We start from the raw sequence: 270,140 nt of genomic DNA on the forward strand, positions 1-270,140 counted from the left end.
GCGCCAACATCCGAAGTATAGGGGCGGCATAGCAGCATCCTCCTCCAGCTCCTCCAGCAAACGGTCCAGGTCGGTTGCCCTATCCGACGGCGTCTCCGATGATATGGCTACCCAGCTTGCCGGAGCTAACTTGGGTAGCCTAGACATGCCCACGGTTCGTAAACCGGCAGTTCCGGTTCGGAACCGCCGGTTTCGGTTTCGGGAAATGTGGAACCGGAACCGAACCGTGAGGCTGTTTCATGGTTCCGGTTCTGGTTCCGGTTCAAAAACCGGCGGTTTCGGTTGCGGTTTGGAACCGCTGGTTTTCCGACGGTTTTTAACGGTTTTTCACGGTTCTGAACCGCCGGTTTCCGGCGGTTTTTCACGGTTCCGGTTTGGAACCGACGGTTCCGGCACGGTTTCGGTTCGTAAAATTTGAAACCGGAACCGGCCCACGGTTCAAAATATGGCGGTTCCGGTTCAAGAAAAAAGTCACGGTTCCGGTTCGGAACCGGAACCGGCGGTTACGGTTCCGCGGTTAACCGCCGGAACCGAAAACCTTGGGCATCTCTAGGGTAGCCCCGACGCTGGCCCGAGCAGTTCCCGCCCGCAAGGAAGGAAGAAGGCGTCGGCCAACCGCCCCCGTCGTCGCGTCTCGACTCCATCCGCCCCCACCCCGGCCCCCGCCCCCGCCGCCCCCGCTCCCTTTGTGCCTCCTCCACCCCCGAACAACACGTTGTGGGCCATCTTGAGTCAACTCTATATGAACGATACATCTCGAATGACTCCGGATCAACTTGCAACACATGAGCAAATGATCCGGGGTCTCAAGAGGCAATTGGGGATAGAGGACTAGTCTTCCACGTGTGTAATTTTTAATTTGTAGGATTTTAATTATGTATTTTTTATTTTCTAGGATTTTAATTATGTATTTTTATTTTTTAGTATTTTAATTATGTAATTTTTATTTTTTAGGATTTTAATTATGTAATTTTTATTTTTAATGTATTTTTATAATGTAGAAATGTTTTTAATAATTGGAGTATTTAAATTGAATAATAGAATGGTGGGACCCTTGAGCTTGTCCTTGGCTAAGAGCACGGATGTGGGTGTTGTGCTCTTAGCTAAGGACAAGCAGTAAAAGTGGGTCCGGGCCCACTTCCGTGCTCTTAGAGCACGGATGGGGATGCTCTTAGAAAATGTGTGATTTATAATTTGGGATTAATGATCTAAGCCCTTAATTTAAATATCTAATGACTATTATTTAATTATAGTTAGCATTTAAATTATGAGTTAACAATATAGCACTCCAGTTCCTCAAAGAAAAAAAATGTACTAGTAAAGTTTTGAATTAACAAACAAAAAATCAGGAACGGCATCATTCACTTATTTTTTGCCCTTTTGAGCAAATATAGATATAGAAGTATAATAAAATAGTATGTTGACCAATTTATTGACGTATAGAAATAAAACAGCCTATATGCAGTAATTGCGTGTGCTTGTACATTCCGCATCAACTGCATGTACCCTCCCTAATCACATAGTATTATGAATCAGTTCAAAACCCGTTTTTCCCAACCAACTACTCCATTTTGATCCATATCCAAAATGGCCGCCGCCTCTCGAATCATTTCCCTCATCATCGCCGCCCTCTGCTGCCTCCTCCCTTCCGCCGCCGCTCAGAAACCAGATTTAGCCGTCGCGGTCTGCAGAAACACCACCGACTTCGCCTTCTGCCGCGCGGCCGTCTACTCCGATCCCCGCGCTCCCGGCGCCGACCGCTACGAGCTCATCGACATCATATTCCGGCTGGCGTATCGGAACGCGTCTGATACGAGAGGCTACATCGCCGGCAAGGTGAAATCGGGCGCCGGTGAGCTGAAGAAATGCCTAGGTGACTACGACAAGGCGGTTGCGATCCTGGAGGGGATGCTCAACGATTTGAATTCGGAATCTTATTTCGATTTGGATTCTCGATCCCTTGATATCCAGAGCAGAGTGATCGACTGCGGGAAGGGATTGCGCATTGGCGTCATTGCTCGAAGGAACCAGAACATGCTTAAATTTGCAAATATGTGCTATGCTGTTTCTAAGCTTTTTTAGTTTCTTCGTTAAGCTTCATTTTCTACTTTGTTGATTCTAGGTTTATTTTTGCTGAAAAATAAAGGTGATTCTGCAAGTGGTAAAGTGATAATTTGAATTTATCATGACACGGACTTTAGAATATAGATGGTGTCATTTTGACACTCTAGTTCGGATGTTAAGCATGTTTTTATAAAAAATTAATCATTATTTTCATTTTCATTTAATTTACTAAGTACTATTATTTTTCTTCTAGATTGTGAACCTTGTAATAATTTTATCCCTATTTTAATTTAAAAAGAACAAAATGTTCATAGAATTAAGAATAGAGCAATGATAATTGTACATAAATTTACCTACATACTTAGGTTTTTAGATATGGATAGTGATAAATGTATACTTTTTTATTACATAATTAACATTTTTAAATATTATACCAAAAGGTAATTAAATTGTAATCCATTAAATAAAAATAAATTACTTACTAATTATTTTGCAACAATTTAGGAAAATATTAAAATTTTAAACTAAATATCTACATATTTAAGTAAAAAAATTAATTTTTATTGAAGATTGTATATATATTTTGAATCAAGCTCCAAATCATGTAAAACTTTGTCATAAATTTTTCACATCTTTTTTTATTACTCCATGTAGAACATTATAACAAAAAATAATAATTTGAAATTTAATTCAATTAAAATTTAGAAGTTACATATACAATTTATGTACTATATTTATCTTTATTCATACTAATATATTTTATGTTTATAATTAATTCTTGAATATTAATATAATTAATTTAAATTGAATTATGGCATATTATATATTTACTCTTCAAGAGTAATTCAGGAAATAAACAATAGTATAATTAATGATAAAACTAATTTGAATAAAATTTATTCAATCCGAGTAAGTTTATGGATATTATAGTATGTAATTTGTGTTTATATTAATTATACTTATAATGACAATTTTTCTTAAAAATCATGAAATTGATAAAAGTATATATGCCTCGTCCCACAACTTCAAAAACGGCAGTAAACATCATGATTTTTACATTTTCTCAGTGTTTTTACTAGTCTAATTTGGCTGAAATTATATAATGCAGCATACGAATTTTTATCATTATCCCCATCAAACTAAAAAATAATCCAAACTCATTATTTAATTGATGTGGTAAACTCACTCAACTTTATTTTACCCAATAATATCAGCAAGTGTACGGAGTTATTGTAGTAAATAGCAAGCAAGGGTATATCGTATCCCACAAAGACAATTAACTATCCAGATGATTAAGAATTTTGGCTTTGAGACTAACAATTATTAAAAGCATATAAATTTAGAGATTGAAATAAAGCACTTAAACAAGATAGCAAAGAAGCAAGTTGTAGAGAATGATAGAGAAATATGCAGAATTTAAGGATCCGATGCACAACTCATAGTCATAGCCTAACCCAATTGAAACCGATTTACTATTTAAAGTCTCCAGAATTGTTGAATCAATCACAATTGTAGATTAAACCCCCTCCCGAGATGAGAAATCCGTAGATTAGGTGTAATAATTGAAGTCCCCTTCTAATTCTTAGACCTAATTCCTAACAGTTTGATTAGATTAATGATCCCACTCAGAATCTCAACTCTCCCGAGTTCTATCGAATTAAGGTGTAAATTACCCTCTTTCAACATTAATTATTTCATCTCCCAATTACTCTAAGAAACCCTAACACTTCCAATTGGTGATCAAGCAATTGATAGGAAAAAGCACAAGAATAATTCAAACAATTGCAAGAGCAAGATAAAAACTAAGTCAATTGGATTAAAACTATGAATAAATGCATCTTCACCAAGAATTCTACATGAAAAGTTTAGCTACTCGTGTTCATGGTAGAAAACAAATCAAAACTAAGAAAAATAATGGAAATCATGATACGGAGTACAATTGGCGGAGGAATCGAAGCTTGAAGCTTCAATCTTCTTCCAAGAGTTCTTCAAAGAGGAAGAGTGGGTGTTTGGCGGCGGTAGAGAATGCCTAGAATTGACCTAATTCTTCCCTCTTATTTTTCTCCTCTAAAAATCGCGTTTCAGCTTTGAAAAACGCCAGATTGACGAACCCGGCCGGGTGGAATTAATCAACTGCAAAATTCACCCGGCCGAGTGAAAGTTTCTGGAATTTCGCATGCTTTAGCGGGCTACCCGGCCGGGTGGAATTATAGGGTAATAATTCACCCGGTCGCGTGATATTTTATGGACTGCGCAGTGTTCGTAAAACGACTATAACTTCTTCTACGGGACTCCGATTGAGGCGTTTAAGATACCCACGCGAAGCTCTTTCGAAGATGAAGAGCATGATATGCATTAGAGGCTAATTGGACTTCAAAATCTCCTGTAAAATTGTCTCAAACCAAGGCTACTGTACATCGACATATTTTGTACCTTTTTCTACACATTCTTAACAAAATGGTCAACATACCAACATAATAGAAAAGTAGATATAAACATGCCTAATAATACACAAAATATGATCAAATTCATACAAAACCACCCTCTAAAACCATGATATTACAATAAAAAAACCAAAATCATTCATCATTATAAAACCATGAAGATTAAAAAAATATATCAAAATTTATAGTAGATTTTACTATCAATTTTAAAGTTATGGGATAAAATAAAGAGGGAACATCTTTTTAGGTCCACGAATTTTTCCAAAGTATCATTTTAGGTCCGTGAACTTTGAAAATATCATTTTAGGTCCGTGAAGTACAAGTTAATATCATTTGAGGTATTTTGAACTTTTTTTGGACGAAAATGCCCTTAAGGCCTTCAAAGGGCAATTTGGACAATTCTTTCGCTACTCATCTTGCGTCAAAGACTTATAGTCCAACAATTTTTTTACTACTATTTAATTCAGTTACCATCCAAATTGAATTTAAATATAATTAAAATTTGCCGTAAAAAATATGTGTTAGTTTTCCAATTATTAGATGACTAATTATTTAATGATAGTGAATTGGGACTTGATACTTTATTTTATTTTTTCAATCTAAACTGCATTTTAATAACTTGCAATAGGTGATGAGTGAATTCTTTTTAGTTTATTTATTTTGAAATTAGATAGCTATTAATTTGGATTGTCATTTGGAGATGAATTTCGATCAATTAACATCTAAATTGAATTTAAATATAAAAATGTGCCGTTAAAAATAGTTGGATTCTATGTCTCTGATGCAAGATGATTGGCGAAAGAATTGTCCAAATTCATCTTTGAAGGTCTTAAGGGCATTTTTGTCCAAAAAAAATTCAAAATACCTCAAATGATATTAACGCATAGTTGATGGACCTAAAATGATATTTTCAAAGTTTACGGATCTAAAATGATACTTTGGCAAATTTCATGGACTTAAAAAGATGTTTCCTCTAAAATAAAATATAACTAAAATTTTAATTTCCGAACTAAAAATTATGTAAATGTATTTATTTATGAACTTTGGTAAATAACTATGTCTGACATTTGACAGTCCTTTGTTGATCAATACAATCCTCAAAACAAGAGGTAGAGATTTATTAGGTAGTTGGTCACTTCTTGTGGGCTTGGGCTTCTACAAATCTACTTCCCTCTTTTGCACCACTCATTTTCGACTTACCATTCATGACAAATTTTGAGGGCCCGAAAGTTTAGGAAATTCTTTAACATTTGCCTTTTTTCAGTAAATTTTAGTTATACACATGAATGCTAAGTTATATGGCTATTTGTATGAAATATAATAGAAATAGAAAAGAAAAGGAAAAGAAGTACAAGAATATTAAAAAAAAAAAAAGGGCATATGATATCAAGATAGGTAGAAGGAAAGACTGACATTTTCGTAAAAGCATAAATATGTCCCTCTCATAAAATAATTAATATGTCAGTTAAATTATATTCCAAAGTTTGAATTTTATAATTAAGTTCATTGGTGAAATGATGAAATTAAAAATGCAATGTCTGTTAACAATCATTATACGATTACTTAACAAATACACTGATTAAGTTTCAGGATTTCAAAGTTTAAAACACTCAGTGACTCATATTTAAACAACCTCTAAATTAAATTGGTTTGACTAGTCAAACTTCACAAGCTTTTATATACCTCGATTATTTCATTAGATTGCTTCTTGCTTTTTGAATGAAAAATAAGCCAGGAGTTTGCTCTTTCGAGGGACAGGACAAAAATTGGAGGACCCACACATCACCTAACGACGAACAAGAAAAAGAAAAAAGAACAAAGAAAAAAGAAAAAAGAAAATATGAAGAAAGTGAAGAAGGATTTGCGCTCCTCTATGTAACACCAAGTTATATTCATTTACCAATTTTCAGCCCATCTTCTTTTGTTTTCTTTGGTAAAAAATCAAGTTTATTAAGGTGCTTAATAAAAACCACTGGCATTTAAATTACCATTTAGAATTATTTTCATACCTGAACAAACTTTGTAGAGAATGACATTGTTTTTAAATAATTTCCAAATTCTAATTGGCAATGTTTAAGCTATTAGATCACCAAATCTAGTGATTAATAATTGAATTTTATTACTACTACTTATTTAGATGCTAGTTATTTTTTTTAGCTATAATCATAGTAAATTGGAAAAAGCGAAATTCAATCTGTTTGAAAAAATTAAGATTTATTTACAGTGTAAATAAAAATTCATCAGTAGTATTAAATGAATGATTTAAAAAAATAGGAATATGAAAATCGGAGGAGACCCCACACAAATAGTGATTACTACTACTAGTAATGGAGTTATTTAATAATTCGACAATTTATTTGCACTTGGTATGAAAAAATTGATTGAGTTTATTAAAGTTGAGTATATACGTATTCCCGTAGAGTGGGAAAAAGAAAGAAAAATGGTAAAAGCAATATAAGTGGAATGGGAATTTGGTTAGTGGGATTGTATTTATTAGCAGTGGCAGTCCAAAAAAGTGGATGAATTAGAGGGCCCTCTCTACCTCAATCATCATTCATCTCTCTCTCTCTCTCTGGGCTGCACCTGCACAGCATTAAACTGATGAAGTGAGAAAATTGGAGATGGCAGGGAATTTTGGTGAACACTCCACCTTCTGCACTCTAATCTCCTGCTGCTTTATTATTCTACAATAATTACGTTTTTGAGGCGGTGGAAATGGGCGGAGAAGCCGGTGGCGCTTCCCGGAAATTCAGGAGAGCCGCCAAGAAATTGTTTGTATCTTTGTGCTTCTGCGACCCTCATCTCCACACCTCCTCTGCCACCACTGTAACTAACTCTCCTCTCTCTCTCTCTCTCTCTACATTGTTCACACTAGATTGTGTTTTTGTTTTAATCTTAATTTCTGCCCACAGATTTCGCCGGAAACCAACATTTCTTGCAATAAATTTACCCCTGATGCTGCCAACCACGCCAATGCCACTTCAATTACCAGCCCCTCTTCTAATAAGGTGCTTCTTTCTATTCATTTCTTTATTACTACTTCCTTTATTTTTTTAATTTCAAAACCTGTAATTTGATGGTGAGATCCCTTCCCTTGAGCATGACTGAATCTAAATGTGTGTGTTGTTATGACGCCTACAAGATTATACGCTTTAATTTGATGCATCCATCACAAAAGGGCAACAAATTTAGGTACTATAGAGTTGTAACACTAAAGTACACATGGAATGTGTAATGTCACACACACAATTTATCAGTTGCTTTTTTTAAATCAATGTGGAATAATCCTGAATCCTTTTGTGTTGATCACTCTTGCAGACTTTGTGCGCGATATGTCTTGACCCTTTAAACTACAGCTCGGGGAGCAGCCCGGGCCAGGCGATCTTCACGGCCCAGTGCTCCCACGCCTTCCACTTCGCCTGCATTTCCTCGAACGTGCACCATGGCAGCGTCACCTGCCCCATCTGCCGTGCTAACTGGACTCAGCTTCCTCGCAACTTGAACGCTCGCTGCTCCCTTCACTCCAACAAGGCCGACCCCATTCTTCAGATCCTCGATGACTCCATCGCCAACTCTCGTGTCCACAGGCGGTCCTTCTTGCGCTCTGCTCGCTATGATGATGACGACCCCATCGACCCTGACCACACTACCACCACCCAACCGCGCCTCCATCTCTCTCTCTCGCATCCCGGCTTCAGCGCCATGTCCTCCACCTCCTCCTCAATGGCTGAGTCACCACATCTCTCCTCAAATGGAGAGACGCCGCTGCTGTGCTCCTCCCCGAGCAACAGGGCTTATCTCCGTGTCAAACTAGCGCACCAGCCAGCAACGGACCTGGTCCTCGTTGCAAGCCCCAACGGGCCACACCTGAGGCTGATGAAGCAGGCGATGGCGCTGGTGGTTTTCTCGCTCCGCCCAATTGACAGGCTAGCTATCGTGACCTACTCCTCTGCTGCTGCACGCGTCTTCCCCCTCAAGCGTATGACCTCCTACGGGAAGAGGACCGCTTTGCAGGTCATTGACAGGCTATTCTACATGGGGCAAGCGGATCCGATGGAGGGGCTCAAGAAAGGGGTGAAGATACTCGAGGATCGCCTTCACAAGAATACGCAATCTTGCATCTTGCATCTAACAGACAGCCCTTCGAGATCGTACCATCAATTTGACATGGAGGTTGGTGTCACGGTCCACCGGTTCCACGTAGGGTTTGGATTTGGGGCATCAAACGGGTTCATCATGCGCCAGTTTGAGGAGTTCCTGGCGAGGACGTTGGGAGGGGCTGTGACGGACGTGCAAATGAGGATTGAACAGGGCTCGGGGATTGTTAGGATCGAGGAATTGAGAGGGGGCGAGGAGAGGAATGTGGCGGTGTATCTGCCAGATTATGGACCTGTACGCATCGAATACAGCTATACGGAGGGAGGAGGCGATGGTGAGTGCGTGAGACGAGGCGAGGCCATCGTGGGCGGGACGGATAAAGGAGATGGGAGTGGTGATGGAGATGGTGTGGGAATAGGTGAAAGGATGAGCAGTGCTGAGAACTGGGATTTTCATGATCCTTTCATGGCTAGAAGATGGGCTAAACATTTGCATGGTTATAGGCTTTAGTTAATTCTTGTTTCTTGTATTCATTGTATTTCTACACACACCAGCTTCACTCATTTCATTTAATCTTATTTTTTAGGTCTTGCATTTGCATAAGTCATGATAATGTAATGTGGTTGAGTTCAAATGTATTATTGTTTGGTTTTAAATTGGTACTCCTATTACATGCTTACCGGTCATATGATTCGATCACATTATTAAACTAAATTAGTTGAATACTACTTTTCACCTTATTACTCGAATTGAGTTGACAATTTTGTGAAGCTCAAGAATGTTTATAATATTAGGAAAACAAACTTAAGTTAATCAATACTAGAAAACTGAAATATCAAATCATTGAGCTTGATTCCACAACATTGAAATTCATGAATGATTCTCTTTGTCACTAACAAGGACACCTCTGTAGTCTCTAGTCTACAAAGCAAAATAGCTTGTACAGGTCACTAGATTCTCATAATTTCACACAGTAAGTTTATATCTCATGCTCTAAATTTTGCTTTACATTTGTAGCTTTAAGAGATGGGAGTAGATTCATTTGCTGTAAGATCTATTTCAATTTGCATCTTCTTTTACTAGTAAAACATGGCAACTTACATCAATCATGTTTCCCTAGCCTCTACTTAAATTAACCTATTTCACCTTGCATCTTCTTTTCTTTATTTTTTCAGCAATCAGATCGTACTTCTTGTTTCGCTCATCTTCTTCCTCCCCTCATCATCTTTTAAAAAATGTACATGCACATTGAGAGGAAGCCCGACCATACTTTTTGTAGCGGATTATATGGAAAGTTAGGTCCTCCTGGTGGTCCAAGGAGGTCGGCCACCCCTCCAGCCCCCTCGATTCGCCCTTGGCAATGCCACATTCTACGATTAGTTAATACACGAAAATGGTTTAAATAATCCCACTTTACTTTCATTTACAAACCTATATACTAAAACCAAACATAACTTTCATTTTCAAACCACTACTATATGCTTGAATAAAACCATGCATGTCCAATTAGTTTTATCTTGCTTTATAACAAAATTAATTATGAATAGTTTCGAGCCAATTCAATATCTTGTTCTCGAACATGTCCAGAGTAATAATCACTTTGAAAATTAATTAAGCATGTCTTAGTGAATGTTGTGTAAGCAAATAGAATGGACTAACTTCTCTAAACAGTTTTTGCTCAATGATGCAAATATGTCATGATGATTAATTTGGATGTGATGGGAATTTCATAATTCAAAAGATAAAAAAGGCAAAGGCAAAGGCGAGCAAATTAAAATTAGGTGACAGGGAAAGAGAGAAAATCAATTATAAAGTTGAATATTGTGTTACAGTGGCTAGTACATTTGCCTGCAAAATCCAGACACTAGATACTCTTGAAGATGAGAGAAACAAGAAGTAAAGACATACCTACTGATGAGGGGAACGCTCAATATTGACTTTAATATGCACGTTGATTTCCCCTTTCAAAATATTAGTACGATATTTATACATACTGATCTCAGTAAAGACATACTTTTAGTTTTTATTGATTTTTTGAACTAGACTTGTATGCCCCATTTTTTATACTTGTAAAAATAAGTTATATACATGTAAATCATTTAAAGCATCCACAGTGGATGCCCTAGTGCATGCCCTAGTGAGAACTCTAGTGGTTACCACGTCAGCACGTCCTAGTGCATGCCCTAGTGAGAACCCTAGTGGTTACCACGTCAGCACGCCTATCTTTCTGCAATGGTGGAGTCCTAGTGCATGCCCTATCTATTATCCATTTCTCATTTCAATTTCAATTTTAATTTTTTTTATGTTTACCAATTATAAATAGAAAATTAGACTTCTAAATTAAAGAACTAGCAATAAAACATACATTACTTATTTTTTTTTTTTTTTAAAGTTACAATAAAGAGGTACAATTTCAACGACCACTACGTGTCCAAACTTCTTCAATCATGTCGTTCATAAGATCAAGATGAGCTTGTTGGTTGCGCATGCTCTCCTGAGCTTGTAATCTCTCGCTCAGTCCATAGGGTAAACCTCGAACGACCAGCGGGGCTGCATGACCTGCGCTCGGAGCGGCTTCATCGTCGGACCACTGGCTAGCTGCACGACCTTCATCGTGAATAATCATGTTGTGCAAGATGATGCACGCATACATGACATTAGCGATATGATGCCTGTACCAGGAACGAGCCGGGCCTTTCACTATTCCCCAACGCGCTTGAAGCACATCGAATCCTCGTTGTCCTTCCGTGCAGCCTCCTGCTTTGCCGCAAAAAACTCTCTCCTCGCACCCGTTGGGCAGGAGATCGTCTTCAAGAAAACTGGTCATCTCGGGTAAATGCCGTCGGCTAAGTAGTACCCCATATGATGTTGTCGTCCGTTGGCAGTGAAGCTGATAACCGAACCGTTGCCATTGCATTGCTCGGTAAAGAGACTGGACGAGTTCAGCACATTGATGTCGTTGTTGGACCCCGCCACGCCAAAGTGAGCATGCCAAATCCAAAGACTGTGGTCAACGATTGCTTCAAGGATCATCGTCGGGTGGGCACCCTTATATCCACTGGTAATTTGACCTCTCCACGCTGCAGGACAATTCTTCCACTCCCAGTGCATATAATCAATACTCTTTAACATTCCAGGAAAGCCGTGCACCGATTCGTGCATCCGCAGCAGGTCCTGGCAGTCTTGGGCATTCGGCTTGCGCAAATATGTGGCGCCGAAGGCGTCAATATCGCCAGCACAAAATTTACTAGACACTCCCGGCCAGTTGTATCCCGACATGAAGATACTCGTCGAACATGTCCGCCGTAGTGCTGTATGTCAACTGACGAAGCGCAATCGTGCACTTCGTCAACGGGGATGGACCCTTTCTGTGAGCCGCATCTTCGCGCTGCTGGAAGTACTCGTTGCGCGCCTCCAACGCGTGAACAATCTGGAGAAACAGCTCTCGTCGCATCCGAAACCGTCGGTGAAAAACCGGCGCGCCCCACCGAGGATGTTCGGCGAAGTAGTCCTCGAACAGACGTTGATGAGCTTGGAGTCTAGGACATGATCTCGACGGACGGATGTCCGTCGCTGGATGGGCCTCGGGACCTGCTCTTGGGCCTGCTGTTCGGCTTGCTCTTGCTCTTGTATTGCACGAATACCGGCGAGAATCTGGTTCCCGAAAGCAAACATTGCGCGTTCCATAGACCGACCAATATCTTCTCCGGGAAACATTTTGGAAAAATGAGTGAAAGAGATATTGCAATGGAGAGAGATTTGAGAGAGATGTGTGAGAGTTGTGTGAAAAATGAGTGAAATTAAGGTATATTTATAGAATTGAAAAAGAAAAAAAAAATAATGCGTTAATCGGGCCAACGCCTGATCGGCGCGCCCCTGCAATGGGCAACCGATCTCACACCCAATGGATCGGGCGAGAGATCGGTCGCGACCGAACTCTCGGTCGTCCTCGGGCACGCCCAAGACCTGCAATGGATGTCCGATCATGCCCGAGTCCAATCTCGGACGATAGGGCATGAGATCGGACATCCATTGTGGATGATCTTAGAAAACTTTAGAATTAACTAAAATAAACTGAAATCTACTTAGCATAGGTTCAAGTAGCTGATTTCAGTTTACGTTCTACTCCCTCCGTCCCATAAAAGTTGAGACAAAATTTTTGGGCACGGAGATTAAGAATTTATATTAAATAAATAGGAGAGATGAAAAAAGTAGGAAAGATAAGAGAGAGTAAAGTAAATGATGGAATAAAGTAAGAGTGATTAGATGTTTTGTCTTTAGTTAAAAAAGGAAATGACTCAATTTTGTTGGGACGGACTAAAAAGGAATACGACTCAACTTTTATGAGACGGAGGGAGTACTATTAATTACAATAATAATGATGATGTTGATAGTTTTTATTGTAATTTGTACTCCATTTAATGAAATAAAAATATTACATGCAACCTGAAATTAGAAAAAAAATGTTAGGAATTATAGAAAGTTGCATTATTTACCCAGTTTTTGGAAGTCATATTACTTTTATCTTTAGATAAAACCAACAAAGTACCAAATTATAAAATTGTGAATGAAATTACTTTCCTAGAGCTTTAATGTTTGTATAGTTGATTAATGTTCATCAACCACACCGTTTCCCCCCTTTGTAAAATATAAGAGTCTGGTATTAAAAAATTTGGTGATTCCTTTTTGTGGATTCAGAGCTTTTTAATTCAGCTCACTCCTCCTCAATTCCAGTCCACATTCATTGCACATGTTGCAGTTTTGCCTAATTTTATAACCTATCATTCTTCACTCAATTTCATATTTTTTCCGACTACTTGGTCTTCCCCAGCTTCGAATTCTAGCATGCTTGCGTGTTCCTGAAAGATTTGGAGGATCGCTTCTTTCAATTTCCTAGATCTGGGTACTAATTTTACCTCTGCTTTTGTATTGTGTTTACTTGTTTGGATTCTGCACCTGCTTTTTCTGTGATTAGTTACACGCTATCGCGGGTCAACCCCTTTTCAATTTCTATGGAGAATTTGGATTTTGAGAATGTTGATTTCTGATGGCGTACTGCAAATCATTGCTGTTCTCTGCTAAGAACAAAGGAAAGCCGCCTGATTAGGTGTATATAGGCCATAATTGGGTAATTTGACGAACTGCCAAGTTAACTTAAAACAAAGCAGCTGAAATGAAATCTGTTAGTAATTTTTTCTTAACACTTGTTCAACGACGGCTTTCAAGTAAATTTGTGACCCTTTTGTTGAAGTGATCTTATTCTTTTTGTGTGGTTTTATCTTTCTCCTGGTTTATGGTCCATCACTTTGTATATTTCAGGTCACCAACCAATATCAACTGCTTCATTAAAAGTCATAGAAAGTAGGTACCTGATATAAATATCATATACTAGTATGTTTTTTCTGTGGCAATTGTAGATTATAATTCACTTATTTCCTCTTATGTACCACTTGTATTAGTGTGTATAACTCGTCTAGAGTACTTTATATTGCTAGTTCAAATGATGCTTTCAAACTAGTGCTTAACTGTAATTCCACTTAGATTTGGCCATTCTGAAATCCCTATTACTAGTTACTTATTCATGAAAAAAATGAGCTCTATTAACATATGTCTTCTTAATTGTTTTCATAAAATAAAATTGTGCATGTGGATTAAACGGACTGATAAGTGATAACATATTTTCATGATTTAATCCTATTAATGGAATTTGGTTTTGGTTGAAATAATTTGTGAGTTTGGCATTATGCTCACGTGGAGGGGAAAAGGAGAAGTGAACACTGAACGGTCACCACTTTCCAACAATAATCAAGAATTCTGTACTATATGTTTTGATTCTTTCTCTACAGTTTGTTTTTGCCAGATCATGAATTTTTGTCATAAGATGCTAGTTTTCAATACACCAAATTGACTTTATCATCTGTTTTCCTGCCATAGGTTAATGAAATATGTTTCAGCCCCAGGGTGTTCCTAGTTCAAGCTTTGTGCAAAGCATTCCAATTGCTCGAAGTCAGCCATTAGACCGTGTTGATACCACAATGGATCCTATGAGTGGATCTAACAGTGGGAGCAACAATCAAAGTTTAGCCTCTAAGCAGCGGCTCCGTTGGAACCATGAGCTTCATGAACGGTTTGTTGATGCTGTCGCACAGCTCGGTGGGCCAGATCGTGAGTTCTGTCACTTGATAACATTAGTTTCACATTGATAAGCATCAATGTGAAAAAGCAATAAGTACTCAACATCTTGAAAGATGTGGTAAAGGTTAAAGATAGAAAAAATAGAAAAATGTTCCTTACCTTTTACCCATTCATAATAAGGTAGCATTGCCTCTTTAAAGTTATTTTCCATGGTTTTTATAATGTAAATATGTACTCGACAATGCTTAGTGTCCCAGTCCTACTATTGAGTACATGTAAGGTTTGTTGGCGATAAATATGTTGAATTGGGGATACATGCTGCACTGGGTTGTATGCATGAAGCACCCCATTCTTGTTTCCTCTTGCCCTGATACAGGAAAGACATTCAATTTTTTCCCTTGTGTAATCCTCTAGAAAAAAAAAATCCTGCAGTTTTATATCAATGTGAACATGGATTCTAGAATTTGATGGAAAAAGACTGCAGAGGTCTTCATTTATGCAAGGAAACTTCTCATGCTTTATTAATATTGGTTAATTCAGGAGCTACTCCTAAAGGTGTTCTCAGGGTTATGGGAGTTCAAGGGCTTACAATTTACCATGTAAAAAGCCACTTGCAGGTACACATGCCATGGAATTCCTTCAGTTTTAACCCTGCTGGTGTCTGATATATTTGACTCCTTCTCAGCTTCACTAACTTTTATTGTCTCAAACAGAAATACCGGCTGGCTAAGTATCTTCCAGATTCTTCTTCTGATGGTAGGTTATACTAATATTGTGGCTGTAAATGATAGCTAGCTGTTAGCCCATTTGCTAGTTCTCCAAACTTCCTCAGATTTTGGGAGTGTTTGATACTCCATTATTGATGAGTTATACTCTTTATTTGAAATAAGGGAAAAAAGCTGATAGGAAAGAATCGAGCGATATGCTTTCTGGCTTGGATGGTTCATCGTGAGTAAAATCCACTTTCTTTTCTTTTTCAGTTTCCACTTGAACTGTGTCTTAATTTACAAGGCTATTTTAGTAGTATTAATGGACATCTAGTTATTCATTAATTATTTTTTTCTCATATGTTGATTAACTGTACACTCTATTACCCTTATCCCTGTGCTAATTTTGTATTATGATTAAAAATAATCACTTTAACAAGAGGATTGTTTTTGTTAGTGGTGGAATACAAATAACTGAAGCGCTCAAACTGCAAATGGAAGTCCAAAAGCGACTGCATGAACAATTAGAGGTATATTGTTTGAACTCTCTTTTTACCAATCTGTTTATATGAGAAATGCCTTGATAACTCACATTTCTAAACCCCATAAAGGTTTAACTCCACAGAAGTCAAGCTGCACCATTTTATTTTACCCCATGAAACTATAAGAAGCTGGGAGCATTACAAAGTGTTTTGGGAATTCATGCTTATTTGGTTATGAAAATTTGTTCTTAGCTGAGACTTGTAATGGTTCTTACAGGTGCAAAGACAGCTACAGTTACGGATAGAAGCCCAAGGAAAGTACTTAAAAAAAATTATTGAAGAACAGCAACGCATAAGTGGAGTTCTTTCAGAAGCGCCTGGCTTAGGGGCTTCCGCTCCTGAGACAAATGACATTTGCCCAGAATCTGATAATAAAACTGACCCTGCAACCCCAGCTCCAACATCTGAATCACCTTTTGTGGACAAGCTTGCGAACGAACATGCTTCTGCAAAGAGTTTTTCTCTTGATGAATCCTTGTCCTCTCATCATGATGAGCCTCTAACCCCTGATTCTGGCTGTCATGCTAGTTCACCAGTTCAGAGCCCTAATGGGAGACCAGTGAAAAGGAAATGCAAGAGCAATGATGCGTTGTTCACTAAACAAGAGATTGCTTCCTCCCATTCAATACTGGAGTCGAGCTTAAACTCTCCTTACCAACAGCCGCATCCTCTTTTATTACCAAGTGAGCAGTTCGATCATTCATCAGAACTACCCACTAGTGATGAATACCAATTGCGAAAGCTCTCTGGTGATATGTAATTTCTCAGCTTCTTAGTTGTCATCATGTATCTCTAGTGTCTAATGTATACATATAATTGCATTAAGAACCAATGCAGTATTTAGATTGTAAGCAGAAAGCTAGGTTTAGTTTCGACTTGACTACACTTGAAACTTTGCATATAAGTGGGTGAGATTGTTTTGTAACTTTTGTTTAATCTTTCTGTTAAGTGTATCTTTGATATGAAGTAAAGGCAGGAAGAGGATATATATGAATAGAAACTGGATTGGGATATAACTTAACTCGAAATACAGAAACAAATGAAAAGATACAATCCTCCTAGGAGGCCAATAATCCTCTCACCGAGGCCTACAGTATACACCGATAACAATTGATCTCTTCTCGATATCTTTCTCAAAAACCTCCATAGTTTATATAGGAGTTTACATTATAATAATCCCACGAAACTTGCACCTAATTGATCCCAATCAATTCCCAATTGATTCAGATCACATCTTATTTATTCAAATTAAATCTAATTTATTCAAATCCCTCCAATTCCTACTTACTTAAAATAGTGCATAATCATAACATTTCATAGTCAACTCTTGGGCTGATTTTATTCCAATTTATTTCCTGCAATTATTCCATGAATGGGGACTGATATCAATCTTTAGACTCCAAAGGAGGAGGTATATAGAGAGGTAGAGAGAAGTAATTAAGTACTCCCTCTATCCCGGATAATTCGGGTCACTTTGACCGGGCACGGGTTTTAAAAATTGTAATGAAAAGTGAGTTGAAAAAGTTAGTGGAATGTGGGTCCTACCTTTTATATATTAGTTTTATAATAAAATGTGAGTAGGAATGAGTTAGTTGAATATGGGGTCCACTACCAAAAATGGTAAAAGTGAAGTGGGACAAATTATGTGGGACGGATCGAAATGGAAAACTGGGACGAATTATCTGGGACGGAGGGTGTATCATATTTACCTTTTATTCATAAAATTCATTCTTCAATGGGAAGGGTATTTGAGAAGTAGTATTATAACTTCAATTTTTAACAGATTTTTAACCTCTTTTCTACACAAAAGGTAAAAGGTAGGTAAAAGGTAAATGTGGTAGTTATTTCTATATATTTATTTCAATTTTTAATTTCTTGGATTTTACTAATACTCCCTCCGTCCCAGAGTATTAGACTCGCTTCTTTTGGGCACAGGATTTTAGGAGGTGATGTTTAGTGGTGTAAATGAAGTTGGTAATAAAGTAGATTAGGTGATGTGATGTATTTTTATTTTTAAATTTAAAATAAATGGAACACAACTTTCAGATCTTTTAATTTCAGCTGACCGCTCTTGAACTTCTTTACGGCAGGGGTGGTGGCGTCGGCAACCGGAGCTTTCCTCTTTCCTTGCACCACGACGAGTGATTTTCCTCCGCCACTGCCACTGCCAGCAGACCACGACGGCGAGCGAGTAAGGGGGCGTTGGGGGTTAACCCACCTATCATCGCTTGGATTAGGCTCACATATTTCGTCGTTGGAAGCCATTGATGCGTGAGTTTGACAAAAAATGTTAGATCTAGGGTTTTTTTTTTGGAAGAGGCGTGGAGAGAGAATGAGGGATTGAGTCTGGAAGAGAGAGAAGACAAAAAATGAAATGATGTTGGTGGGTTGGGTACCGATTTCCATTCAATTAACATTGGATTAATTAACATTATTTTAATCCTAATTGTAATAAGGGTGTTACTTAAATTCTGTAATTTTTACCATAAATAGAAAGTGGTCAAGTATGTTGGGACACCCCAAAATGGTATATGAGTCTAATACCCTAGGACGGAGGGAGTAGTATCTTTTAAGAAGCTATATTTATCTTTTTAAAAAAGTCAATAAGAAATATATATTCTAAATTTATTTTTTTTCCTTTGAGATGCTTTAATATAAGAGCATCCGCACGGTGCTCTTGGGGAAGAGCAGCCGCCGTGCCGTCGACACGGCGAGTACCATGCTCGCTGTTGTGCTTTTGCCAACGGCACGGACGTGCTCGATAGCAAGAGCACCGCCGTGCCGAAGAGCACGCCTACGTGGCGCCTCCTGATTGGGCTCGTTTTTATTTCGTTAATTTTTTAAAAAATTCATAAAAAATAAAAAATAATCCGGAAAAAAAGAAAAAAAAAAGTAATTTCGGATTTCCAAAAATATAGCCTTTTTTACCCTTTTTAAAAAAAAATTGATTTTTTTTTAAAAAAATTATCCCAAAATCATCTATGAATATTCACATCCATCATCCATTCTTTACATCAAATTATCCCTCATTCATACTTCAATTTTTTTATTATGAATTTAATTTTTTATTTTTAGGATTTTAATTATGCAATTTTTAATTTTTTAGTAATTTGTAATAGTATATCGGGTATTTTTAATGCATTTTAATATTGTGGAAATGCTTTTAGTAATTGAAGTATTTAAATTGAATAATAGAATGGTAGGACCCTTGAGCATGCTCTTGCAGAAGAACATGGATGAATGTTGTACTCTTGCGGAAGAACATGAAATTAAAAATGAATAGAGATGGCGTCCAGATCCACATCCATGCTCTTGCCCTCTTCCAAAGAGCATGGATAAGGACGCTCTAACTTTGAAAATCTGCTCTGCACCTTTCCTTTATTAACCGATTTCTGTAGTTGTATCCATTTTGAGTATGAAAGTAACAAAAAGCAGAACTCCACTTGCAGAACAAATAGGATTTAAAGTGAATGGTTAAAATGGTGACGAGAGCTGCATGAAATAATAAGCAAAGTGGGTAGCCTCCCAGCAACATATCAGAGTTGGGTTTTTTTCTTTCTTGGAAAATACAAAGCAAAGTATGGAAGCCTAACAAATCAACATCCTATTCTACAATGAGGGTTAGTCACGTCGAGCAGTTTCTCCTATGATTAACTCTCTTCAAGATGCAAAGACGAATGCGCTGGCTCAGAGCCTCCAGCTTTTCAAATTTCTCCCGTTTCGGCTTCTTTGTGCTCGAATTAGCTTTGTTTTTTTTCTTCTTCTTTGTATCGTCCTTAGGAGACTCTAATGTATTTTGTCCTGGATTTCGAAGGGGCGTGGCAAGGACCTTTATAGTTGTCTGTGTAAACTGAAGTAGTCAGCATAAACGAAGAAATGGATCCAAACTCAAGTAAGCTTCAAGGGTCAGTGATTATAATGATTTCTTGATCAATAGGGTTTTGCAGACCTCAAGGATCTCCACAGGAGCTAAAGCACGAATGAGGAGGGACTAACAGAAGATTTTGGCAAACACAGCTTTAAAAACTAGCAGAGGAGAGGTATGAAAAGACACCTGGTCGGAGTTACTGATGCTTGTCTCCATAGAAGGTAGATCATCACTGCCCAGAGACGAGCATCTTCCCCAACTTTCTCTGTTTGAGCTCGTGTAGGAGCAACACTCTTCATTTTGGCCTGCTTGCTTGTCCTAACAAATTGAAATTCAAGAGCTTTAGTTCTGAGAAGTAGCTCAGTGCAATGATGCTTCACTTGAAGCAGGTTCAGATGCAAGTACCACTTGAGGTGATGTGCCACTGCCGTTGAGAATCTTGAGATGGGCTTCCTCAGAAGTCAAAGCATCCTGTAATAATCATCATATAAAATTGAAATGCAGCCTCTTATATCGTAACAAAAATTTGTGTAGCATCTAAAAGGTCCGGGGGACAAGAAATTAACATTTTACAGAACCTGAACAGAAGTGTATGTATGTTCTGTATTTACACTCCTAAAACTCTAAAGACAGACCAATCGTGTGTATGTGTCTGAGAGAGAGAGAGAGAGAGAGAGAGAGATTTTACATTACATACGGGAGCTATGTCAGAGAGCAGTTCGCCCACAGATTTTGTAGATGAAATGCTACGAGGTGCAGCAGAAGAGCTAGGTGCATCAGCACTTACATTGCGAAGCCCAGCTATTATCTCATATAAAATATTCTGAAAAAGAAACAGTTAGATCACCACATACAGAAGACCAGCATCAGAGTAAAGCACAGTGCATAGTGGCTAAGCAAAGTATAGAAGGACGCATTTATAACCAAGTTGTACAGTACAGATGCATTACTTCAGGACGTGTAATTCAAAATAACGAACAACTGAGAAGAAATATTTGTTACAGGGTTAAACTAGTTTACCAAGTATCAGATCATAAAAGCTGTTCCTAATCTGAATTATACTACAAGGTAGAATGAATTCTGCAAGAGATTCACCAGTCACAAAGAAATATTTTAGGTCCTTATCCAAATTAGTCATCTCATCAGTTCCCCGTTAAATATCACAGGATTACAGCAATCACTGGCCTTTCCTGTTCGTATTTGTGGGGTATATAACGATGTCATTAATGAATCTGCAACATCATAATGCAAGGGATAAACAAAGAATTATGTACATATACACAGATCTGCAAACACACACCACGTCTTTAAGACAACAATGGATAGCACAGAAGTATGTATATATACACAGATCTGAACACACAAATACACACACACAACGTATCTAAACCATATCATCTTGAAATTTTGGTACGAATATAAATCAAAAAGTAAGATGAAAGTTCCACAGTAAGCATGGACGCAAACATTAATTTTGCAACTTTTAGCATAAAATCGACATGTACTAAGTAAAAGAAATAATCCTAAGAATATGTGTCCAGGAGCTACCTCTTCCACACCAGCACCAACTTTAACGTCTCCCAGATCATAGTATTTCTCAATCTTTGTTGAATATGAAGATGGAGGATGAGGAGGATGGAGGACATTATAGAAAAAAATTGACACAGAATCATAATAAAATTGAGGCCGCGATGAGTTGTGGTCACCATCAAATTTGATAATATTTTTATCACCCTGTAAAAAACCAAAAACTTACTACATAGAATGGTAAAATATAAAAGATAAAGATTTAGAGAATGTGTCTGTACCGCATATGAATTATAGATAGCATCAGAATGCTGAGATTGGACAAATTTGTCATCTTTCGCATGCCCAAACAGAGCAGGAATAAATGTCTTGGGAGCAACCTGCAAGTTTCGATAATATAATGCATTAGCAGCAAAACTATATCATAGATCCACACGTCTCACAATAAATATTGCTGGAGTACATATCTCTAAGAACAAGATTTCTCGGAGAGTATAGAACAAGGGTAAGACAAAAAAAATGACAACCTCACTACACTTAAAGATAAGTGAAGACCTGTATGCAATCAAGTCGTGTGATATCAAATTTGGCTTTCTTCTGTATTACTCGTCGCATGTACTGAAGAGCCATCTTGACCTGTATTTGAAATGGGGAGACAAGGAAGTAATACTAATCAGGTGGTATCAACACATAATTTACAAAATTCCAGAACTTTAGACGGCTAAAACTGCCTCTGACACAGGCGATCAGTTACACAGTCCTGGTTGTCCAAAAATAACAAAATATAATCAAGTATGGTTGCTAACTCCTATACCAAGGAATTACAGGAGTCGATTGTTGTTACAACACAAACATCACATGTTAATATACACAATTGAGAAGTTTGAACTGGAAACATCCAAATTCCCAAGGTAATAAAAAAGGGAATTTTTTTTAAAGCAAAAGACCATACTTCCTGACATACATACAAATTACATAGGCAGTGAGGAAACTAATTGCAAACAATTTTAACAGAAGTACATACTGTGAATTTGGGAAGCCGGATTTTGTACACATCTGCAAGTTCCAGCATCAGATTGAACAAATTAGAGAAGGCACTGTCCAGCACCATTCCAGCTATAGAAGGGTCTTCTGCTCCATAAAGAAGGCTACAGTACATTTGATAAAAGGCTATATAAATAAGTGATAAGAATTAAATATCTGAACCGTAAACAAAATCATAACAAAGTTATCTGACAAAAGTAAATTCCTACTAAAATTATCTAGTTCAAAACAACACCAACCTGAGACGATAATCAGAAGTCAAGAACAAGAATTAAAAGCAAAAAATGAGCTACACAGAGATCTACTACTTTACTCTAGTAAAATACCCCAATTGATCTATCCTGAACATTACATCATTATGAAAAACAATTGTCTAAATAACTACTTAATCGAGAAAAAACTTGAGATTGTCACAAAAAAAATTGTTGTGCAAACAAGTACAAACATGTACAGGTTAGGCGAGAGATGGATTTGTTCGCCCAATAAATCTGACTTCTAGGCAGTGATATAATCAAATCATGAATCACCAACCTTGTAACTGCACCCATTGATCTCCCCCAAAGGCCAATGCGAGAAACTTTCTCATTGCTCCGCAAATACGATATCACAACCTTGAGGTCATTTTTCTGAAATTGAGGCAGGGGCTTTTACTTCAGTCATGGAGTAGAGAAGAAAAAAGATGATAAAGTAAAGGTACCTCATGCCAACCAAGACTAACGTAATCCCCATCAGACAATCCAGAACCTGAAAAATCAAGGGTGAACACCGTGATATTTGAAGGCAAAAGAACTACAGCTGCTTCATTTGCATCTGCCCGACATCCACTGCACAAGAAGAAAAAAACTAATAAGTTTTCACCACATCATAATTGAAAGCTCTCCCTCTCCATCCTCCTTATCCACGTAAATTTGGGAATAGCGCAATTTTTGGTTTGGTCAGTTTACTAAATAGTTGGGAATAACTATTTGAAATGTGTGTCCGTGCATGTGCACGCATCTTCCACGACATTTGGCATTAGCAGCTGATTTTCCAGTGCAAGAATTGGCCAACATTGCACTTAATTGTCTGAATTATCAATCATGGCTACATTTATAATATTAAAAGAATTGGCAAATTGTGCAATTCCTTGGGATATTTTGGCAATTTTAGAGGTGAAAATAATTCAGAAGTTATTCTATTGATGTTTTGGTTTGTAGTTAGTCATTCTTAATAAGTAAAGTGGTTATGTTTTCGAACATTTTGATTCCTTAAAAGAAGCTAGATATTGATAAGTGAAGATTTGATTCCGCAGACAATCAGGGCTGTGTAGTAAAATCAAACATCCAAATGGAGTTCATATTATACCCTACCAATGAATGATTGTCTCATACTTTTTATCCTCAAACCAAAACAAATTAATATAGTTATCCGCAGAAGATAAGTGAGGAAAGAAACTAGTTCATAAATACGCTAAAGCAACATCTAACATAATAAGTTTCTAAAAAAGAAGACTGTACCTGTTTCCATGGCAATATATAACACAAGGGAGAGGCGAACCATCTGGGACTTGTGAAGGAGCATAATGGCTACATTTTAAGGTATGACCCCTTTCATTACTAAGCTGCAAAGTTAACTAAACTTTCAGACACTAAGTACAATTCAAGTCAAGAAATGCACAGCAAGCATCCATTAATTCAGTGTAGGAGAGAAGATTTTAGTAACTGATGCCCATACTTGCCTCAACATCTTCTCTATTGTACTTCCTTCCTGCCAGAGTAAAATCCTTTTCCCATAGATATTGATCTGGGTTGTAATGCGCCCTGTTCGCATAGCAATTTGAGATGGTAAATTAAAACAATAATGGTAGCAACTTCCTCTTTTAATGGTAAATCAAAATGTATGAAAACAAAATTAAAAAATACAGGGACACATGCAAGTGACATGATATACTGTCATATAAAGCATAATGACAATCATAAAAAGGAGTGGAAGAAAGATTAAAATGACCATTTATAAAGGCCATTAAAAAGTCCAAACTGTTAAAACATAAAAGGAAGGTATGCATGTGTAGCAAAGAATTTTAATTATGGTTATCCTGAATATGGTGATGCATCCGAAGCATCCCAGGTCAGAAGTGAAAAAATATCAATAGGCCCAAAATACGCTGATCCTGGGATGTACTTAACGAATAAAACAAGTGAACATGGAATTAGTAGTCTGCATTGAATAGATAGTATCTAGTCTATGGAATCAATCCCATGGCCTTGCACATTTTCCATGTTAATTCTTCTGTTTTCTATATTACCTTAAACGGAACAAACACATATCCCTTTTCTAGCTCTTTTACTAATCAATTATGAGGAGACGGTTAAAACGACTATATCATCTTCAACCAAGCAATATAACCCTTTCAGTGGAGCAAATATTTATTTTGCATTCAAGCTCGGCTATACGTAATACGATTACTTTGCTTCAACTGTAGAAAGTACATAAGCTTAGAAATTTGGGATTGCAGAGATAATATTTACTCCATTTCAACTACAATATCAATACTTTCATACAATTCAAAAACCCAAAGGTCAAAAGAGATCTTGATTATGCTGTAAAATGGAAGTAGAAGTTGAGAAAAAATAAAGGAGCAAAGTGAATGAGCTTCACATACCTGGGCGGCCTAATGACAAAATTAATAAATTGGTCGATCATCTTGAGCAGAACAACTCACGCAGCCAATTCCAATTGAAGAGATTCATTTTCCACCCATGGCATAAGCAGCTAACCTACTTCTTCTCACTTTACACGTGAAATCTGCGCATTTGAGGAAAACTTTTCAGAGAGGTTTTGGGAGCTGATTTTCATAAAAATTAATCTCTCCTCAAATATCCTAGTATCAGAAAACCAAATCCAGATAAGAAAGTTTTAGAAAACGAGTACAAATCTTGCACTACACACAACTCACGGATAATTACAAAAAGTTGAATGCCTTAACCATTTTCCTACTACTACGGTGCTGAGCTCCTGTTATATCTGAATCACATGCGTCAGTCAATGGTAGATGGAATCAAAGAAATGCAGCTAATCAATTGAAGCACTGCCCATAAAAAAAAAGTCGAATTCCAACACAAACAGATCTTGGAAGGTAAATTCACAGTATAAAGCTACGAGTTTGGATAAATGCGAAGAATGTGACAACAAAGTGAAAAGGGGGAACCCTAGTGAGCAGCGAGCACACAAAATTTTGCAGCTTCCGAACTGAAAATTTGAAAAAAGGAACCCTGAGGAAAAGGAAAAGAGAAGAAAAGGACTTTATCTTTGTTCCGTATTAAGTATGAAAATGTTAGTTGGATGTTAAGTGTATGATAGAGAAATGGTGAGAGAGAGAGAGAGCCACCCAATCTATGTGAGCAAGTGAGATGGTTTGAGGTCAGAGATAGAAACACAGCTGCAAACATAAGATATTTGGTTTAGGAGATCGGAAAATTCACCTGCAGGCAGCGGCGGGGACGGTGGCGATGGAGGTAGTGTGAACGCTGGCTGCTTTGTTATTCTGAAAAAGTAACGACGTTACAGCTACGGCCCACAATTTCCCAGCACCTGATATCTTTATTTTTATTTCTTGGAATTGCATTTTTTTCACATAAAATCTTAGTATAAACATTGGCCATAGTGTATGCATGATATTGTTAATTTTCCTTTCCCATTTCGTCTAATCCAACTTGGCTCGCTTAGCAATAAAATTGGATGCTAGCTCAAATAATATTCTTATGTGATTTTTGCATTTTCAGAGATTCTATTACGACTAGATTGGAATGGATCTATTTTTTATTTAAACATTTGCTACGGAATCCATCGTTTAAATTTTCCAAATTAAATTAGGGCTGATGCTATCTACTATGCTATCAGGTGTGTCAAACTAAAATTGAAATGTTGGTGCCAACGTCGGTCAACGTAGCATTTACCTATTGCCCATTCTTTTCCTCACATCACATTAATAAATGATGCGATATATTATTTTAATATATCTCCAAAATAATGATACGAATTACGAGTAAGTATGTTCCCAGACAGCAAAACAGGATTTTAACGTTACAACTACTCTTTGCTTAGGTTCGCAATTTATTTTCAATCATTACCGGCGTTTTCACAAAATGAGTAATGAAAAATCAGAAATGACAAATTCAGATCAATGAAGTTCGAAGGGGTTACTATTTCTACTAAAATTGAAAGTTAATCCAATAAAGCAGGCTCTAATTAAGTTAGTCACGAGCCTAATTGTCTTAAATAATTTGTTCCCAGTGGTCAGAGGAATCGTTTCCATCACCACATGCAGCCACATCCATGGGTGTATTAAGTTAATAGTAGTACTCCAATACTAATGATCCCAATCATTTGATGCTGAGCATGAAAAACAAAAGTAAAGACAAAATGATAAACATAGTTTAATAAGTAGCACAATTTTAGTGGTATCTATCTTATTATTTGAAAATTATATATATATACTATACAATAAATCTATGTCACCAAATTTTGTACAACCAAATTCTTGTTTATTTGACAAAAAAATAGGTTTATTTATGAATTTAATTAAAATATTAGATACATATATAGTACATGGAAAGTGCATAATATTGTGATTATATATTTATAATTTTTTATAATTTTTTTATTTTTTTAGAGTTATATATGTAACTTGTGCTTATACTAGGACATAGCAAGACTAGTGAAAGAAACAAGGGGGTTAAAGGGGAATGCAGTTAATTCCCTTGAGCTAAAGCAATGCGAATGTCCAATCAAAGTGATCTGTAATGCCTAATCAAGTGGGAACCACACCCAACTTACGTGACCCTTTTCAGCACTGAAGGGGACAGATCAGCAAACCCAACTTATTTCATCTCTGCATACTGTTCATATTATCTCTTTCTTTCATTTCTTGTCATTTTCAATTTTCCATTGTGAGGGGGGCAGGTTGTTAAAAGTTACTAGGACATTGTCATAGGAACTAAATGAGTTTATTCCAATATACATTTGTTGACGTATTCACATGATATTAAAAATTTTAATGATGAAACAATGGATTTAACCTAATAGATTCCCTTAAACAGACCCAAAGGTTTTCTGTTTATCTATAGACGTCACTCAAATAAAATGAGCGCAGAAGAATTGTGCAATTTGCTGCAAAATAAAATCACAGTGCTGAAAAGTGAAAGCAAAACTAAGATCACTAGGTGTCAGCCAATTCAATGATACGAAAATTAAAAATAATACTTACTCCTTATAATTTGCCTTTAACCAATCAACTGATAGGGACTCGGACCCTATCAGTAGCTCGAGTCCATCTTACCAAGCCCATCCTATCAGCCCGTCAACAACAACCTCGAGCGAGTCCAGCCCAACAAATGACGCAGCAACCCAATGATGACACCATGCCAAATCACAAGATATCTCTCATCTTAATTCAAGGATTTTGTGTATCAATTAAGATCACATATCCAAATCTCTTATCTTATTAGCTTTATGTTATTGAGTCATTTAGATTGCTATAAATTAGTTATTTGTTTAGCATAATGATTATTGAGAAATAAACATAAATTTATTCTCATTCTTCTTGGCGTGAAAACGCACCCTAGAACCTCAACTAGGGTTTTTACCGTTCCGTTCATCTTCCGTTCATCTACTCTTCTCCCATCACATATTTTCTCTACGACGTCAGTCAGATGTTCGATATGAACTTCCAATTCGCCAACCAGGACGAGAGGTTCTTGGCACACAGGCTTGAGCGGGAGTCCTTTGCACGGGAACATGATGCGCTGAATCGGAGGCTAGAGGAAGCCTTGGCCAAACTTGCAGCAGCCGACTTTAGGGCAACGAAGGAGCCGCCCGACCCTCCCCCGACGGCGACCATGGAACGGGGATGGAAACTACCACCGTCGCTTACGCAGGCACCGCCCGGAGTAGCACCGGCAGCCTTGCCATGCCTAAGAGTCGATCCTCCTCGTTTCGACGGAGAGAATGCAACCGAGTGGATTCGTAATATGCAGAATTATTACAACAACCTCTATACACCTCTATCTGATCGGCTGTACCTTACTCAATACTTGTTCGATCCTCCGGCATTAGATTGGATGGCATACTGGACGGATAATAATGTTGGAAAGGGTTGGGACGATTTTCTATTGGCAGTCTATCACCGCTTTGCTCTTGAATTAACTGAGGAGGATGTTACCAGTGACGTCGTCCATAACAATGGATATTTGGATGCTAATTTAGTTGATGTTCCAATGGAGAGTGTCAATAAGCAAATCATTGCCAAAAGGCTTAACAGGAATGAACATGGAAAAGAAGGGGCAGTATCTGCACACGGAAAACGTCATTTGGAATTGCCAGGTATGAATTTTGAGGATATAAAAGCAAAAAGTGGCGGAATAGCGAAAAATTTAAAGGAAGGAGGCGTTGTTGATCATTCAATGGTGGCTAATGAATTTAATAATTCTCATTTGATCAACTTAAGTGTTATAACTGTTGATCATCCTCCTTCACCTCTCGGATATACCAAAAGGGTCGAAGTTGCAGAAAGTTCCATCAACAGGTCCAATCTTCCTACATCGGTTGACTATGCAGTTGGAGCTATCGATTCACAAAGTGGAATTCCTATGAAGTACGTTGAGGAGGAAAATACTACTGAAAGTTGTAATGGAGGTTTCGTGACGATATCATCTCCAAAAGCTATTAAGGCAGCAGCTGGGATCACAATGGAGCAGAATGTAGTGGATTATCATCAGCTCACGGAGAACTGCATCCACCAATCCAACAGTGTTATCATCGGAGAGGTAAAGCTCACCGTGGATAACTTGGGAGGTGGTGATCAGAGCAGCAATGGCTGTGAACCAAGGGCGAATCGAACGACATCTTGGCGGACATCATATCCCAGTCACGACCTTACTGCAAAGTCCACAAGTTCGTGCAAAGCATGCAGCAAGGAATTCACTTCCTTGAGGGGTGTTTCGGTCCCAATGAGGTGTCATTCGATCAAAGATGAGGAGGTGTATTTTTGTAAGGAATATGGCGGAGGGCAGGACGCTATGAGGGCCACGCCCGTTCACATGGAGAGTTGTTCACCGATGAAAGTATTTAGTGTTGATGAAACGGGTATGGGTTTGTCAGCCTTGAGTGATTTATGTCTGATTGGAAAAGATCCATGATAAAAGTGAAGATGCTTCTCATATTGTTGCTTATGAGTTTGATGAGGCAAAAGAGGCTGATGCAAATGACGAGCTTGTGGGAAAATTAAGTTCGACGGTGGTGGATGCTAGGCGCTTGGTGATGCTTTCCAAGGGTGTGTGGAAAACTAAGTTCGATGTTGGTGCGGTGGATTTCGATGATTCTATTTCCACTAACGTTTCTTCTTGTGAGTGTAACATATTTTGTGGGAACATTAGAAATTTGGTCGCAAATACACTATTTGTTGAGAAGCAAGTGTTGGAGTTTAATGTACTTGATGTGTGCTTTGATGGTGCCAAGGGACTTAAGGTTGAAAATGGAATAAATGATCTGGTGGTGTGTGATAATGAAGGGCTTAAACATTGTTGCAGTAGAGATTTTTTGGAGATGCCAAAATTTCTTAATGGCGGATGGAGTTGTGCTACTCTTCGATTTGGTGGAGACATAGGGGTTCAAGTATTTGATCTGGGAGCCTTTGACGTGAGAGTTCGTTCTATGAGTCCCGTTGCAATTTTTATGGTTCTAGATCACGGCAAGTGGAATGTTGCATATTGCGAACAGGGTATCCGGCTGGGTATTTGCGCTGCACAAATCCAGTAGCTGGCTTAGCTGTGTGAACAATTGGTTTTGGTGGTAGAGAAAAGAACAGGGAATAAAGTTACGTATATGATTGGGGACTTGGAAATAGACGAGGAGGGACACTTTCTGGTGTTTCACATAACAAACTTTCATTTTACAATGTCATTTCTACCCGGATGGTGGCCTTCCATGGGGGCAAAGGTTGATCGTGGCGTGACTGCAGCATCGACGGAGTACCGTTTAGATGACTGTCCAGACACTAAGGTGTTAGGGCTAGAAGCATTTTGGTTTAAGGAAAGAATGCAGCCATCATCTCAATCAGATGTGAGTGAGAATGGGGAAGATTATATGATCACTCAAATTCTACGATTCTTCATAGTTATTTTGACTTCCACCTTGAGGGCAAGGTGGTTTTCAACGGTAGGGGAGTGGATAGGGACTCGGACCCTATCAGTAGCTCGAGTCCATCTTACCAAGCCCATCCTATCAGCCCGTCGACAACAACCTCGAGCGAGTCCAGCCCAACAAGTGATGTAGTAGCCTAGCCCAATGATGACACCATGCCAAATCACAAGATATCTCTCATCTTAATTCAAGTATTTTGTGTATCAATTAAGATCACAAATCCAAATCTCTTATCTTATTAGTTTTATGTTATTGAGTCATTTAGATTGCTATAAATTAGTTATTTGTTTAGCATAATGATTATTGAGAAATAAACATAAATTTATTCTCATTCTTCTTGGCTTGAAAACGCACCCTAGAACCTCAACTAGGGTTTTTACCATTCAGTTCACCTTCTATCTTTCGTGTGCTCTTTGATTTTTGGCGATAGACCAGCGAAGGTCTATCATCAACTTAGAAATTGGATTATTAATTTAGCCGTTCGTTTTTACAGCATATTAATAATCACCATAATACCAAAAAATGTATTAATGGAATAAGAATGGTGCATCGTACGTAAGGCATATTTTTTTTTGTTCTAGACTAGGCATTCATCGACCGTCTCAAAGAGTTTAGAGCATCTCCAATAGCAGATAGCCCACCGGCTAGCCGATTCGCGACGCTAGTCAGTCGCCTAGCCGAACTACTGCGACCGGCGAGCGCCGAATCGGCTAGCCATTCGGCGAGCGCACGCCGATTTGAAGGCGCTCGCCGATGCGCTGGCTGCCATTGCAGGCTGGCGATCGGCGAGCGATCGGCCAGCGCAATTTTTTATTATTTTTTATTTTTTAATTTTTGAAACACTATATATTCGCGATTTTCACATCATTTTCATTTGCACCACTTGTTTTAACGAGTTTTCACTCAATCTAAATTTATGTACAAGAGCAGCAACGCGAAATGAGTAACGCGGGTGGTAGTAGTGGTGGTAGTAGTGGTAGTGGTGAGGATGCTGAGGAGTACGAACGGCGAATGAACGAGGCATTGGAGGCCCACATGAACCGCGAGATAGAGCGGTACATGCAAAGGGCATTGCAGTCGGCGGTACCTCGCCCTCGACCCGTTGTCCACCACCGAACAGTGATTGATCGGGATCACGTAGCTGCACATTAGCAGCTATATGACGACTACTTCTCAGAGAACCCGCGGTTTGGGGCCAACCTGTTCAGGCGGCGTTTTAGAATGCGCAGGGAACTGTTTATGCGTATCGTTGACGCTTTGGAGCAGCGATATCTGTGTTTTCGCTTCAGGCACGATGCGGCTGGCAGACCCGACCACACCCCTATTCAAAAGTGCACAACGACAATCAGGCAGTTGGCCTACGGAGGCGCGGCAGACATGTGGGATGAGTACCTCCACATCGGTGAGTCGACAGCCCTGGAATGTCTGATGTATTTCTGTCAGGGCGTGATTGCACTTTTCCATGATCAGTACCTTCGAAGCCCTACCCCCAAGATTGTCAGGATCTGATGCAGATGCACGGGGAGCAGCATGGGTTCCCCGGGATGTTAGGCAGCATAGATTGTGTGCATTGGGAGTGGAAGAACTGTCTGACTGCCTAGAAGGGGCCTACACGACCGGCTACAAGGGAAAGAATCCCACGATGATCCTCGAGGCCGTAGCTGATTACCGGCTATGGATCTGGCATGTGTATTTTGGGGTATCCGGGTTGAACAACAACCTCAACGTCCTCAACTCGTCGCCCCTCTTCAACGAGCAATGTCAGGGCATCGGTCCGGCCGTCTCATTTGTGGCCAACGGCAACCGGCATGATATGAGCTACTACTTGGCGGATGGGATATACCCTAGATGGCCCGTCTCTGTGAAGACGATCAGGCACTCAAATAATGACAAGAAGGCCTACTTTGCGGAATGGCAGGAGTCAGTGCGCAAGGACGTGGAGCGCGCATTTGGTGTGCTCCAGTCTCGATGGGTGGCAATTAAAGGTCCAACGCGTTTGTGGGATGTCGGTTGCATTGCTGATATAATGTACGCATGCATTATCTTGCACAACATGATCGTCGAAGACGAAGGCATACAACTGACTAATTGGGCCAATGACGATACTGATGCAGCCGGTCCAAGCCACGGAATGGCCACCCCTAACGTACGACGTGGGGTACCTCACGATGAAGCCGGCCGCCTCCAGGAACATGTTGACATGCGCCAAGTGAATGCTCATATTCAACTCCAAAAGGATTTAATTGAAGAGTTGTGGGCATGGAAGACTGCACGGCGATAGTATTTTTCTTTATTATGTAATTTTTTTTAATGAATGTACTTTTTTTTAAATGAAATTAATATGTCTCGTAAATTTAATTTCGTAATTTATCGTAAATTTAATTCCGTAAATTTAGTTGTTTTTTAATTATTTTTATTGCGGCTAGCCTATTTGCTTAAAATGATGATGTGGCAGGTGGAATTTCAGTGCTGATAACGTGGCAGGGAGAGAGAGTGACTGATCTAAAGCCATTGGATTGGAGATGCTCTTAACTAATTATTTTGCTAATCAGTGAGCATCTAGGAGAATGGAACGGCTTGATCAATATTTAGAATGTCACAAATTCAGAATGCCGGTCGGCGGTCTCATTGACTAATTCATTTGAGAATTTATTGTCATTTTAAAGGGGAAATTCATTTGATAATTTATTGGCATTTTAAAGGGGAAATTGCTGACTCAAAGTCATGTTTAAGTATTTATAATTTTAATGAAGTCATTTATTGTTATACATATTGTTTTACAATTCAATTTAAAAATAAAATAATGAATAATGCAAATTAAGCACTTCGTCCATTTCAAAATAGATGTCACACTTTTCTTTTTAGTTTGTCTCACAAAAGATGTTATATTTTATTTTTTTGAAAAAAGTTCTCTCTCATATTAATATATAAAAATAGATTTTCTCTCTCCAATCAACACACAAAATAATACTCCCTTCATCCACAAGAAGAATATATATTGTTTCATTTTTAGTCCGTCCCATAAGAATATGTTATTTCTAATTTTAAATTATTTTCTCTCTAATAAGGTGAGATTTATTCTCCACAAACAATACTTTATTTACTTTTTCTCTTTTCCTCTTTTTTACTTGACAAATTTTATATTAAAACTCGTGTTAAACCCAAAATGCATATTCATTTAGGACGAAAAGAATACTAATAATTACTAAATTCTCGTGACATCACCCAAGTGTAACATCTATTATAAGACGAAAGAGAATTTCATACCAAAGCAACAATTACGTTCTGTATATCCATCAGCCCATGTAAATATATGGTTTCAAAGAGAAAAATAATTCTATAAATCACTTATTATGTCATTTAATAGTTAAACAAATCGAATTAGTTTGACCGACTAAAACATTAACTCCGATCCGTTAAATAATTATCGATTAATCATATATTTATTTCTTAAGGGACGTGATCAAATGAAAACTCTAAATATTTTATAAACTCAAAACTATGATCTTGACCATTGAAAAATGTCAACAGATCACAAAAATATATCAACAGGAAAATGTCAACTGAATTTCAACGGTAGTTACTAATTGATGTTGTGTTGATACTGTGTTGACGTTAAAATCTTGAAATTTTACATTGTGTTGATATTGTATTGAAACTGTGTTGAAGAATTTTAAATTTATACAATATATAAGTTTGCATTTTATCACTACCTTATTTCTTAATATATTAAATAATGATCATATGTCGTACTATTAAAATATAGAAACCATAAATACCATTAAAGGATGGCCTCAAAATAGGGACATTGCCATTACCATGGGTGGAGCATTATTAATCTTTCGCTACTAATTGACATAGACATTGTCATTGAACCGACATCTAAAAGCTGATATCACTACCAACCACGCACATGGCTTTCATTTGTTAATCACCTCTATAACCATCATCATTTCATATCGACTACCAAATTGGTTTGTACTAGTATTATAAAATATGCTCTGTTTTCAAACATACAAGTTTAAAAAGTCAATGCATTTGAATACATGAGAGATATCATTGCACACAAATTCAAGTACTAACAATAGTAATCTTGAACACAATTATGCACATAACCATCCCAGTGTGCAACTAGCAACAGCCACCTGCAACAGATCTAATCCTGGAAATACTTATGTCATACACAACCTCAGAGGTCTGCTGCTGCTGATTTCCTATGATGCCGATGCGGTCCCATATATCGGAGTTACCAGCGAACGACAAGCACGTCGTCCCCTTTTCCACCTCCAACACCACATTGTGCGACGCCAGCTTCAGCGCCGCCCCTCCCTCAAACCTCATCTCAACCGCAGGAACCACCGATGATATCTCTACAGCACTCCCCGCAAAGCAAGCGTCAAGTATAAAATACGCTTTACCCAACTTATACTCTCGAGATACAATCTTCACCAACTCCTCCCTCAGGGCTGTGTACACCGGCGTTGCCATCCGCGATATGGTAGTGCCGGAATCTATGATGGTCGGAATATCATAGGCAGCTGCTTCCACGCCCAACGCCTTGCCAGCCACCGATATGGCCGCGAGCTTCACAAAGTACAAGGAAGAATCACGAGAGTTGGATAGCAAAGGGGTAAAGCTGACTAAAGGAGAGATCGAATCAGTTCCAATAGAAAGGTAGCCTCCTGAGCTAGATTTTCCCAGTGGGGAGGCAGTAAGAGAAGGCTTTTCCATATTTGTTTGACAGCTGCGATAGCATGGAGAGAGAGTTCTTTGCAAGGCCAACCAGACCGGCTGACTTCCCGAAAAGGCCGTTGTTGTCCTGGCCACATCCGTACACGAAACCAGGGAGCGTCTCAGAGCCGAAGGTGAGCGTGTCTTTGCTCAAGAAGCCCTGAGAGAAAGACTGGTCACCATATGTTGCTGTGTACACACATTTATCAGATTTTGTGCACGTGGGGCTGTTGAGAGTGGCATCTTTCAAGTAAGAGCACTCGCTTGCTTCGCATGATAGAGTTTCGTATGTGTCCGAAGATGAAGGGTTGAAGAGAGGAGCCGCTTGTGGATGGAAATAGGCCAAACAGGGCTGGCACTGAATCCACGAGAGGGAGCTCCCTGTGTCCACAACGACAGGATAGTAGGATAGTACGTTGCTGGACTCCCTAACCTGATCTTGGTGTAGTAATTCCCCACACCGAGCAACACGCCTGGATTGAGATGGACGCTAACAGAAGTCCCCTCGATCAACCCACCAAGGACATCCAGGAAGGAGAGTGAGCTGGAAACGTGGTCCAGGGGCAGGCGAAGGGTGGGACGCTTCAGCCGGTCAACTTCTGCGAGATTAAGTATGTCAGTAAAATCGACAACATATGTTCATGCATGACTGTATTGTGTGGTTTCATGCTTATAAAAGGAGATATGCCTTGATTAACTCGAACGGAAGATGTCGGAATGAGCAAGAGAGCGAAGAGAGAGATAAAATAGAACAGCAGCTCCATTCCTGCAATTGTAAAACCACCAATTAAAAGGTTGAGGTTCGAAGGGACTCGTGAGGTCTTCTCAACCAAGATGAGTCGGCATGTTGTTGAGACATCTATTATGTCTTAATTTTAGGGGCTCATTTCCTTTCCTATTTGAGGAATCAAGAATCCACCACCAATAATAACTAAATCCACACCCTTTTATTAGTGGACGAATGTAGTATTTTGTTGTAGTATACTATTATAGCCGTATTCAATGTGTCTAAAACATTGTTAAACAGAAAAGTGCATACAATAATACATAGGGCAAATTGCTTTAAAAATTATAAACTTTTTCTATTTTCTAATTTTTCCAACGAACTAAAAAATTGGCGTATAATGTCATGAACTTTACATTCGGTCACCGTTTTCCCATAACGGGTTTTCCAGCCATAAAGCAAGCTAGCGTGTCTTTTTAAGTTGACGTGGCTGCTGACGTGTCAAACTGCCCTGAAAGTCACAAACTATTCTCATTTTCTGGTGTTTCCCATGAACTACAAAATTATCCAACTTACGTGTTCTTTTAAGATGACGTAGCTGAGTGTGTACTAGCGTGTTAAAATTATGCTTACTCGGATTTTAACCCACAAAATCACCAATTTACCCCCTAATTCACTCTCAATTTTTTACCATAAGTTTACACCCCAAATTCCCTTCCCTTCACTCTCAAATCGGTGCCGACGACGATGAGCATGGCCGCATCGAGGGACTTCTTCGGAGAGGCAGATGAGCCACTTTCATGATTCTTAAATGTCGCCTCGTTGACTGACCACGACTTCTTCCCGCTCCGCTTCCTACACACGATAAATAATAGTAACAGCAAGAGAAACAGCCCTAGAACATATCCAAATGCAATTCCCGCAATGGCGCCGCCACAGAGCTTCTTCTTCCCTTCGTCGTCGCCACTCGCGGCTCCACCGACAGCAATAGCCAGAGTTTCGGGGCACATGATGTCAAGAGGCTTCCCACAATGAGAAGTGCCGAGAAATGATTCCTTCAATTTTTCCACAAGGCCTTTCGGAATTGGGTCGTTTAAATTGTTGAAAAATACATTGAGTTGGTTAAGATATAGGAGCTAAAGTGATTGTTCTAAAAAAACAAAATTGAAATCGAAACCACACATTCAAACTAGAATATTGACTGAATTGGGAAAATAGCACATTGAAACCACACTTTCAAACCAGAAAATTAACCACACATTGAAAAATTGCACATTCAATTGAAATTGACCAAAACTCGATTGTTTGTAACGAGAAAAATCAAAATTGGATTACGGCAGAAATCACGACAGGAGGGAGAAGGAATCGCGACGAGTCGCGACGAGAGAATGGGAAATATGGGAAAAGTTTATGACATTTAGGGTTAATGAATTTCCGGCATTTTCCACGTGAGATTCAGGCTTGCCACGTGCGCAAGATTTCGACAAGAAAACTCCAGAGTCGGGTCAAATGAGAAATTTCAACAAGCCAGTAAAGTTCATGACATTATACGCCAAAATTTTAGTTTGTGAAAAAAATAGTAAAAGTTTATGACTTTTAGGGCAATTTACCCTTTTATTTAAATTATGATTAATCAAATTTAATTATTTGACTGCTAAGAGCATCCACAATAAGAATAGGTCAGCCATAGGCCAGCCACTCTCTCTCTCTGCCACGTCATCAGCACTAAAAATCCACCTGCCACATCAGCATTTTACTCAAATAGGCTAGCCTTAGGCTAGCCACAATAAAAATCATTCAAAAACAACTATATTTACGGAATTAAACACAAAATACGGAATTAAATTTACGACACATATACGGGAAAAATTCGATAATTTTATTTAAATAAAAAAAAGTACATTAACTAAAAATCAAAAAAATTACATAATAAAAAAAATTCCGGGCTTCCACACGCGAGCCACCGCCGCACTCTACTCCTCATTAATTTATTAAAAAAATACATTAAAAAATGTCAGTATGCCTTGAATCCGTTATAGTTTGCTGCTAGCCGAACGGGGGTCTCGCTGTGTGCCTATTTAAAAATTACATAATTAAAAAAAAATCATAAAATAATACATTAAAAATGCAATAAAAAAATGCATAAAAAAAGTTTAAAAAATAGCGCTGGCCGATCGGCACGCCACAATGACGGCCAGCGCATCGGCCAGCGCCCTCAAATCGGCTAGCCCACGCCGATTTTTTCGCCGATTCACGGCTGGCTGATTCCAATAGTTCGGCTAGCCGACCGGCTAGCGACGCGAATCGGCTAGCCGGTGGGCTAGCCGCTATTGTGGATGCTCTAAAAGGAGATAAACTAAACGACTACCTAGTTATCTTAAAATAAATATCAATCAAACAATAATTGCTTTGGTCCAAACTAGTGTTACACTAACTGCATCTGCTATTTAGTTTTCATGAATAAAGTCATACTCCCTCGGTCCATAAAAAATAAGGTAATTGATGTATGTCTAGAGTTTTAATGTAGAATTGGTAAAGTAAGAGAGAAGGGAAAAAAGTAAGAGAGAAATAGTGTTAGTGGAATAATGTGTAGAGTTATTTTGTTGAAAACTTTCCATAAATGAATGAGCTTTATTTTTTTGAGTGAACTACATAAATGGTACCTGATCTTTCACTTTCGCACATAAAATGGTACCTGATTTTTATTTTATATCGTTTTTGGTACCTAGTGACAAAAATAACCCTAGGTACCAAATATGTGATTTTTTTTCATGGAGGATATTTTTGAAAATTTCAATTAAATGGTATACCAAATATGTGATTATTTTTTCTTCCTTTCTTATTTGTTTTTTTCTTATTTAGTTCCTTATTCTTTCTTTTTTCTCATTTTCTTCTTTCTTTTTAGTATTTTATCTTCCTTTCTTTTTTTCTTTTTTCTCCTTAATTTATGTTTCTTCTTCCTTCTTTTTTCTTTTTTCTTCTTTTTCTTCTTTCTTTTTAGTGTTTTATACATACATCTTATTGCATTATATAAATAAAAAATAAAATTTCTAATTAAATTAATTATTCAAAATAATTAAATTAATTGAATATTTTCTATTAAATTATTTTATACTCATTTTAAGGTTGAAACACCTAACTAATAATATTCAACTTTTATATCATTACAGTTCACAATGTTAAATTTTTATTACGGCTATATTGATTAGTTACTAATAATAATAATAATTATTATTATTATTATTATTATTACATAATATTATGTGATTTATAATTTATATAATTATACTACAATTATTTATTAATTACTATTAGTTTTTAGTATTATAATAATAATATTATTATAATAATTAAATATAATTATAACTATAATTAAATTTATATTTGAATGATATTAAAAATGAATTAATTATTAATTTATAATATTAAAATAATAATATTAATATTGATTAATAATAATAGTATAATGAATTAGGATAATGAAAGAAGATATTATAATATCACTTTTGGTACTAATTTTATGGATGTCCAAAATACCCTCTATGACATAAATGGGAAAATATATTTGTTTAAAGGGCATTTTGGGAAGAAAATTGCATCAGGTACCAAAAATGTGATTTAGAGGTACCAAAAACGATATAAAATAAAGATCAGGTACCATTTACGTGCGAAAGTGAAAGATCGGGTACCATTTATGTAGTTCACTCTATTTTTTTTGGACGGCCAAAAATGCTAAATGTGCCCTATTAATTGTGGATGGAGGGAGTATTTTACATAACATTGTTTGTTTAAGAGCTGTATTTGCAAATATTTTAGTAGAGTGACAAATTTGTCCTCCACCATGGACATTGCAATTTCATCCATTCGAAAGTGGGGAACCATGACCTGATGAAAAATGAAAATTGATTAGCGAGACACCATTGCTCAATCATAACATTCATAACCTCATGTAAAATGAAGCCCAACAACTGCAATACTTGAACTAATATAGGGATATAGACGAGAATAAAAATCAGAAGATAGGCGGAAAAATCAAATAAGACCCATATTGTAGAAAAAAATTGTGCAGCAAAAAAATCATCTAATTATATGTTGAAGGAAGGCAAAAAATTCATCTAACTCATCTATTGCTAAGTACATTGACAGATTCACCTAAACCCTTTCTAATTCTGCAAATTGAGATTAAAAAAAAAATCAACGGAATTCTTGGTCAAAAAGCATAGAACAATTTGAAATTAAAGTTAGTATACACACAATGATCAAACAATTTGGACGAGATAGCGAAAGGGGAGAACAATTTACAATATAGAAATCGAACAATAAATCTAAACCTTCGAATTATGGTCGTGGTGTCTGTGGAATAGAAAACTTACCTCAAAATTGATATTGAGCAAGGTTTGAATTTGGATCCCCAAAAACTCAGCGGCTGTGACGATGTGTTGTGGAAGAATTTCTCGAAACTATGTTATAAATGAGAGGAAAGCAGCGAATATAAATTGTGAAGACAAATGCAGGGATAAAATGGGGATTACATCCCCTTTGCTGATTGTACTAAACGAGGATTTTACGTATAGTTGCTTCAATCAATGAATTAGAAACCAAGCATTATTCATTAAAAATACATGAAAACCTAACACAAGTAATTCATAGAAAACATCACTTGACTATCGAGTACATTAAAACCAAACGACTCCTAAACATGAGCAACCAAACAATAACATTAAATGCAATGCTAATTTAATACTTGGACAAAGCCCATCTTAGTCAATCCTAAACTACATCTTATTATTTTGTCTAACAAACTTGACGGCCGCTAACTGAACTTACGAGGGTTATAGTTTAATTTTTCATCATTAAAATTCATCATGGCGGGAGGAGGAGGAGCCGGCCGATCACCTTCCTAGGCGTTTCCGCCGAACATTTGATTCATTTTGCCTGCCATGTTAGTAATTTTTAGTATTACTCCGTATCACTCCATCCGTCCCAACTAAATTGATACAAAACTTTTGGGCACAAAGTGGGTGAAGAAATAAAGTAAGGGTGATTGGATGTTTTGTTTTTTTTGTTAAAAAAAGAAGAGTGAATTACATAAATGATACCTGATCTTTCACTTTCGCACATAAATGGTACCTAATCTTTATTTTATATCATTTTTCGTACCTATAAATCACATTTTTGGTACCTGATGCAATTTTCTCCCTAAAATACCCTCTAAACAAATTCATTTTTCTATTTGTGTCATAAAGGATGTTTTGGACATTGATAAAACTAGTACCAAAAGTGATATTATAATATCTTCCCTCATCCTCCCCACTCTTTATACTAATATAATTAATCAATATTAGTATTATTATTTTGATATTATAAATTAATAATTAATTTATTTTTTAAATATCATTTATATAGAGTTGTGATCAATGTCGAACCAATTTTAAAGACCGAGACCAAATCTTGTCCACCCATTTTCATAATCTGATCTTGACTTAGTATAATCTTGTGGTCAAATTTAATTTACCAATATTTTATTATTTTATTCACAAAATAATAGCTGAAGGGTATTAATGGAAAGTAGCATGTTATTTTCCATACAGCGTGATTATCTGCAACGATTTTTTCACGATCTTAAATCTCTATCTTCACCTCTCCATATTCCTCAAATTGTGTTGCAATCTTCATCAAATCGTGATTCATCTCTGAATATAAAGCTTGAGATATCTGCACAACGAAGCCCGACACGAAGAAGTTTAATTAGTTCGATTACTTTCTGCGTGGGTAATTCTGATTTTCTTTTGAAGCTTAGTTCTGAACTTTCATGGCGAATTCAACATCCCAGGGCATGGATGGTGTGAAAATTGACAACATGTTCATGGATTTGAAACTACACCCACTCATTCGACGGTTGAAGATATGGATCTACTCCTACGACCAATGATGAAGAAAGTAATGCTTCAATTGTGGATGATCTACAATACCACATGACACTTTTTTTTAAACAGATATTCACATAAGCTAGAAGAAGAGGACAACTCATTTGATGGTTCATGACTTTTCCGATTATTTTTTTGATACCTGATATGTGTTTAACATTGATAAGGTATTTTAACCAATGTGATGAACAATCTCTTGTTGAACCCTATTGATGAATATTTTTTTGAATTTTTCATGCTGGTAGTATAAACAAATCAATAATGAAGTAACAGTTTGGCTGAATGAAGTAATCCGCCGGTTGAATGAAGTATCGTGAACTCAATTGTGTTGTATGCATAAGTTTGCGCAAAGCTTTAGTTAATATGAACTAAATATCTAGTTGAATGAAGTAATAACATGTTTAAATGAACTTAATTCTGGTTAATATGAAATGATAATATGAAGTGTATTGTATGCATAACATCGTGGTTAATTGTACTTATAATGAACTAAATTACCTTTATAAATGAAGTAATAGCATGGACGAATGAATTTAAATTCTGGTTGAATGATGATTCTTTTTGTTGTGGTGGTAGTGGATATGCAGATTTTTACGATGTCGCACGGCTTATTGAGGGCAATATTGGTCAAATCGTGCATTAAAATATATCATTATTGAAAGGAAAAAATAAGTACTTAGTGAGGGGGCTCTCTTGTCCTAAAGTGACAAGAGAAAGATGATTTAGAATTTATATGGTTTGCAAGTACCTAGTGAAATAGAAGTCTATCCTCCTGATGTCATCAACACCAAGGGTTGCAGCAGTCGGAAAGTTTCACGCCTTGAGAAAGTAATAAAGGATATGTCCAAGCTTGGCTGTAAATTCGCCAAATTTAGCGAGGTTGGTCGGCGTGATTCAAGAATTGTGACAAGATAGATGAACTTATTTCCTTATAGTAGAAAATTATTTCATTCTAGCAGGTTTCGTATTTCATTAATTGTAGTTTATTACTTCTTCCAGTAGATTTCGTACTTCATTACTGTAGTTATTTACTTCATTCCATTTGTTTTATTACTTCATCACACTTTGAATTTGAATTTGTTTAAATTTTTGGCAAACTTTAAATCGAATAGATTGTGTGAAGTGTTTTACTAATCAAATATTTATTATTTATTATGATGTATTCGTATGTCAAGACTAAACCTACCTATTGTTCATCCCAGGAGGTTCGTTACATCATTGTAGTAGTTTATTATTCCTTACAGTAGTTTACTACTGTGCATGAATAAAATCGTTTGAATTTTCTCCAAAATAGTCAACTATTTCCACTGTAGGAGAAAGTTGGTAAACCACACCATCCTCACTATATAAACCCCATAACCAAATACAAACTCTCCATTTGAAAAAAGAAAAAAACATACAAACTTCTCCAATACAAGAAATCATCCAAAATTTGACACACCAACCCATCTCAATGGGCTGAGTCGTGATTCTAGGCACCGCCCATTTGTTAGGCGTGGGGACGGCCCATCCAGTGATTGCACAAATGTCCGCATCGGCATGTCACAATGCCTCAACTACATCTTCTGAAACTCTTCATCCCTCTCTTCCGATTTGATTTTTTACCCCGTTGTGAGTTAGAGGATTTTCCCCTGTGTTATCTTCACCTATATGTAACAACAATTCAACATTTGAAAAAATATAGTTTTTATCATCATTAAAATAGTTTGTAACATTATCATTAGGTTTTTTAGCTCATTACAAGTATACTTCCCAGCTAAAGATGCATACAAAACATGTCAGTTTATAAACTTTATATTACTTCATTTCATGTGGTTATTACTTCATGAAATAAATTATTTAGTTCATTCAATGTAATTATAAAGCAAAATATGCATACAAAACATGTCATTTTATATTACTTCATTTCATTAGGTTATTACTTCATCAAATTGGTTAGTTAGTTCATTCAATCTTATTTCTTAGCAAAATATGCATACAAAACACGTTAGTTTATATTACTTCATTCCATGAGGTTATTACTTCATCAAATAGGTTAGTTAGTTCATTCAATTATTATTTCATCAAAAAATATGCATATAACACAGTTAATAAAATTCATACAACACAATTAACTTCTTCACATTAATTTACTATTTCATTTGGACTACGTCATAAATTTATTTTTACCTTCTGGTATAGGGATTTGGCTTGCAGTATTGAACATCAAACGAACTTTTCTTGTGTTTTGATTTATCCACCGACTGCGATTTAGCTACTGACCTACGAGTATATTTGACGCATACGTTGACGTTCCTATGCTTTTCTTCCTGAAATAAAGCAAATTAGAATTTTAAAAACTATAAAGCTTCAAAAGAGTGTATTATTTGAGGTAGACTTTCTGCCAGAACGTAATCACCGTTGTTCACCTTCCATCGACGATTTTCTTGTGTCAATCATTAAAATTGGCGGCTGAAGTATTGTGCTTTGAAATCTGAATTATGAAGCAATGTTTCCAAATTATAAAGTTATAAATCACATTTAGAAGATGCATATCAAATGAGTCCAGAAATAAACCAGAAGCACACATTAACCACATAAATTCGAAAAAAATGAAAAATCAAACACTAAATTTATAGCCTCATGCAATGAAGTAATAACCTCATGAAATGAAGTAATATCCTCATGAAATGAACTAAATCGATGATTTCTGTAGCCACACTTTTTGATATATTTCTCTCAAATATCAGAGAAGTACTGTGAAGTAATCTCTCCTAAAGTAATCGATTTATTCAACAATCAAATGTTGAAGTAATCTCTCCTAAAGAAAAATCAAAGCCAAAAATTAAATGAGCATTACCTGAACCATATGTTCGGCCAGAACTAATAAGCGTCCTTCACCTTCGGTCGACGATTTGCATGTGTCAACCATTTCGAATTGACGCCGATTTCGGGTTAGGCTGAAGAGATGTCGATCTCGGTGGATGGAGATTTCTGAATCGGCTGATGGAGATGTTGAATTGGGAATGATTGTCATCGATTTCTGTTGAAATCGGCCGGAGATGATTGATGGATATGTTGAATCGACCGATGGAGATGCTGAATCGACCGATGGAGATGCTGAATCGGCCGATGGAGATGCTGAATCGGGGATGGTTGTCGCCAATTTCAGTTGAATCGACCGGAGATGATCGATGAAGATGAAGAATCCTTGATTTTTCAGAGAGGTTTTCAAAGAGGTTTTGAGAGAAGAAGAGGGCAGGGTATGAGAATGAGTGAAATTTTTGTGATCTACGAATTCTAACTTTTCCCCTAATTATAGAATGACTTAAATACCCCCGTATTGAAGTAATTTGTGTATGTAATGAACTACGAAAATTTTCACTACATCATCTCATCTCATCCATTAAAGCCTAGATCTAAGGGCCTAATTTGGTCTCTAGTTCGGTCTTTAAGACTAGATTTGTGAATAATGAGACTCCATTTAAATATACTTAATCATAATTATAGTTATGATTATATTTAATTATTTTAATAATTATTATTATAATATTAAAAACTAATAGTAATTAATAAATTATTATTATTATTTTATATTAAATTAATAACTAATCAATATAGTCTTAATCAAAATTTAAAATTGTGAATTATATTCATATTGATAGAGTTGAATAGGTGTTTCAACTCTAAAATGAATATAAATAATTTAATTAAAAATATTCGATGGATTTAATTAATTTAAATAATTGATTTAATAAGGTGTTTTGTTAATGATTTATTTATGAATGCAATTAGATGTATGTATAAAACACTAAAAAGAAGGAAGAAAAAGAAGAGAAAAGAAAAAAGAGGAAACATAAACTAAGAAGAAAAAGAAGAAGAAAATGAAGAAAAAAGAAATAAGAAAGGAAGAAAAGAAATCACATATTTGGTTCTATTTAATTGAAATTTTTAAAAATATCCTCCATAACAAAAAAATCACATATTTGGTACCTAGGGTTATTTTTGTCATGAGGTACCTAAAACGATATAAAATAAAGATCAGGTATCATTTATGTGCAAAAGTGAAAGATCATGTACCATTTACGTAGTTCACTCAAAAAAGAAAGGGTAAGTCTATGTGGCATTAATGTGGCTGGCCAGAAATGACATTTCAGTAAACATAGGTGTTTATAGATATTAATAAAATAAATATCTCATTTAATACTTAATTCAGTTGACAATATTACCCTTGTTCTTTAACTGTAACTTCTTTTTAATTCATGATCATCTTTTTTGAGACGTAATTTGCTACCCAACTTAAAAATAGTGTTTTTAATTTTATTTTCAAATGTTGTACTTTTTCAAATAAATATAAAGGCTAATTAAAGTTACCAATTCAACATAAAATCAATAAACCATCCAATTATTTCAACTATGTATGGATCTACCATTTGAATATCAAATTATTCAATTAAATATAAAATTTACTAAATTTCAAGATCATTAAATTAATTATAAAATTGAATTGAAAATCGATTGATTTAATAAGAGATCAATCAAAAAAAAATTGAGAGAAAGATAGAATTGGTCAAATGTAACTTCATCTACGTCTTGACGACGAGGAATTAAATACTTTTTCGACGCAATCAGAAAAAAACAAAGCTGAAAATCATACATTTTCGAGCAATTAGGCAATGCTTACTTAGTGATTGGAGCGTGGCGGAGGATCGGTGGCGGAGAGACTGGGCTGGTGGAGGAGGGTCGATGGCGGAGGACCGGTGGCGGAGCATAGAAGAATTGAGAATTAGGAGTGTTGTGACTTGTGAGAACATCTTCAGAGCATGCAAATGAATTAAAGAATTTGAAGCACCTATGCTAATTTGCGAGCACCTTTACTTGTATATAGAAGAAAATTCGGCTAGTAGTATTCTTTGCGAGCCCCTTCTGCTCGTAATATTGCGAGCACCTCTACGGTGCTCGCTAAACAATCTAGAAATAGAATATTGGTCAATGTTTTCATTTGTGCTTGCAATTGTGCTCTCAAAAGTTTCATAATTTGCTAGCAACGGGTTGTGCTCGCAAATATTTGGTCACAAACAAAAGCTTTTTTTTAGTGTAAAAAAATAAAAAAATAATAATTTGGGAAGGGCTTAAGCCCTCACTCATGCTTATGTGTGTCCGCCAATGAGTAGATTTCATATTTCACTAACTTTTCTTAAATAGAGTTCGTATTCCACTAACTTTTCTTTAGTTATTATTCGGTGGAGCCTTCCATCTGTGTCGCCACAAACTCATGGAGTACTATTTAAAACACTTTCAGTCATGGGCGAATCTACCTTATGGGATGGTGGGGCATTTGCCCCTCCTCATATTGTTCTACACACATATATATTATACAATATAAATTTTATTTCTTGCAATCTCTCACTAAATGCCCCTCCTCAAATTCTTAACATTTCTTCATAGATAAATTTGTCCCTCTCCCTATAAATTTTTGGCTCTGCCGTTGCTTTCAGTAGTATAATCACAATATTTTATTAAGATAGGTGAAAATGAAACGAAGTTCACTATATTTGTGTCGCTGTCATTAAATAAAAGGGAATGTAGAATTTTATTGATTGATATATACAAAAACTTATAAACAAATATCAATAAAACACTCCATCCCCTCATTAGAGAGCCATCGATCACGGTTGTGTAAACCCCCGCAGCGACGTCCGCCGCACCAAATCAAACGGCCGGTCATGCAGCTGCCGACTAGGACTATCCAGCGTACCCGCCTCCTCAAACACCTCCACCCCCACATAAAATTGAAATATCAAGAGTATATTTTACTGTGACTTCAAAATTAATTATATTGCAGTACATATTAAATAATTTGAATAATTTAGTACCTCATTTTGAATTATTAAAATACGTGTTTGATTATAAATAAGTGCATGTTTGATTACTAAATAATTTATAATAATTAAAGATCAGTATAATTAAAATTGATCAAAATAATTAAATTACATAACTAAAATGTATGGTTCAATGTTTTTCGAATGCCGATATTAGGAAATAACAAGGAGATTTTTTTTTTTTCATCATGCCTTATAGTTGGTTCTATTAATTTTCCCATCAAGTAAAAAATGGAGAATGGAATTTGAAGTGCAAATTACACGTGTTATTGGTTGGATACAAATAGATACTGCTACTAAATAGATATTCAACATAAGTATTTTATATTTGAGGGTATATTAGTTTTTAAAAAATTATTACTCACTAGATGCGTAAATTTCAGCTATTTGGCATTAACTATACAAAATTTTAATAGTTTTTCAATATTATAATGTGGTCATTTAGCATCACTCAAAAGGAAATGACTCAACTTAGTTGGGACATCCTAAAAAGGAATACAACTCAACTAAGTTGGGATGGAGGGAGTACTTTTTACCTTGATCAAAATTATAATGATTTAGTTTTAACATATCTGGTTTTGGAATTTAGTGGCCAAAGAAACGTAAGAATGTTGCTCTTCGTGAAGCCATAGAAAAACTTAAGATGGATAATTAATGTCCTAAATCAATTCTTTATCTCTCTCTATCTCTATCTCTGTCTCTGTCTCTCTCTCTGATGTTGCAATAATTTGGTGCAGTGTTGATGGAATTAGGGTTTATGTTACTGTTTTAACGGTCACACATGAACCTATATCCAATATATGCACATCCCATAGAGCCGCAGAGTTTATACGCAACTAATTTAATTAATATAATAATCTACTCATCAATCTTTTTTTCATTTGCAATAGACGCCGAAATGAATCGAAACATTCCATGTTAGAATAACTTGAAATTCGCATGGTGGAAAACATTTTGTGTTAGAATGACTTGAAATTCGCATGGTATTAACAAATCGAGCTAAGAAGTTATTCTCACATACCACAGATATAAGACTAAATGCTAATAATTGAATAATTTATGTATATTTAATTTGCATCGGGTCTATGAAAGAATGACTTAAAATTCTCACGATGACTTGAAATTCGCACGACACCATAGGTATAAAGTTAAACCCTAGTAATTGAATTGTTACTTTGTGGGGCCTATTACCATTTATGGAATACTTCAACTGAGAATTCTAAAACGGGACACCCAAATATGGTTAACCGAGACTCCTAACGTGGGACGAGGGAGTAAATAATACTCCCTTCGTCCCAGATAATTCGACCCAATATTCCATTTTGGGTCGTCCCACATAATTTGTCTCATTTCACTTTTACCATTTTTCGTAGTAGACCTCATATTCCACTAACTCATTCCTACTCACATTTTATTATAAAACTAATACTTTAAAAGTAGGACCCACATCCCACCAACTTTTTCAACTCACTTTCCATTAGATCTCTTAAAACCCGTGCCGGTTCAAAATGTCCCAAATTATCTGGGACGGAGGGAGTAGTTATATAAAATTACTAGTGTGAGAAAATAAAAAAAATGTACAAATAAATTACTTAGTAGCTGATGAATTAACTATGAGAATCATAAAAATAAATTGATTAATAGAGAAATGATTAGGAGAAGTTGTTAGGTGGAGTAAGTAGAGAGAAAAATGTAGTTGAATATTTTAATGATGAGAGAGTAATTTATTTCCAAATATAGAAAGTGTGCATCTTGAATCGGACAAACTATAGAGAAAAGTTTTAAGTATATTTTCGCCACCATTTTTTTTGGCCTTAGAACAATCCATCTAGGAAACAAATATAATGGAAACTTAGGTATGATATCCTTATCAAAGGGAGACATACTCTACAATATGACCAAGAATGTATCTCAAAAATACAAAGGCGTGGATGAATGATGTGAATCAAATATGCTATCTTTATTCCCGTATCTTTGGATGGTTAATATGATTTAATGGTTGCAAAAGTGTGTTTTTCATGTGTAGGAAGTGGAATGAAGTGCATAAAATGAAGTTGGAACGAAGTCTAGAGTAAAAAATGAAGTTGGAAGCAGTTTTTATACTTGACTCGACCAAAGTTGGAATGTGGCGAGAAGTGACTCGACCAGAGTCATCCTAAGAGATAAAAAACTGTCAAGACAGAAGCTTTGACTCGACCGAGTCGACTTGTGCCGAGAAGTAACTCAACTAGAGTCATCATAAGAGATAAACAAACCCGCCAAGACAGAGAGTTTGACTCGGCCGAGTCGAGTTTTGCCTATACTTGACTCGACTCGAGTACACCTAAGTGCAACCGCAAATTGGCAATTTTTCATGATTTATAAGTGGAAGTTTTAGGCTAATTTTACCCATTCTTTGACACACGCAAATTATCAAAGAAAGAAAGAGGATGAGGAGGTGAAGAAGATATATTAGGTTCACTCACTCAACTTCCATCATCTCGGAAGAGATTTGCTACCATCTACACATCAATTTCATGAGTTCTTTAGTTATTCTTTATTAATTGTGGATGTGTAACTAAAACTCTTACGTTGCTCCTAATTTGTGAAATATGTGAATTATTTATGGATTCTTTGGTTTAATATTAATCTATGATCTTATTCTATGCTGCTTTTTACATTTAATTATAATTCCAGCTTGTTTTATTATTCAATCATGTCTTTTAGCCAATGTCTCTTTAACTTGGTTAATAGGAGGAAACATAGATAAAGAGTTTGAGATTTATATTGTGTTCATCATATGAATCTTGGATAAGTTGGTTTACAAGTTGTTGCAATAATTGTTGGATATTTACTATGCATCTATAGGAATGTTCAATTGATTTTGTAAATGAATTCATGTACGTTGGAAATTAGAAGTTGGATTATACTATGCGTCTGTAGGAGTGATTTTCCGATGAGTATGAATTTGATCTTAGTGTTCAGCAAGGTTAAATTAAAGTATCTATGAACATGTTCAGTGTGAGTAGATCGAACAAGATTATTCCAACTCATTAAATTGATCTTTAATCCATAGATTTATTGGTCCTTGATTCACATCTGGAGTGGAGCATATATTAAAAGCAAAGTTCTCAATCTCTTACCTTTTTTCTTATGTTATAGTTTTATTTCTTCACTTAATTTTGTTTCAATTCAGTTTTCCAATCCTAAAATCCCAAATATTTACTTTCTTTCAAATTAAATTACTTTCTCACGTGGTTCAACACCCTAAGTATTACAACTACAGCTTGCAATTAAGTTGTAGTAGTTTTAAAGTTATTATTTTAAACTTAAGTTTCATTTATCCATTGACTTAAAAAGCTCTAAAAAATCACATCAATGATCTCAAAAATGTTATGAAATTAGTTGTTAACTATGAGTTTCACGCTTCACAAGCTCCCTACTTTAGGCCTTATGATTTTGAAAAAATTATGTTGGTTGCAACTAAATCCAAGAACTTCACTTCCTATTAGAACGTTTATTGGACAATGGAGGCTCAATCCACCGATATTTTGGAAAGAAAAAGAAAAAATTGGATTTCATAATGAGGCTAAATATATTACTACATGATATGAAGAGCATAAAGCGTGCCTATCGACGTCATTTTTCAGCCTACGAATTGGATTGATGTCGTTAAGACTTCGACACTACATCGGTAAAAATGTCATTGTTCATCTTTCCACCCTAAGATCCATATTGCACCTTACAACATAAATGATAGATTTGAAAAACTTCGATTTCATAGGAATGTTGGTGCACATGTGATCTAAATGGAGGTAGTCTGGTTGACAACATGTGTAGGTACTGAACTTAATACCCGAATTATTTGAAGAGAGTGTCGAGGTCTTCACCAACATTTTATCAATGAACTAGGACAACATTATCGACATATAATGAGTTTCTTCAGTGACATGGGTTGGAATTGATGTAGAGAGTTTCTTCAGCGACGTGAGTTGTAATTGATGCAAAGGCCCATTCAGTAGTTGCTTTTCGATTTTATAGCTCATTCAAGGTATTCACAAAGGTTGGTAATGTGGCCTACCAGTTAAAGTTACTAAATATTTCTCCGGTGCATCATATTTTCATATAAAAATGCAAACAATTCATGCTCATGAAAATTTAAATCGTAAATCATGAATTTTTACGGTTTAGAATTGCTTAATAGATTCTCCAAAGAATTATCGATTGCTTGCTTCGTATATACGTAAAGTTCTTTGCACTCAACCAAAAATCTTATAACTTGTCTTCTGAACTCAGGTTATGGCCTTTGGGAGAACAAAGTTTGTCAAAACTGAAAAGACTAGACTATAAAGAAGACTGAACTTCAGTTCTAGGAGGAATTGAAATTTCGTCCACTCGGTGGCACAAAAATTTGTGAGCCTTAAGTCCTATGTCTCATATCTAGTCTCGTTTTAAAAAGTTATTTTGGGTCGGATTTGGTATCTATGGAGGTTGGACTTGGCCCAAGCTTGTTTGACTTTTACTAATTAAATTGAGCTTAAATTTAATTCAAGTCCAAACAGAATATTATTATCAACCGCTATAGTAAAATAATATTGAATACCCGTCCAATCCCAAATTACGAGTTATCTGAGTTTTCTCTTTAATTTATTATTTACTGTATTTGAGATATAAATATCAATTAATTAATGTAAGTTTGTCATTTGACTTCAATTAATTAATACTCCTTCTGTCCCAAGTCACTTGAGTAGTATTCCTTTTTGGATTGGACGGGTATTCAATATTATTTTGGATTCTACCAGCACGTAATTTCATTGCAACAATAATATTAGCAGTGCAAGATATTGATCACCAATACCCAAGACATTAGGATTCTTGAATTACGAAAAACCCGCACCTTTTAATAAATCAAAGTAGAGCATAAGCAATATCGTATGATCAATGTTATGTCAATAATGATTGGAAGTAACAATCACCAAAACCTCATCTTTCAATAAATATTTTTTTGTGATTTTTAAGAGTTTTATGAATAAATTGACAGAGAACGAAGGGATTGATAAAGGCGGGAAACTGTTAAATATTTGCATAAAAAATCTCCTTTAACAAGAATCAGCAAATTTTGCTTTTGCATTTTGATATTTTATGTTCTTCCACCGGCGGTAATAGCCAAAGTTTTGGAGCACATGATGTCAAGAGGCCGCCCACAAAGAGAACTACCGAGAAATGATGCCTTCAATTTTTCCACAAGGCGAAAATAGCTAAAGTGATTATTCTAAAAAAACGAAATTGAAATCGAAACCACAAATATAAACCGAAAATTGCCTTAATCGGGAAAATAGCACATTGAAACCACATATTCAAATCAGAAAATTAACCACACATTGAAAAATTGCACATTCAATCGAAACTGACCAAAACTTGATTATTTGAAACGGGAAAAATCAAAATTGGATTACGGCAGAAATCGCGATAAGAGGGAGAAGATCGCGACGAAAGATTGGGAAAAGTTTGTGGGAAAAACCGGAAAATGAGAAAAGTTTATGACTTTCAAGGTTAATGAATTTCCAGCGTTTTCCACGTCAGATTCAGGCTTGCCACGTGCAAAACTCCATGGTCGGGTCAAATGGGAAATTCCAACAACCCGGTAAAGTTCATAACATTATACGCCAAAATTTTAGTTCGTGGGAAAAACCGAAAAATAGAAAAAGTTTATGACTTTTAGGGCAATTTGCCCATACAAATAGAGTTATCTTTAATATGTGTATGAAATTAATTGTTCCACCTTCTTTGTCGATTTTTTGAGCTAACTTTGATAATTTTGATTTTGCAAGGGTGCAAAACTTCATTCTTTCTATATATCTTATGAAGATTTGAGTTCATTTACACAGATCCACGAGGAGGATAAGAATACAAAAAATAATACAAGTAGTACATTTTTTTGGAAGAGATACAGGACATATTATTGAGTTATTAATGGAAGAAGAAAACAAATTATGAAGAAACTAATTCTTGACACTTAAAAGGTTGACGATTGTTGCAGTAATTCAATTGCATTAGAGCTCCCCTCAGGCTGCATTCATTCACCTGTACAGAAGGTAATGTGTAAGAACTCACAATCAAGAAGTTTTGAAAATGATGATGCAGGGGAGAGTCTATCAACCTGTGATGAGTAAATCTTGGAGAGCAGAAATCCACACTCCTCTGTTAGAGCTTTCTCTCCCCCTACCATCCTAGCTACATCAGATACCAAAATATCCATTCCTTCAGCCTGCATCAAACCAAACATGTATCAATTTGTAAGTTCATGCAATAGGAAGCAGATGTGACATTTACATGTGTCAAGTATCACACCTTGTGGGTAAATCTCTGAATATGAGAACCAATGGACTCAACCACCTTCGAAGCTGAGGTTAGAGCTTCCTCTAGCTCCCCGACATCGGCCTGGATAAAGATTATTTGCAAGAGTGAAGTGAGTTTATCGCATCAAGGCGCAAAAATGCCAAATACTATATTGATTTGAGAATTATAGTTGTAGTAGGTAGACGAGATCTAACCCGCACATCACCACTGATTGGAAGTCTAACTGAGGAACTCAGCAACGCATTTGCTGCGCCCGACAGAGAATTCGAGTAATCCTCTTCCAGACTAGACCACTCCTCTAGGTATGGCATCTAAACAAAAATACAAACATTTCATTAATTTGAAGCACAATGTTTACCTATGCAAATCAAACACATTAGGCCTAATCTGAGGTTGGAGTATAATATGATATGACAGAATAGACTCACTAATCTAACACAAAAGAAGAAGAAGAAATCATGGAAAATGTAAGCATAATCGCGAAAGAAGGCTTACTTGAGCTTCAACTACTGTATTCAAAGTGTTCAATCCTCGCAGCACTGCAAGTTCAATGCGTTTCTTCTTCACATTATCTCTTAACTCAGATATCTTGCCTCCAAGTGCAAAGAATTTCCTCTGAATTGGAATGAAAAGAGGATTAACTGATGCAACATTCAAGTATTTCAGCATATCAATGTTTCAAAAGGCAATAAACAAACCTCAGTTTCATGCTTCTGAGTTTGAACGGAAGCCTCTGCCTTAGCATTCGCAAATCGCCACTGAAGATAGTGGTTTGTCATCATTTTGAGAGAATGCACTTCAGCTTGATGATTGGACGCCTTACTCCCTTTCCTTGAATCAATCCCAGACCTCACACACGGCGAAGGATGCGGAGGCCGTGAAACGCCTCCACCGCCGGTGATCCTCGAGAATGACGAAAAATTGAGCGATCGAGCACAATCCTTGCCGGAATTTTCGAAATTCCTATCGGAGAGCCATTTATCCACGTCTGGCATGGAGGATCGCACGTCCGTTGCGCTGCGCAGCTTAGTGACCGGCGCGGCGCAGAGCGGCGAGCTAGGGCACGAGGAACTCCCCTGATTCGAAGTGGCGGTGCTGCAGGAATCGGAATCGTCGACGCTGGATGTTGTCGAAATCCTGGAAAGCTTCTTCTCTACATCGGATGTGGCTTCCTGCAGAAGCCTCGCCGCGGCGGTGACGGCGGAGCATCCGTCGCTGCTACCGCTGAGCGAATTTGAACGGGTGGCGCTTTGCCTGAATCTGGACGGAACAATTCGATCCGTGGCGGTGGCGATAGGCGTGTCCGGCCTGGAGGAAGCCGAGTGGTGGTGATCTTTTGAATTGATTCGGTGGTGGTGCTGTTTTCTGTTTATGGTTGAGATAGCCGGTGAGGGTTTGTCTAAGGCGATGATGCGGTTTGGCTCCGGGTTGAAATTCTCGTCGGTTTTGGAGGGATGGCGGCGGTGTAGGGTTTTGGGGCGCGGGAAATCGGAAGGGTGGGGAGTGGGGGCTGGGGTTGAATTGGATTGGACTAAAGGGGACATGAACCGGGAACTCACTTCCCTCACTTTCGGGCGGCGGTGTGGCGGCAGCGGAGCTGGTGCGGCTTGATCGCCCATCTTTCTTTCCTTCTCTCTCTATTTTTACCCACTCAAAACCTGCAAGTGGAGGAGGAGGAGGAGGAAACGGAAATCCTGTGTAAAGAATGTTACAGGCGAGAAACAGAGACAATAATGATAGAGAAAAGAGATGATTGAAAAAGTAGCCGTTGCAAATTACTAGTATAAAATTATTATCACGGGGTAACGGTCCTATATGATCCTCTTTTGAGACCCCAAGAAATTAATTATTCGCTCAGGATGGTAACTTCAAAATATAGTAGTACACTAATTATTTCTGGCTCCTAACAAAAAATGCCTTTTTTTTAAAGAGTGAACTACAAAAATGGTCCCTGGACTATGGGTTTATCTCGCCCATAGTCCCTGGACTTTAAAAATATCGCCAGTAGTCCCTGGACTAAGGGTTTATCTCGAAATTGGTCCTTTTGCCTTTTTTTGGTACGAAAATACCCTTTGATATTATTTTGGTGGGTTTGGGCAATTTGGTCTTTTTACACTTTTAACATTTTAAATCTGATATTATTTTAGTTATGTACTAACTTTGATATTATTTCAAATTTATCATCCTTTTTCCCTTTTGTCATCCTTCACTTTGTTTCTTTATTTCAATATTAGATTTAATTTTACAAAATTTTAAATTTTAATTTTAAAATATCAATAAATTTTTTTAATTATAAAAATTATTAAATAGTAAAAATTAATAATTATAATCAATATTTGATAGTGTGTAGTACTATGTAATCAATAAGGTATGACAACGCCTTAGTTTTAATCAATATTTAATAGTAGCTTTAATCATAAATAGATTATATAACACAATTTATTCTGAAATAAATATGCATCTAATGTAAGACTAATATAATTTTCGTTTATTAATTTGAAAACAATCAAAATTTACTAGAAAATTTCAACAAAAATACTCCTATATAAAATTTTAAGTAGGATCAAATTTTTAGTCAACTTCATAATATTTAATCACAAGCAATTATAACAACCGAACGGAGGCTAAATAGAATAACTCTTATTTTTCCATCATGATTAATATTATTTTTCTGTACTTCTTCAATTCAATTGAATATTATATTAAATAACAAAAATTAATAGTTTTAATCAATATTTATAGTGTCCATGAATTAATAGTTTTCATTAAAAAAATTTATTGATATTTAAAAATCTAAATATTAAATTTAATTTTATAAAATTAAATCTAATATTGAAATAAATAAAAAAAAACAAATTCAGTGAAGGATAACAAAATGGAAGAAGAATGATAATTTTGAAATAATATCAAAGTTAGTACATAACTAAAATAATATCAGATTTAAAATGTTAAAAGTATAAAAAGACCAAATTGTCCAAACCCTCCAAAATAATATCAAAGGGTATTTTCGTACCAAAAAAAGCCAAAAGGACCAATTTCGAGATAAACCCTTAGTCCAGGGACTACTGGCGATATTTTTAAAGTCCAGGGACTATGGGCGAGATAAACCCATAGTCCAGGGACCATTTTTGTAGTTCACTCTTTTTTAAAAGATAACACAACTACAGTATTTCACCTTTTAATCTTGGAATGAAATCATGTTTTCTCATCTTCTCCGCACCTATTTGCTCCCAAGTTCAATTTTTTGTGATTTAATGATGGCAAATTATGAAACGGAAGTGGTGCAGTGTAGTACTACTATTTTTTATGCTACTAATAAATTTTGCACATCATGTTTCGGAAAGTTCACGATTTTTATTATCAATCGTAACTCGTAAGCATATTAAGTCGCAGAACCTGAGTGTTTTAGATTCTTTTCTGGACTATTCTAGTATGGTATGGTATTATTTACATTTATGATTTTCTATATTCAGTAATTCCACGAAGATATACCATTTAATGTGCATAGTAAATTACATAAATTGGTTGTAATGGAGGATAAAATACTAAATTATGTTGTATATACACCCTGGAGGTTTTAAGTTTTAACTTTGTTACAGCTAATGAGCTTGCATGTGATTAGAGTCGTCAAATTCAGCAACCTCTGCCGAACTATAATCCTTTACACCTACGATTTATATTCAGGGCCATTCTAAGCTATTCAAATCTGGGCCCAATTTACATCCCTAGATATCATGCTCAAAATATGATGAAAGGAATAAAATAATTAGATGGCAAATGATATCATGAAATTCTCGCAGCGAATCATTTCATATACCACCATTATTTACAGATATTAGAAGGCGTCGAATGATGCAGCACCTGACCAGCCCTACCTCTAATTTGTGACTAATCTACAATCCTATGGCAGTAATACTTTTCAAAAAGATACAATCTTTACGTGTCATTGAGCAGTCTTATATCCATCTTGACGAGCCACAACTGGATACACCACTGTTAAAGTCAATTCTGTCATGGAGGAGGATTAAAATTGCCAACTTTTATCAGCATCATGTCTGTCAATCATAACTTCCTCTTCCGTTATTGCTAAATATATCATCTGTGGATTATGAACAAAAGATTATGGTAAATAGATGAGGTGATGCTCGATTTAGATAAGAACCAAACTTGATCATGCTCTGTATCCATGTGAAGGATGGTTGCTGTATCAAGCTATGATTAGCATAGGTTTTGAATGAAAAGACGAAAAACGCTCGATTCACCATCAAGGATAGATCACATAGACCAGTAAAATTTTAAGCATGCATAGTAGCACATAGCAGTAGTATATTTGCTTTTCACTGAAAGAAAGAAATTACAGTGGCCACTGTGGCAAAAAAAGAAGCATGCTGAAGTGGTAACCCATGATTGATCAGCAATTAAATTAATTATAGAACTGTATCAACAATAAAACCTGATTTTGCGTAGGTAACTTACCGTGCTCATCATCTTCACCACTTTGAGTGGTAAAAAATGGGGTGAGGTAGTTCTTGTCAAGTTCAGTGAAAGATGCAGTGCTGCAAAAAGCAATCAAGAAACTCACATGAAGAAAATCTGGAAAGTAAAAAAATGCAGAAGTTTGAAATACTATGTATCTTGCTTACCTTTTACGGAACTCACTAAGTTTCATCTTAAACCGGTTCCCAGAAGATGATTCCCCCACGTAAGTAGGAGCTATGTAGCCATTGTTTGCATCAAAGCTCTGAAATTTAAACAAAGACCTTAAAATCCCAGAACTTGAAAGCTGTTGCAGAAATTGGCATAATATTATCAAGCAAGCAACAAATTTAATGGCTCCGTTTAACCTAATTATGACCTTATGACAAGAGACAATGAGTGGGCCAACAAATTTATTGGTTCTGTTTAGAGGAGCCGGGTGACCACACAGAGCAATGGGAGAAGGATATGTAAGTGACTTTCCAAAAGTAAATATTGAATGCCAAAACATTTTGATCCACAGGGCTCACTAATTAAATGCTTTCATCTAGTTCATTAGCATGCCTAGACCAATACACTGCTGAAAACGAATCCTAGAATTTATGCTTGAATTCGAATTTTCAATTTTATTAGCTCACACCAAATTGTACATCTGCAAGGAACTGAAAAAATAGGCTATTATTCTTCACCAAAGGCATGCTGATGCAAGTGGTGAATAATTAATGACTTACTTCACCCAATGGGATCTCATGACCATCACCAACAACTTCCAAGGCTTCCAGCATGGTTCCTGTTGAACCTCCTATCAGCAAAACCTACAAGATGCCAACCACCACAAAAATTCAGAAACATATCATCAGAATCAAATTAAATCCTCATCTTAGGTGCATTATAGACTAAAAACTAGGAGGACAATATTAGAGAAACAAATTATAAAAACTTGACCCCAGAAGACAATAAAAGCATAAATTTACATCAAATGTAGCATGTTACTAGTTGATTGATAAATTGGAGAACTATTAAGTATATATTCACATTATTTTGCAACTGAGAATGCAGAGAACATAACTACAGCCTACAACACTGATGACATTCAATCTTACTATGACATACTAAAAGAGCACACTTATAGTTCGACATTCAATCATAGGTCCACTATGAGTTCTACTTGATCTTCAAGGTTTCTCACCGTTAAAACAACAATTGCAGTTGTCGCAGTGAATATAGTCTGACCGTGACCCTCTGGAAGATCATGAACCGATTGCAAGGCAAGCGCAAATGCCATTGCCCCTCGGAGCCCTGTGATTAATATTTCATGCAAGTTAGGGCTGTCAGGCTCTACATCTGTTTACCAGATGAATGGTGAACCATAAGTGCGTAAGGACCAGACAACTAAAACAATTCTTCTTCCCTTACCACTATACCAAAGTGCTTTCTGATGCTTCATTGATATTTTTCTATGTGAAGGTCTACCCATATTGACCAAATAAGCACATGAGAATACATTTGCAGCCCTACGCAGAACAAGTTAAACAAGGTTTACAGATTATTTAAACAGTTCCATTATATCTTTTCCATATATTCCACATGGCACACTGCAAGATACTACATAAACAAAATACTTTACATCGTATGGTAGGAATTGTGGTGTTGATGATAAGATGTTCAACAAACAGACAAATGCTGCATAAAGAAAAACACAGACTGGACATACCTTGCAATGCCAATGAATAACTGGTTTGATTCAAAGCAAGTTAAGGAAAATATAGGTTTCAAGGAGTTAGACAAGAACCCAAGAAAAGTTAACAATTTCAAGGATACAATTGAAAAAAAGATGAATCCAACATGAGACCAGCTGTGCTGTTCCATGGCAATGTCAAATCCCATATATATAAATCTGCAAGACAGACAACATTTAGGAACTTCAACGGAAGATGCAACAAAGAGTCAGAGACAACATTTAAAATAAATTAATGAATGAATTCTCACATGAAAGTCTCGGCCAACGATGATATTAAATGGAAAAATGCAGCTACAAATTTCTGAGATTTGTCTGACAAATTTGAGAAAGTGTAGTGCTTCATAACCTAATACAAAAAATAAGACCTAAATGTTTTGCTGCATTCCGACATCAGATGAAAAGTGAAAACTAAATTAAATGTAAAAATCCCCATAGGTTCACTTACAATTCCAGTGAATAATATTGACACGATGCCCGAGAGGCCAAGTCCTTCGGCTAGCATGTATCTATATCAGATTGAAGATGACAAGGCACAAGCTGAGTCAAAGACTCACAGACAAAATAAAATAACACTGTCATATAAACTAAAGAAAATATCACAAAGTACTTACGAAAAATATGGAAAAAGAACAAATAAGCAGCACTCCAAGTTCTGAAGACTGTACAAGTAATAAGAAAAAAGTGATAAGTAATTATAACATATTAGATCTCAATGGTGGGTTTCAGTACTATATTCAAATGCTTACTTATCGATATCCAGACCAGCATACTTGAAAAGGTGCTGGATGTTAAGGCTCCACAGAGTGTGTTATAGGCTACAAAACCACTGAAATAATACTTTGGCAAGAATGATAATAAAGAACTTAAGGAAAGGATATCAAAGCAGAAGTAAATCCAACTCCAACCCCTGCAGATTCAGAAAGAAATTATATTCATTAGCTCAAGTAATTGTATTGTATGTGATTGGATATAAATGCAAAGTTTCTTTTTTTGGGAAGTTAGCAAACTAAAGTTAAATTGACGTGTGTGAAAGGAAAATTAATTTACTTAAGTTTCTAGGGGCATGTAATGACTTTCATCTGTCTCAGTTCTGGTAAGTCAAGTAGTACTATTATGCAATTTAGCACAATGGTCATCATTGACACATACAACAAGTTAAGCATACTTCAAACTTTAACTAGGATTATAAAACACAGACTGATGAAATTCCTACAGAGTGCTAAAGACAAACCTGCTGACATTGACCCAACAAAAGTCTCAAGAAATCTGACCACCACCATGAAAAGGTTCTGATCTGATGACATGTGACTCCTCACCAATGACATTGTTCTGCAAAAGTATTAATCAGGTATTCAGGTTGTTAAGACTACTGCAAAAAGGGGCTGTCATTATGCAATATGCAGATGCAGGAGAGCTAAAGTTCCACTTACCTATACAGAGAAATTGCCATCTTCAAAGAGCGGCAGACACAAGCGAATAAACAAACAGCAAATTAGCAACTGACTAAATAAAGACTGTCCAGCTTTTTCCAAAAAATTATATCAAGCTAGTGGAAGAGAACACAAAAAAAAAAACAGAACTTACTGCATCATTTAGCACAGATTCTCCAAAGACCAAAGCATACAGATTCACATCTGTACCAAGCTCCTACAAATTTCATATCAAGAAAATGCAACTAAAGATTATTATGTTGCAGAACAATACCATTTGATAGTGAAAAAGCTTATGAAAGACCTATGCTCTCGTGAACATGAGATGACTCGACAAAGAACCAGAAGTGATTATATTCCATTTAAAGAAGTCTACAGTATGGAACTTAACTAGTCATATAATGGCAATTGGTAGTATTTGGTAAGCAAAAGACCTATTATTATAGTTTAAAAAGTCACTTCACTACTATTATTATATACTCCTATATATATAGAGCATTTTTGTGCCACAAAATGGATCAGAGAATATTGTATAGGCAATGGGAACTAGATATCACCTACGTACTTTGCAGACCTAGGAGTTTCTGTCACACATAATTTTTCAACTATCCCGGAATGCCAAAAATGGAAGAAATTAGAATATCACATCACCTGAAATATTGACAGAACAGTGACAGGATCTGTGGCTGAGATAAGCGCACCAAACATCAGACACTCAACAAAAGGAAGCCTGTAGATGAGATATGATACTCCGGCGAGGTATCTGAAACAGAAAAACAAACCAGGCACATAAATGATGGGAAAAATAATACTACTGTATATAATAAGTGCTAGCATTTACACAAAACCCTGAACAATTTATAAAATGAGACTCACACCAAAATGCCAGTGACCATGGAAGCAACAAGAGTTCCAAAAATTGCAAAGGTGACTATGGCGCCAAAGTTAGAAAAAAATGGTTTCTGCAAAATCAAATTCGTAACAGAGGTCATTCTATATAGAATGATAGTAATAAAGAAATCAAAATCATAGTTATTCAATAGTTTCTAAGGTTAAGATTGAGGAAAGACACAAAAGGTTCATATTTTGACATATTTGCCGAGAGAAGTTGCTATTCCACCCCTGGACCCTAGATCACAAGAACCGAGCAAGTTCAGTTTGGCCTTTTCACCACCAGCTACCATGCTCATAGAAGCCATGAGGTCTAGCCAAGATCTAATCTTACTATTGAATGCAGCAAGAGACTGTATTGTCCACAGCCCAATAGAAACAAGCAAGGCACATAAATGTGTTAACAAGTTTCTTTCACTGATTTCTACTATAACCTATCTAGGTGGAATGACAGGTGGATAACACTTCAGGCATCTGCATCTTCTTCCCTAATCCAACTTCTTCTTTGACTCATTTCATACTTTACAAGCAAAATTAAAGATAGAGAAACTTACAGGCTGAAGACTGAATCCTGACTGAGTAAACACGAAACCAAGTGAAGGAAACAAACACACTTCGCTTAAAACCTACAGAGGAGCTGTAAAACATAAACTAAGATATTCAGAATATATTAGGTCCAGAAAATAGTCCTCATCAAAAGGATATAATATAATTGGGGGCAACAAGAACAAGAAAAAGAACTCCTCGTGGAAGTTGAACCATGACCTGCCAAACCAAGATTTCAATATGTTAAAACAGAATAAGTATACACCACAACCATCATGAACTAAAGAAGCGTTTAAGCAAGAAAATAGCAAATGATGAATAATTATCGGCATGAGACCTAATGCTATTCTCCGTGTTGGAAACATTGGCCAGTATACCCACGATCAAACCTGCATCACACATTCAAGTTCCAATAAATTGCAGATACAGTTAAAACGCAACAAATTCAAGGTGATCATCGACAAAAAAAAGCTAGGGCATATAAAGCTCGAATTAAAATCCACAGAAGAAACTAAATTACCGATTAAAAGGGAAGCACTAGCTTCAGGGAGGTAATAAAAGCGATGGCGGCGGAGAACGTGGCCGAGAACAAACGATAACACGAGCATCATTATCTGAAGAAGAATTCCGACGCCGGCGGCCTGCTGCTCCGTAGCTGGGCTTCCCCTCGGATCGGCCGGAGATACGCGCAATTCTTCCATGCCGATTCCTCGGGATTGCTCTACTTGTAATTTGCTCTTTATACAATAAATATAGGTTTCAAACTTTCAATCCTATCGAATCGATTACGACGAGATTAATTCTTCTGTATCACTGTTGAGCGATTCTACTTCAGACTTCTCAGTGGTTTTAACTTCAACTCGAATTTAGATTATGCTCCAGTACTCTAGTTTCCAGCAATATTACGCCTTTCTAATACGACTTCATTTTTATGAATTTTTTTTTTGGGCAAAAACTATTAATCGATTATTTTTTCTTTCTAGCAAAAAATCTAATATTATCTTGACAATCCAAAGCAATGGAAAATGGTAGTACGAGAAGATTGAGCTGGAATAAGTGGCGTAGGATGAAATACCATGCGCGGCTACGGGATCAAAATTAGCTAGCTGAAGGTTGTTAGCTAAGTTGATAGAGCTAGCAACCGTATCAATTTGTAACAGCAGTTATATGAAGGAACTTGGCAATGAGTTTGGTGCGTTTCAGGTCCAGCCGAATGCAATTATGTCTAAGCTGCATGCAACTGGTGAGGGGAATCCCAACGCAGCCGTAGGGGGCAGTCTAATCATGCTCCTAACTTTGCGACTCGTCAATCGAAGGTGGGGTTTCCGATCTTCTCAAACACCTGAGGAGACCAAGGTGCATTTAGCTATCATTAATTTCAAAGGACGAACACTTCTAATTTCAATTCTGATCCTGTTAGGAGAAGGCAATGGCTACTCCATAAGATACCTTTCTTCGAGTTTTGGAGGGTAGATTTGGGGGTACCTTTCTTCGAGTTTTGGAGGGTAGATTTTGAGGATAACACCTTACATACAAAAATGTTTCATCAATGTTTCAAATTAGTAAGAGCATCCGCAATAGTGCTTAGGCCAGCCATTCTCTCCCCTGCCACGTCAGCAACGCTAAAAAAACCACCTGTCACATCAGATTTAGGCCAGCCGCAATAAAAACAATTCAAAATATACTACATTTACGGAACTAAAATTACGATTAAAATACGGAATTAAATTTAGACACGTATACGGGAAAATTCATTAATTGCATTTAAAAAAGTTACATAGATAAAAAAAATTACATGCATAATAAAGAAAAAAAACTATCGTCGTGCAGTCCTCCGTGCCCACAACTCTTCAATTATATCCTTTTGGAGTTGAATATGAGCATCCACTTGGCGCATGTTGGCAAATTCCTTGAGTCGGCCGGCTTCATCGAGAGGTACCCCCTGTCGTACACTAGGGGTGGGCGTTCCGTGGCTTGGACCGGCTTCATCGTCACTGACCCAACTAGTCAGTTGTACGCCTTCGTCTTCGACGATCATGTTGTGCAGGATAATGCAGGCGTACATTATCTCGGAAACGCATCCGACATCCCACAAACGCGTTGGGCCCTTAATTGCCGCCCATCGAGCGCAAAGTAGGCCTTCTTTTCATCACTTGTTTGTCGGATCGTCTTCACAAAGACCGGCCACCGAGGGTATATCCCATCCGCCAAGTAGTAGCCCATATCATGCCGGTTGCCGTTGGCCACAAATGAGACGGCTGGACCGACACCCTGGCACTTCTCGTTGAAGAGGGGAGACGAGTTCAGGACGTTGAGGTCGTTGTTCGACCCGGCTACCCCAAAATACGCATGCCAGATCCACAGCCGGTAATCAGCTACGGCCTCGAGGATTATCGTGGGGTTCTTTGACTTGTAGCCGGTCGTGTAGGCCCCCTTCCAGGCAGTCGGACAGTTCTTCCACTCCCAATGCATACAGTCTATGCTGCCTAACATCCCGGGGAACCCATGCTTCTCCCCATGCATCTGCATCAAATTCTGACAATCTTCGGGAGTAGGGCTTCGAAGGTACTGCTCACCGAAAATGCTGATCACGCCCCCACAGAACTCCTTCAGACATTTCAGGGCTGACGACTCACCGATGTGGAGGTACTCATCCCACATGTCTGCCGCGCCTCCGTAGGCCAACTGCCTGATTGCCGCCGTGCACTTTTGGATAGGGGTGTGGCCGGGTCTGCCAGCCGCATCGTGCCTGAAGCGGAAACACATATATTGACGCTCCAATGCCCTAACGATGCGCATAAACAACTCCCTGCGCATTCTGAAACGCCGCCGGAACATGTTGGCGGAAAACCGCGGGTACTCTGCAAAGTAGTCCTCGTACAGCCGCTGATGTGCAGCTACGTGATCCCGATCAATCACTGCTCGGTGGTGGACAACTCGTGGAGGGCGAGGTATCGCCTGCTGTTCCACCATACGCATGTACCGCTCCATCCCGCGGTTCATGTAGGCCTCCATAGCCTCGTTCATCCTCCGTTCGTACTCCTCAGGATCCCCACCACTACCGCTACCGCTACCACCCGCGTTACTCATCGCTCGATGATGCTCTTGAACAGAAAGTTAGAGAGAGAGAAAACTCGTTAAAACAAGTGGTGCAAATGAAAATGAAACGAAAATCGCGTTTATATATGATTTAAAAAAAAAAATCGAAAATCGGCGTTGGCCGATCGCTGGCTGATCGGGCCTCCACAATGGCGGCTAGCCGATCGGCTAGCGCTTCGGCCAGCGACGAGCGATCGGCCAGCCCACGCCGATCCGCTCGCCGAAATCGTGTTTGCCGATTGCAATGGTTCGGCTAGCCGATCGGCTAGCGCGACGAATCGGCTAGCCGGTCACTAGCCGACCATTGCGGATGCTCTAAAAAAAAGATTTTAAGTTGACATGAATCATACAAAATATTTCATTAGTATTTTAAACTAATGCATTCTGTTAAAATATTTTAAATACCGTTATTGTTTTAAACTAGTACTCCACATTTGAATGTTTTCGATTGAGATATTTTGATTTAACAGTATTCCACCTTAAAATTTTGTTTCATAGTTTTTGTTTAAGAGTATTCCGACTCAAATTTAAATTTTGATTCATACTATTTGGTAAATTTACTTTCAATCATGGTGAACATAACTAATTAAGAAAAAGTTTAGAATATTAAAATATAGGTTTGTGTTAAAATGACAACCCCTCTTAAAATGACGACGTGACAACGCTTATACAGCAATATTATAAACGCTACACAACAATATTACAAACACTACACAGCAATCTATATATTGTTGTCTAACGTGTTGGATATTGCTGTTCAAGAAAAATTGTTGTTTAAAGGCCAGCAGATTGCTGCCCGTCTTTTTTTGGGATTTTTTTTTTTTTGCCACGTGGCAGCTTATTCGTCCACGTGTACAAATGATTGGCTAGAAATGGTGGTATGGTGTTATTTTAAGGGGTAGTGGCACCCTAACATGCCCCTTAAAATATATCGATAACTAATTAAGTTTGGTGAGTTTTTTTAATATATACTCCCTCCGTCCATGATTAAAAGTCTCATTTCTAAATGGTGCGGATTTTAAGAAATGTTAAGAAATAGTAAGTGGAAGAAAGTTAGTGCAATAGGGGTCCCACTTGTATATATTAGTTTTAAATGATATGTGAGTGGAATGAGTTGGTGGAATGTGGGGTCTTTTTACCATTTATGGTAATTATGAATCGGGATTCTTATTCGTGGACGGACCAAAATGGAAAAATGAGACTCTTATTCGTGGACGGAGGGAGTATTTATCGTGAGGGTTGATATGTCGGGGTCCATACTGTGAACGTCTTATAAGTGACAACTGACGTGGAATTACATATTTCATTTTTGTTATTTTACTTAATATTTTTCCCACTTTGTTTTCATCGTCATCTTCTCTTCTCCATCCCTATCCCTCTTTTCAATTTCCATCCATTCTTTATTTCTTCTACCAATTTTCCTCTTTAATAATTGAAGTTTTATTGGATAATTTATAACAATCTCTATTACATTTGATGACATAATTTGCCACTATCTAGATGTTATTGCAAACTAAATAGAAAGAAAGGATTTCAAAACTGGTTATGTTCACCATGAATTTTTCTCTGCAAAAATCTATTTTGAAAAAAAAAATTTTAATCCCTCTTTGTATGACTTTCACAAATTTTTGAAAGCATATGTAGAAACTCATTTGGTGAAAAAAAATAGTTGCAGAAACCCATTGATAATGTGCGAAATTACTAATTCTGCAAGAATAGTTTGGTAGTATAACTATTCATTAAATTGTGGGAAGTGGTGATCTTATTGTGATAAAATTCATTGATTAGGTTAATAAATTTAGTGAGAAGAAGAAATTTTACAGGTGAGAGAAATTAAAGGTTTGGTGCAAATATTCATCTGCAGGAATTTGATAATGAAAGAAATAAAAATAGAATCGACGATAGGGTGGATTGAGAAGTAGGTTGAAGAAACTAAAAATGGAGAGAAAAAAATTACAAAGAGAAAAAGGAAAAAAATTAATTGTGAGATTTGCCAAATCAACATTGTCGCTCATAAATCCCTCATATAATATTCGCAGCATATCATCTCTCTATTTATCATATAGTAGACGGCATTAAATATTTTAATAAAAAGTAGTTTAAAATACTAATGAGACATTTTGCATAATTCATGTCAACTTTAAATTTTTTTTACCAATTTGAAATATCGGTGAAACATTTTGCATGTATAATATAATGTTAGAGTTTGTAACTAGAATTTACCTTTCGAGTGATTGAATACTGTTAAAACTCTTATTTTATTTTTCAAAGAAATAAACAGATTATTTTTGTCATAATGTTGTTATGTTTTACATTTAATGGATGTTTATTACATGTTTAAATGTATAAGTAACTTAACAAAGTCTAAATCTTTGTTTTAGTAGACCGGTTGTAGGTGTCATTCACTTTAAGGTAACACGGTCAGTTCTGAACAAAGAAAAAGGAGAATTTCACAACCTAGATAGGTTTAGACTACTTATCGTGAAAGGTTGCAATGTCAGTCCGATTATTTCTAAGCCTTACTGAAATAAGATGACGTTGGTGTGGTATAGCACTGAATTGGATCTAACAGCGAGACATGTCTTTATGCTATCTACTGAAAGACGAGGTCTCACAAATTATTGTTTCTTAATCAATGTACGTCAGCATTGAGCATACGGTATTGATTATGCACTACTTTGACTTATCAAATGGTGCAGGGTTTCGCAACCCAATAAGCCTGGTGATTATGTTGAATCGTGCGCGAGGTGAGTATCGTTTGATAACATCCTCAAGAGGAGCTTGAAATAAGGTTTTATTATTCGGAACCTAACTAGTTGGAGTTTGATTACTCTATGAATAATAAATAAGATTTTCTTGCTGAGTCCATTCTTGGAATAAATAAGATATTAATTAATTAAGTCCATAGCAGACAATAATTAATTAATGGATGTTTCTATCTTAAGCGAGGGAAATAAATATCAAGCAATGGAAACCCAGAGTACTTATAATTTCGGATTTGGATGGGGAGTGCAATATTACTTCTGTAGTGGCTGCTCGTGATATTTCAATTATAAGCTTATATTAAATCGGGTTTAATTTAATTAGTAAAAAGCTAATTGGAGGAGCTCATATCCAAAACCTTCCATAGATCCATGTCTGGGCCCAATATGTGACAGAATAGGAGAATAAAGGAGACAGAAATCACTTTTACTTGAGCATAAAATTTTCATCCCTCTCTCTTTCTAGTAGAGGACGATTTTTTCCTGTTCTTCGAGGGATAGGTTTTCCGTCTTCTTTATTTAAGTCCTAGTATACTGGTGAGATCAGCCCACCCTGATATCAGTTTACAGTCCGGGAACCAGACAGAAGATCCGTGGTTTAGTACTGAAGATCTTCACGTGGAGAAGGCGCTAACTATCTTCGATTCTTTGGAGAATCATCAAGGTAAAATAGTTAAACCGTAGAAAAGCATGTTTTAGGTTTTAATTAATTTAAAGCATGATTTATTTGAGTTATGAACATGATACATGTGATAATTGCGCGAATAGAATTTGTCTAAATAATCTTCTAAATAGATCAAGATTATTATGTAATCGATTTATATGAGCGCTTCCGCTGCCAACCCCTTCATGTAATTACCTCTAGATTTGGTGATCACTTGTTGCAAGACCCGTTGACCGATCTTTACTCCTGGAACAATTTTAGTCGAGACACTGAGAATGAGAATGATGATGTTTTTCAAAGCATTGGTTATATATTTAGAAATACAAGCTAGTGTTTTTTAATTGCACTAAAAATATCCTTAGTCATCTTTTTTTTTAGAGCATCCACAATAGAAATAGGCCAGCCATAGGTCAGCCACTCTCTGTCCCTGCCACGTCAGCAGCACTAAAAATCCACCTGTCACATCAGATTCAGGCCAGCCATAGGCCAGCCGCAATAAAAATAATTCAAAAACAACTACATTTACGGAATTAAACACAAAATACGGAATTAAATTTACGACACATATACGGGAAAAATTCGTTAATTTTATTTAAATAAAAAAAGTACATTAACTAAAAATCAAAAAAATTACATAATAAAAAAAAATCTGGGCTTCCACACACGAGCCACCGCCCCACTCTAGTACTCTACTCCTCACTAATTTATTAAAAAAATACATTAAAAAATGTTAGTATGCCTTGAATCCGTTATAGTTTGCCGCTAGCCGAACGGGGGTCGACGCTATGACATGTTTCTGTTTTAGGTCTTAATTTTGTATTGGGCCTAGTTGTTGTTGTTCATCGCTAGATGTTGCTCTTGTACAGAAATTTAGTGAGAGAGAAAATCGCGTTTATATAGTTTTTCAAAAATAAAAAATAAAAAATAGTGCTAGCCGATCGCTGGCCGATCGGCACGCCACAATGGCAGCCAGCGCCATCAAATCGGCTAGCCCACACCGATTTTTTCGCCGATTTTCGGCTGGCCGATCGCAATGGTTCAGCTAGTCGACTGGCTAGCGACGCGAATCGACTAGCCGGTGGGCTAGCCGCCATTGTGGATGCTCTTAGCACGTGGTCTCTCATGCGTGATTTGGACATAGGTTGAATACATTATCATTTAGATTAATATTGTAGCACTATTCAATTATTCAATTCTATATTTAAACAAATTGCCCTAATTTAGAAGAACTCCTATGTCCTTTTAGTTCGTAGTTGTTTCCAACTTAGTAACGACATTTAGGATAACCAAAAAAATTAGATCATGGTGGTTATTGGCAGTTGAACTCGCTGAAGGAGGATGCACTGTTGATAGGAAAAAAAAAAAAAAAAACAAAAAACTTTACTATGGGCTTTAGCCCCTTGCAGTGTCCATTTGGTTCCGCCAATGCACATGTCTCTCCTTTAATACAACGTAAATCATAAAAAATTCTAACATATGTTCTCCATTGTTAGACACCAAAATCAGGGATAACGTGTGATGCTCAAAGTTAGGAGAGGGGAAATGAGGTTGTTTCCGAGCACCAGTGGCTCGGAAAGACTGGTTAATCAACCAAACAAATGCAATGGAAAGGGAAAAATCAAATTAAAGAGAAAGGAATAGTTTTAACTTCTAAATTCAACTAAATTTCAAGAGCCGCGAGTTTTACGAGGGAAATAAGTAATTCTCTCTTTCCTCTTATTCCCTCGTACTGCTATTGGAGTCCATCTTTGCTAGTGTTCTAATGAAAGAAGTCTAAAATATTTTTCAGATAAGAATACTTGTCGAAATCAGTTGTCGCTATCAATGAACACTAGTGCCTCCTGAATTGTAATAGTAATTATTCATTTTTAAGTTATTATTTTATTCGGTCATAGAAACTCAAAAGGAAATAACAATGAAAGCTAAGAAATTAAAAATAAATTCGAAAAAATAATAACTATTATGTGTTGTATTTGCATTATAGTTAAATAATTTTACCTTCCCTGCAGATCGACACTTCAAGTGTTCCATTCGAATTCTTGCAGTATCGTTGTAATATTAGAGTTATTTTAAACTTGTGTGATCTTGCACTTGATTTTATAACTCGAAAATTACACATCACAAATTAGATCGGACCAAGCACCGGCTAAGCCGATTGCCGATTTCCGGGTTGTTCACCCCAATTCAAAATAGTCCAACTTTTCGAATGGTTTTAGAGTATGAACCGTATCGAACCAAGCTGGTTTGCTGCCGAACCAATCGGTCTGAGTTTTAAAACAATGGATGAATTGAAGTGTATCTGGATAGACAATTTTTCACCATCTAAGAGCACTCCCAATGGTCTCCCTTATTTCTCCCTTATTTCTCCCTAACTCCTGCCACATCAGCGCCACATCAGCACCAAAATTTATCCCCAGTTTTTAGCCAACTTTTAGCCAACTGCTCCAATGGTTTCTCCCTTATTTCTCCCTTATTTCTCCCTAACTCAACATTTCATTTTTACATCATCATTTTTAATATTATTTAATTTTCCCTACAAATGTGTTTAATAAATAGATTTATAAATGAACAATTCGTCGTTGTATTAATCATTGGAAAATATAATACAACGAGAAAAAAAAACTACAAATAAAAAACCATAAAAAACAAGGATTTAAAAAACTAAGAGGGAGGAGCGTCCGGCGAGAGGCCCATCTTGATCTTCATATTTTGGATGGTCGACCAGAGGGACTGCTTCTCTTCTGGGGTTCCGCCGCCGGTGAAGTACAGCGTGTAAAACTGCGCCAGAGTGGCGGCATTGGAAGAGAACGTGGCTTGTTGTAAGAACGGGGATTCCGACTGGGCATCTGACGATGTGCCCTTCCCCTTCCGCCTCCCCTTCGCCTTCTTCGCTCCCACAGGGCGCTCGTGCGGACCATCCTCAGACAAGTCGATGGGGATCGCGCTGCCCTCACTCTCCGCACCGCTAAGTCGCGAGCGCACCGATTTCCCGTGCAGCGCGCTGTGCATCCCCGTCCGGAATTTGGGGAGATCCTTCAGCGTCTCATAGATGTTCCAATACTTGAAGCCCTTCGTCAAGTACTTGCCACTATACCTCTGCATGGCCTCATCTCGGACCATGTGCTCGTTCTGGCCACTCGTCATGTTCGTCATCAAGTTAGAGTATATACCGTTGAAGTGGCCGCAGTCCCTCATGAGGCGCTCCCAATGCCGGCGGATCGCCTCGCTGCCATGGTCCTTCATCGAGGCAGTCTTGTTGGTCTTGTACTTCTCCGCAACCCGCTCCCAGAAAATGAGCTCAGTCTGGTAGTTGCTGCGCTCCGAGTCTTGCGTTGTGTCCGCCCAGCAGTTGGCTATAAGCTCGGACTCTGCCAGAGTGTAAGTAGTCCTTGCCCGCTTCGGCTTCTCATCGGAAGCCGTATCAGTCGCAGCCGTCGACTCCGGCGACGGCGCCTTCCCCTTCCTGCTCCTGGAAGGCGGGTCGGCGGGCGTTTCTTCCACCTCGTAGTCGTCCGTGCTGAGTGTCGGATCCGTTGTGTACGTCGCGGCTTGAGATCCTTCGTCGTCTGGAGTGGCTCCAGGGGTGTCGAACAACGATGTGACTATCTGGGGGCGATACACATCGTCGGTTGGAGAGGGCATGCTGAAGGCAGACTGGAAGTACGGAGAAAGTCTGCGCACCGGAGGAGTCTGCAATGGGGACGGACCCGCATATGGATATTGGCCGGGAGGAGAACCCATCGACAACAACGAGGCCATCCACTGCTGATTTGCTTCATCAGTGGGGTTGGGATTTTGGGAACTCGACTCTTTGCCTTTACCTTTTTGAGAATTTTTCCTATTTGAACTCATAATTTTGAAGATTGAATATAGAAGATTGAGAAAATGAGATTGAAAATTAAGAAAATGAAGATTGTGTGTGATGAATGGAGGAGGAGGAGGAGGAATTATATATAGGGGAAAAAATAGTCGTTGGGTATTAAAAAAAAAAAAAAAAAAAAAAAAAAACGCCGGAAAACGCCGAACGCGCCTACAGTGGCCAGCGTTCACTCGGCGTTAATTCGGCATTTTTTCGGGGGCCGGCGTTAATTCTACCAAACGCCGAATTCACCCCATTGGCGGCGATTTCTCGGTGAAATCCGGCGATAAAACGCCGGATTTAACGCCGCCGGCCATTGGGAGTGCTCTAATAGGTTAGGCACAATTCGCATGATTCAATCGCTGGAGTTAGCTGTGAATTCGATTCTGGGTTGAATAGCCGCTGGACTGGGCATGCCCTAAAAGGCTAAACCTTATCCAGGCATAACATGGGCTACTATTAGCACTACATCATTCTCCTCTAGCCCTGACCTACTTACCAGTTAGGGCTTCACTAATCAATAACACTTCATCTCATGTCGAACCAGCTCTACGGCTACACTTCCAGTACTTACGGCGCCGGCGCCGGTGCCGGCTCCAGCTCCGGCAGCAGTATCTTCAACTCTCGATCCGCTGTCGACGCCTACGTCCCATCCGACACCTCATTGCTCGGCACTGCTTCTAGGTACTTGAGCGCTGACCTACTCTCCTCTTCTTCACTGCTCTACAATCCGGAGAGCTACTCTAGGATCCCCGGCCTCTCCTCCACCACGTCCTCGCACTCGTATGGCCCACCTGGTGTCGATTTGGGGGCTACAGGTGTCCTCACCGACCCGCTCTATGCTGGTTTGAAGCGTACTTCAGCTGAATGTAAGGAATCTTCACCGTTCCTTATGCTATTTCTGACCTAATTCTTTCCTTTTTTTGGTCGCGATGGACTAGTTTTCGCTAATTGTTGTGCTTGAGATTGAACTTGATTTATGCTATGCTAAATTTTGACAATATCATGCGCTATTACTTGTATTGGTCGATTAGATTTCTGATTGAGTGGTTCTTTGAAACAACTAAGAGAAACTATACTGCCATTTTTAGAGTATTTTACGATCACCTAAATTTTCTTCTGCATTGGAGGTGGCTGATGGATTGTGTCTGCAATTGCTGCTGTAGACTGTGGAGATTTCTCTAAGTGCCGGCTATTCTATTTTAATCAGTATATACTTATTCAGTATGTATTGAAAACATTTATGCTTATGTGAAGTCAAAACGAAAATTTTACATTCCTTAAGTGATTTTAGATGTAACACTGTAATAAACATTGAAATCTTTGAACTAAAATGGAACTTTTTTAAAAAGTGTTTGGCTTTGGTATTGTCTAATCGTAATTCAAGTGATTGGTCACGTGTCCCTCCCTTTGAAAGATGTTGTCTTACACTAACCGCTCTAAGTAGGTCCATTGTTGAGAGGAGGGTGTGATTCAGAACTTCGTTTGGAAAACTTTCCTTAGAAAGGCGACCAGCCTTCCATAACTTGAATACTCGATGGGTGTTTGTGTGAGGAAATAATTTAAGAAGCATTAATCCTTCCTCATAGAACATAGTATGGATGGGATATCTTATAACCATGTCATTCTCCGATATATTTGCTGTATTTCATAGAGTTATATTCTCTTTATCTATTTCATTATTCATTATATGTGCCATCATCAGCGATATGGTGACATTATTGGCTAGTAATTTTATACAGAATAAATAGTACGAGTACTACTTATATATGTATAATCTGACTGCTATTCCAAACTTATCTGATTTCTAGTCTTTACTGGTCTAATACAATTAACCAGTTAATACAATTTTCTGTTATTTCTTTCAAGATATATAAGAAAATATCCTATTTATGTAATACCTTGTACGGGTTTTCTTATAATACATGTCTACTATCCATCTAGCACTCTATCACCAGACTCTTTTGGGTGCCCATAACAAGATTGGGCAAGCTGATGCTTGGTATTCATCAAACCCTTTAGTCAAGCGAACTAGATATGACAGTACGAGCCATTTGCCCATATACCCCCAGAGGCCCGGAGAGAAGGACTGTGCCTATTATATGCAAACAAGAACCTGTAAATTTGGAGAGAGCTGCAAGTTTGATCATCCGGTTTGGGTCCCAGAAGGGGGAATCCCTGATTGGAAAGAGGTGATCCTTTTTTGCTATTCTATTATTTAGTAATACTTCATTACTTCAGTTACTTAAATTATTTTCTACTTATATCATACCACTAATTTCAAGTTTGGTTTATGTGGTTGTCATAAGATTATATTATTTTATTATAAGAAGTAATCAGTTAGTATTATTTAATCCTGCATATATATAATACATCACTTGATCTAGCACTGTGTCCATGGCAATACTATCTTTATATATTGAGAAACATTGCTGTCTGATAAGACTCATATTTTCATCATGATAGTGTACTGATATCACTGTTTTTCATTTGAAATGGTTGTTACCACTTACCAGTTACTTATGTACTTTCAGAATGAAAAGAAATTAATATTATGTTCTATTTCTTAAATAGTTCAATAAATTTTCGTACTCTGACTCTCAGAGCATCTATATTATTTTTATGTGGTCACATATAATGTACTGATTTAGTGGGAAATGTTATATTTAACCATTCTACATCTTAGATGATGTAGTTTTCAGTGGTTATGTTATTTATACATTAGAATGTCTATCTTATTAACAATGGAATCCATGTATATTGCTCCCTTTCCTAATACAATTTTCAGAATCTCTTTGGCAACACGGTTTCAGTCATGTTGTCTATCTTTTATCCTTCATACCTTGTGTGAGCTTTATTATGCCTACTTAGTAGTAGTATTTACTTTTTAGTTTGGTCATTTGAAAGATGCAAAACATTACCACATTAGGTGGTGCGTATCCTGTATCTATCTTGTCCCTTTTTAAAAAAAAAAATTCAAGGTTAGAGGCCGGTCCTGATAATGCTATGTTTTACATTAGTTCTTGCAGGGGTAAAAATTTGCATGTAATTCTTACATGAACATGGTTGATGGAAAACAAGTGTATTCTTTAAGGTGATAGCTTCCCAGAAAAATGGAACTTTAGCTGCTGTGTACTGTATACTTATGTCTTTCTCTAAGTTCACCTGGCGGTAATATGTGTGGCTGATTACTGAAATGTAAATCTAACTTTCATTCCTCAAATGCTTCTAAGATGGGAGGTGAAAGCATTCTTCATGTAGTCATGTTCCTTATGCATTATCATTGATGTGTACTGAGATTGCATCCCGTTGGTAAACTAAATGAGGGTGTTGCTGAAAGATTAGACTTTCTCTGGAGAAAGCATATCAATATTGGTACTCATGTACTTTTTCATGCCACACTATATTAAATTCTTAAGACAATGCATGTGCTTATCTGAAATGTTTTGAGTTACTCTCAGATGACACCCCCATCACTCTGGTTTCATTTTTAATGAGCCAAGCTCCAGAATTTACACGATTATTGCAAGTGAAAGAAATTTGTTTATGCCGTATGCAATTAGCAGGAGTTTGGATCAAATTGTATGCTTACCATTACCTTTTATGTGTAGAAGTACTTCTTTTGTTTCTCCACTTAAATTGTTGCACTACTTTTCTATGGTGGGTGTACTGGAAATGTTTCTTCCCATGCTTTTGTCATGACGAAATATTTCACATGATTTTCATTTGCAATACAGGTCCCGTTGGTGCCTAGTGAAGCCCTTCCCGAGAGACCTGGCGAGCCAGATTGTCCTGTAAGATGGATATAGAATAATTTTGTTCGTTTATAGCCACGATTTTCTTGACTTATATTTACAATTCTTTGTCAAAAAATTGTTTCAGTACTTCTTGAAGACTCAAAGATGTAAGTTTGGTGTTAGATGCAAATTCAACCACCCTAAAGAGAGCATCCAACCTGCAGTAAGTCCTCCTGGAATACTCTTATTTTGTTTGATGGGAATATTTATACTGTCGAATTATCCAACTGTTTTCTCATTGATTTAATTTCAGGGTGCTCCTGAGGATGGTGATGTCTCTGCCTTACCTGAGAGACCGTCAGAGCCTCCATGTGCTGTAAGATATTTTACGATGAGGTCATTATTTTTTTCTTGAATTCGTAATTCAGCAACCTAATTCTATGTAATATAAGTAGTTCTATGTGAAGACTGGAAAGTGTAAATTCGGTTCAACCTGCAAATTTCACCACCCCAAAGGAGTCCAGATTCAGTCGATTGGGGAAGACAATATTAATGGGCTGCAGAATAGCATGCTTGGAGACAACAAGGCAGTGCAAACATCGTTTGCCCCTGCTCTGTTGCACAACTCTAAGGGCCTTCCCATCAGACCGGTATGGTTATTTCAACATATTATATTTTAATTTGATAATTGCCAATTGACTTGTGCTGAAATGTTCTATATTTCTCATTTAATTTGTCATTGGAAAAAATATTTTGCTTATCACATGCAGGAAAAAATTCCTTTGTTTTCGAGTTGCTCGGTTTAATAAATGAAATGCTAGATGAAGTTGTTATGGTTTCTGATCTGTCCTCCTTATTTATCCATGACATAAACTTCCCATTCATCATCTAATATCTCATGTAGCCTCCTGTTTCCCGGTACACAATGAAATGAAGAAAGTGAACACAGAGGCATCCTTCTATTAATGCCGTAGAAAACATTCTCAACTCTCTCTTTGTTTTGTGATACGTCCTCGACTAGTTATGTTTCTTTTTAACTTTTGAATTTAGGCTGAGTTAGGGGGTGGGTAATGTGATTTGAGGAGTGTGGCTCAAGATGTTGCTATTCTTTTTGTGATAAGAAGAATGTCATCTAGAAATTTGGATTTCCAATCCCATTTCCAGAACTATTAACAATTGAAAGCTTGAGGCTGATAAACTTTTTTGTTGCTTGGTGACTCTCTAAGCCTCTATTACATCCTTTTATGTTTCATTTGACAGGGTGAAGAAGATTGCCCATTTTATTTGAAAACTGGCAGGTAAATGCTTAATCAATAATGTATGTCATTAATGGGCTTGTCATGTAGCTTTAGTGTACATAGCAAGAATGGATGCATACTAATATATTTCATTTCATTTCCGTTCAATCAGCTGTAAGTATGGAGTGACATGCCGCTACAACCATCCAGACAGATATGGTACAAAGAAAAGATATATCTATATGATGTAACATTTTTCCTTTTTCCGCTTAATTACATTTTACTTATCAGCTTGATGTTACACAGTGATAAATCCACAAGCTGCTATTGCTTCTTCTCTTCTCACCTCACCGTCAGCCCATTACAATCTTGGTCTTGTTGCTCCGACAGTATCTCTGTTGCCAAATTTTGATCCAAGGCTCGCTCAGACAACGGTAAAGTTGAAGTTTCGTGCATCATACTGACTTTTAGAAGCATAACATATTTGGGTTTTTAGGCTATGTAGTGCACCTAGGGGTGTAAGCAAGCTGGGCCTACTGTGAGCTCTGCAAATTTGTTGAAAACCATAGGCTCGTGAGCAAATATCAATATTTGTAGTACTTGGCTCACAAGCTCATTTGCCAATTGTTATAAGCTCACAAAACTTGATATTTACATGTTCTTTTTTAGTTAAAAATTTACTTTAAAAGGTCAATTTTCTTTATTAAATTAAAAGATGACTATTCTTGATGTTACTTAAATATTGCAGATTGAGTAATTACTAATAGATACTACTCCTTTTTTTATATAACTACTATTTAGGTCATTTAGGAGCTAGAGCCCTCCTTAATGAACTTGAGCTTGGGTTACTAGCAGTTCAATCTTGAGCGCTCGGCTGAACTCATAAACTTTGCATTTGAATTTTGTAACTCATAAATATTGTCACTATTTCTCTTAAATGTTGTCTTAGATGCCTCTCTATTATCTCTGTCTATCTTAGTGTATTGGTCAAGGAAATGATAGGAGTGTTTATTGAAGGCTATATTACTGATGTCCATTGCTCTGCCAGGGAGTTTATAACTACTTTTAACTTTAATTGTGTAACTGATTTCATATATGATTTCTTATAGTAGTATTCCTTAATTTTGCTGGTTACAGGTTGGCTTGACCGCAACTATTTACCCTCAACTACCTGGACAGCCGGAATGCGATGTAAGTTTTCCGTTACTTCCATTAGTTATATACTTGACTTCAATAGACCATACCCTGGTTCTGTATTTATGTTTACTTGGAATATCTACTTTGCACAATCAGACGTTAAAATTAGTCACTTGCAAGCTGTGTGGCATCTGTAGGAAGTTGTTGATAGAAAACTGTTACCTTTTGGTCTTACGTTACTTACATCTATCATGATTGAAATTTGAATGCTTATAGTTTTCACTTGGCATCAGGAATTTGTTCCTGTGAAGATGTATTGCACTCTTTTTTGCAACGTTTAATTAATTTTTCTCTCTTTTCAAGTATTACATGAAAACTGGCATATGCAAGTTTGGGAATAACTGCAAGTTTCACCACCCGATCGATCGGTCAGCACCCACTGCATCAGCTACTGAGTCTCCTCAGCAAAATGTGAAACTAACTCTCGCCGGCTTGCCAAGAAGAGAGGTACATTTTGACTAAAAGACCTTGATTCCACTTGATCATCATATTATTATGGAAATACTGGTCAGTTTACCTTCCTTTTTAGGAATGAGTAATTAATTAAGACACTTTAGTTGTTAATAATAAGTTTATGCAGGGTGCTATCAATTGCCCATATTACATGAAGACTGGAACATGCAAGTATGGGGCAACATGCAAGTTTGACCACCCACCTCCAGGAGAGGTGATGGCCGCCATGGCAACAGCGTCTTCTGCAGTTGCTCAAGTCAAACAAAATGGAGATGTGTAAATTAGCTCACTTAACTGCCCCCTTTTTTCCTAAACAATTATTCTTGCTGTATGTTCTTCAAACATTTATTTGAGCACAACACAACCTTGTTTATTAACTTATTTTGTCCCCTAAATTCTTTTATTGATTATGACCTTTTATACTCCCTCCGCCCAACAAAAATTGTCACTCTTTTCCGTCCCTCAATAATCGTCACACTTCATTTTTATCATAAATGATAAGTAGATTGCACATTTTACTAACTCACTTCACTCACATTTTATTATAAAATAAATATAAAAAAGTGGATCCCGTGTTCTACTAACTTTTTCAACCAACTTTTCTTTATAAAACTTGTACCCACGATAATTAATAATTAAACCTACTTATCATATATTTTCAAATAAGGTGATTGATTCTATACAGCCATTATTATTTGTTTTAAAATTAAATTACCCACTCAAATTGGGTGACGTGGCATATCGTGAGCTGCGAATATTGAGATAATTTTGGTTCCGCCAATTTTCTCAACGGAGATTGACTAATACTACCAGAATTTTATAAACCACCAATTACAAAACATAGATGCGCCGGAAATAGCCTCAACATCGGGAAAATGATCGCACTTGACTTCCCGACCTACCTTCCACTTCAAAATTTCCACCGGAAAAGCAGCTTCCTTCTCAGCTACGGCGGCCATGCCTACCAATTGAAGCGAAGGAAGCTGTATCACTTCGCATTATTGCCTAACACTTCAATGCTCGTCGCTTCCGCAAGGAGAAAGCGCCACCGCACGTCATTTTCAGTTTCCGTCGCGAGTTCGGCCTCCGTTCCGCCGGAGCAACCGCCCGACCCCCAATCTAATGAGGTTGCTGGTAGATACCTTGACTTTTTTTTCGTACGCTTGGCTGAATCATGCGTATTTTTGTTATCCTATTTAGAAGGGGGAGGAGGATCCACAAAGGAAGGCTCCAGATGTGCAGACTTTAGCTAAGAGGTTTTGGAAAGTGGCTGCGCCGTATTGGTTCTCAGATGATAAAGCCACGGCCAGGTGGCGGCTTGCCACTGTTTTTGCTCTCACTTTAGGAACCACCGGGATAAGCGTCGGCTTCAATTTCCTTGGTCGAGATTTCTTTAATGCGCTTGCCAGTATGATTTTTCCTCTATTTTCGTTTTATTTTATGTTATAATTTGTTATTTGGTAATGAGAGTGACACTTTCCGATTTGGGGAAGACAAGGACCAAGAACAGTTCACCAAGCAGTTAGCGTATTACCTGGCGGCATTTGCTGGTGGAATTCCGGTGAGCACACTGCTCCTCTTTTTTTAGGTATTGATCATTCTTATGTCTTTTCTATATTAGCAGATTCTGTTATATATAACATACCCAACGTGCTTGTTTGGAAGTGTCAACATACATACTAGTATTTCATATTGAGTACAATATTCTGACTTCTTGTCAAGGCATGTAGGTTAATTATCCATGCATATATTCTTTTGTTTGCATTTGGTTATATGATTGTAGTGTGGGAGGCAATAGAGTGACAGCCGGGTGAACCTAACCTGCTAAAATGATGATATGCATTTTCTCCCCATTAAGTAGAATGGTTGAACCATTTCTGTACTTTGAATTTGAACACATACAGTTTACCATTTATCTGCAAGCAAGGCAGTCTGTTTCTCTAGTGATTGCTTCTAGCTGCTTCACAGATAATGAACACTAACGAGTCTGAAATTTTTGAGTCAGGACTCAGGAGTGCTTCTTTTGTTCTGTTTCCTTTCTCTCTATGTATAATGTTTATAGTTCTAGGATTCTGTTTAGTTTCTAACATCCTGATTGAATTGCTACCTTTCCAGGTTTTTGTTTTGAGAGATTATGCAAAAGATACTCTTTCTTTGAGATGGAGATCTTGGATGACAAGTTTTTATATGGATCGCTATCTGAAGAATCAGACGTTTTATAAAATACAATCTCAGTCAATAATTGATAATCCTGATCAGCGGATTGTTGATGATTTAAGTGCTTTCACTGGGACAGCTCTTGCATTTTCTTTGACGCTCTTCAATGCTGCCGTGGACTTGATATCTTTCAGTAATATTTTGTACGGCATTTATCCACCGCTTTTTGTTGTACTCCTTGCATACTCACTCGGTGGAACAGCTATCAGTATCTTCCTTGGGAGGGTAACTTTCTCATTTTTCTTCTGCTATTGCAAGTAGCTATCAGTATTGTCCTTCTAATTCCTATTCCCTATTAGTTTGCATGTAAATTTTCTTTATAACAATAAGAACGGTCCTTCCTTAGGACTTGGTGACTCTCAACTTCCTGCAAGAGAAGAAAGAAGCAGATTTTCGATATGGACTTGTCCGGGTTAGAGAAAATGCTGAATCCATTGCCTTTTATGGTGGTGAGGAAAACGAGATCCAACTACTGCTGCAGCGGTTTAGCAGTGCATTTGAAAATCTAAGTGTACGGAAAGTTTTTTATTAATTCTTCTAAACATAAGCTTTGAATTTCTGTGTCATTTTGGGCTATTACATGCGTAGATTCTTCTTTCTTATCACTTGTTGGAATGTGTATTCGTTGTTTGTGGTAGTATTAATTTTATACTTGAGGATTCGGCATAGACTGCTCCATCAAAATCCAGCGACTTAGATTCTAGCATAGGCTTCAATAGATAACAAAGTGAACAGATAATACTGAATATGAAACTGCAGTGTTACACTATTGCACCTTAGATCATTCCTGTGTTGACCTCTGGAGTCTGGATTCAACTGGTTTAGCATATCATTATCAAGTGCATGAGAAATCTTTCAAAAGAACATTTTAATTCCTAAAGCTCCTCTTAATTCACACAATTAGTTTCTTATTTAACTTGATAAGATAAGACAAATTACTGTTTCAAGTGGCTAATGTTTGTCTGGCTCACCCGAGAGTATAAAAGAAGCACATGGGTGTTGCTGCAGAAAGCAGAAAGTACACCAGAATGAGCAATATGCATCAGTATTGCTTCTGCACTGTCAAGCTGACCATTATGACAATGTTGATTTCATTTCATTACCATCTTTGATCCATGTCATACATGATTACCATTTTAGTTTTTTGATCTTTTCCTCTTTTTTAAATTTACAGAAATTATTGATATCATCAAGAAATCTGGACTTCTTTACTAGTGGTTACCGGTACCTGATCCAGATCCTTCCAGCAGCAGTTGTCGCACCTATGTATTTTTCTGGAAAAATTGAATTTGGAGTCATAAATCAGTCTGTGTCTGCTTTCAATCACATACTTGGAGATGTTTCTCTTATTATCTACCAATTTCAGGCTATTAGTGCATTTTCTGCTGTTATAGATCGACTGGGTACTGATTCATTTTCCCATATATTCATTAATGCCATACATTATTTTGAAACAGGATAAATTCTTAGCACTTATAATGTCAAGTTCTATTGATATAACCTACCATCATACAAGTATCATGATTAATTGAACTCCAACAATCAAACGGATACAAGTTTAGAATTTGTTTGTGCTAATTATGATCTCTTCAGCATATTAGTAAACCATTATTTGTGCTGTTCTTGTCAACTGCTGCTGGCATTTATGCCTGTGAATTTATGCTAAATTCTCTATATACTCACATTCCAGGTGAATTTGATGATCTTTTAAGTAAGAGCGAAACTAGAAGTGAGGCTGACCCTAGTGAAGGAATTGTTCGTGAGTTTTGCAACATAAATGATTCTAGTGCGTCTAATGGATCTATCGCCTTGGGAAGAGGCCAGGAGTTATTAATGCTTGAGAATTTGACTCTTATGGCTCCAAGCAAAGCTACTCTTATTAGGGACTTGTCTCTGGAGATCTTTGAGAAGGAACATCTTCTGGTTAGTACTTTGTTATCTTGTTGTTAGATGCAGTTTTAAGGGGAGAAATTAGACAATGGTCTGATAGCTGATGCATAGCTGCACTAACAGATTACAGGTCCTAGTGGAAGTGGTAAAACTTCGTTACTAAGAGCTATTGCTGGTCTGTGGAGCTTTGGCAAAGGAACAATAAAATTCTACGATAAATATGCAAAGGATTCTTCACCATGCCTTCCTAATGATGTGGCTTCTTCTGAAATAACTAAAGTGGATAAGATGATACCTGAGTGCGATATTCTTGGAAAGAGAAATGCAAGAGGTGTATTATTCCTTCCTCAGAAGCCATATATGGTCCTGGGAACACTTCGTCAACAATTGCTTTATCCTACGTGGAGTGATGCCACAACGCCCAATGCAGAGAGTGCTAGTTCAAATGGTAAGAAATTTCTCTTACGCCTCTCCATGATAATTGCTTGTATGAAATGTCTGAGGTGAATACATTAAGGGCTTGTAGGCTAAGCATGATAAAAAAATTATCTTATTAATATCTAGTTTCTTGTTTCAAAGTAGGCATATGGCCTTGGTATCTCGAACTTCCTATATTATGGATCTGCCCATGAAATGGGGTTAGTTATACCTGATAACAGGCCAATCATATTAGTTCTTTTATTCTAACAGACAAAATTGCCTGTTGCATTTGGTAAAAACTTCAAAATCTTATCTAAGTTACATATGTTCATGATCTTGTTAACTTCTTAATAAGATTCTCATCAATATGCCAAGATAACACCTGTATTTTCCTTGTATGATTGCAACTAATTTGTTTGCTTTCTAGTTAACCATTGTAGTATTAGTGATACAAGTACACGATGCATTTAGGAGGTAGAATTGTTTTTCCCACTTTCAATTTCGGAAGATAAAGTCACCCACTTTCAACAGAACCCCACGGGTTGGCCCGAATAGCCAGACAATTTGATAGGGTAGGACTGACAATTTATAGCCCAAAAAAACATAACCTGAATGATCTTAAACCGAATATCCCACAATCTGATAGGGTTGGCCCGAAATAAATTAATTCTCACAATCAGCTAAATTAATTGGCCAATTAGATGAGTGTAAGTTCATTTTCCAATAAAATTATAAATGTGCAAGATTAAGGGGCCTTTACTCATATGAATAATGAGTTAATAGTATAAGAACACATTATTTCTCTTGTATCCCAAGCATTATGTAAAAAAAAGCTGTCAGAAAGTTTGCTTCTGATGAAAAACAGGGTTCACTTTTGTTACTTGAGACTATCTCTTGGGGGGTTCAAAGTGCTCCAATTATAATAACTCTTGGGGGTTGAAGAGGTTAATATTGTGTGGACAGAAGCAGAAATTGGCCAATATTGTATGCATATATGAAGTGAGCTTTCAATCATTTACAAGTGAAGGATTGCGTGAGTCAGGAGATGATGCTAAAGGCAGAATAGTATTACAACCACATGTTTGCATTTGCTCTAATTCAAAATTGCTAATACATTGTTTCAGGTTCGCCGCCTTTCCTGATGCTCCCCCAAAACATGGATGCAAGGGCAGAGATGCCTTCAACTGATGATCTAATCCAAGTTCTTGAAGATGTTCGACTTGGATATATATTATCCCGGTTTAGTCTGGACAGTACATATGAATGGTCTAGTGTTCTGTCCATTGGTGAACAGCAACGCCTGGCATATGCTCGCTTGTTGCTTTCAAAGCCAAATTTGGTTCTATTGGATGAATCAACTAGTGCTCTGGATGAAGCCAATGAGGTACATAACAGGTTCCTTCTTTGGTTTCCTTCAGATAGATGTACTCCCTCTGATGCTAAAACCATTTGAAATATTGCAAGGGCTATGGTTATTTTGGTGCACTCCTTTCAAACATTACGGATTTTGCTATAGAATATTCTCCATTAAATTCATAACCATGGCGATGCTCAAAATCTATCAACTAACTAAAAGCGATATTTAGTCGATGATTAAATTAATAATTTTACTAATTTATGAGATGGATGGACAATATATATTTGAAATTAGATAAAATTCATTAAGTCATTAAACTTCAACAATCTAATTCACATAATATGAACTAATTCCTTTAGATTGATGTCTTATGAAACAGAAGAATAACCATGTCATATGATTCCATTGTAATTAATCTATGCATCACAATAAAATAGTAAGGATCACGGATAACTCTTTCTCTAATCAAAGATCTATATGTCGCAGGAGAAGTCTCATCTCTGCAAGCAATACTTATACAATAAACAACGCTGATTAAATCCCGAGCACAATCATTTATTGCCGCATGTATATGCATATACTATTGTTTAGAGTCTTGCTGACTAATTTAAATGCATTGATTTTTAATTACTTTTCATGCATGTTCCCCTTCTGTAAGAGGGTTGTTATTTTGTGCTCGTGGGACTACTGTTCATTAGCTGGAACCAGTACCATCGTTATGCAATTTGATACTATGATTTTCTTTATTCTAGTTAGTCTAGATTTAGGATTGATCTTGACATCTGCCGTGTCTATAGCTGTTATTTTATATACGCAACTTGTGGTTTGCAGGCACATTTGTATCAGCTAATTGAAGCTGCAGGGATAACTTTCGTAAGCATTGGCCACAGAAGGACACTCTACGAACACCATAAGAATGTTTTACATATATCCCCATTGGATACAACAGATAGCGGACCCAACTGGCGTTTTGAGCCGCTGAATAAGGATTCAGTCTACAGTCTGTCCAAAACGTAAAATGAAGCTCGTTCAAGTTTGATCCCTTACGGAGGGTCTAATCAGGAATAACAATCGAAGGACCCAAGTAAACAATTCGGACCCCTCTATCTTTCAATATAGGTAGGTTGCATTGTAGTTATGCCCTGTGTGAAGTAGTGCTGGTGAAGTATTTGATGATAAAAAGCAGGCTGCAAATTTGAGGAGTATCCATGCATGTTCATGCCCTCATAAAAAATGAAGTAGATATAGCATTAAAAGCTGTAGGGGGAAATGATCTATGCATGTGTATTATATGTGTACCTTGGTATTTGAATATTGTTTTGTTGAAGAATAGAAGTTTCTGATTACCTGGAGTTTCACTCATCCCGTGAAATTTAATTATGGGATCTCCCCCGAAAATACAATCGCTGCACTGATTCTCATGCAATACATTCATTGTTCATTATCATATAAGTGTTCGTGAAGGCGACGGCATCGATCAGCATGTACCACTACCACTGTTTATTTTCTTGGTTTGCTAAATCCATTTGAATTTCAAAGGATGGCTACTCTAGTTATATACTCCTATCAATATACATGCATATATGCATAAATGGATTAGGCGTGTCATTAAATTGATTTTGAAACAAAATAGGATTATTGTGGTTGAAAGAATGTGAATATGTTATTTAGGGAGTTGGTAGTGTATAAGATAATAGTAATTGAATTGGATATTGAGGATTAATTAGTGATTTAGTGTCCGTGTTTGACCAGGTACTGTCATATGGTGGCGTAATTTAAGTGAAATGTGAAAAAGGAGAAGAGGGGAAACGTAGGAATTGATTTGGCCCAGAAATAATAGCAACTTGTTTATATGGTATGTAACTATGTATATATGTCCACGGATTTTGAGGAATTTGCTTTCCTATTTTCATGCTCCTCTCACGTGCGTGCCGTAGGGAGCTGTCATTAACTGGATCCTCCTAGCATTTGGATTATTTCCACTCCAATTCCTTTCTGTATAATGTTTCTTTCTAATTCTACATATATGAGCAAGCGCTATTCATAATAATAGTAGTACTTCAAATTCATTTTAAATGCAAAGTCATATTTTATTTAGCATGTTACCATACGGAAAATGTTGCGGCCACAAATATGTAAATGTAAGCTAAGCATTTATGTGTGCGTAAAATAAAAGCACATATATGCGAGAAATCATGAAAATTGGAATGGTGTTGCACATACTCAACTACTTATGGTAGCGATATTTTCTTCACATGGATTTGTTGATATCACAGCGGTAGCCCCCTGGGTCCGCCACTGCTCTCGACATTTTGTTGAGCACTCTGTGTAGCGTGCATGTGTAGATCAATAAAGCACGTTATTGCTACAACTTTACATGGAATGTTTCACTCTATGCGGAGTGTAATAGCACTATATAGAGTGCTAAAGCATCATAGATCAGAGCACACCAAACTCGCATTTGTAAAATATTGTCTTCATTGGGCTAAGTTCTCACAGTTTTGTTCTTGAAGCATTTCGCAAAAGACATTATACAACGGAATTGGGATAACCATTATATAGCTAGTGCCTGCAACTTTACTAATTTGCTGATACGGGAGATGTAATTTACACACCAACAACTTCTTTCTGCTCATTATTGAGGATTCCTTAGATGGTAAACGGTGTTTTAGATAAAGTAGTACCAAGATATAATCTAGGATTGAGTCGTGATATTATTTTAGTTGGAGGGGGTTAACTATGACTAATTATTCCATGATTTTTCATCTAGGATTGAGCTGTGGGATTGAATATCATAAACCAAACACACTACATATTTAATCTCAAAATCAAACCAAATGCCCTCTTAGATGACTAATCTTGAATCTCTGATTTCTCAATTGGAGGGAAAATCTTACCAATCAAACATTAATAAATTAGTACTTGTTGTATATTATCAAGTACTAGTTTCTTCCTTTCCGACTTCTATAAATTAGTACTAGTACTCAGCCTGATTTTTGTTTCAATTGTCCATATTTCTCGTTAATTTTGTGCAGTGTGATGTTATAAATATATAAACTCAAATTTCCGACCCCATTTCCATGGCTATCGAATTTCATTTACATAAAAAAAAAAGAGAATTATCTCAGGAATTAAAATGTAACTTTTGATTCCAGAAACAAAAATATAATTTAACTGGTTCATGTTTTAGTTGTATCAACCCACATCATATTTAATTAATGATATCAAACTCTCTGATCACTTGTTATATTAGTATTAAAGTTTCGATGATAATTTGTTATTCTATTATATTACTATGTTATTAAATATCATAACAACTTAGTCGGCGATTAACGTGAAGACTTTTCTGCCCTTTTAACATATGTCACCAAACAGAATTTCAATTCTCTTGACCGAAAAGGAACAACACATACCCATTTTTTCAGAAATATTTAGTTGCACTAAATTGTACACGCGCATGTACAAAATTTTGGAGGCTAATAGAAAATAGAGGAATTTCGTCCATTCTTAATTTGACTCGGATGGTTCCACACATAAGGTGACATATATCGAATTCATACAAAACAATTAACAATTAGTAATATTAATAAAACAAAAAATGACGGAAGATGATAGTTTTGACTGAGAAAAAGAAATACTAATTGACAGTAACGCAGATTTTAATCAATTAAATGCGGGATAAGGTTTCCTGTTCAACGACATTTTCCTAACTCTTTTATTTCACTATTTTCTGCAGTAATCACACGTTCATAATTCCTTGCATGCACGAATATAATTTAATTATACCTAGCTCCCACAAAATATTTACGCAGTCTAACTATTTACTAGTACCTTTTTTAAAAATATATGTACTAAATTTAGTTTTATTAAGATCAATCCTATTCCAGTATTCCAGGTGCTGGCAATATAGGGTAGGCAGAACTTCCAATTTCTCCTATATTTATTTCTTCATTTTCTTTTTCAATCTAATCTTGGCCTTCACATTTGAGTCCCTCTTTTTAACGACACTCGATTTGTGTGCTCTCAACCGCAGAAATTGTGCTAAACTTTCCACCTGCTTCCTCTCTTTCTACTTGTCTTCTTTTTTCTTACCAAACACTCAATACAATTTCCTAACCCTAACAAGGTCTGCTTCCTCTTCTCCTCATCTTTATCTTCTTGTTATTGCGCGCATACCATCTGCTTTCGTTTCATCTTTGTTTATGTATTGTTTCCCTAGCCTCCTCCAAATTATGCTCCCAGCTAGCATAACTGCAGGGAGATGGGAAGGATGTAAATTTTCACTTTGCTCATGAAAAAGCATATGTTAGTTTATATCCTTGCTCATTTCTCTTGGCCATATCTTTTGTGAAGTTTCATATAACTTTCATATTTGAATCTTTTAAGCAATTGAATTTATAGGGTTTCCTGGTTTGTGAACACATATACATATATGATCATAAAACTAGGCTTCTTCTCTCTTTTTTCATCTGGTTTTTGAAAGGTGAGGAGATCTACTTTTCACTCCCACAAACAGATACTCCATGAAAGTTGCAAAAGGGGTGTAGATCTTGAATTTAAAACAAAGAAAATCTTCATCTTCCTCGAGTTCATACATGAAGAAGTAGATAATAACTTTTTACACTGTCAGTTAATTTTTCTCTGTGTATTTGATGCAGATAATATATCAGAATATGATGGGAGGTGGAAATGGAGCGCTGTCAGTTCCACCGGGATTCCGATTCCATCCAACAGATGAGGAATTACTCTATTATTACCTCAAGAAGAAGGTTTCATACGAACCTATCGACTTTGATGTCATTAGAGAAGTCGATCTCAACAAACTCGAGCCATGGGACCTCAAAGGTTAGCATTTCTTTTACTTTTATTCATTTACTTAATCCTTATTCTTTTCTATATCTGTAAGTCAAATTATTTTATGAATGCTATGCAGTGTATAACATTGAATATTTCCTATGCATTCTCTGGTAGATTTGATCCCTGCAGTATGTGCAGATAAAATGTTTTATATTGTATGTAAACTACTGTGAAATGGAGTACTAAAACTTGAATATTGACTTATTTCAAATGTTTATTGATTTAATTAATCACGTTGGGGGAATAAGAACATTAACAGGAATAATTAAGTGATAGGTGGAGAAATTAGTTTGCCAGATTAAATAATTATACGATCTTTGATATTGACTCCTAGAATTTATAAAGTATAAAGTGGGAGCAAAATCCATTTATGACTTTCATGGCAAAATAAAGTGGAAGTCATGTAATATGTCACTGGATCCCATAAACTCACAATTATTTTATTTCCCCCATGGAGTTCGTGATACTAATCATATTTTAGAACTACTAAAGATTAATGTGATTAGGATTTTGAATTCATCGAGAAAATGTTGACTGCAAATTTCTCAGAAAAGCATCCTATGATAACTTGTGAATCTGTGATGCATTATACTTCTGAGTTTTAAAAACTACAAGAGCAATAGAATATTCCAATATAACTTGTTAATATTTGAGATAATATATTAATATAGTAATAATTACTATATGTATACTAGATAAATATTATCAAACTATAGTAATTCGTGCATGCATGAGTACATACATTTTTGCGTGAAAAATTTTGAGTAACCATTTGTTAATATCCTTATTAATGTGTAGATATATAGAGATGCATGTTGCAAAGAAATCAGCACTATTTGAGAAGAAATTCCAGTGTCAGTACTATCATTTTCTTTAATTTTGAACAAGGCTAAATTATAAATGTAACATGCAGAGAAATGTAGAATTGGGTCGGGTCCCCAAAACGAATGGTACTTCTTCAGCCACAAGGACAAAAAGTACCCTACGGGAACCCGAACAAACCGGGCAACGGCCGCTGGTTTCTGGAAGGCGACCGGAAGAGACAAGGCAATCCACATGAGCAACTCAAGGAGGATCGGGATGAGGAAAACCCTAGTTTTCTACACGGGCCGAGCCCCCCACGGCCACAAGACCGATTGGATCATGCACGAATACCGCCTAGACGACGACAACGCTCCTCACCATGACCACATCCAAGTATGTTCAAATTTTATTACATCTAAAATGCAGATAAAATATTGTTAACAAATTGTTCATTAATTGTCATTATCATCTAGTGTCTCATCAAATTACAAAGACACTATAGGTAAAATAAGATATTTTAATATCATTTTTATACTAAGTTTTATCGCCGGTTTTTTAAAATTTCTGGTTTCGTCACTGCACACAGGAGGACGGATGGGTGATATGTAGGGTTTTCAAGAAGAAAAACCTGAGCCGCGGGTTTCAGGCGGAGATGGAGCAAGAGGAGCCGATGGTACCTTTCCATAACCACGCAGTGGGTGGTTGTACCTTGGAGCCCGCATTCAACCAGAATCTCCCGCAATTACTGAGCCCCGAGCAAGCGGGCGTTTCGTCCTCATTCATGTCGTCGCTTCCACTGATGGATCTAAATATCCTCCGTCCAACGCCGGGCGCAGGGCCTTCCTTCATCCAACATGAGAAGCTCACCGGAGACTGGTCGTTTCTGGATAAGCTTCTCACAACTCAGCAGAGCGTGGATCACATCAACAAGTTTGCTGATCTGCGCTTTCCCTTTCCATATCATGGTCTCGAACACGATTTCTCCAAATTTTCCAAGTAGAATTGTTTTGTTACTTCTCAAAATGCACTATTTTATCTTTGGACCTCATCATGGAAATTATATATACTGCTCTATGCTCATGCCAATTTTTTTCTTTTATTTATTTATTTACACACCATTCACCAAGGCCCCTAATCTTTCCTCAATAAGTACAATGCTAATGATGTAGATGCTTTTTACCTTCACACAGAAAGTGTATTGATCCATTCCTAGTTGATTTTTGAATCCTTAATTACGAGTTGACTATCTGCGATATTAATGAGTCATAGATTCACTTGGTTAGAGTTTACACCATTAATTAATTAGGTTGTTTTATTGTTGTTCAGTATTGCACATACAATACATCTCTTTGGGAGTTACTCCCGTCTAGATATACAATTACATCTCTTTGGGAGTTAATCCTCTCTAGCAATACAATACGTCTCTCTCACGTCTTTTTATCGTATTGGTCACGAACTTAAAATATTGTCTAACAAAAACAAACATTTCACGATTGTCAGTATAGAAACAAGTTTTTTGACGAAAATATCTTATTTCATTGAGATTACTCCGTCCCATAAAAATATATGCACTTTCCATTTTCGTCCATTCCACAAAAATTTATGCATTCCATTTTTGAAAAGTTACCATAATTTGTTACTCATATATATCAACTTATTTACAACTTATATCACCATCAAAACACTAATGATAGTGTGAGTCCCACTATCCACTACTAACACTACTTTAACCATCATTCTCCTCCTCTCTCTTTTTATTTACCAATTTTGTCTTAATTTTTTTACCAAATTATTCTTCCGTATTTTTATGGGATGAAAGGAGTATCAAAGAGAGTATAAAATTAATAATATATTAAACCATATTTAAAATTTACTAAAAATACTAAAATCTGGCTAAAGTTCATAATTTTAAAAAAATAATATCCTGTGTAAACAAGATCTAAAACTATTTTGTTAGTAAAAGTTTATGTTTGAAATACCATCATAGATAACTATTTGAAAATGTTTGTACCACTGTCTCCAAATGAAGTTATTTTATACTTCTGATAAGGCTAATTTCATGTATTGGTTATGGGGATAAATTCTGTAATTTCCTAGGTTTAATAAGGTTTTGTAAGCCAAGTGTGTAGAAAAAATGCCAAATTCAGGAAGAGAGGAGTCTGGCAGAGGAAGTGAGCAAAAAGAAGGAAATTTACCAGACGAAGGAGCATCCTAGAAAAAAGGGGCAGAATGAGCAATACAAGGAAGAATCTAGAAGCTCCACCCCTTATAAATAAGAGTACGCGGCACACATCAAGAAATCATCATCATCCTTTTAGCTCTTAGCTCAGTTTTCTCACACTCTACACACACACTTGGGGGATTGGTTTGGGGGTTTTTACGGTTCAAGGTTTGAGAATCAGCTTGTGTAACACCGTCTCCACGCGAGTCGAAGATACAATCTAGTTTCTGTTTTAAGTTTCCGATCTGAATTTCCCGACACTTCGCTGTTCGAAGCTCGGTCCTATTTTGTTAAATTTCTGTTGAATCTGCACTTGTTTAGCTATGGAAGTTGTTGCTATGGTTTCGTTTCATGTTATTACTGTTTTTCTGTTTACTTTGGATGCTTTTAGCAATTGATCTGAGTTTTATAGTTGAATTGTGTGGAGATAGTAGTTGATCGTTTGAATCTGGTTGAATTTGTGTGATCGGAGATGGGAATTGCTGTGGTATGTTGGGGATGGCTTGGATCCGGAGAGGATGAAGCGTCCAGTGTTTGGATCTGTTCATTTCTGCATGGTTTTGATGTTTAGTTTCTGTTTTTCTCATTTACCTCGTCTAGCAATAGTAGATCTGCGTAATTTCAGTAGTTGATCGTAGTTTAATGGTTTAATTCAGCTTGCTCTGCTTTGTGTTATAAGTTTACTCTGTTTTCTCTGCATTTTGGGATCAAGGATCGTTAGAGAAGATGAAGCTAGTAGTTAGTCGAGCCTTTAGTTAGTTATTTTGCAGCTTTTCATCCGTACTTTGCTAATTCGGGAAATGGTCCCCACGATCTGTCTTTCCTCTGTCTAGGCATTTTTAGGAAAAGTTGTTCATTAGGTCTAGTAATATGTTATCGCTGGAGTGTTGTCTCGTTTACATCTTGTTTTTCGTCATGCATATCTCCGTTATATTTGCCTAAGTCTAGCTGTTAGAATAAAATATTTACATTCCTCAGTCTAGTAGTTAAGTCTCAACCCCACAAAATGCGTGGCAGCAGCCAAAACAAGTGTCCAATTCTCTTGCATGTTTACTTATGCCTCCATCTCTGTGGGATTCGATCCCTACTTCCTTATACTAGTTCTTTTTAGTACAGTGGGTTGAGGGTTTTGAAAAGCAGGGAAGGATTGTGTACCCAACGACCGAAGGTTTTGAGGATTCTCTGAGTTCCAAGACCCCGTGATCTAGCGGATTTTCTGAATCTGAGAAGTCTGACTATATTATTTACAAACACACGAGAACACATTTCCCTTCAGGCTCTTCAAATGGCGCCGTTGCCGGGGATGGATGGCGTAGTTTGTTTGCATGTTTAGAGATTTGGCGTATATAGTTTTAATTTCCTTTTATTTGTTTTTCTTTTCAGTTTATGAGCAGAGGCTCACGATTTAGAAACTGGAGTAACTCGTCTGGGTCAAGGAACGCTCAATTCAGGTGGCAGGTCAAGGAGTCAACATCCACAGTCATCACCAGATCAGGGTTAACAACCAGAGATCCATTTCCGTTTGGCTCAGAAAGTGACGAACAGTGGAATTCGTCAGGCAGAGAGGACCCGAAGTCATCATCAGAAACAGAATACTCAGAAACAGAGGAGGAAGCAGTCGTTGATATGGAAAACCCAGTGGACGCTGATCCTGAGATTGGTTCTTTCGCCGCACATCTAGATGGCGAACCAGCCCATGCTATTGTCTCGAATCAGCGTCAAAAGTCCATCGACATCAAGACGAACGTGCTAGGCGTTCTACCTACTTTTTCAGGACGGAGGAATGAGTGTCCATATGAGTTCCTAAATGAGTTCAGCAAGTTGTGCAGTATCCAGAAGAGGCCGAATGATGCTACGGAGGAGGATTATCGCCTGCGCGCAGTCCCGTTTGCTTTGAAAGGAGAGGCCAACACATGGTTGTTGAGGCCGCCATCGGACTCAATTCACACCTGAAAGGATTTTAAGTTGGAATTTCTGGACTACTTCTTCCCGTCAAACAAAACCAATGCCCTCAAAAAGGAGATTCAGGAATGTAAGCAGGACTACGATAAGTCCCTGAGCCAATATTGGTCTCGGTTTAAGGGATTACTCGATGCTTGTCCTAATCATAGAATGATGGAAGTGAGACGTTTTACCTATTTTATGAGAGAGCTAATCCTGAGTCCAAGGATTTGATGAATTCCTCGAGCGGGGGAATTTCACTAAGAACAAGGCGAGTGGAGCACAGAAGATTCTGGGAAGGTTGATCGATGTAAAGAAGGCATACGACAATCCACGTGCCATCATGAGGAGAAGTTCAGCTAATGCAGTGAAGGAGCAAGAAGGAGAAGGGGTTGGGGACAGGATAGATTGATTGGAGAAGGCGCTTCTAAGCGCAATTGAAAAGAAGAATTCCCCTACCTCGCAGGAGAAGGAGAAATCGCTAGGTCAGGAGGACAATCAACTCCAACTCTATTAGGGTCCACCACCCGATGGAGAATTCCAAGCCCAGGCGAACGCGGTGGGGAATTGGAATCAGAATAATCAGAATACAACACTGGAACCAGTGAAAGATTAAAAAGGCCCCATGGAGTGACAACCCCTGTTTCAGATGGGCTGATGGGAACCAATAGCTTCAACTGCAGTACCCAGGTCCAACCGAAACCAGCAGACTTGGCCTAACCGGACTCAAGAAGGGCTGCAGCATAATTCTAACTGTCAGGGAAGAACCAAGAAGGGTCAGACCGAAGGTTTCGAGGATTCTCTGAGTTCCTAGACCCCATGATCTGGCGGATTCTCTGGATCTGAGAAGTCTGACTATATTATTTACAAACACACGAGAACACATTTCCTTTCAGGCTCTTCAACTTCATTTCATTAGAAATGAAACATTTATTTGTTGGCACATAATTGTATATAGTACTTTTCTGTTTTATACCCCTCTTATTTTAGGAGTCTCATTTGAATTCAACACGAGTTCTAAGAAATATAAATGAAAGCATAATTTTATATAGTACTTTTTCTGTTTTATACCCCCTACTTTAGGAGTCTTATTTAAGTTCGACGTGAATTTTAAAAAATATAAAGTAAAGTAATTTTATATAATATTTTTTTTGTTTATATCCCCTCTCATTTTAGGAGTTCTATTTGAGTTTGACACGAATTTTAAAAAATATAAAGGAAAATCGGTGAAAAAAGATGATGAAATGTGAGTCCTATTTATATATATTATTTTTATAATAAAATATAAGTAAAAAAAGGTTAGTAGAACGTGAAACTAATCATCATTTATAAAATATTTTAATCAAAATTTTTAAAATGAAACATCCAAAAATGGTAAACAGGACTCCTAAAATGGGAGAGAAGGAGTAACAGTAAAAACATCATGAAAATTAAAATATATATATATATAATATTAAAAAATAATAATAAATAGAAGAGAGAAAAATAGAAAGAATAAATTAAGAGAAAAATAAAATTAAATAAAATAAAATATATTTTCTTTTACTAAAACGAAAAATGATTTCATTATTATGAAAAAAATAAAAGAGCAAAAAATAAAAATAATATTATTTTCATTTTTAATACGACAACTTTCAAAGAAAGTTTTCTTTTTTAATGAATAGAGAGTACGCCGCAAACGAAAAGAACTAAATAGGTTGCCAGACAAAAACATTGAGTAGAAGAAGTAGCTAATTTTAAAAGGAGGATGTATCGAGTGAGATATATCATGATTGTTTTTAGGTACTGTATGAGTGTATCAGAGTTGCAGACACATATCTGTATATATAGTAGATGTGTAAATTATTATTAAGTGCGATCTAGATAAAGATTACATACAGAGGTAGCAGCTCATTAATTCCAAAATATACTAGAATACTATGCTTATATGCTATGCTATTATCATAAAAGAAAACAAAACATAGAGGCAAGATACTAGTAGTAGATGGGATAGAGCTAGGCGGTGCCGGTAACGCCCAAATCATCCTTATTGTCGTCGTCGTCCTTGCCAGCTCCAAACACAGGTCCGCCCAAGCCGGCCGCGTCCTCCACTTTATCCTGAATTTTCTCGATTTGAATCCCACCGGCGTCCTCCTTGGACCGCGGATCAAACCGAGTCTTGTTCTGACCACCTTCCACCGACTCGTACGTCGTCGCCGTGAATGATTCCGGCGGCTGTGCTCCTTGTGCTCCCGACATCGTCTTTTCTTTCTGTTTCTACGCTTGCATGCCCTTATTAATTTACACTATGTACACATATATATTTCCTCATTTCAATCCATCGGCGGATATTTATCTGCTCCCAACACTCAAATCTCCTGCACGTGTCGTCTGATCTATCTACACGTGGCTGCTAGATGTTTGTCTATATCCACACACTAGGGTGTCTCCGGCGGCCCCTCCCACTCGCCCTTCCCATGCCACGTCAGCACTAGCCCCTCCCATTCCACTGCCACATCACTAGCCCTTCCCACTGCACTAGCCCTTCCCACTCGCCCCTCCCACTAGCCCTTCGCACAATTAAATTAAAATTCACGGAATTAAAATTCAACACAAATACGAACGGAAAATACGAATATTTCAATAAAAAAAAAAACATACATCATTCGGAAAAAAAAATTACATAGTAGATAAGGCATCCCCAAAACGCGGCTTTGGAGCAAAGTAGTCCTCATACAACCGCTGATGTGCAGCAATGTGGTCCCGGGGTACATGCCGTCGGCAATGGATCGGCCGAGGCACGGCCGCCGCCTCTGCTGCCTCTGCCGGATCCGTCGGTCAATCGCCGCTTGCACAGCGAGATCCAATTCATCATCGCTAAAGCCATCACTATCACTAGCGCCTCCGCCACTACCACCCGCACGACTACTCGCCATTACAGATAATTGAAAAAAGAGGTTAGAGAGAGAAACTTGTCAACACAAGTGGTGTGAATGAAATGACATTGGAGGAGCCCTATTTATAGAGTTTTTTTTTAAAAAAAATAAAATAAAAAAAAATTAAAATGTCGGACGTCCGAGTGGGACGGGCGACCTTCGCCACAGTAGCGTCCGTCCCACTCGCCCGTCGACGGGAGGGGCGAGGCCATCGCAGGGGCACTCGGGACGGGCGTGGGCGCCCTTCCCGCCCACTATGGCGCCCGTCGGGTCACCCATCCCCGACAGACGAACGGAAAGGGCGCCGTAGGAGACACCCTAAATCAAAATTGAAACTGATATAAACATAATGGTATTTCGTCTTGGCCACTTGAATTATGGGACAAATTGGAGGAAATATTTTGCAATAGATACCTTTAGCCACGGACAAATAATTAATCAATATTATTCGGAACCGGAACAAAGGCTATACTAATTTCTAATAAATTATTGAGTATTACGAAATTAAGCATAAGCTGGAATAGCTCAGTTGGTTAGAGCGTGTGGCTGTTAACCACAAGGTCGGAGGTTCAACCCCTCCTTCTAGCGATTCTTTTATTATTTTCGATTTTAATCCTTGTTCTGTTTTTCCGATTTCTGGTTATGAGATTATTTTAAATTTGCAATTTTCAATTCATCCAGCTTGTTGATCGAATTTATTGTCCGACATTTGGTTGATGGATTATTTTTCAGTTTGAAATTTTATTCATATTTTAGTTCTTAGGTTGCTATTTTAATTAAGTTTTTGTTTATTGATTTTATTTTTCAATTTTTAGTTGATGGATTTTTTTAAAAATTCTGCAAATTTAATTCAATTGCTGGTAATTATTTATTTTTAATATTTGGTTATGAATTGTTTAAATCTGCAATCTCTTTATTTTTGCCTTCGTGATTGAATCAACCACTTGTAATATTTGTTAGTCCTATATGATGTCATTTTAGTGTCAATAACGTGACCTCATTTTGGTTGACATTCAAGAGTACAATATAATTAAGTTAATCTACTCCTATAAGCTATGTCAGTGTTAGATTCTTAATAGATTGTAAAATCAGAATAATTAATTACTACTATAAATCAATAATTTAGTAATTTATATATAAATTTAAAAATAATACGGAGTATGTAATATTGGAATTTGATAAATGTTTTAAATATTTTGCATCCATATGATAAGTTTCAGATGTCTAGAGTCATTACAGTGTATTCGTTCGTGAAATATGTGTATTGATAATTGATCCATATAATTGGGCTACAACAATTGGGCTAAACACAAGATTGCTTTATCTTTTTAGATTTTATAAGCATCCATTAGTCTAATTAAAATTGGGCCTGCGTCAATTCTGATCTGGGTTAGTTTCACTATTTATGGCAAGAACTGTATTAAAATAAGTATTTATTTCTTTTAGATAGAGAGAACATATTCGATTAATAAATACTGCTCTCTCCGTTCCAGATAATTTGACTCAGTATTTCATTTCAGACCATCCCACATAATTTGTCTCATTTCATTTTTACCATTCTTGGCAGTGAACCTCATATTCCACTAACTCATTCCTACTGACATTTTATTATAGGGATATTGGCATGTAATATCACGAAACTTTCAAAAAATTGGGTTTTTCCCACGAACTTTAAATTTAGCAAATAATATCACGAACTTTACCCCAGGTTTGTTTTTTCCCACGAATGAAAAAATTCATGTTATTTTAATAGATTGAAGAACAATTTTGTAGGGTGTGCTTCAAGAAAAACTATTTTCAAAGATTGAAAAACTTGAAGCTCTCAAAATTGTTGTCGGGAAATTACGAAAACAAATTCATATCATAATATTATTTGTGGGAATTTTTTCATTGGTGGGAAAAAACAAACCAGAGGTAAAGTTCGTGATATTATTTGCCAATTTTAAAGTTCGTGGGAAAAGCCCAACTTTTTGAAAGTTTCGTGATATTACAAGCCAATACCCCTTTATTATAAAACTAATACTTTAAAAGTAGGACCCACATCCCACCTACTTTTTCAACTCACTTTCCATTAGATTTCTTAAAACCCGTGCCGGGTCAAAGTGTCCCGAATTATCTGGGACGGAGGGAGTATATGTCTATATTGATTGAACAATGCAATACTATAAAGCGGTAAATACTTGATGTGTAATAATAAATCACATTTGAAAAACAAGATGTGAAAGACTTAGGCTTAAGAGACATTGGTGATATACTGATATACTTAGAATAGGTAATTGTGAGAGTGCTACAGCCTACAAGTATTGTGACACAGCTAGTATAGTTAGGTGTTGGTATATGTAGTAAAAGTCCATTCGTCTAAAACCAGAAAGGGTGAAAAAAAACAAAGCCAAAATAGAGTAAGACAGCAATGGCAAAAGTAGAATTGGAAATGATAATTAAGATATAGTATATGCATAGCATAATTGAATATAGTAGTTGTACTATCAATGTCCTTAAAATTATTTGGACCTATATGTAGAGGAGATGATGAATGCATGAAGAGTTAGCTTGTGCAATGAGGCAGTGCAAACCAAAGTTATAGAAAAGCCAAAATTATGGCATTCTTGAAATGGAGGAATCTCAGTTGTAACATGGCGCAGAATAAGGGGTCAAACTGCTCAGCCCCAACAATTACTCACCACCTACTTCACCACCGCATCCACATACATTTGATTTCCATTATCACTTTTCTCTGTTATAATGTCATTATAAAGGATATTATAAGTATTGCAGTAAAAAACTCGAGTTCAATATAATCTTCTTTTTTTTAGTTAAGAGAAAGTGATGGTGGAAATAAAAAAGAGTCCCATTGTTCAAGGGACAATCACATGATACTAACTTGTACTAGTACTATATATAATCTATTGTAAATTATCAATTATATTAAACAAAATAAGAGGACCCTACAGTATCTATGTTTATCAAAGACACACACTGCAAAAAATATGAAAACTTACACATGGATGGATGGACGCAAGTATATAAATTTGGGAACTAAAATCGATATTTCCATCGGCATAGATATGAATATGTTTAAACAAATGCATGGACCTGATTTTGATGCAATCACTTGCAAAAGTCCAATACGAAAGTAGAGCTTAATTGAAAAAAAGGAACATTATTTAGGACATATAAAAGCACATGATCGTAATCTTGTAATACTTCCTCCATACATGATTAGGATTCCAGTTTACTATCTTGGTTAGTCCTTAATTAAAAGTTATAGTTTATTTTGACCATAAATAGTACTCCCTATGTTTCATCCAAGATGACTATCTTTCCTTTTTTGTTCGTCCCAAATGAAAATGGTCATTTTCCAATTTTAAAAATAACATCCTTTCTCCTCTCTCCTCATTAAAATATTCAACTAATTTTTTTCTCTCTACTTTATTCCACCAAACAACACTTCTTAAAATTTCGTGCCACTCAAAAATGCGGCCATCTTGAGTGGGACGAAGGGAGTAATTATGATCCACATTATACTAATTTATTTTAGTCACATTTTTATTACAAAATTAATACATAATGAGACTCGGTATCTTTTTTCACCCATTTTCATTTATATTTTTCTTAAAATCCATGCAAAACTCAATCAAGAATCATAATCGCGGACAAACTATATACGTAGTAAGTACATTTTTATGAATATCATCCCTGAACAACCCATAATAAAACAAGTAGAAGCCAAAAGCACATTACTTAAAAGAGCGGAACTAATACTGCTGTTTATTACTATTTGATAAATGATGAATTGCCACGTTTGATTGTGCTTTATTACGGTGGAATATAATTCGAATTTATGGTGTATATAAAGTGAGACATAAGAAAATCGAGTTTTAGTATTTACAAAAATCACACGTTCAATTTAACGAGTATGTACACACCTAATCCGCATATCTAACGGGGAAATATGAGTAAATGGAATATTGGTTGGTTTGGTCAATAAATACATGTAATTAATTAGGTGAAAAATGTGAAATACAAAAGACAGCTAGGCGATGAGTGAGATTTGCACATGTTATATCCGACCTCTGCACCTTGCCAGCTTCATTTTTAACCAAATGTCTTTGACCTTTTAATTACTTTATATATACCATATATATTCTCCTTATTAATATAATCCCACTTGTATCATTCATCACTAAATCACCATTTCATTATCTTATTATCGAATAAGATCTATTTCATTACGTGTGATATTAGGTCATTGTAAGAAATAAAAATCCTAATATCAACTAAAAACCAATAAATTCAACTTCCACCGACCGCCACGCGTAGTAATTTTCAATATTTTTATTAGCTTATTCGCTATTCTTTGGAGCTTCTTAGAGTTTAATTAATTGAGAATGGGACATAAATTTCATAATTTATTCGATTAAGAGTATAAATTATAGATTTCGTGTTGAGCTGTGAAGGAAGCTGATTATATTTTAGCTAAATCAGTCGGCCAGCTGGTAAGTCCATGTTAATTAAAAGTATCTAATTCAGTTTCCCACAAGTTTTCAACCGTTTGCACTGTTATTAAACACGGTTAATTCTACCATGATTGTTTGTTTTTTTTACTTAGTCAAAAGACTCAAAATCAAGTAGCCTACAGTTATAGAATTAAAACTATATTGCTGCATTTAATGATGAGTCACTGTTTAGGATATAGTTTAGCATTTAAGGAAACTGAATTAATTACGAGATGATGATATACTAATTATGCTTTATACCTTGCTGCATAAAAGGCCACTGCTTTAAAGATTGTTTTTTTTTTTTTTTTTTGAAGCGATAAAAGTTGATTGTTATAACTTATAGAGATCGTCCAATACTGTTGAACGTCGTTTTCCCCTTATATATAAAGCGAGTGATAAAAGTTCTTGATTATTTTATATTTAAATAAATAATCAAGATTTATATATCCTACTTTAAAGTAGTACTAGTACATGATATTGTCCTGCATGAAGTACTTTTTTGCGGGCATATTTTATTATACTACAAAAATTAACACCTTAAATATCTCTATCATCATTATATACAGATACTAGATTAAATGATATTGAATGTAACATACAGTACTACTACTAATTTATTATTTCAACATCAATCAACTATATTATAGAACGCCATTTGTGTTAGATCAACACACGTGTGTAGTATATGAGCTCAGAAATACATTTAAGAGAAACGCGATAATTATTCTATTGTTAGATGAGGTTTTACGAAAATATGAAGGGAGATAATATTTTAGATGGCAAATGATCTCTTGATCACGAGCTTTGGACAAAATTAAATATTTTTCATGAATTTAAAACTTCATTGCAAGAATTACGAGCTTTGATCATGTAGTAAATTTCTCATGATTTAGGAATATTTGAATATATGCAATCGAAATTGAGTTGATAACTCTAAAATGCTTATAGTGAAACTGAAGCATGCAATTGCTTCGATGAAATAGTAGAAGCGATGAGAAAGTAAATAATTTCTTTAGTTTTAATATTTAAAATGACGTACTTCATTTTAATTTTGTCACGCTAGATTTCTTAATTGTGATCTCATAATTCAACTTGTTACGCTAGTTTCGATTTGGGATAAATCCAAGATGCTGTTTTGATAAATTGACTTATCAATTCAACTTTATTTTTGACATCTCCTATACGGACTAGCATGTTGGATCATTTTCATCAGAAATTTAAATCGCGGAAATAGGGTCGATAGTCAAAGTTCATAAGTTTTGCGAAAAATCGCATAAATATCACAAATTTTTAAAAAACCATTTGGCCTAATTTACATGATAGGCAGATAGGCAGAGCCAAGACAAGGACAAGGACGCAGTGTGTGATAAAATCAACCATGCTCGAAGACAGCCCACAATAAATAATGGCCTTAAATAAAAGTGATAAATATGCATGTATGCCAGAGCGATAGAAAAAACACCATCAAATATAAATCCAGTTAAGAATATTAAAATAAAATAGCAGCGTAAATTGGAGTGACACCCATCTCTAAGAGCGCTATGATTGCTCGCCCCCACCTCGCTTCATTTCTATGCGTATATATCTCTGTCGTTTCGATACCCTCCCCGCCCCCCAAACAAATATCATCACATTTTCTACTTGCACACTTAATATAGTCATGTCTATCCTACACTCTCTGCTTTTCATCTTCTTCTTCCTCATTGCTGATTCTCTCAATGCCCACCAAGGGGTGAAATACGAGCTCATTCACCGCCACGATCTGCATCCCGGCCCCCTGGAGCGCCTGCGGGAGATAGCGCACAGCGACGCGATTCGCGTGCGCGCGATATCGAGGAAGGTGAGGCTAAAACAGGGCGCGGGGAGGCGGCAGGCCCGGGAGAATCGGTACGAGCCGGCTTGCAACAATGGGAGCCGAGCGGAGCATTCTTCCGGCGAGCTTCCGATTAATTCCGGCGCCGACTACGGCGCGGGGCAGTACCTGGTGAAGATGAGAGTGGGATCGCCGGCGCAGAAGGTGGTGCTGATCGCCGACACGGGGAGCGACCTGACTTGGAGCAGCTGCAGATACAAGTGCCGCGGCGCCAGATCATGTGGGCCCACCCACCGCCGCCGCGTCTTCCGCGCGGATCGCTCCTCCTCCTTCAGGACCGTCCCCTGCTCTTCCACAATCTGCAAGACTGATCTTGCCAATCTCTTCTCTCTCTCTCGCTGCCCTTCTCCCCTCGACCCATGCTCATATGATTACAGGTAGTTGTTTGTTTTTTTTTAATTTATTTGATTTTCTTCCCATACTGAGTAATGTATGTGCAAACTCTGATTCATCACGGATGCACACATGTGACTGCGAAAGTAGAAGGACCATTGTTTTTACTATCTGATTAATTATTAACTTATGATTAGCTAATTAAGTGTTGGGATTGAGTTAATTAATTAGGTGACATGGATATTATGATAATGATGCTTTTATTTTTCTTTTTTAATTGAATTGACAGCAAGTAGCACCCTATCTTAGATTTTCTCTCAGATTCAGCAATGTCTGTCCATCCATCTAATGTTTGTTAGGTCACTTCTCTTTCTGACACCACCACACCACGTGGTTAACCAAATATAAATACTGATTTATTTTTTCATCACACATGGAATCAGAACATTCATTTATTCTTGCTCGCTAAATTACAAAGCAAATGTGGCTAGCTGAATAATCTCCCCATATTAAGAGGTATGCGGCACAGAAAAATGTGGACCTTCATAATTAAATATTCATCGCTATAAATGCTGACTAGTAGTAGTACAATTTTGTGTGAGCAACCCTGCAAATTCTTGCCGGTGTAGTCATTACAGCTCTTACCTAAATCCAACATCGCAATAATGGCGGTTTACCACATGCCTCTACTGTTTAATTGCACTTGAACTAGTCTGATTTTTTTTATTTCACATGATTAGGTACTCGGATGGGTCAGCCACGCTGGGCGTATTCGCCAACGAGACCGTCACGTTCAGCCTGGCCAACGGGAGGAAGGCCAGGCTGCACGACGTCCTCGTTGGCTGCAGCGAGTCCGCCCGCGGCCAGAGCTTTGTGGCCGCGGACGGCGTGATGGGATTGGGATACAGCAACTACTCGCTGGCCGTGAAGGCCGCGGCGAAATTCGGGGGTAAGTTCTCGTACTGCCTGGTGGATCACTTGAGCCCCAAGAATGTGTCGAGCTATCTCATATTCGGGTCCCACAAGGATGTGAACATCTCCGTGGTGAGAATGCGGTACACGGAGCTCGTGCTGGGCGTGATCAATCCGTTCTACGCGGTCAACGTGAAAGGCATCTCTGTCGGGGATATCATGCTCGATATCCCGGACGAGGTGTGGGACTTGAGCGGTGTTGGTGGGGCGATCGTGGACTCGGGCACGAGCCTCACGGTGCTGACGCAGCCGGCTTATCAGCCCGTGATGGCTGCTCTGCGGGAGTCACTGCAGGGCTTCAAGCGGCTCGATTTGGATATCGGGCCGCTTGAGTACTGCTTCAACTCGACCGGGTTTGATGCGGCGATGGTGCCAAGGCTGGTGCTGCATTTCGTGGATGGGGCGAGGTTCGAGCCGCCGGTGAAGAGCTACGTGATCGATGCTGCTCCCGGGGTGAAGTGCCTTGGATTTGCGGCCGCGGCGTGGCCGGGGGCCTCCGTTGTTGGGAATATTTTGCAGCAGAATCATTTCTGGGAGTTTGATATTGGCAAGAGTAGATTGGGTTTTGGTACCTCCTCATGTGTTTAGTAGAGACTTAATTTGGCCTCATTCGTGTTCGTGTTGATAAAGCAGTCATTCTGCATTGTAAAAGTCGCAATCCATTCCCTTTCTCATTCAAATTTGTATACATAGATTGAAGGAAACCATAATTGTTTCAGGACTTCCTCTAATGTTTATTTATTAGCTTTTTTTGGCTCAAATAAGTGACCAGAATTAGGATTAGGTTTCTTCATAAGAGAGTCCCACAGCTGCAGGAGAGGCGCCATGATGGATCGAGAGTTAGGTCCTAACGCCCGTCACGATTAGTATTGTTCTGCCTGTGATTGATTGGACACACCGCACACGTAACAATATGTCTAGACCACTGAATTTTTGTTAACTAACTAGTTGAAATTAAGATTAATGCCGACACAAGAAAATGGGTATTGGTAATATTTAGGACAAGAAAGAATGTTGCATCTATTATTGGAAACAAAGCAAAGTTTGATATGTCGTTATGAAGCATTGCCATAACACGAGCATGTTATTATTCTCATTTCTCAGCCACAATATACATAAAGAAATCTTTTGAAATATCAGTTGTGTGCCATATAATGTAACTGGAAAATTCTCAGCATGTACAAGAGTGGGGTATAGTGCTTCCTCCCCTTTCACTAATAATTTATGGATCTCTCTCTTACAAAAATAGGTGATGGAGTGATGGGCCTCAAATTCAAACTGTTATTAATAATGATGATGTGATGAATTAATCAATTAGGATATGATGATTGGATAAATGATCAAGTTCCAGTGTTCTAAAATTGCGCCACATTTTGCGCTACCAGATTGCTACCTAATACGTCGATTTTAATATCGGTGCAAATTTTGACGTTTACTTTGTGCCAAATGATCAAATAAATATGTTAATATTTATATTTATAAGGGTATAAATCTTTGTTTTCTTGTCATCGCAAATAATTGTTTATATATCTGTTAAGCACTTATTGTGATTTCATTCTCTCTAATCTTCATGTCGGTTATGCTAGAAACGGATCGACAATGGACTAATAACGGAGTATTATATACTCCATGTGACTTAATGAAAGAGCCAGAGAAGGACTTAGAATACAACTTAGTGGGGAATAATAGACATCGACTATTGATCGCATCCACACCGATGAATTCAAATTAATAATAATACTAGTATTATTTAATTTAATTCTTAAATCACATTCATGTATTATAACTCCAGTTCTTGATCTAGTAATTTAGAGTGGAAATATTTTAACAATTAGCTTATGCATAAGGATTGAATTTGATTATTTTTATTTGATGAGAGTCCAACGACTATTTATGTTCATTTTACATTTATGACTAATAATGTACTCCCTCCATTCACATTTAAAGAGTCATTTGGACTTCATATGAATTTTAAGAAAAAACTTAACTTTGTAAGAAAAATAAATGGAAAAGTGAGTGGAATATAAATATTATTTTTAGTATTCATTTTATAATAGTTGTGAGTGGTAAAGTTAGCGAAACAAAGAGTCTACATACTAAAAACAGGAAAAAAAAATGAATTTTAAAATCATAGATGACCCAATAATAATAAAATGAATCTTTAAATCATAACATGTGGAATATTAATTAAATTAAAATTTTTATAATCATCTTATCCTTCAATTATTCATCTTAAAATTATAAAGTAAATTCAACCTGAAAGTAAACATCTCTTAAGTAAAGGTGGCAAAACGGATAGCGAGTAATAGGTAATTCTCATCCCGGCTCGATACCTATCGCGTATTGGTAGTACCCACTACCTGACCGACCACGGTGGGAAACGGGGTGGGGTCGGATATTTTAAGCATAGGTGCTGCGTGTATACCCTATAAACCCGTTAATAACCGATTTTTTAGGGTTAGCGCATTTCAAATTTTTAGTACTCCTAATTAATACCCATTAATTGGTACGCATACACACGTAATTATATACAACGCGCACACATATTTTATGTGTACACACACTGAGAAAGCGCGCCATTGGCGATGGGGCAAAGCATAGAAGAAATAAACGAGCAAGAGAAGCAGGGGTGGGGCAATGATATATAGGTTGTTCGATGAAGAAAGGTTGCGGAGAGGACGGCTTGAGCATACCGATAAGGATGCATTAGGACGAAGATGAAGGTACAAAGAACAAGATAGACAAAAAAGAGAGGGTAGGGAAAAAAGAATCACGAGAGAAGATAGAAAAATGAGCGGAAATGAGGTGAACAACTAGGAAATTGGAGTTTTGATTATGTATATATGTGATTCACATATAGCCAATATCCGAATAGTGAATGTTCTTAATATCCTTATTCAATGCCCATTGTTCAAAGTTATAGACTTCAAAGCCAACTGCCCATACACAATATGACAAATTGACAACACTATTTGGAGGTTGGTGAGTATATGACCTTTTGAAGTTACAATTATGCTTAGAATTCGATTTATTAATTGGGCTTCCATTAATTCTTTTACGAGCCAACATAAATAAATGAAGCACGGGCTTAGCCCATCAGAATTTTCTACTGGGATAGCATATTCTAGTATTGAGCCGAAACATCTCCAACATTCTGAGTGTTTCGAAAAGAATCATGCGCCTTCGAGAACGTGCTCCATTTCCAAAACGACCTACTCCTATAAAGTGTTAGTGAAACAGGTGGCAGAATTAATTCCTGCGACAAACAGAAACAAAATACGCTTAGAAGTAAAACAAAAAACATGTCCGGGTTCCTGCTGCGATCACATGATCTCGGTCCGCCTATGGACTGGAAGGAGACCCCTGAAGCTCACATCTTCAAGTTCGATCTTCCCGGCCTCACCAAGGAGGATGTAAAGCTCCAAGTTCACGACGACAGAGTGCTGCATATCAGCGCTGCAGCTGCTGTTGGTGGAGATGATCTAGACAAACAGTGTAAATGGCACTGTAGAGAGCGTCTCGACTACAGGAGCTTTTGCCAGGAATTTAGGATGCCTGAAAATGCTAATGTGGATGAGATAAAAGCTTCGATGAGCGACGGTGTGTTGGTGGTGAGGGTGTCTAAAGATCTCACCAAGAAGAAGAAGCGTGCAACTAAGTATGCTGTTGAAATTGGAGAGAATTCCGTTGCTCCCAAAGGACTCTCCCGCTTTGTCTGCTGCAAAGCTTGATTGCTCTTTTGGAAAATCGATTGTCTGATGTATATTTCATTGTATCTAATGTAAATCAATCGACTGATTTATGTTTCAATATGGTGTAAAATTGTTTGGCCTCTTTTTTCCTTTTTTTTTTTGAGTGAAGTTTTATACTACAATTGTATGTGATTGAGAATTAGTGTGACACTGAAATTGCACTAAAAAAACGTATATTTGCAAGCACAATAGCGAGCAAAATGTAAAATAGTTGGTCAAAATTCATTTGCGAGAATTATTGAGAACAAATTAATTTTGCGAGCAAGCGGCGCTCGCAAAATAGCGATGTCAATTAAACACAAAACTCGTGGATTGGCCCGAATAGTCCAATAAAATTAGTGGGTTAGGGTTGTAATTTTGTAACCCTAATACAAAACGGGCTAAACGGGTTGGCCCGAATGGATTGGTGGGTTAAACGGGTTGGCCCGAACGGACTGCGGGTTGGCCCGACGGGTTGGCACTTAATTAAAAGATAATACTCCCCTGGTCCCAGCTAAGATGACACATTGCTTAGCCGACACGGGGTTTTAGGAGTTATTGGTTAAAGTGTTTAATTGGATAGAGAGAAAGTGAGTGTAAGTATTAAAGTAGAGAGATAAAAAAAGATGTATATTTTAATAGGAGTGAGAAAAGAGGGTTGAGTGTATTAATTGGAGAGAGAGAGTTACCAAAAAAGGAAATGTGCCATCTTAATTGGGACAAACTAAAAAAGAAAACGTGTCATCTTAAGCGAGACGGAGGGAGTAGGTTTTAGGGATTTTTTGTATTTTTTACTTTCATATGGCACAATCATTAGACTTCTTCAACCTTCATTTTACGCTTTTTCACTCGATCTCATACTATCAACTTTCAAGTTCCACCCGGACTCATTATTTCATCGTCCCATCTGTTAGAGTTTGTATACTAGAAATCACGTTTCGAGTGATTAAATACTGTAAAACTCTTATTTTATTTTCCAAGGAATAAAACAGATTATTTTTGTCATAATGTTGTTATGTTTTACATTTAATGGATGTTAATTGCATGTTTAAATGTATAAGTTAACTTAACAAAGTCTAAGTCTTTGTTTTAGTAGACCGGTTGTGGGCGGCGTCCACTTTAATGTAACACGGTCAGTCCTAAACAAAGAAAAAGAAGAATTTCATGACTTAGATGGAATTAGACTATCCATCGTGAAAGGTTGCAATGTCAGTCCGCATATTTCTAAGCCTTACTGAAATAAGATGATATTGGTGTGGTAAAGCATTGAACAGATCTAACAGCAAGACTTATCTTTGTGCTATCTACTGAAAGACGAGGTCTTGATAAATATTTGTTTCTTAATCAATGTAGGTTAGCATTGAGCATACGATATTGATTATGCATTACTTTGACTTATCAAATGGTGCGGGTTTTTCGTAACCCAATAATCCTGATATATTGGGTAGTGGTTATTAATATCTAGCGGTGCTAGGATTGTTATTATATTGAATCATGCGCGAGGTGAGTCTCGTTTGATAATGTCCTCAAGAGGAGCGCGAAACAAGGTTTATTATTCGGAACCTAGCTAGTTGGAGTTTGATCACTCTATGAATAATAAATAAGCGTTTCATGCTAAGTCCACTCTTGAAATTAATAAGAAATTAATTAATTAAGTCCATAGCAAACATTAATTAATTAATGGACATTTTTATCTTAAGCACGGGAAATGAAAATTAAAACGGAAACTCGGATTACTTATAATTTTGGATTTGGATGGGGAGAGTTTAATATTACTTCTGTAGTGGATGCTCGTAATATTCCAATTAAAGCTTATATTAAAATGTAGGTTCAATTTAATTAGTAAAAAGTAAATTGGATGAGCCCATATCCAAAACCTTCCATAGATCCATGGCTGGGCTCAAAAGGAACTTAATATAAATAGGAGAATAAAGGAGACAGAAATCATAATTAATACAGCCAAAATTTTCGTCCCCCTCTAGGAAGAGGAGTTCGAAATTTTCCTCTAATTGGAAAAGGATTTCTTCTGTCTTCTTTATTTAAGTCCTAGTATTCCGGTGAGATCAGCCCACACTGATATTGGAGTATAGTTCGGGAACCAGAGAGAAGATCTGTGGTCTAGTATTCAAAGCGTTACGTGGAGAAGTAACTAGCCATCATCAATTCTTTGGAGAATTAATAAGGTTCTCCCTCCGTCCACGAATAAGAGTCCCGTTCACTTTTTTGCACTTGTTATGTGAAAATGATTATAAATAGTTAAATTGGAGAAATGATAAAGTAAGATAAAGTATAATGTAAATAAAAGTCTTGTCTACATTATTCCCTATCTTACTTTATCATTATTTATGCTCCGTAGAAAATCATGTTTTAGGATTATGGTTGAAAATTTATGACCCGAAAAATTCATAACTTGAAAAGCCCGCACCCATATAGCCCGGCAACCCGAATGGATTGGCCCGAACCCGAACAGATTAGCCCGATTGACATTCCTACTAGCAAATATATGATTATTTGCGAGAACATTTGATTATTTGCACTCACTTTGCTACTCGCAACATACCTTTTTTTTTTAATAAATTGGCTTTTCAAATTTATTTTGGTCTCACTTTTTAATTTTTCACATATTTTTTCAGTTTTATTTTGGACTGTATTCTTTAGTTGATTTTGTATTATCAATCAAGATTTATAATTATATATTTTAATTTATTATCACTTTAATTTAATAAAAACCTATTATTAGAATTTCAAAAGTAAGGTAATAATTTTTTTAAAAAATACTATACGTTCTCTCTACATGTTAAAAGTTCTACTTTGATTTAGTGGAATCAAAGTAATACTAGTAATTTATTAGTGTATGGTCTATGTACATATAATGAAAAACAATGTAAATGACATTTTAAACAGCGGATATTTTAGAATAGTAAAATGAGACATTTTTATGGAAATGTAGAATTGTCAAATTTAAAATTTATCTTTATTAATAAATACTATTAAAATGATCAATTTAGAGGTGAGATGTAATAAATTATTTAGTCAGTCCCATTAAAAATGAAACATTTTCCTTTTTGCATTGTCCCATTAAAAATGAAACGTTTTCTAAAATGGAACAACATCATCACTATTTTTTCATATCTCTTACTTTATTGTGAACTCACAAAACAACGCTACATAAAATCTCGTGACGAAAAGTAAATGTTTCTAATCTAATGGGATAGAGTGAATATATAGCAATTGTGGGGCATTAAATATCATCCTTATGACATTATGGATGAATATGTGTAGTAGAGCGAATTTTTATTTATCAATTTGAAGAAACCATCGCATGTCTCCTTATATTTTAGAGTATGAAAAACCGTTTACCAAAAGCAGTTAATATCTACTTAGCGCTAATTCCACAAGCACACCGGATAATAAGCTAATTGAATATAGCATAAGCCATACACGCGTCACATATGTCAACGAAACCACAATCGGAAAACGACCTTACAAGTAAACAGCAATGTCAACGTCAAAATTAGCATAAATCATCGCTTTAATCAACTTGATTACGAATTAAACTTCTGACAATGAAAAGTTCTTTTGTGGTTTTTTTTCTGGAGAATTGGGAGTAAATTTATGTTTAGTTTGTAGATTTTTCATTACTAATTTAAACCGGCTATTTTCATGATTTGCCTTAAGCCCCAAAACAGTTGAGAAATGGAGTATATTTATATAGTATAGTAATTTGTTTATTTTTTAGATATGTTGAATAGTAGTGATTAATTTATTGAGGGGAGGTAGTATTAGTTATTGTTCTTGGAGGCTTTACTGATTTAATTCAATAATATGCTGGCATTCTAAGTCATCGTGACTCAATTCATATACTAATAGTATTGATTATAACAGGCTTATCGCATCATTAAACAAAATTTGGAACATGGGAGCGTCTCAGCTAGTGCTGCTCACGTTTTCCGCAATCCAAATCTCTGCCAATTCACAATCATATACTTCATATATATAAATAATAATCCACCAAAACACCAATCAAGAAACTGATCACTCCTCCAGAATAATGAGGTGCCTATTTGTAACTATACTTATTCTTCTCAGCATCAACAGTCATGTCTCTCCTACAGCGGCGAACTTGGCCGTGAAAAGGCCGCCGCTGCAGGTTCCGCTTCCCCGGGCTGCTTATCTGTCATCAGCTTTCTACCACCAATCATGTCCGAATCTCGAATCCATAATACATCAAAAAATGAGCGCTTGGCTTAAAACAGATCACACCATGGCTGCTAGCATCATCCGCCTCCACTTCCACGACTGCGCCGTCAGGGTATTCCCACTTTACCTCTTTCCTATTTTATACGTACAAATAGATCATTACAAGAGAACATCTAAGATCATTTTTAATCCCTTTATACTTTAGTATAGGAAATTCAGATTTTTAAAGGAAACCTAATTAAATGTTCTTTTATAAGTAATGGTTAATTTTTTATTTTGCATTTTGCATTTAAAGAGTGTTTTTCCTTTAACGCGATTCTACGTTCATGTCCAAGCAGGGGTGTGACGCATCGGTCCTCCTAAACCACCCCGGCAGCGAGAGAGCGGCCGAGGCCAGCAAGACCCTCCGAGGGTTCGACCTCATCGACCAGATCAAGGCCGAGGTGGAGAGGCAGTGCCCCAAAACCGTGTCGTGCGCGGACATCCTGACAGCCGCGGCCCGGGACGCCACCATCATGGCGGGCGGGCCCTTCTGGGAGGTCCCGTTCGGGCGGAGAGACGGACGCATCTCCCTGGCAAGAGAGGCCGAGTCCGTCCCACAAGGCCACGAGAACATCACCCAACTACTCAGAACGTTCGAAGAGCTCGGGCTGACGTTCGTGGACATGGTGGTGCTGTCTGGGTCCCACACCATAGGAAGATGCAGCTGCCACGCCATCAAGCAGCGCCTCTACAACTTCACCGGCACCGGCAGGGCCGACCCCTCCATGAATCCAATCTACGTGAATCTGTTGAAGAAGCGGTGCAGGTCCGACGCCAGCTACGTCAATCTGGACTTCTGGACTCCCCGGAAATTCGACACGGCGTTCTACAGGAATCTGGAGAAGAAGATGGGGCTGCTGTCGACGGACCAGCTGCTGCACTCGGACATGAGGACTTCAGGGGTGGCGAGCTTGATGGGGTCGCAGCCGCAGCTGTTCGACACGCAGTTCGCGGCGTCGATGGTGAAGTTGGGGAATGCTAATGTGCTGATAGGGAAGGAGGGTGAGATCAGAACAAAATGCACCGCCGTCAATTCCTACTGACCATTCATTCATCTTCCTCGATCAACAAAAATAATGTTGCTTTTTTTATTTTTAATTTGGTTATAAGTTATATATGGTGAACTTTTTTTTTTCTTTTTCATTCTTTCGCTGTGTCTGTTAATTACTAGCGTTTTCTATAATTTGTAATATCCATATCGTAGTGTTGCAATCAAACTTTCCTTTTTTCTGTATTGGAGGAATGGAGAGAAATGCAATTATGAATGAAAATCTTATATACGTACATATAAATATGGCCACTTTTTAACTCATTTGTATAAACTTCGAGCAACATAGATTATATTTCGATCTATGAACGTTCTTGAAAATGGGGTTAAGAAAACACAAGTTATGACATGATATAGGGATTCCAAAAAAATGTTGATCAAATTCTGGTTAATTCCTCAACTTTTAAAAGTAGCTAATATCATATCATAAATTTGACATTTTGCTCAACTGTCTCGTTATATATGAAAGGGTAATTATGGATGATTTGTAAGCAAAAATACTTTAGTTTAATCTTGTTATACCTATATTTTGTACAAAAGCTAATAACTTTTGTGAATGATATACAAAATTTCAAAATAAATATTCATGAATTTCGGCTTCCACATGATACAGGATTACATTAAAATACATATAAATTGAACAATTGAGAAAAATGTAAAAGTTATAATATGATTCACTGACTATTTTTAAAGTTGCAGCGACTAGAACTTCACCAAATTTTGTGGGTTTTGTTTTTCAATTTACCCTAAATAAATACTCCCTCCGTCCCTACCTAATTGAGACATTTCTATTTTGGCACATAAATTTAGATAGCAGTGTTTAGTTAATTAAATAAAGTAAGAAAGAAAAAAAAAAAGAGAATCTATACATATATAAAATGCGAGTTTTGGCATTCTTTTAAAATATTTATAAGTTTTGTCCTTATTCTGGAATATTTATAAGTGTTGGGATCAATTTAAATATTTATGGAATAACTAATTCCTTCCAATGGTCATTACATGCGGAATCATATACTCCCTCCGTCTCATAAGAGCATCTCCAATAGCGGCTAGCCCATCGGCTAGCCGATTCGCGTCGCTAGCCGGTCGGCTAGCCGAACCATTGGAACCGGCCAGCGGCATTTCGGCTAGCCGATCGGCCAGCTCTAGCCGATTTGCGGGCGCTAGCCGACCGCTGGCCGATCCCGCTAGCCGCCATTGTAGGCTCAATTTCGGCTAGCCGATTGCATTTTTTTTAATGTATTTTTTAATGCAATTTTTTTTATTTATTGTATTTTTAATGTATTTTTTAATGCATTTTTTATTGCATTTTTAATGTATTTTTTTTATGAATTTTTTTTAATTATGTAATTTTTTTAGGATGGACCTTTTTTTAATTTATATAAAATTATTGCATTTTTATTGCATTTTTTAATGTATTTTTTTAATAAATCAGTGAGGAGTAGAGTGGGGCGGTGGCTCGTGTGTGGAAGCCTGGAATTTTTTTTATTATGTAATTTTTTTGATTTTTAGTTAACATACTTTTTTTATTTAAATAAAATTAACGAATTTTTCCCGTATATGTGTCGTAAATTTAATTCCGTATTTTGTGTTTAATTCCGTAAATGTAGTTGTTTTTGAATTATTTTTATTGCGGCTAGCCTTAGGCTAGCCTATTTGATTAAAATGATGATGTGGCAGGTGGATTTTTAGTGTTGATGACGTGGCAGAGAGAGAGAGTGGCTAGCATGTGGCTAGCCTAAAGCCATTGGAGATGCTCTAATAGGAGTCACTCTTATTGTGGGCATGGATTTTAAGAAGTGTAAAGAATAGTGAGTTGAAAAAATTAATGGAATATTGTGGGCATGGATTTTAATGAAAAAATTAATGGATTTTATATTGGTTTTATAATATAATTTGAGTAAAGTGAGTTAGTGGAATGTGAGACTACTTACCATTTATGGTAAAATGAAGTGTGACTCTTATTGTGGGACGGACCAATATGGCAAAGTATGACTCTTATTGTGGGACGGAGGGAGTAGTTATCACGATATTATATTTATGTATATTACATTACATTTTCAGTTACTTTGACAAATTAATAGTCTCACTCAACTTTAGGAGTTACTTTATTGACTCACAATATTCAAATTAGTGATTGGCCTAAATATAGTTGTTCCTTATTATTTTATAACCGCCACATGAATGAATTTTTCAATACTTTATTTCTATAAATATGTATCATTTGCAAGATTCTATTTCACTTCTTAATTATCTCCCCTCACTCCATCACAAATTTTCGGCAAAAGTAAAAATTTTGTTCACATCATGGAATTCACATTCCTTAACGATCTACAACCTAACAACACTTTGTCAGTGATTCGACCGTGGTGCATGTATGTTTATGTTCATTAAACATGGACAAACCAATGTAATCTTTTTGGAATGTGTGTTCCACGATCGAATGGTATGTGTGCCGATGCTTAGCTTATTACTATTTTTAGTTATTTATCTAAAAGTAAAATCATTCATTGTTTATTTTTCCATGCATGGAACAAGGATTCAAGGCACGGTTCCAAGGAATTTACATAATATTTTCAACTTTTTGTCTATAAATCTGTATCATTTGCTAGCTTATAATTCATTCCTCATTGTCTTGTCCCATTGCATCACGAATTCTTTGCAAAAAGAAGATTTTTTCTCGGTATGGTTATTACTCTTTACCTATAGTAGTACATTTATATGAGATTAATTTGTTTCAACGATGTTAGTTCATATTTAAGTTTTTTCTTAATGTTAGTTTGTTTAGGGTTAGTTTGTTTTATTTTTATTAGTTTTGTTTTAATTTTTCCGTCTAGGCTATAATAGTTCTTTTTTTACAAATATAGAAATCACATAAGCTTCTAACTATCTATAATATTTTGAAACTTTGTCACTCCATAGTTTTCATGCAAAGGAAACACCTAAAGCAACGAAATGACGAAAGGAAGTAAAGAAGACGAAGATCATAAATTGTCACATTTGTTTTTCGCGCATATACATAAATCATTAATTTGGATATTAAGGAGGAAAATAAGGTTGAGGAAGAGTAATTGGGATTGGAGTTTGTGTTTTATTATTACTAGTATCCACCCACTTGCGATGCACAACGCAAACATTTTTCATAAACGAATAATGAGAAGAAAGAATCAAAACACCAAAATATGACAGCATATATTCAACAACAATTTTGCTTATACAAAATAATGAAAAAATAAGTAAATTCACAAATATTACGACACACTAACATTGTTTCTGATAATAAACATGAAATTAAATTAAAGAATATATATATATATATATATATTTTGAAAAGGTTGAATTATAATAAAAATAAAATATTAGTATAAAACACATTATTTATTGTGATACATAATCCTCTTTCCGTCCCACAATAAGAGTCACATTCTGTAAGTCCGTCCTACAGTAAGAGTCATATTTGATATAAAATCATACCGACGTCATTCTAACTATTACAATCAGAGAAAATAAAACTATAATAAGTGGAACAAAAATCACAATGAAAATAATAAAATAAACCGAACTATGATTAGTTGAGTCGGGAAATCTCTCTTTCCGCAAGACAAATTATGTCGCGGTTAGTGCGCTCTAATTGACATATTGTTTCAAAGATTAAACTCTCTTAGCATATAGAAGCACCTCAAACTCGCTAGGCATCGATGAAATTGATTGAGCTTCGAAAATCTAGCGACACAATGCTTCTTAAATACACACTAAAATGTAGAGATTGAGAGATAAGAGAGAATACTTTTGTTGGTGTGTAATCCATCCACAACTCCATTTCTTTTATAAGGTCATGAAATTAACACAATACAAAACCACAAAATTAAGACAATGAAGGTTACTTGATGTGAAAAGCCAAAGGACTTCCATTATCACCTTCCACTACCTCACGCAATTATTCCCACGGCTTCATTTAAATTTATTCACATAAATGAAACCTTTTCATTTCTCTAATTACTACATAAATAAATAGAAACTTTTTCATTTTTCAAAATTTATTACTCCACAAAATTTATAATGATAATCTTGTTATTTTCCTCAAAACTCTCCTTTTATATATTATTACTAGTATCACTCCTGTGCTATGCACAGATTAATACTCCCTCCGTCCCGCTTTAGCAGTCCCATTGACTTTTCTGCCATCTTTTTGTAAAAATAATAAAAAATAGTTAAAGTGGAGAAATGGTAAAGTAAGAGAGACAATAATGTAGATAAGACTCTTCTCTATATTATTCTCTCTTTTAATTTACCATTTCTCATCTTTAACTATTTTTTATCATTTTTATAAAAAGAGGACAGAAAAGTCAATGGGACTGCAAAAGCGGGATGGAGAGGGTATATTTTTAAAATATTAATTTTTAATTTTAAATTAATTAAATAAAATTAGAATCAATATTAACAATGAACAATATGAGTAACAAATTTTAATTATATGAGAATAAAAAATCTATACAAATCAACATTGAAGCATAATAAATCGCATAATATAATGTTTATTCATTAAATCATGGAGTAGGAAGATAAAAAATCTATCACAATAAAGAATTAGACACAATGGATAATTACTCATCATTTTTAAAACTTCTTTATACATTACATTACCTTTAAAATTAAATCAATCTCACCATTACTACAACCTTCAATTATTCACAATTCATCACTCAATAGAACTCATAGATAAAATAACTCAATTTGTCATTTTTAAAGTCGTCGGCCTCACCTAAAACTACAATAAAATAAGAAACAAAATCAATTTACAATGCACAAAATCAATAATCACTATGTATTAAAATGATCATCCGTAGAACAAAGCATAAGATGATACCTATGAAAGTTCAATCGAATAATTCACACAACAAGGACTCGATGAAACGACAATAAATATTTTTACCTTCCACAAAGAGGGATGAGAACTGAAACTCGGTCAATTGTCAAGAAATGAGAAGTCATCTGATTACCTACCTTGCAGTGGCGGATCCAGGTGGGGTCGAGTGGGGTCGGCCGACCCCACCACCCTGCCCCGGAGTACCGCCGGAAAGCTCCTTTCTTCGACCTCCGACCCTACGGCGTTCGCGTCTCCGCCCCCACCTCACGCAGTGTGATATGAGACCGAGCATAGAGAAAGAAAGGAATTGAGGCAAGACCAAGTCCGGAATCTGGTAGTGGCGAGATGGCAGAGGCGGCGGATGTTGAGAATGAAGAAATGTAGAGAAAGAAAAAGAGGTTTTCGATTTTTTTGCAGAAGAGAGAGAAAAGAAAATGGGTTTCTTAATGTGGGTGAGGAGAGAGAAGGGAGTTGTCATTATTGTGACAAAAAAAAGTACACTCATTTCATTCCACCATAAGCGACTCGTATTCTTTTTTAGACGTCACAACTATTGTAAATCGTTGTTTTCTTTAGTAAAATATAACATAATTATTCTTTTACTTTATATATCTAGTTGCTTTTGTACTTTAACTCTTTTTCTACTTTATTTATTTTTTCACTTAATTCTCTAAACATCATTTTCTTAAAATTTTGTACCCAAAGGGTTGCGATTAAGGGAGTATATTGTTTTAAAAATATCCATTCTCGTATGAACTATTGATATTAAAATATATTTTTATAAAAATAATTAATATAATTAAAATATTTATTTATAATATAGTTCGACCCCACGAAATTTAATTTCTGGATCCGCCATTGGGAGTGCGGATGCAGACACCGAACAAGAAGGTACTGGAGAGCTGAATGGTGAGGGCAATGGAGGGGCAAAGAAACGTCGAAAGTACTCCCCTGTCGTGGAACAACGGAATTCGAAGGATAAAAACCCACTATGTGAGCAAGAAACAGTGGATGAGCTACAAGATCTACAAGATCTTGAAGATTTGGAGGGGTTCAAGAAGAAGGGTTTAAAGTACACTCCATTCAAGCTGACCAATGAGCTTCCATGTTGGAAACCTGGTGATATTTTTAAGGATCGCGATTTCTTCTATGAGGTCATGCGCTAGTACGCCATAATGACCAGACGACGTGTGGATGTCATAAAAATGATGGGAAGAGACTCCGTGCCATTTGTAAAGGCAGGCATGTGAGTGGTATGTGTATGCAAGGAAGATTGAAACACACAACAATACCAATTATGTGGTAATGAATATGCATAGAGATCATGCTCACACGTGCTCGCAAGTGTTGGAGCAGAGATGACTCACGTCCAAGTGGCTAGCTGCGCGTTACATGGAGAAAATCAAAGCGAATCCCCACATTCCATTGGCAGCTATACGGCAGTGTGTGGATGAGGAGTTCGGGCTGAAAGTTGGTAGGATGAAGGCGTATCGCGCAAGAGACATGGCATTAGAGGGTATATTTGGCAAGGCCGGACTCCAATACCGGCGATTGTTCTACTACAAGTCAGAATTGGAACGGACACACCCCGATTCAAGTGTGCATTTACACTACGAGAACTTCAGGGAGCCTGAATTGGTAGGCCCCAGATTCTTGAGGTTTTATTGTTGCCTCGAGCCTTTGAAATCTGGTTGGATGCGTTTCTTGTTGGAACATATATACTAAAAAGCATTTTTCGAGTTTTTGAATTTGATAAATTGTTTGTATATTGTAAACACTCTTCATTTAATGAGAATAATAAATGTTTTCTTCACATTGTGTATTTTACTTTAATGGGTATTGACCGTATTTAATTATATATTAAATTATATAATTAAAACGCCGGAAAGTAAAATCAGTCTAAGTCTTCTACATTGAAGGTTGGGTCGTGGAACAGGTCATCACAGTAGGTGGCCCAACTGGTACCTTGTAGAAGTAAAACTTTTTCACAACCTAGATAGGCTTTGGCTACCTATCGTGAAAGGTTGCAGTGTCCATCCGAAAGTCGTCTTTACCTTGAGAATGACTAGTGACACTGATGTGGTATAGGATTGAATGGATCTAAAGTATAGACACGCCTTTGTTGCTATCTACTGTAAGACGATGTCTTGGAGATTTAATATTTCCTAATCTTTGTAATAATATAGGACACACGTTATTTAATCATACGCTGCTTTGACTTATCAATAGGTGCGGGTTTTTCGTAACTCAATATTCCTGATATCTTGGGTAGTAGTAATTAATAACTAGAATGGTGTCAGTTTTATTATTACATTGAATCGTGTGCCTGCGCGGTTTGACTATACCCCCAAGAGGTGTTCGAGAGAAGTTCTATTATTCGGAAACCCGGCCGGTTTGGATTTAATCCAAGAATAAATAGAAAAGGAAAAGTATATTTTTAATATACATCTCGTACTAGACAAACTCTTGGAAATAAAGATATTAATTAATTTAAAGTCTATAGCAGACTACAAATTAATTAATGGATATAGAAAGTCTTAGACACGGGAAATAATATATTAAAGAGGTTAACCCGAATTGCTTGTAATCACGGATTGGATGGGCGGTCAATATTTCTTCTATAGCGGCACAAGAAATATTCCATTGGCCTTATATTAAATTATGAGTTATAATTTAATTAGTAAAGAAGGTCTAATTGGGGAGGCCCAATCCAAGCCCCATAGATCCCTAACCTAGCCCATCATAAACTCTATAAATAAGAATGTAAGGAGGAGACACATATATTATCACAAACCCTAGCCTCCACACTTGGCTTTCTTGTCTTCTCCTTCAAGATTCTTATAATTTCTAAGAGATTCCTCCCACAAGAAATTTAGATCTATAGAGTTAAGGGTCATAGGTTAGAAGATCTTTGGTCTTGCATTCACAATCAAGCTTCAAGATCTACACGTGGAGAAGTAGCAAGCCACTTCAATTCTTTGGAGAATCATTGTTGTAAGTTTTCAACAACATAATTTAAATTAAATTATGTGATTAATTGCGCAATTATATGTCTCTACATGTTCAAGCATGAAATTGAATCGACCCACATAATCACCTAAATAGATTCTTATGTGGATTTATTTATTTTGCATTTTCCGCTGCGATTATCCCCAACATTTCTGCCGTCCAATTATCTTCTTATATGCTTGTTTCTTGAGAGGTATGTACAGGGGACAACTTATGACGGCCATGGGGATTGATCCAAACAACGGTTGGTGGCCTATTGCGTGGGCTGTGACTGTGACGCCCCGGAATTTCGATCCTTTCCTTCAGGATAAATCGGATTTATTAGCTTAATTAATTTTCGTTTAGAAGATGTGTAATCGTACTTTTCCTCGTTGTAATTCGACTTTGGAGTAATTTAAGTATTCTCGTTGGAGGAAATAAAGTGCAAGAAAATTTAGTTTCAAGAATAAAAGTGGAGAAAATACTTTTATTAGAGAAATGTGGATACACCGTGAAGAAATAGAAATACAAGGATTATGGAAAGTACAAGTCTTACACATGCATACAATGCTACAAGTTATGGGACCCATTTCCCTTACATGAATTTAGGGAGTACAGTAAGCCTAAAAGAGAGGGGCTCAAGGTCTAATGCTTGACCATTAGCTAACTCTAGCAATAAACCAAAGTAAGAAGTTTAGTAGATTCTCTCCATCCCTCTCGGTCCTTGCACCACAAGAATCCAACTTTTGACAACTATATACCTGTCATGATAACACAAAAGAAGGGTTAGAAGATATGCCAACCAAAATTTCAAGGTTTAGACTTAGCAAGGAAAGGGTAAGAATCTACAAGCTCCTGCAGGAGCCTTTGCAAAGTGTCAAGAGTCAAGATATTCAAAATCTCCAAGGAAAGGAGTAAAGACAATAGGTGGCTAAGAATGAGCTCATGATAGAGCCAAAAGAGAACACATAGTACAAAGCAAACATCACCAATATCAGTCAAAATAAGACTCCCCAAGGTTATCATGAATTAGGCAATGGATGCTAAACATACTAGCAAGAAAGAAGGAGAGCTGGCAGCCCAAAATAGGAGCCTTTACCTCCAAGTCTCAAGCACAAACAGCCAAAGATGGAAGCCTATATAAACAACCCCAATCTCCTTCTCATCCCCTCTTTCTCAACACTATAATTTCACCAAATATTCAAGAGAATAGCAAGGAAGGGAGGAGGAGCAAGGAGGAGAGTTTGAGGCAGGACATCAGTCCCTTCCAAGAGGAATCATCAAAGTGAGGTAACAACCTCAAACACCCAATAACCTTGCATCATATAGAGCTAGCACAGTAGGTGACCAAGAACTTAGAATCATAGCAGCTCTAAATGAAACTTAGAAACAGAACTCATAACAATAAGAGTTATTCCAGTAGCTACATTCTTTCTCAAATCCCTCTCAAATGCAAATAGACTCCCCATATCAAGTGATGAATCAACAATAACAGTCTGCCCAAGATCAAAGCTTTAGTAATTCTAAACTAAAAAGGGGCTAAGGGATTGGGGACTTAGCTTTGGAGTGAGGAGTACTCGGCGGAGCTGCCCGGCGATGGCCGAGCGGCGACGGAAACTCCGGAGAACTGAGAGGAGCGGCGGCTCTGCTCGTTGAGCAGCCGGGACGAGGTCGGCGTCGCTGGACGCCGAAAGGGAAGAGAGCGGCGTGCGTGGCGGACTTCGGCAGCCGCGATGACGTGCCTGACGTCGCGAGTGGGAGGCGACGGAGGCGTGAGCGACGGACGGCGTTTGTCTGAGGGATGAGACGACGGTGAAGCCGACCTGGCAGGGGCGAGAAATCGCCGATGCTGGTGGCGAGTCGATGAACTCCGAGGCGACGCCTCAGCTCAATAGCGAATCCGCTCCGCTGTGACTCCACCGCCAAGGACAAGAGATCAGTGCGGTGACCGAGAGTCGAGATGAAGGAGACGAATCCAGCAACCGCCGGCGAGCCAATTTAACGGCGGATAGTCGTGAGGAAGAAGAAGAAGCCGCTGCATCTCTGCTCTTCAATTTAGGGATTTAATTTTGAGAAATGTAGGAGAGAGAGAGAGAGAGAATTTGACCGATAGGAGTATATAATTGGACTGATTCCAATTTAAATTGTTGGGCCACTACTAATTACTAGATTGGGGCCAAAGGAATTAATTCTACACATAAGTTGAAATTAAAGAATTGGGCCAAGTATCATTCTTTATCTGAAAGATTTGGAGAGTAAAGAAATTGTAATTCAGTTGAGGAAGTGGGCCGAGAATTATTTAAGCTTGGATGGATATGAATAATTGTAGATGAACCACAATTTAATCTAGCTTGGGCCTAAATGAGTATATTTTGTGTTGGGATATTACTAATTAATTAGTAGGCCAAGAGATTTATTGTTGGACTTGAGAAGCTATTTGTTGGATGGGATTAATTTAAGGAAATGAGTTGGAGCCCAATTAATTAATCCCGAATAAAGTACTAAGTTTCCAAAGATGGAAAATATAGAGTTGGAGCTCGAAAGCTGATAAATTAATTTCCAAATAATTTATTTAGATTCCGGGAAATAAAGTAGTACAGTGGGAGACGCGAAAGCCGACCGGCGTCGCCCCGCGACGCCATGGGCGGCCTTAAGAAAAATCCGAAGAAAAGAATTTTAGAAGAAACTTTCCAAGAATTCCTATTCTTGTAAATAAGGGCCGAGTATTTGTTTAGAGAGAATATAATTTCTCCAAGTTAATAAAGAGAATAAATAAACTCTGCAGAGTAGTGAAGCCGAGGTAGGATTAAGAAAAATCCTATAAGCCGAGACCGAGATATAGGTGCTATCCAATAGGATGCATGCATTCTTTCTAAAGAGAAATAGTTCAAGTATTAATTAGCGTGCTACACTATTTATTTTCAAGGGATAAATTGCTCGAGGGCGAGTGAGGCCAAAGCGAGTAATTGAGTTGAAACATAAGCATATCAGGTGGGCTTTCTTTTAATATCCAGCACTATAGTGTGGATATAAAGCAAATACTTGTGAAATTATGAAAAATCATCTTTTCTCAAAATGAAGCAGTGATTATTTTAAAGTTGTTGTCATGCCATAAAATATTTGTTTTGAGGCCTATCTGTTGGGGTTGTAGCCCGCGGGTTTTGGCGATGCCAGCCCGAGTTTAACGAATTCGGTTCCCAATAGGACCGCAAATCCTGTTCGGAATAACGTGCACGCGAGCCGTGAGCCATCAGCAGTTGGCCGGCGATGTGTCCGCTGAAGGTGGCCACCTTTACGGTACACGATTCTCAGATAAGGCGAGGATCCAAAAGAACTTAGACTGCAGTCGGACTTTTAAGATCACAGAGAATTTAGTATGCTCGGGCCTTTTAAGAAAAACCCCCTGTGCGATACTATAGATGGATGACAACTATATATTGTATGTTTTGTTTTCGGCATGTGTCCACTGAGTACTCCTGTACTCAGCCCTGCATGTATTTATAAATGTGCACGTTGAACGTCAAGAGGATGGAGAAATGATCGGAGTCGATGCTACTAAATAATCCAGTGGATCTTTTCACGATTCGTGTCTTCATACACGAAGTCGTCTAGTATGAACTTATTCCGCTGCTCTTTTGTGAAGTGAGACATCTTAGAATCTCACCTTCGAACTCCAATTTATTGATGTAATGTTTATTCTAGTTCTAAGACCATATAATGGTACAGTTGACTTCTATTCTATGATATGACTTGGCCTTCGGGTATATTCACAAGTTCTTTCCCCGTTTCTTTAATCCCTCTCATTAGTCGCAATTTACCTGCTTTCGCTATCCTTAGCAAAGTGCGGTCGTGACAGTGACTGAGGCCGAGAGCTACGCACAGTGGAAATGGTTTCTCGACTACCTATCAGAGGACCTTCACATACACGATAATGCCCCAAGATACGTCTTCATGTCTGATCAACAAAAGGTACGAATAATGTGATTTCAGTAGAAATTATATACTCTAATTGTGATTTTTAAATAATAAATACGTCAACTGTGATTTGGCATATAGATGAAATAGTTCGTTTGTGATTATAGATTTTGTCGTTTGTTTTATAGTATACATGTGCTACTGGGTGTTGTGTGTTGGGATTATTCATGTATGTGCTAATGGGTGGGTGATGTGTTCCATGAATTTGGTAGGTCTTGCAAAAGTCATCGCTGAGGATTTCCCACAGAGCGAGCATCGATTCTGTGTCCAGCATATATACAACAACTTCAAGAAGAGATTCGTTGGGGAGAACTTTAAGGAACTATTGTGGGAGCTTGCATCAAGCCCACGAACAGTATGTGGAGCGGATGGAGGCGTTGAGGATTATATATCCCCAAGCACATCAATATCTGCTCGGTGTTGCTCCAAAAGAAAAACGGATGAAGGCGTATTTCTCCTCAAATGTTTGCTGTGATGTTATCTTGAACAATATCTGCGAGACCTTTAATTCAAAGATAGCAATTGCTCGAGAGTTGGCCATTATAACCATGTTGGAGGAGATTCGGACGAGTCAAATGGAGAGGATTCAGATTAGAGGCCAGTGGGTCAAGACATACGATCATGCTCTGCCGCCTGTTGTCAAAGAGATTGTGGATAAGTTGTACGACAGAGCTTCTTCTTGGAGAGCAACATGGAATGGAGAGGATTCGTACCAGGTGACTGGACCGTCTGCCCAGTATGTAGTGAACATGCGTGATTTTACTTGCTCGTGCAGATCATGGCAGTTGACTGGGATCCCATGCACTCACGCTATCGCGACAATCAACAAAAATGGGAAGGATGTAGCAGACTATGTCTCCCGGTATTATTTACGGTCCACAATGTCGATTCTGTACGAGAATGTCTTATACCCAATTAATGGGATGGATAATTGGCCCAAGACTTCTAGTGTTGGATTTGAACTGACGCCTCCAAGGACGAGGCGACAGCGCGGACGGCCAAAGAAAGTGAGGCGTGAAGAGCCTCAAGTTCGTCATCACGAGGATGGATCTGAGTCACTACGACGAACCTTTATACTCAGATGTCGTCGGTGCGGACAAGATGGTCATAACAGGAGAACATGCACCAATGATCCCCGTGTAGATGCTCGAACCGAAGTAGGACAGAGTTCACAGCCCAGTCAGCCACCCACGACGGATGGCGGTGACAGAGTTCAAAACCAAGAGGTACTATTCAGTACGATTATATGAATTCCCTACCCGCTGGTCAGTATTTTAACGGTTTTAACGGTTTTGTTTGTTACTTACAGACCAATCGGCCTTGTCGGGGACGACCTAGCACAAGTCGGGTAAGGCAGCCAAATGAAGAGGTAGTATTCGGTATCAATGTATCACTTTTCATTTCCTAACCTAACTATTGGCATTCAATTTGACATGTTTGTTGTTTGTTGTTTGTTGTAGACCAACCCATCTGATCCAAGGGCTGGCACACGTCGGACCAGGACCAGGACTCATCCGCAACGCTGTGGCCGTCGCAGGGATCAGGATTGAATAATCGGGGTGATCAAGTGTTGGGAACATGAAAACTGTAAACAATGGTGTTGGTTTTTGTTAGTGTTGAAGGTTTTAAGCTGGATATTGTTTTTTGACTATGGTAGGGTGGCATGGGAAGGCATGGGGTTTAGGTTAGTATTGAATTCTATCATGTTTTTTGTCTGATCAGTACAACCCATCATGCTTGCTTGTTTTTTGTGAAGGCTAGCTCTTATGCCTTTTTCTGTCTGTATTCTAAGACTATACTTTTGTATATGCTTATGGGACGTCAATTTGCCATGTTTATTGATTAAGTGTGTACGTGGGGTGTTATTCAACCAAACGTTTTGTACTTCATTCGAGATTAGTTTAGTGACTGCGGGTGTTCAACAAAAGGTTTTGTACGTCGGGAGTTATTCACTAAAAAGTGTTCTTCATATTTACAACACGAGTAGTTCAAGAAGAAAATTGTTACCATTACATTAGGAAAATAATTACAACGCATAACAACAAAATTACAATCTTCATATTTCGGGACATTTTGGTGGTTTTAACAATTTCTAACTTAAGACCTACACACTCTTTAGTCTTCATGCTCAATTTTAACCTCAGCTCGTCACATTCCTCACTTTTCATGCGCAGTTTATCCTCAAGAACACCTTCCACAATATTCTTGCATCGGAGTTGTTCTTCAAACTTGTCTCGTTCGACCTTGATTCTTAGGAAGTAAGTGTCTTGGCGATAGACCCGCATCAAACCAACGAAAGAATCTGCAATCATCTTCCTTCCATATTGGACAACGATAGTACCATCGACCAGGATTAGCAGCCGTCCTAGATGTCACTAGCTCAGCCTCAAGATCATGATTACAGTTCACAATCTCTGGACGAGGCCAATTCCAATTGAAACTTGACCCATAAGATTGAGAACTAGAAGAAGACATTGCAACAAGATCTGAATTGAAAAATAAAACCCAAAATTCAGCAATTTGCCTAAAAATTAGAACGACACGGCCTAACACACATAAACCCCTAAATTGAAATTCAGCTGCAGGAACACAGAAAAAACATACTACATTTTACCGATACACACAAACCCTAATTTGAACTGAATACAACCAAAATCAGCTGCAGGAACACACAAAAACCATCCGACATTTTACCGGTCACGTTGGAACTTACCTAATTTGTGATGTACGCTTACCGTGCTATGGATGAATGGATGAATAAGCGAGTAATCGCCGGTAGGTTTACAACAATTTCAAAAATCGTCGAGAGAGAGAGGCATACCCAAGCTGTATACCGTCGGTAGGGCTGGTATGCAGAGGGAATTATGTTTGTAGTGTCAAAAACGAAATGATTTAAGAGTGAAAATTATGAAGCATTGCAGAGTGTAGGTCTGCTGTCAAAAACGAAATGTATATCGTCGGAAATTTGGGAAAAAATTTCAAATATGATGACATTGCAGAGTGTAGGTCTGCTGCAAGGCAGTGGAGTAGGTGTGCAGCTTTTTCTTATTTGACTAAAATGCCCCTGAAGGCATTTGGGTCTATATAGACCGAAAAATGGCTACAAATATCCGATTTGTGATTATGTAAAAGGGTAGGGTTATGTGGAGGTATTTTTTTTCCCTAGGGGTCTGCAATATAACTTTTGAAAACGTTATAGACTTTTTATGTAGTTCACTCTATAAATTTAATGCTGAGAAGTTATTTTCATAGGGTATATGTAAAGGTTTGTTCGATAATTGACATTAAAAAGAAATTAAAGAGGAGTGGAATATTAACGGCCATTACACTAACTTAGAAAATTTGTAAACATTTGTCAAAATATTAAAATAGTGATGGCAACTATGTAATACGACTCGTATGCATATTTATATTATAATAATCCCAATAATTCTTAGGAAATATAATAGATTGTTACTTTTAACTGCCACGTAATGTTTATGTCTATAAATATATCTATACAAAGCATTTGTAACATTACAATTCACTCCTTCATTCTTTCCTCATTGCATCACAATTTTTTTTTTTAATATGGAATTCTAGAAATCAAGTATTCACAATCTACAACCCAGTACTATTTTGTCAGTCATTTTAAGTCCCATGCATACGTGTTTATAAATTAATTAAACATGGAGACAAATTTCACGATCCCATCATGATGGTCGACACCTAGCAATACCAAATCAGTCATCATAGTTCGGTATGCGCATATTTTTTAAATGACTAGATATGGTGACAAATCAAATATATGGTATGATGTCATTTCCTTGGAACTTATTTTCCATAATGGTATAGTATGATGTTGTTTCTTATCTTATTACGTTTTTTAGTTAGTTTGTCTAAAAACATTATTATTTGGTATCAAATGCAGATTGAAAATGTTGATGGAGATGAACTTTTTTGGTAAACTTTTAATATTATTATTATTATTGTTATTATTATTATTTATTTATTCACATTGTATTCTGTGTCTATTTTTTTAGATAAAATTGGTGTTGTAGTTGACCTCGGCAAGATTATCACACAATCTAATTCTCGGTTCATCGAGTTCGAGATTGAGATTGTTAATTCATAGTGAGTACTGAATCATCATTTTGTTTTTATTTTCTATTTAAATATTTTTAAAAACTATTTTGCTTGCAGGCATAACATAATCTGATGTACCCAATGTGAAAATGTTAATGTGTAAATATATCAATTAAGAAAATATTTAATACGTTAATTTATTAATAAATAAAGTGATAATAATATTTTATTTATATAAATTATTGATAAATTATTGTGGGGTTATTGTATGATTTATGATAGAAAAAGTATAAAAAAATTAAGTGAATATATAATATTCTTTTGACTTTGACAATAGTTAAGGTTAGAATTAGAGTTTGAGTTTGAGTTCGGGGTTGGTCAATTGAAATAAAATGACTATTTCTTACTATATTTATTGTAAATTGTGTTCCGATTTGGTGTAAATGGTGAGTTGTCATGACTACATGAAAATAAAATGAGTCGTGCATCGCACAGGTGTCGTACTAGACATTAATAACAAAAATAAGGAAACATATTATACTATAGTTTAGTCGGTGTTATGATGTTTAAGGAAGGGAGTTATTCATTATACTCCCTCCGTCAGCAAAATATTGTCAAAGTTTGACTTGACACGGGTTTCCGTAAAATATTATCCAAGTTTGACTCGACACTGAGTTTTAAGAAATGTGTAGAAAAGTGAGTTGAAAAAGTTAGTGGAATAAGAGTCTCATATTTATATATTAGGAGTAGTTTTATAATAGAATGTGAGTGTAAAGAGTTAGTAGAAATTGAGGACCATTTACCAAAATTAGAGAAAAAACAAAATGGACAATTTTTCACAAATGGTAAAACTATACAACATTTCACGCACGAAGGGAGTAGTTACGACACATGTCATTGCTGGCTCTTTTGATATCAATATTGCTTTCAACAAAAATGAAAAATCACTGTGTCTCCAGTTTATGTCGTTCATCCGCTAATCTTTGCTATTGTAACTACTTTCAATTTCAAACGATGCCAGTACCAAAAATACTACAATATCCAAGGCTTAGACACTTTGTACGATAGTAATCAAAACACAATCAATATTAAAGCATAACGTGTTAAATGATAATAAAGTAAGAGAGATGAAAAGAGGATAGAGGAATTACTTTTTGACAAAAATATAAATGATATAATTAACTTAAAACTTCCTAAAATAGAAAAAATAACTTTATTAATATGGAATGAAGGGAGTACTGCTAATCGACCCACGTTTTGATTTACAATGCCAAATTTTCATCCTGAAATATTATGTAAAATATTTTCGAAATTCATATGTTAAGCACATAAATACAACTTTTTAAATATATACTATATTTCAAGTTTTGGGATATTCAATAGAGTAAAAGAAAATGGTGATATGAAAGTTCAAGGAGGGAGTAGTCCGTCAAATTTGGAACGTGGAACGTCACGCCCAAATTCAACCAACATAGAGAGTGCCAAATCAAACGAAACTCCCCATACCTTTTTATTCATTTTGCCGCTCTCTCCAACAAACCAAACCCTTATATCGTAACTATGATGTCAGTACCAAAAAATACTATTGCATTTCAGTCATTTGTAGGATAATAATCTACCCAAAGTTTTGATCTACAATGCCAATTCTTTCATCCTGAAAAATTAGATGTACTCCTATAGTTTGGAAAATTTTGCACATAAATACAAATTTTCAAATTTAAGCATATAGTTTTGGGATATATATATAAGGAGTAAAAGAAAAAAGGTGATGTGCTTCATAAGAAAATAAAATTTATATCTATACATATATAAAAGATGAGTTTTGCCCTTAATTGCAAATATTTATAAGTTTTGGATTGTTTAATAAAATTTAGATATTTTGGTTAACCAATCAAAAAATTAATTCAATTTATAAATATAGCTGTTACAAATTTAATCACCATTTGTGAAAATTATTTGAGTCAATTCATCTATTTATATTTTGGCCGTTACAAATATTTGGCTTGGAAGTTTTCTTCATAAAGATACATAAATTTTTGGCCGTTATAAATCTTTAATAATTATAATTTAATCTCAATATTTCAATAATAAGCATTACATATAGATCAATCATGGAATTGGGGTTACATGAATTAGAAGATTTGTAACTTTGTAACCGTCCCATTATTAGGAATTATATTAATAATAATTTAATGTAAATTTTTAACACACTATAACTCCTCTATATTTTTTTTGTAACCGTCCCATTATTAGAAATTATATTAATAATAATTTAATGTAAATTTTTAACGCACTATAACTCCTTTATATTTTTTTTCTATATATATGTGCCATTCACTAGCTTATTACTCACTTTCTCATTACCTTTACCTATAATCTATTACATCACTGAATTTTCTACGAATTTGTTTTCAGTATGATTCTTGCTTTTTATTAATAGTATCTTTTCATATTTCTACATTTTACACATTCTTTAAGTGTAATTATTATGTTACTGATATTTGTTGTTATGTTCTTATCAGAGAGGATAGTTAAAACTATGGAAATGAGATTTCTCTATTAGCAGTCTACCATAACTTTATCAATCAAAGGTTGATATCATGGACGCATTCACATTGCCAAATTTAGTTTTGAGTTGATAAGTATTTTATAAAATTTATAGTACAAATGATAAGTTGTGTTCGCATTATTCACTAATGAAAATATTTCTCAAAGTGCAATATGGGGGTCTGTAGTTGACTATGTTTGAAGTTCTTATCTACATATGGGAGCAAACTGGCTTGGCTGAGAAGATGGTGTCGACGCAGATGAAAGTGTTGGAAACGGTGAGCTATTGGAGATAGATGAGGGTCGATGGGCGATGGGGCAGAGCTGCATGAGCATAAATGATTTTAGATTTTTTTTTTATTGAAATTTTTATTTCTTGGTTGCATTTTGATCTATTAATGGACTTGACTAATTTGCTATTGTTAATTGATTTTTTAATAGTGAAATTATTGAATGTTATATGATTAGTAATTAAATGGATTGATGAACAATGTAATTAATTCCAATATAAGTATTAAATTAAAATTTCAACATTATTATAAAAAAATCTACAAGACAATATGGAAAGTTATTTTGATTTTTCAACATTACCAAAAGTTATTAGTAACATAATCAAAATTGCTTTGTAATTAAATGTCATTGATTTATATTGTATTAGTGATTAAAAACTCTGTATAATTTTATTTTTTATCATAATTTATTTTATTTAAATTTTCAGTTTTATATGAGAAAATTTAATAAACCGTGTAAACGGGGTTGATACTAGTACTAGTAAAATTAAAGTGCAAGTAATGGCAGAGTGGAAGAGGAATCGTCCGTCAAATTTGGAATGTGGAACGTCACGCCCAAAATCAACCACCATAGAGAGCGCCAAATCAAACGAAACCCCCCCATACCTTTTTATTCATTTTGCCGCTCTCTCTCTCTCTCTTCAACAGACCAAACCCTTATATTGATTTTTCAAAATTGAATGCAATTTCATTTTAATTAACACTACACTCATCACTCAATCCTCTCTCCATGGGGCAGCCCTCCTCGCCGCCTCCACCACCGCCGCTCCCCGCCGATGGTTGCCAGGTGCGATGCGCCGGTTGCAGGATGGTTCTTACGGTTGTTACTGGCCTGACCGAGTTCGTCTGCCCTACGTGCCAGCTGCCGCAGATGCTGCCGCCTCAATTGATGCAGCAGCCTACTGCCCCATCCCCCGGCATTGATCCAACTAAGATCCAGCTGCCATGCGCCAACTGCAAGGCCATACTCAATGTTCCACATGGCTTACCGCGCTTCAATTGCCCTCAGTGTCAAATTAGTCTCGCCGTCGATCTCTCTAAGATCTCGCAAGTGTTGCCTCATCCACTCCGCCCTACTCTACCCCTGCCACCACCCGAGGAAGTCAATGAGGTTTTTCTTTTTTTTGAATAGCTCATTTCAATTGGCGCCTGCTGTTTCAATTTGAGTTAGCTTAGTGCGAGGCTGATTATCGGTGCTATTCATCCCTTTAAATGGTACTGAATCCTTAACCTGCCATGCATTCACGCTTGGAATGTTATTTTTGGGTCTAATCGAACTTAGCATTGTTGAATAAGTTGTTTCGTGACAGAGACATTAAGAGTGAATTTTCATGTCGTGCTGGACGATCTGACTAAGTTCATTTTTTTCTTTCAATGTTGAGTTATTTCTGAATAATTTGCTATCATAAATGATACTATGATCCTATCCTAGCAATGAAGGGCTTTGTTATAGCTTCAGATAAATGTTCGTATGGATCCAACAGAAGTACGAAATTCCGATTGTTTATGAGTATCCACGTTATACCTGAAGATCAATGTCAGTATTTATTTATATAGTATTTGTTTATTTTTAAAATGTTTCAGTCGTAAATACGCGGATGTCTAATATATTTGATCTTTATAAAATTGGGAATACTGTTCCTGAGAAAATGAGCTTATAAGCTTTTCGGTTTGGCTGCTTTTTAGTTTTAATCTGTACTCATTCTTCATTCCTGGTATCAAGTTACAACTGGTGTATACAGTTAGCAACTAGTGTTACTTTTCAGTATTGAAATTATCCCTTAGGATATCTTCCTCATTCATTTAAATTATAAAAACAAGCCTCATCTGAAATGGTCATGCACATATTTGCACATACTTAAGATACACAACTAGTTGATAGTTTGTAATAAACGGACATGTACATACGTGGGCATTATTTTACTTATAGTATGTACAGCCCTCCTTCCAAAATACCATGTTTGGTAGTAATATTTTAGAAGACGAAAGACTGTAACTATTGGTTTCTTGAGGTTTCTATGGAAAACTATGTATTTCTAGTGTTATCTGTAATTATTCTAAACACATTTCATTTTTGCCACCAAAGTTCCCATAACTAATATTTTCTCCTTTTCAGTCAGCCTGAGCTAGTACCTTCCAGATCTGTCTATTATTTTATTCTCATGCGTACTCAAAGAACATAGCATCATATCTTGGACTAATAGTATTTAGCTTTCTGGATGGTGTTTTTGCATCTTAGACTGTACCCAGTTGGTGCTGGCTAAGATTGTGTTTATGGTAGATTTGTTGATTGTGTAGTTAGATTACAACATGGAATCGATAATATGTTCTTACATTTTCTTGTACTGATCTCATGTTAGATTACGAATTAGGGAAATCAGAGCTATCAGATTGCATATTCTATGCTATTAATGCAAAAGGTCTAAAATGCCACACGTCACACAGCAAAACCAGGCTTCCTTATGTTCAGGGTCACTTATCAGATATGGAAACTTTTGTCATAATATTAATATCTCCTTTCTCCTTATGGACCCTACTTGCACATTTGCACTTCCTACTGTCGGAACTGACATATAGAGACAATAATATAAATGGTTAATTATAGTTAATTGTTTGAACTTTCAGCTTATTTAAGTTTATAACCTCAACTTTGATTTAGTTTTCTTTATAGCTTGAAAATTGACAAATTTTGTTCGTTTTATAACATAACCCATTCAATTGATGTATGAGTTTGACGGCCATGCCAAGACAAAGATTCAGACAGATTATTCGACAATTTTGGTTGAGTATCAAGTAAAATTTTTGCCAGAGCTGTGACTATAGTTGTTTTTCGTTCATGTCTCGTTAAACTTTTCCTCATTACTCAACCAAAATCGCCGAGTATCACATAAAAATCTCCGTTAAACACATGCTATACCCTGGTATTAACTCTTGCATAAACAAAATAAGTAATATCAGTGTGAAGGGAAACTACTATTTGTTGAATTATGTGAAGGTAGCTTGCTGTCTGGTGATGCAATTTGGTGCTTAGGATAGAATTGGGGATCTGGGGCCTATATATGCTTAAAAGTATATAATATAAGTGTTGTTAAAGGGCATTTCTGTCAGCATATACTGTTTCTTTTCTTGTAAAATTGTTTAACTTATCAAGCTACTATTTGGCCCATATTTTTGGGTTGGGATTTCCATGGCGGGTTTGTCATTCTTCTTCTTCAGTCACGTTTAGCAGACCAGGTCTTGACACCACCTATAGTGTAAATTTCAAAAAATCAATTGCTTGACTAGGTTTAATATTTTTTGCCTATATCAAGCAATCCGAACTAGTTCTGCAAGAGGACCACCTATTACTGAATAAATAATTAAATATAGGGTTTTAAGTAAGAATAATTAAAAAAAAAATCCCAGTTCTGCAGGAGAGAAATGCAAAATATTATATGTGCTATAAATGAGCTAATTAATTCCTACGCCGATGTATCATCTTGTTACCTTGAACTGTACTAGTTGTATTGAGTTTCCTGTTTTGGGTGCATGAATACGCGTGTTCATCTTGAAATTGTCTTCTTTGGAATTCTTTTACCAAAGTGCTAAGTGTTTAGAATCTTTTGTTGATTATTGATGCTTTTTTCCTCACTCATACCAGGTGGCCATTGAAGTGGAGCAGGAAGAAGATGAAGGAGGATTGGCTGGTGAAACATTTACTGATTATGTATTTTCTCCCACCGTTCTTTGTCAATATGAATTTGCAGGCTTCCGAAAGATCTGGACTAGTTCTGATAAAACTATCCTCTGTTTTGTTCAGCGACCTCCAAAACTTTCTATTGGTCCTCTTCATCCAGATCCTGTTGTGGAGACATCATCTTTATCAGCTGTACAACCTCCTGAACCTACTTATGATCTCAGGATTAAGGATGAGCTAGAACGTTCAAAAACATTGTCATGCTTACAGATTGAAACACTGGTCTATGCTTGTCAGGTTACTTCAAAGAGCTGATATGATTTATCTTCTGTGCATCTCCAACATAAATTATTGTAAAATTTCCTTGCATGTGGCAGAGACATCTCCAGCATCTTCCCAGCGGTGAAAGAGCTGGCTTTTTTTTTGGCGATGGTGCTGGTGTGGGTAAAGGAAGGACAATTGCTGGGTTAATATGGGAGAACTGGAACCATGGGAGAAGAAAAACATTGTAAGTACTAAGTATTCAACAATGTTGTCAAATATTGGCCATGGCGAATGGTGCTAAGTTTTTCGGCAAAATGTTACTGCCATGCTGTGGCATGGCAGTCTATGACATGCCATTTGGTCCATGCGCCCAAGTAGGACTTGCCTGATCCATTTTCCCAATAACCCAACACAACCCATTTGGCCATTTTTAAGTTAGGACTTGTGTTAGCAATCATGATTCTCGCTGAGCAAATTGCTATCCACACCTTCATTCTCTCTATTCCACTCCACCTCGCCCGCCCCAGCAACCCAATACTCTGTAGAATTTTATGTTTTCAATAATTTTGTTTTCTCCATTCTTTGATGTTATAGAATATATAAAGCTATAGAGAGTAATTGCAAATAATGTAGGATTTCAATTTAGACATAATATGTATTGAGGAGGACGAGGATTCGAATTTAAACATAATAGTATACAGTATTAGCTTATGAATTTACGTTTAAATTCTTGTGCTTAGGCTTGCACACCTCCATTCTCTCCATTCAACTCCACCTTCGTTGACCCACCTGCCCCCGTAACCCACTACTCCCAGATAAATTTTAAGTTTTCATTATTTTTTTTCTCCATTCTTTGATTTTATAGAATATAAAGCTATAGAGAGTAATTACAATAATGTAGGATTTGAATTTAGAGATAATATGTATTGATGAGGATGAGGATTTGAATTTAGGCATAATATGTGGAGTATTGGTTTATGACTTTTGTTTTAATTATTGTGCTAACGCTGGAATGACTCGAAATATCATGTAATGGCCTATGATTATGTTTTGATCATTGTGCTAAGATTTGACATATTATGTTTCTATCATTTTCTAAAATTTTGTATTTTATACTACTTTTTAGTCCGTATGAAGTTTCTAATTTTGGATACTCCTTTCTCTCTAATGAGGTGGGACCCATTCTCCACTAACAGTACTTTAGAACTTTTTCTCTCTACCTCTCTCTTAATTTACCAATTTTACATTAAATCGTGCCAAACCCAAAGTGCATATTCTTTGGGGACGTAGGGAGTATATATTAATTATTTATCAACTGCCATATTTTACCAAGCCGCCCGCATAACCCTTGTGGCGGTTGTTTGGTTGACCTCCATAAACTTCCAAATGCCACTGACAACATTGGTATTCAACAAGACCAATGTTCAATATTGGGCATTAAAATTGGTTAGAGACCACTTATGTTAACTAGCGGCCCGCATAACCCTTGTGGCGGTTGTTTGGTTGACCTCCATAAACTTCCAAATGCCACTGACAACATTGGTATTCAACAAGACCAATGTTCAATATTGGGCATTAAAATTGGTTAGAGACCACTTATGTTAACTAGCGATAGATTGTATAAGTTATGAGATATTAATGAGCTGATTGCTATGTTCCATTATGATTCTTTTGGATTGCAGATGGGTCTCTGTAGGTTCAGACTTGAAATTTGATGCTAGAAGAGATTTGGATGATGTTGGTGCGACATGTATAGAAGGTTAGTTCGGACTAGAATCATGAGTTTATCCATATTCTGCTGGGAAGTGGATTTCTTGGTAATTTTTGTTTTGCGAATTTTTACTAGTTTTATGTTGAAGTGAATAAGAGAGCATGAACATGACTGAATATGTTTAGATATCAAGTTTTTGTTCTTTTCATGATTTATCAATAGAAATGGATCAATTCAACTGCAATACAGATAAGAGCCATATTGTTTAGATCACATCTTTCCTAGTTATGCAGTTATGCTATTTAACATTTTGGGCTGGCATACAGTCTGCACATATAACAGTTTGCAGTTTAAATGGTTAGGGGTAGTGTTACATAAGTGATATATTAGGGGATACAGGTAGAAGTAACTCTTCGATCTATATATTCTTCTGTCTTTAATTTTTGTCTTATTAGCTTTGCTATGCTGTTCAATACTTTGTTTGACTAGAAAATAAACCACCATACTTTTTGATTTCACTGATCTAATTTTCTAATATTTCAATTGCATTTTTCATAATTTCCCCTTGTAGTTCATGCTCTGAACAAGCTTTCTTACTCTAAACTCGATTCCAAAGCTGTTGGCATCACGGAGGGAGTTGTTTTCTCAACTTATAGCAGCCTCATTGCATCATCTGAGAGAGGACGTTCGCGTTTGCAACAGCTTGTACAATGGTTTGGTAAAATGGATGCACTTATTGTATTTGATGAGGTAGGCATCTTTTTTACTTCTACTGGCTAGTAAATATGATCAATGATGTAATCAACTATTCTGTTATTTCTAAATATATTCTTGTAGTGTCATAAAGCAAAAAATCTGGTCCCTGAAGCTGGGGGGCAGCCAACAAAGACAGGTGAAGCCGTTCTTGATATCCAGGTGGCACTCCCCTACGTTTACTCTATAGTGTTAATGTTATTAATGTTATTCTTAAGCTGTTTCTGTGCGATACTTGTGATTTTTTATCTTCCGAAAAAGAGGGCACGTGGTACTACTGTTTTTTGTCTTATTTTCTTCCTTTGCATCTACTGATTCATATACTATGGGTTATATGACACATATGGATAAATAATCCATAATTTCAAAATTCATTTTTAGCATTGCATAGAAGTTTTTGGGATCAATTTTATCTTCTAGCACAATACATCACTGCGAGAAGAAAGTGACCAGATAATGTTTTACATACGAAGTCATCAAAGCATTTATGCACTTAACAGGTACCCAGACATTTATGCTGGACTGGAATATGTATACCTGTCCTGTACCGCATCCTGAATTTTATTTTTAGTTCTTGTTCCTCAAAATTATTATACTTTTACCTTCTCTTGTGCTGTATCCATTGTGCTGCTCCCGGTTCTGGTTGTTTACTAGTTACGTATCTTTGGTCTGATATTGAGTTGCATGTGTGCTGCAGCATTTACTGCTATGTGAATCTGTGTGCTTCAACACTCTCACTTTCTCCACCTTCCATCTCGATATTTGCACTTTGTATAGCTTATGCATTGCAGGATTTAAAAGGTATTTTCTTTTGCTCCCTGAATTTTGTAATGTAGGCCAGACTCCCTGAAGCTCGCGTCATCTATTGCTCAGCAACTGGTGCTTCTGAACCACGCAATCTGGGTTATATGGTTCGCCTCGGTCTTTGGGGACCAAGAACATCTTTTCTCGACTTTCGTGATTTCCTAGGTGCAATTTTCCTTTGACATGTACTAATCTACTTTAGTTGCTATTAATACTTCTGTGAAATTTAATGCATTCTTTCAACTTATTCATGTGCCTATCTTTGTATGTGGTCATTGCCCCAATTTGGTATTGCCACAAAGTTCTTTTCCCAGTCTAATAAATGTAAGGAGTTGTTAAACAATGGATAGGACTAATGTATCAAGGACCATAGTTATGTTAGGTATGTTCATATCAGTGATGGATTTTGAATTTTTGGTCTATCTTTCCAGTTGAGTTCCACTCATGCTCCTTTATCTCCCCTTACATACATTTTTGGCTCCACAAAATAAGATGCAGAATTGAGTGGGTGGTTAGAAATGTTTCAAGCGTGTATATACTTTTGAGTTTGATGAATATTATTTCAATTACAGTTATCTTAATTTTTCCCATCTACTTCTCGTCATGTAAAGTAATTCTTTAAATGATTATTAATAGTTTATTTGTTGGTTGTTGCAGGTGCAATGGTTAAAGGGGGTGTTGGAGCTCTGGAACTTGTTGCCATGGATATGAAAGCAAGGTTTAGAACATTTTTCTGGAATATCTTGCAGACTTCTAGATTTAAATTGAAAATGGCTTCAATTTTTAGGGGGATGTATGTTTGTCGCACCCTGAGCTACAAAGGTGTGGAATTTGAAGTTGTTGAAGTGCCACTGGAGGCCAAAATGATGGTATGATCACTATCACTATGTTTTGCTTCCAGGAAATGAGGTCTTATTACTAACTACTCCCTCCGTCCCATAGTAGATGTCACACTTTCCTTTTTGGTTTGTCCCATAAAAGATGTCACATTTCCTTTTTTAGAAAAAACTCCCTCTCACATTAATATAAATATACTGTTTTCTCTCTCTATCTAACACACATAATAACACCTCCTAAAATCCCGTGCCAATTCCCAAGTGTGACATCTACTATGGGACGGAGGGAGTACTAAATAAACTTAAATGCTATATGATTACCTTTTGTAAGATATATATTGTACTGAGGGTGTTTGGCTAAGCTTCTTAAAGCTTATAAGTGGTTTAGTAGCTTATGAGCTTTTCAAAAGTGTTTGGCCACATAAGCTTCTACATAGCTTAGAAGCTGTAAAATAAGCTCCAACAACTTATTTTGTCTTACATTTTCTCTCTTCAAATACGATTTTCTATATGTTAACTCATGATTCTCTCTTACTAGCATATAAGCTCAGATTGTCCAAACACTAATAACTTATATAAGCTCTTAAGATATCACATCTTATATAATTTATATAAGATCTTAAGATGTTACATCTTATTAGCTTTTGTGGATTCAGGAAATGTATGAAAACGCGGCAAAGTTCTGGGCTCATTTAAGAGTGGAGTTGATATCAGCCATCACCATTCTTGACAATGAGAAGCCTAGTTCTAGTCAAGTATGGAGATTGTACTGGGCAAGTCATCAGGTACTGTAGTAAATATTCTTTTCTTGGAAGATCTAACCTTTTTCCAGTTTTCCCATAGGTTACTTCTCATTATGGTAATGTATGTGTGTATTTTTGTTCTTTTTTTTGCGCTCTATATAGCGCTTCTTTAGGCATGTTTGTATGTCTGCGAAAGTGCCTGCAGTAGTTAAACTTTCTCAACAAGCATTGCTGGAGAATAAGTGTGTGGTTATAGGCCTACAGAGTACTGGGGAAGCAAGGACTGAGGAAGCCATTACTAAATATGTAAGATTGTTCTCGACTGTGTTTTTGTGCAATTCAAGTTATAGCTTAAACTTTCCATATGTCCTTGTGGTTTTGTGAAGAGAGTGTTCAGCATGTGATTCCAAAGTTAATTTTCATCTTTATCATATACTCCCTCCATTCACGAAAGTAGTCTCATTTGTGGACGACACGAGTTTTAAAGCGCAAATGATAAAGTAAGAGAGAGAGAGATAAAAAGTGGTGAGAAAGTTTCCATACACAGAAAGAGACAAATTTTTGTGGATGGGCTAAAATGGAAAAATGAGACTATTTTTCGTGGACGGATGGAGTATATTTCTGATGGATATTATTGAGCTATCTTTCTCTAATTGACTTCTTGAAACTTTTCATTGTATTGATAGGGTTTGGAGCTTGACGATTTTGTATCTGGGCCTCGTGAGTTATTGTTGAAATTTGTTGAGGAACATTATCCCCTTCCAGATAAACCTGATGAACCACTTGCTGGTATTTATTTGTTATATGGTAGGTAACTTCTCCTTATGTGGCATGTTATAGTAACTTCAATTTGCTATTTGTGCAGAAGAAAGTGTAAAAGAGCTTCAAAGAAAGAGGCATTCAGCTACACCTGGTGTTTCATTTGCAGGGAGGGTAAGGAAAGTTGCTAAACAGGAGGTTGAAAGTGAAGAAGAAAGCGAGTGGGAATCTGAAAGTAATTACAGTAACTTATATGATAATTTCTCTTAAATATGATAATTTCTCTTAAAAAAATCAACCATCAATTATGACACCTTGAATCCTGCTTTATACAATTTTCAATTTGACATTCTGTCATTGCAGAAAACAATTTCTCTAAACGCGCATTGTTCTTCCATAACTATTTCTTAGATATCCCTTTTCGAGTAGTTAATCCTTTAATTGTTTCTTTAGGAATCTTATCGAGACAGTAAGTCCTTGTGCTTAAATAGTCTTCAGTTTCATGATTTATTTCAAGTGTCACTGCTGGAATATGAGTTTTTTTTTGGGTTTTGCTTTTGGTTAGGTTGTCCTATACAGCTGATATTTCAATTACAGCTATAAATTTGAACCATACAATCTTAATATTGCTACTTGCTTTTGAATTATTATGATTTTATTTCGTTACGGAACGGTCTTTCTGTAAAATGCAGCTGACACAGAACCAGAAACTGAATCTGATGATGAGTTCGAGATCTGCAACGTTTGCAATTTTGAAGGGGTATATATCTTGTCCCTCGTCTTAACCATGACCATGACAAGGATGATTTGGATTTATTATTATTATTATTATTATTATCATCATCATCATCATCATCATCACTCCTCATTGTCTACTTATTCATGAATCTAGGAAAGGAAGAAATTGCTTCAATGTTCATGTTGCAGCCAGCTTGTTCACCCTGCTTGTCTGGTTCCACCTATTGTTGAAGTAATATCTGGGGATTGGTCTTGTTACTCTTGCAAGGAGAAAACAGAGGAGTTTCTCAGAGCTAGACAAGCCTACTATGAAGAACTACTGAAAAGGTACCCTTGATGAAAACAACTTATGGTTCCCTTCAAAGTATTTTGAATATCTATTATTCGTCTTTATGTGATATTCTCACCTGATTAGATATGAAAGAGCCCTTAAGCGTAAATTGGAATTTCTAGAAATAATACGCTCGTTGGATCTTCCTAACAATCCGTTGGATGATATTGTTGATCAGGTAACTTCAATATTCATTCAGTACAAAACAGAATTCCTTTCTAGACACCTTATTCTATGCCTGTGTGACATTGGAGCAGCTTGGAGGTCCTGATAAAGTAGCAGAAATTACAGGGCGACGTGGCATGCTAGTCAGGGCTTCTGACGGAAAAGGTGTTACTTATCAGGCACGGAACACGTGAGTTGGGACATGTCCCTATATCATCATTTTGAGTTGCGTTTGTAGTTGCTAACTCACATGCTGTGTGTTTTAGGAAAGATGTGACCATGGAAATGGTCAATATGCATGAAAAACAGCTCTTCATGAGTGGTAAAAAACTTGTAGCTATCATATCTGAGGCTGGATCTGCTGGTGTTTCTTTGCAGGCAGATAGAAGAGCAGTCAATCAGGTATCGTAATTGAAATGTGTTTTTTTTTTCTAGTGGTTTTTGTGGTTATGCCTTAGGATCATGCTTTGTTGTCATTTTTAGTCCATCTATGTTGAATCATTTTGTTCTGGTAACAGAGAAGAAGAGTTCATCTGACCCTTGAATTACCTTGGAGTGCTGATAGAGCAATTCAACAATTTGGAAGGACTCACAGATCAAACCAAACTTCTGCACCGGAATACAGGTGGTTATGAATTTCTGGCTTGACAAAAAGACCTTCTGACAATTGTTGCAGCAATATGTGAAAACTAAGTCTCGCACTTGCATAAAAAGTGTCAATAATAAATTCTACCCACTTGAAAGTGTGAAGAAAGAAAAATCCACTTGTTTGAGAGCATATAAAACCTACTGTATGGGTGAAGGGACAAAAATGCCTTGATATCATAGTTCCATTAAAATAAATCTGAAAATTGAAAGATAAAAATCCTAATTCTACAAAAATATACATATTACTGATATGTGCAACGTGACTTCTTCGCATCTTTTTCAATACATTGTTGTGCAAAATTTTATTGCAAACTACTACATAACAGTAATGTCATTGCAACCTTTTTATGTTTGTCTATGAGGGTTTTATGAAGTTTTCCATATACAGTAGTAATGTTAAAAGAAGCTTTAGAATTTTTTTTTTTTTTTTTGGCTTGTTTCATGTTTGCACATCCAAATGTGAATTGCCTGCATGGAGCCATTTCTTCGTGCAGTGATGAATTCTTCTCTAATGCATGATATATATGAATTTGTTTCGCAAAAACAAGAATTTTATTTACTACACAACCAGTGATGACTGAATGTGGAAGATTTTATATATTTTGAAAGTTGATACAAGTGTTTTTTACTTCGACAAGCTGAAGGCTGGGTATTCTCCCTTTTCACTCTAAAAAGAAGTGCCATTTCTCCATCTTCCTTTTGAATTAAAATGCAACAAGCTATTGTGCTAAAGTGATTGGATTTTATGGAACATTCTCGTTGAACCGAGCTCATGATTAATGTAGTAATGTACAATGGAAGGCAAGGACCCAAATACCCGATATAATCTTACCAGTTCCATAACCATTACATATTAGTAGTACTCATCAACTTAAAATGATAAATAAAAAGATAGTATGCAGTGTTTCAATGAGTATTAGAATTATGTTTGTGCTGTCAGTCATGAAAAAGTTTCATTGCTTGGAGTTTCTAAGATATATCCTGATACGTCAGTGTTGAAAATACTTTAAATGAATCATTTATTTTATATTAAGAGTAGTTGTCAATATCAATTAGGAAGAAGATGTGAAATTCTGTATCAAAAATTTATGAATAAAATTATAAAGCTCTGAGGTAAGCCTGATGTAATGATAAAATTATTGAGCTTGGAGCCAAGTCTTGTGTATTGATAAATAGTATGGCACACTATAAATTGCTTAATATCTTACGGTCCACAAATTTTCAAATTGACAGATCTGAATGTGAGAACTTAAGTAAATTAATTTTCTATTTTAATAGGCTGCTTTTCACAAATCTTGGTGGCGAACGACGTTTTGCTTCCATTGTTGCAAAGAGACTTGAGTCTCTTGGAGCATTGACACAGGGAGACCGAAGGTAATACCAATGTTGTAGCCAATAAGGTACATTTCAGTTTCTTCTTACCTGCCCTCACCAGTTGTTCTTACATCATCTTATATTGCAGAGCTGGACCATCTCTCAGTGCTTACAATTATGATAGTGCATTTGCAAAGAAGGCCTTAATGAATTTGTACAAGGGACTCATGGAACTGGTACTAATCTGGATGATTTTTATACTGTAATGAAACTGTCAAACGAAAATTTTACTTTGATGAAGTGCTTATACTCATTGTTTTGAATCTTCAGGAACCTTTGGCCATTGTTCCACCAGGATGTTCATCTGAAATTCCTGAAACAATAGAAGAATTCGTTACGGAAGGAAGAGCTGCTCTTCATTCTGTTGGGATTATTAGAGATCTAGTTCCTGGTAATAGCTTAGCATATAAATATAGTCATGAGCCTTTTTTTTACTATTGTTTGACTTTCTATTTTGTCCCTCTATTTCATTTATTCATCCTCGTATAGATGCTGACTTCTAGAAGGTAGTTTAATTAAATGTAGCTCTCATCTAAGAGGAGTGCTTACATCCTGTTTTTAGCCCAAATTAACATTATCCACTAATGCTTGTAGGTAATGAGAAGGAAGGTGGAAAGGTTTCTGGCCGTATAGTTGATTCAGACATGAATGATGTTGGGCGTTTCCTGAACCGACTTTTGGGGCTCCCTCCAGGGATTCAAAATAGGTTTTGGCTGTGTGTTTGACCAGTGCTACCATTTCAGGTTGTTTGAGTGTCGCCAATAATAGTAGACGCGAATGGTATTGCAGGCTGTTCGAGTTATTTGTTGGCATCTTTGATCTTCTTATTCAGAGGGCACGTATTGAAGGGCATCTGGATTCTGGTATTGTAGATGTGAAGGCTAACACGATAGAGTTGCTGGGAGCACCAAAGGTTACAATACTCAGTGAATTTGTGGGTTTAACATTATAACCAGTTCTTAACACTCATTTTTCAGACTGTTCATGTTGACAATATGTCCGGAGCATCCACTGTGTTGTTTACTTTCACACTGGATCGAGGAATGACATGGGAGGTATTTTGAATTACATAAAAAACAAAATCCAAACAGATAAACTTTATTTTTTTGTAAAAGCTTGTGTGTGTTTAATTTGTTTTCTGTAGGCTGCTTCCTCCATTGTTTGAGGAAAAGCAAAAGGATGATGCCGGATCAAGTAACAGTGGATTTTATGAATCAAGGAGAGAATGGATGGGAAAACGCCATTATCTTTTAGCAGTGGAAAAGTATGTTCATCTTGACATACATGTACATAGCGAATATGACTGTGTTATACAGCTAAAGAATTTCTGTGACTAAATGTGCTTGCTTAAAGTCAGGCACACTCCCCAATTATATAATGCCTTCACCTGTCAACATTGTTTATTGGTTGATGCATCTTGTTGGTGCTAGCAAATGAACTGTAGAGTTGCATTGGTCACTGGGACAAGTTTTAGAACAGTGGTTATTTTAAATAATTATAAATTTAACTATATTAAAAAGTAATTTATTTAAACAAATTCAATCTGTCTAGAATTGTTAGAGTTTATTAACTATTGATTTTAACTAATATATGGAGTATCTATTTTTCAAAACGATCTCCTATGACGTCCTACTTTCTTTTGTGGTGCCCTGTTTAACAACATGCAAGTACCAGAAATGGGCTCATATCCTGCTAGTTAACGGGATTAGATGCACCTTTGTAAATATAAGTATATGCACAACGTGGATAATGAATGTCCACTTTTAGTATACAGCAAGTACCAGAAGTAGGCTCATATCCAGCTAATACTTATTTGTGTCTAATTTTTGTTGTCTACGTTTCAGTTCTGATTCTGGAGTGTACAAAATTTTCCGGCCAAACCTTGGGGAGTCTATAAGGTGCATAGACATTCCAACCTAGAACTTCACTTGATTTTCCTGATTAGTATCTCTTCTAGGCTTCTGAAATCACTTCCAATATCCAGGGAAATGACTCTAACAGAACTAAAAGAAAAATATAGAAAACTTTCAGCTCTTGAGAAAGCTCGTAAAGGCTGGGAAGGTGAATATGGAGTTTCATCCAAGCAGGTAACTATGATCACATAAGTTATTGAACCATGTGTCTTTTCAGTGTTTTATAAGAATCCACAATGACTTTGATTTTGTTTTAGAATATGAGCCTCCCACATCAGTTTGTGATATAGTCTAGCTTCGTCTCTTATACTACAATATATATGTGACCTATGTTGAGTAATGAAATACACCTACTACTCTTCTCTCCTATGTCTATATACTTCTCCACATATATCTATAGTTTATTGTTTGAACTTAATACAATGTGTAAAGCTTTGATAATTTTTTGCCTTTTATGGTGTTGAGGCATGTGCCTCATCTATGATAACATGGTTATGTCATTTAGAAACATGAGCGCATGTACTTACTAGAATTAAATTAAACTACATTTGATGCGACCTAAATGGGATCTATTGCTGGGAGAAAATCACAGTAGGTGAGATAATAGGAACTTCCAGGGCTCCAGCCTGCTGTCAATATATAGTTTTCTTAATGTGACAATAGGAAGTTCGCCATATATGAAAGCAGCATTTAGGAGTTCAGTCTTGTGTTAATAGTTTGATCCTTCGTACAGCGTGTGAATGACAACTGTTATACTTGGAACTTTTCATTGCACTGAAATTTAAGTAACATAATGTAACTAGAAGATATGGAGGCATTCAGTCAAAACAGTTGTGTAGCAAAGAATGGGGGTTTAGAATGGACTATGGAGGATGTTCTGGCCTAGTTATACATAGATCAGAAAAATAAAATATAGGTGTCTTAACATAGTACATTTATATTGATATTGTTGTTCTCTATGGACATCTGATATGCCTGAAAATAACATGGACGATAACTGCTGTAATCTGTGTTAGTAATTACTGCTAAACCACTCCACCTCTCAAATTATTAAAACCCCTCCGGCCCTGCCATGCACCAACACAATATTAATAAAAATCTGATAGTATTTGGAAATAAAAGTTGTGCAAAAGTGCATAACACATCATAAAGGCTTCATTTATAATTTTACTTGTGGCTTTATGATATACTATCTGTTTTGCTGTTGCATTTTGAGAATTGAGTTGCTAACAACTTATTGAGTTTTCACATGCAGTGCATGCACGGTCCCAACTGTAAATTGGGTAGCTTCTGCAGTACAGGCAGAAGGTTACAGGAAGTGAATATTTTGGGTGGCCTCATTCTTCCTGTTTGGGGCACTGTTGAGAAGGCACTCTCCAAGCAGGTAACTCCATTATTTTTTTCTATATTTAATGTATGATTTCATGGTATACATGTATAGATTAATGTTGTAATCCAGCTAAATGAAATGATTCAAATGATTGTAAGTAAAGACATGTTTCCTTGTGGTGATTCTCTTATGCCTTCCAGACACAACTCTACTTTATATAGGTCCTCAACATTTCTGATGCCTATTGGAAATGTTGGTTAAGTAAAGACTTGTTTCTTTAATTGACACATTGATTCCTCTTCACAGGTTCGTCAAAGTCATAAAAGAATCCGGGTTGTGCGTATAGAGACAACTTCTGACAGTCAGCGAATTGTTGGATTCCTCATCCCAAATGCAGCTGTTCCAACAGTTTTGCAAGGTCTCTCTCTTTCTCTGGTTATGGCCTTGTAGATTTAATCGTATCATGAACTATGAGTCATTGAGATTAGAATAATATTTACAAAGTTGATATTTTGGCAGATCTGGCCTGGGTTCACGAAATTGATGACGAGTGAGATTTGCAAGGGCTCAACCCTGTTTTGCTACTTTTATGGAGGAGCGGTTTTGGTTTGTGCTACCAAGATGGGCAGATTTAGGATATGATGACCCCGAACGATGTTTTGGCAAAGCCATATTCGATTGGCAGTGAAAGTTACGCCCACATTTTTGAGCTATTTTGGTGCAGTCTCACATTGTTCATATCCCAATTTTTGAGGCCCCATTGGATCTGTTTTTGTTGTATATTATTATGAATAGCATTCATGTAATATAGGCAAACACAAGAAGATTGCAAGTGTGTCAGAAACTCATCTTAAATACAAATCCCATTGCTCCTTGTGGCAGTTCAATCACAACGCTGACTGCTAATATTGAAGACTTATTGCACATTCAAGCTCACACAAAGCATCACAAGCAGACCAACTGAAAATATCACAACAGTCGATTATCTTCAAAGCAGGCATTAACAACAAATGCAATTGGCCTTAGTGAAACTGCATAACAATCTTATAATCATCAGCAGATAAAAGGAGCATCAACATGTTGATCGCTGCAGTATAATCCGGGGCGCTGAGTGTAGCCCTGTTTCTGCAGAAGGCGCCTAGCCTTGGTGACGAGTTCTTGGTTGCTCACGCTGCCATCGGATTCAGCAAGAATCGTCTGAATGGCATTACTGAGAGCGCCATAAGCTTTGCTTGCGTCGCCAGCAGGTGTGGCATCCGCTGATGTTTGGTCAGTCTGGCAGCCGCTGATCAGAATGCCCGTATCCGGCAGTCCTTTCTGGGTTGTTCCAGCATACGCCTCCTTCTTGCTTCCAACATGCGTTGCCAACGCAGGTTCAGCATAGCTCTCGTCGTTGTCTTGAAGCTTCTGCTGCAGAAACTGCTGCGCTAGCCCTCCAACCATTCCTAAAAATCCCCCTGCTTCCCCTCCTTCAGCATTGCCCCCTTTTATTTTTCCAAATATGAAATTCATGAACTTCTTGACCTTGGGGCTGGCATCTTCCCCGAAGACGTCGAACAGCGTGGGCCGCAGCTTGCCAACATCTATATCCTCCTTGCCGGTTTTCTGCTTCAGCAACTCGATCAGTGTTGAGAGCGGCAGAGATTTGTTCTTTACTCCTTCAATTTCTTCAACTTCTTCTTCTTCTCCTCCTCCTTCCTCTTTGCGTCGGCCGAATCGCGATTCAATTGCATCTCCGACGCTCCTGCGCAGGAAGTCCCTGAAGCCTCCAGATTCCTTCTCCTTCTCCTCCTCCTCCTCTTCGCCACTATTCCTATGGCTCTCTCCGATCTGCTCCTTAGCCTCATCAATCAGCCCTCCGCTGTGACACGAATCCGACACGATCGTGATCTGGCACCCGCCGGGCACTTTGTCAACCAAATCTCTGAAATCATCATCTGCTCACACAATCAAAATCAGATCACAAACTCAACTACACCAACACATCATGTTTCGCACCAGATTCATATGGATCTACGAAGTCAATCAACAACACAAAGTAGAGAGTGGTGAACTGACCGGTTATAAGGTTCATATCAGTGGGGACAATGCACTCGTCGTAGCCGGTGTCGTCTTCCTCGCCAGTCTCGGCGGGAAGGCGGGTGCCGTGGCCGCTGTAGTGGACGAAGAGGAAGTCGCCGGGGCTAGCGGAATCGACGAGATCAGAGAGGGCGGCGCGTATGTTGTGGCCGGTGGGCTGCTGGTACGAATCGTCGGTATCGATGAGGACGGTGATGTCATCTTCGGAGAAGCCGTAACGGTCGACGAGGCAAGAGTACATCCGCCGCACATCGTTGATGCATCCTTTGAGCTCGGCCTTGGTTCCGGGGTAGTTGCAGCCGATCAGAACAGCCTTCTTCGCCATGGGTATGAATTGATGAGATGAGAGTTGAAAAATGGTTGATTGGAAGATGAATATCGTATATACTCCTCTTTTAAGTAAGGTCAAGAAGGGAAAGTCTTTTCCAATTGTAGTTGATTGGAGAGAGATATTACTTGGGATGTCGGCATGACTAGGCCGTTTCATTTCATTATCATTTTCATTTATTGTTTTTGGTCGAATTTTCTACGCGGCGTTACAAACTTACAATATGGGAAACTGCATTTAAATTAGTATTGGTACGATTTTTAATTCACTTTCACCACATTTTAGAAATTTTAAAATAAAAAAAATATCTGAAAATTATGATTTAACTAATTATTTTATAAAATTAAAATTGAAGTTGTTTTTAAATTTAAAGGTCAAAGCAATTTGACACGGTGAAGAGTGTCAAAACCTTAGGCAATTTAAGGATATGGAGTATAGTAAAAATTTCATAATCCTTTCATACCAAGTTGACATAGTGACATTAGCGTATACCTCACCAATAATTTGTTGACAAATAAAAATAGAAAAGGTCCTCATTCCAAATCAATTAAACACCAATTCAATAAAATTAACGGCACAAAATGGACGTCCACTAATCATCTAACTGCACAAAATGGACATCAACTAATCATGGAAAGTAGCATTATATTACTATTATAAAATATAGATTACATTCATATAATAAGCGTTCAATATGCTACTCCTACAATATATATGTATATTGACTTCTTAACCCAATAATATTTCACATTAAAAAGTAATTATATTATAATACTTTTCATGTCAAAACAAAATAATATTACACCTATTTGACAATAATACTATTTTAAGATTTTATTAGTGAGATTTTTTTATTCAATTCATATTTTTATATATACAAAAATTTTATATAAATAAAAATTATCACTATTATAACTTATATGTAGTATTTTGTTAGCATATTAAGTAATCAATTATGATTTTCAATATTTTCTTATTACCATGTAAAAAATCAAAAAATATATTGAAGGTTATTAAAAATATATAAGAAAATATTAAAAATTATACTCCCTGTCCACGAAAAATATGGCACTTTGTGAATGACACTAGTTTTAATATAGAATTGGTAAAGTAAGAGAGAAGGGATTAAAATAAGAGAGAAATAGTGTTAGTGGAATGTGGGGTCCATATTATTAGTAACTAAGAAGTCGTTTGGTTGTAACGTTTAAGACATATTATAATTTTTATCTGCAATATACCTATTGTTTGGTTAATTAAGCTTGCTTGTTCATGGCCCGTTTTTAACCGCCGAGGCCTGCACTATTCATGTAACAATCGAAGGGTTAGGAACTCAATTTTTTTGGCTGTTTATTAGCCGACATCGAACGACGTGCCTTATTAACACCCTTTTTTTCCCCAATTTCCCATCCCCATTATTTCAATTCGAATTTGGGCAAGCAGCTCAAATTGAAAACCCCTTTTTTCTGAAAACGGGAAGACAGTGCTAGTCCTCATTACCCGGCGACGGAAGTTTTTGCACATAGGTTCGATTTAGTCTGCGCAAAGTAATTTCGTTCTCTATCGACTATGTTGTGTAGATTTGTTGACGTTTTTGTTGGATCTTTCCCCAATTGCTCATCCCCATTATTTTAGGGATGCAGCCCAAAGCTAAAGCCTCATCTCAAAACTCACTCGTAGAAGAAGAAATTGGCGATCCTCAGTAGTAGTCGGCGGAATTTTGTACGCGAAAGGGAATCGATTTAGCTCGTCGAATTAATTTCATCTTTTTACAACCATATTGTGCAAATTTGCTGACGTTTCAGTTGGATTTTTTGGAGTAATCGTTCAGATTTGGATGTTAAACATTATTGCGTGATTTTGTGTGTCTCCATTTTCTGTGAATCCTTTTTTACAGTGCGACAATTATTTGTGATTTCTGTACATGAGCCTTTTCCTTAGTTTATGTGCGATTATCTGCAGAGTTTGTTGTAGTGTCTTGTTGATTAAATTGGTGATTTCTTGTTCATAAACATTAAACATGTATGATTATTGCTGTTCAGATCTTCTGTATGTAGGGATTGATGATAATTTCTTTGGTCGTTCAGATGTCCTATTTTGAATCTTTTGATGGTGCAGTAGCCTGATTTTTCTACTAGTATTACCAATTGTGGGTATGGCTCGAACATTTCGTTTATCCAAAGTCGTTTACCTCATGGTAGAAGATGTATTGCATCTCTTACATATGCACATGCTTATCCTGTTGCACTTATATCTGAAAAGAAGTACATGATGTGGTCGGCGTACTAGGAAGAATCTAATTAGGAATTCACACAAGGATAGGATGCCCCAACAGGTGAGACACATGAATAGACTCACGAAAATTAGTGACATAGACTATTTTGTGAACCTACGTATGGATAGGAATGCATTTGGTCGTTTATGTATCCTATTGAGAGATGTTGGTGGGCTGTGAAATGGTATATATGTCTTACTAGAGGAACGAGTAGCTATTTTTCTAAGCATCCTAGCCAGTGTTTTAAAACCGGACCGGATCGGCAGGTCCGACCGGTCCGGCCACGAACCGGCAGGTTTTCCGATCCGGTTTGGCCTTTTGAACCGTCAGCTAGTTAAGCCGTTTTAGATATGACAAACCGGCCGGTCGGGCAGGAAACCGCCGGCCGGTTGAACCGGTTCTTGAAACATTTCTGAAAATCATCGAGAATATCCGGTGCAACTACTATGAGATTCACTTGCCCACTGCATTGTTTCTTCCCCTTCTCCAATAGATCGAAAATCTGTTGATTTAAAGCAGTGAACATCACAAGATTGAGTGGCAAAATAAGAGAATTGAAAAAGATAGGAATATCTCACACCAAGAAGGAAGTGAAAGGTTTCAAAATGGAGATGGAGGGGGTGGGGGCGAATTTCTGAGAGGCGGCGACAGGTGTGGGGATTGAAAATAGGGTTAGGGTATTTATCAAAGTGGTTGCGTGACGTATGGGTGTGTGGGAAAGCATTTAAAATGTTAATTTATACTCCCTCTGTCCCAGAGAAGTTGACACACTTTCCTTTTTAGTTTGTCCCACAAAAGATGTCACATTTTCCTTTTTGGAAAAAGTTCTCTCTCACATGAATATAAAAATTATATTTTCTCTCTCCATTTAACACACAAAACAAAACCTCCTAAAATCTCGTGCCATTTTCAAAGTATGCCAACTTCTCTGGGACGGAGGGAGTATTATATTTTATTAAAATTATACTAGAGACATGCTTTTATATTCAATTAGTAGTGTTACATAGGTATTACGCTAGGACAAGTATTTTGAATTCATTATTTTGAGTTCAATTTTATATAAAAATACATTATATATATTTTTATGTAATAAATATATTATTGCTACAATATTTCGGTTCAACCAGTGGTTCGACCGATTGGACCAGTTGAACCGTGAACCGATAGCCACAACGGTTCGCTTGCCGGTCCGATTTTTAAAACATTGATCCTAGCACACCACAAGAAAATTCGTCCATCTGGTTTTGATTTTAAGCGTTCCGGGGAAACAATATCGCATTATGTTCATCTTGTGCTGAAAGCAGTTCTTAGAGTTCATACCATTCTCTTGCCACAACTTGATCCAGTAATGAACACTTGTGTTGATCATCGGTGGAAACATTTTAAGGTAATGAACTTTGTGACCAAATACAAGTAACATTTTAAAGTAATGAGGTTTGTGTGGAATTTTAATAATTATATGTTATTCGTCCTAGGGCTGTATTGGCGCCTTGGATGGGACATACATAAATGTCCTTGTAAGTAACGTGGATAAGCCACGCTATCGATCTCGGAAGGGGCAAATCTCCACTAACACTCTTGCGGCCTGCGACCGCAACATGAGATTCATGTATTTTCTACCCGGGTGGGAGGGCTCTGCCGGCGTTTCTCGAGTGCTAAGGGATGCTGTTAGTATAGACAGGGGATTGATGGTGCCCAAAGGTTTAATTCACCAGTGTCTTGGACACTTTAATGATTGTTTCATAATTGATTCTTCTTTCTTTTTAAATATATAACAACCCTGACCGAATGTGGTATTTTTAGGAAACTACTTTTTAGGCGATAATGGATACGCCAATTGTGAAGGATTCTCGACGCTGTTCAAAAATGTTCGTTACCATTTGAAGGGATGGGGCGTCGGTACCCAAAGACCCCAAAATGCTCGTGAGTTGTTTAATTTAAGGCACAACAAAGCTCGTAATATTATCGAGCAAGCTTTTGCAGTTCTTAAAATGAGATGGAGAATTTTGCGAAGTGCTAGCTTCTACATCCAAATACGGGTGATAATGTCTTGCTTTTTACTCCACAATTTTATTCGTGGTGAGATGAGCAACGACCCAATAGAACAACAAATTGCGGGTGACACACAACTTGGTGTTGTAGATGATGCTGATGGTGAAGTTGAATATGTTGATCAAGTTGAGACATCTACTGCTTGGACTCAAATGAGAGAAGATTTGGCTAACTCTATGTGGAACAATGTGTGTATTTTCGTGTAGTTCATTTATAATCTGAGTTATATAATTTGTTTTCTTTTTTGATCTGTTTTGTGGAGATTGAAATAAGTATAACACACTCTGATCATATAATTTTTGTTGGTGTTTTACAGCCTCCTAATGTCGACGACAACATCCAACAGTGTTTGTGGTGGTGACATGATACCCGAGTGTGTTTGTGGTGTTGACAAGATGAAGTTGTTGTGAGCCAAACACTGCGGTAGATGGTTTTACAAGTCTTCGACTGATGCAAACCACTCGGGGTCTTTCTTGTGGTGTGACGACTATCATAGTAGGATGGATACGTCAAGTAACCAGACTATGTCTTGAACCTAATGTGGCGCCCTGCAAAAACAGTACGCAACAAGGATGAAGATAAGAATAAAAGGAGAGCTAGCAGCGGACATGTTTGTGGAGCTTGTGGCCGATGCCAAGCTGAAATTAGAATGAACTTTGTGTTGGTTGTCATAGGTTTGGTGTTGTTATTACTGGGGATTGTTTTAGGGAAACTATTCTAGTTTGTATTTGAGCTTATTTTCAAGTTTGAAATTTAACCAACCTTCTCTACATGAACTTATTGGCCATAATTTATGTATCTGACTTATCTAAATATTTTGTAAGGCATATGAATGTTGTGGTGTTGTTTATCCATTTCCTGCCAGGGATTTATATTTGCATTTGATTGTAGATCATTTTAAGTGACATTTTACATCATATAATTTAGTTTATTCATCATTCCATTGATTGAAGAGAATGGTAGTGGGTGGATCATTGAAGATGAACTCCTTTTGGGTCATTTTTTTAGCTAGCATTGGAGAGGTTTGGGGTCATTATGTTTAATTGGAAATTGGAGAAAGTGGGTTGGACGTGAACCAACCAAGCACATTTGGCTAAGCCCCTTCCCTATGGAGTTTCTACTCAAAAAATTAAATTAGTGTTGTCAATATTTATCAAGAACAACAATGCAATTCAATGCAGTCATGGAACTATTCTCTGCATTCGGCGCATGGCAATTGAAGTGGGTAGTTACATGTCAAAATATTTAAATTCTAGTACTTGTGTATCTTCAACGTTCATGACTTATAAATAAGGCCAGCATGGACATTGCAAATCTGTCATCAACCAAAAATTGCTTGCAAATCCCCTCTTCCTTAAAAAAATGTAGACAACGTACCCAACCAAAGCTCATTTCTCTACGCGTCAATCTGGACTCACGATATGGACTCGGTCCTGCTCGGTATGTTGATAAGGTTGAAATTTGCTGCAGGTGGTGAGGTGGCCGTTTTCCCCGGCCATTTCATCTCCGAGGCCAAGCTCGCAATCAAAAACCAGATTGACCTTGTGTTTGAGTGGTATGACCTTGTTGATCGTCTGCATTTTCTCGGAGCTTATTGCCGACATGGCGATCCTGCATACAACCAACTTAACGAGCTGTTCAGTCTAAATGATGTGAAAGAGGAGCAAGAAAACTCGGTGATCGTGCTGAGCGGCTCCCAATCTCAAGGGCCGGTTCGCGTTGGGAAAGAAATGAAGGCACCCCTTGATGTCGACTATGGCGAGGTGAGTAGCAACCCATCCCTCTCAGTTGCCAGGCGCAAATTCATGTTCGGCAAAGGCAGTCCTCTGGACTGGGAATCGACCAACAAGAAGCCTGTCCGTGACTACGTCCCTGATGCTAAAGGAAAGCTGGAAATGAAGGTCGATGAAAAAGTTCTCGTGTATTGCCTCGTCCATTGCCACCAAACAACTCCACGTTGGCCTACTCTTATGCATCAAACAGTCCGAGACCGAGTATGGTGTGGAGGGTGCTAGGGAAGCCCAACATATAAATGGGGTGACAAGTGATTGACTTCGTTTGGAAAGACACCGTTATGTTTTGCCATGTGTCTCCATGATCGGATATTAATCTAGATTATCCACTAATATATTGCCAATAGTTTTAGATAATCTCGAAGGACAATGTTTAAAGTTGGAATACAAATTGATACTCCCTCCATCCAAGCCTGAGACGTTTTCTCTTTTGATAATAGTCAACTCAATTTTCTCTCCTACGTTAACTTCTTATCTCTTTTATTTTCCTTTTTCACATTAAAACAATAGTTTGTAAGCCATATGAAAAAAATTATATGTGAACAATCTCAATTGTACGATAATAAGAATAGCAAAATAAAGAAAATATATATATACATACATAAAAGACGAGTTTTAGCCTTATTTTGAATATTCATGAATTCTGAGTATAGATTTTAATATTTATAAATTTTAAACATGATTAAAATATAATATGCCGTTACCATCATTACAACTCTATTAATGTAATGAATGTAATTTATGAGTAAATAGCTAATTATATCTAACATATGTTTTACAACTTAATGCTAACATATTTAACATAATGAGTTTACCGTTACATCTCTATGCAGAAAAAATGGGTCACTGCTAGGGATGTCAATTGGGCTAACCCGCTCGGGTTCGGGCCAACCCACTCGGGTTGTCGGGCTATTTGGGTGCGAGTTATTCGGACTGTGGATTTTTCGGGTTATAAATTTTTGACTCTAACCCTAACTCTTCGGGTTTCGAGCTAACCCACGGGCTATTCGGGTCAGAAGTGATCTTATTTGTTACTTTCTATCAAATTCAATATTCTAACTTATAAAGAAAACAGATTGTCGTAAAGTGAAGTATTATCAAAGTAATCAAGAGAAGGAAAATAATAGCTATTGAAAATTGAAACAAAATACATAAACATATCGCTTCATTAGTAGCACGTGTGAATCTGAATACAATTAAATGGCAATTAAATGGAAATCATGCATTTCAAAGGAGTTAAATAACGTTCTTAATTCCCGGAAAATAATTCTAAGAAGTTAAAAAAAATATAGTATAGATAATAGTATGTCAAAAAATAAATTCTATGGAGTTTAATGTGATTATATTAGTACATATTATGATATTAATAGACTCTATATTTCATAATTACCATATATAGGTTCATTTTCCATATATATTTCATATACTATATAAGTATATAAACCCAAAATTTGATAATAATTTTTTAAATGCTCAACTCATGGGCTAACCCGCAATCCACCCGGGCCAGCCTGCATAACCCGCCGACCCAAACGGGTCAGGCCGTGTAGCCCGGTTATGTATTTGGGTTACAATTTTACGGCCCTAACCCTATGATTTTACCGGGTTATTTGGGTCGACCCGCGGATTTTGGGCTAGATTGACATCCCTAGTCACTGCCGTTACAAACTTAAATTGATATGTGAATATTTATTATAATAATAATAATAATTCTTAAATTTGGCACGTAATATTATATGCTATGATTTCAAAGACATCAGAGTTTGAATTATAAATTAGAAGCTTTTGTCGACATTGTGTCATATATAATGAACGGTGCTCAATTAAATAATACTAATAAATGAGATTACTACTAAATGAGATTGGAATATGCATTCCAAAGTCACTATCGTTACAATTGTATTTAGAAAAATGAGTTACTACCGTTACAAACTTAAATTAATATTAATTAAATTTATAATAAAGGATATTGAGCTATCATCAAATTTTTCAATAAATACTAATTCCATTAATCAACAATATCATTTCAGTGAAGAAGATCAGTGTATTATGTTCTCTCTCAGCATTTTAATCTTATTTGTTTTCTTACCCTCTTATTTTATCTTTTATTATGTTTGGTCTTATTTTAGTTTGCTAGCTTTCTTTGTTATTAATGTAGTTTATCCTACTCATTATGTTGTTGCAAACAATAAAAAATAAATGAATAATTATTTTATAGAATCTTTACTTAGTTTTGCAGGTATATTTTTGCTTTGAGAACGCTTCAAAAGTAGTACTCACAATCAATACCAAGACATGCATCCGTAAATTGTTCGTTTGAAAAAGTGAGAGCCATGGTGGTGGTTGGCGGTTGGGGGAGAACTGAGAAGCTACGTTTCAGAAAGTGAGCTGAATGTTATATGAACGGTGTTGACAATGGCGGATCCAGGAATTAAAAATGGTGGGGTCGGACGAGAAAATTAATATGATAATATTTAAATATATAAAACAGTAATAAAAATATCTCTATTTCATATTAAGCGTGATAATTGACCTCTACGAGTATTAAGGGCTGACTAAATATACCGAAATACCGCACTTATCGTACCCAAAAAAATATCGGAAATACCAAAATTGCGGTACGGAATGATACCTTATCGATAGATTTTGGTACGGTAAAGGTATAGATTTTCCTATACCGCGGTATACCGCATTTACTATATTTGCCAAAAATTCGATATATATATATATATATATATATATATATATGTTGTATTTAAAATTTATATAAAAATTAATTAATATGTTAAAATCCCTAACCCTACTTTCATATTTTAGTTCAGCCGCCCCAACCTCAAACACACTCACACAGAGATGCAAATCAAGTCGACTGTATAGATTTGATTGTGATGTAGTTTTAATCTTTTGGACATTATTTAAATAGGTGAAATTTTATTTTAAATATTTAGCTATAATAGATTTTTTTTGGTATGAAACACATGTATAACGGTATGCAATACCTTACTTTGATATAGCGTACTCGGTATGTCATACTGTACCTTATTTCGGTATAACGTAAAAGTACGGTAAACCGTAATATGGTATGGTACACCGCATAGACAGTATGGTAACGGTATCGAAAAATAATCATACCGAATTTTCGTCAAATAAAGGTAACACATCACTTTAGTTGAGATGGCTCAAACAAATACGAAAATTAAGTTAAGAATATAAATTTTACTTGCACAATTTATATTTATCTTTTAATTGCACTTTTAATTAAACAAGATGTTTAGTACTTCTAAAAAATTATACTACTCCACTACTCTACTCGGCTCTATTTACAACAAGTGTTAGTAAAAGTTTTATTTGAAAACTAAGAGTGGCTCACTTTTTAAAGCAAAACAATGCGGCGCTATTTAATAAGGATTTTCATAATATAAGTAATATTTATATTAATCACATTTTGTCAAGTACTCTTCTTCCCCTTCTTCCCAGACACACAGCTCCATTGTAATTCACTTTGCTCTGATTTTTTCAGATTAAGTTCAGCCCTTTAATCACTCAATTTTCAATAATTTAGTCTTCAATAGCGTTTATATAGTAAGGGCTTAAGACACTTTTAAAAAATTTAGAAGTAGAAAAGATAAGAAAACTCATTTTGGGTGAGGGCTTAAGCCTCCTTCACTGTGTCCGCCCCTAATCATGGGGCGGAGTTCCGGTTGCCGTGGGGTCGGGGGCTGTTGGGAGGAGTCTTCGGGCGGTTCTCCGGAGACGGCGGTGGGGTCGGCCGACCCCGCGCGACCCCACCTCCATCCGCCGCTGCGCACTCCGCTGCTGTTCCGGTTGTTGCTGACATAGGCTTTGGTAATAAGATGTAAACAACTGCTCATCTCGACACATGCTTGCCAAGGAGATAAAATGCCCGACCCCATCCTCATAATCCTCATCATCAGTCTCACATCCCTCGTTATGCAGATGACATCCGTCGGGAACATACTCGAACGAAGGACAATAATCATCATCTTGGACAATTTGATCGGGTACTTCTCCTGCAGTTGGCTGGGCTTCTTCTGAAACTACACCAGTTGGAGCTGACTCTTGCACAGAGGTGTGAACTTCGTCCGTGAACAGTTCATGGGTAATGTCCTCAAGAATCGGGATAAATGAACTGTCAACCCGAATGTCCGCTTGTAGTTCACATCCACCGTCCATCACCGGTTGGTACACCTCTTCAAGTATATTCACACCCACAGTTTCATCTTCAGGGCATGACGAACCAATTACCTCCTACGCAATACAAAAGTGAATCAATACACTGACAAATTAAAAAATTTGGAGGGGAGGGGACACTGGGTCCACATGCTCAACACAACCAAACAAAATACTAAATAACAAACGGGGTACTACATCATTTATGGAAATCACAACTAACAAACGAGTAACTAACATCAATCATTGTGAATCACAAATCACAAACGGGGTAGTATGATATGAATCATTTAATATCACAACAAATTACATCTTGCACGTGTGCATGGAGGTCTTCTCCTCCAACTTGTCCAACATCTGCCATAGGTTCAACAACATCTGGTATTGGTTGTTGTACAACTTCAACAACTTCGACCGAAGACACTACTTCGGATGGTACTGCTTCGGATGGTATAGCATCACATAGTGGGGCTTCGGATGTTACTGCTTCGGATGGTACGACGTCGGATACTACTGCTTCGGAGGAAACCTCTGCAAAGGCTTTCTCCAAATTTTGACGTGCTACCTCGTCGTCCCTTTTCCACTTAGCACGAGCATCTTCCAGACTTTTTACAAGATATTCATCGAACTCAATGTCCTTATCATACCACCCAATCATCGAAGGCTTATTGTTTAAACCCTTCTGCTCCTGCATCCTCTTCCTCGGTGGAACCTTCTGCTCCTGCATCCTCTTCCTCGGTCGAATCTTTGGGACAGTTGGTTCAGCTTCAGCTTCTTCAATCTCTTCAATAAGAACTCCTGTGGATTTCCGCGTCGTGAATTCGAGAATCGCTTGCGCTTCCTCTTCCATCTTTTTCAGTATAGCAGCAGCTCGGGTTATCTCCAAAACGGATATGTGAACTAGCTTTGTGCTAGTAGCAGCAACCTTGAGGAATTCGATGAGGTGTTCATTGTCAACAATGGGCATCCATGGACCTCCTATTACTTTGCCCTCACAGCCAGGACTATACTTTGGATGAACGTAATAAAACTCGCATATTGTCTTCATATCATACTTCAACTTAAGTACCATACTAGACAAGTCTATCAGGGTGAATTGGTTAATATCACAGTCGTCAAAGAAAGTCAAATAACCACCAACATACTTCTTCTTCTCATCTTTGGCCCCGAAGAACGAACCACCATTATGGAAAGCAACCGAAAACTTCCCAGGAGCCTCCCCAGTTAATCAAAATCTGAAAAAATTAAACTTGTGGCAAAATCAGACAACATTACACTTGTGAAAAAATCAGACAACTTTAAACTTGTGACAAACTTAGACAACATTAAATAACCTAACCTAACTAACATAATTCAGATATGGATCTAAATTACCAACAAATTTCGGAACTCTAAATCACAAACTGAGACTATGTATCAGTGAAATTTTGTGATTTTGAAAAATTTTGAAAAATTCAGAACTCAATCTTACTGTATTCTTCTTCGGGATGGAAAAATCCAGTTCAGGATCTCTGACATCCCAAGTCTCTTTATCCACATCAATAACCTCTGGTCCATGTCTACGCGGCGGCGCGGCGATGATGAACGTGATGACGAGGCCGATGTCGGTGGTGTTGGCGATGGCGTCGGCGATGGCGAAGGTGCGGGACGTTTTTTACGCCGACCCCCAGTTCTCGAGGAGGAAGCACCGGCGGACCCACCTCGCTTCCGTTTTGGGGCCATTCATGCAATAGACTTCAAGGACGAAGGAAGGGTTTACAACAGATACTGAGTTTGAGTTGGTAGGTGGGAGTGAAGTGGTATGGAGGGAAAGATTGTAAATTGTAGAGACCGCAAAATGTGAATATTTTAGAATGAATTCAAATTCTCATTATAAGTTTATATGTGGAGTGAAGAAGACGGAAGACGAAATGGCGCTGCACAAAACGTCCAATCGCTCGCGTCATGAAAGTAGATGGCGCAGCGCATGCAGGCCGCCAATGCCAGACATTACACTTGAAAGGACTGGAATGCCCTTTTAGGGCTCAAGGGCAATATAGACCGAAAAAACACGATTTGTGATTATGTAAAAGGGTAGGGTTATGTGGAGGTATTTTTTTTCTCTAGGGGCCTGCAATGTAACTTTTAAAACGTTGAGGACTTTTTATATAGTTCACTCAAATTTATAAATGTCAGTTTGATACCCTATGAATTCTGTGTTTGTAATGATTGTAATTCTTTAAATATATAGTGAACTACATAAATGGTATTTGATCTTTCACTTTCGCACGTAGATGATACCTGATCTTTGTTTTATATCGTTTTTGGTACCTATAAATCACATTTTTGGTACCTGATGCAATTTTCTTCCCAAAATGCCCTTTGAACAAATATATTTTCTCATTTATGTCATAGAGGATATTTTGAGCATACATAAAATTAGTACCAAAAGTGATATTATATTATCTTCTCTCATTCTCCTCATTCTTTATACTATTATTATTAATCAATATTAATATTATTATTTTATTATTATAAATTAATAATTAATTCATTTTTAATATCATTCAAATATACTTACATAGGGAGGTGATCAATTGCTAACTAATTAGCAATCCAAAATTGAGACCAATTTTTAACCATTAGATTAGAAGATCTTGTGGTTGATATAATGTCAAGTGTAATATATTTTAAATTTAAATAATTATTAATTAAATTAAAAGGGTATTAATGTCAAATCCTATATATAGTAATTATAACTAATTACTTTCTCTCTCCTCAAAATCATCTCAAATCTTTAAATTTACATAACTCTCTCAATTTAAATTATTTTTTCGCAAAAAATATATCAAATTAAAGATAATTTAATAAGGATTCCAACGAGATCTCAATTGCATATGTTCCGACGATGTTCGGGTGATGAAATTTGATAAATTATATTTCAATTTTTGTACATGTTGATAAACAGCTTTTATCAACAAATGCAACAAAAAATCTCAATATATTGTAGGCAAAATCTCAATATTATGCATGTCCAATCTCAATAAAAATGTGTTGATATTTTCTTGTCCTTGTATTGATATTCTAATGTCATATTGTTGATATTTGTAATACACAATGTTGATATAAAAAAACACCCACGAAAATTATCATATGATAACATAATGACGATATTACCCTTTTGTTGATATTTTGTCTACTATTTATTGAGATTTGTGAGCTTTAATCTCATCCACTCATTTTAAAATCCAAGGGTGGAGATTTAGTCTTGATTTTGGATTAGGGTTCTATAAGCATTAGAATAGGACCCTACTTACATATAATTATAACTATAATATATTTAATTATTATAATATTATTATTATTATTATAATACTAAATTAACAAATAATTGTAGTATAATTATATAAATTATGAATAATAATAATAATAATAATAATAATAATAATAATTATAATAATTTTACATTAAATTAGTAACTAATCAATATAGTCTTAATAAAAATTTAACATTATTTAACATTGTGAATTGTATATTCATAATGATATAAAAAGTTGAATATTTTTAGTTAGATGTTTCAACCTTAAAATGAGTATAAAATAATTTAATAAAAATTATTCAATTGATTTAATTACTTTAAATAATTAATTTAATTAGGTATTTTATTTTTTATTTATATTATGAATGCAATTAGACGTATGTATAAAATAATAAAAAGAAAGAAGAAAAAGAAGAAAAAAGAAAGAAGAAGAAACTAAAGAAGAAAAAGAAAAATAAGGAAGAAAAAATAATCACATTTTTGATAAAGAAATTCCAAAAATATCCTCCATGAAAAAAAATCACACATTTGGTACCTAGGGTTATTTCTGTCACTGGGTACCAAAAACGATATAAAATAAAGATCAGGTACCATTTATGTGCGAAAGTGAAAGATCAGGTATCATTTACGTAGTTCACTCGTTGTACAGTGAACTACATAATATTCTACACCATGTATTTTAATGATATATACGTTACTCCTAATTTACTCGTTGTACAGTGAACTACATAATATTCTACACCATGTATTTTAATGATATATACGTTACTCCTACTATGAATTATAACCTTGTATTTTAAATATATACGTTACTCCTACTATGAATTATAACCTTGTATTTTAATGATAGAATCTACTATGAATTATAACCTTGTATTTTAAATATATACGTTACTCCTACTATGAATTATAACCTTGTATTTTAATGATAGAATCTACACCATATTAATATTCTTGTAACTGCAGTGATAATCATGAATGAAAAATATAAAACGCATGAATTAAAGACGGTTATCAAATTTGGTGACCAAAAATATACAGACTTATTGAAAATCTTGCCCAAAAATTATAATTATTAGTGTTAACCCTATAATTATTAGTGTTAACCCACGCGCTATGCATAGCGACTTAGAATACTTTTATAGGAGTACTATTTTTTGGATATTATGAATAAATAAAATAATATAAGTGACAATATCATTACATAAGATTAAAAAAAATATAAAAATATATAAATCTAATAAAATATTTAATATACAAATAAAATATTAAGGGACAATAATTTCGTCATAAAACCATAAAATGATGAACTACATAACAAATAAAAAGTACACATATAAAGAGTAATAAGTAAAACTTAACATTAGTAAATAAATTTGCAAGTTAATGAAATAAATTACTTCCATTTGTAAACAACCTTAAAATACATTAATAAGAATAGCAAAATAAAGAAAATAAAATATTAAAACAAAAATCTAACAAAACACTCATCATCAGCGCGTTGTAACTTCTCTCACGTGCTTATTTTTATACCCGAAAGGCCGAAACTTACGGAACTATCGTTGATTTACCTCGACCTTATTTCCCTCCTTAATCTCCAAACTGATGATTTATGTAAGTGCGCAAAAAAAATGTGATATTTTATGTTCTTCATCTTCTTTGCTCCCTTTCGCCATTTCGTAGACTTTTGGGGGGGGGGGGGGGGGGGTTTGCATGAAACCTATGGAAGTAATAAAGTTGATGACAAACGTACAATTTTAGCTTCCAAATGTTATAGATAGTCAGATTATGCAGTTTCTTTATTTGAGATAAAATAACTATCATAGCTAAGATGGAAAATATTCAAACAAAATTAACAAAAAAAAATAAAATAAAATAACATTAAGAAACAACTTAATTATAAACTAAAACACTCAAACAGAGAATGATCCTCAAAATAAGATTTAAAAGTGCTATTTTCTTTTCACCTTCTCTAATTACACGACCACCCCTCCACAGCCTCCGAGTCGCGTTTTCGACTCTTCACCTTTTACAGGACTATATCTCAACCGTCTGTCTCCATTAACCGTTGCAAAAAGAGCTACCATCATCGACCGTTGAAGTTGAATCCTTTGAGAAAACAATTTTGAAATTTATTATGTTTACACTGAAAAGATAATTCTACAATAAAAGAACATGTATTTATGGGGTGAGATTTCCTGCTGTGTTTACAAACACAACACCAAATGCTGTGCTCAAAACGCACATGTGTAGGAATAAAACGACATCTTCTCTCCTCTTCTCTATCTATTCTTTTTCAATATTTTATTCTTATTTGTGTGTTTTTAGGCATTCACTGTAGAAGGCATGAAGTGATTTATTTTTATTTTTTAAATAATGAATACAGTAATTAATTTAAAAAACAACATTTTGAGCACAACATTTGGTGCGGTGTTTGCAAAAACAACAGGAGATCTCACCCCTATATTTATGGATAAAAATTAAAGGCTACCAATAATTCCTATATTCCACTGTACATTATAGGGGGAAAAATGCATTCTAGGTTATCAATGATAATTAAAATGAATATTAATTTATAATATAATTGATTGGATACATTTAGTCATAGATTTGAAAGTCAAAAAACGCATAAATTGGAAACTCGTCATAAATCATTAAATCGAATGATTTAGCTATACCATAATCACACTATAATTAGGAGTTAATATGGAGTTACATTTTATTATTGTATTAACATTAATTTGACCGTAGATTTAAAAAGTCCTCAATTTTAATATTTTCCTCACACCATCTGCAGTTACATATACCTACATTATTTTATAAATGGCATTTACTTGGGAGTCATTATGTAAATTTATTAAAACTTTAAGTAATATTTTACAATCATCACCCAAAATTTCTAAATTTTTTAAGATGTTGCCCAAAACTTATAAATATTCAAAATGATGGCTAAACTTTACCTTTTATATATGTATAGATTTTCAAAATGTTGTCCAAAACTTATAAATAATCAAAATGACGGCTAAAACTTGCCGTTATATATGTATAGATTTAAATTCATACCCAAACTTTATAAATATTCAAAACTTGTAAATAGATTCAAATTTACAATATTCATCTTTAACATATTAACACAAAATAAACTATTCTTCCTCAATCCCAAAAAAATAGGCATTTTTGATACGGTACATATCTTAATATGTAGCTAAAAAATAAGTGGAGAATAAATCTCAGTATATATTTTTGTTGGAAGTATATATTTTTCTTTTTATCCACTTATTCATAAGTACTAGTATATTAATAATTTTAAATCTACAATATTCTTTTATTGACTCTTCTAGATATCTTTTATCACAGAGCACTTCACGATGATATTAAATTCAGATGATAATAGATTTTTAAAAATTATAGTGAAAACTAAGTAAAAGTGCATCGTTGTGGACACCCAATGAACTACTATATGGGTCTAATATATTTCGTTATTCTTCCGATTATTTTCTTGGCATCTTTAGTTAGAGGACTTAACGATGAAATTAAATTTAAACAATAAATTAATTTTTAAATTTAAAATTGATATATGGTGTTTACACCTTCTAGACTATGCAATAATCACATTTCAGGAATTTAGAAAGAAAAAATTATAAATGTCGTTGATGACTATTTTGCCCTTGAGGATGGTGTACGAGTCTTTTTATTAACCCTAAATAAAAGAAAATACTACTCCACTATAGTAGTATAATTTTAAAGTAGATGATTTTTCATACTTAATAAAATCTAAAAATCGAAAAAATATCTTCTCCTTTCCACTTCATATCCCATGTTATATATTCACCATCCTCCCATATAAACTACTATATCCAATTTTAATCTAAATCTAAATTTTATGAGAACACTGCTTTAGAAATCCAGTAACTTCCTCTCTCTCTCTCTTCTCATGCCGAGTCTCTCGGTGGTAAGGCAGTTCCAAATTTTTGGGATATATTGAAGCGTGAATCTAGCAGAAACATCCTTTTTGATTTAATATCTCTCTTGAATATTTTGGGTCATATCACAACTTTTGCAAGTATATACGTACATAAAAAATTGTTTGTGGTGACATACTCCTCCGGTGCCTTCCGCCATGTCCACAACACATTCTTCCAACAAGCCCAGTTTCCCAGCATTTCCACAATTTCCACAGTCTCCCTTCACGCCACCATTTGATGAGCTATTCTCATTATATCACGCCATTCCCCTCCAAAACAACCCTCATATTCGTCTTCCTCCTTGTTCCATCCCTCGCAATCAACTTCGTCTTCCCATCTTCTTCCCCATCGACCCTCCTCTATTTGGTTCCTTCCCAGGTCCCCAAATCTCTAAATTCGATGGCCGCGACCCCCCCGGCTGCATCTACAACATCGACGATTATTTTGACTTCTACGCCACTCCTCACCACCACCGAATCCGCTTACTGCGTCTATGTGAGGAAGGCCTTTGTTCAAGGTGGCTCCGCTGGATGCAGACCAACGTTCTCCTGCAGCCGATCAAAATTCCGGTGGCTGCTTTATCCTCGGCCCCTCCGCCACCATGGATCGAACTTCCCGGGGATGTGACTGCCAATATTTTGCATAGGCTGGGGGCGGAGGGGATGTTGACAAGTGCGCAAGTGTGTGCTACATGGAGGAAGGTTTCCAAGGATCCTGACTTGTGGCGAGTCATCGATTTCTCCAACCCTAGTCAAGGGGTTTTTAATGGCGAGTACAATGTCATATGCCGCCGCGCAGTGGATCGTAGCCAGGGATTATTGGTCGACCTCACTGTTCAGTACTTCGGGGACGATGCACTCTTGGACTACATTGTCCATAGGTAAATTTTTGTTGAAATAGGCTGTGATCATCTTCTTTTTTCAGTCACCTGATTTTGAATTCGATTTTTGCTTTGATTTAAATTTTGAAATTTGGTATGCAAAGAAGCCTTTATATTGCATTTGAGCTGTGAGACGCAGAAAAGAATTTTGTACTCCCTCCGTCCCATTGAAGATGATCCACTTTCCTTTTTAGTTTGTCCCAACCAAGATGACTCATTACTTAAAATGGAAATATTTTATCTCTACTTTATTCACTCTCTCTTACTTTACTCTCTCCTCTCTACACACAAAATAAAGTTGCATAAAATCCCGTGGCGCCCAAGGAAGGGGTCATCTTCCTTGGGACGGAGGGAGTAGTATATTTTTGCTTCGTCTCCTTTTCCTCCTTGTTTACTAGTATTTCCTTAAGTTTATCACCTCTTTTTTTTCCTATTTGGTCCGATTGTTAATAGAATGCAGTAAATGTTGAGACCTTTTCTCTCGATTTTATGTCATACACATAAAAGCTAATGTAGTAGTCATTGGTATAAGAAGCTTCCTATAAATTCACTAATCTGTATTAATATTTGTTTGACAGATCACCAAATCTCAAACGCCTTAAGCTTGGAACTTGCTTTTTCATATCAGGATATTGTGCACGTAGAATGGTTGCAAAACTTCCACAGTTGGAAGAATTGCACCTTACTCTTAGACCTGGAATTGGTGCTTGCGACATCGAGGTTATTGGCAAATCTTGTCCAATGTTGAAATCATTCTCATTAAACGGATTTAAGTGCATACTTCCTGATCCAACATATGGTGGTGGTCTTATTCATGGATACTTTCAGAATCTGTATGCTCGCGCAATCAGCAGAAGCATGCATAATTTGCAGCATCTACAAGTATTTGCACATTGGATTGGAAATGAAGGACTCGAAGCCATCCTTAATGGTTGTCCACGCCTTGAATCACTTGATATCCGTAGATGTTTTGATCTCGATCTTCAAGGGGATTTGGGGAAAAGATGCCGTCAACAAATCAAACATCTTAAACTCCCTAGTGACTCTATCAGTGATATACCATGGCCTAATTGCGATGGTGGCGATCCATTTACTTCTTCTGCCTTCTGGTTTGAATATTACATATACAAACTTTATACAGACAATTTTCCGCGTCCTGACTATAACTTCAATAGACGGTACAGGTGTCTTTATTTTCTCAATCAAGGGTAAATGTATCTTTCTTCTATCTATTTTTGACTTAAGATATATCAATATGATACTCACCCATTTTCCTCTTTGTTGGATTTTCTTTTTGCTGGATTGGTTGGAGGGTATGCTATTATTTTGGAACCTTTATTCTATCATATTATCAGTAGTTTCATGCCTCCTGTTACTTCTCTTTATTATCAATAGTTTTTTGGTTACCAGATTTAATAAAATTATGTCTTTAATATTAATAGTCTTTTAAATCTTCATTTACTAGACTGTCCTAGGTTAGCATGATATTGTAGCTACTAGACTTGGTATGATTTGCACCTAAAAAGACTTATTGCGTAACAACACATCTATTGGCATGTAATCATGTCATGACCTCTCCTAGGGCTGCTTAACCGGCCAGTTCCGGTTCTATTCGGTCTGGTTTGACCGGGTACCCGGTAACAAATTTTCATTAATTCCACAACCGGATTCGGCCAGTTCCGGTTTGGAACCGACCGGATAAGAACTGGCCGATTCCGGTTACGAACCGGGTCCGATTTATAGTTTTTATTTTAATTTTTAAAATAATTCAATATTTAAAAATATAGCAATTAATACCTAAAAATTCAAATAAACACACAAAAATACAAATCAACAAGATAACAATATTTATTATCCAATATCAAAAAAAGAAAATCACTAAATACCTAAAACATATAGTATACAACCAATAGGGTTATATTCTAATGCTTATATCACCCTAATCCAAAATGAAGACTAAATCTCGACCCTTAGATTTTAAAATGAGTGGATGAGATTAAAGCTCACAAATCTCAATAAATACTAGACAAAATATCAACAAAAGAGTAATATCGTCATTATGTTATCATATGATAATTTTCGTGAGTGTTTTTTTTATATCAACATTGTGTATTACAAATATCAACAATATGACATTAGAATATCAACACAAGGACAAGAAAATATCAACATATTTTTATTAAGGTTGGACATGCATAATATTGGGATTTTGCCTACAATATATTGAGATTTTTTGTTGCATTTGTTGATAAAAGCTGCTTATCAACATGTACGAAAATTGAAATATAATTTATCAAATTTCATCACCCGAACATCGTCGGAACATATGCAATTGAGATTCTCATTGGAATCCTTATTAAATTATCTTTAATTTGATGGAGTATATTTTTTGCGAAAAAATAATTTAAATTGAGAGAGTTACGTAAATTTAAAGATTTGAGATAATTTTGAGGAGAGAGAAAGTAGTTAGTTATAATTACTACATATAGGATTTGACATTAATACCCTTTTAATTAAATAATTATTAATTAAATTAAAAGAGTATTAATGTTAAATCCTATATGTAGTAATTATAACTAACTACTTTCTCTCTCCTCAAAATTGTCTCAAATCTTTAAATTTACATAACTCTCTCAATTTAAATTATTTTTTCGCAAAAAATATATCAAATTAAAGATAATTTAATAAGGATTCCAACGAGATCTCAATTGCATACGTTCCGACGATGTTCGGGTGATGAAATTTGATAAATTATATTTCAATTTTCGCACATGTTGATAAGCAGCTTTTATCAACAAATGCAACAAAAAAACTCAATATATTGTAGGCAAAATCTCAATATTATGCATGCCCAATCTCAATAAAAATATGTTGATATTTTCTTGTCCTTGTGTTGATATTCTAATGTCATATTGTTGATATTTGTAATACACAATGTTGATATAAAAAAACACTCACGAAAATTATCATATGATAACATAATGACGATATTACCCTTTTGTTGATATTTTGTCTACTATTTATTGAGATTTGTGAGCTTTAATCTCATCCACTCATTTTAAAATCTAAGGGTGGAGGTTTAGTCTTGATTTTGGATTAGGATGCTATAAGCATTAGAATAGGACCCATAGTCTGATAATATAGGGGTGTATTAAACTCATTATAATTTATTAATCGGATAGCTTAGATTAATGGTTAGTCGGTACATTATGTTAGTGTTTATCTACATTAAAGGGAAAAATTAGTCATCAAATAATGAGGTGGTTCATTTTCAAAATGCATGTATAAGATTTTCGGGATTTAATTTCAGCGACAATACAACTCCCTCCCACTCTCTCTTTCACCAGTCCTTCCACCTTCTTTCTCCCCCATTAATCATTATTCCCCAGGAGCCCTAACCGCCGCTTCACTCTACCTTCTATCCTACTCTCGACGCATTTCTCAAGTCGTAGTTGACGGCGAATCGGTCCCCATCAGACGTGTTTCTCACGGTGTAGACGAAAGAATCAGTTCAGACGACGGAGAATTTGTCAATTCTCTAGAGCTTCGATGATGGCGTGAAAGGTAAAGCCCAAAAACGAAATTTTTTCCTCAATTTCAGTTTATTCTAAACTTTTGGAATCGATATTTGATTGTTTATGTATATTATTTGATATCAATTTTGATTTATAGTGTAGTTTATGTTTAAGATGGTTTGTCACTGATTGAGAGGCTATTTGTGCACTAAATTTAAGCTTTTGTAATTTTCTGTTGCTTTGCAATTCTCGTTCTGCTTTGTACAATTTCTTAGTTTTGTGGATTTCAATGTTGTTCGTTTGCCTTTGATGGTACATTGGGGAATCTAATTTCAATATTCCTTTATACTATCCTTTGTTTTTTCCTGTTGCTTTCATGTAATGCATTTATAAAGGGACTTATTCTACATCGTTCTTTTTTGTACATACAGATGCTGAAGTATTTTTTTTGGTTTGTGCTCATACATTCTTTACACAGTTCTGTACTGCTACATTATACAACATTATACATGCCAACTTGTACATGATTTAAGAACATTCGTTCCTGTTACATTATTTAGATAGATTAGTACATGGATAGTTGTTGATTCTAGGCATCGTCTCATGCTACATCATGTTGGTAGTTCTCTACATCTTATGTTAGTACATTATTCATTCAAATATATACATTATTGTAAACCAAATATGTACATTATTTCTGTTCAGTATTTTCATGAAAAATACTCCCTTCGTCCACGAAAAATAAGACACTTTCATTTTCTGCACTCGTTTTGAAAAAATGATAATAAATAGTTAAAGTGGAGAGAAAGAAAAGTAAGAGAGAGAATAATATAGACAAGAGACTTCTCTACATTATTCTTTGGGTAGAGCACTATACATCGAGGCAGCCATGCCGGGAGAGGAAACCAGACCAGTTGTGAGTCATGCTCTATACCCAACACATTCGCAAGCATCCAGGGACAAGAGGAAGTAGGAAGGACAGCGAGCCCAACCCGAGCCTAAACAGAAACAGGCAGGGACTAAACAGGCCACTAGGTGGCGGATACCAAGCTACCCTAGACCATTCAAGGGAAATCCACCAAGGTCCAACCCATGCCCCAAATGCAACAGATTGCATGGCGGGGATAGACGCCTAATTCCAGTACGGAGAGAATGAGCACTTTACTAAGCACTGCGCAAACAAGACTCCAGGGACGGGAACAAGACCTCACCCGTCAGCATAGCGCCCCCGACTGCACGCACTTCATGACCAGCCTGGAGTAGATCCACGGCAGTAACCTAAGAACCATTAGCCGAGGCCTAAACTTCCAACATAGGCTTAAGCTTATGCAATGAGGCAAAAGCAACCGGAGGTGAACCAAGGAAATTTGGCAGGCATGGGTAAGCTCTTCAACATACCCGTTATGCTTCCATTTGATACTGGTGCTTTGCATTCGTTTATTTCTGCGAATTGCGTGACTACTTTGAAACTCATTACGAAAGAATCAGAACATAGAATGGAAGTATCTTCCCCTGTAGGAGGCCGTATAGAAATTTCTCGTACTTGCTCGAACTTAGAATTCACTCTGGGCTAACTTAAGATTTTAGCGAACAACTTGAGTGTTATGATCATGTAGGATGTGGCCATAATACTAGGAATGGACTAGTTGGCGGAAAACCATGCCACGATCCTGTGCAAATTGAGAAAAATTTCTTTTAGAACCCCCGAAGGTGAAGCTACACGCTTTCACGGAATTTCTTTTGGAACGTGAAAATCTGTAATCTCGATGTTGCAAGTAATGTGAATCTTGTTGATTCAAGACACATATGTTGCCCAGATTTGTTCTTGCAAAGATACACAACAACCCAAACAAGAAATATAACAATGAAAAATATGAAGAAAAAGAAGAAGATATAAGTGTTATGATTTAGGTTAAAGCTCAAGAAAGAAAACCCAATGGCTACTTTCACAAACAAAAACCTAATGGCTCTACCAACTAGCAACACAAGAACTAGCAAGCATACCTTAACATTCAACATAAGCCCGACAATAAATTGGAATGCAACCACAAGGGATTTTGATAAATCTTCAAAATGAAGATGGGTGCTCACAAATGGAGTCTTTGTTCTTCAACAATGTTCAAAGTCTTCCATGAAATGACCCTAGCAAGAATATTAATACTATGGGTTTAAAATAGCAAAAGAAAAACACAAAATAGTAGTCTAAAACTTGTTCCGTCAAAATTGCCCGGTTGGGCGAACCTTCTGGACTCCGAACATCAAAACAGTCATAACGCCCTATCGGGCGTTTTTCTCCTTGGAATTCGCCTGGCAGCGCGTTTCTTTCTGGATTGCGCGGCTTTCGTAAAATAACCATAACTTTCTCATCTGGGCTCCGATTGAGGCGTGTAAGGTACTCCCGCGAAGCTCTTTCAACGATGAAGACAACGGTGGGCATGATATTGTGAGAGAGTTTTAGTGAGTTAGATCCACTTAGTAGACACTACAGTTAGCTTCCTTTAAAACGGAACTGTTAATTGAGAGTGGGGACTTTTCAAGGGTCTTAGGAACTTTATGGAGTTACGTGTTAGGATTGAAAACCCTAATCTTGTAATCAATGTTTGCATCGCATGAGCATAAGCTAGGTGACTCGTCCTATCAAGTTAATAACTGTGCTAGGGTATTGTAGTTTGGAATTTGTATAACCGTAACTGTGAACGCACATCCCTGGAACTCCCTTATCTCTATCGTTTATCTCTGTGTTTTAAGTGCATCTAGTTGTTAATTGCCTTCTATTGCTTCCAGTTTTAAAAAGTTTTCAAAATCTCTTGTTTCTCCAGATAGTAATTGAGTTTTAGCAGAAGATAGACAGTCTGTGTTTGCCTTCCCCGTGTTCGATATCCGGTACTGACCTTTGGCTATACTATTTCTATTATGTATACTTGCAGGTATTAATAGTGCTAAAAAATAGTGATATCTTCAAACGAACAATTTTGCTACTCTTGGATTTTAATCGCTTTTTTATTTTTATTTTTATTTTTATTTTCTTTTTGTTTTAATGGATTTTCCTACATGCATGGAGAATCTATATGGTTACTATGATGATCAGCAAGGGGGATATTATGAGGAGTGCTATAGCCCCGACCATGGGGGATCATATTACGACCCAAACTGCTCTGATTACTCCTACGATGCACAAGATTACTGTTCTGATAACTATTCTGAAATATGTGCAGGTATAGAGGATCAACCCCGCTCCAATTGGGAGGATCTGTTAGAAATCTGCATTTTGAAGTTCTTGAACATAGAAAAGTGACAAATCAGAGGCTAGAAAATTTGGAAAGGAATACAAGCATCTTGGAAAGAGGGTTGGCGAACCTCGTCACTCAAGTCGGGATGCTGGAATTCAACATTGGGATCCTAGCCACAACCATAGGGAGCAAGCACACTTCGGGTACGCTTCCTAGTTTGCCAGAGATAAACTTGAAAGGAAAGTGTCATGTTGTGCAGTTGCGTAGCGGGACCACATATCAACCTCCGGAGGCAGGAGACCTAGGCAGGGGAAGAAGGGAGGCAGAAAAGTCACCTAGCAACAAGTCTGTCGAAGGCGTGCGGCGGCCCGCCGCACCATAACACGGCGACCCGCCGGCTACTCCCCAGCAGATCGAGACAGATTATGGAACTGACATTAACGAAGTCCCGGCGGCCGCCACACCCCATCGCAGTGGTCTGCCGGCTGAGAGGCAGCAGTCAGACGCACCACCACACAGCTGTTAGGGCCAGTTCCAACAACAGCAGTGTCACTGAGTAATGAGTAAGGTCCACATCAACATCCCACTTGTGGAGGCCCTGCAACAAATGCCCAATTATGCCAAGTGTTTGAAAGATGTGGTAGCCAAGAAGAGGAAGTGGGGAAAGTACGAGACAGTGAGCTTAACAAAGAATTGTAGTGCTATCATCCAAAAGGGACTACGCACTAAATACAAGGATCCAAAGAGTTTTACTTTATCTTGTGTTTTAGGGAATGATGTGAAACGTAGAGCATTGTGTGATCTCGGATCCAGTATTAATTTGATGCCTTTATCATTTTACAGGAAACTCGATGTTGATAACATCCGCCCCACCTCAATCACGTGCTGGGGTTTGGTGCCCCTTGCACAGCGGAAGACATGTACAAAACAAATCAATCAGACGCGGATCTATTTGACCGATTATGCGATTAATCAATTCACATGTTAAACAGATAATTGCATGCTAGAACGTAAATAATTCATGCTCAAAGAAAGTAAATTCTAAAACATGAATTCAACGGTTTAGAGTTACCGATTTGATTCTCCAATGAATCGTCGATTGCTCGCGCCTTCTCCACGTGATGATCTTCAATACTAGACCATGGATCTTCTGACTGGTTCCCGAACTGTATCTCGATATCAGGGTGGGCTGATCTTATCAAAATACTAGGACTCGAATAAAAAGAAGACAGAAATTCCTCACGGAGGAGAGCTGAAGAATTTTCAAGCTCCTCTACTAATTAGAGAGGGGGACGAAAATTTCCTCTAATAATAATTGTAATTCCGTCTCTCCTTTATTCTCCTATTTATATTAAGTTCATATTGGGCTCAGTCAGGGATCTATGGAAGGTTTTGGATATGAGCTCCTCCAATTAGCTTTTTACTAATTAAATTGAACCCACAATTTAATATAAGCTTATATTGGAATATTACGAGCAGCCACTACAGAAGTAATATTGCACTCCCCATCCAAATCCGAAATTACAAGTAATCCGGGTTTCCGTTATTTATATTATTTATTTCCCGCGCTTAAGATATAAATGTCCATTAATTAATTAATGTCTGCTATGGACTTAATTAATTAACATCTTATTAATTCCAAGAGTGGACTCAACAAGAAACACTTATTTATTATTCATAGAGTAGTAAAACTCCAACTGACCAGTTTTCCGAATAATAAAACCTTGTTCAAGTTCTTCTTGAGGACATTATCAAACGAGACTCACCTCGCGCACGATTCAACATAATAGCAATCCTAGCACCGCTAGATATTAATCACCACTACCCAATATATCAGGATTATTGGGTTGCGAAAAACCCGCACCATTTGATAAGTCAAAGTAGTGCATAATCAATACCGTATGCTCAATGCTAACGTATGTAGATTAAGAAATACTCCCTCCGTCCCACATTTATAGTCACATTTAGTTAGGGCACGAGTTTTAAGGAATTGGTGGAGTGTGTAATTAATGAAGTGAGATGGTAGAGTGTGTAATAAATGAAGTGAGATGGAAGAGTGAGATGGTGGAGTGTGTAATAAATGAAGTGAGATGAAAGAGTGTGTAATAAATTAAGTGAGTTGGTTGAGGGTGGGTCCCTTGTTGACTTTTTGGTTTTTTATTTTTGTTTTGGTTTATTTTTGTGTTGATAATGGCATTTGGGTGTAATTTTAGTGAATAATGGGGTAAAATTTTATGTCCAAATATGAAAAATTCTAAATGTGACTATAAATGTGGGACGGACTTTTATGGCAAAATGTGACTATAAAACTGGGACGGAGGGAGTAGTTATTTATCAAGACCTAGTCTTTCAGTAGATAGCATAAAGACACGTCTTGAGGATATTCCAGGTTGGTGTAAGCCAGTGCCTCCAGTGTTGATTTACTGTGATAGTCAAGCCGCTATCGTGAGGGAAAATAATGGCTTCTATAACGGTAAGTCTCGACATATTCATCGACGACATAATACTGTAAGACATTTGATCACAACAGGCGTGATTACAATTGACTATGTGAAGTCAATAGATAATCTAGCGGATCTGCTAACCAAAGGGTTAAGCCGTGACCAAATGAATAAGTTGATACAGGAAATGGGTTTGAAATCCACAAACTAAAGAATTGTCATAGTGGTAACCCAACCATGATGACTGGAGATCTCAAGAACTTGGTTCAATGGGAAAACTAAACTATGAGAGTTCGTGAGAAACACTCATCTACATCTATTCCCTAGAGAGCAATAGAGTGTTTGAAAACTTGCCTTGTAGTGAGGATAAGTCTATGACTTTTAATGATCCCTAAGGATCTCAAGGAGATTAAGTTCTCAAAGAGACCGAGTAGGGCAAGATACTCGAGCAGGAATCACCTATGTAAGTGTGAAGTGTGGCCGCTTCAAATCACACACTTATGAATCCAAAGTGGTGTCCAAGGCCGCAAAGGACACAAAACGTGAGAACGGATGAGGTTGAGGTGTTTAAGTGTTAACACCATTGTCTCGGTGCACGCCGTGGGGGACTAGTTCAAAGCATCGCGCTACTAGGCCGCCTGTGAATCCGATGGCGTTGACTATGGACGGTTCAAAGCCAAAAGCTACCTATCATTATGCTTATATACCTCTCGAGGGTTGAACTTGTGTCTGCATGCATTTGCATTTGGCTATTTCCACTCATGTGGGGGATTGTTGGAATCTATGCCAGGTCGATGGACTTTGACCAATTATAATTTCAACGAGACATTTAATTTTGTGAAATTAAATAATATAGCGTCGATCTACGTTCGGAGTAGATGACCGTGGTATATTCATTTTCTCAAATCCGATTCCCGGTGAGTGAGAAATAAGGGATTAAAGTTGTGCAAAATTGCAAACTTAATGAGCTATGAGAGAAGTTTAGGGAATAATTAAGAGAGTTAATTATCCCACATTGGAAGTTACAACCTTATTAAACTAGTATTTAATAAGAAGGATTATTACATGGAATAATTATAGTGGACTAAGATGGGTTGTAGAGCCCACACGCGCGCGCCGCCGCCGCCGCCCGTCACGCCGCGAGCCGCGTGCCTCGTGCCCGTGCCCTTGTCCTTGGATCTTGGCAATTGGTCTTTAGGTGGTCTTTGGGCCTGGTCGTGGGCTTGGTGCTTGGGTCTAGTTGCGGGCTTGGCACAAGACTAGTGGGTCTAGTTCTTTTTAGACCACCACAGTTTCCACGTCAGCGAGCCAAGCGGGATGCCACCTCGTCAGTATGACGCGGTAAGCCAACGTGGCTCACACGTGATAGTCCACGTCGTGAACGAATCTAGAAGCTTCTAGATTCAGACTCTCAGCTCTGTAACGTTTTGTAACGCTTCGTAACCGACGACCGTTACGGTCTAGCATTGATGACAACCATTATGGTCGTTGACCCCCTGCAGTGGACCGAGCCTATAAATAGGCTAGCCATTCTAGCATTCTACACACAGAAACTAGAATCCTCCCTCTGCATCATACACTCTCTCCTCCCTCTGCATTGTTCTTCTGTCGAAGCTCTGCCCTCTCCTCCATCCAGTTCGCCGGAGCTCTGTTGATTGCGGTGCTGCTTCATCAGAGACGCTAGCCGTTTCATCTTTGGGGACGAAACGCCAATCCGAATACCACTACCGGGGTGTATCTCGTCTTGCGGAAAGAGGCATCCTCGACTCGGCTAAATTCCTTTTACGGTTTATTTGTTTTGAAATTTCCGTTGTAATTTCGATTCAGTTAGTTCATTTATATTCCTTCTTTTGGATTGTATTACGTCCGGCTTATATCTTATAAATCAAGAAACCAACACTCTACTCGTCAACCGCAAGCTGGTATCTCAAGCTTAAGGAAAATGGAGTGGGAAACAGAGTTGCACGATAGTGAGGAGAAGTTGATCGTACTTAATAACGCGTGGAATCAAAAAAGAGATTGTGAACGAGAATGACTCTACTCCCAAAATGAAGAAGAAGTCAACAACACTTTTCAGTGTGTTGATTGAGAAGCCAAGCAAAAGAAAGAGCATGAAGATTGAAGATTCAGAGCCCACGATCTAGTTTAGAGATAAACGCGGATGCTCATCAATGGCTATTATTTGCTAATTAATAAATTATTATCGAATTATTTTATGAAAAAATACATGCCAACATTTTTATCAGTGGACAATTCTCTATTCTACTATATCGCTAAGGATAGTCCATAACAAAATCAAAACTTTAAATCCACAACTACTAGGAGTATTTTGTTAAGATAATTATATTAAAATATAGCCTTGGTATTTCTAAGAAAGAGATGATGGGGGGGGGGGGGGGGAGGCTTTAATTTTTTTTCTTAGGACATTGATTGCGAGATAAAAGAGCAAAAAAGTCTATCAAATAATTGATTTTAATTAAGTTGTGGGATAATAAAGAGATCTCAAAGAATATTGGTCCATGAAATCAACTTTAACCAAAATTTGATATTTTTCACAAACTTTTTAATTAATCTAAAATATCATAATCTTTAGTTTGTTATTTTCCGTAGTAGGTCAATCACTATATCCGACTTATTTATGCGCATTTTTTTATATTACTTGGCACTACTGAATCAATGTGGTTTTCTACGTGACTTTTTATCCCACTAACAACGAACTTAAAAGTGGTCTCAAATATCATAAACATACCTCATTTGCCCACGGAGAATAAGTTATTGCCAAAGATATCTTATTTGGACTGGGTTGGAAAATAACAAACAAAATGTAAAATTTGTGATATTTTAGACCAATTTTAAAATTGAAAAATACTACTACCAAATATAGATTTTGCATATAAATTTGAAAATTTGCCTCCAAATACATATTTTCAATTGTTATAAGTTTAAAATTATTGTGAACTGCCCCAAATTAATACCAGATGTAAAATGTGTATGCTTGAAATATCTACATGACTTTTTTTTTAATCTAAATATATCATTCTTTTTGAAACATCTACATGACTTAAACGACCCATCACCCATGTATACTAAACGGCGTAGTGAATGGTGATGCCACTTCAGCTCGCTATGATGGCGATAATTTATCGCTTCCATGGAATCTTTAATTCACACATATTCATGGGTCGACGATGAAGGATTGGCAACTCTCAGCTGATTTTGCACTATACAAGTCACAAAAAACACATTTGGCAAAATGAAATAGCATATCAATGTTTTTCTGTCCTTTTCCATATTAAGGAAGTAATAAAACAAAAATAAAGGGAAAAAAAAGAATAAAAGAGAAAAAGCTTGGCTTGAAAGGGCAGCTACCAATTGCCGTCAATCCATTCAAATTTCCCACTTGGAGCCACCCGTCATACAATTGATGCAGACTCTCCACCTCTTCTTTTTCCCATTTTTTCTCTTTCCTTTTTTACACATACCACCCTAAATATTAGCAACTTCATTGGAGATCAATTCAATATTTAATTAAACATAAGTACATTAATCAACTTTGATATTAGTAATAATACTAATAATAAGAGTTTAGGTTAATAGTTAAATGGTAGGAGTAGCTAGGCTAGGACCATGCATGTGATGCTATAAAATGGTTTCAAATATATGATGAAAAGGTTAGGTGAAAGATATGTCCTACTTAGTACCAGATTTGATTGGCTAACTTAATAATATTTGTCTTGTTTGCCCAACCAAAACTACTTTGGCCAACCACCACTCGCTTCTGGATGTGAGAGGCAAGCATAAATACAAGTAATTGACTAATGATTTTATATTTTATTACAAGGTCATGACATCCAAACTACTGTGAAGGGACTAGTAGATATTTTAGGTGTTCAGTTCTCTCCTGTAACTTTGAGTATTAAACAATTAGATGATGGTAATGGTAAGTATTTATAAGCGGCCAGTTAGGAGTAAAGTAAAAAGAAATTGAATGTGTTTGAGAATTCAACAAATGGAGTCGATGGGTGAATCTAATTAAAATGGGACCATATCTATATGTGGAAAGGGACATCATTCAACATAAGCCTCTCATTTCCAAATATCATATATCATCATCTATCTGTATACTGTTTACACTTTACAATACACAATCTAATATTCAAATATGTATATACTAACAATCGCGAGCGGCTCAAGAGAATAAAATTGTATTGAATGGAACGACAATTTTTAGCCCAAAAGAAAAAGAGAGAATAAAGCGACAAACTCCCGATCCCCAAAAAATTACACTCACACTCACAAACAATCACATTTACTCTCTCTCTCTCTCTGCCCATGGCAGATGCTATGTCCCTTTTCTCCTACCTTCTTATTCACTAACCCACCATTTATTTCTTCCCCTCCAAAACACACAAACCATCTCTCTCTCTAATTACTTACACATGGCGTCGCGGAGTCGGAGAAAACAGCGGTGGTGTCCGCAGCCGCTGACGCCGCTAATGGAAGGCCCGGATTTGGGAATGGAAGATCACGAAGGAAACAAAAAGGAGAGCTCGTGGGAAATTATCCGAGAGTGGTTTAGAATACAGAGAAATGTAGACAGCTTATCATCTTCACCAATGTCTTTATACGGCCCCCATATTCCACCCGCGCAGCGCCAGGATTTGCGCCTTTTGCTGGGGGTTCTGGGCTGCCCCCTCGCCCCCATTCCCATCTCCAACAATCCTGTTTCCACCCTCCACATCAGAGACATACCTCTCGTCAGTCAAAACCCATTCATTTTTCATTGGGCATTTCATCAAACACATTGCTCACATGATTTTTTCCATTGCAGGAAACCTCCACCGCGTACTACATAATCCAGCAATACCTGGCGGCGGCGGGCTGCCTCAAGCAGCAGCGCTGCGCCAAGAACATGTACGCCTCCGGGATGGTGAAGCTCATCCGCTGCGAGACGGAGATTTCGACGGGGAAGAATGTGAAGACGATGGGGTCCCGGACCGGGGAGAATGGGTGCTTCGTGCTGTGGCGGATGTCGCCGGAGATGTGGTCGCTGGAGCTCGCCGTCGCCGGGAACAAGGTCGTTGCCGGCAGCGACGGCAAGATCGTGTGGCGGCACACGCCGTGGCTCGGGACGCATGCAGCCAAAGGCCCTCAGCGACCGCTTCGTCGCATTATTCAGGTAATTTTTAAAAAAAATTTAAATATTTTTATCAAACTGTGTGTTTTTGAGAATATTTCAATTGCCCAAATTCGATAAAGTTAAAGTGGAAGATTGCATCGGTTTCGACACTTGTGAAAATCAAGTAATGACAGCTTAATAATGGGAGACTAGTAGAATGTTTTTTGAGGTAAACGTAAAACAGATTGAAACTTTGATCATCTTACTTTTGTCTTTTCTAATTCTCAAAAGCAATCATATTTGGAAAGTATTATAAAATTTACATGAAACTATATGTGCCTATATATCTATGGCATAGGCTCGTACATTTACATTACTAGAGATTATATACTAGGATTCAGCATATGTAGTATTAGTTGGAATACATAGGGATACGTGAAATATAATTACAAAGTGCTTTAGCAATAAGGTCATGGTCTAAAGCGTAATGTCAAGCTGAAAAGCATTGATTACCACATTATCACAACCACTTTATTGGAATTAAAAAAATTCTCATTAAGAACCAAATAATTGAGATATTCTAGCATTTAACGCATGATGTTTTTAGGAGTATTTATTTATTGTTCCAGTGGACAAGTACAAATAGGACGTGGAGGGTGCATATGTTTAGAAATTTGAAAAAGAAAAAGGATTAATTTTGAAAATTTGAAAAGAAAGAAAATGGGGGAAGAAGGTAGGCAGAGAAGCACGTGATTTGGCGTCTACTGGTAATTGCTTACTCTTGGGATTGCCAATTCCTAATTGCCAAGCGCCAACACCAACACCAACTATCTCTTGCTTTCTTCCTCCATCTCTTTCTACTTTTTACTTTCATAAACACTATCACCAGAAATTGGTACTCCTAAAACAAAAAGAGAGAGATATGGTAGAAGCTGCCCATCGTTTATACTATTTCGAATTTAAGCTTGATTGTAGCTTACCAACCTCCACAATCCATCCTGAAAAAGTGTCTCTAAATTAAAATAGGCGCATAATTTTACCGTTAATCATTGTTTAATCGCAAAAAGTAGAAAATTTGAATAGATTGATTTCGAGTTTTGATTATTTGACACCATTTTACTAGTACTATAGAATTATCACAAATTAGTAGCCCACTTATAAAAAAGGAGGAAGACTTGCAATGATGGAATCTACTAATCATTGGGTAATCATGATAGCAGTGTTTTTTATATGCTCATAACCCAAATCTATCTAAAAAGAAAAGAAAGGAAGTTGCTGGTGAGTAAAATTATTAGAAACATTTAATGATGAAAAATGTATATGTAGACAAAATGATATACACTAAGTGATCACCTTATATGAGCATCATTCTCGTTTGATGCATTTTATAAGATAAGAAAACATGGCGCAGGGACTGGACCCGAAGAGCACGGCGGGGCTATTCGGGAAGGCGCAATGCCTGGGCGAGAAGCGGATCGGAGACGACGACTGCTTCGTGCTGAAAGTGGCAGCGGACAGGGAGGCAGTGATGGAGCGGAACGAAGGGCCCGCGGAGGTGATCCGGCACGTGCTGTACGGATACTTCAGCCAGAGGAGCGGCCTCCTGATCTACATGGAGGACTCCCACCTGACGAGGGTCCACTCCGAGGGCGACACCGTCTACTGGGAGACCACCATCGGCAGCAGCATCGGAGACTACAGAGACGTCGACGGCCTCCTCATCGCCCACCAGGGCAGGACCGTCGCCACCGTCTTCCGCTTCGGAGACACCTCCATGGAGCATACGAGGACAAGAATGGAGGAACTTTGGACCATTAACGACGTCGTTTTTGACGTCCCTGGCCTTTCCGCCGATTCCTTTATTCCTCCCGCCGATATCTTCCACACGATATCGCCTTAATTGTATTTTTTTTCTCCATTTTCTTACACTCATAAATTTTCACATCCGCTCGATTTCAATACAACGTGTATATGGTTTAACTATGTTTATTTCATTTAATTTCTAATCACCACACTTCCTCAAAAATTGCTACTTAGATAACGTTTCCGCGACTTAAGCTGTTTATTTATTCAATTTGGGGTGTTTGGTTTGCAAGATTGTATCCTGATTAAATAAGTAGTTGTGTTTGGTTCATGAGGTAATTCAATCCTAGATGAAAAATCATGAGATAATTAATCATAACTTAATCCTAGATTATATCTTGATATTATTTTATCTAAGAATTTGAACACCAACACCAACACCAACTCAGAGTTTGGAGAGGATGGGTATTTATTTTTATTTGGAAGTGGAGTGTAAAAAGGAAAGGCCTGGTGCAGAATTTTATACTAATTCCATTCAGCTAATTGTATAGTAAGAGAAATGGGCCTCAATTATTAATATATGGGCCAGTATATGTTGTTATAAGTGTAGGTGTAGCCACGCATTATTACTTTTGTTAATAATGTATACTATCTGAGCTCTATATATTATAATAAGAAAGGGATGTAACTAATCGCTAATTAATTACCAATTCAAAATTGAGATCAATTTTCGATCATTAAATTAGAATATCTTTTGGTTGATATAATGTCAAGTGTAATATATTTTAAATTTAAATAATTATTAATTAAATTAAAATGGTATTAATATCAAATTTTATGTGTAGTAATTATAACTAACTACTTTCTGTCTCCTCAAAATCATCTCAAATCTTTAACTTTACGTAACTCTCTCAATTTAAATTATTTTTACGCAAAAAATATATCAAATTAAAGATAATTTAATAAGGATTCCAACGAGATCTCAATTGCATATGTTCCGACGATGTTCGGGTGATGAAATTTGATAAATTATATTTCAATTTTCATACATGTTGATCAGCAGCTTTTATCAACAAATGCAACAAAAAATCTCAATATATTGTAGGCAAAATCTCAATATTATGCATGTTCAATCTCAATAAAAATGTGTTGATATTTTCTTGTCCTTGTATTGATATTCTAATGTCATATTGTTGATATTTGTAATACACAATGTTGATATAAAAAAACACTCACGATAATTATCATATGATAACATAATGACGATATTACCCTTTTGTTGATATTTTGTCTACTATTTATTGAGATTTGTGAGCTTTAATCTCATCTACTCATTTTAAAATCCAAGGATGAAGATTTAATCTTGATTTTGGATTAGGGTACTATAAGCATTAGAATAGGATCCCTAAGACGAAATATCAAAACCCACAAAATGACAGAATAATGATTTGTATATTGGAGATGTGTAGTGTCATTCCTTAGGTTCAGGGGAAAAGAGTATAAATGCATCGTTAATAGTTTTCCTAAAAAAGGACGCCTCTGAAGTTAGTAATTCTAATTAGCCATTAATTTTGTAATTATTGTTGACATGCATATGCACCTCCCTACACCCTACTATTATCATGCCAAATTGGTGATGCAAATTTTATTTTAGTTTACAATCAAACCATTTACAATAAGAACTAGACATAATTTTTAGCAATTGTATTTGTATTTATACTTTCTCCAGTTAATCTATTTTCACACAAAAAAATTCAATTGCATTAATGATCATGATCACCATGACCATCATTATTACTGAGTATAACAGTAAATATTTGACTAACTCAAATTATTAACACTACTAATTCCTTTTTATATTACATGGATCAAATTAAACAATAATGTTTTCCAAATCTCCATGTATCTTGATCTTGTAGTTTCAAATATGTCGGTTTGTAGTTTCAAATATGTCGGCAAAAATTCAAGTTTAGAATATTAAGGATTAAATTTATCCAACTCAAAATAAATAGATAAATAAATACATAAAAAGAGTAAGTAATTTATCATGACGTTGCTTTTAATTACTAGTACTATTTTCAAGGATATATAGGCAAAATATAAGGAGGAATTAATTATAAGAACAATTTAACGAATAAATATAAATATGGAGTAATAGCTAGTTCTCTTTATTTGGATTTTGATTTATACTATAGCTAGACAGCCTAGACTAGAATGACTTTAACATTGAACACTGAGCTTGGTACGTAGATTGTTTTTATATTAGAATCACTCTCATATGATATGCCTAAGGAGGTGAAGGTTGTGGGAACATTTAAGTGGTGGACTTGCCATGTATATACATAGTAAAGATTACGACTCAATCCTCTCTATTTTCATCCTTTTAAATAAATTAAGAGAATAAACCAGATCAGAAAATAGAATTAAAAATTAAAGAAAAAATAAAGCAATAAATAATTACTTTTTTACAAAAACTAGAAATTGACCGTTTTGAAATAGAATAACCAAAAAAGGAATATCAGTCACTTAGTGTTGGACAAAGAAGGAATACTAATTTATGTATCGTTTAAGTAGATCCAGATATTATTAATCCTGTCATTCTCGGATGCAGGTGTTCAAGTAGGTTTTGGTACTTTTGTTGCGGCTATTGGGATTCATCTCCTTGTTTTTCTAAACACCTGGTCTCGTGCTTCCTCAGCTGGATGAGCATTCCTTTCATCAAATTTGATAAAAAATAAAAAAATAAAAAAAAAAAGCTTTGGTGCTCCCTCTTCTATGTGACAGTGTGGTCCATTTGGTGGCTTAGGAACAAAATTGTATTAGAGAAGATTGTCCCAAATTAGAAAACTAAGAAGAGACTATTGTGGAAGCTAGGTTCATGAGTTACACAACTTATTTTAACATAAGTAATACCTGCAAGTGTACGGAGCTAGTGCAACAATTACTGTGCAAGAGTATTATATCCCTGCAAATTTGTACCAACTTAAGTATCACGAACAAATATTGACTACTATCTAGAGAATCAAAAAGGATTTGGTTTGTTCTAACAACTAATAAAATCATATAATAAGCGAGTAAACAAATAAGGACATGTGAACGAGATGTGAAAAGATAATATGGAGAAAATGTAGAATTCAAGGATCCGATGCACAATTCCAATCTCTTATCCAATCTATTTTCCTTACCTTTTAGTGTTCCTAGAGTTATAAGTCGATCACAATTATAGATTAAATACCCTCCCGAAGTGAGAAACCTGTGGCTTAGGTGCTAGGATTGAAGTCCCCTTCTAACTCTTTTAACCCGTAACTCCCAAAAGCGCGATGAGATCAAAGACCTCACTCAAAACCTCAACTCTCTTGAGTTCTATTGAATTAAGGTGTGAATTATTATTTTCAAATTAATTATTTCATCCCCCAATTAATCTAATTAATCCCACACAATCAAGTGGTGATCAAGCAATTGAAGGAATAAACTCAAGAATAATCAAACAACTACAAGATTAAGGTAAAAATAAAATCAATTGAATAAAAGCTACTCCGTGAATTGGGTGCATCATCACCAAGAATTCTACAAAAAGGGTTTAGCTACTCATATTCATGGAGAATCCAAATTTAACACAAAGAATTCCAACAAATACATGAATATAAGATACTCCATCCGTCTCATAATAGATGTTACACTTTCCTTTTTAGTTTGTCCCATAAAAGATGTCACATTTCCTTTTTTGAAAAAAGTTCTCTCTCACACTAATATAAATATATTATTTTCTATCTCCACTTAACACACAAAACAACTTCTCCTAATATCTCATGTCAATTCCTAAGTATACCATCTATTATGGGACGGAGGGAGTACTAAGTACTCCTATGAGATAGATCTATGGAGTGAAGCTTCAATCTTCCGATGTAGAATCTCCAATCTTCAATTCTCTCTCTCAAAGGTGTTCTTGGAAGTGTGAGTGTATAGGAGGCGGCTGGGACTAAGTGGAATACTAGGCATTTTCCCTTTAACCCCCATCAAAATAGAAATAGCTATAAGTTTGGATTCGTATATACTTACTCCATCCCAGCTAAGATGACACATTTTTTCTCTTTTTAGTTTGTAACAATATAAGATGGACATATTTCTATTTATGAAAAAAAATTTTCTTCAATTAATACATCCTACTATCTTATTCCAATTAAAATATTCATCTCTTTCTCTTTCTATTTCTCTTTCCTATTTAATATTTACACCACATTTTCTCTCTCTAATTAAACATGTTAATCAATAACTCTAAAATTCCGTGCCAGCCAAGAAAATATGTTATTTTAGTCGAGACGGATGGAGTCATATGCATATCAGAGGGTTGAGTAGGTATAATGTTAATATGTAACGTTTGATGAATGTCTGATTTATTCTCCATATAAACTTTCACCGTTATATGTTAGTAGAGCATTTGTTTTCGGCATGAATCTTAGAATCTTAAAAATAGTGTATTAAATGAATGGTAAATAAAATAAAAGAGAAAGTTATTTTTTGTCAAAAATAAAAATAATTCAATTATCATAAAAAATTTTAAAATAAAAAATAACTCAATTAACATGAAACGGAGATAATATAATGGTATATAGGCTGAAAAATGGGAGCGTGATTGTGGAAGGAGTGAAGTGAGCAATGTGCATGAGATAAAAAGACAAGGGGACAAAAGAAGCTTCTAGAGTACTAAGTTAGAGAGAAGAGAGAGAGAGGGATAAAAGGAATGAGACACAGAATCCAATGCATACATGAATGAAGGTTTGTAGTTGCGTGGGTGTGCGTGCCACAGATTAGGACATCATCATCGTCATAATCAACATTTTAGAATCACCATCATCGTCATATATATATGTATGTAAAGATATAGTTGCAGTGGTTGTAATGATGAATCTGTAGATGGGAAGTGGTGATGCAACTTTGGGCTCGTAAAGTTGGAAGCTTCATCGATATTTGCATGCATCAGAGTGCGCGCTGCTTCCCATTTTATTCCCTCACTTTACCTTTTCTACACTCATCATCATCCGGCGCCTATATATGGCATTTATTGTCCTCATCCTTCCAATAAAGCCAACGTGCTCTCCCTCTTCATATTCCTTTCTATGTGCCCCACAAACAAGCCCTTCATTCTTCACTACTTATTTTGTTTTTCCTCAATTATAACCGATCTATTAGATCATCTCCAATAGTACACTAAAATCTAAAATAGGATAGAAAACTAGTCCCAGTACTCCAAAACCAATCCTATTGTTGGTTTTTGAGTAAAAAATTATTTTTAGATTTACACTAATACAAAACAAAAAAAAAAATCAGATTTTGTGAGTAAATAAGGCATAGTTAATATAGAGAATATATTCGTAAATTTAAATTTAGTGTAAAATAGTTGAAGTAAAATCATATTTGATGTGACATTTACACTAAAATGAGTTGAATTTAGCGTGAATACCGAAGGTTTACTACCAACATGTATTTATACCTAGTGACTCAGCGACTAAGAGTAAAGTACACAAGTAGCATCTATTTGTTACAACATACCTCTTTGATATGAATCGAATAATTTCGAATGGTAAAGAAGAAAAAGCCTACGAAGATTATTGGATACTCTTTGTCGGCGCAATTTCCTCTTCGACCCCTAATCTTTTTTCCCAAGTATTTTGGGCATAAACGTACTACTATTATATTACAAGAATCATTATATTATCTAAATTATGTAGCACGCCATGTCCTCTACTGATCTAGAACCCATAAACTATTTCGTTTAGTATTTCCTTTTGCATTTTTTTGGGTTTCAAATAAATCTAATTGAAAGCAAGAAATAATTATAAATTATGACCAAATAACTGAATTTTCATATTTAGAGGACCACTTTATAGTTAGTCTTCCAATGGAATAACAAAGTCTGTATCGATGAAGAGTTTAACTAGCTGAAAAGCACAGAAAACGACCTGCAATCAACCATAACTAATCACCACCTTAATTATTTAAATAGAAAGACCACAAACTACGCCTTTAATTCAAAAAAAAACCATCATTTTTCTTTGGGGTAACTGCTTTTAAAGTCACCAACTTTCCATGAATTCAGGTTTTTCCCACGAACTTTAAAAAGTTCGTGTAATGTCACGAACTTTATTGTCGGTTGCCATTTTCCCATGTCAGGTCTCCCGATCTGATTCAAACTATTCGTTTCCTATTAAGACAATGTCCAAATTCTTTTATCTTACTATTGTTATCTTCGCCTTTGAAATAGCTTCGCGTGGGTACCTTGTACGCCTCAATTGGCACTTGGATGAAGAAGTTATGGCCATTATGATAGTACAAGGTCGCACAAAGTTCGCAGCCTTCATCAAATGGCCATAACTTCTTCATCCGAGTTCCGATTGAGGCGTACAAGGCATCCACGCGTAGCTATTTCAAAGACGAAGATAACGATAGTAAGATAAAAGAATTTGGACATTGTCTTAATAGGAAACGAATAGTTTGAATCAGATCGGGAGACCTGACATGGGAAAATGGCAACCGACAATAAAGTTCGTGACATTACACGAACTTTTTAAAGTTCGTGGGAAAAACCGGAATTCATGGAAAGTTGGTGACTTTAAAAGCAGCTACCCCTTTTTCTTTCCACATAGTATCTAATTTAATTTCCATCTCAAATCTCAAACACTGCTTAAATTTGAAATCTCATGGTTTTCCTTTTCAATGTTTACACCATTCTGTCATCAAAAACATTAATTAATTACACACATCAATGCTGCTATATACAATATATTAATTAATTGCATGCATGCAGTGTGTAAGACAAAATAAAACAAACTAAAAATGAAGCTCAAACAGCACCCTAGGTAGTATAGTCTTATTCAACATCCCTCATTTTCAACTTCTAAATGGTTAAAATTAAAAACTCCAAACCCCCTAATTAAGTTAAAACACTAAAAATTACCATCACCAAAATAAAATTAAAATATGTGTACGTGTGTTTGGTCACCCGAAAGGCGAGCTCCGCATCCCTCCGGCGCTGATCGCCACCGTCCGCGGAGGCGTCGGCGAAGGCCGATCCATCTTCACATTGTATTTCTTATGATCATGACCTCCCGACGACAGCATCGGCTTGGTCTCATAGATATCAGAAACCGAGTCGATATCGCTGCCACGGTCGACCGAGAGAGGGCCGATCTGATCGTCGAGGCACGACGCGGTGCCGAGCTCCTGCAGGCGGAGATCGTCGGCCCAGATCAAGGGGCTTTTGCCGGTGTAAGGAGTGGACCTTTTTAAGGACTCCATCTCCATGCCTTGGTGGTGGAGATGGTCGCTGCTGCCGTACATATTGAGGTCTTGGAGGGTAGGGAAGTTGAGAGTGGGACCCGCCGCTGCCGCCTTGTTGTCGCCGGCGAGGACTGTTTGGCATGCTTTTTCGAGAATTGTTTGCATATATTTGCCGTGAGCCTCAATTCGGAGCTGCAGGTGTCTCTGGACCTGTTTTTTTAGTATGTTTAATTTCAATCTTTGCTTAATTTATTGGAAAAGGTATACTATGAATCGATTGATTACTTACCTCTAATTGCTCGTGGAGTCTTCGGTTTACCTCCATTTGCATCCTAATTGCATCAGTGTTAGTATATGAGATCACACAATTCCACAGAAAAATCAGGCTTTTTTTTAGGAAAATGATTTTCAAAGGTCGAAGTATGTTTTTCTCTTTTTTTTGGTTATTGCCGTGCACATGCGATCACATGTGCCGCCTACAAATTAAAGGTTTTGATTTTTCACAAACCTAGAACATACTAGTACCGTTTTTAGACATAAACCATGGAAATAATAGAATAACATACTCATTCATGCTTCGCCCCATCATTCCGGAGGAAGATGCATTGTTTCTTTGCAGCTCAAGAGATGAAGCTGCATACATATAATTTGATTAGATTAGATACACAAGGGTTTTTAAAGAAACACGGTATTAGTAGTAGTATTAAACTTGTGAATAGAGTCTACCATCTTTGATGGAGTGATCATTGAAATCCTTGTGAGGCTGCTTTCCCAGCCTAAATTTCTGAATCAAAAAGAGACCCAGATATCAAAATCAAATCTTTCAAACAACCCTACAACAGAAACTCCAAAGCAATCGAGCCAATTAACTGAAAAGATGATAAAAAAAAAACGGAATCTTGATGAACCTGAAGATGGCTCTTGAGATGGTAAAGCGTGAGACCCTTCACCCCCATAACTCTCATGATGGTCTTCGGCGTCGCCTCTAAAATCAATTACAGATAATTCAGATTAATTCAATTTATTAAAAAAAAAATGAAGAGAAGAAGAAATAGGAGGAAGAGAAGACAGACTGTCAGGGCCGCCGAGCTGGGTAACGGCGTCGACGAAGCGCTCATGAAGCTCGACAGTCCAGCGAAGACGAGGCTTGGGATCAGTGGTGAGGACGAGACCAGAGTCGCACATGGGAGAATTCATACTTGATGCCTTCTTTGGGTGGAACATTATTCTCTCTCTCTCTCACTGGATTCAAGAAGAACAAATGCTTCCAGAATAAGGTGCGGATATGAAGCAACTCTCAAAGCTCTTTGCCCTCTCAATTACTACTACTATGCCTGTTTTTAAATCTTAATTAAAGCCAATTTCTAAAAGTTGGGGGAAAACAAAAAAGAAAAGGAAAATCCGTTTTTGTTATCCACAAGCTTACCTATCTTTTTGAGAACCCTAGTTATTTCTTTTTAACCTATAATAAAGTGGGATATTTCTAGTAAATAATTAAGCACACTTAACTATTTTATTATGGTTAATACCATTTGGTAGTATTATGGAAAATATTGACATTTTGTAAATTTGTAGAAATATTGGTGTTGGTGGTTTAGTTTGGTTGCAAATTTTAAGTTTCCTCTACGTACCTTTAATAGATCCGTAACGCCCTTGAATTAATAGAGAATTTAGAAAACTAGAGTTTTTACTTATAATCATCCACTTGCATGGTGGAATTTCATTTCATTTCTAGTAAACAAGATCATTAGGATAGGTTGGATCAACTTCTATAAAATTGGAGTAATATTTTAAATTTCACAATCTCTTTCGATTTAAATTATTTTTTCATAAAATATATATTAAATTAAAGTTAATTTTAAGAGAATTATAACTACATCCTAATTGCATATGTTCAAATGAAGAAATTAGATAATAGTTTTTTTTCATGTTTATATGTGTGCGTTTTGAGTGTTATACTATATATGTCGATATTGTTTGACTAATATACTGATATTGATGAACGTTGTGCTGATATTAGTAGGCTTCAATTCTCTTTGCATAAAATATACTCTATCAATCTGTATATGTCAGTATATTGCTATGATAAGATCAGTTGTATGACCTATACCAGTTTATCACTTAGTCTATATTTATATGGTGAATAAAAAAAGGATAATTATAAGATACTTTTGACCCAAAATTACTGAGACGCTAATATATTAAATGTATCATCATCACAAGAAAAGTATATGCACGCGTAAATGAAACATATCAGTATTATGTATATGTGTAACAAGAAAGATATATACACATCGATAATGGAAACAGAGAGTAATTTTAAGATATGTCATAAGTCATAACTACCTTAATTTTAATTGAACCATTATTTCCGCTTCTATTAAAATTAATTTGAAAATATTATCATATGACACGATTTGATATAACATTATCAATAAATCCATGGTTCTTAGTTCCTATTTCTTATTTTATAGTGCATTATTAAGTTTTAATTTTGTCATGAAATTAATAATAAAAAAGTTAATGTAGGCATTTTAATTTGAAATCGTAATATATTGTATGAGTATAGAGTACGAAGAAATAATACTAATACATATCTCTGTACTATTGAAAAAGAAATAACAAGAAGAAGAAAAGAAGTGGTATGCATATGCCGAATGCGTAGGATTTGCATACCTTTTTTCCGATGTTGAAAAGGAGAGTACATAATTGTCGAGATTCATTCCTCTACTGTAATTAAATTAAACCTTCACAAGTGATCGCATGTATAGTATTGTTCCTAAGTCAAAGAGTTAACTTAGGAACAATACTTATTTATATAAATTATATGTATACAATAATGTTTATTTTAAGAATATATTAATTTTTATATTCATATACAAAAATGTTAATGTTTATATTACAATATTGATTCTTTTAAAATTTTATCCTAATAGCGATAATTCAGATTGATTTCAGATTAACTCATAAAAGAGGTTTTTTTCACTCTTCCCACATATATAAATAACATAATTGGGTTCTATATAAAATGCATGCAATGCAATGATATATATTTTGGAGTGCCATGATAGTTTGAAGGTCACAGGTTGAGGTTGAGTTGGTAGTAGTTTTAGAAGTAGGACCATTAAGTTGATTTATTTCATTAAAGTATGTGTCTTTTGTTGCCTTTCGTGGTACGACCCCTTTTTAGGTTATAATGATCTGTTCTTTTCATTCTCAAGACTTGTCTCTTAGTTTTAATGAGACACAATCCCCCATTCAAATGCTTTAAAAGCATATGAAAACTTAACTTTTTTTTATTTTCCTTCACTTATGCAATTTTCACACTAATATATATGTATGCATATACGTATTGTATATCCGCCAGTTTGTCTGTTTAGTTGGAATTCGAATATAATGAAGGTTAAGTGTTAATTTACTATATTCTTTTGTACTAATATATAATCCTTCCATCCTATAAAAATAGGGATGACACTTGTTTTAATACATAATTGGTAAAATAGATAAATAGAACGAAAAATAATTTAAATATTATTAATAGAGAATGAGTGTACACTTCATTAGGAAAAAAGAAGTTTCTAAAATTAAAAATCTAATTCTTTAATTTGGTGAAATAGCAAATTTAGTCTATTTTTAATGGAACCAAGGAATATTAGTAATTAAAAAAATCAAGTTCACTTAGAAAAAAATAATTAAACGGGGTCTATTAGGTCTAAGGCTCTAAGCCGTAATTTACACCCCACTCCGGTAACTAATGGGTGAAAACGATAGACCTGAGACTTTTAAAGTGTTATTTTTAATAATTTATTAAGTACAATATACTACTCCCTATTTTAAGATAGTTGAATTAAAAAAAGTTTGGATTGTACTAACTTCATAAGATAGGTGATTCATTTTTCTTTTTTAAAACAATTATTTTTTTCTCTATTTTTTCTTCATACTTTATCATCTATCCTATTATTTTCTCTCTTCTTTAACCTATAAATATCTATTTCTTAAATTTCATGTCCCCGGAAAATGTATCAACTCCCTTAGAATGGATAGAATATTAATTTTTGCTATATATTTTAAGTTATCTTTTCACAAGGATCTATAAACAAACTAAAATTGAAAAAATTAACCGATTTTCAGTTTGATCAAACCCTCAAAAATGAATTGTAGATTATAAGTAGTACAGTTTAACCAAGTACTGCATATAAAATAGCATTTGAAAGTTAACGTTAAATTAAAATATTGATCACCTTGAAGTAAATAAATATGAATAGAAAAAATAAATAATTTATTAATATAAGGAATTAAGATACGTAAATAAAGGCAGAAGAGGACGCGGTGATGAATGCATAAAGCAGCATGTGTGTGTGAGGAGCTTTAATTATGGCTAGCTCTAAAGGCCACTAATCTCAATCTCTGGTGCTTTTGTGGAATAGAAGATTGTCATCCCATGACATGCACACAACTAAAAGTTAACCCCACATTTTATTTTATTCATCTTTTGATATTTCAAAATTTAATTCATGAACTTCTAATTTATAAATATAAGGATTATCGCCGCCTATTATCACACAATTATCCGGTTAATAGGATTTTACCACTAGCTTCGACCTTCGAAGGTGGAAAACAAATCATAAACTTGGCAAGGAGTGATACTCTTGTAATTGTTTTTGTATATCTAGCTACGTACGAATATGATAAATTGTCAATTATGTTTATTTGATTTATATTGGTTAGAAGTTAGAACTTAATTAGAACTCAACTCATTTTAATTATTTTAGTGATCAGTATTTTTGGTGGCTAATTAAGAAGCTTCACATTAATTAGTCGATGTGTTATGTGTGTGTATATGTGTAAATCCAAAATATTTGCAATGTTACTTACAGGTTTGAGAATGTTAAGAGGTGAAATTAGTAACACTTCAATATTACAGAATACTCCTCCGTATGTGTTTAATTATTAGATTTACAAAATAGTCAATAAAATCGGAATTTTAGCATTCTTCAACTTTATCTTGTTTCTCCAAAAAAATTTTTATCTATTTTTATATATGAACTATTTAATTTAAAACCATTATTATTATTAGTCTTGATAGTAATGTTAACAATACATAGAATTAGATCTACTCTTTATAGGTATATAATAATTATTATTTTTAACTATATTTCCCACTTATAATCAGTTTAATACTAATAAAATAATCATCACCAATTATCCTAAGTTTAATAATTGTTAGTGTGTACCAGTAGTCATTTCAAGTACAATTAAAATAAGAATTATGAACTATGAAACATGGCCGGTGAATTATCCATGAAAATGTGAAAAATGATTAGCTGAAAAATAAAGTTTTTGCATTTCATACCTGAGATATTAACCTGAGATATATAAACCATTCAATAAAGAGACAAATTGAATTAAAAGACTATCAATAGTTGTTAATTTTTATTTTAAAATGAACCAATCCCTGTGGCATAATATGTAGGATCGATGCATATTGTGTGTGATTTAAACTATAAACACGGGTAATGAGCATATATCCAGAAACTATGGCACCAAAATTATTCTTTTCTAAGAAATGTATATAAAACCAAAAGTACTCTGTATATATAGTAGTCCTCTTTATATACTAACATTTACATAAGATAAGTTGTGCGTATGTTCGATATAGATCTTTAATAACAAATGCAAATTATTCTTTGATAAATGGTCCAAATATATTGAAAGGGAACCGTAACTTGAGAAAAATAAAGTTAGTTAGAAATATTGAACAATAATAATAAAATACAGAATCAGTTCTTACTTCATTGAGAATTAAAGTAAAGATTCTTTTTCATATATCCTCAAATTTCTCTCTATTCAAAAAATATGTGCGCCTTGTTAATTAATTAAGTACTTTTGATGGTGGGCTTCAAGCTATGTCACCCCCTCCAAAAAAATTTAAAAAACTGTTTTTTCCCTATATTCATCAATTTTAAGCACATATTGATTTCAAAAAAGAAAATTAATTATAGACTCTCATTTTTTTCTTCAACTTGAGAGTTTCCGCCTACAACCCGAAACAGTTAAGTTTTTATGCACTAACTCAACTATTTGTAAATTAGTAAAAGCTAGATACATATCCACTCGTTTAGACACATCTACGTACAATTTTTTTCTCTACAAAACCCTAATTAAAAACGTAGTATGGTAGCCATGAGTTTCATAAAATTTACAATAGATTTAACGACGATGCTTTACACCTTGCCACATCCGAGACAATATATTAGATAACAAATTATATATAAAAGCATGCGGTTAGTAGTTAATTGTAAATATATAATGTTTAATGGGAAATTAATTTAGAGTATCACGTTAGAGTAGCTGTCCCATTACTAAAGCATATGCACTAAAAGTTGAGGTTTAACTTTTAGTAGTTCGTTTATATTTTTAAACCATAAATTAATGTAAAAGCGATCGAATTGGTATGAGGCCTGTTTGCTTAAATTTTAAGCATCTTAATATTCTTTCCGAATTTATTCCAAAAAATGAATATATTCCTTTTAGGTGAATTGGTGGGACCTTATACTTCTACGAGTTCAAGTCTTCTTTTACCACTATTTGCCTCTTTAAATTGCTTTCTTATAGCTATAAAAAATAATGTTCACATATAGTAATAAAGATATTGTGAAGAAATTATGTTAAATGATTTTTAATTATTGATGCACTGCTCATCTAAATTTCGCCTGATCAATAACCTGCTTTTGGTGTGGTGTTCCCACATAACTTGAATAAGACCAGAGAGAAGCACTTCTAGAATTTATGGCAAAAGGGTTCTAGATTATGTTCGATCAATTTGAAATCTATTCAGCTTGCCTAGTAAAATTGTAGCAATATGACGCCGTTAATCACAATTTACCCACGATTACAAAGTTAAAGTTAAGTCTCTATCCATTATTTTCTAATTACGAAATAATTAAGTTGATGAACTCCCATGCAATCTACACGAAAAGAGTGCAATTGTTACTAAACCAGATTTGTTGTGTTAAATGACACTTTTGTGGTCTTTATATTCGTTAGTCAAGTGTAAGATTAAATTGATAGTAGTACTAATTAAATCGATGAACTCCCATACAAGAAAGGATGAATTTATAATCCTAAACTACCAAGATGTAGAATCAGCCTCTTCATATTTATGTATATTTGTTGAGGAATATGATTTTGCTTATTTAGCAAGGGAAATAAGTAACTAATTAACATTCTTGTGTTATTTTTGTGAGGATAGAAACGTAAAAAACGTAAAAAGTAAAATAAGTCGTGAATTAGGGGCAGGAATCAGATTCGTTGAGGAGAGGACCATCTTATTTGGAAGGTCTTCTTTGACAAGTGTCCTTTTTATCTCAAAAGCCCAAAAACGTGAACCGGATATTGAAAGCGCCAAACGTGAAGGTGGATCCATTTGCAGTTTCAAGATATCTTTTCTTCTAACCCCTTCAAAACCCACCCATATAAATAAAGGAAAAAGAGATTTAGAAAAGGAAAATCATCCCCCATTTCGAATGTGAATGCGTACAAACAACTTGAATTGGGGATGTGAAACTAAGAAAATAAAGAAAATGGTATTTTTTAACATCACCAACTCACAAAATAAAAAAAGGCACATTTTCCCAGAAAAATTCAATCATCTTAAGCCCGGGAACTACTAATCAAATGTGATTCAACCCCCATTTACACCACACACACACACACACACACATATAAAGAGGGAGAGAGAGCTGAACTTCCCTACAAATAGTTCATGACATAAAACAAGGGTGCAAGAAAGAGAATTCGTTTTTTTTCTGGGAACAGTACAAAAACTTAAAAATAAATGGTGCATCTCAACTGTACAAGGCTGTTTACAAAGCTCGGGGTAGGGGTTTGACGATGCAACCACCATACCTAGCTGCTTTATTAAAGCGCAGACAGTCGGGCCTTTATTGGTGTATCCGATCCGTTCCGATTTATGGCCAACAACTTAGTTCATGTTCCCCATGCATATATATTTCATCTGCAACAAAAAAAAAAAAAAAAAAGCACAATATTACTACGTTTTAACCAATATTATCAAAATCAACAACATAATGTCGAACTTTACTAGTTGAACAAAGACCTGTAATATATGATCAATAAATTAGTAGCACCAGCGGAGACAAGAAAGTGGAGCTACCTACTAAGTGATACAGCTATTTAAGAATTATGTTCATCTCGCATATTGTGGCCATGAGTTCAGTGTTCAGGCACTCAATCCCTTTGATGTGGTAAATTAGGATCCCATCAAGGTTTAGGAAATCAACATGTATCATAGGATGAAGTTTACAGAAAACAAAGCAACTCCGAGAATGAATCTTAAACAGATGGTGATCATGGTTTTTGTGTATACTCGTTTTAAATCATAAGACCCAAAATGAGTGTGTTGCACATGGCACTCTGCATTATACAGAGTCCGCTTGGAGTCCTCCCCAACCAAGAACAATTATAATGTTGGTCAATACACAAAAAAAAAAAAAATAGAAGTGAATACAGATACGTACTTCCAGATATTCATCAATCCCGTATTTTGATCCCTCACGGCCAAGGCCTGATTGTTTCACACCTCCAAATGGAGCAACCTACACCGAAAGGAAGATGATTAATGAAAGATGCAGCATACATTTCTTCTATCTTCCATACTACAGAAAAATTAGATCCCAACCTCTGTAGAAATTAATCCTTCATTAACTCCAACTAATCCATATTCAAGAGCTTCAGAGACACGCCATGAGCGTTGCATGTTTGTTGTAAAGATGTATGCAGCCAGACCTACAAATAAGAGATTTGTTTCATTCTAGGTACAAGGACCTATTAGATTGAAGTATTGGTTTCAATGAGCGTTCACCTTGGTAAAAGAAAATTGCTGAATAATTTCACATCTTAGATATACAGGAAGAACAGAGACCTTTTTATATTCAAGTTGAGGGTCATAACAGAATACCTGCATTAGTGTCATTGGCCCGGCGAATAGCTTCTTCCTCTGTCTTAAATTTCTGAAGAGGCGCAACTGGCCCAAATATTTCCTCCCTGATATCAAGAAAATATAACAGTTAACTATGATAGCAAATAAAACCATGTCAATATTATTTAAAAGTCATTTGATTGTGATCAATCTTAAGTTATTGAGCACTCAACAGAGAAAAGGGTTTTATTAAGTTTCTACCTAAAAGTATATAGAGTCAAAATGTATATGTAGAAAATACAAAACAACATGACCATTATCAATTTCCAGCCGCCAAAACATCTTACAACAAGCAATAGACAAGTAAGAGAAAGGTTGGTCACTGCAATAACCACTCCCTCAAGCACAAGCTCAGGTCAAAATTAGACTAAGCGACATGCTCCCATTAATTAAGTTTATTCCACATTTCACCGATGCTCGCAGAGACCAGGAGTGAAGGCTATTCTCCTTTCCTGCACCACCTACTATGACATATGAAAAACATTTTAAGTGCTATGCATTTTCAGTATGTCATGCAACAGAACCATCATGCTGGCGACTAGGTCAACATGGCACACAACAACAAAGAGTGATAACTACAAAGATATGCATTCTGTCAAAACATGTGAAGATGCTCCATTTCCTATAAGTAATTGCAATCACCTTTGACATCGCATCTACAAGCATCGTAATGTATAAAGAAAAGATTGTTTTGATCGTGCTGTTAGAGCTACCTTGCTAAAATCATCTCATTTTTTATATCAGTCAGCACCGTGGGCTCATAAAATCTCATCCCGAGACTGTGTTTCTTGCCGCCAACAAGGACTTTAGCTCCCTTGAACAAGAAATGTATAATTGTTAGCACAGTATGGCGAGTACATTATCAATAAAATGGCATGCCCTTTGGCACATTGAGTAGATCACAAAAGTTCCCAAAACCTGGAACGCTTTTAATTTTACAAACATCCAGTAAGGAGCTAACAATATAGTAGTTCATAAACACATGTCACCATCGCTTACATTAAGCACATGAAATCTATCACCATATCTTTTTCCAAACATATACTAGTACATATTTGTATTTTGAGTTATACAAGATTTCAAAAGCAGTGCACTGTCAATATCTAGCATACAGTTGATGAAATATACGTGTTTCCTCAAATATGTTACTCTACTTTAAGCCTCAATAGTTTCTAAAAGACTTGAAACCAACATGATTGACCTTTCAAAGATAATTGACGTTAGCAGTTATAATTCCATTCAACAAAACTACAAACCTTTGAGATGGCATCTTGCACAAACGATTCAACCTATAAAGAAATTGGAATGTGTCAATAACAACTATCTTGAAGTAGAGAGTTATATGCAATGGGAATGTGAAACAGAAAGCTAACCTTGTGCATTGCAGCATCATTAATCAAAGGTCCCTGTGTGAAATCAAGAAAAGTTAATGCTAATGATAATTCTAATAGTTTGGCTACATCATAGGTTTAGCAAAAAGGACATCTGTGAACAACAATGCTATGTTGGAAGAGAACACAATTTCTAGAGGCTTACCACAGCCCACGAAACTTTGCTAACAAACATGTTGGTGTTTAAATTAGAAAACACCATAAAACAAACAAATGCGATTAGGAAAAAAATGGTGTATTTAATTGTTGATCTACCACATAAACTCTCCATATACAAGCAAGACAGTGAGTTTGTAAAGCAGGGTTTGTGCTCTCTCTCCTTTGCTTCGTAATTACTAGTTGCCTTTCATCTTTAGTAGTTGCATTTTATTTGTTTCAGAATAGTTGTTTTGCATAATATATATTTATATTTGATGTAGAAGTGTTGAGAATTGATTTGGGTGTGTTACTTCTAATGCTGGGCCTATAGCATATGGCAGCCAAAAATATATGCAATAAAAGAATAATCAGCAAAATTTTGTAACAAATTTGAGATGAGCAAAAATACTGACCACATCTACTGCACCTTCGGTAAAGCCATGCCCAACTTTCATATTCTTAACAGCCTTTGAGAAGGCATCTGCAAACTTCTCATAAATTCCTACAACAAAAGGAAAAAAATCAAAACAGGAACATCAGAAGGATTATGTTAAGTTCCAGGAAAAGTTGAAACATGATGTATTAGTGGAACTCAGTAATATAAATATTATATGCAGTAGCTTCCAACTAATCTATGATTGTACTCATAATAGATGTCCCACAAAAGATGTCACATTTCCTTTCTCTCCACCTAACACAAAACAACATATCCTAAAATCCCGTGCCATTCTCCAACTATGCCATCTATTATGGGACGGAGGGAGTATTAATATATTGGACATTTCTTGAAGTTAACAATTTTATGTCAGCTTGGTACCTAAAAATATCCTAGATAGTACTAGTAATTGTTTATAGTTTTCAGGTCAGCCATGATTGGACAATATGTAAAATCAGTCTAAAAGTTGCATAATGCCACGGATAGAGATTTTCTGTAGCAGATTAGGTAAAGTTGAGTGAATCCTTAATAATTAAGGCGGTCTATGTACATGACTAAGCCTAATTTTCCATGTGATTAAACTCGTTTCTATTTTCAGATGAAAATTTAAGCACATGTACACCTATAAACTCGTACAAAACCACTAAAACATGTACTAATGAATTTAGATATAAGAATAGAAATGACACTCTTAAGGGTTTTCAGCTACCTTCTTGTACTAGCACTCTATTTGCACAGACGCATGTTTGTCCACTGTTCCGGAATTTACTTGCCAACTGAAATTGCAAAGATACAACAGGAAGAAAGTCAAAAAATTGAGAATGTATCATTAAGGCAACTTGCATAAAATCCTAATATTGAAACCCTTCTATTTCAACTAAATTACTGTATAAACTATAAACAAATCATCCAATTTTAAAGTTGAGGAAGCCTCACTGTTTGACATATTGAACATCACAAGTTCAAGAGCCAGACAACTCAAGTGTGTATTTTTATTTTGACCAAATAAAGAAAGCATCAGCCAAAATATTGAAAACAATGGAAGTGCTAGCAGAAGATAATTTAACATATTTTTTACCACTTTGAGTCATTGACTAACAATGATATCAATTTCCATACAAGAATTGATACTTCATCGTATCTACTTGATATAAGGTCAAGGTTCAAATTTATAACCTTAAAGTCTTTTTGCTATAGTAAAATTATGCAGATTATTAAGAATGGGTTCTCTTACAGCTCCTTTCACAGCCACATCAAGATCAGCATCATCAAAAATTATGCAGGGTGCATTTCCACCAAGCTCAAGGGAGACCTGCATGTGAGAATTTTTAATAAAATAGTAAAGATGATTCAAGGATGCATGCATTTCCACTGCCTACCTTCTTGACAGTCGCTGCAGCACCTGCCATCAATTTTTTTCCCACAGCTGTCGAGCCTGTGAATGTTATCTTTCTCACCTAAACAAATTTTGCTGACATTAAAGTCTATTTGTTTCAGAGTTCTAAACCATAAACACCACATTTGAGTTTTAAGAATAGAAAACCTGAGGACTTGCTAATAGAGCATCCCCAATTTCAGAAGCATTTCCCATTACAACATTCACTGCACCCTGTCTTGCAGAAAAAACACAACAATCAGAATTAACCAAACATTATAATAACCACAGATAAGACAAGATTAGCAAATACAGGTCATTATATGTCTTGGGTACATCAGTCATCAGTCCCACTGTTGTGTCAATAATTTCTAAAGCTTGACGATAAGCATGGACAATAGAATGAACCAAAATTAATACTCTATACTAGCTTATATCAGTTCGCTTTTGAGAGGGGGCACTGTCTGTTGTCAGATAACTCATTAGTGCTTGCGATTAAAATCTTCACTTTCAAAATAGAATAGATGCAGTCCTTGCATGCCAATACCAATATGCTACATGTCTGTGTAGTTTTAAAGGCTCAGAATCAGAATTACACGTGGTATCCCAGCTTGAACAGAGAGTTCCGCCGCCGCTAATGCAGTCAATGGAGTAAATTCTGAGGGTTTCACGACAACAGTACATCCACATGCAAGGGCAGGGGCAACCTGACATCAAGACAAACAATCTGATTTGCATGATACCAGTGCAGCGCTGTCACAAGAAACAAAATTTCGAAAAGACTAAAGAATAGGAAATTAAACCAACCTTGCGTGTAATCATTGCCAAAGGAAAGTTCCATGGTGTAATTGCCCCAACAACTCCAACTGGCTGCGAGAGAACATTCCTTTTGTTAATATAAATACCTAAATAATCAGTATATATAGGTGCCCAACCTTATCAACCCACAGTAGGACTTTCAAGTATAAATATAATGTAGGAGTAGATGACTAAGTTTCAAGCATAAACAATGTACTTTCCTGAATGCACATTTAATCTCAACCTATGAACTATTAAAACAACCACTTGTGGATTCTTCCTATAAAATAAACCTAATTTTCCCTGAGTTAAAAAATCTTCAAGGATCACTTCACATTTCAAAATTAATTCAACATCGATTTCATTATCTATAGCATCAAGGTTTCTCAGTTCCTTCAAAACCTAGCTGATTGATTTAAGGACTCTGTTTTTACTGTTTCCTCTTTGTTGAAGAGTTTGTTCTCTATAGATGAAACAGAAGGACACTGAATCCCAACTCTTCAAAATGCAGTTATATCATTCTACCAGCATCTTACTTCCTATTCTCCTTTGTTCATGAAACATATATTTAGGGTCTCATTGACTTTTCCCTAGGTAATTGTCGGAACATGAGTTTCCACTTGATAAAATGCACAATAGTGTCAAAGAGTGCATAACAGAAACAGATGCAAAATATAAAGAGCTACTCAAGAACATTTACCTGTTTTACAACAAACAACCGACGATCAGGTAATGTTGCTGGAATGATGTCCCCATAAACTCGCTTGGCTTCTTCTGCAAAAAACTCCACAAAACTTGCTCCATAGCCAACCTGTAAAATCACATAATTTATATATGCTCTCCAGTGAAAGATATTCAAAACATAATGCTGTTATAGGTAGAGCAGGGATAGAAAACCAGGGTACCTCACCAATGGCCTCTTTTAGAGGTTTTCCTTGCTCTAAGGTCATAAGTTGACCGAGCTCTTCTTTGTGGGACATCAACAAATCATACCATTTTCTTAAACACTTGCTCCTTTCAGCAGCGGTTACCTTGCTCCAAGCTTCAATAAAAATTTGATGTGTTAGAATATTAGACTATATAAAACACAAACTACAGTTCCACCTTACAAAAAAGAAGAAAGAATAATTAATTTAATAATACAAAAAACAATTAATTGGACTTATCAATAGGGAAAAATGGCACAACAGAATTAAACTAAGTTTCTTGTAATAATAATAAAAAAAGGACTAGGCATACACTAGTAGAAGACCATTATACCAAAACAAATCCAGTAGTTCATTTATCAGATGCCATGAATAACTTCTTCCCTTTTTTGCATAGTACTCTATCATCAACTCATCAGAAGGAATATCACACAGATAAGAAGCAGAGGCAGTTCCCTAAGCAGTGTTAGTTATTACTTATTAGATGATACCGCCCTAGGTAAGAAATGACTACTAGCCGGATAGCTGAACGAGAATATGTTTGACATATAACTTATTCTTATCACAGATATACTCATAGCGCCTTTAAGTGCAATGTCTGGTATCAACTACATGAGAATATACTAAAATGGGGGACAGGGGAGCAGATATCCGGTCAATTAACATGAACAACTCACAAACAAATGCTTCTTGCGCTGAAGCAATAGCATCATTTGTCTCCCTAGCACCCATGCATGAAACATTTGTTATAACCTCGCCTGTTGCAGGATTGATGACCTGCCATAGAAAGGTAACAGAACTCTTTTAATGCTTAGAACACACTCTACTCTTTATTTTCCCTAAGTTGTAATTGGCAATTGCAGAATCCCTAACCTCAATAGTTTTACCATCGTATGCATCAGTCCATTTGCCACCAATGAAACCCTGGCTTCTAATGAACCCCGAGCTGCTGAGACGAGCAGCAACACTGCTTGCGTCCGTACTCATCTGATGTGCCTGTAAACAAATTCTGATCTGAATCACAATATTCACAGCATTGGAGAAGCACTACTGCTAGCAGCGAAACACGATGATCTAACGCAGAAATTGACAAATTATAATTTAATTTCTACACTCGGAGCTAAGAACTACTAATAATGTCGCATAAAATTTACATACAAAATTGAACTGAAAGGAATCCGATATTAATCTAGTTCATCACGCGCAAACAAATACTAATATAGAAGATTTGATTATCGAGAGTGGAAATCGGAGAACCTGGCAACAAAATAGAGAGCGCGGTTGAGTTCTTGTGGCAGCAAAGCGGTGAGTGAGAGAGCGGCGGGTAAATGCCGTGGCGATGCGTGCCGACGCCATATGGTTTACAAGTGTTGACCAACCTCCTCTGCGTCGCAAGTGTAGAAGATCACAATTATTGGGATTCCAACACTTGTATTGCTGATGCTTGCTGCTGGAGTGTTATGCTGGAGCTTCACCTACGACAATAATGCTACAGCTATTTATTTATTTAATTATTCGTGTTTATTTTTAAAAATTAGTTTTGTCGTTTTCACGTGTCAGATTGGGCCTATTTAATATAGTCCATATGCAAATCTGGCCCAGCATCATAATTACGCTATAACTACTTCATATGGATCTTCGGTACGCTTCTAAAAATATTGCAATTTCTGGTGGAACGGACATGATTCTATAACAAAATAGGGAAATACATTAATGATCATAAATTTTAAATAAATTCTTCACATATGGTAGTTGTTAAATTGCTTTCAAATTTCAGTGCATGTATTGTATAAGGATTTCAAATCATTGTGACATCATCTTTCGAAACAAACTAACAGAAATCTAAATTTTTTCCAAAAAAAGTCTATTTTATAAGAGGCACCACACCAACCTAACTTTTCTCGTTACATTGTTAAAGGTTGTATCGCCAACCCCAGGTACCCCCCACTCCCGGCTACTCAGTAGCCCACTAGAGGGGAGAGTTCAACACACTGTCTCACCATAGACCCACCTCCACAAAGGCCAAGTCTCACCAGAGACCCACCTCCACAAAGGCCTCACGTTTGTGCCCGAGAGGTGGCAGTCTCCTCACGGTGGTAGTGGGATTCGAACACCCGCTCATTGTTACAGATCTCCACCTCTGGAGCCAACTGAGCTAGCCTGTACGGACTACCAACCTAACTTTTCTTTACATGAGACAATCCATAATTCCATATAAATTGTTTAGGTGGAGATTTGAAATACGAATGGATGATGAATCAAATAGAGTTCTTCACATCGTGGTATTAGTATGCTTATGTAATTTATGTTTGTATATAGTATTTGACTACTAGGGACGTTTTATTTTCACATTTGAATATTTTTTTTTATTTCTATTACTTTGATTTCTTACAATTTTAAATTAAACATAGCTCAAAATATAAATACTACTACAAAAATTTGGAATATTAAACTCCAATGCTTCAAAAACTTCTGATCCGTTTAGATAAATATTCCATTCTTTTCAATAATCATGATGTGTTTTTTCTGGCGTCCCAAATATCTTAGTTTATTTATTTTTCCTAGCTGTATTTATCACTCATATACCTTTTGATAATATTTATTGCTCAAATACTCTTACATTATAATTTAATATTACATACCAAAACTGAGTTATGCTTCCTCTCTCCGTTCCTAAAAAATACTAACTTAGTTTTGATAGTTAACACTACAAATTAAAATGCATAAGAAAAAAAATGATTGAAGTAGTGCTAATTAGAAATGACATTTATATTAATAACATGATGGTAATAAGTGGTGGGCTACATGTTAGTAAACATATTATATGCATGATGCTATCGAAGTGTGAGAAAGTTTATATGACTAATTTTGATGGATGGATTAAAATAAGTAACTATGATTATTTTTGTGAACGGGTTTATTAAAAAGGAGAAAGTGATAAACTAACTATCCTATACAACATTTTTTTGAATGAGAATTAGTTCTCGATGGTTTACACTGCATCGAATTGTCGTCAGTTCAATGAGTGCACTAGCACCATCAAAGTGAATGGCGAAAATTCCTAAAAATGAACAATTTATTCAATCATTTTAACTTCATTAAATACGCATATATAGTACTTTTAGACGGCTTGATTACTGAATTAAATATAACCAGAATTGATGAATTCGAATCTGAGTGTTTCTAGTTAAGACCATTGCACAATATTTGCCTAATTAAATTTTACAAATTATTGCATAAAATTAAATGAAATGTTACAGACAGTACTAAAAATAACTTTAATTTAGATTCCACCTACCCCGTCATTTTCTTCAAAAACTCCCACTTGTAGTAGGAATATTATTATGAATATTAACTCGGGGGCACACTATGGTGACACCAATGTTAAAGTGACAATGTAACACCATTATCAACCGTTGGATCTCTTATATAGAAGGCTTAGATTGGATTGTAGAAATAGACCACAGATTGCTTGGTGGTGAATAATGTGTTGCTTTGCAGGGTAATTTTGTCTTTTTAGTGGAATTAAATTTGAATATGGAACGAAAAATCCCGGTTATTTTGGGGGCTAACGCACGCCCACTACGTGAGAAACTGAATCGGTTCTCTCTCCAAATCTCCCAGTCCGATCATTTATCGATTTATTCCAATCTATCATCCACCGATTTTTTTCATGAATTTAAACAAACCCTAGTCTACTGCTGCTCTCACCAAAACTCAATGCCAGCGTTATGTGGTTTTCTTCTTTTTCGTGTGGGATTCCCCCATCAGTTGTTACTCCCAAAATCGGCGACTGTAGTTTGCTGGTTTGCATTATCGGTTAGTATGAATGCTTAGTGATTGTCCTCTTCATTTTTATTTTCCTACGTTTTTTCACCACGATTAATCCAAAATTCTGGTTTGCATTATCTTGTTCTGTGTTTTGGTTTTGTTAAGTCCATGAAATTTCTGGATTAAATTTACAAGAATCGGTTTTTGCTATGTTCTATGTAGTTTTTTTGCGTGCTCACAGATTTCCCCGTTGATTCGGTTTCATGGAAATATTTTTTTTTCTAATTGAAGATTGAACTTTTTGCTTACTCTAGAGTTAGATAATGCTTGGTACGTTGGTAGACCATGTTTTCTAAAAATTGGTTACAGATTGCTGGTTAAGATTGATTTGTTTGCTTACTCTAGTGTTACAGAATGCTTGGTTTGTTGTTCGAACTTGTTTTTTTAGAAGTGGTTCGACCATGTTTGCTAGCTCTAAAATTGGTTACTAGGTCTTTTTTTATGCTCTATTCTATGTTTTTTTTTTTGCTTGTTTACAGATGTCTGAGTTGATTCGGTTTAATTAGGTTTTTTTTTTGTTTGCTGATAGAACATTGATATTTTGCTTACTCTAGAGTTAGATAATGCTTGGTCTGCTGTTGCACAATGTTTTCTAAAAATTGGTTGTCAATTGTTGATTGAACATTGATGTTTTGCTTATTCTAGAGTTAGATAAAGCTTGGTCTTCTGTTGCACAATATTTTCTAAAAAGTGGTTGCCGATTGCTGATCAAGATTGATATTTTGCGTACTCCAGAGTTAGATAATGCTTTGTCTTTTGACCTTGCTTCGTTCTTTGTTGTTGATTGCTTGGGTGTGAGCTCATTTTACACATTTGCTTATGACTGAATAGTTGCTTGTTGTAAGGCTATTAAACGCTTGAGCTCATGTCAGTTCACTATTAGCTTGGTTGTCAGCGCACTATTTGCTTGTTCTAGAATTAGAACATGCTTGGTCTCACGTTAGAAACTGTGTATACTAATTGATGAAGCATTGCTCATTCTAGATTTAGTAAATGCTTGGTTGCTTACCGAGTGAAGAACTCATTCTGTAATTCTATGTTGTTGTTTGCTTAGGTGGTATTTCATTTTATATGTTTGCTTATGTATGTATCACCATTTGCTTGTGTGCAATTGTCATATGGTTTATCTTAAATTAGTTTTTGGTGTGATTAATTTGTTTTTTTTGTAAAGCAACAGAGGAGTAAACTTTTGCCATGGTTAGAAATACCAAGGCTATCAAAGAGGGAAGCCAAATGACAGCTGCTGAATCATCTCGCAATATGGCAGAACAAGATGATGGAACATGGAAGAAATCTGATGAAGACGAAGGTCATTGATTACATGATGGAACAAGGTCATTAATTACATGATGAACAGCAACAAGATACATGGAAGAAGCACGAAAAAATGGAAACGTTGATGTTGAAAAGATGGTGGCAAATTTCCACAAACCTTGAATGCTAAATGACATTGATTGTGAAAAGTGACGATTACTTTATTCTGATTTGAATTTGTTTTGAATATTGGTTTGTTTTGGTTTAAGTTTTTTTTGGTTTTAAAATTTTGTTATTTGTTGTTCTGTTTTTTTCTTTACGGAGAAATATGTTTGAATACTTGAAATTAGGAAAGCAAAATAAGGTAATGCTATGCCAACCAAGCAAATGCATAAACATAATCAATAATTAAATTAAATGTAACCAAGCATTTGGTTATAAGTGCAGTAACATTCTACTAACAAAAGTATTCATTCGCGTCTACCGGCAACTAAAGCGATATTAACACACAATCCCATATATCCAAGCAGTCATGAACATAAACAAGCAATAAATTGAATGTATCCAAGCAATCTAAGCATATCCAGAATAGCATTACAAATATAGCATGTCCATCTGTAATTACTTCAATTCGAATAGTTCTTGATGTACTTTCATAATTAACATAGAGTTAGCACTGCAACTGCCTTGGATTTATAAGTTTATTTCCGTTGGCTATGTTTATGGATTTGCTTGGTTTGCAAAACATAAATTTATTTTGCTTGCATATATCAAAGTGTTAACATATTTTTCAATACGGAAAAAAGCACAACCAACCAAAAATTAGTATATACTCCACAAATAAGCAAATTTAAATGGCCAACCAAGCAATACATAAACTTGAAATAAAGCAGCTAATATTCACCATCCAAAGCGGAAAACCAAATTCTAAAACCAAGCAATCCGTAAACCAAAACAAAGCAATATTCTGAACACATCCAAATCAAAACAAAGTTATTGCCATTTTTATAAAACAATGACAGTCACCATTCAAGGTTTGGGGAACTCTGCCACCATCTTTTCAACATCAACGGGTCCCTTCTTCTGTGCCTCTTCAAGGTGGTCGTCTGCGCTTTTTAATGAATCCTTCACGTGCATGAATGTGATCCATTTCAATCCCATACTTCAACCCTTCCCTGTTGCACACAATATATTGCCAAGTAACACACTCACGTGAAAATTTGGTTCCATGTTTCCGTGTGTCGATTCACAAGCATAAGCATCATAGAAAGCAATTTCCTTGTCCAAGGTGTCGCATTTCTTGCCAAAGAATGGTTTTAATTTGTCATCGCAATCGGGCACACAAGGAACTGCGTAGGATATAGAATAAGTTTTAGCTACAAATGAGGCAAGCAATACATGGTATTCAGTCAAGCGCACATGCGATGCAAAATCTGAATTAAAGCACAACAAGCACTGCCATGCAAACATAGAAGCAATACAGTATTTAAAGCGCTGCATTTGGTCATCTAGTACTAATTTTAGGAAAGCAAGCAAGGATATTTTAACAACAATCAAATGCAAATGGAGCCCAACAATTAAGCAACCCACCATATTTAACCAAGCAACGAAATTTTTAACTAAGCAACACAACATGCTTAATCAAGCAATCAGGCATAACTAAGCAACACAACATGCTTAGCCAAGCAATATAGCATAACAAATCAAATTCGTGAATTTGATGACAAATTCATAAACTTCATCAAATTCGTGAACTCCCTGACAAATTCATAAATTTCATTTACGAGTTCAACTAGGAAGATGCATATTCGGTAGTCCACATATCAAATTCGTGAATTGAGTTCAGGTATAAAAAATTCACAACTATACGATTGCATAAAAATAATCACAAATCGAAAACCAATAAACTGTGAATACACTAACCATCTTCAAAATTAGTGAAATGAATATCGGCAGGAACTTCTTCTCCATGGATTGACTACTGACTGAAGATTGAAGAAAAAATCACGGAGAACAGAATGCAAATGGCACAGAAGATAAAAAGAATTGCAGAGACTGAATATAGCGGTGGCAGTTTTTGGCTAAAGATTTGATAGATTAATGCTGAAAATAGAAGAAAGAGAGAAGGAAGAGAAAGACCGTAATTGGCGTGAAGAGAGAAACGGCTGGAATTGTTATTCCCAGTTATAGCCTTTTGCATTTTTTAAATTAATTTTTTAAGAAAATTGAGTCTGCCAAGTGTCACTTTAAAATTGCATCTCTTGCCAAATCTAACGCCTCAGATTGGTGGTACGGTGTCACCCAAAATAGCGTTGTCATTTTAGCATTTCCCTATTAACTCGAGTAGCTTCGGTATTTGAGTTCATCTCTCGTGAATATTCATTTTTGGCAATCTTCTACAACTTGAATGAGCACTTTCAAACCTATATTTATGCAGCATGTTTCGGATCTTTAGGTAAGAAAAAATCAAAATATATGAAGTGGGTTCGAAGAAGAGAAGAAATAAGATACCAAAAGCTGTCATTAACAAAGATGATGAAGCCTAGTGGTTGCACTAAGAGTTTTTTAATGAGATTTTTGTAATTGTTTTAGTTTTAATTGACAAATGAGTGAACCAAATGAGTGAACCATGGTATTCCTTCAGGTCCAGCTATTAAAGATCGAGTAAAGAGTTAAATCGTTGAAGCTCCAATTGCCAAGGAGCCACTATGTTTGTACCTTGGCTACCCTTTTAAAGTTGGGTATACTCGATACACAACACACACCAAATCATTTAATCCAGATTTATAAAGGGGGTACTGGGTATTTGATACATGATAACATGAAGATGTATCGATACACAACACACACCAAATCATTTTATCCAGATTTATAAATGGGGGTATTGGGTACTTGATACATGATAACATGAAGATGTATCGGGTCAGCTTCGGGTATACTTGACACCCATGCCGGTTTTACAACCATATCCCCTTGACATCATAGTTTCCCTAGGCCTATATAGAAATAAAGAATTAAAATTCAATACGCATTCATTTAATTAAATCCTACAACAAGCTAGATTGCAATCGTACATACATAGAAATAAACATTGCACATGATTTCTAAGGGAGAACAATTAATTAAAACTTACACACCTTAGATTGATCTCGATTGATTAGAAGATGACTTGCACTTAGCCGTATGTAGAATTTTCAATTCAACTTTAAATATTGTGACATATTTCGCACAAAATTAATTCTTAGTTTTTGAATGAATAATTAAATTTTAAGAAGAGTAAAGGCCAGATGTGGTCCCTAACATATGACCGTTTTATCAATTTGGTCCTTAACATTATCTTTTTGATTATTTGGTCCCTCACAAATAAACTCGGATCCGAATCGGTCCTCACTTAATAGAACCGTCAAAAAATAGACTATGACCGCAATTTGACTATATTAAATTACCAATGGTAATTAGTTATACCTAATTATAATTCTTTTCCTATTAGCAAAATTGGAAAAAAGATAGTATCAGTTGCAAAATGAAATAAATAATTTGTAATTTAATAGGAATTAAGAATTATAATTAGGTATAATTAATTACCATTAGTAATTTAATATAGTCAAATTGCAATCACCGTCTATTTTTTGACGGTTGTGTTCAGTGAGGGCCGATTTGGGTCCGAGTTTATTTGTGAGGGACCAAAAAATCAAAATGATAATGTTAAGGACCAAATTGATAAAACGGTCATATATTAAGGACCATATTTGGCCTTTACACTTTTAAGAATCTAGACTAGAACTTATAAAGATACTGAAAAAAAACATGTTTTGTTTAGAGAAGTGAAATATTGGTGTGTATGTGTGAATAATGTATGAGGCGAATAATGTATGTTGTGTGCTATGCGCCGTCTTCATTCTTCCTTTTATTATTATCCTTAATTTTTCAGATCCTGAGTCCCAAGAGGTTTGGACAGGACTCTTGTTATGATTTCTCCAGTAATTTAATCATTTAATTTAGTTCATGTTTTATAGGATATTAATAGAGGTATGACCCATAATTTCTTGAATCATTGGCCTTACTTATTGAGGAAGATGATTTTCAATTATTTCTATTCAGAGGGAATTTTGCTTATTTTCATTTATATCTATTGATCTCGTTCAAGTTTTTAGCAGATTATTGACCACGAAATAACAATGAATGATATTGTTGGAATATGTCAAAAGATACTAATATGGATTCCCAATACATGTTGGAGAAGGATTTGAATATTGACATTCGGTAGAAATCGCATATGTAGTTTTCACATGTAAACAACTTGTGCAATTTTCATAAAATTGACTTAACTTTCACCAAAGGACTCTGATTAAACACAAGATATGCACGCAAAGTTCTTTAGAAAATGAGAAGTTTTATTAGGGGCCGATAGCACAAAAATTGTTTAATCTATCAAATCATGATAAAAAATTTGTTTATGGGATTTAGGCAAAAGGTTTCTTCATCAAAATAACCAATTGATATATAATTAGATAAAAACAAATAAAACTAGTCCAAAAACCAAGTTGATCAGGCTAAATTAACCTCTAAACTCACGAAAAATACGAATTTATCGACGCTACGCAAGAATAGTTTGAAAAAAATCAAATTTCAAAATGTTATAGTAATATACTACTATTATATCATATCTTCAGTCTTGAAATCACAAACTTGACCTTCTCCGACAATTTTAGCTTCATTGCATCAAAGTATCGATTATTCTATTTTGTACTATTTCAATACTGTCTTCAAAAAATCAATAGTATCTAAGTTTCGGGATATTTTTTTGCTTTGATTTTCAATAAAGTTTATGATACTTATAAAATTTTTAATGAAAGTTTGTGATCCCTTAACTTGTAGTAGGACATTTAATGGCTTTTACACGAATAGCTATTTCACTCAGACCATCTTCAAAGGTACTCTAAAACCTAAAATAGGATAGGTATTTAGCTTCAACAGTACTCAAAAATCAATCTCATTTTTTTTGTTTTTGAGAAAAAAATACCTATCTTTAGGTTTACATTAAACCAAAACCTAAAAAATTTTCAAATTTTATGAGTAAAAAGGACATAATTTAGAGAATATTCTTTTAAGTTTGAGTTTAGTGTAAATAGTTGGAGTAAAATCAATATTTAGTGTGACATTTACACTAAAATAGGTTTGAGTTTAATGGAATGGTTGGAGGTGCTCTCATTTGTGGAGAGAGTTCGCAAGAGAGTTCGCAAATCCATATCGACATTTGAACTTGCTTTAATTGGCGTGTGCCATAGCATTCCCTCAACTAAACAATCGTTATTAAATGTAATTACAACCTTGTCGATGATTACCAAATAAAGGGCGTTCCTCAAATTTGACTTTCTATGTCCATCAACGCTTTCTCTTGCAGTCGCCATCTTGACTAGAGAGCCAAGACGAGCTTGCCGTCCCCATTTACGAAAAAGACGCATCGCGGAATTTTCTAGCTGTGCGTCTGTGAATATTTTCTCTCTTTCTACCGTGAGGAAGAATTTTCAAAGTCAAAGAGGAAGAAAGTGTGTTCCAATAATAACACAGCAGCAGCTTCCCCCGAATATCCCCCACCCTCTCTATGATCGCCTAATCTTCTTTAATTATCTTCCCCAAACCCCTTCTTTGATTTTAATTTTTTTTTCACTTTCCAAATTCCAACATTTTCCATTCTTTTCTTCAAATCTCTTCTTCTTTTAATCTTTGCGACTTAAAAGTAGAGAAGAAAGACTCTTGTGAAGTGATGAACGCGTCGTCAAGCGCTGCAGGAGCTGGATCGGCCGATTCGACTGCACCTAGAAGGAATTCCAAGCGTCCAAAGTGTATATTTCTTTACCTACTACACCTTCTTCTGTTTTAATTGGATAATGTATGTTGACTTATCTGTTTATTGAATGTAAGACGTATAGGGTTTATCTGTTATTAGGTTTTTAGTCTTTGATTTCCAGAATTCAAAGAGTAAAGGGGTTTTGTCTTGTTTCTCGACTCATGGCATGTATACACATCATTTCATTTTGAATTCAATTATGACTTGTCAAGCTATGTTAAATTTCCAGATGTTATTTGTCTTCAGTGATATTGAAATACATCAAAAATCATTCAGTTGAGTCACATGTTTATGGGCTGAAGAAGGGATAAGTTAAGATGTGATCTCGATTCCTAGCAAATGCAGATGTCAACGGCTTCTTCATTGTTTAGTTTTCACAGTGAATCTGATTCTTAGGATTCTCCCTCGCCCCAGCCCCCAAGATATAGTTCCAGATCCTTTTAGGGACTTTAGATGGAACAAAAAGGCCATATCTGAGGACTTCTCTGTGATACACATTGCTAATTGCTTCTAGGATCCAAGTTGTGGAGGGGCATTTGGGAAAGAAGCAAATGAATAAAGTTTCCTATTAACAACATGGTTCTTTTCATGAATTAATGCATGTTAGCATTTCATAATAATATGGTCTTTGTTTCCCATAAAACTTTCCTAAAACTAATAGATTTTTTTCCTAATAAGATTAGATGATGGTTTCCTGATCGAGTTTAGCATGGTTAATGGGTTTCGTTCTCAGTCTCTCATGTTTATTCCCTCATTATTCTTAAAGTGATCAATACTAATGCAGGTGTGATTTGATTTTCATATCCACTTATCTGCTCCCTGTTTATGTGTTTTTCGTGTTCATTAATGATATTTATGTATTTTCTAGTCTCATGTTATTAACCATTCTTTTATTTGAGCATTTCCGAATGTGTAAAACCAGTTCTTACAAGTTACAACCATCTGGCAACGAGCTTTAGTTCGACTTTAAGTGGGTTTGTCTAATAATTGTTTCTTCAGATTCAAGGTTTACTCAACAGGAGCTTCCAGCATGCAAACCGATACTTACTCCTAAATGGGTAAATGCTTCTGGTTTTGCTGCACATTCTTTTGATATTGTCTGCATATATAGAATATTTTTCTAATAATGGCGGATGGCCTTTCTCCTCCTTTTACTCTTGGATGCAGGTGATCGGAACATTCTTGCTTGTTAGTGTTATCTTTATTCCCATTGGTGCCGTATCCCTCTTTGCCTCTCGAGATGTATGCTTCAAATTCACAGTAATTTATTTTTATATTGTCCATCACTTCATTTCAGTATGCTTTACTGACAAAATTCCTTATGTTTGGCAGGTTGTAGAAATTGTTGATCGGTATGAAACGGATTGTATTCCCCAAACTTCGAGAAATGACAAGGTTGGATTTATTCAAAGCAATCAAAGCAAAATTTGCCAAAGAACTCTCAGGGTGAGTCCACTCTTCAGCATGCATTGTTTTTCCATATGAAACACAAAAGATCATGGTTTGACTATTCCATCAATTTATTTCAGGTTCCAAAGAATATGAAGCAGCCGATTTATGTATATTACCAGCTCGACAATTTCTATCAAAACCATCGGAGGTATATAGTGTGTTATCCCTATTGTGTGCCAATTTCTCGCTACATATGTGATTTCCATTGATTCTCTACCATTTGGTCACCTTTGGCAGAATGGTTTTGCTGTGGTTTCTTCGTCGGAGTGACATTTAAATGGAGCTATAGGATTTGCATATAAGATTTTTATTTCAAAAGTTACCAGACAAATTTTAAGAGAATAAAAGCTCTTGATAAATGCATAAATAAGCTGTTTAAAACACCTTATAACGCCAAACAAACTTCCTTTAAATTTTACATCCGTTTTCGTAATGTGATATGAAACAAGATGCCATCCATTATCCTCAGTGGTCCTATAATTTGATATTTACTTGTCACTCTGTCATCATTGGTGCCTGTAATGCTTATAAATAATGCTTCAATGGATTTGATAGATATGTGAAGAGCCGAAGTGATCAGCAGCTGAGGAATAATGGAAGTCTGCAGGAGACAGATGCCTGTAAGCCTGAGGACACCACACCTGATAGGGCGCCTATTGTTCCCTGCGGTCTTATAGCATGGAGTCTGTTTAATGATACTTATGAATTTACTCGAAATAACCAACAACTTAATGTGAACAAGAGAGGAATCTCGTGGAAGAGTGATAGGGAACACAAATTTGGTAAAGATGTATTCCCAAGAAATTTTCAGAATGGAACCCTGAAAGGTGGGGCCACTCTTAATCCAAATATATCAGTAAGCTTCTCATCTTTTACATTAGCATGTAACTTTAATGCATATACCAAAAATGGCTCATCCTGCATTTAAGTTGAGAATATTACATCCATCTTGCTTGTAATTACAATTATTCTTTTTGTACTTCTTTTCCTTTTGACTGCTCAATAATTATATGAAAACATATCAGATGTGCAACTCATTAAACTGTTAATTCTTTTATCAACGGCACAGTTTTCAGGTAGACATAATGCCATTAAAATGTTTTTGCAATCCCAAAATAAGTTATTTCTCCTATCCTCGTCATCTTCCAAATTACAAAATCTGTATCTTACAAAAGTAGTCCTCAATATGTAGTCTATCTTGTGTTGGTTTGTAATACAATGTACCGAGATCTTGATTTCTCACCATAATATCACCAACACTTTTTTACTATCAGAGTTTGTTACTGCTTCCTAGAGACTTTGGTTTCAATTGCTTTTGACTGATCTCTCTTGTGAATGTGATGCCATGTTACAGTTGAGCGAGCAGGAGGACCTCATTGTTTGGATGCGAACTGCTGCACTTCCTACTTTCAGGAAATTGTATGGGAAAATAGAAGTTGATCTTCAACGTGATGAGCTCATAAACGTGACATTGGAGAACAATTACAATACTTACAGTTTCAGTGGCAAGAAGAAACTAGTTCTTTCTACCACAAGCTGGCTAGGGGGAAAGAATGATTTTGTTGGTATTGCATATCTCACTGTTGGTGGACTATGCTTTTTCCTGGCCTTGGTTTTCCTACTTATTTATCTAATTAAACCAAGGTGTGATCTTCTGCCCTATCTGTGATAATCATAACATCTGCCCTATCTGCATTAATTGTAGTATCATACAAACGTGATGCGATTTTTTTGTTATTTATATTTCATTCAAGTAAGTGATCTATCAAGGAGGTTCATAATTCCTGTATGAGCATATAACATGTCTGCTCATTTTTGCATGGTAGTTATGATTTTTTAGACATTGTTGTTGAACTTCTCCAATATCCATTTCTTTATCATTCTTCCATTTCACATTGATCTATATGTTTCAGGCAACTTGGAGATCCTTCTTATTTGTCATGGAACCGGAACCCGAGCGGTCACTAAAGTTATAGCTGATATTTGCTATCAAAATCTGATAGAGCCTTGGATCTCTAGACCAGTTAGCTTTGGGCAAGATGTGTGTATAAACCTGGATAAGAGCCGTTTGGAACATTTGATGCATATACGTTGTATGAGTTGAATTTATGCTAGTCATGTAAATCTACCCAATTCTATTTATCGATTGTCTTGTTTATTCCATCTACATATGTCGAAGAAGGATTACAGCCGAGACCCCTATACTATAACTTCATACAAGTGAGTCTATGTAACATGCTTGGTAGTATATACTAGAAGACCAAAATGTGTTACATTTTGGTTTTCTAACACGAGAGCAATTAATGCGGTTAATTCATCAACCCATTCTTCGAGGATTCCACCCCCAAATATGTAGGACTTTTTAAGACAAAAATGTATGATTTTCAACTAATTGCTGCTTGCCATCATTTTTTGCAACGAAGTACAAAGAAAATGAAAGCATTTTAGACATGGAAAACCAAGGCAAGAGATGATCTATTCGACAAGTATGAAGCTGATGCGCAAGTAACAACCTTTAAATAAAACATCTTTCAAAGTAACAGATAAACGTGATGGTACGTTACAAGTTTGGCATTGGATGTCAGATCAAAATTTAAAAGGATTTCTTCTCATAAGAGACCAACCCATGGATCCCGCCTTCAACTTGGGCTGCCCCAGTTCTTACCTGTAGCAGTAAGTTGAACAAATCATTCATTTTACATATTCATAAATATGAAAGTTTTGAGAAAAATAGAGGGGACAAGGACTATATGCTAACCTCTAGCCTTAGCACGCCGGACTGCAGGAGGTCATTAGCGGACTGTAGGGAGGAGGCACCAAGATCCTGGAATCCCTGTTTCACAGCTTGCATTGTGTAGGGTATGAACTTCAGCACAGACCCTTTATCAGCCACTGCTCCAACTACACCCTGAGCTATTTTCAGCTTTGCTGTATCACCTAAGTATCGGGAATCACTCCCTTTCGTCATTGCTTCAAGGGATCCCATACCTCTGTATTTTTTCACTCGCCGACCACTCTAAATACAAACGAGAACAGGATCTCCACTTAATGATTTATCATCCAGATTAGTAAGAACAAGTTTTCCTAAAAATCATGTTGATATATGTTTTAAGCTTAGCGTTTTATAAAGATAGAACTAAATCACAGAGAAATGAGATCAAGATTAGCTTGTATGGATGCCATGTCTACATAAGCAAGCCTTCTCGTGGCCTAATATCTCTGTTAAGCCATTCAGAAACATATTCTTACATACTATATTACTCCTTATATAGTATATACTAGGTATATGATATGCATCGATATATACAAATCACTGTATATGATAAATATGTGCAAGAGCATGTGTAAGTAATCCCGTGCAGATGCATTGCAACTCGTATCAACATTGAAACTTCACAATAAACCACGAAAATATTAAGTTAAAATAAGTAATTTTCAGCTGCAGATTTCCAGCCCAACAGGCAAGAAAACGCACAATGTGTGTGTGTGTATTTTAGGCGTGAGTGTGTAGAGAGAATTAAACAGAGGCTTAAAAATGAGTGCAGAGAGCGATTATTTTCACAGCAATGGGGGAAAGAGTGGTGAATTAAAATCTTGAAAAGGGTTAAATAAGTCATAAGCAACAATGTCTCTCAATAGATTTCCAAACCAAACACCTGTAACCTCACACTTTCAAATAATTAGATTTGCAACCAAACATAAAATAAATGAAACAAAGCTATCCACAAATGCAAGAAAAACCCACTAACAATAGCTTCATGTTAGTCACAAACAAGTTCATCAAACATTCAATGAAACTTCAAAATAAACCTTGCAATATAGTATTAGTTAAATTAAGTAGTAATTTTAAAGCAGCTTTTAGCTTTACCTGATATTCGTAAATACCAGGAGCTTCATTACTTCCAGCTAAAAAGCTACCCATCATCACAGTTGATGCCCCTAAGGTTAAAGCTTTCACAATGTGCCCCGAGTTTGATATTCCACCATCGGCAATTACAGGCACAGAACTCGCAGCCGCAATTGATGCAACCTTATAAACTGCTGTTGCCTGAAAATTCAAAACATCACAAATTAAGAAATGCTAGATTTTGACAACACTAGTAATCAGATAACAACACAGCGAACTTATGAATTACCTGTCCACGCCCAACCGCACATACTTCTTGAGTGGTGCAAATGGAACCCGACCCCATACCAACTCTCAATCCATCCACCCCTGTCTGAATCAAGTTCTGCGCCTGATAGGCCGTCACAACATTCCCACCAATCACATCCAGCTCAGGATACTTGTTCTTCACATGCTTGATCATCTCAATCTGATAGATTGAATTTCCTTGAGAACTATCAAGAACCACCACATTAATCCCGGCCTTCACCAGGTGCTCTAACCTCTCCTTGTCCGACTCTCGAGTCCCGACTGCAGCCCCCACCAAGAAACTCCCGTCAGGCGCCAATGACGGCAGCCCCAGCTTCGGGAACCCCTTAATCCTCTCCACATCTTCACTAGTAACTAAGTTAACAATTTCTCCTACCCCTTCCCCGTTATCCCTCGCCAATGGCACAAATTCAGTGTTATCCTTGGCCAAATATCCCGCAATATCCTCAAAGCTATAACTAGTTGGGACAGTAATCGATGACTTCGTCATGTACTCAGAAACCCTAGCTTCCTTATCATCCGATTTATCCCAATCAGATTTCTTCACAAAACCTAAAAATTTCGACCTCTGGCTCCCTGACTCGGTAACGAAAATGCAGGGAGCGGAGCAGAACTCGTCGGCGGACAAAATTGAATCCGACGGAGACTTAAATACAAGCTCATAGCTAAAAGGAATTTTATGCGATTTAGCTTGGCGAATTAGCGAAGCCTGATTAGAAGTGGGGGTGTTATAGTGTACGATACCAATACCTCCAAGTGAAGCCATGGCGGTGGCCATGGAAGATTCAGTGACCGTGTCCATTGGAGAAGAGACACATGGTATAGCTAGGGCGACACGGCGGCTGAGCTTGGTGGAGAGAGAAACGGCGTCGGTGGGGAAGTCGATGTAGTGGGGGAGGAAGATGACGTCGTCGTATGTGTAGGAGTATCCCTGGTTGAACAGCTTTGAGGCCGGAAATCCATCATCGATGAGTTGCGCGCCGTCCATTTCAGAGGAATCTACTCTTCAACTTTATATTTTACAGTATGAGCGTTGGGGAGTTGAACATGCGGTCGCTGCTCGGAGAAGCAGCGGCGCGGTGGAGAAGTAGGGTACACTAGTTGCAGAGGATGCTGCTTAAACGGAACAGGAGAGAAAAAAATTGCAGACGATAATTATTATAGTTAAAATATAGGGATAATTATACCTTACATACAAAAAGTTTGACGGACGTTTCAACTGAGTATAAAATATTTTAATTTAATAAATATCCTAAATTAGTGTTTAAATTAGTACATTTCGTCTAAAAATCATTAACATTATTATTTTTTTTTATTTTTCATCTTTTCGACTGTAAAATTAGCTACAAATATTAGCTGAAAGTTAAATGTGATTTCATTGCTTGATAAAATGCCCATATGAAAATGCATAAGGTATTATTTAAAAAAATAATATCATATTTTTTACGGCATAATTTTAGAAAAAAATAAAAAAAAATAAGGATGTTAGTGATTTTTAGACGGAATGTACTAATTTGAAATATTAATCAAATTTTTTTATGATATTTATTAACTTAAAACATTTTATACGTAATTGAAACATTGATGAAACATTTTGTATTGTAAATTGTAATTACTCCTAAAATATAAGAGGATAACCACAAAATAAGTGAGGTTTTTTTATTAAAATATCTAATTATTTAGGTATATTAGATTAATCAAGAAGATTTTGATTTGGATTAAATTTAAATTAGTATGACAAGTTACCATATTTATTTTAATTTAATATATAGTAATTAGCTTGTAGTACTTCATAGAGTGAACGGCATAAAAGGATCCTAACATTTTGACTTGTTGCACCGGAGACTCCTAACAAAAAAAAAAAAAACTCACCACAGTGGTCTAACAAAACATACAATTACAAACCACGTTTTTTCGGACGATAACACCCTTAGGCCCTTAAAGGGCATTCTCGTCCAAAATGTCATGTCTTCTCTTTCTCTTTCTCGTCCAATTGCTCCAGCATTCTCGTCCAGCATGCTCTGCAACATGCAGACACCCTACTAATGATATGACCCAAAATGTCATGTCTTCTCTTTCTCTTCCCTCCAATTCACTTTCACTCTTTTCGCTCTCTCATCTCACTCCACTCCATTTCAAGGTTTTCACTCCTCATTCAATTTCTACCTCTTTCCTATGGAGAGTAAGGCGGTTATGGAGAACTCTACTACTAGTGCTTCGCTGCCCCAAACCGACTCGTCTCTTCCTCTTTCTATGGAGAGTAAAGCGGCTACGGAGAACTCTGTCGTGCTTCGCTGCTCCCATCCAACTCGATTCTTGATAGAATTTCTGAGGCTGCTGACACCATCAATCATGATATGTTTGCCCGAGATTACTTCGATCTGCTGGCTAAATATGAGTCGGTGATTTTCGAGGCCGCCCTTGAACTTCACAACTTCATGTTGACCGTACTCAAGGAGAAGCTCGCTAAGAAGCTTAAGTTGAACAATGACTGACTACTTTTTCAAATTATATTTTCTTATCAGAATTTTTTCGTATTTTTAATGAATCAATTATGCGTTATACTTCCGTCCCAAGATATTAGACCCTTATTCTTTTTTGGGGTGTCCCAACATATTTGAGTCATTTTTATTTATGGTAAAAATTTCTTTTACTACCAACTCCACTTACACCACTAAACAATATCTACTAAATTCATGTGCTCAAAAGAAAGGGCTCTAATATCTTTGGGACGGAGAGAGTGTTATTTTCCACACTATTTCTATTTTGGCTATCAAATATTGAATATTATTGGAAATCGATCAGTTGGTTATTTCATTCACGGATTAAAGTTAAATTCATTCAAGAGTCGTTCAGTTGGTTATTGTATTTGTCGTATGTTGTTTAAATTTCATAATGGCCTACCCTAATGAATAATTTGGCAGTGACTTCTTTAACTTTATTGTAATTTAGCATTTTTATTGGTTATATAAGCTGTAATAACCGCGTTCGAGTCTATAGAATTTTCCATTATTGAACTTCTATTTTGTATCAAAGTCCAAAATTAAATTACAATTAGTAAAACAATCGCTGCAAAAAAGTGTTAATTATTTCAATTGTTGTAGCAATAGATAAAACAAGAAAATTTAATAATTAAATTATGGAGTGTTGCACACTTTACCCATTCATTCTTGAAGAATCTATAGCGTACTAACTTGTACTTATTCCTTTGTTTCTAAAAGTTTGCTATATTTTCGTCGGGCATTTATATCCAAGCCAAAAAACATTAATCAATAGAGAGGGAGAGATAATATAGTTGCAGGTACTCATCATAGAAAAGTGGGAACAAAATTCTCTATGATTTAACAAATCACTTATAGATAGTGTAGTATTGACAGGTAGGGGTTGTGCAGGTTTGGGGGATAATTAGACTGAATTGCATGCCCTTCAACTCATTTGGGTATTTTCATCAGAAAATTGACAAAAATCACAAGGTTTGTGATTATGTATTTTGTTAGATACCTATGATGAGATTTTTTTTGTTAGGATTCTCTAGTGTTACAAACCGAAAAGTTAGGGATCTTTTATGCAGTTCACTCTCATAGGATTTACTCAACGGTGATATGATCCGGATAGGTCTGATATAGCTTGGTGGGCTAGGCTCATTTGCAGAAATTGAAAAAAAATTGCATCTTTCCACAAAATGCGTCTTTTAATCGCGGACAAATAGGGTACTACTATATTACACAAAACAAAAATAACAACAACAACAATAATAATAATAATAATAATAATAATAATAATAATAATAATAATAATAATAATAATAATAATAATAATAATAATAATAATAATAGAATAAACATACTACTAAATTAGTATACAAAATATGAAAAACAAAAATAAATACTTTATAGAAATTACATATCTTAACTAGGAGTGCAAAATTTTATGTACTCTATCCGCCTGCTACTGAAAGAAATCGAGGTGTGATGCTACTAGTACTATTTTGTGAAGTATTCGATCTCCTTTGCAATGGATGGATGGGACAGAGGAAATGGCTTCGATAATCCTCTCCTTAAGATTGATTTGGTTGATCCGAAACAAGTTTACCTTTTAAATTTTGGTGCGGTCTGTAGGCAACTTGATCACGTAGAATTGGAGCGACTTTGAAAAAGGATTGAAATTTAGTAAGAGAAGATTAAAAGTCTTTAAACTTTACCAAGATTGAAGATGCGGTCAATCGATATTGTTTAATAGTAGTACTACTATCTTTGTCTGATGTTACTTGCACTTTCTTTTTGTCTCATTCCAAACTAATTGCACTATTTTTATTTGAAGTGTTTTCTTATTATACTAATCTAATAACACTAATTACTCAATCTTTAACCTATGATTCAAAAAGAAAAGTACGAGTAGCATAGAATAGGACGAGAGGAGTAAGTTTTAACTTAAATAGAAATGATAAGATGACATTTAATTAATAAACACCAAATAATACGTATAAATTAACATTCCGTACTGAGTTTGAAATAAATTAAAATTTAGTAATCATTTGGTACAATTATATAGTACTATCATCGATAATTATTCATAAAATTAAATAAGAGATTAACAAAACAAATTAATGCGAATTAAGTAGAAAAAACAGCTAAGTTTTCATCTGGACTAACAGCATGAGGCCCCCACCTAATCTACCTCAAAACAATATCCAAAAATGAATATCACAAAATGTATGCAACATGTCAGCATCAGCAAGCTTAGAAGTAGAGAAAATGGCATCCATCATAACCTGCAGCAGAGGAAAGAAGAGTAGAAATTAAATGAAAAGAGGCTTGTTAAGGAAGTGAGTAAACCGTAAAAGCAGCAGCTTGCTTACTGGGATCAACGGTGACAAGTATGGCGGTTCCTCCAAAATCACATCTGCCTCCGGCCACCTTACTCCTCTGCCAATAGCTGTTGAATGCGTAGGATGCGTGCGCAAACAGTGTGTTGGGCATGAAGCACGACCCGCTCGGCTGAATCTGGTCGCAATCAGCTCCAGACCCGCACGCGTAGTCCATGGCCTCTTGTATAATCGGGTCCGGCACCGCCGCCTTCGCAACGCACCACATGGCCGTCACAGGCGTGCGTCGAGGCGGCGGCGGCACTGCCGGCGGCGGGAACACGATGGGAGGCAGGAACTTTGGGCTCGGAACGGATCCCGTGGGTGGCGGGAGGGGCACGTAGCTTGGCGGGCTAGGCTCGTAGTAAGGGGGTGTAGGCTCGTAATAAGGCGGGGTAGGCTCGTAGTAGGGTGGGGATGGGGGTAGTATGGATGGTGGGGTGGGGAATGTGGGGGGCATGGGGGTGGTGGGTGGGTATACGCAATATGGAGGGGTGTTTTCGGGAGAAGGGAATGGAGGAAGGGATTCATATGGTGGCAATGAGAATGGGGAGCTAACGTATGGGTCAGTGTTTGATGAGTCTAATTTTTTCAAGGAATGAGGTATTCTTGCGCCATCTGAATTTGTTTCAAGGAAGAAAAAAATACTAAATTTAGATATGGACGTTGTTATGACAGAATACGGAATAGAGTAATTGAGTAATCGAAACGTAAAGAGACACATATTTACGTGGTTTACCAACATTGTGTTAGCGATGTCATGTACAAGAAAGGAGAACAGATTGTATTATCATAGCTGTTATAGATTACTAAGTTTTGTACACAATTTCTATATAAATAGTCACACAAGACGCTTGGCCTAATATGACAATTAAGGCACAGTACAGAGCATTTTAACGCAGTGGAAAATTAAGTGATGGAAACATACCGGAAATGGATGCAAAACAAAAGCAGAGTAAGAAAATGCGAAGCGGCGGTGGGAATTTGGCCATTTCGAATGCAAGCGGTCACGAGGGAGAAGGATGAATGGAATGGGGTTGGATATATAGAGTGAGTGAATTGTAAGGGAAAAAAGATGATTCTTTAGTCGCAGAGTTGTATGGATAGTGAGACAAGGGGGAGATGTGAATCGGAAGAAATGTAAAAGAGTGGGGGATAAAGTAGTGGAGTGAGAGTGCATATTTTATGAGAGGACTGTACAGATCACGTATTCTGTATAATATGATCGGGGAAATGTGGAGGCGCGGCGGGGCATATATGCTTGCCTTCACATCGGAAATAACTCCAAAGTTGCTGTTTTTCGACCTCTTTTTCGTATTGCTTGCTTTCTACTCAAACCACTTTTTCTACCACTAAATTAGTTTAAAGCTCCGCCAACATAATAAAGAAAATTTGAATAAATTAGTTCATTTTTATTTTTTGGAGTAAAATTTTAAAAATACTTGCACATCACTATTATGATATAAAACATTAATTCAATACAAGAATGTTGAACCGCAACCTCCAGCTTAAATTCCCAAGTTATATTTAACAAGAAACACTTTAGTTTAGGCCATCTCCAACCATTTACACCAAATTCAAATCTATTTTTGAGTATGGATCACGCCAAAAAGTATTTTTACTATAATCATTTACTCCAAATTCAACCCAAAAGAATATTCCATATTTATATACTTTTTATACCTTTTCAATTATATCTACATATTTATTTTAAATTACATATTAGTCCCACAATATTTTTAATTATGTAAATTATATAAGTATACAAAATTTCTTATATTTGTAAATTTATTACTCGCTCCGTCCCGGCTAAGATGACACATTGCTTAGCCGGCACGAGATTTTAGAAGTTATTGGTTAAAGTCAGGGACGGATCCAGAAATTCTGTATAGGTGGGTCAAAATTCCATACAAAGACATTTTAAGGATTTTAGAAGGGGCATTTATAATGGTATTTCAAAAAAAATTTAAAAATAATGATCAATATAGCACTAATGAATTTTTTTGAGGTGGAGCATTTGCCCCTTGTATGTAGTATGTACATCCGTCCCTAGTTAAAGTGTTTAATTGGAGAGAGAAGGTGGATGTAAGTATTAAAGTAGAGAGATAAAAAAAGATGAATATTTTAATAGGAATGAGAAAAAATGGTTGAGTGTATTAACTGGAGAGAGAAAGTTACCAAAAAAGGAAATGTGCCTTCTTAGTTGGAACAAACTAAAAAGGAAAACGTGTCATCTTAAGCGGGACGGAGGGAGTAGTTATTAATAAGGTAAACAATAATAAGAAGATTTTTTAGCAATATTCATTCATATATTTGTAAATTTATTAGTTATTATTTGCTAAAAAAACATAATTTATTATAATATGTTCGCTAATTCCTTTTTAATTATTTTTCTTATAAAAAAATATTTGTAAATTCAAATAGAAAGTGTGTGTGTGATCAGATTTTCTATACACTAGTACAACACACGCCAACATATCTCTACTCAACATCAATAGCTCTACTCAATATTTGCAAGGAGTGTCGGCTTGATTCAAACTATCAAGTAGTCCAGTACACAAATTATGGCCGGCTGATTCAACTACCTCCAAATAATATAAAGGATTATTATGCAATATTTAAAACCTTTTTGCAGTAGATACTCAATTTTGGTGTTCACTTCAAATTTAGTGTTGTTTGATTAAAAACCCCAAAAATGGGTATGGGTATGGAGTATGATTGGAGCACATTTTTACATCAAAAATGAGATTTGGTGTATGATTGGAGGTGGTCTTAGTAGTTTAATGATATTCTGTATGATACTATGACGTTGTAGAACCGCCTCGGTCTGGATTAGATTCCCGGCTGGTGTATTTATATAACGCTGAAAATTCTGCAGTTATGTGGCTAATGGGTTACCTACTCTACTCGATTTATGGACAAATTTGCAACTGTATATGAGCTCTTTAAATTTGCAACTAATATTTTATATGTAAAAATTTGATATATCATTTTATATTGCGATTCACATATATTGAATAATAGAGATATACTTCCATTTGAATTAAACCAGTACTATTATAATGTCTATGATTATCTTTATGTACGAATAAAGTGGAGTATATTAGTATTATAAAATATTAAGAATTTTTCTGGAATAACTTTCATTTTTTCTAACTTTTTTTAAGCTTAAGTAAATAGGGTTGATTAAGTAATACTTATATTAGGTTATTAACTTTGTACACCACAAGTGACACATTTTTTTTTTATTCATTTTGATATAATGATAATCAATAATTAAATTGAAGAGAAAGTAACGTATGAGATATAATATTGTACTAAGATGTAGAGAGATTCGTCTCCAAATTATTTTCTCCCTCCACCTTACGTTATTACTTTACTTTATATTTACTTAAGTATTAAATAGTAGTACCATTTTTCCAAATTATAAATTGACTTTTTGTCCAACCAGTAATTATTTTTCAAAATTGTCTAACTGCCTTTTGATTGACCTTGAAAATTCGTAATGTGAATAAATTATTTTGGTATCAATATTTAAATTTGAAGTCCTTTTAATTAGTGTAATTCTTCTGGATAGTCCCTAAATTAACTTCTCTCATCTTTTTCTCTTGAACAAACAAATAGACACTCCTACATGAACTAAACAAACTAAATAACATACCATGAAAAATATCAATGGTACATAACCGTAAATTGTCAGAACTATGCCTCATCATCTGGCCTCCAAGTCAGTAATGGTGATTGTCTCATTCTCTGATGGTGAAGTAATAGTTCCCACTTCCATAGCCGCAGGGCTTGAATTTCTCTCAACAAAAAACCCAGGCTCTTTTGGTTGAGGAAGATTTGTTCCATCACTTTCTAACATTGGAATCACTGATGACATGATTGGCCTATCATGTGCAAATTTCTGAACACACAATAATCCCACTTGCATGCATCTCATCACTTCACACTCCACAAATGTATCATCTAAACATTCATCCATCAACTCTAGGATCCTGTTTTCTTTCCATAGCAACCATGCCTGTTACAATAAGAACAAAGGTAAGTTATTTGACCTTATTCTTATAAATGAAAATGTCACCATAAGTATACATGGCTCAAGAGGTTTAGATAGTGATCTGAGGGTCCATATCCTCTGCTCTTTTTGCCGCTGATTATCTCTAGCAACACGACTCCAAGACTAAAGATGTCAGATTTCTCCGAGTATTTTCCATCCATTAAATATTCGGGAGCCATGTATCCACTGCATAAAGTTATTCATCTTAAGGTCACTATACATAAAATGGAGTAATCTAAGGATATGAGAGAACCTTACTATGTTCCAACAACGCGTTTTGTTCTACCAAGAGATTGATCCTCTTGAAATATTCTTGCTAACCCAAAATCTGATATTTTTGGAGTTAAATTTGTGTCTAGTAAAATATTGCTCGTTTTGAGATCCCTATGAATGATCTTTAATCTGGAATCGTGATGGAGATATAGTAGTCCCCTTGAAGTTCCCATAATAATATCAAAACGCTTAGGCCATGTCAACAATTCTCTCCTGCTGTTATCTGCAAATATTAAACACCGTGTGAATTTAACAATGGATTGAAGATTGAAGGAAGGAGGCATGAGATTTGACAAACAAAGTGATTAGAGTTTACCAAAAATGAAATAATCAAGGCTTTTATTTTGGAGGTATTCATAGACTAGTATCCTTTCCTCTTTTTCAATGCCACATCCCAATAATCTGACAAGGTTTCTATGTTGGAGTTTTGCAATCACCATAACTTCATTTCTAAACTCTTCAAGACCTTGCCCTGAAGACCTCGACAATCTTTTGACTGCGATTTCTTCTCCTGATGGCATGTTCCCCTACCATTTTATTGTTTTTTACAACTCTAGCACCATAATTTACAACTTCAACAGTCTAATTCAGTGTATTACCTTGTAAACATGACCGAAGCCTCCAACTCCAATCATGTTTTCCATGGAGAAATTATTTGTTGCTTGCACAATAGTTGTCATTTTGATCACAGGTAATTCTAGATCTTCATTATTCTCTGTCATTGCTATTAAGCGAAATGAAAAAAGAATTAATGACTTTGTATTAACTTGACTTTATGCTTTGAGCATGAATAATCTATATTTTCTAGAATAGCAGCCACTGCAGAAGTTAAATTGTTACCTCGCTTCTTTAATCTTGCTACGCCTCCGCTGATAAAGGCTGAGATGAGAACACCAGAAGCAATTGATATCAGTATTATCTTTATAGGACTTTTCTTCTCCTTCTCCATCTCGTTCTCCTCCTCTAAACCTGTGTTAAAATCTACACACAAAATCAGCGGTCCATGTCATATGGCTTTCATTCCCTTTCCTCTTGCAGAGTGGATGCTCAAGTATCTAACTAATATAGACCTCGTGACTAAAAAAATTATAATTATAGTACATGACATGGATATAATTTCTTCAAGTCCATTAACAGTAGGACTAGTACTTTATCTTACAAAGGGAGCAGCTTCTATATGCTTATTCATATTGCTCTATGCAATAAATTTGATTAACAATATACAATGTACTCTATATATCTCATGTAAAGAGAATTTGGGTAGTTATGGAATGAGTTACCTAGTTCAGAAACTGGAACCCGGATATAGACATTCTGCTTACTATCTGCTCCAGAAAGTTGTTTGGTATCAATGAGTTCGCCAAACCACATCAAACAACCAGTGCCTCCATTAGTAATGGATGGATTAGCATAAGCAGTGCAACTGCAGTTTTTTAAGCACTCAACTTTGCACTTACCAAGGCTCATTGTTGTATTTAACCAAAACCTCAACATATCTGGATACTTAACCCCTCTGAGTGGTAGAAATCCATCTCCACCATGGCAATTTAATAGTCTAGTTCTAGTGCATCCTCCGGACCAATCTTGAAAGTCCCAATCTGTTTGGAACTTTGGCGCAAATCCCCTTAAACACTCGCATCTTATTGGCCTGTCGGGCCTACAGATACTGTTAGGACCACAACTGGCATATTCGTCGCATGTATCCAGGGGAAACATGGTGGCAAGATTCCACTTGTCTTTTCTGAGATTCATAGTATACCGCATGATTGAACCAGATGTATGTAAAGTGGTTCTTACGAAAAGTGAGCTGTCGTAGGGATCTACAATGGATATCAACCTCTCTTGTTTGAAAACAAACACTGGCTTGAAAATGGGATTGGGCAATCTTTGATGGCCGGAAAAGTGCATTCCATTCCACTGTCCAAGCCGGTATCTTTTTCTTGCCCCTTCCAGAGCCACTATATCAGCTAAGCCTTGGTTTTGGATCTTATAAACAAAATCACCTGGAGAAGGATCATCCGGACTTGTCCATGACGTCATATACTTTTCGACACCGCTATCATTGTCGTCCACCATCATCATTCCCGGCAACATGGTGTCAGTTGGATAATCAAAACTCTGCCATGCATAGCCTTGTGTTGTGCTCATGTTGTCAATAAGAACTAAATTTCCAGTATCCAAGATCTGTAAAATTGGATTTGATGCCACCCTTGATGAATTTGCCAACCAGATAATGCTTTTGCCACTGCTTATAACAAGATTTGTATTTCGGGAAATCATCAACACCGGTGCTTCTGAGGGAGGGATGGGATGGTTTCTATTTGCAACCCATACTACAACATCTGGTGTGCTCTTGTACCATATTCCTAAAAATCTTTTCAAGGATTTTCCAGGTGAAAAAAAGCCAGTTTCAAAAACTTGGTTTTGAGAAACTAGAGTCTGCCCAAGAATAAGCTCTTGATTTGGAAAAAGTATATGATGCTTGGCTGCTCCAACAGTTAAAGTTAGAAAGGCGATTGTTAGGAAAAAAGATTGTGCCATGGTATAATTTGATTACAAGTGCAGCTCACGAAACAGTTCTGTCCTATTTTTCTTTCATTGGGTTTCCATTCTAATTCATGTTGCTAGTCAAATTTGATGTCCAGTTTTTTCTTTGCTAGGAACTGAAAGTCAAACTATTGCCTAACTATTCATAGTCTCTATTATTTAAACATATTCAAATATTAGAAGAAATATTATTCAAAAATTGATGTAAATTTTCATTTGTTGTCCCTAGAGTTGCCCGGCCTAGGGCCGGCCCACCAATGAAACGAAGCGGGCCTGGTAATTCACTAGGATTTTACATGATTTTAGAAGGTAGTTTTACTTGGTTTTGATCATATATTGTGTACTTTGAGACATGGTTATAGCTACTTCTCTATTATGTTGGTATTTTGATCATTTTGTGAAGAATGTGTAGAAAAGTGTACAAAATATGTGGATGTGCAGCTGCTCAATGTTCGAGACAGCTTTTCTGGAGATTTTGAAGTACGATTCGCATGTAATGCATACCATTCTCTTCGTCTTCGAAAGAGCTTCGCGTGGATATCTTAAACGTCTCAATCGGAATTCGGTAGAAGAAGTTATGACCGTTTTACCAAGACTGCAGATCGGAGCCATAAATTTCTTTCTTGTATGATTTATCTGCATTCATGTACTTGTTTCTAGAACTTGCTCTCAGTCTGCCTAAATCTACATAGTGTATAAATGATAAAAGAGGACGTTAGGCCATCCTTCTAATCTACTCTATATGTCCAAATTTATGATCTCACCCAAAATATTTTTCCTAGCTAGCCACTTTGAGCCTTTAAAGTCTTTTTCTTTGGAAGCTAAATAAAAGGGAAATATCCATACACTCTTGGGGATAGTTATTTTACATCTTGTGAAAGAGTTGGGAGAGATAAGGTAGAAAGAAAGTAGTGTGTGAAAATTGCGTAGACATTTGTGGTTTGGATTAGATAATTTGTTGTGCAGAAGAAAGAAAGCAAGAAAGAAAGAAAGGATGTATAAAAGAAAAAGGAAAAAAAATGAAAAGAAAAAAAAATCGAGAAAAAAAAAGAGAGAAAGAATGAAAAGAAAAAAAGAAAAAATTCAAGGAATTTGGGAAGTGAGAAGAAATCTGGACAAAGTCTAGAATTTTACTGAGATTTGAATTGTTGGTTGGATGTTGAGTTTGATATAGTAGAAATTGATCAGTTTTGCTATGTTGGGTTTAGTCACTTTTTAGCCAAATATTTCCTCACCTTACCAAAGAGCCTACATTATAACCTAAAACAAAGACCTTTCGGATTTTTGATTTTAATCATATAAGTAGAGAAGGGATTAGACTTCGAGCAAGCCTATGGTAAACTTTGCATGTTGCATGATCTGAGAGCATATATTCTTTACCTTATACACTTTAAGAGTGAGTGATAAATACACTTCTAAATACTTGTGAGCGCGTGTACTTTGATCAACGAGCTAGTAATGAAAGTGCACTAATAAGCTTTGCTTGATTTGATTTGTATTCTTGTCGAACTCTTTATTTTTTTATAAATACTAAGGCACTTATGAAATCTAGTCCTTAACATCTGTGTTTCTTATTTAATTTTTCTCTTGTTTTGTTTGAGGACAAACAAATATTTAAGTTTGGGGGATTGATAAACACGGGATTTGCATGTTTTTAAGGCCTAGATTTGGCTCGTTTTAAATGTCAATCTTGCAAATTAAATTCTTAAATTGCATATATTATATATTTTGGTATTTTGATGTGTTTGTTGATAAATGATAGAAAAAGATAGAAAAAATGTGCAAAAGTGTCAAGGTTCAGCAACTTCTGTTTGAGCCCATCTGCCAACGAGTTTGAAGTCTAATTAATGCTTAATACATACCATTCTCTTTGTCTTCGAAAGGGCTTCGTGTGGATATCTTAAACGTCTCAATCGGAGTTCGGTAGAAGAAGTTATGGCTGTTTTACCAAGACTGCGCAGAGCAGTGACATAGCTGGCGACCCGCCAGGTTCGCATGCAAACGAACTTGGCGACCCGCCAGCAAAACACGAGAAAAACGCCGTAGGCAGCTGGCGACTCGCCAGCTTCGACGCACACCCAATTTGGCGACCCACCAGCTTCGTCCGACAGTTTATATCGGGCCCAAAGTCAACCCTGGGTATATATATGCCTAGAAAACGCCTCCAAACACAACTTACACGCCTCCTACCCCAAAAATACCATTTTTCTCCTAGAAAGAAGAGAAGAACGAGTAGAGGACGAGTATTCATCGCAAGATTGATGACGAAGCCTCCAATCACACAATCCAATTCTAAGAGTTTCTACTTTTAATTTTATTCTTGTTCAAACAATGTTTTTGAATATTTCTTTGACTTTTGTGTTGAATATGAGTAGCTTAATCATTCGTAGAGTTCTACGGGGGAGATACAATGATTTTTATGTTTAATTGATTTCCTTTTTCTATGTCTTGGCTCATGTGGTTATTTTGACTTCTCTTGTGCTTATACATTTATTTGACTGATCACCTTATAAATGCATGTGGATTTTACTACAATACTCGGGAGATGAGTAGTTTAATTTGAAAGAAGAGAAGTTGACGTCTTTGCCAATATAATCGACAGATTTGAGCCTTTGAATGAAGCTAAGTATCTTAGGAGCTTTTAGGAGTTGTTACCTTAGTTCTAGGAAGGACACTTCGGTTCTAGGTAGCAATCTACAAATTATATGCTTTGAGAGAAGATATAGTTTTACCTTAGTGATAGCTTAGTAAAATATAGTTTTACCTTGAGACCATCTGTTGGCATAGTTAGGAAGTTAGTTGAGCACATGAATAATTAATAAAATCCCGTAGGATTCTACCCTTCTCATCCTTGATCTACATCCGTTTTCTCTTATTTGCTTTTAGTTTTCTATTTGAGTTTAGTTGTGTTTACTTTGCTTTTAAATAGATTTAGAAAAACCAAAATTCCGATTCATCTGATAGTAGTTGAGGTTGGTTTGTGGTACTTAGGTTGACACTCATTGTCTCTGTGGATACGATACTCTTTGCTTACTATTTGCTACATTAGCCCCGTACACTTGCAGGTATACTTGTGTTAAAAATAAGTTGAGTCAAGTTTTTGGCGCAGTTGCCGGGGACAATTTTGTGTTACTATAGCCTAATATCGTGATAAAAATTAAGATTACTAATCTAGATTTTACTTGCTTTATTTTTTTCTTTTCTTTTTGAGTTATTCTCACTTTTGTGTTTGTCTTTTCAGGTTGTATGCTCACTCGCTCTAAGGGGCAACCATTAGAGTTATTTGATCCTGAGATCGAAGCATCCAACCGAAGGAGAAACGCTCAGAGAAGGCTCAACCAAAGGCGATCACTTTCGCCTCTTAAGAGAGAACCGTCTACTCTTGTTTCAATAACAATGGCGGACAACAAAGAGAACAATGCACCACATCCAGATCCGGTAGTCCAACAACTACAATTACAACTTGCAGATGTGCTAAAAGAAAAAGAGGAACAACAAGCCATAGTGCCAGTGCAAAACATGTACGCTTACAGAGAGGTAGAGAACCCACCAATTTGCAACGATGGGATCGATGCCAATCATTTTGAGCTCAAGCCAGGATTGCTTAATATGGCTGAGGCTAATTCTTTTGCGGGGGAAGGCCAATGAAGATCCCAACAAGCATCTCACTAAGTTTATTCAAATAAGTAACACGGTGAAGCTTAATGGGATGAGAGATGAACAATTCAGATTAAGGCTACGACAGCATTAGGTCAGGATCTGTTAAAACGTGGGATGACATGGTAGACTTATTTTTGGAGAAGTACTTCCCACCCAGCGAAGTTCTAAAGAGGCACACAGAGATAATTCAGTTCTAGATGAAACCTCATGAGACAATCCAAGAAGCATGGGCTAGATTCAAGACACTGCTGAAAAGATGCCCCAAGCATGGTCTAAGTCCGAGACACCAAGTCATAACTTTTTACAGGGGGTGTACTCCAGATGCAATGCGTGAACTGAATTGAAGCGCAGGAGGAGCACTCCTTCAATTAGGAGAGAATGATGCTATGCAAGTGATTGAGAGAGTAGCTTCCACTGATGAAGGATGGAATAATGAAAGAAACAAGTCATACAGGGTGGCCTCTGCTACAGAAGATGATAGGATAGACAGAATGTCAAAGCAACTAGATCTTTTGACCACTCAACTGGGGATCATGGAGATGGGAGACAACCTGGACCAGAACTGCAAGGAGGAGTTGAAGGTGTCAACTATGTGCACCAAGGAGGGAATAACATGAACTTCAACAACTATCGCCCTAACCAAGGTGGTGGTAACTATAACAACTATGGTAACAAAGTGCATCCTAATCTCTCATATGGGAATCCAAACAATGCTCTGCAACCACCGCCAGGATTCACAGTGTCTAATGGATTGGTAGAACAGCAGAAAAAGCCTACTACTTAAGATATCTTGGCAACATTCATGAATCAGACTACCAAGTACATGGAGAAAACTGACAAGTAAATAGAGAGCACTAGTCAAAAGTTGGGGAAGGTTGAAAACGACGTACAAAGCTTGAATGTGCATATGAAGAACATTATACTTAAATTAGTCAAATTTCTCAAGTAGGTGTCCAACATCAGCCAGTAGAATTGATAAAATTAAACAAATTCAAGAGTTAAACATTTGTAAATAAATATTAACTTGCACATTAATCCCTAAATATAAGAACTTTGGACTTATTTTAATTGTTCATAGAAATACACAAACTTAAATAAAATATCCTAGTACAATTTCTTAACAAATTAAATAGGAATTAAAAAGATGAGTTGAGTTGTTACCTTCTTATGGAGGCGGCGTGGATGGTTGGAGGGCGGAGGCGACCGCTGAAGCTGGAGCACAGTTGGAGGCGACAGCTAGAAGGCGACGGTTAGAGCATGGCTGCAGGCTAGAGGGCGGAGGCGGCGGGATGGTTGGAGATAGGTTGGAGGCTTGTTGGCTTGGAGAAAACGAGAGATTTGGGAGAGTGGAGAACGGGAGAAAGAGGCGGATTGGGAGAGTGGAGAACGAGAGATCAGGGATACATATTTGGGAGTTTATATATACTCCATAAAAACATATATAATATCATATTATTAAATAAAATTCAGTTTTTCGGTTTTTAGGGTTTTTTTCGTCCGAACCGAAAAATCAAAATTTTCAAAATTTTGGAACCGAACCGAACCGAATAACCAAAAAATCGAACTGAATTGTAAATTTTCAGTTTGGTTCGGTTCGAATATTTGATTTTTGGTTTTTTTGCTTACCCCCTTATATGTCATCATCATCTACTAACAAAACAAAACAATTAATATTGGTTATTCCTTTAGTTATACATTTTGCTTTTAAATAGAATAAAGAACATGAAAAATATTGTTGACATAGAGTCAATAAATGAACTTAAACACATTATTAAATTTAGATTTAGTTAATGTGATATAAAAATACAAGTTATATGTTTTATTTTTGCATATAATACGTTTAGGACATCTTTAAAATACTTAAATAAAAAATTTAAACAAAGCCGTTTGGGCTGGATCAGACTTAGCAAAATTAGAAAAAGCTAGGCCCAACCCAGCCCGCCTCAAACATGAATCTAAGCCAAGTTGGGCCTCAATATAAGCGGGCCTCTGCAGGCCCAGCCGACTCACTTGACATCTCTAGTTGCAACAACCATATCAATTATGTAGAAAAATAGCCATATCAATTTGTTAAAAGAGTTAATTTCATACTAAGTCCAATAAAGATGTCTCACTTTCCTTTTTGATTTATTCTACTAAAGATGGGCATTTCAAGTTTTAGAAAAAAAGTTCTGTTTTACCCTAATATAAATATTATATTTTCTCTAACACATAACACACAATAAAACATTATAAAATTTCAAGTCATGTCACAAATGTACTCCCTCTGTCCCGTAGTATTAGACTCACTTCTTTTGGGCATATAATTTAAGGAATTGATATTTAAATAGTTAAAGTGGAGAGAATAAAATACGAAAGAGGGAAAAATAGGGAGAGAAGAAAAAAAAAAGTAGGTGGAGAATAAAATAAGATAGATGCTTTTTGCTAAAAAAGGAAATAAGTCTAATATGTTGTGATATCACAAAAAGAAAAGTTGGTCTAATACCATGGGAGACAGAGGGAGTACATCTTTTATTGCACGGAAGAATACATTGTTACAAATTACATACAATACTAGTTCTAGTATATAATTCTTTTGTTCAGAGCAGTGCCTCAACCTGCACCGCTTGAATGGCTTGGCGTTTCTTCCGAACGATTGTCAGGCAACCGTGCCAGGCGCCACCTTTGATATGTTTAAATATATTTACAATCTCAGTAGTATTTATATTTCTTTGATAATTTGATAATTTAATTCATAATTCCAATGGTTGGAGTTTGACTGAATAATGAAATTATTTTATACAGCTGCCGAAAAAGTTTCTTAATGTATATAAACAAAAAATAAATAGAGAATTTTTCATACTCCAAAATTTAGGAAAAATGAGAGCCACAGCACGGATTGCCGAATCTCACAAGGAGAAAAGACACGAAAGACGAAAGCCGGCTCAGAATTTCTATAGCTTATGATAATGTTAAGTACTGTAAATCGAACTAAACAGCACTGGACCGTCAATAAGCACCACAAACCATTACTTTTATAATGAAAATAGGTTTTCAAAAAGCCTCAGAATTGCAGAATATCATCACAGGAAACTCAGTCCCGAAAGATGGTGTAATTTGATTAGAGATTTCATCACAGGCAGCTCAAAATCGAAATCAATTTCGAGAAAACAAAAAAACAATCAGAGAAATGGAGAATTAATTGAATGTTTTTCTCATGGCCAATCCCAAGAGCTAATCGCAGCAACCCGCTACCCAAGGCGATAGGATATGACAACGCTTACCTTCGGAAATCTCCGGCGAAGCCGCAGATCTCAACAAAGGAAAAGCTTTTTCTGGCGACGATTCAATCCGGGTTATACGAACACAGATCTACGCTCGCCCCGATTTTACATTAATCGTCGCGAAATCACATACTACAAAAAATCGAATTCGAAAGCAATTAAAGACTAATGTGTGAAGTGTGTGGGCTTCCGAGTACGCAGCTGAACTCAGCTCAAGGGTGGCGATTTCAGTAGAATGAAAGGGGTATTTATACATTTAAGCGATTCGTTTGTAGCCGTCAGATCTGATCCAGCAATTTAATTTAGTTTAACAGAGCCCTAAGTTCTTAGTAGCTAGCCCAATAGTCGCTAGCTTCTTAAGAAAACTAAATCCATTATTTGGGCTCTAAAGCCCAATAGCTCGATGCCTCTTAATAAATATAAATTGCCAAAACCATATAAATTACTAGTTCAATTAATTTGAGGGGAATTACGTTTGATTACAAATTTACAAATACTGCATCGGTTCCTTAAAAATAGAAACTATCTTTCTTTCGGGCCATTATTTAAAAATGAAAACTTTCTAAATTTTCTATTTTAAGACGTGAATCTCACAGTCTACTAACATTACTTTCATTGTTTTTTCTCTTCTTCTTTCTTACATTACCTATTTTTCTTTTTTGCTGTTATTTTACCAATTATTTTCTTACTTTACCAATTTTCATTAAAATTCGTGTCGTTTCAAAAGCAGCACTTGTTGCAATTTATTAAACACATCAAATAAAGAGTGAAACTCATAAGTAGGGGTGTCAAAATGGATATCGAGTATTGGATATCCGATATCCAAACCCGAAATATTGAATAATTGGATATCCGATATCCGATTTTTCAGGTTTCGAGATCGGGTTCAGGTATATGATTTTTGAATTATCGGATATCGGATAACCCGATACCCGATCGAGTATACTCAAATTACCCGAATTACTCAATTTTTTTAAAAAAATTAAATTTTAATAAATTATGTATTTATTCTATTATTTAAAAAATAAAATAATTAAATTTAGTCCCAAAATCTTTTACTCTTAAGTCACATTTAGAGTTAATATATGAATTGTGATGTTTATTATTGATGAACAATGGATGCTATAACTTATTAATTTTTTATTTCTAAAAATTTGTAGTCGTGTTTTTTTTTCTCTTAATCGAACTAATTTAAGTTTGTATCAAATTCGAACTATTACAAGTTTGTATTTCTAAAAGTTTGTATTTAATTTTGTTAAAAAAATAAAAATAAAATAAAAATAAAAATTCAAAATCGGGACTGGATACCCGAGTCGAGTATCTGGGTATCCGAAATCATTTTCCGATCGGGTATCGGATATTAGATTTTAGGAAAATCGGGATGGGGTACCCGAAATTTTCAAATCAGGTATCCGCGGGTACCGAATTTGACAGGCCTACTCATAAGCATGTTTTCTACTCCTTTTTTCTTTATTTTGTTTAGTAGTCACTTTTTTATTTAAAATTTAAAATACCAACAAACTTAGTTGGATCAATAAATTGAAATACGACAGAAAACAAATGAATGATAGAATGACCAAATAGATGAGTCATTTTGCAACTTTGGTATGTTCTATAGAAGTGGAATTATTTGTTTTTACTAAAAATTAATGCATTTCTTCTTACTTACTCTATTCTCTCTTTATCTCTTCACCTTTTTCATTTTCTATTTTATTCTTCCTTTCCTTAACTCATTTAACACTTTAAAAAAAAAAAATTGTGTGCCGAAAAGAAACATCTCCACTATTATTGAATGAAGACTTAATTAAAATTTGTTATTGACTTTTATTTAATTTAAATTGTAAGATTGAGAGGGTTTAAAATTAAAATTCAATTTACAATTCAAATGCTTATGTGATACTCCTATTTATGGAGTAGTACACGATAGAACCGGATTTAATATTGAATGCTTCAATTTTAAGTTCACACCTTCATTTTCATATTACCAAATTTAATATGGAAATTAGAGGTATAGATATAATTATTAGAAATCGACGTTTTACCCTTGATCTAATAAGCTCCACTGAGCCAAAAACTCGGTTAATAATGTAGTATTCCAAATACGGAAAAATTATAGCAACTGCACCAAAGGTGCAAACATAATGGCAGTAGGCAAGTCAAGTTATATTCTTGTTAAGCTCCCTCGAATCTATTCAGTTTCACGTCAATTTTTTTATTCCAGATCTATTACCGAAGAAGATACTGTTGAAGCTGAAATTCCAGAGTTATATCTGGTAAAGCGGCCTAACATTTTGTAACAACTTGTGAAATAGGTGATTCAACATTACATATCCGCACAAGGATGATGTATGCAGTATGTATCTATTCAGATTTAGTAATATGGGATGAGGAAAGCAAAGGTTGATGACCGGATATTTGTGTTTGAATGCTTTTTTTCTTAATTTCACACAGACACACACACAGTCTTGTGCACACATACATAACATATGCTTGTAAGAGAATATGAATAGTTTGGTGCATGCCATTGTGATTGAGAACAACGGAAGAAAGAAGAAGCCAGTCTAAGTCTATGTCCATTTGGCCAAAAAAGACATAGATCCAGCACCTAGAAGAAGTGAAACGTGTGCGCCCAACTGCAGCCTAACATTGCTCTGCATCCTTGGGTTCATGAAATCTGCTGCTAACAGATCCACCAGCGCCATGTAAACCAGTATCCCAGCTGATGCGGAATTCAAAATCCCTTCAACTATTAGAGCCTTGGGGCTATTTTCTTCGTATATGCTTGATATTCCGATCCCCACTGCGATCCCTATTGGTGTTGTCACCGAGAAGAACATCATCATAATCGTCGTCGTCACCGACTTGAATTTCGCCTAATCACACAAAACACATGGACTAATTATATAGTACTACTACCCACAAGCTCCATTTTATTTTTCCTTGTAAAAACAAGGAAAAGGTGGGGTCATATATGAAAGACAGATAAGACAAAATATGATAAGAACACATGTTTTAGATATTTTTTTATCAGAGCAAAACCGAAATTAAATTTAGCAACCTGGGAAATGCAGCCACCAAGCCCCATCCCTTCGAAGAACTGGTGGAATGAAAGTGCGGCCAGCAACGGCTTAATGGTCTCCACGCTCTCCGATGCTCCCAGCGACACTCCGATTATCACCGAGTGAACCACAATCCCTACCTCCAAAACCTACACCAACACCAACAATCACCATCCATGATCCATTCACATATACTGCAAACAAATTACTCCCTTGTCTTACTATAAGTGAAGCGTATTTTTTTTGGGGCAAAAAAGCAACATTAATCTCTCTTACTTTATCATCTCTTCTAATTTTTCTCTATATTTTCTTATCACTTTTATTTTATTCTCTCTTCATTTAACCAATAAAACAACACTGCCTAAAAACTTGTGCTAAAAAAAATGTGTCACATGTAATGAGAAGAAGGTGAGAGTAGTATGCATACCTGTGATATTATGCGCTGTCGGACAAGATCCGACACGCTCATGTCAAGCGACGGAGCTGCGGCGGCCGCTCCATGCGCGTGGCCGTGCGTGGAATGAGTGTGCACGTGCACGTGGCCATCGTGGCCGTCGCCAGAAGCCTCCTCGTCGACGAGCTTCGGTTTGTCAAAGTGCGTGCTCTTGTAGAAGCTGGTGGCCACCGTGTCCACCACCAGCGTCCCGATCGCCGCCATCATCGCCACGAATCCGGCAAAGGGGAACTTCCCCCACGGATCCTCCCCGAGGCAGGGCGACGACAGGCTGCGGAACGCGTCGGGGAGGATGTGCACGAATCCGGTCGCCAGTATCACCCCTGCCGCGAAAGCCTTGATCATGAAGAACACGTCGTTTTCCGGCCGCAGCACCTCGAACCTCCGCCCGAGGATCGGGAGGCTCACGCCAACCGCGCCGGCGCACAGAACCGAACCTATTGATGCCAGCTTGTACCTGAGCGCCTCGGTGTGGTTGCGGCGCACAGCTTGGCCGTCATCATGGCCGCCGACGCAGTCAGCGGAAGCTCGGGGAAGGAGGAGGAGGAGAAGAAGAAGAAATGATAGGATTATGAGTTTGTGGGAGCTCATGGGAGAGGAGAAGAGATTTTTTAGTGATGTTGAGAGGAGAGGAGAGGTTTGCTTTGTAGTAGTAGAGTTGTGGGAAAAGGGTGGCTCTTGCTAATCAGAATATTTGAGTGCCCAATTAAGTAGAGTATATATATGGATGGTCAATAGGCAGCATACCAATTTTTTTTTCTTTTCTTTGCTTTAATTTGCCTTTTTGGTTCAACTGTTCCTAAGTATTTTTCAACACCCAAACGCATCTATACTGGTTGGAATTCCCCTCACCACTGTCACTACCAAAATTAAAAAGAAACTCTCACACATATTGTCTCATACACTCATATAATAACTGGTGTTTAATCAATCAGTTTTGGTCGCTGCAATACAACCATACAACTTTAATGCCACATCAGCAGTAGACAGCAGTGGTGCCCTCTCGTGATAGTCTGCTAAATTATGTTTTATCAAGGTTGTAATTAAAATTTGCATCTAAATTTGCATGTACTGTATTAAATTTACATCTAAATTTGCATGTATTAAATTATATATACTATATCAACGTTGTACTGACTTATAGTAATTGGATATTTTATTATTTTAAAATTATACAGATCAAGAGAATACTTGGGGGTTTTGCAAATGGTCAAAATAAAAAAAATACATGGCTACAAAAAGTAAAATAATTAAACCATGTACACAAGTTGTACTTCTTAATTAAAGTATCAGAATAGAAAGAAGTTGAACAGAGAATAATAGTTCAACTTAAGCTTTAACAAACTTTAGTTATACATCCCATTCCTCGAACCAAAAGTTGCAATTTGAGTGTAAAGGGCTGTCATTGCGAAATTATAGAATTCATTATATAAATTGTTGTAAACCACCATCACCATGTAAATTTGTGAGATTAAGATCATTGGTTGTTAGCTAGGTTCCATTCACTTTATAATTATTTTCAGATGGTTGGGTAGACTCATTTTAGTAGTACTACTCTATTACACTTTTCGACCATTGAATTTTGGGAATATATTTTTGTTGATGCTATACTATGATTATGTGCAAAAGTTGGTCGAAAGATTTATAGTCTATTAATATAAATTATTCCGTTTAGTAGTTCAATCTGATTTAATATAGCGCGATCAATTCAAACGTCAAGAAAATCAATAAGATAGGGCAACATACATAGTGGAGGGGAATTGGACAAAAAAGTTTGAAGTTGTAAAAGTAGTGATGATTTAAATTAGGTGGAAAATGTAATTTTAGGTTTGGAGAGAGATGGAGACAAAATGTTGTCATCCAAATCCCTAACAGTGGCGCTTTGGACTTAGTTTACATTGACCTAACCTATGTAAGAAACTCTCATTGCCTCATGATGTCGTTACTATGTCTCTTGCTTTTGATTTGTGTATAAAAATAAAGGATTACTGCTTTATTTACTTTGCCTTTTCTCTGTTTTAAAAGCTTGATTGTGGATTTGCTTTGGTGTCCCGCCGCACAGTTTAAGGTGGGAACCTGCTGTGCTATCCGCTAATGTTGGTCTCTCTTGTCAGCCCCAAGTAGACTACAATTGTTTAATTTTGTGTAGATGGGAATTTTGGATATTCAGTGGGTTAATTTAATTTGTAAACCTTGAATATTATACTTTAATAACCACTGCAATATGGAATACTCCCTCCGTCCCATAAAATTTATCTCATTTTATCATTTTCATTCATTCCACAAAGTTTAACTTGGAATCTATCAAAAATAGACATTAAATTCACCCCTTAATCTCATCAATGTGAGACCCTTATTCCACTATACACCTCCATTTAATACAAAGTCAAACAATTTCTTAAAATCCGTGCCGGGTCAAATTGGGATAAACTTTGTGGGACGAAGGAAGTATTATACTATCAGACTCTGTAACACCTTGGATGGGCTAGTGTCGATTGTTTTGATAATTTAGAATTCACTGTATTTATAATTCTGAAATGTCTATCAGATAGATGTACACTTTTTTTTTTGGTTAAGGAAACTGGGCACAACCTAGAAGCTGAAGAATCTAAGGCAAATAAGAAACACCTAATCTATCATGTACTGTAGTAGCCAAGCATTCGTACCCGGTGGAGGGCCATCTAGAACATGAACTCCTTTGTAAAAACTATACGCATAATGGGAGAAAAAGTCTGAAGCAAAATTACATTCTATATGCAAATAAGCAAAATTAACTTCTATATGCAAATAAGATGTACACTTCTTTTTCTTCTCACGATAATGAAGTTTGATTTATTTCATAAATTCTAACTATAACTAGTTTCACGATGTAGTCACAAATAGACACTTTGTTTGAATCAATTCCAACAACTATAAAAAATTTACCTCTAACTCTAAGCCTTCCATGTAGATGAGTTCATCAATTGTTTGCAAACGTGAAATGTATCAAAACATGGTTCAAATGTCTAAAACAGATACTTGAACGCCTTCATTGTGTCACTAGCGCACTATTATATCTTTCATCGTGGAGCCACTCTACAATTGGTCCAGAATTATACGTAATATTACTTCCATCAGTGACCAGATTGGCAGATCGGACCTAATTATTTATTTTTCATATATTTTTAATAACTACTCTCTTCATTTCAATTTAGATGAGTCGTGTTCTTTATTTTGAACTAGTATTAACCCACGCACTATGCGCGACTTAGAATATTTTTTACTCTTATTTTGATAGTATGAATAAATAAATTAAAATAAATAATAATATCATTACATAAGAATAAAAAAATATAAATATATACCAAGAGTATGTAAATCTAATAAAATAAAGAAAATTAAATAGTAAAACAAAAACCCAACAAAACACTCACCATCATCAATGTGCTGTAACTTTTCCCCTACTTATTTATACCTGAAAGGACTAAACTATCGTTGACTCTGTATCTCAACCTTATTTTCCTCTTTAGTTTCCAATTTGATGATTTATGTACGTGCGCATAAAGAATGTGATATTTTATGTTCTTCATCTTCTTTGCTCCTTTTCGCCATTTCGTTGACTTAGGGTGTTTTCTTTGGATAAATCCTATGGAACTATCGGTGACTCTTTACCTCAACCTTATTTTTCTCCTTAATCTCCAAACTGATGATTTATGTTATGTACGTGCGCAAAAAAAAGTGATATTTTACGTTCTTCATCATCTTTGCTTCCTTTCGCCATTTCATTGAGTTTGAGTGTTTTCTTTGCATGAAAACTATGATAGTAATAAAGTTGGCGACAAATGTACAATTTTAGCTTCCAAATGTTATAGATAGCCAGCTTCTGTTATTTCTTTATTCCAGAAAAAATAACTATTATAGCTAATATAGAAAATATTCAAACAAAATTAACAAAAAATAAAAAATAATAACATTAGGAAAAAACTTAATTATGAACTAAAACACTCAAATAGGGAATGATCTTAAAATAAGATTTAAAAGTGCTATTTTCTTTTCACCTCTCTTACACGACCCTATCTCCACAGCCTCCGACTCGCGTCTTCAGCTCTTTGCCTTTTTACAGGACTATATCTCCATCGCCTCCGACTCCATTAAACGTTGCAAAAGAGCTCCCGTCGTCGACTGCTGAAGTTGAATCCCTTGAGGAAGCAATTTTAAAATATATTTAATGTCTGCACTGAAAAGATAATTCTACAACGAAAGAACATGTATTTATAGACAAAAACTAAAGGCTACCAATAATTTCTAAAACCTTTTAAATTTCACTATACATTATAGAAACAAAAATGCATTTTCTAGGTAATCAATAATAATTAAAATGAATATTAATTTATGATTTAATCAATGGATACATTTAGTCATAGATTTGAAATGTTAAAAAACGCATAAATTGAAAACTCCTCATAAATCATTAAATTTAATGACATAGCTATACCATAATCACCACATCATCGGCCGTTACATACGGGTTACATTATTTGGCCATAGATTTCAAAAGTCATTAATTTTAATATTTTACGCACACTATCGGTAGCTATATATGCCTACATTATTTAGGGAGTTATTATGTGATTTTATTAAAACGTTACGAAATCTTTTACAACAATCACCCAAAACTCCTAAATTTTCAAGATGTTACCCAATCTTATAAACATTCAAAATGATGGTCAAAACTTGTCTTTTGTATATGTATAGAACTAAATAAGTCATTTTTTTCCTAATTAAAAAAAAACATATAACCACTTTTATTTTATTTAGTCATCCGTTTTACTCTCTCTTATCTACATTATCTATTTCTCCTATTTTATTTTTTATTAATCCATCAACACAATTTAATCTTCGTACTTAAAATTTTAGTTTCAACTTAATTAGGAAGAGGGAGTATAAGTTTTATTATTAGTTAATAAATTTTTAAAATATAAAAAGTCATTTAAATTATCTTGTAAACATTTAAAATTTATGATAAAAATTAAGAGTATCTAGAGTGTTCATATATTGAAATACAACACAATAAAATAACACAAAATAAAAGAAAATGTGGTACAATATAGAAAATAAACAAACTAAATTATAAACAAGAGTAAAAAGAAAAAGGCAACTAAAGAAAGATAGAAATTCTACTCTCCTATTTAATTGCGAGTATCTAATTTTTTTTTCATGTTTTATCAAGCTATAATTTGAATATATTGAAAATGGTTCAATAAAGAAAAATAGAGAAATTAGAATTCAAAGTTCAAACGGTACAGTGACTGTGCCATATTCAAACCAGCAATCAATCCACTTTCCTTCTCAATCGATCTCAAACAACAAGGTAAGCCCGCCCAATATTATCCTTTAATTATTCGATTAGGTATTTATGTTCGAAGCTTATACCTTTTGATTCTTTCGTCCCCATCCATATTTGTAACAGAGGAGTAAAATACAAAGATTTATTGAAGAATCGTGAAGAATCCTAAGTACATTGCGAGGAGTCCAGTAGTTCAGAATCGGAAGAAAAAGTTAACCGTTCGATTGAAGAAAGATATGGTGGCTGTTAAGGTTACACTCCTAATTTTGTTTCACCGCATTAGAATTATAATTTACTCTCTCGTAGGCTGGAATTAAGTTCATTTTTTAATTAATTGATTTTGTGATTTTATTGACAGTAAAGAGAAACTTAATAGTTGATGTTTTTACCAATTTAGGGCAGATTGGATACTCGTAGAGAGAAAACGGCAGATAAACAAAAGATGAGCAAGCCCGGTAATTTCTGTTTTAAGTAATTGAGTTGCTATGTTCCCCAAAATTTTGATTTAGTGCTGACTCAGTATGTTCCTCATTCTCAAGTAGGAGAAGTAAGCAATTTCAAGATATATGTGGAAGTTGACACTCTTAACAATCGAACCAAGTAAGTGTTTGTTGTTAGGCTAAGTATTTTTCTGTTTTGATTAAGGTTTTATGTTTTCTAATTTCTATCTATATGTTAATATGCAGAAGACAGTCTGCTACATGTAAAACTGGAGGTTATGTTCTAAATGCCAATGATTCAAAGGTTAGCCTATTTTTTTTTCAATTGTTTTTCTTGATTTTATGTATGGGGCTTCCATTTTTCTCTATGGACTAATTATTTTGAGAATTTCCCTTTCCTGTCTGTTTATAGAGTGGTGTCAAGAATTCGGAGAAGGGAAAAAGTAAACCATTTAAATCTTGTAAGTCTCACAAATTCTGTATAGAATACCGAGTAATCATGTGTTTGTATTCTGAATAATTGGTTCATCCCGCAGTGACTTCTAGAGTTGAAAGGAAAGTTTTGTCTGATATTGGCAATGGGAACTGCACCTTTTCAAAAACTGACCAAGGAAAAATCTCTAAATCTGGGTAAGTAGTTTAGATTTTCAGCATCCAAACAATACTGCTCTTTACATGTAGGAGATTTCTCTCGTTATTGTTTGAAGGAGTGTATGATGAAAAGCTGTCTTAAATGGATATATATCTGAACAATCTTCAAGTGATCTGTCAAATGCATCGATTTAGATTGTTTTAATCTCAAACAGAGAATAAATAAAGAAAGAGATGAAAGAAGAAATCTTAGGGATTTGATCATTCAGTTCCTCTGTCTAATGTAATTAAGATTTTTATATTTCTGATTTCCATCTCACTACAGGAAGGGCAAAGACAAGGTGGTGTTGCTTCAAAAAAGGTTAGTGTAACTTTCAACTCTTGAAACTATATTAACCTTTCCCTGTGTTGCTTTGATTATCCACAATTTTTTATTTTTTTGTTAGAATGTGTCCTGATACATGTTTATTCATTGGTGTGATTCATTTGCTTTCTGTTGGTATCTGTCTCGCAGTGGTGCTGTTGATTTGGGAAAGAGGGACAGTAGTTTGTCAAGCAAACTTTCTGCGGTATGCTAATGAATATCATTACAAATCTGTTCCCACTAAATTAGTTCACACGCATAATTGAATTTGGAAATGGTTGATAATTCTCAAATATGGAGCTTTTAGCACCCGAAGTTTCACTTCAATTGAATCAAGTTATGAAAGACTAAAATGGTCTAAAGCAGTATCAAGAATTGGGTGACAATTCCTGTGCCAATATTTTTAAGAGAATTTAAGGTCTGGTGTTGTGTGAAACAGGAAATCGTAGCTCTAGATTCAACCAAAGATACAGATCAGATTTCAAAGAACCGTAAGTATCAGTATTTCTTGTCACCGCATAAAAAAGTACTCCACTGATGAAGATCTGTTTATCTCATTGTGTTCCTTTTTAATGAATAACAGTTGTCAAAGAAAATGTTAAGACTATCTCTGGTGAGCCAAGGATGAAAGCTCAAAGCCGTAACTCACTGACTACAACTGTTACCGGAAGGTGAACTCAAAAATTGCTAACCATTTTTTAAACCAGAATTTTTGTTGCTTCGCTAGTTTTTGCAAATCTTCCAACTCTATTACTTTTATTATGCATGTTTTTTAATGAGTTTTTTTTCCTTTCCTTTCGGTTTCAGGAAATCAGTTAGAAATACTATTCTGACAAGGTTTAAGCTCCCACTAATTTCTATTTCATTTTAAATGTATTTGATTTCACAGGTATTAATGTTCCTGTTTTTGTTGTTTATGATGGTTTAATAGGAAATCATTGCCAACAATAAAGCAGGCCAGCAGAGTAGAAACAAGTGGCACAACAAAGGTTTTGACGTTATACCATCTGACTTTATATTGTCTTGTGACTTGATAAGCTGCAAGTGTGATGTAGTCCCTTTTATTTGTTACAACAACAGGGAAATTCTGAGAGGTCAAGTAACTTTAGGGTAAAACATGGATTCCCTGGTGAGCTTTCTATCAGGCTTAATTCGGTATTTCTTTGAGAGAGACTCATGAGTGTATTACTAATCAATATTTGTAAACTTTTTGTGAATTCAGTTAACACCAACTCTAGGGCAAGTGTTGCACCAAAACCGAGCAATCCTAGTCGCCGTCCTTTGGGGAGTAGAGTTAGTGATGGCTTCAGATCAATGTACGTCATACGTCTAAGAATTTTGATTATGTTTTACATTTTTAAGCTTCTGAAGTTACTAATTCTACCCATTTTATGGGGCAACTCTTCACTAGGAAGAAGTTGTATTTTTTTTTTATCTTGGTGGTTTTACCCAACATTCCAAATTTTCCTGCTTTGTAGTTAGATCTCTACATAACATATATATACACTTTTCTGGGAGAGAGAAGAAACTTAGTAAGAAGGAGAATATCTGTCAGCATATAACAAATGGATTTAATGTGGGATATGAGTTGTGAACTGGCAGTACTTTAATGCTTTAGTATGCCTCTCAAGATCAAACACTCTAAATATGAACCATTCCCTCATCTAGTCTTTGTGACTTGTGTGATTCATTTTCTTCAATCGGGATATGATGCTTGACATCCTCTAAAACAGCTTTTGGAGTTGGCTTTATATTTGTCTGGTCAGGTTTTCATTGTAGCATGTTCTTGAACCCTAATGTATCAGTATTTATTTAGACTCAGCTGATAGATTTTTCTTTAAAGCAATGAAATTCTCTAAGGAAGAGTCTGAGTTTTTAACATGTGTTATGTTTTCATTTTGTGCATTGTTTTCTTTTTTGCATTGTTTTTCAATGTGGCGTGTTGTTTTCAGGCCACCGAGGGCTGAAACCAAAGTGGAAGCTGGAGTGAGATCTAGAAAATCTATTAAAGTAAGTGAACCCTTATATATTTTTTCTTCTTTTCTCCTTCCAAATTTTTTGTTGTTATTACACTAGCTATTCGTTTGATTGGTTACTTGCTAGATTCAATTAACACATTTTCTTCCTACATATATTTTGTCACTCAAAGTAAACTAATCCGAGAATGGATAATAATGATGACAGATAAATTTAACAACTTCTGATTATGATAGTATGATACTGAAATATATGGATATGTGTTTCTTCCTCTACTTAAAAATTCAAAAGCAAAATGCATTTATATCAATGCTACAATGAGATGAAGAACATATATATAGTTTCTGGTTGGAGTTTTAATCAGATCCAGCATACTGTTACAGATATACTGAGAAAATTTTCTGTCACTTAAATTCCAGCTGACTGGAGAAAGAACAATTACAGCTCTCAGCACTCGAAGAAATTCGAAACCAATCCAGATAGCCACTGTAAAGAAAGTGACTTCTCGACCAGCAGATTTATCCAAGAGAAAGGAGGACAAGGTTTCTGTAATAAAAAACATTCCTTCTGTTGTATCCCAAGTTGAACCTGCCCATGAGGAGGATATTTCTAGCACTAGTGTTCAAAGGAGAAGATCTGATCGCAGGAATTCATTTATTTCGTCACTAATGTCCAGATCAAAGGTTTTTTTAGTATCCATGTAATCAACACCTCTAAAATTTGCTTGCCAACTTGATAGTTGATTATGGCCACTTTTGCAGTTGCTTAAAGAATGTAGTAAAGTTGCATCCCAGGAAACTCTACCAGATATATATGATGATCGTAACCATCTTGAAGTTTCTGATTACGTTGATGATATATACCAATACTATTGGGTTATGGAGGTGAACCACATTCCTACTTTTCATCATTTTACTAGTACATAACTTTTTTGCATTTCTTATAAAGTCTTTCTCTGAAACCTTTTGCAGGCACAGAATCCTTCGCTGAAGAACTACTTGGAAACACAAAAAGATATTGCACCACAAATGCGTGGTATATTAATCAATTGGCTTATTGAGGTCTCATTCTTATCAACATCATTGCTTGTCTTTTAGTGGTTTCTGCACCTTCTGGTTTCCCTCTCACAACCATTTGGTTGCAGGTTCATCAAAGGTTTGAGTTGATGGAGGAAACACTTTTCCTCACTGTTACACTCTTAGATCGATACCTCTCCATCGACTGCATTAAGAAGAATGAAATGCAATTAGTGGGCCTTACTGCTCTCCTGTTGGCATCCAAATATGAAGACTTTTGGCATCCCCGGGTAATATATTCATGCATTCAATCTCAGACTGTAAAACTCTCATTAAGTAGAAAACTTATCTCTCGATTTCTTGGTAACCACAGGTTACTGACTTAATAAGCATCTCAGCCGAGTCATATACTAAGGATCAAATGCTGAAAATGGTGAGTGCAGGCAGATCTTTCTTTATTGATTGCTTGCACAGCATTATTTTCTGTTTGCAAAAAGATGAAGTTTGTACCAACTTGTGAGTTTCAGGAAAAGATAATCTTGAAGAAATTGAAGTTCCGTCTTAACCAGCCAACTGCCTATGTTTTCATGCTTAGATTTCTCAAGGCGGCTCAATCTGACACAAAGGTATGCTGTAAAAATTTGTGCAATAATGTCTCTTCAATCAAGTAGAGTAACTAACAATCACTTTCTATTTGGTGGGCCCAGCTTGAACGATTAGCTTTTTACCTCATTGAGCTATGCTTAGTCGAATATGAAGCCTTGAACTACAAGCCCTCAATGCTCTGTGCATCTGCAATCTTTGTTGCACGATGCACAATGGGATTGAGTCCGCGATGGACTCCACTACTAACGAAACATACACGTTATGAAGAATCCCAAATCAGGTAGGCTCTCTGTTGGATATTGAGGGAATTTAAACTATTAGGCTTTCTCTTAGACTTTGGAATTGTGCAGGGGTTGTGTGGAGATGATACTCAAGTTTCACAAAGCAGCCAAAACATCTGTGTTGAAGGTCACTTCTGAGAAATATGCAAAGCTCGACCGCTCCAAGGTTTCTGCAACTATAAAGCCTCTGGACAGGCTTCCTTCATGATAGATGAGATGCCTCTCTCCCTGCTCAACTGCGATGTATGTCTTTCTCTTACTTAACTTAACCTCTCCCTTAATTGCTAAGATTATTGTCCCAAATAAAATGTTGAGTCGTCTTGTTTTCTTTCATGCAGGAAGTTGTATCACAAGAGTGTGTATGTATTATGTAAACATAGTTGTTGGTCGGATGTAGCGTTGCTAACATAGAATATCACAAAAAGTATGGGGCTATTATTCTTGTGTTGAAATTAGAAAAAGATGACGACTTCATCATCTCTGTTTTTATGTTGATGGAAAAATTTTAAATTCCAGAACATAGTCACATGTAATGATGATTTTTGCCTATATGCAACGCATATATGGAGATCCTCTTTTCATTCCAATTGGCTCGCCGATTCTTTCGAGAGTTGACGGTAGCCATGGTCATTGGCTTATTTACTAGGAGTAGTAAAAACTCAAATCAAGAAGGACCACTCATACATGATACTACATCCTAAACTGACATTTCACCATTCCGTCCTCTAGCTACATGATAATACGATAAGGGTGTAAAACAGGTAGCAGGTATCGGATAATTCGTGATCCGACTAATTCATGTTGTGTATCGCGACCAACAAAAATTGGAGAGTACTTAAAAACTGGTGATTTTGTATTATGAGCTTGATTTGATTGTGTGCAAATGAAATTAAACATGTACTGGTTTATTCAAAGAAAATTGAGCCTTGATGTGAAAGATGGTTTGTAATTTAAACATTTTTAAAACCAATTTTTTTTTGGTTTTGTAATCAAATTGGTTAGTTTGTTGTAGGAATTGGCGGAAAGCCATGACATTCGTGTTTATAAATTTAGTGTAATTTATTGAATAAATCAGTTTTGATCTGCTGAGCGACTCTTAATGAGCGACTCTTGAGCGACAATTCCAGATCACCCACCGCTCACGCACTCCTTCCTTTTAGTTTTCTTCTGAATTTCTCTCTCCTCTCTGCTTCGAAAACCTACTCCCCCTCTGCAAAATTGAAAAAGTCCGATCTCTACCTATTTTCCACAATTTTCTCCGTTTAATTTCTTAGTATTTTTTAAATCACAATCAGAAGCCATGGTTACATTTAGCAACTTTCTGATATCTGTGGAAGGATGATTGATAAAGAAGAAGAAGATTGACTATTTTATTCTTTCTTGCTCGATTCTAATCTCGTCAATTCTCTGCATATATTGTGTGAGAATCAAAATCCATCTGAGCAATTTTAATCAAATTCCTACTCATTTTCTCAATTCTCTCCTCGTCATGCCTATAATATTTATTTTCAGTTATTTCATCAAATGGTTTTTGCTATCAACGACGCGGTATTTGCGTTTTCTTCTATTTGTGTTTCACTGCTCATTCTGGAAATAATTCTTCTATTTGAAAGTGGTTGAGGGCTGTTGACGATAATTATCACCTAGAAAGAGGAAGGGTGAGAAAAATCAAGAGTGAATTGTGGTCTGAAATTGAAAATTGCATAGTACTTCATCATTTTTGGCGTATTCTTTATTGTGATAAAGAAAGAATTGAGAAGAAAATTAAAGAAGAGAAAGAGAATTGCGCAGGCAATATTGCAGGGATGTCTTTTAAAGAAGAACGTGCTACTGAGGAGAGAAATTCATTGAAGAAAAATAAAAGGAATGGGTGCCGTGATATTGAATCATTCCTAAAATTTCTGCAATTAGTTTTCACTAACAAAATGAAAATTTTCAATCATACCCCTTTATCACAATAATTGGTTTCTCATTCTCTCTAAACAAAAATGAAAGAGATATTGCTTTTTTATTGCAAAGAAAATGGAGAATTTGCAGAGCTAGAGAAGTAGAAGAGTACTACTATGTACTAGGATGTCGAAATTTGCAGATATTGTTTTGGCCAGATTTTCCAATAGATAAAACTCATCGGAACGAATTGACTACTGAATTTAATTGTTTTGCACAGAAGAATGAACATCTCAATAAGAATAAAATTTTCGGATATGCAATCCATGGCAGAAGAACATAAGTGCTGTTTGCAGAGAGAGAAATTAATAAAAAGAGGAGGAGAATATTGAGAGAAACAAAAAATATTATGTCACTGCCACGTCAGCAGTCGCCTAAGTGGCGCTCATGTAAAGGACCGCAGCATATCATTCCTCTTGAATAAATTACCATATAAGTCGTTTATCATTGCAAAAATTTAGGTGTAAAGATTTCTTAGTTTGCAGCAACACGAATCGTCAGGATTGAAAGCCATTAAAGCCAAGATTCTTAATCTGACAAGTTATACTCAGTAGTTATTCACTACCCCTCATCAAAATGGGGCATAGTATGAAGAAGTTATTTTCTTCATAATTTATTTTTCCATCAAATCCGAAGCCAACCAGACACTTATAAAAAAGGGTCAACGAGAATATAGATTATGCAATACTCCATATGCAAATATAATCACGAGAAGGGGGAAGAAAATGTAGAAGCACTATAAACATGATCAATTAATAGACAAAAACATGTTTTAAAACAAGGAAGCCTAAAACTTAAACGAATACTAAAGTATAGTTAATGTACAGTTACTCATGGATATATATAGTAGAAGCCAGAGGGTTTTAAATTATTAGCTGCTCAGACTTTGCTCTTGTGCTCCGGTCTATGAGTGAACTCAAAGTCAATGTGAACAAATGCTCTCTCCACCTCAGACAGTTGCTCGAGCTTTTCTTGTAGCGTTTCGCCAATATTATGTGCTTCGCCCAGCATCATAGTTTGCGGAAGCACAATGTCAACCTCCACAAAGTAATGTGTACCAAATGTGTATGCCCTTACTGTGTCAATGTGCTGAATTTCCTCATGATGATTCCATATCAGATATGTCAATTTCGTTAGGAAATCTGGAGGTGCTGTTCTTCCAATTAGCGACCCCACGTTTTCAAAGACAGTCCTACTCCAAGTGCTGATTGTGTAAATTGCAATCTGAAACATAGAGTCGAATAGCATTGGCAACATAGAACATATATAAAGCCTAATAAGCATGAATCTGATTGAATTATGGCATGCATAATGAGAGAATGGATGTTTTTGCCTGCATTGGTAATTAAATGCTAATTGAGTGTACTCACCATCATGGCTCCTGTAGGATCTATCCACCAGTAGAAACGGACCGCCAAAACAGCAGTGGCTAATCCGACAGAGTTGGTGATGACATCAAAGAAATGATCTTGAGCATAGGTTCTCACAATCTCATTCTTAAATCGGCGGCAATAAACCATAAGTGCAAACTTCACTACAGTTACAGATACCATGATGCCTATCATCCACATCTCTTGGTTATGGTTCATCTCAGGGCCAGTCTGTTCCACGAGAAAAAAAAATTGTTGGTGTAAACCAATTTAGAGAACTAGAGCTAATTCAATTCTTTAAAGATGAAATACCTTTGATATCAGTTGCCGAACAGACTCCAGTATAATTTGCAATCCCAGTGTTGCCATAACAGAAGCAAAAACAATGATGCCCTGTAAAAGACATACTCAATTAAAGGAGTCATATTTTTAAAGAGCTCATCTTGCTAGCTAATATGCCCTATAATAAGTGTGTTATTTTATTTCGAAGCAGATGCCAAATCTTACCACTGGTTGCATCCTTTTCTTTCCAATTGGATAATGATACTGGTTCGGATTTTTCATAGCATAGGATGTAAACCACAAGATCAGCCCAGATAAGAGGTCCAGGAAAGAATCCATGGTTGATGCAATGACAGCTAAAGATCTGCTCTCAAATGAAGCATACACTTTTGCAATGAAAAGGATCAGATTGGCAAAGTTAGATATGTGAACAGCTAGCCTCTCACTCTTTGCAAGCTGTTTCAGTTGATCCTGGAAAGATATAAGAGCAGAATAAGCCATAAAAACAAGGATGATTTAACACAATCTTAAAACAGGGCAAAGAAGACATAAATTATAAAAAGAATAAAAAACGGAAAAGTAGCAGTATTAGTCAAAGCAGCAAGTATCAGAATAAATTGAAGTTATGAGTGATACAGGGATGAGCACTGATTCACAAGTATTAATGTGGTTATTTCTGCTTCACTTTTAAAAGTATCATGTGCGTTTTCTTCTGAGTATGACAGGTTAAGTGAGGTTAAGAACCTCAGTAAGAGCATCTGCTAAAGCACCAGATACATGGATTGTCTCCATTTCATTGAATCCTTCCAGAAGTCTTTCCTGCTTTTTGTAATACTCTGCAACTTTTCGTTGTTTTCCTGCAGGAAAAAAATGATCACATATTTACATTGAACTCAGAGTAAACCCTTATGCGGAAATTAATTAAAACCGGACAAGCTAACAAGATTAAGAAACAAAGCGCCAATTTAATGAAGAATTAAGTACTCATAAAACATTTTATTGTGTATGCATATCTATTTTTAAATTCAAGAAAATATTGCCCTCGAATGTATTTCTTTTAAGGCAAGGCCAAATTATCCTATATCTATGTAGGCAGCCAGCGGATGTACTAGTATATAACAAAACGTCAATAAACAAAATCTGAAATATGTGAATAAATATCAAACTACCTATAAACTATTTTGACCTAACTAAAATCAAGTGATAATTATTAACTACTACCACATGTTACTTGTGGTAAAATATGTAGTACTATTATCAATTTAATATAGATGACCATAATACTTTATTTTTAGTAATGCGTGAAGAATATATTAAATTGATAAATTAAAATCACCACCAACATCATAAATATCTAACTTAACAAATATCCACCAACAACCAAATCATCTAAAACCGCCGCCACCATCATCATCACACACGCATGATATATTGATATATACAGAAACATCGATCGTGTACAATTACGTTTTCAGATCCGGAATCATCAAACAAAATCGTCTTTCTTATTCCGTTAATAAAAACGTATAAGGAGATTTTAGAGATCGATACTAAATATTTTAAAGCGTATATATAGAGTCTATTGTGGCTGCCGTTAAATTACAACCAGAGAATTGTTTCTGCAAAAGACAGACTTCAACATTTGAACCTTAGTCAGAGAAATCAGATCAAATTATCACCTGAAGGAGCACATAACAAAAGGACATATTCAAAGTTGAATAAAAAAATTTGGAAGGAGACATGACTGGAAAGAAAAATCCAAAAAAAGGAGAATAGGATCCGGAATTATTCATATTCTATAACATATCTGTATCCACCGCGTGCATCAGGGGAAAAGGAGTGTTTATTTATACATGATTCACACGGCTTACTTATTTGATACACTTTTGACACAGTTCCCCTAATATTCTCCGCGGAAAATTCAGGAAATATGCGATATATATTAAGAATATGCAGAAACATACTTTTGTTCCTGAAGAGACGCCGGATGTTGAAAGTGGAGTGACGATTGTCGGACTCGCGCTCCGGCAAGCGGAACGCGTCCAAGTTGAGCCTCCACGACGGCTGGATCGTATCGGCGCTCAACAACTCTCTGCGGCTTTCGTTCACAACGGCGGCGCCGCTGGCACTCTCCATTCTGTGAGGTTTAATTTAGGTTTTCGATTTTGGGTGGAATTCGGAAAGGTTGGGATGCAATGTGGGTACATAGAAACTACACGCGATTTGAATCTGTATTGAGATAATCATGGGAAGTTGGGATATTTATATACGTACTACGGCCTTGTTTAGTTTTCGAATTGTATTAGAATACGTTTATTCAATTTGATCATAAATAGGACTTCAATATTTTTGACGAAAAAAATTAATTTGTTAATTATATTAAAAATTCATCTGACTTTGTTAGGTTTATAATTGACTGATTTTATTTGAGTTATCAGAACAAAGGAAATACTAGAAGAAACAGCCTACCTAATTCTTTCTCTTTTGTTTCGGGCTCATGTGACTTTATCTACTACTTAAATTACTTTAGAAAAGTGGCAATCAAGTTAATAAAGTATTTTAGGGCATTCTAAGGATTTCATTATTTTCGAAAATAATAGTTGACATTTCTTATTTTAGTTATCAATCTTATTAATGATATTCTATGTTTTATGTGCATGGTATATAATGTCAGCAATAATTTTTGTCGTGCGTTCAAATATTAATATCACAAATTATGTATTTTGATAGTAGTAGTATTAATTTGGTATATTGAAAAACAATACTCCATACTCCATTCGTCCACGAAAAATAGACCACATTTGAAAAAGGACTTCATATTTGCTACCTAACACAATTAAACAGACTCCACTATCTACTAACACTATTTCTCTCTTTTTTTACCAATTCTATATTAAAACTCATGTCATTCACAATGCGGTCTATTTTTAGTAGACGGAGGAAGTATTTACCAATTCTATATTAAAACTCATGTCATTCACAATGCGGTCTATTTTTCATAGACGGAGGAAGTATTGATTTGTTATTAAAATCATATCTTTTCCTAACTTGGCTTTAAATCTAGATCACTGACTAACCTAGGTATATTCTAGGTCACTTATCAAACAAGCCATTAAATCTAGATCACTAACTAACCTAGGTATATTCTAGGTCACTTATCAAACAAGCCCTTAGTTTACAAATTACAATAACTAATAGAGTTGTATTCAAATTTGGTTCATAAAAATTAAGGTTTGCATTTATGTGCTTGAATTTTTAAAGAATAGTATGAATGTCTTTTAATATAATCTACTTGTCTTTTTTCCTCTTTATATCTATCCATGTCTCTATCTTTTCTTTTTTGAGGGGCTAACATATCTTTATCTTAATTCTCATCTACCATTCAACTTAACTTAAGTGCATTCAATCATTGGCATTCATAAAAAGGACAATTATCATCTAAATTATGATACTTTAAATAATTTGTAATTTTCATACTAATGCTTTAAAGCTGAAAAGTATTCAAGTTATAATCTGTTTAGGGGAGTTTTTAACCTTCTTGCAATTTAAGTTCTTGGAAAACATCCAAGAACCCGAACTTTAAATTATTTTAAATTTAATTCGACAAATATTGGATTTTGACAAATATGGATAAAAAAACATTAATATATTGGTAAATATTTTGTACTGCTTAACTACCAAACACTTCATTCTTTATGCAATTCTACAACTCTCCCATAGACTGTCTTTAGCTTTACAAGAAATTATTATATGTGTATCTATGATAATAGCGTTATGCATATTTCTGGTACCGCACAAAAAAGATTATCATTATAAAGTATAAACTAATTCCGGATAAAGACATAATCACGTTTAGATATTTTTTCATTTTTTCGATCTTTTTTGCCCTTTCACTTCTACCACGTGGCACAATGTGAGCGAACTAGAGCATGTTGACGCCTCCGCAAGGCCCGGACTCCGGCCCTGGGCCATTTTCATGTTGGGCCACATTTCGAAACACACAAAACAAATGAAGTCAAATTTGCTACCGTTTCAATTATATGTCACATTTTTTTAATACTACTACTTTTTGAAAAAATCATGAACCGGGTAAAGAAAGAATAACAGAGAGAGGAGAATAATGTGTTTTATAGGAAAGGCTAAGTTTGAAAATAAAATAGATTGAAAAATGTAGATAGAGTTGGTGATGAATAGAGTGGAGTCGGAAATAGTTTGGCATTATAAATAAAGATAGCAATATGTAGAACTCAAAAGAGATGAGTTGGGTGGTGATACAAGTGAAGATGAGAGGATTAGGATTTAGGACAGGCTATGGCTTATTTAGATGATATTGAGTCAACAGGGTCTGGTGCAGAAACAGCGCCTGCGGATGCCGCGGCACTTGCCACCGTGGAAGCCCTCTGTGTTGCACACGGACCCGCAGTTTTTGTTGCTTAGGCATGTGCCCTTGAACCGATGGCTCTTCGATTCACAAGTCCTCTTCTGCTCCCCCACTGATGCCGATGCCGATGCCACCCCCATTTCTGCCAAGTAAAGTAGTAATCCTCTATTATTATTATTATTATTATTAAAATTCTTTATATCAAAACGCATATACATTACATACACTTCAACTACTTACCACTTGCCAACAACAACAGCACCAGCATAAGAATAGCCCATACGCAACCTCTTCCGCTCCCAATTTTCCCCATATTGCTCTTCCTCTGTGTGTGTTTGTGTGTGCATCTTCTCCTCAATACTACTCCATATATACAAGTGACACTGAGAGTGCAGTGAGACATAGTACAGGTGTAATGTAACAACACATGTCCTGTTGTGTTCATGCCTTGCGACACGTACTTGGAGATCAAAATGTATATACTTTTTCTTTACCATTCATTCTACTGCTACCTCAACTTAGAAAAGAAAAAAATACAAATTCATACACCTATAATTCATTATTTCATTACAACTCACACGGCCCAACCCCCCCCCCTTTTTTTTGTCTCTACATATAACAATATTGTAAAATAAAAGTGAAGTAAAATATTGTTTGAACCATACGCCAAAATCCATTTAATTTGGTGTAAAATTCATCTCCAATTATACACCAAATTCAAACTCATTTTTTGTGTTTTCCACCGATTTACACCAAATATGATGTTACTGCAAAAATTTACTGTATGAAACCATCTCCAACCATACACCAAATATGAGTTTTGGTGTATGAATCTTCTCTAACCATACACCAAACTCAAACCCATTTTTGGGTTTTTTTGTGAAACAACAACATATTTGGTGTTACTGCAAAAGTTTTGTGAGACAAAATCCCAAAAATGGTGTAAATCTTAAATTTGATGTAAACGGTTGAAGTAAAATTATTTTCTAGTGTGACATATACTTAAAAATGAGTTGAAGTTTGGTGTAAATGATTGGAGATGATCTGAGATATTGTAAATCGGTGTGAACTAAAACACGAAAACAAAATTACAATAACAAATGAAGATGCTCGATTTCAAAAGTATTTGACTTTATATGACGCAAAAAAGAAATGAAATGCTCCTCTAGACTTGCACTAGTTGATCAATTTTGGGAACAATCACAACTTTCAAGTCTTGAATTTTTTCAATTTTATATTCATATTATGGTATGTTTTTTTTATGTAATTGTGATATTTTTAAATATGTTTTGATTTATGCATTAATTTTATCATAGCATGTGAAGTGTATATTAATTTTCAAGTTGGCGTATTTTTTTAGTAATTAAAAAGTATAAGAAAATTTATTTTATTATTTAATTAAATTTGTTGATATAATGATGTGGGATTAGTGTGTGATTTAAATAAGTATTTAGGCGTAATTGAAAAGGTATAAAAAGTAGGTGGATATGGAATATTCTTTAGGTTTGAGTTTGGTGTAAATAATTGGAATAAAATTACTTTTGGTGTTAATAACATATATCCAAAATAGGTTTGAGTTTGGTGTAAATGGTTGGAGATGGCCTTAATAAAAATTAGGGTGCTTCATTTTAACATGTTGAAAAGAGAACATGTGAGTCTCAAGTATGTTGGTAAAAGGATATTATCATAATGTAGAGTTCCAATAGTATAGTTCTTAGGAACATTTAATCTAGATTCCTATAAATACTCATGTACTATATATCAACAAGAACAATTCAAGCTTAATACAATGTAGACGATAAAGCTTTTAGTGTTTTTTTTATTTTTCGCATTTTACTTTTCAACATAACTCTGGCATATATGGAACCCCTTTACGAGGGTGTGAGAGAGGAAACTTTAAGGGGGTGTTCAGTTTGCAATATTGTATCCAGGATTAAATTTGTAGTGTGTTTGGTTCATGAAATTCAACCCCACAACTCAATCCTAGATGGATAATCATGGGATAATTAGTCATAGCTAACCCCCCTATGACTAAAATAATCTCACAACTCAATTATAAATTGCATCTTGATATTATTTTATCTTGAAAACTGAACACCACCTAAATGGATGAAAAGCAACTTAGAATCATCCATGCAGCTACTAATTATCGGCCTATATACTTGGTTGATCAAAGTTTTCTCAAACCTTTATTTGTCATTTTGCAGTGGTTGGAAATGAAGACAAAAAATGGAGCAACGACGAATCATAAAGCTATAGCCGGAACATAACCTCAAAAAAAACAATACATGTACTTGTACATTTAGTTCACATACATTACTCGTACATTATTTCAAAGCCATCAAGCGGGGCCATAATTCATTAACAAGCCAAACTCCAATTTCAAGCGCCATAAAAACCTAAAACCGCTTCTACCCCCTTGTATAAAATTCATCTTCCCAAAAAAACTCTGTTCTTTACTTGGTTGCTGCCACCATGACCCTATGCTCAATCATGTCAACTGCCCGATTACTACAACAGTAAAATAAGGTAAATATGTAGTTCGATATGATTGTGTCTCACTTTTTATATTGGAAAAACTAATTTTTTTAAAGAAAAATCAGATAACACTTTAATTTGTTTTCTTTTCAAATATGAGGGGTTGCTAGGGATTGGATCCCTGTTGTGCTATACAATCAATTATTTCATTTTTAAATTATAATTTTTAAATTATTAATATTTTTTATTATAAATTAATTGGTTGTGTGGAACAACATTCCATATGGCATATGCTATCAACCACATCCAAACCCAACTTCACATTTTATGTGTGTACTTTTTATTTCAAGTTGTAGTTTCAATGACAATCTACAGTGGAAACATATCTAAGCGAATCAAACTGAATTCTTTAATCTAAGTTATCAGAATTTGCTTTTTAAAACTGTGGATGGGAATAATAAACCTGGCTTTCACAGACCCAAACTTCTTCTCCTTTTAAAATGAGAGTAATTGCACCCGCTAATTCAAATTGTGTCATGGCTAAACCATTAATTTAATTTTTGTATAAACTTTGATTCAATTTAGTTGGTTAATCATTTACTTGAGTATTAAACACCACGTACACACTTTTTTGCGTTCCAAAGTCTTCAGTCATCATTAATGATCCCGAATACGAATTGATAGGCCTGAACTAACCTCCCCCTAATCTTTAACTAGTGTAATACATAAACCAAAACATGCGTTATTTTAAGAGTAAAGACTAAAATTGGTCCTAGACATATATGACCATTTTACGTTTTTGGTCCTAAACATTATCTTTTGGATTTTTTGGTCCTATACATATGAAAATTTGATCATTTTGGTCTTCCATCAACATTTCCATTAGAAACTAACGGTCAAAAGGGTTTAAACTCGATTTTGACCAAAATTAACATTTTAATTATGATTTTCTCCTTAATTAATTCACTAACTATTATTATAAATATTTTTTTTAAAATTAGAAAATTAGAATTAAATATTATCTCCTTCCCCGATTTCTCGTCGACGGCTTCTCCAGCCGGCGCCCAGAGTCGGCGGCGTCCGGCATCTCTCACCTCACTCCAGAATCGACGCTCACTTCTCTCCAATTCGAGAATATCTAGTCTCACATAGTCTCAGCGACCCGATTGAAGAAATGAGCGGCGAGAAATCGATGGGGGCAGTAGGGGCGCTGGTGCCTATGTGAGACTAGATATTCTCGAATTGGAGAGAAGAGAGCGTCGATTCTGGAGTGAGGTGAGAGATGCCGGACGCCGCCGACTCTAGGCGCCGACTGGAGAAGTCGTCGGTGAGAAATTGGGGAAGGAGATAATATTTAATTCTAATTTTCTAATTTTAAAAGAATATTTATTATAATAGTTAGTGAATTAATTAAGGAGAAAATCAGAATTAAAATGTTAATTTTGGTCAAAATCGAGTTTAAACCCTTTTGACCGTTAGTTTCTAATGGAAATGTTGATGGAAGACCAAAATGATCAAATTTTCATATGTATAGGACCAAAAAATCCAAAAGATAATGTTTAGGACCAAAAACGTAAAATGGTCATATGTTCAGGACCAATTTTGATACGGAGATTAAAATGGGATACGGAGCACTGGCGAATACAAATAAGAACAAGGGGGTACAAGT

General features: G+C 36.0%; 31 protein-coding genes, 2 non-coding genes and 1 pseudogene across 57 annotated transcripts; 17 read left to right on the forward strand and 17 right to left on the reverse strand.

Annotated features, from left to right (window-relative positions):
* Positions 1-1,526: 1,526 nt before the first annotated feature.
* LOC125191118 (cell wall / vacuolar inhibitor of fructosidase 2-like) lies at positions 1,527-2,288 on the forward strand. Its single transcript, XM_048088585.2, has one exon. The coding sequence runs from the start codon at positions 1,588-1,590 to the stop codon at positions 2,080-2,082; it is 495 nt and encodes a 164-aa protein (XP_047944542.1). The 5' UTR covers positions 1,527-1,587; the 3' UTR covers positions 2,083-2,288.
* A 4,721-nt stretch (positions 2,289-7,009) lies between these two features.
* Positions 7,010-9,292, forward strand: LOC125186901 (putative E3 ubiquitin-protein ligase EDA40). The gene is made up of 3 exons (XM_048083388.2): positions 7,010-7,334; positions 7,421-7,516; positions 7,827-9,292. The coding sequence occupies exons 1-3, from the start codon at positions 7,224-7,226 to the stop codon at positions 9,114-9,116; spliced, it is 1,497 nt and encodes a 498-aa protein (XP_047939345.1). The 5' UTR covers positions 7,010-7,223; the 3' UTR covers positions 9,117-9,292.
* A 1,727-nt stretch (positions 9,293-11,019) lies between these two features.
* LOC125189960 (uncharacterized) lies at positions 11,020-11,433 on the reverse strand. Its single transcript, XM_048087172.1, has one exon. The coding sequence runs from the start codon at positions 11,431-11,433 to the stop codon at positions 11,020-11,022; it is 414 nt and encodes a 137-aa protein (XP_047943129.1).
* Positions 11,434-13,203: 1,770 nt separating this feature from the next.
* LOC125190380 (myb family transcription factor PHL7-like) lies at positions 13,204-16,915 on the forward strand. Of its 2 annotated transcripts, XM_048087673.2 has the most exons (8): positions 13,204-13,509; positions 13,926-13,967; positions 14,541-14,771; positions 15,282-15,358; positions 15,455-15,497; positions 15,632-15,689; positions 15,906-15,978; positions 16,208-16,915. In XM_048087673.2, exons 3-8 carry the CDS (start codon positions 14,552-14,554, stop codon positions 16,748-16,750), a joined length of 1,014 nt encoding a protein of 337 aa, XP_047943630.1. In that variant the 5' UTR covers positions 13,204-13,509; positions 13,926-13,967; positions 14,541-14,551; the 3' UTR covers positions 16,751-16,915. The 2 variants fall into 2 exon arrangements, with proteins under 2 accessions (XP_047943630.1, XP_047943629.1); XM_048087672.2 differs by lacking the exon at positions 13,926-13,967 and having other exon boundaries at positions 13,205-13,509.
* A 2,546-nt stretch (positions 16,916-19,461) lies between these two features.
* On the reverse strand, positions 19,462-26,037 carry LOC125191183 (uncharacterized). 6 transcript variants are annotated; one of them, XM_089059620.1, is made up of 14 exons: positions 25,891-26,037; positions 25,071-25,213; positions 24,147-24,228; positions 23,926-24,029; positions 23,127-23,253; positions 22,961-23,055; positions 22,410-22,533; positions 21,941-22,021; positions 21,667-21,765; positions 21,407-21,592; positions 20,556-20,681; positions 20,264-20,329; positions 20,045-20,176; positions 19,462-19,831 (listed from the first exon to the last, which is right to left on the reverse strand). In XM_089059620.1, exons 2-14 carry the CDS (start codon positions 25,109-25,111, stop codon positions 19,616-19,618), a joined length of 1,479 nt encoding a protein of 492 aa, XP_088915746.1. In that variant the 5' UTR covers positions 25,112-25,213; positions 25,891-26,037; the 3' UTR covers positions 19,462-19,615. The 6 variants fall into 6 exon arrangements, with proteins under 6 accessions (XP_088915746.1, XP_047944635.1, XP_047944638.1 ...); XM_048088678.2 differs by having other exon boundaries at positions 20,547-20,681; XM_048088681.2 differs by lacking the exon at positions 25,891-26,037 and adding an exon at positions 25,617-25,801 and having other exon boundaries at positions 20,547-20,681.
* Positions 26,038-34,661: 8,624 nt separating this feature from the next.
* Positions 34,662-37,072, reverse strand: LOC125189959 (aspartyl protease family protein At5g10770-like; annotated as a pseudogene).
* Positions 37,073-53,660: 16,588 nt separating this feature from the next.
* LOC125187725 (QWRF motif-containing protein 6-like) lies at positions 53,661-55,942 on the reverse strand. Its single transcript, XM_048084351.2, has 6 exons — positions 54,888-55,942; positions 54,685-54,804; positions 54,384-54,500; positions 54,181-54,270; positions 53,990-54,097; positions 53,661-53,913 (listed from the first exon to the last, which is right to left on the reverse strand). The coding sequence occupies exons 1-6, from the start codon at positions 55,806-55,808 to the stop codon at positions 53,821-53,823; spliced, it is 1,449 nt and encodes a 482-aa protein (XP_047940308.1). The 5' UTR covers positions 55,809-55,942; the 3' UTR covers positions 53,661-53,820.
* Positions 55,943-57,935: 1,993 nt separating this feature from the next.
* On the reverse strand, positions 57,936-64,627 carry LOC125200006 (sodium/hydrogen exchanger 6-like). 3 transcript variants are annotated; one of them, XM_089058875.1, is made up of 23 exons: positions 64,349-64,627; positions 63,794-64,010; positions 63,611-63,662; positions 63,433-63,492; positions 63,282-63,306; positions 62,713-62,798; positions 62,488-62,599; positions 61,991-62,053; positions 61,837-61,856; positions 61,638-61,735; positions 61,285-61,313; positions 61,153-61,184; positions 61,018-61,065; positions 60,852-60,912; positions 60,655-60,752; positions 60,487-60,562; positions 60,380-60,399; positions 60,082-60,179; positions 59,855-59,964; positions 59,397-59,480; positions 58,833-58,930; positions 58,666-58,745; positions 57,936-58,288 (listed from the first exon to the last, which is right to left on the reverse strand). In XM_089058875.1, exons 1-23 carry the CDS (start codon positions 64,349-64,351, stop codon positions 58,248-58,250), a joined length of 1,611 nt encoding a protein of 536 aa, XP_088915001.1. In that variant the 5' UTR covers positions 64,352-64,627; the 3' UTR covers positions 57,936-58,247. The 3 variants fall into 3 exon arrangements, with proteins under 3 accessions (XP_088915001.1, XP_088915002.1, XP_088915003.1); XM_089058876.1 differs by lacking the exon at positions 64,349-64,627 and having other exon boundaries at positions 63,794-64,322; XM_089058877.1 differs by lacking the exons at positions 63,433-63,492; positions 64,349-64,627 and having other exon boundaries at positions 63,282-63,364; positions 63,794-63,875.
* Positions 64,628-73,925: 9,298 nt separating this feature from the next.
* On the forward strand, positions 73,926-80,704 carry LOC125190180 (zinc finger CCCH domain-containing protein 37-like). Its single transcript, XM_048087396.2, has 12 exons — positions 73,926-74,526; positions 75,602-75,849; positions 77,395-77,451; positions 77,540-77,617; positions 77,708-77,770; positions 77,850-78,044; positions 78,655-78,692; positions 78,805-78,851; positions 78,939-79,066; positions 79,770-79,823; positions 80,133-80,276; positions 80,410-80,704. The coding sequence occupies exons 1-12, from the start codon at positions 74,193-74,195 to the stop codon at positions 80,560-80,562; spliced, it is 1,539 nt and encodes a 512-aa protein (XP_047943353.1). The 5' UTR covers positions 73,926-74,192; the 3' UTR covers positions 80,563-80,704.
* Positions 80,705-81,081: 377 nt separating this feature from the next.
* Positions 81,082-88,216, forward strand: LOC125190522 (ABC transporter D family member 2, chloroplastic-like). Of its 3 annotated transcripts, none has more exons than XR_007170935.2 (11): positions 81,082-81,409; positions 81,483-81,690; positions 81,776-81,843; positions 82,398-82,724; positions 82,846-83,010; positions 83,674-83,902; positions 84,190-84,422; positions 84,513-84,837; positions 85,934-86,193; positions 86,998-87,285; positions 87,902-88,216. XR_007170935.2 is itself a non-coding variant. In XM_048087843.2 (10 exons), the coding sequence occupies exons 1-10, from the start codon at positions 81,158-81,160 to the stop codon at positions 87,181-87,183; spliced, it is 2,253 nt and encodes a 750-aa protein (XP_047943800.1). In that variant the 5' UTR covers positions 81,082-81,157; the 3' UTR covers positions 87,184-87,512. The 3 variants fall into 3 exon arrangements, 1 of the variants encoding a protein (XP_047943800.1); XR_007170934.2 differs by having other exon boundaries at positions 87,919-88,216; XM_048087843.2 differs by lacking the exon at positions 87,902-88,216 and having other exon boundaries at positions 86,998-87,512.
* Positions 88,217-90,169: 1,953 nt separating this feature from the next.
* LOC125190768 (protein SOMBRERO-like) lies at positions 90,170-93,007 on the forward strand. Of its 2 annotated transcripts, XM_048088165.2 has the most exons (4): positions 90,170-90,292; positions 90,825-91,011; positions 91,937-92,220; positions 92,414-93,007. In XM_048088165.2, the coding sequence occupies exons 2-4, from the start codon at positions 90,840-90,842 to the stop codon at positions 92,825-92,827; spliced, it is 870 nt and encodes a 289-aa protein (XP_047944122.1). In that variant the 5' UTR covers positions 90,170-90,292; positions 90,825-90,839; the 3' UTR covers positions 92,828-93,007. The 2 variants fall into 2 exon arrangements, with proteins under 2 accessions (XP_047944122.1, XP_088915765.1); XM_089059639.1 differs by lacking the exon at positions 90,170-90,292 and having other exon boundaries at positions 90,819-91,011.
* Positions 93,008-97,812: 4,805 nt separating this feature from the next.
* LOC125187305 (seed maturation protein) lies at positions 97,813-98,288 on the reverse strand. Its single transcript, XM_048083869.2, has one exon. It carries the CDS (start codon positions 98,225-98,227, stop codon positions 97,985-97,987), a length of 243 nt encoding a protein of 80 aa, XP_047939826.1. The 5' UTR covers positions 98,228-98,288; the 3' UTR covers positions 97,813-97,984.
* A 1,130-nt stretch (positions 98,289-99,418) lies between these two features.
* On the forward strand, positions 99,419-99,492 carry TRNAN-GUU (transfer RNA asparagine (anticodon GUU)). Its single transcript has one exon. It is a non-coding gene; the product is annotated as a tRNA-Asn (tRNA).
* Positions 99,493-104,936: 5,444 nt separating this feature from the next.
* NANA (Eukaryotic aspartyl protease family protein) lies at positions 104,937-107,312 on the forward strand. Its single transcript, XM_048088353.2, has 2 exons — positions 104,937-105,653; positions 106,350-107,312. The coding sequence occupies exons 1-2, from the start codon at positions 104,977-104,979 to the stop codon at positions 107,167-107,169; spliced, it is 1,497 nt and encodes a 498-aa protein (XP_047944310.1). The 5' UTR covers positions 104,937-104,976; the 3' UTR covers positions 107,170-107,312.
* A 2,508-nt stretch (positions 107,313-109,820) lies between these two features.
* Positions 109,821-110,481, forward strand: LOC125191212 (18.1 kDa class I heat shock protein-like). Its single transcript, XM_048088721.2, has one exon. The coding sequence runs from the start codon at positions 109,884-109,886 to the stop codon at positions 110,310-110,312; it is 429 nt and encodes a 142-aa protein (XP_047944678.1). The 5' UTR covers positions 109,821-109,883; the 3' UTR covers positions 110,313-110,481.
* A 3,882-nt stretch (positions 110,482-114,363) lies between these two features.
* On the forward strand, positions 114,364-115,771 carry LOC125189958 (peroxidase 7-like). The gene is made up of 2 exons (XM_048087171.2): positions 114,364-114,624; positions 114,851-115,771. The coding sequence occupies exons 1-2, from the start codon at positions 114,364-114,366 to the stop codon at positions 115,595-115,597; spliced, it is 1,008 nt and encodes a 335-aa protein (XP_047943128.1). The 3' UTR covers positions 115,598-115,771.
* Positions 115,772-127,652: 11,881 nt separating this feature from the next.
* Positions 127,653-128,982, forward strand: LOC125189957 (uncharacterized). Its single transcript, XM_089058103.1, has 2 exons — positions 127,653-128,658; positions 128,893-128,982. The coding sequence occupies exons 1-2, from the start codon at positions 127,801-127,803 to the stop codon at positions 128,980-128,982; spliced, it is 948 nt and encodes a 315-aa protein (XP_088914229.1). The 5' UTR covers positions 127,653-127,800.
* A 5,939-nt stretch (positions 128,983-134,921) lies between these two features.
* Positions 134,922-151,272, forward strand: LOC125187508 (protein FORGETTER 1-like). The gene is given in 33 exon segments (XM_048084108.2): positions 134,922-135,445; positions 137,975-138,040; positions 138,134-138,307; positions 138,388-138,518; positions 139,957-140,033; positions 140,557-140,735; positions 140,823-140,900; positions 141,575-141,707; positions 142,200-142,260; positions 142,330-142,411; positions 143,035-143,163; positions 143,284-143,427; positions 143,808-143,910; positions 143,987-144,115; positions 144,573-144,640; positions 144,773-144,945; positions 145,034-145,127; positions 145,207-145,304; positions 145,381-145,516; positions 145,633-145,739; positions 147,041-147,136; positions 147,225-147,312; positions 147,407-147,527; positions 147,731-147,842; positions 147,926-148,049; positions 148,114-148,191; positions 148,281-148,292; positions 148,294-148,400; positions 148,981-149,034; positions 149,121-149,223; positions 150,305-150,433; positions 150,686-150,797; positions 150,899-151,272. Coding segments are annotated over 33 exon segments (3,714 nt in total). The 5' UTR covers positions 134,922-135,064; the 3' UTR covers positions 150,934-151,272.
* On the reverse strand, positions 151,215-152,896 carry MC4 (metacaspase 4). Its single transcript, XM_048084109.2, has 2 exons — positions 152,438-152,896; positions 151,215-152,316 (listed from the first exon to the last, which is right to left on the reverse strand). The coding sequence occupies exons 1-2, from the start codon at positions 152,781-152,783 to the stop codon at positions 151,433-151,435; spliced, it is 1,230 nt and encodes a 409-aa protein (XP_047940066.1). The 5' UTR covers positions 152,784-152,896; the 3' UTR covers positions 151,215-151,432.
* Positions 152,897-157,648: 4,752 nt separating this feature from the next.
* Positions 157,649-159,125, forward strand: LOC148924248 (uncharacterized). The gene is made up of 2 exons (XM_089059025.1): positions 157,649-157,784; positions 158,479-159,125. The coding sequence occupies exons 1-2, from the start codon at positions 157,649-157,651 to the stop codon at positions 159,123-159,125; spliced, it is 783 nt and encodes a 260-aa protein (XP_088915151.1).
* Positions 159,126-162,581: 3,456 nt separating this feature from the next.
* Positions 162,582-164,816, reverse strand: LOC148924249 (uncharacterized). Its single transcript, XM_089059026.1, has 4 exons — positions 164,719-164,816; positions 164,566-164,671; positions 163,405-164,310; positions 162,582-163,172 (listed from the first exon to the last, which is right to left on the reverse strand). Exons 1-4 carry the CDS (start codon positions 164,814-164,816, stop codon positions 162,582-162,584), a joined length of 1,701 nt encoding a protein of 566 aa, XP_088915152.1.
* A 5,948-nt stretch (positions 164,817-170,764) lies between these two features.
* Positions 170,765-172,585, forward strand: LOC148924250 (putative F-box/LRR-repeat protein 9). Its single transcript, XM_089057977.1, has 2 exons — positions 170,765-171,237; positions 171,816-172,585. The coding sequence occupies exons 1-2, from the start codon at positions 170,888-170,890 to the stop codon at positions 172,447-172,449; spliced, it is 984 nt and encodes a 327-aa protein (XP_088914103.1). The 5' UTR covers positions 170,765-170,887; the 3' UTR covers positions 172,450-172,585.
* Positions 172,586-184,627: 12,042 nt separating this feature from the next.
* LOC125187259 (C-type mannose receptor (DUF620)) lies at positions 184,628-187,551 on the forward strand. The gene is made up of 3 exons (XM_089058779.1): positions 184,628-185,180; positions 185,255-185,602; positions 186,954-187,551. Exons 1-3 carry the CDS (start codon positions 184,863-184,865, stop codon positions 187,440-187,442), a joined length of 1,155 nt encoding a protein of 384 aa, XP_088914905.1. The 5' UTR covers positions 184,628-184,862; the 3' UTR covers positions 187,443-187,551.
* Positions 187,552-194,109: 6,558 nt separating this feature from the next.
* Positions 194,110-195,938, reverse strand: LOC125187113 (myb family transcription factor IPN2-like). Its single transcript, XM_048083634.2, has 6 exons — positions 195,697-195,938; positions 195,532-195,608; positions 195,350-195,407; positions 195,190-195,256; positions 194,913-194,955; positions 194,110-194,833 (listed from the first exon to the last, which is right to left on the reverse strand). Exons 1-6 carry the CDS (start codon positions 195,845-195,847, stop codon positions 194,342-194,344), a joined length of 888 nt encoding a protein of 295 aa, XP_047939591.2. The 5' UTR covers positions 195,848-195,938; the 3' UTR covers positions 194,110-194,341.
* Positions 195,939-202,371: 6,433 nt separating this feature from the next.
* ALDH5F1 (aldehyde dehydrogenase 5F1) lies at positions 202,372-210,160 on the reverse strand. 4 transcript variants are annotated; one of them, XM_048085350.2, is made up of 19 exons: positions 209,946-210,158; positions 209,562-209,684; positions 209,366-209,465; positions 208,668-208,804; positions 208,463-208,573; positions 207,772-207,834; positions 207,561-207,671; positions 207,133-207,198; positions 206,969-207,046; positions 206,824-206,901; positions 206,299-206,365; positions 205,567-205,655; positions 204,998-205,030; positions 204,881-204,913; positions 204,338-204,438; positions 203,604-203,689; positions 203,325-203,431; positions 203,164-203,241; positions 202,372-202,640 (listed from the first exon to the last, which is right to left on the reverse strand). In XM_048085350.2, exons 1-19 carry the CDS (start codon positions 210,042-210,044, stop codon positions 202,608-202,610), a joined length of 1,593 nt encoding a protein of 530 aa, XP_047941307.1. In that variant the 5' UTR covers positions 210,045-210,158; the 3' UTR covers positions 202,372-202,607. The 4 variants fall into 4 exon arrangements, 2 of the variants coding, with proteins under 2 accessions (XP_047941307.1, XP_047941308.1); XM_048085351.2 differs by lacking the exon at positions 209,946-210,158 and adding an exon at positions 209,847-209,936; XR_016130797.1 differs by lacking the exons at positions 202,372-202,640; positions 203,164-203,241; positions 203,325-203,431 and adding an exon at positions 203,912-204,085 and having other exon boundaries at positions 209,946-210,160.
* A 9,085-nt stretch (positions 210,161-219,245) lies between these two features.
* Positions 219,246-223,239, forward strand: LOC125186259 (ALA-interacting subunit 3-like). The gene is made up of 8 exons (XM_048082612.2): positions 219,246-219,619; positions 220,624-220,682; positions 220,792-220,866; positions 220,957-221,070; positions 221,154-221,224; positions 221,632-221,932; positions 222,431-222,720; positions 222,990-223,239. Exons 1-8 carry the CDS (start codon positions 219,541-219,543, stop codon positions 223,042-223,044), a joined length of 1,044 nt encoding a protein of 347 aa, XP_047938569.1. The 5' UTR covers positions 219,246-219,540; the 3' UTR covers positions 223,045-223,239.
* A 332-nt stretch (positions 223,240-223,571) lies between these two features.
* LOC125186258 (inosine-5'-monophosphate dehydrogenase 2) lies at positions 223,572-226,383 on the reverse strand. The gene is made up of 4 exons (XM_048082610.2): positions 225,213-226,383; positions 224,945-225,124; positions 223,835-224,092; positions 223,572-223,741 (listed from the first exon to the last, which is right to left on the reverse strand). Exons 1-4 carry the CDS (start codon positions 226,218-226,220, stop codon positions 223,670-223,672), a joined length of 1,518 nt encoding a protein of 505 aa, XP_047938567.1. The 5' UTR covers positions 226,221-226,383; the 3' UTR covers positions 223,572-223,669.
* A 3,350-nt stretch (positions 226,384-229,733) lies between these two features.
* On the reverse strand, positions 229,734-231,250 carry LOC125191278 (Carbohydrate-binding X8 domain superfamily protein). Its single transcript, XM_048088792.2, has 3 exons — positions 231,025-231,250; positions 230,091-230,714; positions 229,734-230,003 (listed from the first exon to the last, which is right to left on the reverse strand). Exons 1-3 carry the CDS (start codon positions 231,086-231,088, stop codon positions 229,972-229,974), a joined length of 720 nt encoding a protein of 239 aa, XP_047944749.1. The 5' UTR covers positions 231,089-231,250; the 3' UTR covers positions 229,734-229,971.
* Positions 231,251-233,670: 2,420 nt separating this feature from the next.
* Positions 233,671-244,106, reverse strand: LOC125187298 (receptor-like serine/threonine-protein kinase SD1-6). 8 transcript variants are annotated; one of them, XM_089058993.1, is made up of 9 exons: positions 241,798-244,106; positions 235,887-241,198; positions 235,710-235,754; positions 235,270-235,398; positions 235,029-235,153; positions 234,746-234,956; positions 234,415-234,652; positions 234,192-234,342; positions 233,671-234,120 (listed from the first exon to the last, which is right to left on the reverse strand). In XM_089058993.1, exons 2-9 carry the CDS (start codon positions 236,968-236,970, stop codon positions 233,809-233,811), a joined length of 2,295 nt encoding a protein of 764 aa, XP_088915119.1. In that variant the 5' UTR covers positions 236,971-241,198; positions 241,798-244,106; the 3' UTR covers positions 233,671-233,808. The 8 variants fall into 8 exon arrangements, with proteins under 8 accessions (XP_088915119.1, XP_088915118.1, XP_088915117.1 ...); XM_089058992.1 differs by having other exon boundaries at positions 235,270-235,410; XM_089058991.1 differs by having other exon boundaries at positions 235,710-241,198.
* Positions 243,675-243,758, reverse strand: LOC125191498 (small nucleolar RNA SNORD96 family). Its single transcript, XR_007171172.1, has one exon. It is a non-coding gene; the product is annotated as a small nucleolar RNA SNORD96 family (small nucleolar RNA).
* A 2,094-nt stretch (positions 244,107-246,200) lies between the features above and the next one.
* LOC125190280 (zinc transporter 1-like) lies at positions 246,201-248,091 on the reverse strand. Its single transcript, XM_048087544.2, has 3 exons — positions 247,386-248,091; positions 246,958-247,107; positions 246,201-246,772 (listed from the first exon to the last, which is right to left on the reverse strand). The coding sequence occupies exons 1-3, from the start codon at positions 248,001-248,003 to the stop codon at positions 246,467-246,469; spliced, it is 1,074 nt and encodes a 357-aa protein (XP_047943501.1). The 5' UTR covers positions 248,004-248,091; the 3' UTR covers positions 246,201-246,466.
* Positions 248,092-252,639: 4,548 nt separating this feature from the next.
* Positions 252,640-258,600, forward strand: CYCB3;1 (cyclin b3;1). 4 transcript variants are annotated; one of them, XM_048087540.2, is made up of 25 exons: positions 252,640-252,762; positions 252,862-252,989; positions 253,136-253,193; positions 253,278-253,338; positions 253,425-253,482; positions 253,591-253,639; positions 253,715-253,808; positions 254,095-254,130; positions 254,284-254,338; positions 254,573-254,624; positions 254,717-254,804; positions 254,941-254,970; positions 255,065-255,122; positions 255,214-255,262; positions 255,356-255,449; positions 256,086-256,143; positions 256,530-256,793; positions 256,872-256,994; positions 257,082-257,171; positions 257,255-257,416; positions 257,500-257,559; positions 257,654-257,752; positions 257,834-258,012; positions 258,083-258,256; positions 258,352-258,600. In XM_048087540.2, the coding sequence occupies exons 2-24, from the start codon at positions 252,975-252,977 to the stop codon at positions 258,219-258,221; spliced, it is 1,971 nt and encodes a 656-aa protein (XP_047943497.2). In that variant the 5' UTR covers positions 252,640-252,762; positions 252,862-252,974; the 3' UTR covers positions 258,222-258,256; positions 258,352-258,600. The 4 variants fall into 4 exon arrangements, with proteins under 4 accessions (XP_047943497.2, XP_047943498.2, XP_047943499.2 ...); XM_048087541.2 differs by having other exon boundaries at positions 253,281-253,338; XM_048087542.2 differs by lacking the exon at positions 252,640-252,762 and having other exon boundaries at positions 253,097-253,193.
* Positions 258,601-260,686: 2,086 nt separating this feature from the next.
* On the reverse strand, positions 260,687-263,894 carry LOC125186514 (metal tolerance protein 10-like). The gene is made up of 6 exons (XM_048082886.2): positions 263,577-263,894; positions 262,357-262,469; positions 261,838-262,083; positions 261,643-261,723; positions 261,331-261,561; positions 260,687-261,184 (listed from the first exon to the last, which is right to left on the reverse strand). The coding sequence occupies exons 1-6, from the start codon at positions 263,746-263,748 to the stop codon at positions 260,840-260,842; spliced, it is 1,188 nt and encodes a 395-aa protein (XP_047938843.1). The 5' UTR covers positions 263,749-263,894; the 3' UTR covers positions 260,687-260,839.
* Positions 263,895-265,808: 1,914 nt separating this feature from the next.
* On the reverse strand, positions 265,809-266,387 carry LOC125187778 (defensin Ec-AMP-D1-like). The gene is made up of 2 exons (XM_048084411.2): positions 266,234-266,387; positions 265,809-266,135 (listed from the first exon to the last, which is right to left on the reverse strand). The coding sequence occupies exons 1-2, from the start codon at positions 266,304-266,306 to the stop codon at positions 265,948-265,950; spliced, it is 261 nt and encodes an 86-aa protein (XP_047940368.1). The 5' UTR covers positions 266,307-266,387; the 3' UTR covers positions 265,809-265,947.
* Between the last annotated feature and the right edge of the window lie 3,753 nt (positions 266,388-270,140).

The sequence above is a fragment of the Salvia hispanica genome, chromosome 5, assembly GCF_029641045.1.
Source record: "Salvia hispanica isolate PSC_SH4W2 chromosome 5, Shi_PSC_v1, whole genome shotgun sequence".
NCBI classification, from domain to species: Eukaryota; Viridiplantae; Streptophyta; class Magnoliopsida; order Lamiales; family Lamiaceae; genus Salvia; species Salvia hispanica.

Coding starts and splice junctions, on each gene's coding strand:
- LOC125189960 (XM_048087172.1), bottom strand. CDS start 11,433: ATGACCAGTTTTCTTGAAGACGATCTCCTGCCCAACGGGTGCGAGGAG.
- LOC125187778 (XM_048084411.2), bottom strand. CDS start 266,306: ATGGGGAAAATTGGGAGCGGAAGAGGTTGCGTATGGGCTATTCTTATG. Junction 266,136..266,233: donor GCTGTTGTTGTTGGCAAGTG/GTAAGTAGTTGA, acceptor TTTACTTGGCAG/AAATGGGGGTGGCATCGGCA.
- LOC125191278 (XM_048088792.2), bottom strand. CDS start 231,088: ATGGCCAAATTCCCACCGCCGCTTCGCATTTTCTTACTCTGCTTTTGT. Junction 230,715..231,024: donor TTGTTTTGCATCCATTTCCG/GTATGTTTCCAT, acceptor AAACAAATTCAG/ATGGCGCAAGAATACCTCAT. Junction 230,004..230,090: donor ACTTGTCACCGTTGATCCCA/GTAAGCAAGCTG, acceptor CCTCTGCTGCAG/GTTATGATGGATGCCATTTT.
- LOC148924250 (XM_089057977.1), top strand. CDS start 170,888: ATGCAGACCAACGTTCTCCTGCAGCCGATCAAAATTCCGGTGGCTGCT. Junction 171,238..171,815: donor TTGGACTACATTGTCCATAG/GTAAATTTTTGT, acceptor TTTGTTTGACAG/ATCACCAAATCTCAAACGCC.
- LOC125187305 (XM_048083869.2), bottom strand. CDS start 98,227: ATGTCGGGAGCACAAGGAGCACAGCCGCCGGAATCATTCACGGCGACG.
- LOC125186259 (XM_048082612.2), top strand. CDS start 219,541: ATGAACGCGTCGTCAAGCGCTGCAGGAGCTGGATCGGCCGATTCGACT. Junction 219,620..220,623: donor GAATTCCAAGCGTCCAAAGT/GTATATTTCTTT, acceptor TTGTTTCTTCAG/ATTCAAGGTTTACTCAACAG. Junction 221,225..221,631: donor TTCTATCAAAACCATCGGAG/GTATATAGTGTG, acceptor TGGATTTGATAG/ATATGTGAAGAGCCGAAGTG.
- MC4 (XM_048084109.2), bottom strand. CDS start 152,783: ATGGCGAAGAAGGCTGTTCTGATCGGCTGCAACTACCCCGGAACCAAG. Junction 152,317..152,437: donor TGATATGAACCTTATAACCG/GTCAGTTCACCA, acceptor TTGTGTGAGCAG/ATGATGATTTCAGAGATTTG.
- LOC125190380 (XM_048087673.2), top strand. CDS start 14,552: ATGTTTCAGCCCCAGGGTGTTCCTAGTTCAAGCTTTGTGCAAAGCATT. Junction 15,498..15,631: donor TCCAGATTCTTCTTCTGATG/GTAGGTTATACT, acceptor ATTTGAAATAAG/GGAAAAAAGCTGATAGGAAA. Junction 15,979..16,207: donor GACTGCATGAACAATTAGAG/GTATATTGTTTG, acceptor TGGTTCTTACAG/GTGCAAAGACAGCTACAGTT.
- LOC148924249 (XM_089059026.1), bottom strand. CDS start 164,816: ATGGCCCCAAAACGGAAGCGAGGTGGGTCCGCCGGTGCTTCCTCCTCG. Junction 164,672..164,718: donor GCACCTTCGCCATCGCCGAC/GCCATCGCCAAC, acceptor CACGTTCATCAT/CGCCGCGCCGCCGCGTAGAC. Junction 164,311..164,565: donor CCATCCCGAAGAAGAATACA/GTAAGATTGAGT, acceptor TTAACTGGGGAG/GCTCCTGGGAAGTTTTCGGT.
- LOC125189958 (XM_048087171.2), top strand. CDS start 114,364: ATGAGGTGCCTATTTGTAACTATACTTATTCTTCTCAGCATCAACAGT. Junction 114,625..114,850: donor TCCACGACTGCGCCGTCAGG/GTATTCCCACTT, acceptor ATGTCCAAGCAG/GGGTGTGACGCATCGGTCCT.
- LOC125191118 (XM_048088585.2), top strand. CDS start 1,588: ATGGCCGCCGCCTCTCGAATCATTTCCCTCATCATCGCCGCCCTCTGC.
- LOC125186901 (XM_048083388.2), top strand. CDS start 7,224: ATGGGCGGAGAAGCCGGTGGCGCTTCCCGGAAATTCAGGAGAGCCGCC. Junction 7,335..7,420: donor ACACCTCCTCTGCCACCACT/GTAACTAACTCT, acceptor TTCTGCCCACAG/ATTTCGCCGGAAACCAACAT. Junction 7,517..7,826: donor CCAGCCCCTCTTCTAATAAG/GTGCTTCTTTCT, acceptor TCACTCTTGCAG/ACTTTGTGCGCGATATGTCT.
- LOC125189957 (XM_089058103.1), top strand. CDS start 127,801: ATGGAGGCGTTGAGGATTATATATCCCCAAGCACATCAATATCTGCTC. Junction 128,659..128,892: donor ACAGAGTTCAAAACCAAGAG/GTACTATTCAGT, acceptor TGTTTGTTGTAG/ACCAACCCATCTGATCCAAG.
- LOC125191183 (XM_048088678.2), bottom strand. CDS start 25,111: ATGATCGACCAATTTATTAATTTTGTCATTAGGCCGCCCAG. Junction 22,022..22,409: donor TCCGGCTTCCCAAATTCACA/GTATGTACTTCT, acceptor TTTCAAATACAG/GTCAAGATGGCTCTTCAGTA. Junction 21,766..21,940: donor CACGACTTGATTGCATACAG/GTCTTCACTTAT, acceptor CGAAACTTGCAG/GTTGCTCCCAAGACATTTAT.
- LOC125190280 (XM_048087544.2), bottom strand. CDS start 248,003: ATGAGCTCCCACAAACTCATAATCCTATCATTTCTTCTTCTTCTCCTC. Junction 247,108..247,385: donor GACAGCGCATAATATCACAG/GTATGCATACTA, acceptor GTGTTGGTGTAG/GTTTTGGAGGTAGGGATTGT. Junction 246,773..246,957: donor TTGGTGGCTGCATTTCCCAG/GTTGCTAAATTT, acceptor TTGTGTGATTAG/GCGAAATTCAAGTCGGTGAC.
- LOC125186514 (XM_048082886.2), bottom strand. CDS start 263,748: ATGGAGAGTGCCAGCGGCGCCGCCGTTGTGAACGAAAGCCGCAGAGAG. Junction 262,084..262,356: donor TAGCAGATGCTCTTACTGAG/GTTCTTAACCTC, acceptor ATATCTTTCCAG/GATCAACTGAAACAGCTTGC. Junction 261,562..261,642: donor TTCGGCAACTGATATCAAAG/GTATTTCATCTT, acceptor CTCGTGGAACAG/ACTGGCCCTGAGATGAACCA.
- LOC125191212 (XM_048088721.2), top strand. CDS start 109,884: ATGTCCGGGTTCCTGCTGCGATCACATGATCTCGGTCCGCCTATGGAC.
- LOC125187113 (XM_048083634.2), bottom strand. CDS start 195,847: ATGTTCCACCCAAAGAAGGCATCAAGTATGAATTCTCCCATGTGCGAC. Junction 194,956..195,189: donor ATGGGGCGAAGCATGAATGA/GTATGTTATTCT, acceptor TGATGCAATTAG/GATGCAAATGGAGGTAAACC. Junction 194,834..194,912: donor GACTCCACGAGCAATTAGAG/GTAAGTAATCAA, acceptor CTAAAAAAACAG/GTCCAGAGACACCTGCAGCT.
- NANA (XM_048088353.2), top strand. CDS start 104,977: ATGCGTATATATCTCTGTCGTTTCGATACCCTCCCCGCCCCCCAAACA. Junction 105,654..106,349: donor CCATGCTCATATGATTACAG/GTAGTTGTTTGT, acceptor TCACATGATTAG/GTACTCGGATGGGTCAGCCA.
- LOC125200006 (XM_089058875.1), bottom strand. Junction 60,753..60,851: donor CAATATTATTCACTGGAATT/GTAAGTGAACCT, acceptor TTTTTGTATTAG/GTTATGAAGCACTACACTTT. Junction 60,563..60,654: donor TCGTTGGCCGAGACTTTCAT/GTGAGAATTCAT, acceptor TCTGTCTTGCAG/ATTTATATATATGGGATTTG.
- LOC125187259 (XM_089058779.1), top strand. CDS start 184,863: ATGGCGTCGCGGAGTCGGAGAAAACAGCGGTGGTGTCCGCAGCCGCTG. Junction 185,181..185,254: donor ACATCAGAGACATACCTCTC/GTCAGTCAAAAC, acceptor TTTCCATTGCAG/GAAACCTCCACCGCGTACTA. Junction 185,603..186,953: donor CGCTTCGTCGCATTATTCAG/GTAATTTTTAAA, acceptor AACATGGCGCAG/GGACTGGACCCGAAGAGCAC.
- LOC125190522 (XM_048087843.2), top strand. CDS start 81,158: ATGATCGCACTTGACTTCCCGACCTACCTTCCACTTCAAAATTTCCAC. Junction 81,844..82,397: donor CATTTGCTGGTGGAATTCCG/GTGAGCACACTG, acceptor CTACCTTTCCAG/GTTTTTGTTTTGAGAGATTA. Junction 83,011..83,673: donor GTGCATTTGAAAATCTAAGT/GTACGGAAAGTT, acceptor TTAAATTTACAG/AAATTATTGATATCATCAAG.
- LOC125190180 (XM_048087396.2), top strand. CDS start 74,193: ATGTCGAACCAGCTCTACGGCTACACTTCCAGTACTTACGGCGCCGGC. Junction 78,693..78,804: donor TTTTATTTGAAAACTGGCAG/GTAAATGCTTAA, acceptor CCGTTCAATCAG/CTGTAAGTATGGAGTGACAT. Junction 80,277..80,409: donor CCGGCTTGCCAAGAAGAGAG/GTACATTTTGAC, acceptor AAGTTTATGCAG/GGTGCTATCAATTGCCCATA.
- LOC125190768 (XM_089059639.1), top strand. CDS start 90,819: ATGCAGATAATATATCAGAATATGATGGGAGGTGGAAATGGAGCGCTG. Junction 91,012..91,936: donor CGAGCCATGGGACCTCAAAG/GTTAGCATTTCT, acceptor TGTAACATGCAG/AGAAATGTAGAATTGGGTCG. Junction 92,221..92,413: donor CTCACCATGACCACATCCAA/GTATGTTCAAAT, acceptor CACTGCACACAG/GAGGACGGATGGGTGATATG.
- LOC125186258 (XM_048082610.2), bottom strand. CDS start 226,220: ATGGACGGCGCGCAACTCATCGATGATGGATTTCCGGCCTCAAAGCTG. Junction 225,125..225,212: donor GTGCGGTTGGGCGTGGACAG/GTAATTCATAAG, acceptor TTGAATTTTCAG/GCAACAGCAGTTTATAAGGT. Junction 223,742..223,834: donor CCGGCGTGCTAAGGCTAGAG/GTTAGCATATAG, acceptor TTACTGCTACAG/GTAAGAACTGGGGCAGCCCA.
- LOC148924248 (XM_089059025.1), top strand. CDS start 157,649: ATGTGGCGCCCTGCAAAAACAGTACGCAACAAGGATGAAGATAAGAAT. Junction 157,785..158,478: donor CTTTGTGTTGGTTGTCATAG/GTTTGGTGTTGT, acceptor AAAAAAATGTAG/ACAACGTACCCAACCAAAGC.
- ALDH5F1 (XM_048085350.2), bottom strand. CDS start 210,044: ATGGCGTCGGCACGCATCGCCACGGCATTTACCCGCCGCTCTCTCACT. Junction 206,366..206,823: donor ATGTGGCTGTGAAAGGAGCT/GTAAGAGAACCC, acceptor TTGCAATTTCAG/TTGGCAAGTAAATTCCGGAA. Junction 204,914..204,997: donor ATGATGCTGCAATGCACAAG/GTTAGCTTTCTG, acceptor ATTTCTTTATAG/GTTGAATCGTTTGTGCAAGA.
- LOC125187298 (XM_089058990.1), bottom strand. CDS start 236,970: ATGGCACAATCTTTTTTCCTAACAATCGCCTTTCTAACTTTAACTGTT. Junction 235,154..235,269: donor AGCAAGATTAAAGAAGCGAG/GTAACAATTTAA, acceptor TTCGCTTAATAG/CAATGACAGAGAATAATGAA. Junction 234,653..234,745: donor CCTTGATTATTTCATTTTTG/GTAAACTCTAAT, acceptor TAATATTTGCAG/ATAACAGCAGGAGAGAATTG.
- LOC125187725 (XM_048084351.2), bottom strand. CDS start 55,808: ATGGGCGATCAAGCCGCACCAGCTCCGCTGCCGCCACACCGCCGCCCG. Junction 54,805..54,887: donor CTCAGAAGCATGAAACTGAG/GTTTGTTTATTG, acceptor ATTCCAATTCAG/AGGAAATTCTTTGCACTTGG. Junction 54,501..54,684: donor ATACAGTAGTTGAAGCTCAA/GTAAGCCTTCTT, acceptor ATTTTTGTTTAG/ATGCCATACCTAGAGGAGTG.